The following is a 275,379-nucleotide window of genomic DNA, read 5'->3' as shown; positions in this document are numbered from 1 at the left end:
CAAAAGGTGTATATATTACCGTTCACTCTTGAAAATTATTTTCTTTCCGGTAATTACAGGAAAATAAAAATACATTGGAATTTATGAAAACTATACATAAAGACTGACAAGTAACCAATGCACAAAAGAAGACAATTAGTGCACATTTAAAAATTAAATAAATACTACTGAGATGAGGAGGGGAAAAAAGGATCAACTATTATTGAATGGTGGAACAGACTCGATTGGCCAAATGGCCTATTTCTGCTTCTATGTCTTGTGGTCTCTGGTCTTAACATGAGTTGTAGAGTCCTTGTGAACCTGCAAAGTGTGGAATCAGCTCAGACGTGTAGTGAGTTAAGTTATCCACACCTGTTGACTTAGACAAATTAGTTAGGAGAATGGAGAATAGTTAGGAGAACTCTCTTCCGGCTGTATTCCTGGATACATTTATAATTGGAGCATTGTATCATTGTAACAATATATAGTTTCAAACTCCTGCCACTGCCACTGGAACCTCTCATGGTCCCAGACACATCCAGGAAAGCTGTCCGAGTCCACTACTTTCTGAGGAGGCTGAAGAGAGCTGGAACTTGCACATCTATACTCTATGTCATGCTCATGCCACTGCCCATGAGGAGTTTGTACATCCTCCCCGTGACCATACATGTGGGTTAATTGGTCATTGTCAATTGTCCCGCAGTTAGGCTGCGGTTAAATCGGAGGCTTGCTGGGCAGTGCAGTTCAAAAGGCTGAAAGGCCCTTTTCCACTCTGCATATCGATAAATATATAAATAGAGGTGTGCAGCAGAGAGCATCACTGCTCGGTATGAAAACTGCACTTAGGCGGAGCACAGGAAGGCTCTGCCACCCAGCACATCACCGGCACCAGCCTACCCACACAAAAAGGTGCTGGAAAAGGGCCAGGAACATCATGGAGACCTCACCCACCCTGCTCATGGACTGTTTGTCCCACTCCCATCAGGGAGGAGGCTACATAGCATCCACACCAGAACCACCACACTCAAAAACAGTTACTTTCCCCAAACAGTAAGTCTGATCAACATCTCCACCCACTAACTCCACCATTACTTTATAACTTACTGTCAGTCACCTTATGTACAGCCTAGTGTCACTTTATGGACATACAATCAATCTATGTATAAAAACTATCTTACGCATTTATATTTATTGTGTATGTTTGAGTAATATTATTATGTTCTTTATCTTTTCTGGGTATTTTGTTCTCCTTTACACTTATGTACTGGAAATAATCTGGAATCTTGAATCTTGCAAAAGTGTAACAGTTACCTCTATAAACAGCAACTTGGTTAAGTTTCCGCAATTTTGACGGTAATCCTCTAACTAGCCTGCAAAGGCAAAATCTCTCATGTGACTATAACGTAGTCACCTCCACCTTTATCATATTTTATCTACATGCCCACTTGCAGTTTGTATTTACTTTCGAGGTGATGCAAACAGTGACTGTGGTAACAGCGACAAGTGCATTACACACAATGATTTAGGAATTGCCTCGAACATAGAGTCATAGAAAACTACAGCACAGAAACAGACCCTTTGGCCCAACCAGTCCATGCTAAACCATTTAAACTATCGACCTGCACCTGGGCCATAGCCCTCCATATCTCTCCATATCCCTGTACCTATCCAAATTTCTCTCAAATGTTGAGATCAAGCTTTCATACACCATTTGTAGTTTGTAGCTCATTCCACACTGTCACCACTCTCTATCACCCTTAACCCATGACCTCTGTTGTAGTCCCACCCAAACTCAGTGGAAAAAAAGTTCTCATTTACCCTATCTATACCTCTCATAATTTTGTATACCTCTATCAAATATCTCAATCTTCTACACTCCAAAGAATCAGGTCCTAACCTATTCAATCTTTCCTGATAACTCAGATCCTTTAGTCCCAGCAACATCCTTTTAAATTTTCTCTGTTCTCTTTCAACCTTGTTTACATCTTTCCTGTAGGTAGTTGACCAAAACTGCACACAATACTCCAAATTAGGCCTCACCAACATCTTATACAACTTCAATATAGAACAGTACAACACAGGGACAGGCCCTTCAGCCCACAATGTTCTGCTGTACCAATTAAATGGCCAACTAAACTAAACTCTTGCACATGGACATTTCTCTCATTCATGTGCCTAGCTAAACATCTAAGCTTCTTCCCTCTGCCATCAGATTTCTGAACAATCCAAGAATCCATGAATACTATCTCATTATTCCTCTTTTGACCTGGAACATTTACTTGTTTTTGCAACTTTTCATAATTTTATATCTTGGGCTGTACTGCTGCAGGAAAACAACAAATTTCAGGACATCTGTCACTGATAATAAACCTGAGTAACATACACAAACTGCTGGAAGAACTCAGCAGGTCAGGCAGCGCCTCTGGAGAGGAATAAACAGTCGACATCATCAGGGCTAGAAAGGAAAGGGGCAGAAGTCTGTTAAGAATACGAGGGGGGGAGGACAAGCTGACATGTGATAGGTGAGACTAAATGAGGGGGGAGGTAGGTAGGTGGGTGGGGGAGGGGGATTAAATGAGAAGCTGGGAGGGGATAGGTGGAAAAGGTAAAGGGCTGAAGAATAAGGAATCTGATTGGAGAGGAGAGTGGACCATGGGAAAAAGGGAAGGAGGAGGGGGCACTAGAGGGAGGTGACGGCCAGGTGAGGTGAAGAGAAGGGGTAAGTCGGGAGCCAGAATACAAATTGATGGGGAGGGGGCAGATATTGCCAGAATTCTGATAAATTAAATTACCAGACTACCAAAGTTTATCTTTAAATACTATTAATATTACCTTTAATCTGTCCTGATTGAAGAGTCTTGGCCCAAAATATCAACTGTTTATTCTTCTCCATAGATTCTGCCTGGCCTGCTGAGTTCCTTCGGCATTTTGTGTGTGTTGCTCAGAATTTCCAGCATCTGCAGAATCTCTCGTGTTAAGAATAAACCTGATTCTGGTTCTGACTGTGGTGACTGCCCCAACAGCGGTGACCTTCACCACTAAGAGGACTAAGAGTGGCAGGAGCAGGGAGCACCACCACCTGCAGGTTCCCCTGTAATCACACACCCTCCTCATGTCAAAGGTTCAAAGGTTAATTTTATTGTCGAAGTATCCATTACAATATAACTCTGATATTTATCTTCTCCAGATAGCCATGAAATACACACAAAAAGAAAAAGAACCGAAACTCACGGACCCCAGAATCCCCCACCACCTCCCCACAGAAAAAAACAACAACAATACAAATCCCGACCCCCTAACTCGAAGAAAAATAAAAACATCAACGATATTGGAAATATATTGCTGGTCCTATCTCAGCACTGTGCCTAAATCCCCGGGGCCCCCTCCACAACAAAGTTTCTCAGGGAAAGTAAATGTGAGATGCTGCACTTTGGAAGAGCAAATGTGACGGAAAAATTCTCAGCTAATGGCAGAACTTATAACTGCGTTAAGAGTCTATAGTGTCAGTGCTCCCGATGTGGCCTGCTCTACATTGCTGAGACCCATTGCAAATTGGGGGACCGCTTCATCTACCAAAGATAGAACTTCCCAGTGGCCAAACATTTTAATTCTGATTGCCATTCCCATCCCGACATATCTGTCCATGACTTGCACTTGTGCCAAGATGAGGCCAACCTCTGGGTGGAGGGGCAATGCCTTATAATTGCCTCAGTAGCCTCCATCTTGATGGCATAAATGTTGATTTCTCCTTCCAGTAGAATAATTCCCTTCTTCTTTTATTGCCGCTGTAGCCTCTTGCCTCTTCTTGCTTGCCTATCACCTTACCCCTGGGTCACCTGTTCCTTCCCTTTCTCCCATGGTCCACTCTCCTCTCCTATCAGATTCCTTCCTCTGCATCTTTCCTACCCATCTGGCCTCATCTTTCACCTTCAGCTCCTTCACCTCCTTCCCCTCCCTCCATCTTTTTATTCTGGCATCTTCACCCTACCATTCAGCCCTGAAGAAGGGTCTCGGCCCAAAACGTCAACTGTTTATTCATTTTCATGGATTCTGCCTGACCTGCTGAGTTCCTCCAGCGTTTTGTGTGTGTTGCTTTGGATTTCCAGCATCTGCAGATTTTCTCATGTTGATATACCAAGTGACAAAGTCCACAGCTCGCTGAACGTGGAACAGGGCGGTGAAGAAAGCACATGGCATGCTTGCAATTATTAGCCGGGTCTCCTGAACCAGCGTGGATAACTCACCTCAACACTGAACTGATTCCACAAACTACAGACTCATTTTCAAGGACTCGACTACTCATGTTCTCAGTATTATTTATTATTTTTTCTATTTGCACAATTTGTCTTCGCTTGTTTGTCAGTTCAAGCTTAGAAAGTTAAGGAATGAACGTTTTCCAAATGGGAGAAGCTGGACGTACAGCGTGTAGAACCCACGGAGCCAATCAGCATTCTTACACACAGATAATAAAACCTGGTGCAAAAAGATTCAAAGATTTAAAGTACATGTATTATCAACGTGTGTTTGCAGTGTGCAATCATAAGATTTGTATTCTGCACAGACAATCACAAAACAAAGAAATCCATGGAAGCAACCCGTTCAAAAAAAAAATCACCCCCCCCATCCCCACAACCCTGCACAAAAGAAAAACAAATCACACAAACGGCAAAGAAAATGAGCAAAAAACACAGATTATAAAACGCAGCACAGGCATATTCAGCTCAGCTCATTTCTGTTTAATCTAGTGCTGTGTCAGTTGTTATCTGCAGGCTGCCCCAATCAAAATCACATAAAATAGCAACAAATGGAGTGACCGGAAATCAGAAACACATCATTACGTGAACTAGAGAGTCCAACCCACAAACCGTATTGATCAAACCCAGGGCTTCGGGACCATCCTCTGACACTACCGAGGGAGAGAGAGACCATTCAGACACGGACCCGCGAGGTGCAGTGAGCGAGTGGGAGAGGCTGTCACACGCAGACACTTCACTCCAGCGGCAGCGAGCAAGAGGCTGGTAGACAGCACTGAACACCCACTCGTCTTGATGATTTCAATCTTATTATAGAATATAAAGATTATTAAATAATCAAAATTGCATTTGATATGGTGGCCTTCAGATCTAGCAGAGTTAATAATGGGTCCTAGTCCTGATGGAGGGTCTCAGTTTGAAATGTCAACTCCATAGGTTCCTCTCCATAGATGCTGCTAACCTGCTGAGTTTCTCCAGCATTTTGTGCGTTGCTTTGGATAATGCACTGTATTGCTGCTGCAAAACAAATATCATGACATCTATGCTCTGTCCGCCAGAACAAGCGGGATCTCCCAGCAGCCACCCATTATAATTCCACTTCCCATTCCAATATGTCCATCCATGGCTTCCTCCACTGTCGTGATCAGGCCACACTGAGGTTAGCAGAACAACACCTTATTCCGTTTGAGTAGTGTGGTGAACTACATATACCTGTCTGGACACGCCCCCCCCCCCCCCCCACTGCTCCTGTGGCTCCTCCCACTGACCCCGGTATAAAGGCGATTGGAGGCACTGCTCCTCCCTCAGTCTCCAGGATGTTGTGTGATGGTCTCTTGCTGCTGACTGCTCTCTTCCAGCTAATAAAAGCCTATATCTCGCCTCACGTCTCCGAGAGTTATTGATGGTGCATCAGGTAGCCTCCAACCTGATGGCATGAACATCGATTTCTCAAACTTCCAGTAATGTCTCCCCCCACCCTTCACCATTTCCCATCCCCTTGTCCCTCCCTCATGTTATGTCCTTGCTGCCCATCGCCTCCCTCTGGTGCTCCTCCACCGATCCCCCCCCCCCCGCCTTTTTTCTTTCTTCCATGGTCTTCTGGCTCTTTCACCAATCAACCTCCCAGCTCTTTGCTTCATCCTCCCCCCTCCGAGTTTCACCTATCGCCTAGCATTTCTCTCTCCCCTCCCCCCACCTTTCAAATCTACTCCTCAGCTTTTTTTCTCCAGTCCTGCCAAAGGGTTTCGGCCCGAAATGTCAACTGTGCTTTTTTCCACGGATGCTGTCTGGCCTGCTGAGATCCTCCAGCATTTTGTGTGTGTTCTCGGATTTCCAGCATCTGCAGATTTTCTCATGTTGATATACTAAGTGACATTGGATCCAAAGTCCACAGCTCACTGAACGTGGCCGCTCAGGTTAACATGTTCACGACACATATTTGCGATAATAAACCTGATTCTGATTCATCATATGTAAATGAGTTACAGTTTTGCATATCATAGAATTTTGTACATCTCTTTCTGATCTATTATCAATATCCCCTGCAAGGAGGACAATGCAGGTCTCCTTTGTCTTAAGTTTCTGCTGAAATTTGTACAGAACATGAAAATCTTAAACACAAAAGATTCTGCAGATGCTGGAAATCCACTCAACAACTCAGGAACAGCTTCCTCCTGTCTGCCATCCGATTTCTGAATGGACATTGAACCCATGAACAGACAGACAGACAGATAGACATACTTTATTGATCCCGAGGGAAATTGGGTTTCGTTACAGCCGCGCCAACCAAGAATAGTGTAGAAATATAGCAATGTAAAACCATAAATAATTAAATAATGATAAGTTAATCATGCCAAGTGGAAATAAGTCCAGGACCAGCCTATTGGCTCAGGGTGTCTGACACTCTGAGGGAGGAGTTGTAAAGTTTGATGGCCACAGGCAGGAATGACTTCCTATGACGCTCAGTGTTACATCTCGGTGGAATGAGTCTCTGGCTGAATGTACTCCTGTGCCTAACCAGTACATTATGGAGTGGTTGGGAGTCATTGTCCAAGATGGCATGTAACTTGGACAGCATCCTCTTTTCAGACACCACAGTCAGAGAGTCCAGTTCCACCCCCACAACATCACTGGCCTTACGAATGAGTTTGTTGATTCTGTTGGTGTCTGCTACCCTCAGCCTGCTGCCCCAGCACACAACAGCAAACATGATAGCACTGGCCACCATAGACTCGTAGAACATCCTCAGCATCGTCTGGCAGATGTTAAAGGACCTCAGTCTCCTCAGGAAGTAGAGATGGCTCTGACCCTTCTTGTAGACAGCCTCAGTGTTCTTTGACCAGTCCAGTTTATTGTCAATTCATATCCCCAGGTATTTGTAATCCTCCACCATGTCCACACTGACCCCTTGGATGGAAACAGGGATCACCGGTGCCTTAGCCCTCCTCAGGTCCTCCACCAGCTCCTTAGTCTTTTTACATTAAGCTGCAGATGATTCTGCTCGCACCATGTGACAAAGTCTCCCACCGTAGCCCTGTACTCAGCCTCATCTCCCTTGCTGATGCATCCAACTATGGCAGAGTCATCAGAAAACTTCAGAAGATGGCAAGACTCTGTGCAGTAGTTGAAGTCCGAGGTGTGCCTCACTACTTCTTTTATATCCTATTTTTGCACTTTCTTTTTTAATTTAACTATTTAATATATACTGTTATTGCAAGTGATTTTAACTAATTGAACCTAAGGACAATCCTGCCTAAACTCCACTAGTTGTTTTTTGCTAGTAGAGGTGAAAATACACGATAGCTGGTTAACACTAACATACCAGGTGACTATAAAGCAGTCCCTTGACCCCACATTGGACTGTCTGATCACTTATCTGAAATATTACTCCCAGCATGCAAACCAGTGTTCAAATGGGTCAAACCAGTTCTAAAGGTGATGAAAACCTGGCCCAAGGGTGCAACCTTCGCACTGCAGGACTGCTTTGATCATACGAACTGGAGAATGTTCAGGGAGGCTGCTAGCTATGGAAACCATGTTAACGTCGAGGAATATGTGGATTCTGTGACCAGCTACAGAGAGAAGTGTACTGAAGAATGTTACTATCACGAAGCTCATCCTGGTGAGGGAAATCAGAAGCCCTGGCTCACTGCAGAGGTCCGTGCATGGCCGACTAATCGTGATGCAGCTTTTAGATCGGAGGATGCAACAGGGAAGTAGGAATTCTGCTTTCCCACTCCATCAGGAAGGTGAAATGGGAGCATTCTCAGAGAATTTACAGTCACTTCTGTGACACCAGACACACGAGGCACATGTGGCAGGAAATTCAGAAGATTTTGCAGTCTACAAGTCTACCCTGCGTGTCAGTGACCAGGATGCTTCACTCCCCAACAGGCTGAATGTCTTCTACACCCGGTTTGATGCACAGAGCAAAGTGCTGGTGAGGAAGGCCCCCCTCCCCCAGGGGAGCAGACACTCCGTCTGGCTGAAGCTGAGGTCAGGAAGACCCTGGTCAGAGTCAACCCATGTAAAACTGCGGGGCCCGATAACATACCAGGTCTGGTTGTGAAAGACTGCGCAGCCCAGCTGACGGAAGTGATGATGCATGTATTTATCATCTTTCTGGAACAATCCATTTTCCCCTTGATTTTCAAGGTAGCAACATCATTCTGGTGCCATAGAAGATGACAGTAACCTGCCTAAGTGACTATCGTCCAGTGGCATTAACATCAACCATTATAAAATGCTTTGAGTGACTGGTCATGGAGCACATTAAAGCCTTTCTCCCAGCCACACTGGACCCTTTCCAGTTCACTTATCATTCAAATTGATACTTGCCTTCTGTAATAGCATCTGCCCTGCACTCTGTCCTGTCTCACCTGGAAAATGGGGTCTCATATGCCAGACTGTTGTTTATAGACTTCAGTTCGGTATTCAACACCATCATACCCCAGAAACTAGTGGGGAAACTGTCCACATAGGGTCTCAGTACCTCCCTCGGCAGTTGGATACTGGACTTGTTAACAGCAAGGCCACAGTCAGTCCGTGTGGGTAGCAACGTCTCCGGCCCCATTACACTGAGCACTGGCGCTCCCCAGGGCTCAGCCCGCTGCTGTTCACACTGCTGATAAACGACTGTACCGCAGGATCCCGCTCAAACCAGGTCATCAAGCTGTGGGTGACACGACAGTGGTTGGCCTTATCAAGAACGATGACGAGATGGAGTATCGAGAGGAAGTGGAGTGGCTGGTGGATTGGTATGAGAAAACAACCTAAGCCTGAACGTGGAGGAGACAGAGGAAATCACTGTGGACTCAGGAAGGTGCAGACAAACCACCCCCTCTGTGAATACATCGCTCCTCCAGAGAGAGCCAAGTGCACCAAGTTCCTGGGAGTTCACATCACAGGTGACCCTCCATTGTTTTCTTAATATCACCTCCCTGAACTAGAAAGCTCAGCAATGCCTCCACTTCCTAAGAAGATTGAGGCAAGTAAGGCTCCATCCTCCCATCTTAAATGCACTTACAGTAGCACCATTGAGAGGGTCCTGACAAGTTGTATCTCCATCTGGTATGGGACCAGTCGAGCACCAGACCAGAAGTCCCTACAAAGGACAGTGAGAACTGATGAGAGGATCATGGGAGGCTCCCCAACATCCATCAGGGACATTTATCAGGAGCGCTGCGTACGCAGGACCCTTAGTATTATTACGGATCCCACCCATCCATCCAGTGTCCTCTTTGACTTTCTACCATCAGGCAGGGGACTACAATGCATAAAACAAGAACGGTCAGGAGGGAAACAGTTTCTTCCTCAGGCCGTTAGGCTTCTGAACGCCCTGCCACATCGTGTTCGAAGTGTTACTGGTTAATATGTTCTGTACCTTACAATATTCAATATTAATGCACTTGAGTTTGTTATTTATGTAGATTTTATCCTTACCTTCATAAGTTATCATGTGTTGTGTGTGCTACCACACCTTACACCCTGTATGGACTTAATGTAATTCACAATTTTCTTTTTTTCTCTATTATCATGTACTGCTGCCACAAAGTTAACAGATTTCACGACATTTGCCATTGATTTTAAACCTGATTCTGATTCCAGAGCAACCCACACACAAAATGCCAGAGGAACTCAGTGTCTATGGACATGAATAAACAGTCGCAGTTTTCCGCTGAGAGCCTTTATCAAGACAGGAAAGGAAGGGGGAAGAACCCGGAATAAGAAGGTGGGGGAGGAGAAGGGGTACAAGCGAGATACACGACTGTGGTAGCGACTCTGGCTGACCCCATGGTCGGAGAGTCAGAGGGCAGCAGCGGTGAGAGAGGGTTTCGTTGAATTCCCGTCAAAGAGAAGATTTAAATTTCTTCTGGGTAGATATCCCTCAAAGAGACTTCGCAATGGAACAGCAAATCATAAACACAAGAGATTCTGCAGATGCAGGAAATCCAGAGTAACACATAGACAATCATTCCTGCAGCTTCTCTACATCTTCATCATACCACCACAGCTTAGTGGTGTCAGTGTTACTGAGACAAGTTTAAATGTAATGAATTTAAATGGTGAAACAGACAATGCCACGGGATCTTCCACAGGACCAGGGACATCAGATGATTTTAAGTTCCTCTAATGCTGAGGACTGGACCAAAATATAAGGCAATGACCCATGACTCAGACACACGAGCACTTACCACTAAACCATGTGTGTTGCTACAATTTAACTCAGGAAAGATTGTGGGAACTTCCCGACAACCAGCGTAACCCATTACAACAGGATGATGCACAAAACTGAATGGTAGTTCAGCGAGTAACATTCTTTACAATTTGTGTCAGCTTTATGTCTCTCAGCTAGTGTCAAACAGGACAGAGAGAGGGAAAGACAGAGAGAGAGAGAGAGAGAGAGAGAGAGAGAGTGAGAGTGAGAGAGAGAGAGAGAGAGAGAGAGAGAGAGAGAGAGAGAGAGAGAGAGAGAGAGAGAGAGAGAGAGAAGAGAGCCTTTGGCCTTCGAACACTGTAACAACATTCAAACATCTATTTCTACCATTCTACACTGTGGTGAACTACATATACCTGTCTGGACACACACCCCCTGCTGACTGCTCCTGTGGCTCTTCCCACGGACCCCGATATAAAGGCGATTGGGGACTCCGCCCCGGCCTCAGTCTCCAGGATGCAGTGTGGTGGTCAATTACTGATTGTTCTTTCTTCCAGCCAATAAAAGCCTATATAACATATAACAATCACAGCACGGAAACAGGCCATTCCGGCCCTCCTAGTCCGTGCCGAACTCTTAATCTCACCTAGTCCCACCTACCCGCACTCAGCCCATAACCCTCCACTCCTTTCCTATCCATATACCTATCCAATTTTACCTTAAATGACACAACTGAACTGGCCTCTACTACTTCTACAGGAAGCTCATTCCACACAGCTATCACTCTCTGAGTAAAGAAATACCCCCTCGTGTTTCCCTTAAACTTTTGCCCCCTAACTCTCAAATCATGTCCTCTCGTTTGAATCTCCCCTACTCTCAATGGAAACAGCCTATTCACGTCAACTCTATCTATCCCTCTCAACATTTTAAATACCTCGATCAAATCCCCCCTCAACCTTCTACGCTCCAATGAATAGAGACCTAACTTGTTCAACCTTTCTCTGTAACTTAAGTGCTGAAACCCAGGTAACATCCTAGTAAATCGTCTCTGCACTCTCTCTAATTTATTGATATCTTTCCTATAATTCGGTGACCAGAACTGTACACAATATTCCAAATTTGGCCTTACCAATGCCTTGTACAATTTTAACATTACATCCCAACTTCTGTACTCAATGCTCTGATTTATAAAGGCCAGCGTTCCAAAAGCCTTCTTCACCACCCTATCTACATGAGACTCCACCTTCAGGGAACTATGCACTGTTATTCCTAGATCTCTCTGTTCCACTGCATTCCTCAATGCCCTACCATTTACCCTGTATGTTCTATTTGGATTATTCCTGCCAAAATGTAGAACCTCACACTTCTCAGCATTAAATTCCATCTGCCAACGTTCAGCCCATTCTTCTAACTGGCATAAATCTCCCTGCAAGCTTTGAAAACCCACCTCATTATCCACAACACCTCCTACCTTAGTATCATCAGCATACTTACTAATCCAATTTACCACCCCATCATCCAGATCATTTATGTATATTACAAACAACATTGGGCCCAAAACAGATCCCTGAGGCACCCCGCTAGTCACCGGCCTCCATCCCGATAAACAATTATCCACCACTACTCTCTGGCATCTCCCATCTAGCCACTGTTGAATCCATTTTATTACTCCAGCATTAATACCTAACGACTGAACCTTCTTAACTAACCTTCCATGTGGAACTTTGTCAAAGGCCTTGCTGAAGTCCATATAGACTACATCCACTGCCTTACCCTCGTCAACATTCCTCGTAACTACTTCAAAAAATTCAATAAGGTTTGTCAAACATGACCTTCCACGCACAAATCCATGCTGGCTACTCCTAATCAGATCCTGTCTATCCAGATAATTATAAATACTATCTCTAAGAATACTTTCCATTAATTTACCCACCACTGATGTCAAACTGACAGGTCTATAATTGCCAGGCTTACTTCTAGAACCCTTTTTAAACAATGGAACCACATGAGCAATACGCCAATCCTCCGGCACAATCCCTGTTTCTAATGACATCTGAAAGATCTCCGTCAGAGCTCCTGCTATCTCTACACAAACTTCCCTCAAGGTCCTGGGGAATATCCGGTCAGGACCCGGAGATTTATCCACTTTTAAATTTCTTAAAAGCGCCTCACCTCACGTCTCCAAGAGTTATTGATGGTGCATCAATTTTATTGGCTGTAAGAGTGCCGAATTTCAGAGCCTTGAAGGGTACGAGAAAAGAATGCTACTGGCCTGCCTGCCTGAATAGCAGCCAGCACGAAATCGGAGGTGTCACTCTCTACTTGGAAGGGAATGGTCTCGTCCACCGCATGCATCATTGCTTTGGCAATGTTCCCTTTAATGCAGCTGAGGGCCACGCGGGCCTCGGCAGAGAGGGGAAATGTGGTAGACTTGACCAGGGGGCGGGCCTTGTCTGCGTAATGTGGGACCCATTGGGCGTAATAGGAAAAGAAGCCCAGGCACCGTCTGAGGGTTCTGAGGGTGGTGGGAAGAGGGAGTTCTAACAGGGGGCGCATACGGTCGGGATCAGGGCCAATGACCCCGTTCTCCACGACATACCCAAGGATAGCGAGTCGGGTGGTTCCGAACACACACGTCCCTGTTATAAGTAAGGTTCAGGGCTTTGGCCACTTGGAAAAATCGTTGGAGGTTGGCGTTGTGATCCGACCAGTCGTGACCACAGATGGTGATATTATCCAGATAGGGAAATGTGGCCTTCATTTGGCACTGGTCCACCATCCGGTCCATTTCCCTCTGGAAGACCGAGACACCATTTGTGACACCGAAGGGGAAGCACAGGAAGTGATAGAGCCTGCCACCCGCCTCGAAGGCGGTGTAGGGGCGGTCCTCTGGGCGGATGGGGAGCTGGTGATAAGCGGATTTCAGATCTATTGTTGAGTACACCTTGTACTGAGCTATCTGATTGACCATATCCGTGATGCGGGGTAGGGGGTACACGTCAAGCTGCGTGAACCTATTGATGGTCTGGCTATCGTCTACGACCATCCTATTTTTCTGCCCGGTCCGAACAACGACCACCTGGGCCCTCCAAGAACTTATGCTTGGCTCAATGATCCCCTCCCCGAGCAGCCGCTGCACCTCTGACTGAATGAAGGCCCTGTCCCCCGCGCTGTACCTCCTGCTTTTAGTTGCCACAGGTTTACAGTCGGGGGTCAGGTTGGTGAACAGCGGTGGGGGAGGGATCTTGAGGGTGGAGAGGCTGCAAGTGGTGTCAGTAGTGCAGCTGTCGGCATGGTGCTGGGTGGGATGTGTGGGTTGGTGTGTGTGCGTGGTCAGTAGCGGGGTATGTGACGAAGTCCCACCAAACTGAGGATTCCTGACAGTGAGTGGTGGGAGGGGCCCGTCATATGCCATAGTCACACTTTCGAGGTGGCTCTGGAAGTCCAGCCCCAATAGCACAGGCGCGCACAGTTGAGGCATGACCAGTAGCGCAAATTTCCGATATTCTGTGCCCTGCACCACCAATGTCGCTACACAACTCACCCGGATGTTTGTGGAATACGACCCAGAAGCCATGGTGACCCTCTGGCTTACCGGCCGTGTCACGAGTCCGCAGCGTTGCACCGTGTCTGGGTCAATAAAACTCTCAGTGCTGCCCGTGTCAAACAGGCAGCTAGTCCTGTGCCCCTCCACCAGGATGTCCATCATTGACCTTGCAAGCTGGAGTGGGGTGCTTTAGTCGAGGGTTACGGTGGCCAGAGTTGAACTGCCGTCATGGTGCCCGGTAAGCACCGGTGGGTCGGGGGCGGGGCGAGGTGGCGCCGACAAAGATGGCCGCCCACATCCGGGCAGGCAAGATGGCGGCCCCCATGCCTCGCACGAGGCAGGCAGGCAAGATGGCGGCCCCCATGCCTCACACGCAGCGCTGCCCGACCCCGCTCGTGGTTTAGACTTACAGACCTTGGCGAAATGGCCCTTCTTCCCGCAGTTGGAGCAGGTCGCTTCTCGGGCCGGGCAGCGTTTTCGGGGGTGCTTTTCGAGTCCACAGAAGTAACACTGCACGGAGTTGCGACTGGCAGCAGCTGTGGTCGGTTTCGGGGAGTTCGTGGACTTGCGACTGGCAGCGGCGGCGGTGAATTCGCTCGCAGGTGGCAGGGTCTGCAGTGTCCACGGAACCGGCGAGGGATCGCGCGGCTGGACAGCATCAGCGTTGTGCAGAGCAGCCTCCAGCGTGTCGGCCGTCTCGATCGCCGAGCGTAAGGTAAGATCGGCATTTTCCAGCAGTCTCGTACCAGGAGCTCCGCATGCTGTTCCGCTGTCAGTCCCTTGCAGTCGCAGGCCCGTACGAGTGTCTGTAGGGCCCGGACAAACTCAGCGCTCGACTCGTCGGGTCACTGCCACCGCGTCGCTAAGCGATGTCTTGCATAGACGGTGTTCACCGGCCACAGGTACTGTCTTTTGAGGGCGTCCAGTGCCCCTTGGTAGGTCGGCAGGTCTCTGATAAGGGAATATACTTTCGGACTTACTCTTGATAGTAGGATTTTGTACATTGTGGCAGGCTCAGTCACTGGAATCTGTTCCAAGTATGATTGGAAGCATGCAAGCCAGAGTTCAAAGGCAAGAGCTGCTTCTGGAGTTTGGGGGTCCAAGTCTAATTTTTCTGGACGTAAAGTCAGAATCCTCCTTTTGAGGGTCAGCCCCAAAGTTTACTCACTGTCAGGAATCCTCAGTTTTGTGGGACTTCGTCATATACCCCGCTACTGACCACACACACACACCGACCCACACATCCCACCCAGCACCATGCCGACAGCTGCGCTACTGACACCACTTGCAGCCTCTCCACCCTCAAGATCCCTCCCCCACCGCTGTTCGCCAACCTAACCCCCGACTGTAAACCTGTGGCAACTAAAAGCAGGAGGTACAGCGCAGGGGACAGGGCCTTCATTCAGTCGGAGGTGCAGCGGCTGCTCAGGGAGGGGATCATTGAGCTAAGCACAAGTTCTTGGAGGGCCCAGGTGGTTGTTGTTCGGACCGGGCAGAAAAATAGGTTGGTCGTGGACTATAGCCAGACCATCAATAGGTTCACGCAGCTTGACGCGTACCCCCTACCCCGCATCGCGGATATGGTCAACCAGATAGCTCAGTACAAGGTGTACTCGACAATAGATCTGAAATCCACTGATCACCAGCTCCCCATCCACCCAGAGGACCGCCCCTACACCGCCTTTGAGGCGGGCGGCAGGCTCTATCACTTCCTGTGCGTCCCCTTCGGTGTCACAAATGGTGTCTCTGTCTTCCAGAGGGAAATGGACCGGATGGTGGACCAGTGCCAACTGAAGGCCACATTTCCCTATCTGGATAACATCACCATCTGTGGTCACGACTGGCCGGATCACAACGCCAACCTCCAACGATTTTTCCAAGTGGCCAAAGCCCTGAACCTTACTTATAACAGGGACAAGTGTGTGTTTGGAACCACCCGACTCGCTATCCTTGGGTATGTCGTGGAGAACGGGGACATTGGCCCTGATCCCGACCATATGTGCCCCCTGTTAGAACTCCCTCTTCCCACCACCCTCAAAGCCCTCAGACGGTGCCTGGGCTTCTTTTCCTATTACGCCCAATGGGTCCCCCATTACGCAGACAAGGCCCGCCCCCTGGTCAAGTCTACCACATTTCCCCTCTCTGCCAAGGCCCGCGCGGCCTTCAGCTGCATTAAAGGGAACATTGCCAAAGCAACGATGCATGCGGTGGACGAGACCATTCCCTTCCAAGTAGAGAGTGACACCTCCGATTTCGTGCTGGCTGCTATTCAGGCAGGCAGGCCAGTAGCATTCTTTTCTCGTACCCTTCAAGGCTCTGAAATTCGGCACTCTGCGTTGGAGAAAGAAGCCCAGGCCATAGTGGAAGCTATTAGGCACTGGAGGCACTATCTCGCCGGCAAAAGGTTCACCTTGCTGACCGACCAGCGCTCAGTTGCGTTCATGTTCAGCAACCAACAGCGGGGCAAAATCAAAAATGATAAAATTTTGCGGTGGAGAATAGAACTCTCCACCTACAACTATGATATCCTGCATCGGCCTGGAAGGCTCAATGAGCCCCCTGATGCCCTATCCCGGGGAACGTGTGCACAGCTCGACCGGCTATACGCCCTCCATGCACATCTTTGCCACCCGGGGGTCACCCGATTTTACCATTTCATGAAAGCCCAGAACCTGCCGTACTCCCTTGAGGACATCAGGACGATGACCAGGGACTGCCAAGTCTGCGCTGAGTGCAAACCGCACTTCTACCGTCCTGAAAAGGTGCAACTTATCAAAGCCACCCGCCCCTTTGAGCGACTGAGTGTTGACTTTAAGGGCCCCCTTCCCTCCACCGACTGCAATGTCTACTTTCTCAACATAATTGACGAGTACTCGCGGTTCCCCTTTGCCATCCCCTGCCCCGACACCACTGCCACGTCCGTCATAAAAGCCCTGCGCCAGCTCTTCACTCTGTTTGGATATCCCTGCTATATCCACAGTGATAGAGGGTCCTCCTTTATGAGTGACGAGCTGCGCCAGTACCTGCTGGCTAGGGGCATTGCTACTAGATAGATAGATAGATAGATAGATAGATAGATAGATAGATAGATAGATACTTTACTCATCCCCATGGGGAAATTCAACTTTTTTTCCAATGTCCCATACACTTGTTGTAGCAAAACTAATTACATACAATACTTAACTCAGTAAAAAATATGATATGCATCTAAATCACTATCTCAAAAAGCATTAATAATAGCTTTTAAAAAGTTCTTAAGTCATAGAGCTTTACAGACCTCCAGGACATCTAGTCCATGCTGAACTATTATTCTACATTGTCCCATCTACTTGCAGCTGAACAATAGTCCCCCATAACCTTCCTGCACAAGGCATCTGTGTTGGCAGTCCAGTCTAGCTTCTCATCTAACTGTACTCCCAGATACTTGTAGGTCTTAACCTGCTCCACACATTCTCCATTAATGATCACTGGCTCCATATGAGGCCTAGATCTCCTAAAGTCCACCACCATCTCCTTGGTCTTGGTGATATTGAGATGCAGGTAGTTTGAGTTGCACCATATCACAAAGTCCTGTATCAGTTTCCTATACTCCTCCTCCTGTCCATTCCTGACACACCCCACTATGGCCGTGTCATCAGCGAACTTCTGCACATGGCAGGACTCCGAGTTATATTGGAAGTCCGATGTGTACAGGGTGAACAGGACCGGAGAGAGTACGGTCCCCTGCGGCGCTCCTGTGCTGCTGACCACCGTGTCAGACCTACAGTCTCCCAACCGCACATACTGAGGTCTATCTGTCAAGTAGTCCACTATCCAATCCACCACTAGTCGGACCACAAGCTATAATCCCCGGGGAAATGGACAGGCGGAGAGGGAGAATGCCACAGTGTGGAAGGCCACACTTTTAGCCCTTAAGTCAAAAGGGCTGTTGGTCTCTCAATGGCAGGAGGTCCTCCCCGAGACACTCCACTCTATCCGCTCCCTGTTATGTACGTCCACCAATGCCACCCCTCACGAGCGCCTATTCTCTTTTCCCAGGAAGTCTGCCACTGGGACCACCCTACCGGCTTGGCTGACATCCCCAGGGCCAGTGCTGCTCCGGAAACATGTGAGGAGCAATAAATACTCCCCGCTGGTCGAGAGGGTTCACCTTCTACATGCGAACCCCCAGTATGCCTACGTGGTCTTACCTGATGGGCGGGAGGACATGATCTCCGTCCGCGACCTGGCGCCCGCAGGAGCAGCAGATCACTACCCCGAACACTCCACGATAACTATGAACCCTGTACCCGAGGTGACACCGCGCACACCGAGCCCTACACAGACTCCTCACAACACTCCTATACCGGGCGTCTCGCACGCGCATATACCAGGCGCCTTGCACACTCATGAGGGATCACTGATGCCTAGTGAGCTGACACCTCCAGTTAGGCTGGAACCAGCACAACCACCGTCTCCGGTGCAATCACCACCGGCATCTGTGCAATCACAGCCGGTGCTATGTAGATCGCAGCGACAGATTCGACCACCTGATAGACTTAATCTGTAAATATACTTGTAAGAAACTTCGCCCCATGGGGACTCTCTTTTAAAACAAAGGGGGGGTAAATGTGGTGAACTACATATACCTGTCTGGACACACCCCCCCCCCCCCCCCCCGCTGACTGCTCCTGTGGCTCCTCCCACTGACCTTGGCTCCTCCCACGGATCCCGGTATAAAGGCGATTGGGGACTCCGCCCCGGCCTTAGTCTCCAGGATGTAGTATGGTGGTCAATTGCTGCTTGTTCTTTCTTCCAGCCAATAAAAGCCTATATCTCGCCTCACATCTCCAAGAGTTATTGATGGTGCATCATACACAAAGTCATAGAATCATATAGAGTTCAGCACAGAAACAGGTCCTTCAGCCCATCTAGCCCATGCTAAAACTAGTTAAGCTGCCTACTCCCATCATCTTGCACCATGTTGCCCTTAAACTTTTCACCTTTCACCCAGCCTCAGTGGAAAAAGCCTGCTGATATTAACGCTATCTATACCTCTTGTTAATTTGTATAACGCTATCAAATGTCCTCTCAATCTTCTACGTTCTAAAGAATACAGTCCTAACCTGTTCAATCTTTCCTTATAACTGAAGACCTTCAGACCAGGCAACTTTCAAGCTTGTTTACATCTTTCTTGTAGGTAGGTGATCAAAATTGCACACAATACTCCAAATTAGGCCTCACCAATGTCATATGTAACTTCAACATAACATCCCATCTCCTGTGCTCAATATGAAGGCCAATGATGCCACTTTCAATGAATTATGGACCTATCTTCTCAAATCCTTCTGTTCTACCACACTCCTCAGTGCCCTAGTGTTCACCGTGTAAGACTTACCTTGGTTGGCCCTACCGATGTCCAAAACCTCATACTTGTCTGCATTAAATTCCATCTGCCATTTTTCAGCTGAGGCAGATCTCTCTGCAAGCCACGATTGACTTTATCACTGTCCACTAAACCCCCAATGTTGGTGTCATCTGCAAACTTGCTGATCCAATTAACCACATTATCAAAAAGGTCACTGATATAGATGCCAAACAAATGACTCAGCACTGATTCTTGTGGCACACCACTATTCACCACATTAACCTTGTTTCATTCTCCCCACATCCATCAACTCTTGCCCCCACCCCAGGTTTTACCACTTGGTTGAGTTGATTTGACACTATATTCAGCACAGACGTTGTGGGCCAAAATAGGAACAGGAGCCTCAGGACTAACACCACCAGGTTTAGGAACAGTTATTACCCCTCATCCATCAGGCTGCTGAAACAGTGGGGATAACTTCACTTGCTCCATCACTGAACTGTTTCCACCACCTATGGACTCACTTTCAAGGAGTCTTCATTTCTTGTTCTTGATATTTATTGCTTATTTATTATTATTTATTTTTGTAGACGCACATTGGGTGCTGTCATGTACAGTTCTTCATTAATTCTATTGTATTTCTTGTATTTACTATATATGCCCACAAGAAAATGAATCTCAGAGTTGTATTTGGTGACATATATGTATTTTGATAATAAATTTACGTTAATCTTTGAACTTTTGTTTCTGTTGGAAAAAAGGAAAAAATAAAGAGCTCTACATGTGCAACGAGTCACAGTGGCCGGTTAATCCACCAACGCACACGCATTGGGATGTGGGAACACACATGGTCACAGAGGGAGAGTGTAAACTCCGCACAGAGAGTGCCAAAGCCACGATCAAACCTGGAGTTCAGAAGCTGCGCCTCTGTCTCCAACACAGCCAGGTCTCAGCCCTCGAACCTGTGGTCTGGTAACAGAAAGGCAAACTTTCTGATGCGAAATCTCCCCTCGTCATCTGCGCACTGATAAACCTCTTCATTCCCCAAGCCTTCCATTTTTATTTATTTATCTAACTAATTACAGTATATTTATCCACAGTATGTATTTAATCCTCAAGTATTATCAGCACAGTTCTAGTTAAAAATTGTGAATCTAAGATTCATTTATCTGTAGTAATGTCATGAAGGACCCCACCCACCTTGTCAATGCCAAACAAGAGAAAATCAGCAGATGCTGGAAATCCGAGCAACACACACAAAATGCTGGAGGAACTCAGCAGGCCAGGCAGCATCTGTGGAGAAAAGCACAGTCGGTGTTTTGGGCCAAAACCCTTCGGCGGGACTGGCAAAGGGTTTCGGCCCGAAACGTTGACTGTACTCTTTTCTTAGATGCTGCCTGGCCTGCTGAGTTCCTCCGGTGTTTTGTGTGTGTTGCTCGGATTTATGTACTGACACTCCTGTGCCTAGTGTCACTTTATGGACAAACAATCAATCTATGAATATAAGCTATCTTATGTATTTATTTATTGAGCTTTTTTAATTATTGTGTTCTTTATCTTGTGTTTTTTTTCTGGGCTGCATCGGATCTAGAGTAACAATTACTTCATTCTCCTTTACACTTGCATACTAGAAATGACATTAAACAATTTGAATTTTGACATCTATCTTTCTATCTATCTACCTATTTAGAGATGCAATTGAATTGACTTTATTTCTTATATCCTTCACATACATGAGTAAAAATCTTTACGTTATGTCTCCATCTAAATGTACAATGTGCAATCATAGTAATTTATAATAAATAGAACAGTCAATGTAATATAGAAATACACTCAAATCAACGTGAGTTCATCAGTCTGATGGTCTGGTAGAAACAGCTGTCCTGGAGCCTATTGGTCCTGGCTTTTATGCTGTGGTACCACTTTCCAGATGGTAACAGCTTCCTGGATAGTAGATTGTGGTTGGGATGGCTTGGGTCCCGAATGATCCTACGGGCCCTTTCTACACACCTGTCCTTGTAAATGTCCTGAATCATTGAAAGTTCACAACTACAGATGTACTGGACTGTCTGCACCACTCTCTGCAGAGTCCTGTGATTGAGGGAAGTACAGTTCCCATACCAGGCAGTGATGCAGCCAGTCAGGATGCTCTCAATTGTGCCCCTGTAGAAAGTTCTTAGGACTTGGGGGCTCATACCAAACTTCCTCAACCGTCTGAGGTGAAAGAGGCGCTGTTGTGCCTTTTTCACCGCACAGCTGGTGTGTACAGACTACGTAAGGACCTCGGTGATGTGTATGCTGAGGACCTTGAAGCTGTTCACCCTCTCAACCCCAGAGCCATTGATGTCAATAGGGTTTAGCCATTCCTCCTGTAATCCACAGCCAGTTCCTTTGATTTTGCAATATTGAAGTTGTTTTCTTGACACCACTGTGTCAGAGAGATGACTTCTTCCCTGTAGGCCACCTCGTTATTGTTTGAGATAAGGCCAATCAGTGTAGTGTCGTCGGCAAATTTAATTAGCAGATTGGAGCTGTGGGTGGCGACGCAGTCATGGGTATACTGGGAGTAAAGGAGGGGACGGTACAGTACAGTGACAGACCATGTGACCCATCAACCTGTATGTCTTTGGAATGTGGGAGGAAACCGGAGCATCCGGAGGATGTATGGGGAGAACGTACAAACTCCTGCAGAAGGTAGTGGAATTGATCCTGGTCGCTGGTGCTGTAATGGCACTAAGATCCAGTGCCACTCTCTGTCTGCTTGTCCCTGTAACCCCACTGTAATCAGAGGTTGCCTCTTTGGGACTTGCTCTCACACAATGCCAGTGAAACTAAGGATCTGATTGTTGAGGACCATGGACCAGTCTGCTCTGGGGGACAGGGTCAGCAGCTTTATGTTCTTTGGTGTTAACTTATCTGATGACCCGTCCTGGATGGATTACCCCTAACTCGAGAGGGACCAATATCCTGGCAGGCAGGTTTGCTAGAGCTGTTGAGGAGGGTTTAAACTAATTTGGCAGAGGGATGGGACAGGAGTGATAGAGCTGACCACGGGGAAGTTGGTGTACAAGTAGATGCAGTGTGTAGTGAGAGTGTGAGGAGGAATAGGCAGATGACAGGGCAAATGTGCAGTCAATGGGATTGGTCTTTAAACAGAACAGCTGGTTCAACAGTTCAAGTTTGGAAGAGTGAGGGTAAGGTAAAAGGGAAGGAGAGTGCAGGAGATGTTATGAAAGTCGCCAGAATAAATAAAAAGACAGTAAGTTTAGAAAGAGAAAAGAATTTAACATCCAGTAACATGGAGGCAAAATTGCAAAGGGTGATGAATACAGGACTGAAAGTGTTATATGTGAATGCACACTATATACGGAATAGGGTAGATGTTGCACGTTTAGAAGTTGGCAGGTATGGTATTGTGGGCATCACTGAGTTGTGGCTGAAAGGAGACCAAAGTTCGGTTTTTTAACATCCAAGGATATACATTGTATCAGAATGTGTCCTGTTCCTGTACTAATTCTGATGCATGCTGCTTCTTACAATTGCTTCTATTCCATCTGACCCAGCCAGTCAGATAAATAAAAGAGAAAGACCATGCTTCCATTTTGCTACTATGCACACATTACCTGCGGTCCCATCCTATTGGTTCACATAACACTGTGGGCCGAATGGTCTTTTCCTGTGCTGTACGGATCTACGTTCTGTTCTCTCAGAGAGTGCTGAACCTCGAGAGTTGCCTGAGCCAGTATTTGTTTTAGAGAAACAGCTGACCCTTCCAGCCCAACAAGTCCATGCTGCCCAATTACACCCATATTCCTACAGATGAACAGTGGAGACCATTTTGACTGGTTGCGTCACCATCTGGTATGGAGGGGCCACCGCACAGTACAGCTAGAGGCTACAGAGTGTTGTACACTCAACAGGATCCATCACGGGCAAAACCCTCCTTGCCTTCAATGACACCTTCTATTCCAAGATGGCGGCGCGACGCAGCTTGCAGCGCCCACTCCGGCGCTGATTATCTGTTACTTGTGAAGTGGGGTGCCGTGCTCAATCATAATTGATTGAAAACGGACATGGGAGCATGGAGGAACATCGGGAAATCTCCAGGAAGACCTTCTTCGTTGCCGCTGCTGCTGTGAGGTCCGGGACTCTGCTGGGAAGAACAGGCCCCCAGTCCTCGGGATTACGTTGCCGATGGCCGTTGGTGGGGCCGTCTTAATACGCTCGGCAGAGGATGGTGCTTGGAGAAGCTGTGCCGGAGGGGAGGATCGTCGGCTCGGAGGTTCGACGGACTCGGAGTCCTTTGCGGTCAGGTCGCTTTCGGTGTGTGCTGCGTCTGCGAGGCTGAGTCGGGCGGCGCCGTGGAAGTCCATAGCGGGGGTATTCCCTTCTGCCGCTGACGTCGGATGATGAGTCTGTCGGGACCCTGGGAACTTGTGGAAACTGTGTGGTGATTTCTTTTGAACTTATAGTCCTTTAACATCTTTGGACTATTTTTACTGTACCCATAGTCTGTTTTTTATCAATTATGCTATTGTTTGCACTGTTGTAACTATATGTTGTAACTATGTGGTTTTGTGCAGGTCTCGTAGCTTTAGTTTTTGGTCTTGTTTTGTCTGGTGGCTTCGGAGCTCCTTTCCGGGGAACGTGCTAAGATGGTAGCGCGATATTAATACGCAGCAGCCTCTCTGGACTCTGGATTGGGGATTGCCAAACGTTATGTGGATTTTCTGGTGTAGTCTGTTTTGTCATGTGCTTTTGTGATATCATTCTGGAGGAACATTGTCTCATTTTTTAACTGCATTGCATTTGTGGTTTGTAAATGACAATAAACTGAATCTGAATCTGAATCTTCAAAAGGTGATGTTTCAAGAGGCATTAAGGACCCTCACTATCCAAGATATGTATTCTTCTCATTTTCGCATTGGAGAAATGATACAAAAGCCTGAAGACCCTCACTCAATGAGTCAGGAACAGCTTCTTCTCCTCAAACTTCATATATCTGAATGGTCCACAAACCCCTCTTATGCACTATCTGTTGTAACTTAAATGTACTGTGCTGTACTACTGTCACAAAACAACAAATTTCACGTCATATAAATCAGTGATAGTTAATCTGACTCTGATTATAAATATCCTGGATTATCAGGTTACCAGATAAACTAGCACCAACAATACCTGCACAGCCCCCATTCTTTAGAACAGAGTTCCATAAGGGTGCCCTGGTAGCATCACAGTTAATGCAACACTATTAAAGCTTGGACATCAGAGTTCAACAGTCTTCTGTAAGTTAGTTTGTACGTTCTTTCCCACGTGTGCATGGGTTTCCTCCCACAGCCTAGAGATGTACTGGTTAGTAGGTTGACTAACCATCGTAGATCGGGCTCAGGTTAAATTTGCTGGGTTGTTGGGCGGTGCAGCTCATTGGGCCGGAAGGGCCTATTCAGCACTGTATCTCTAAATAAAAACACATAAAACAAAAAAATGAGAAAACATGGGACATAAGCTTGTTTGTATTACCTTGGGACTCAGTTTTTCCACAAAGGCCATACCTCAGTCATGAATTAGGTGTTCTGCTCAATCATTAACAAATATTGTTCCATAATTAGAGGACTTATTGAAGTTCAAGGTTAATAGATTACCAATTATAACCGAAAATTTGGAAGTGCATTGTCAACAGCTGTTCTTATTACTAGATCAGGAATTTATTCTGCTCAGGTGAGCAGAGATCAAAGTTTTTCCAAAATTAACCATGTATTTTGAGAAACACAAGGTTCCACAGATGGTGGAAGTCCAGAGCAATATACACAAAATGCTGGAGGAACTCAGAAGGTCAGGCAGCATCTATGAGAATAAATGAGCAGTGGAGGCTTCAGGCCGAGACCCTTCACTAGGATTGGAAAATGGGCAAGATGCCAGAATAAAAAGGTGGGGGGAGGGGATGGAGGACAGCTAGAATGTGATAGGTGAAGCCAGGAGGGTGGGAAAGATAAAGTGCTGGAGAAGAAGGAACCTGGTAGGAGAGAAGAGTGGACTATAGGAGAAAGGGACCCGGGGTAGGTGATAGGTAGTTGAGAAGAGTTAAGAGGCCAGACTGGGGAATAGAAGAGTGAAGGAAAAGGGGGGAAAAAAGGAAAAAAAAATTATCGGAAGGTGAAATCAATGTTCATGCCATCAGGTAGGAGACTACCTAGATGGAATATGGGGTGTCACATGTCCTCCATTTCCCAGACATTTGCCATTACCGCATATTCCCACTTCCTTAACAGGGATAGAGTGCCTCTTGTCCTCACCCATAGCACCATGAGTCTCTGCACAACTTCCGCCATCTTTAACACACATCTTGCCCTCCTCCCCTGTTGGAACCCACGGGCAGAGGAACTATAAACTCTGATGTATAAACTCTGACAAGAGTTTATTCATAAGAATTCCAACAGAACATCGAGTGCTCGGCCGAGTGACACCATGAGATGTAAGATTCTCAAAATGAAGACCCACAATTAATGGGGCATCTGCTTAAATAACACAAATAACACAGAATCCCCATATCTATCAAAATAAACAAGTTTAAACTGAAGGCACCAGGAGACCACATTACAAAGAGAGGGTCACTTGAGAAAATCACAAAGAACTCTAAATGATTAATGTTGTTAAACAACAATTAACCTATTCAGGTGCTCCAGAAACCTTGGAGCTCAACACCACCTGGCCCCTCACAAGCCCGAAGAGCTTTTTGGGTGACCTTATTGAAACCTATCGAATAGTGAAAGGCCTTCATAGAGTGAATGTGCAGAGGTTGTTTCCTATGGTGGGAGAGTCTAAGACCAGAGGACTCAGCTTCAGAATAGAGAGGTGTCCTTTCAGAACGGAGATGAGGAGGAATTTCTTTAGTCAGAGAGTGGTGAATCAGTGGAATTCTTTGCCACAGGCAGCTGTGGAGGCCAAGTCTTTATGTATATTTAAGTCAGAGGTTGATTGATTCTTGATCAGTCGGGGCATGAAGGGATACAGGGAGAAAGCAGGAGACTGGGGGGCTGAGAGGAAAATTGGATCAGCCGTGAGGAAATGGCAGAACAGATTCGATGGGCCAAATGGCCTAATTCTGCTCCTATATCTTATGGTCATGATATTATTACACTCCCCACTCTCCACTTCCTGCAGGGATTGCTCCCTCTGTGATTTCCTTGTCCATTAATCCCTCCCCACTATTCTCCCTCCTGGCACATATCCCTGCAAACACCAGAAATGTTACCCCTGCATTCACTTCCTCCCTCAGCTCCATTCAGGGCCTTCATCTATGTATCAGTTGGGGTTGAATATTGTGTCCTCTAATCCAGATGCCAGTCATAAACTGGGAAACAGCTTTATCAAGCAATTCCACTCCTTCCACCAAAAGCAGAATTTCCATTTAAAAACCTACCCCCATTCGTATTCCAAGATGTCGGTCCATAACCCCTCTTTTGCCATGATGAGGCCGCTCTTAGGATGGAGGAGCAGCTCCTCATACAGCCTCCAACCCGAGGGCACGAACATCGATTTCTTCTTATGGTCATTTCCCCCACTCCTTCCCTCTTCACCCATTTCTCGCTCTGGCTTCTTACTTCTTCTCCTCACCTGCTTATCACTCCCCCCTCGCCCCATGGTGCCCCTTCTTATTCCATTTTTCCTATGGTCCACTCTCCTCTCCTATCAGATTCCTTCTTCTCCAGCCCGTGACCTTCACCTATCATCTTCGAGCTCTCCTCCTTCCCCTCCCCCCACCTTTTCACTTTGGCAACCTCCCCCTTCCTTTCCAGTCCTGATGAATGGTCTCGGTCTGAAACGCCGACTGCATTTCCCGTCCTTGTTTTTTGAGATCTGGGATCACAGATGAATCATTCATTGAAAGCGGTGTCACAGGTCGATAGGGCCACAAAATAATAACATTTATTTTGAACTTTTAAAAAGAGCTTTTGGTTCATTGTTTTTCAGAAATCAGAGTATTTAATACAGGATTTGGATGTTATGTTGGAATTGCATAAGACATTGTTGAGGCCTAATTTGGAGTATTATCTGCAGTTCTGGCCATCTACCTATAGGAATGAAATTAATAAGATTGAAAGAATGCACAGAAAATTTACAGGGATGTTGCCAGGACTTGAGTTATGGGGAAAGGCTGAAGAGGTTAGAACTTTAGTCCTTGGAGTGAAGAAGGCTGAGGGAAGATTTGATGGAGGTATACAAAATTATAAAGGGGTATAGACAGGGTAAATGCAAGCAAGATTTTCCACTAAAGCTGGGTGTGGCTAGAACCAGAGGTCATGGGTTAAGGGTGAAAGAGGAGGGGGAACATGAGGGGGATCTTTGTCACTCAGAGGGTGGTGAGAGTGTGGACCGAGTTGCCAGAACAACTGAAGGTTGCAGGTTCAATTGCAACAACTAGGAGAAGTTTACAAATGTGCTTGGATGGGAGGGGTTTGGAGGACTATGGTCCACATCTGTTTCTGTGTTGTAGCTTTCATGAACTCTATGTAAGACATGCTTTCAATAGAAGGGAACTTGCTCATGAAAGTTGTTGTGCATTTAATATTTCAGTAATATTTGAGTAATCTTGTGTGTGTATGTATATATATATAGATAAAGCTTTCTTATTTGCTTACATAATTCATTACAGGTTATAAGTATAAATACATAAATTGTATGCGTCATCATGTTACTATGTGATATGTGCACACCTCACTTGAAGTGAACATGAAGTTAGACACGCATTTTGGACTCCCATGACTTCCTTTGAATTAGTTTAATGTTTTGACATTACAAAGTGTTATAGAGGTAGACTTGAGCTCATTACAGACTTTGAGGAGTTGACCAAAAGACATACATAAGCAAAAACTAAAGTTCATAGCTTCCTGTAAGTGGCTACACTGTTGATAAGGTGGTTAAGAAGGCAAACAGCTTGCTTGCCTTTATTTGTTGAGCTATTGAGTTCAAGAGTCAGGAAGTTATGCTGCAGCTTTATAAAACTCTGGTTAAGCTGCATTTGGAGTAAAGCACACAGTTCTGGTTGCCCCATTATAAGGACGATGAGGCATTGAAGAGGGTGCAGAAGAGATTTACCAGGATGTTGCCTGTTTAGAGGGCATGTGCTATCACGAGAGGACAGACAAATCTGAGTTGTTATCTCCGGTGAGGCCGAGGCTGAGGGGTGATCTGATTGTGGTTTATAAGATCATGAGAGGCATAGATAGAGTAGACAGACAATAGCTTTTTAAAATGTCTTCTAACAGATACTTAAGATAAGAGAAGTTAATTTGAAAAGAGGTGTGGGGGACAAGTTTTTTACACAGAGTGGTGGATGTCTGGAATTCATTGCCTGGGCTGATTTTAAGAGACGTTTAGATAGGCTTATAAATGTGAGGAAATTGAAGGATGTGAAGATTGTGTGGGCAGAGAGTAATAGTATAGTTGGCTATTTGACTCCTAATTTAATTATTTTGGCACATCATTGTAGGCTGAAGGGCCTGTTTCTGTGTGTCCTATTTGATGTTCTATTACAACCCAAAAATGGTTTTCAAAAAAACTTCTGCAAGGAGGGAGAAGCTTGGGAAACAAAAACTGGTGAGTGGGATTAAGAAGAGAAATTTAGCATTTAATGACTTGTGAAACCTCAGGACCACCCGAAGCTGATGATATACTTTCAAAGTGAAGTCACCAGGGAAGAATTATGGCAGCCAATAAGCACAAAGGAAGCTTGGACAAATACCCAATAAGATACTTGAGTTAAATTCAATTTATTTTTATTGTCTGAGGCATCTACACCCAAGGCAAAATGCCAGGAAAATTAGCATTCTACAGCAGCACAACAGTCTATTGTAAGTATAACACAGTCAACAGAAACATAAGTAAACATAACAAACATGAGAAATTCTGCCAATGCTGGAGTTCCAGAGCCACAGACGCAAAAAGCCGGAGGAGCTCAGCAGGTTCTGCAGCATCTATGGAAACAAATAAACAGTCGACGTTTCAGGCTGAGACCCTGCATCAGGGCTGGAGAAAATAATGAGAAGCCAGAGTAAGAAGGTGGAGGGAGAAGAGGAAGAAGCACAAGGTGGCGGGTGAAGGGGGAAACCGGGAGAGGGAGCGGGTGAAGTAACAAGCTGGGAAGTCGATTGGTGAAAGAGGTAAAGGGCTGGCGGAGGGGAAATCTGATAGGAGAGAATAGAAGAGTACGGAAGAAAGGGAAGGGGGAGGAGGACCAGTGATGGGCAGGTAAGGTGATGAGGAGAGAGAGGGAAACAGGAATGGGGAATGGTGAAGGGAGAAATAATCAAAAGTTGAGAAATTGATGTTCATCCCATCAGATTGGAGGCTACCCAGACAGAATATGAGGTGTTGCTCCTCCAACCTGAGTGTGGGTTCACCGTGATAGTAGAGGAGGACACGAACTGACATGTCAGAACAGGAATGGGAAGTAGAATTGAAATGGGTGGCCACCAGGAGATTAACATAATTTATGGACACAAGATGTCACAGGGCCGCAGTGTGCATTGAACTCGTGGCTCAGATTTATTTGATTTTTTAGTTGATAGGTGTTGGATTTGGGGATAGAGAGGTGAGTTAGGGCAGGTTGGGGATGTTGAGCAGTTGGACGTCAGACCTCAGCTCTGTGCCCCGTCTTCGAAAGCCAGCAGCATGAACAAGTGATGAAGGCCATCTGTGAATGTTGCCCGACCCAGGACGATGCATCCCAGATCGCATCAGGGAGACTGACGGACTGGTCAGATGGTGCGCATGGAGCTCAAGCCCGGCATTCAGGGTCACATTATCGGCTGGGCCGGGGTCAATACCGAAGGTCAATCAGAGTCTGGCAGTCAAGTCCCAGTGGCCTTAGTCTGCAGACTGGAGACCAGAGACCTCCCCTTGGGTTGCAGGATTGTCCATGTCTATGGGTGGGAAGGAGGGTGTCGGGGGGGGGGGGGGAACTGAGAAAGGAGCTTGTTTTGTTGTTGTTTCTTTGTTGCTCGTTGTGTTGTGTGTTGTGCTGAACATTGTGGACATGCCATATTGGTGTCGGAATGTGTGGGCTGCCCCCGGCACATCTTTAGTTGTGTTGGTTGTTGACACAAATGTTGCATTTCACTCTGTGTGTCAATACACTGGTGGTAAATAAATGTGAATTTGAATCTGACAGGTCTGGACTTCCGATCTTCGATATTGTGCATGAATTAAAAACTGACAAAATACACGTAGCAAAATTTCTTGAATTTCTGGTAATGGCCGACCCCTCACCATTTCCCATCCCCTTTTCCCTCTCGTACCTTATCTCCTTGCCCACCCATTGCCTCCCTCTGGTGCTCCTCCCCCCTTTCTTTCTTCCATGGCCTTTTGTCCTCTCCAATCAGACTCCCCTTTCTCCAGCCCTGTATCAGTTTCACCAAACAACTTCCAAGCTCTGTGCTTCATCCCTCCCCCTCCCGGTTTCACCTATCACCTTGTGTTTCTCTCTCCTCTCCCACCACCTTTTAAATATACTCCTCATCTTTTTTCTCCGGACCTACAGAAGGGTCTCCGCCTGAAATGTCGACTGTACTCTCTTCCATAGATGCTGCCTGGCCTGCTGAGCTCCTCCAGTATTTTGTGTTTTGCTAAGAAGGTTGATGCCACGACTGTCCCAAGCTGTACACCATGAACCATTGCCCAATTGAGACAAGTGGTGTCAGCATCTGTGCCTCTGGTTGGAGAGCTCATTGGCTCAAGAAAGAGCCATGCTGCTCAGAGGGATTCTGAAAATGATGATAACAGTGGTCTGACTACAACAGTCTTTGTCAGCAACGTTTCTGAGAAAGTTTCTGATAGGTGAATGAGGCAATTGCAAAATGTGATTTGGTTTTGTTCAAGGGGCTTCAGGAAAGTTGCAAGCATTTGTTTTTTGTGAGTATAAAGAACCAGAATCTACCCTGTGTGCATTCAGGTTACTGCATGAACTGCAAGTGGGAGACAAAATGCTGCTTGTAAAAGTCAATGCCGAAACCAAAGCCCAGCTGGATGAATGCAAGGCCAAAAATAAAGGAATCAATGGAGATACGGAAACAGATGATGTTGTGGATGCGGAAACGAAGAGGAGAGATCATATCGTAAAGAGAGCAATGGAAGGATTAATAAGAGAAAACTCCAGTGAACTAAATGCACCTTCCCAAGATCAAATTGCACAAAATAGGTCAGAACCACTTCCTGCAGTCTCAGAGTCAACTGCTACAACCACCATAGAGAAGGCCTCAGAACCTGAGGTCGTTTCACAGCCACACCTGTCAAGCAGAGTGATCCCCCTTGTCCGGAAAGACGTTATCCCACAAGAGCAGTGATTAAATGCTTAGACCTGAATGGAACAATTTAGAAATGACTATGCTGTGTATGTCTGTATATGGTAGTTGTATTATACAGTGTATATAGTTGAGATGCATTGTGTATTGAGTTGGAGTGTACAGCTAAACAGTGTTGCGTACTTAAGTAGATTTTGCATCAGAGAATTCTACGTTCCAATTCTTGTGTAAAGTAAATTTTTCAAATTCCTTTTAACCCAGGGTTGTGTCATATTTTCTTGGCAGAGACCTTGAATCAATCTGCCTGTTTAGTAAGCCTGATGCTTGAAAAATGAATCTTGAGCCGACACGTAGAGTCACGTGAAGCCATCGTGACTCACTCTGAGCGAGGGGCACTCCCTCCATCCTGGGATGGTTTTAATTTATTTTTTTATTCAGAATCAGAATGAGGTTTAATATCACTGGCATATGCTGTGAAATTTGTTGTTTTGTGGCAGGAATTCAAGTATTTTTAAAAATAACCATAATGAAATATGTAAACAAACAATGCTTAATGTTGAAAGAGTACGGAAAAAATTTACAAGGACGTTGCTGGGTCTGGAGGACCTGAGATATAAGGAAAGATTGAATAGGTTAGGACTTTATTCCTTAGAATGTAGAAGATTGAGGGGAGATTTGATGAAGCTATACAAAATTATAAAGGGGTATAGATAGGGTAAATGTAAACTGACCTTTTCCACTGAGGTTAGGTGGGACTACAACCAGAGGTCATAGGTTAAGGGTGAAAGGTGCATATGATCTCGATTTCAATGTTTAAGGGAAGTTTGTGTAGATACATGGATGTTAGGGTTATGGAGGGCTATGGTCCCAGTACAGGTTGATGGGAGAAGAAAATTTAAATGTTTTCAGCATGGACTAGATGGGCCAAAGGGCCTGTTTCTGTGATGTACTCTCTATGACTCAATGACTTCAAGTTGTAGTGGACTCTGCTGCCCTTTCTTCAGCTAGTAAAGGTCAGCTTCACACTGTAAAGTTCTGGCGACACATGGAAACTGAACTCCTTTCGGACTCAGGCTGAACTACAGAGGACAGGGTAGAGGTCTGGCCCCTGCACACATAGCCCCTAGGCCCAATGATGTGTGCTCAGGCCCTGGTGCTCATCAACCAGATCCCTCGCTCTGGGTAAATAGCCCCACTGACTTGTGGGCAGCCTTGGGACAGACAAAGGCTACGGGAGTAAACCCAGATAATAAATCTGGAGTGGAGCCCCTAAGATGGCTGGGCATCACTGAACATCCTTCCAGCAGCTCCTGCAGCCAAGCTGGTGCCAAACATATCGCTTCATAAATTTTCCTTTGGTGAGGCCGAGAGGGAGATCTTGAGAACTGGGGATCTCAGGATGTCCATACCTTCCGCTCAGGCTTGTGATGATGAAAACAATCATCCGTTGTGCTTCGAGACCGTAAGATGCCAAACAAAGGTCAACTGAATTCTTTGTTGTTGTCACAGTCCAGAGGAGGTAGCCAAGAATGAAAGGGTTAACATTTGAGGACGGTTTAAAGGCTCTAGGCTTGTACTCATTGCAATTTAGAAGAATGAGATAGATCTCATTGAAACCTATGGGATACTGAAAGGCATAGATAGAGGATGTGTCCTATAATGGGAGAGTCTTGGACCAGAGGGCACAGCCTCAGAATACAAAGATGCCCATTTGGGACAGACAGGAGCAGGAATTTCTGTAGCCAAAGGGTGATGAATCTGTGGAATTCATTACCACAGATGGCCTTGGAGGCTATATGATTGGGTATGGCGTTAGGCACTCTTTCCCTCCGCTAGTCTGCAGGCCACCTTTGGGCAAGGTGCATCATCCGCCTAGCCCCCCGATCAGGGCAATCCATTTCCGTAGAAAAATTTGCCAATAACCGACATGGTCATGAGACTGTGATCACCTACGTTATATGACACAGCACATAATGATGATATGTTAAGGTATATTCAGATCCTCAGTATGACACACTTGCTTTATTATTCCAGTCTCTTGAAATGAATGCTAACATTGCATTTGCCACCCACGTTCAGGGGAAGTGAACATCGCCCCTCCGTCCCTCCTTACCTGCTGTGTGACCCAGTGAGTTCCTCCAGCTCTATTCTGTGATACCTAACATTCAAGCTACGTAGGTTACAGCTGCAGCAGCAGCATTGTTTGTTACACCGTTGGCACTGGGGGCAGCAAGCAATGCCCTCCATCTCTGCTCTCCATCACAGCTTCCTTCATCCTGTCAGTAGCTTCCTCTCGGTTTTCACCACTGTCAGTCATGCAAGCCCCAGCTGGAGACTCAGGAATACTGTCACACTCAGATGTAGAAGGATTCCATAACAATTTTGTTTTACCAGTCAGGGTTGTTAGCCCTGAGCTGAGCCCCTGACCCTGGAGGACCAGAGGACCACTCTTAGTCTGACCTCTACCCTTTGACCTGTTTGGCAAGGGTGACCTTATCAGGAGTCAAAGCATAAAGCCCTGACTCCAGACAACACAGCTCTCCGGGTCACTGAGGCACACAAACCTCCAAACCACGACAAGGTTGTGGTCCTCTTAGAGGTCAAGCTAAGTTGAGTCCTGTTAATTCATCTCACTTCATTTAATAACTGCAGTGTGTCCTGTTACTGATTGTTGTGGGGTGATGAAATTATGGAGAGCATAATAATGGGTGAACTAAAATGAGAACTGGTTCTTAGGAAATGAAACTTGTTCACAATGTAATGGGACATTCTGATTCAGTCCCACTGAAAAACAATGGGGAAACAACAGATGAATGTTCCTGCTGGTAGCCCATTGTCTCTTCCGACCAATTAATGCACAGTTCAGGGCAGATCTGTTTATCATTTAACCTTCATTAAATTCTATCTGCCATTTTTCCAGCTGGTACACATCCCGCTATAAGCTTTGATAGACTCGTTTGCTGTCCACTACACCCACAACCTTAGGGACGTACAACCACAATAGATTTTTTTGTGTTGTTTTTCTTTATCTAATTGTATTTTTTGTGCTGCATTGGATCTGGAGTAACAATTATTCATTAATTCCATTTAATATTAGAGAATGTATACAATATACAACCTGAAATTCAAAGTCAAACTAATATTTATTATCAGAGTACATACATGTCACCACATATAACCCTGAGATTCTTTTTCTGTGGGCGTACTTAGCAAATGTATAGAACAGTAACTGTAGACAGGATCAATGAATACCAAACTGTGCAAATGTAAATATAAATAAATAGCAATAAACAACAAAAGCATGAAATAACAATTTAAAGAGTTATTAAAGTAAGACCATCTGCTGTGGGATCATCAGAAATAGAATGAGTAGAGTTATCCCATTTTGTTCAAGAGTCTGATAGCTGAGGGGTAGTAACTGTTCTTGAACCTGATGGAGTGAGTCCTGAGGCTCTTGCACCTTCTACCTGATGGCAGCAGTGAGAAAAGAACATGGCCTGGGTGGTGAGGAGCTTTGATGACCAACGCTGCTTTTATACCTTGTCATTTCACGTAGATGTCCTCAACAGATGGGAGGGCTTTACCTGTGATGTACTGGGCCGTATTCACTACCTTGTGTATGATTTTCCACTCATAGGCATTGGTGTTCCCATCCTTCAACACTGTTACAAAAGGGATTTGTTGGGATGTGCCACGTATGTAAACATGTAATTCTGTACATTTACCTGACTAGATTCCAAAAGTTAATGTTAAGTAGATGTTTATAGCCATTGAAACTGTATTCATTACAACAAAGACAATCTGCAGATGCTGGAAATCCAGAGCAACCCACACAAAATGCTGGAGGAACTCAGCAGGCCACGCTCACAGAATCCCAATGAACGGTCTGGGCATGAAATATCGACTGTTTACTTTTTTCTGTTGATGCTGCTTGGTCTGCTGAGTTCCTCCAGCATTTTGTGTGTGTTGCCTAATCATTTATTATTATCTTTGTGTTGGAGATATATAAAACATCCATAAGATCAGAATTAGTCTCTTTGGTCCATCGAGTCTGCTCTGCCATTTCCTTCTCGGCCCCAATCTCCTGCCTTCTCCCAGCATCACTTCATGCTATGATCAATCAAGAACCTATCAACCTCTGCTTTAAATGTACCCAAAGACTTGGCCTCCACAGACGCCTGTGGCAATGAATTCCACAGATTCACCACCCTCTGGCTAAATAAATTCCTCTCCATCTCCGTAAATCTGTCGGAAGAGTGAGGTTCTCGAGCATTCTCCTGCATTCTCTCTTTCCTGGAGGTTCGCTGTGTGAATATCATCTTATGATGACAGGTTGAGCAAGCTAGGGCTTTTCTCTTTGGAGCAAAGGAGGATGAGAGGTGACTTGATAGAGGTGTACAAGATAATAAGAGGCATTGGTAGAGTGGAAAGACAGAATCTTTTTCCCAGGGAAGAAATGGCTAATACCAAGAGGCATCAACGAACCAAGAAGTTCGCTGATGTTACGGCCATAGTGGGGTGTGTCAGGAATGGACAGGAGGAGGAGTATAGGAAACTGATACAGGACTTTGTGATATGGTGCAACTCAAACTACCTGCGTCTCAATATCACCAAGACCAAGGAGATGGTGGTGGACTTTAGGAGATCTAGGCCTCATATGGAGCCAGTGATCATTAATGGAGAATGTGTGGAGCAGGTTAAGACCTACAAGTATCTGGGAGTACAGTTAGACGAGAAGCTAGACTGGACTGCCAACACAGATGCCTTGTGCAGGAAGGCACAGAGTCAACTGTACTTCCTAAGAAGGTTGGCGTCATTCAATGTCTGTAGTGAGATGCTGAAGATGTTCTATAGGTCAGTTGTGGAGAGCGCCCTCTTCTTTGTGGTGGCGTGTTGGGGAGGAAGCATTAAGAAGAGGGACGCCTCACGTCTTAATAAGCTGGTAAGGAAGGCGGGCTCTGTCGTGGGCAAAGTACTGGAGAGTTTAACATCGGTAGCTGAGCGAAGGGCGCTGAGTAGGCTACGGTCAATTATGGAAAACTCTGAACATCCTCTACATAGCACCATCCAGAGACAGAGAAGCAGTTTCAGCGACAGGTTACTATCGATGCAATGCTCCTCAGACAGGATAAAGAGGTCAATACTCCCCAATGCCATTAGGCTTTACAATTCTACCGCCAGGACTTAAGAACTTTTTAAAAGCTATTATTAATGCTTTTTGAGATAGTGATTTAGATGCATATCATTTTTTTTTTACTGAGTTAAGTATTGTATGTAATTAGTTTTGCTACAACAAGTGTATGGGACATTGGAAAAAAGTTGAATTTCCCCATGGGGATGAATAAAGTATCTATCTATCTATCTATCTATCTATCTATCTATCTATCTATCACTTTAAGGAGATTGGAAAAAGTATAGGGGGGAGATGTCAGAAGGAAGTTTTTTTTTACATACTGAGTGGTGGGTGCATGGAACACTCTGCTGGGGTGGTTTTAGAGGCAGATACTTTAGGTGTATTTAAAAGACTCTCAGATAGGCTCATTACCAATCTCTAGCAAACCTTCAATAGCCGGTGCTCGACACCTCCTTGACCTGGTGAGCATGCTCCCGCGCTGCGATCGGAGTTCTGGAATTAGACCAAATGATAATCAAGGAATTGTGGTCAGTTTCCAAGCGTGGATATTTCCAAGAGGGAATGGCATGTAATGGAAAGGAATCTGCAGATTTTGGTGCTCCTTCCATTGACCTGGCCAGTGGAATCAGAACCAGGTTTATTATCACTGACATATGACATGAAACTTGCTGTCTTGTGCCAGCAGGACAGTGCAATATATAAGTTACAATATGCTATATTGACTGTCCTGTTGTACATACTATTTATTATAAATTACTGTAAATTGCACATTGCACGTTTAGACAGAGACGTAATGTAAAGAATTTTACTCCTCATTATGTGAAGGATGTAAGAAATAAAGTCAATTCAGTTCAATTCAATATAAAAAGTAAATAAGAAGTGCAAAAATGGTGAGGTAGTGTTCACAGGTTCAAGGACTGTTTGGGAATCTGACAGCAGAGGGGAAGAGGCTGTTCCTAAAACACTGAGTGTGTGTCTTCAGGCTCCTGTACCTCCTCCCTCATATTAGCAATGAGAAGAGGGCATGTCCTGGGACATTTTATATATTGGTGAGACCCGACGCAGACTGAGAGACCGTTTCGCTGAACACCTATGCTCTGTCCGCCAGAGAAAGCAGGATCTCCCAGTGGCCACACATTTTAATTCCACGTCCCGTTCCCATTCTGATATGTCCATCCATGGCCGCCTCTACTGTCAAGATGAAGCCACACTCAGGTTGGAGGAACAACACCTTATATACCGGCTGGGTAGCCTCCAACCTGATGGCATGAACATTGACTTCTCAAACTTCCATTAATGCCCCTCCTCCCCTTCTTACCCCATCCCTGATTTATTAATTTTTCCCTCCTTTTTTTTCTCTCTCTCTCTGCCCATCACTCTTTGCCTGTTCTCCATCTCCCTCGGGTGCTCCCCTCCCCTCTTTCTTTCTCCCTAGGCCTCCCGTCCCATGATCCTTTCCCTTCTCCAGATCTGTATCCCTTTTGCTAATCACCTTTCCAGCTCTCAGCTTCACCCCCACCCCTCCGGTCTTCTCCTATCATTTCACATTTCCCCCTCCCACTCCTACTTTCAAATCTCTTACTATCTTTTCTTTCAGTTAGTCCTGACAAAGGGTCTCGGCCCGAAACGTCGACAGTACTTCTTCCTATCGATGCTGCCTGGCCTGCTGTGTTCCACCAGCATTTTGTGTGTGTTGCTTGAATTTCCAGCATCTGCAGATTTCCTCGTGTTTGAATGTCCCGGGGGATGGGGTTCCTTAATGATGGATGGTGCCTTCTTGAGCATCACCTTTTGATGATGTCCTGGATGTTGGGGAGACTAGTGCCCATAACGGAGTTGGCCGAGCTTACAGTCCTGACTAGATGAATCACCATCTGTTATGGCAGTTGCAAGTTCAAAGAAAATTTATTATCAAAGTTCTATTGCAGGGGTGTCAAACTCATTTTAGGTCACGGGCCGGATTGAGCAAAATGCAGCTTCATGCGGGCCGGATCAGTCGGACGCGTGCGAACGCAGCTTTCTTTGCCTCCGTTTTTTCAGCCTGCTCTCATGTGTCTCAGTCTCTGCTATAACTACAAAGTGTTTCACTTTACAAATTCCGTTTCTTATGAAGAAGACTGCTGAGCAAGACTGCCGAATAAACACTAAAAACCCTGAAAACCTGGTACCTGAATAAACTCAGCATTAGCCATATCATATGCCATAGGTGCTTCGATTACTGGGGCCAGCTTTAATAGTAATTAGATATTATCTCGCGGGCCAAAGATAATTCCACCGCGGGTCGGATTTGGCCCGCGGGCCTTGAGTTTGACATATATGTTCTATTGTGTCTTGCACTGTTCTGCTGCCTGCAAAGCAATGCCAAAGTTTGGTTTATTATCACATGCACAACTATGACCATCTAGCAGCTGGATTGCAAACTTTTCTTTCAATCAATAGCCAAGTTCTCTGATATCTGACTTAAGATCCATCAGAACATCTGGTCAAGTTTGTGAATACTTTCGATTCTGAAATACAGCTAACTTGAGATTGGTTTAGTTCCTTTTAAGAAATGAACTGAAGTTTCAGGTTGAATAGGTCATCATTACGAAACAACTTGTGACTTCTATGTGCAAGATCATCGAAGATCAGCAGTGATGTGCCAAACTGGGATTTTGTATTTGAGCAAATGCACATTTCACCAATTTCAGTGATTCTTCCAGCATCTGCAGAATCTTTCATGTTTATGTTTTGCTACTCCACTGAGGTCTCCTTGAGGGATGTCTACCCTGAAAAAGTTTAAATCTTCTCTTCAACAGAGGTTCAATAAGTCCCTCTCTCAGTACTCCCCCTCTGTGATCTTTGCTACCCTCCCAGTCTTTGATCATGTGCTCACCTAGACTCAATACCACAGCCACGTTTCACTCCTGGGAATATCTCCACCACCATTTTGTTCCACATGGGTTCCAGCTCCATTTCTCTATCTTCCAATAATTTCTCACCCCCCCACTTCTCTCTTTTTCCATTCCCCATTCTGATTTCCATCCCACCCTTTCTCTTCCCCTTGCCTGCCCATCATGTCCCTCTGATACCCCTCCTCTTTCCCTTTCTTCCACAGTCCAATGTCCTCTCTCTATCAGATTCTTTTTTCTTAAGCCCGTTACCTCTCCCACCTATCTCCTCTCAGCTTCTTTCTACGTCCACCCATCCTCCCCCTTACCTGGTTTCACTCATTACCTACCAGCCTGTGTTCCTTCCTGTCTCCCCACCTTCTCATTCTGGCTTCTTCCTACTTCCTTTCCAGTCCTGATGAAGGGTCTTGGCCTGAAACGTTAACTGTTTATTCCCCTCCATAGATTCTGCTTGCCCTGCCGAGTTATTCCAGCATTTTGTGTGTGTTGCTTTGGATTTCAAGCACCTGCAGAATCTCATGTTTCTGATTGGTCTGTTCAAGTAGATCAGTGATCATGTGATTAACTTGTTACCTCCACCCAGGATGTTGCACCAGAGGCCAGCTGATACTTCATAGGCCATAAAGCAGAATTGGTCCGTCGTGTCACGTATCCCTCTCAATCCCATTCTCCTGTCTTCTCCCCAAGACCTCACACCCTAACTAATCAAAATCCGATCAACCTCCATGTTAAATATATCCAATGATTTGGCCTCCACAGCCATCTGTAGCAATGAATTCCACAGATTCACCACCCTATGGTTAAATAAATTCCTCCTTATTTCTGCTCTAAAGGGACGTCCCTCTATTCTGAGCATATGTCCTCTGGTTCTAGATTCCCCCACTATAGAAAACATCCACTCTATCTAGGCCTTGCAATATTTGATAGGTTACAATGAAATTCCCCCCCCCCCCCCACTCCCTTCTATAGTCTTTGAAACTCTAGTTATTTCAGGCAAACACAACTCAAATGTTAACCCTTTCATTTCCAGGATAATTCTTGTGAAACCTCCTCTGGACCCTCTCTAGTGCCAGAACATACTTCCTTACATATAGCTATGCTTTTTCAGCATACAAGAGGGAGATTGAAAATGTAACTGAGTGGTGTCATAATAACAACTTTAGCAAATGTCAGCAAGACCAAGGAACAGACTGTAGACTTCAGGAGAGGGAAATCAGTGGTCCATGAGCCAGTCCTCATTGAAGAAAAGGGTCAGCAACTTTAAATTCCTGAGTGTTACCATCTCAGAGGACCTGTCCTGGACCCAACACATAACTGCAATTGCGAAGAAAGCCCAGCAGCTCCTCTACTTCCTTAGAAGTCTGTGGAAATTTGGCATGACATCAAAAACCTTGACAAACTTCTATAGATGGGTAGTGGAAAGTGCACTATGGGCTAGTAATGGAACACCAATGACTTTGAATGGAGAATCCTATAAAAGGTAATGGATTCAGTCCAGTATATCATAGCTAGAGCCCTCCTAACCAATGAGCACATCTACATGGAACGCTGTTGTAGGAAAGCAGCATCCATCATCAGAAATCCTCAGCTCCCGGGCCATCGGTCGAAGGTACAAGAGCCTCAGGACTTGCAGCACCATCAGTTACTATCCCTCAACCATCAGGATCTTGAACAAAAGTGGATGACTACACTCACTTCCCATCCACTGAGATGTTCCCATAATCAATGATCTCACTTTAAGGACTCTCTTTATCTTGTTATTTCATGCTCTCATTATTTATTGCTGTTTATTTATATTTGCAATTGCACAGTTTGTTTGTCTTCTGCACTCTGGTTGATCTTTCATGGATCCTGTTATGGTTACTATTCTATAGATTTGCTGAGTCTGCCCGCAGGTAAAAGGATCTCAGGTTTGTATGTGGTGACATACTGTATATGTACCCTGACAATACAATTTACTTTGAACTTTGAACGTAGAAGGCCCAAATAAATAGTCCAAGTGCAGACTGACCAATGCCTTTTAAGGCCTCAGCTTTCTTACTGGTGTCAAGAGCTTTGCTGTGTATCATCTGTGTCATACAAGCTGCAGAAATGTTGATGAGGCAGGGTCACCAATCCACCGCCCAACGCAGATATCAGACATGCTGGATCACTCAAAAACCATCTAAAAATACCAAGCACCTACGCTCTGTCCACCAGAGGAAGCAGGATCTCACAGTGGCCATCCATTTTAATTCCACTTCCCATTCCCATTCCATTATGTCCACTCTACCGTTGCAATGAGGTCACATTCATGTTGGAAAACAACACCTTGTATTCCGTCTGGGTAGCCTACAACCTGATGGCATGAACATTGATTTCTTGAACTTCTGGGTAAAGCCCTCCCCACTCTCTTTCTGTACTTAGCACAGAAGTGTAGCACTATTTTCTAAATGAGGAGTAATTTCAGAAATCAGACTTGCAAAATGACCTGGGAGCCCTCGTGCAGGATTTCCTGAATGTTAACTGGCAGATCGAGACAGTAGTAAGGAATATTGAAAGGCTTAGAGTGTGAATGTGCCAAGAATGTTTCTAATAATGGGGGAATCTAAAACCAGAGGGCATGGGCTCGGAATAGAAGGACATTCCTTTTGACAGAGGTGAGGAAGAATTTCTTTAGACAGAGGGTGGTGAATCTGTGGAATTCATTGTCACAGACAACTGTAGAATTCAAGTCATTGGGTATATTTAAGACGGAGGTCGAGAGGTTCTTGATTAGTCAGGGCACCAAAGGTTATAGTGAGAAGGCAGAGAATGAGGTTGTGAGGGAAAATAAACGGGCCATGATAAAATGGTGGAGAAAGTTCAATGACCCAAATGGCTTAATTCTACTTCTACTGTATGTCTCATAGTCTTATTTTCTTTATTATCAACACTGGGATTGTTATACACCAAACCAGCTCTGGAGTTTTCTTTGATCTTAAGAAAGAAGATGTACAATTTCTAGTATTTGTAATGTAATACTTACACACAGACGTCACAAATTTATCAGCGGCCCACTCTTCGTTGCATCTCTGGTCTCTCTCTGCAGGGATTGCGTCTAACTGCCTGATGGGTGGGATTTGGCTTTCTGTAACCAGACAGCTATTTCCCCCATTCTCTGCTCTGATTTATGATTTTGTCCTTCCGTCGTGTTGAGATCAGTTCTCCCACAGTTAAACCACAATCCAACCTCTCTACTCTTGCCAGCCTGGCCTTGCCCTTCCTGATCTAAGGATAGACTGAGTGAGTGACAGGGAGCGAGCCTAGACTTGATGCGACTGGTAGCCTCCTTCTATGTCATCAGAAATGATGGATTTTTCATTTCATTAGCTGTGGAGGCCAAATCTTTATGTATATTTAAGGCAGAGATTGAAAGATTCTCAGTTGGTCAGGACATGAAGGGATACGGGGAGAAGGTAGGAGTTTGGGCCTGGGAGGAAACTCAGATCAGCCATGAGCAGACTCAATGGGTCAAATTGCCTAATTCTGCAGAAGCCAGGTTAGGAAGGTGGGGCAAGGGGAGGTGTCCAAACTGGCAGGTGATAGGTGCAGTCAGGTGAGGGGGAAGGGTAATGAAGTAAGTAGCTGGGAGGTGATAGGTGGAAGAGCTAAAGGGCTGAAGAAGGAGGATTTTGATTGGAAAGGAGAAGGCAAGTCAAAAGCAGATGCCATTTCATTGGCTCTTCACTCAGCACTGGAACATCTGGACGGTGAAGATGAATACAGCTGGGTACTCAGCTCAGTATTCAACACAATCAGTAAATCAAAACTAATCATTAAACTCCTAGACCTGTTCCACTTGCTGCACTTTTCTGCTTCACTAACTCAGTGCAATGAAATGATCTGTATGGAAGAGAAGCTTTTCACTGTACCTCGGTCTCTAAGGCCCACTGTTGGTTGGGGTCCACCATGGACTTTGGGTCCTAGCTATGATGTGCAAGCCAGGGCAGTACGATTTGGAGAGCAAGCTGTTGTCCACGCAGCTTTGGGACTCAAGCTCCCGGTTTTCCCTCAGGCTTTACGCCTGCAGCCTGCCCCATGAGTGGGTCTAGCCACATGGCAGTGGAACTTTGAGATCAGAGTTTTCCTTCTCCTAGGTAGCTGCCAACCACGGCTGATGAGCCTCATCTGCCTGAAATAACTGGTTGTAAGGCACCAGTAACCCGCCTTCGCCCCTTCCCGTCAGCAGGAACAGTTCTGCTGGGCTTAGTAGCTAAGCCCTACATGAAGGCCAAGAGTCGGACTTGGCTGTCAGAGGCTACTTGATATGCATGGCATTCATTCATTCATTATATGCCATGTCATATGATGTGGGTGACCATGATCGGGGGGTGGGGGGGGGAGCCTAAGCAGGTGCTACACCTTGTCCAAGGGTGACCTGCAGGCTAGCGGAGGGAAGGAGTGCCTTACACCTCCTTTGGTAGAGACGTATCTCCACCCTGGCACCCATTGGGAGCATTTAATAGGTAGTGTGAATTTATTTGCATTACATTCCCACCCCATCTCCCCCCAGAATGACAGCTTGGTGCTTGTGACAATAATGAATTAATTTTCCAATTTAATTAGGGAGTGGGAAACAAGAACTGCAAATGCTACGATCGTGAAGAAAAGATGGAAACCACGCAGTAGGGTGGGTGGTGACTGTGGAGAGAGAAACTAAGGAGCTGACCCTTCATGGGGACTACGTTGAAGTAGTCAGCTCTGTCTCCTATAGATACTGCAAGTTTCTGCAGGATTTGTTGTGGTTTCAGCTTTTCCGTCAGCTGCAGCAATTTGCCTGAATGCATGAAGTTTGCACTTTCTCCCCAGAACTACACGAGTTATCTCAACCTCTGCCCCAACTTCCCCAGTGCTTCATTTCCTCCCGCAGTCCCATCGATGTGTGCTGGTCAGTGCCTGAATTAACCGGCACTCTGTTCAGGGGAGTGAGTGAGTGAGTGAGTGAGTGAGTGAGTGAGTGAGTGAGTGAGTGAGTGAGTGAGTGAGTGAGTGAGTGAGTGTGTGTGTGTGTGTGTGTGTGTGTGTGTGTGTGTGTGTGTGTGTGTGTGTGTGTGTGTGTGTGTGTGTGTGTGAGAGAGTGTGTGTGTGTGTGTGTGTGTGAGAGAGAGTGTGTGTGTGTGTGTGTACACAATATGGAGGACTATGGGGAGAGTTAAGGGGGGATCAATGTAGACAAACATAGAAACATAGAAAACCTACAGCACAATACAGGCCCTTCAGCCCACGATGTCCCAATTCTGCCCCCTGTACTTGATGGTTTCTCCAGAATCCCTTGTACAGATGAGGCTCTGGGGGGGGGGGGGGGGGTGTATGGGGAAAGTTAACGTCACTCAGTAGTACAAGCTGTCACCCCGTCATTATGTATATTTAAATTTGCTTATTCCAATACAGTACCCAACGGGCTGAGTAGCGTAATTCGGCCCTATGTCTCATAGGAAGAGGCCACTTGGCCCACTGGTCTATGCTAGGCCCCAGACCAGGACCCATTTCAGCCTCTGTATTTCTCTCCAATTCTCCAATATTTTCTCACGTGAAAATCAACGTAAATGTATTATCAAAGTAGGTATATGTCACCATATACAACTCTGAGATTTGTTTTCTTGCAGGGAAATAAAGAAATACAATAGAATTTATGAAAATGAATTACAAAGACTGTCAAAAGAAGACCAGTTGTGCAAAAAAATAATGAGAACATGAGTTGTAGAGTTTTGTTCTGTTTATCACTCTATGGATTTATTGAGTATAAGGAAGTGAATGAATATGGTGATATACATGTGATATACATGTGATATACATGTCTCTCTCTCTCTCTGGCTATCCATCCCATGGGATGATGATGGTTGCTTTCAGTCAGTTAGTGGGGTTTGATATGTGCGTCCCCTGGAGTTGCTGTACAGGCCGATCCCTGTCAGGCATTGCTTGCCACATACTTGGCAGGTGAGGCCTGGAGGGGCAGCAGGGGCAGAAGCTCTGTTGTGGCTCTTCCTGTACCTTTCCTCTGTTGCCTCTTTGAGCTTGTTCTCACAGCGTCCACACCTTTTCTGATGGCATCCCTCCACTGTGAGCGACCTTGAGCCAGATCCTCCCATGTTGATGGGGCAATGTCAGCTTTCTTGAGGCTCCTGTACAGAACATCCTTGTACCGTAGTCGCTGGCCTCCTCGTTTTCGGGTACCACTGGACAGTTGGCCGTACAAAATGTCCTTGGGCAGTCTTCCATCAGGCATTCTGACAACGTGTCCTGCCCAGCGCAGTTGGGCTGACATCACCAAGGTTGAAACTGCTGGCACTCTGGCTCGAGAGAGGACCTTGGTTTGGAGACCTTGTCTCACCAGGTGATCTTCATCAGAGAATGTAGGTGACGCTGCTGCAGTTGGTCAAGCTGGCGTAAGTGACTCTGATATGGGCACCACATCTCACATCCGTATAGCAAGGCTGATATGACAACAGCCCTGTATACTTTGCAACTGGTGGCCAACCTGATGTTCTGTGACCAAACTCGATCTTTCAGCTGACCAAAGGCAACACGGTTCAGGGGCCTGATGGGTGAACCTGGTGGTGTGGGAACCTCCCTCCCCAGTGGTAGTACTGAGAAGAGAGCATGGCCTGGGTGGTGGGGTCCCTGCTTTCTAGGGGGAGCACTCCTGGTAGATGCTCATTTGCCTCTAGCTACCTCTTTCTGTAGGGTTTCCATTCCTGGACGTTGGTGTTTCCCCAGGCTCCCGCTGACAGTGATGGGAAAAGGGCGTGTCCTGAATGACAAGGCTCCTTAATTCATTACACGGTGCATTGAGATACTATACTGAAATCGATCCACCCTTTTAACGGTAATCCATAAAACACACGAGCAGAATTAGGCCGATCGGCTCATCGAGTCTGCTCTGTTGTTTCAGATTTATTGTCCCTCTCCTCCCCACTGCCCTGTCAGTTCTGAAGATCTAAAGCTTTGCAAAGACCGCAGGGCTGCCCGGAACACTGGGAGTTCTTTACCGCTACAATTAAATCACGCGAGAGCCAGCAGGAAGTTGCTAAATATCTAAGCTCCCTCTCTCTCTTTCTCTCGAATCTGAAGCTGTCTTGTGGCGAGCTGACCCGTTTAAAGTTTTGCTCCATGTGAAGACGGTACCAGACCCGAAAGAAGAGGCAAGGAAGGAGAGCGGCTGCCAGCGAACACCGCCCCGGGGCAAACACAGGCAGAGCAGAGGAGATGTGTCGCTTCCAGTGTGATATATCTTACCTACCGAGCGCACTGGTCATCTGGTCATCCACAGCCTTCATTATATCATTCATCATCGCTGTGAGCGACGGGCACGTTTTCCCGCTCGTACCATTCATTAGGTAAGTGTCTCACCCTTCGGGAGAGAGGGAACCACTAACACCCCTGGCCTCACTCACGGGGTAGAATGGGGTTATCCTACCGGGAGGGGGGTAAAGACAGCACTTGAGTTCTGAGACGAGGCGACCAGTCCCGGGGCCCCAGTGACAACCCCCTCGCTTTTCCTCCGTGGACCACTTGCTGAATCTGACGAAACGGGAGTCCGGAGTTAACTCTGCCAACAACGATGATCCTTCCCGGAAATCGCCCTGATCAGATTCCGCTGTAAAGCACTAATTAGACGGGGCCCCGTTCCAGCCCAGAGTGCGGGGGTGGACCAGGGACAGAAATTGGCTCCCGTTAGCTGAATCCCATCCAACATTCCTTTGTTTATGAAGGTGTCAGGAAGTGTCTCAACTTACACTTCGCAAAAGGGCAGCATCAGTGAATGCTGGGCCCATTAATTATCCGGGAGACGCCCCCGGGAGGGCAGGAAATTCCCTCTCCCCACTCTCAACTTTTTGTCAACTTTCCAGTGTCAGCACTCGGGGAAACAGAAGCAGAACCGATTCCTTTAACTCTGCCCTTCCGAGCTTGTGACAGTTGGCGTTCGTGTCGCCTGTTACCAACCGGTAACAGCTTGCATTTGTGTACCAATTCCATTCCGCCTCGTGTCAGTTTATATTCATGCAGTGCCTGTAACCTATTGTCTGACATGCTGCATTTATGTAGCACCTTGAACCCAAGGCTGTTGGAAATCAGGAATAAACTGAGCAGGTCGAGCAGAATCTGCGGGAAGAGGAATGGTTAATGTTTCTGGATTGTGCCCCTTTGTCAGTGATGGGACAGAGAGGAGGAACACACACAAAATGCTGGAGGAACTCAGCAGGTCAGGCAGCATCTATGGAAATGAATAAACAGTCGACATCTTGGACCAAGATGTCCGGGATTGGAAAGTAAGGGAGGGGGACAAGCTGACAGGTGATAGGCGAGATCAGGGGAGGAGGAAGGTGGATGGGTGGGGGAGAAGGTTTAAATTTCTTCAGGGAAGGCATGCATTGAAGAGACAAATCATAGACACGAGAGATCCTGCAGACGCTGGAAATCCGGAGCAACACACACAAAATGTTGGAGGAGCTCAGCAGGTCAGGCAGCATCTGTGGAGAGGAATAAACTGTCAACGTTTCGACTCTTTATTCATCTCCATAGATGCTGCCTGACCTGCTGAGTTCCTCCAGCATTTTGTATGTGTTGCTGTGGATTTCCATCACCTGCTGGATCTCTTTTGTTTTTACACTAACCCCTTGTCCCTTCTCACGATATATATCTCTCCGTTCCCTGTATGTTCATGGGTTTTACAGCCTCTAAAATGCCAATATCATATCTGCTTCCACTACCACCTTGGGCAGCGTGTTCCAGGCAACCACCACTCTTCTGCGTTTAAAAGTAAAACCTACTGTGAAAACCTCCTTTAAACTTTTCCCCTTCCCCCTTCTCTAGGTGTCCAGTGTCGGGAAAACACTTTGACAGTTACTCTTTCTATCCCTTTCAGAATTGGAATCAGGTTTATTATCACTGACAATGAGAATATATATAAAAAATAAATGTGTGCAAAAAGAGAGCAAAGATAGTGATGTTGTGTTCATGGACCATTCAGAAATCTGATGGCGGAGGGAAAGAATCTGTTTCGAAAGCATTGCATGTTCGTTTTCAGGCTCCTGTATCTCCTCCCTGACTGTAGCCATGAGATGAGGGTACGCCCCGGGTGAGGGACGCCACCTTTTTGAGGCATCACCTTTTGAAGATGTCCTCAGTGGTGGGGAGGCTAGTGGCCACGGTGGAGCTGGCTGAGTTTACAACCCTCTGCAGCTTTTTCCGATAAGTTTTATAAATTTCTATCAGGTCTCCCCTCTTCCTTCAACACCCCGGGGAAAACAATCCCAGCTTGCCCTGCTTCTCCTTATAACCGATGCTCTCTAATCTGGGCAACATCCTGGTGAACCTCTTCTGCAGCCTCTCCCAAGTACCCACATCGTTCCTATAATGCAGTGAGTAGCACAACACACAATACTCCAAGTACAGCCTGACCATAGTTTTATACAATGGTGAATTGTTGAATTTCCCCATGGGGATGAATAAAGTATCTATCTATCTATCTATTGTCTTGGCATCGTTTATACCAACATCCTCACCAAAAAGCATGTTAGCCATACACCTTTAAAACCTTATCTAAATTCAGGGGGCACTAGACTTGTATCAGGAATGGCTCTGTCAGCCTATACACAAAGGGTCCTGCCATTTACTGTACACTTCCTCTTACACTAGACCTCCCAAGAACAGCACCTGACATTGTGTGGATGAAACTCCATCTGCCATTCCTCCATCCAGATTTCTAACTGGTCTCTATCCTGCTGTATCCAACAACAACCCTCCAACTATTCACAACACCACCAATCTTTGAGTTGTCTGCAAGACTCAAGGTTGCTTAATGTCATTTCCTCTACTCAGGTGTGAAGGAGAACGAAATAATTGTTACTCTGGATCCGACGCTGCACAAAAAAAAATAATAAGATAAAGTGCACAATATATATGAATACACAAGATAGCTTATATACAGGCACAGGAGTGTCTGTACATAAGGTGATGAACAGGAAATGATGAAGTAGTGGTGGTTGGGGATGTGGAGGGTGGGTTAGTGGTTGATCACGTATTGAGCAATCTTGCTGCTTGGGGAAAGTCACTGTCTGGTGAAAGCTACATAGCTTCCTCCCTGACAGTGCATAGCATCTACTCCAGAGTCATTGGACTCAAAAACGGTTATGAATCCACAATTAACCATGTATATATAACAACAGGAGCCCCAGTACTGACCCCTGTGGAACACCACTGATCACAGGCCCCTGGTCAGAATAGCACCATTCCAACATCACACTCTGACTTCTATGTCCAAGCCAATTTTGAATCCAATCTACCAACTCCCCATTGATCCCATGCATCTTAATTGTCTGGACCAGCCTACCATGAGGGACTTTGTCAAAGCCTTTGCTAAAGTCCAGCCACTGCCTTACCCTCATCCACTTTGACACCTCCTCAATAAACTCAGTTAAATTTTTAAGATATGACCTCCCCTGCATAAAACAATACTGGCTATCCGTAATAAATTCACGCTCTTCCAGACGTGAATATCCTATTCCTAAGAACTTTCCCCCCATAATTAATCTCCCATCATTTTAATGCTCACTGCCCTATTATTTCTTGATTGCTCCCATTTTAAGACTCACTGGCCTATTATAGACCATAAGACCATGAGATATAGGAGCAGAATTAGGCCATTTGGTCCATCGAGTCTGCTTTGCCATTCAATCATGGCTGATCATTTTTTCTCCTCCTAAGCCCTACACCCCAGCCTTCTCCCTGTAACCTTTGATGCCGTGACCAATGAAGAACCTATCAAGCTCTGCCTTAAATACACCCAATGATCTGACCTCCACAACTGCTTGTGGTAACAGATTCCACAATTCATCACCCTCTGGCTAAAGAAATTTCTCCATGCCTCTGTTTTAAATGGACGCCCTCTATCCTCTTGTCCTAAACTCCCCCACCATGGGAGTTTCTACATCCTTTCCACATCTACTCTGTCTAGGCCTTTCAACATTCGAAAGGTTTCAATGAGATCCCACCTCATCCTTCTAAATTCTAGCGAGTACAGACCCAAAGCCATCAAAAGTTCCTCGTATGATAACCCTTTCATTCCTGGAAACATCCTTGTGAACGTCCTCTGGACCCTCTCCAGTGCCAGCACACCTTTTCTTAGATGAGGGGCCCAAAACTGTTAACGATACTCAAGGTGAGGCCTCACCAGGGCCTTATAAAGCCTCAGCATCACATCCCTGCTCTTGTATTCTAGACCTCTTGAAATGAATGTTAGCATGGCATTTGCCTTCCTCACCACTGACTCTATCTTCAAGTTAACCTTTAGTGTGTATTGCACAAGGACTCTCAAGTCCCTTTGCATCTCAGATTTTTGGATTTTCTCCCCATTTAGAAAATAGTCTGCACATTTATTTCTACTACCAAAGTGCATGGCCATGTATTTTCCAACATTGTATTTCATTTACCACATTTTTGCCCATTCTCCTAACCTCTTTAAGTCCTTCTGCAGCCTATCTTTTTCCTCAACACTATTCGTCCCCCACACCAATCTTTGTATCCTGCAAACTTGGCATCCATTCCATCACCTAAATCATTGATATACAGCATAAAAGAAGCAGTCGTTCTTGAAGCAGCATCTTTTGAAGGTGCCTTTGATGCTGGGGATGCTAGTACTGATGTAAAAGCTGGTCAAGTTTACAATCCTCTGCAGCTTTTTCTGATCCTCAACATCGGAGCTCCCATACCAGATGGTGATGCAACCAGTCAGATTGCTCTCCACGGTACATCTGAAGAAATCAGCGGGTCAAACAGCATCATTTGTTATGGGTGAGGATAGGGAGAGAGTGAGAGAGAAGGAGTTTTTTTTTGTTTTTCACACCATCCTCTGTAAACTCTAGAGACCGTTGTGTGTGAAAATTGCAGGAGATTAGCATATTCTGAGATACTCAAACCTCCCCATCTGGCACCAGCTATCATTCCATGATCAAAGTCACTTTTTCCCCACTCTGATGATTGGTCTGAACATCAACTGAACCTCTTGACCATGTCTGCATGTTTTTATGCATTGAGTGCTGCCACATGATTGGCCAATTAGATATTTGCATTAATGAGCAGGTGTACAGGTGTACCTGATAAAGTGGCCACTGAGTAGATTTTTTTTTCAAAGTTCAAAAATACAAAGTTGATTTAGTATCGAAGTACATATTTGTCACCATGTACAACACTGAGGTTTGTTTTCCTGTCAGCATTCACAGTAAATACAAAGAAACACAATAGAATCAATGAAAAACTACACATAACGAAGACGGACAAATAGCCCGTATTGAAAAGCAATAAATTGTGGAACTACAAAAGAAAGAAAAATTAATACTGAGAACATAAGTTGGCAAGTCATTGAAAGTGAGTTTGTAGGTTGTGGAATCAGTTCTGTGTTGGGATGAGTGAAGTCATTCACACTGGTTCAAGAACCTGGTGGTTGAGGGGTAATAACTGTTCTTGAACCTGGTGGTGTAGGACCAAAGGCTCCTGTACCTCTTTTCTGATGGCAGCAGCGAGAAGAGAACATGGTCTGGATGGTGAGGGTCCTTGAGGGTAGGTGCTGCTTTGCTGCACTAGCACTCCTGGCAGATGCGCTAAGAAGTAGGGAGGGCTTTATCCGCGATGGAAGATTCAATCTGACCAAGCTTTTATTCTGAGTAAGTTTCAATCTTACAATTTGGTGATATCCTACCCTTCGTTACCAGATGCTTAAATGAGATACTGTTTTGGGAAGTGGAATAAAGTCATAACAAGTTTGAGTCATGACCTGTATCAGTAGGGATGGGTCAGAGGAAATTACGAACTGCTGGGTTAGGAGGAGGAGGAGGATATCTACCCTCTCAGATCTCATCCTCTGCAGCTGATCTGACTTTAATCCCAACACCCACTACTGCCTCGCCATTATAGGTCAGTTGTGGAGAGCGCCCTCTTCTTTGTGGTGGCGTGTTGGGGAGGAAGCATTAAGAAGAGGGACGCCTCACGTCTTAATAAGCTGGTAAGGAAGGCGGGCTCTGTCGTGGGCAAAGTACTGGAGAGTTTAACATCGGTAGCTGAGCGAAGGGCGCTGAGTAGGCTACGGTCAATTATGGATAACTCTGAACATCCTCTACATAGCACCATCCAGAGACAGAGAAGCAGTTTCAGCGACAGGTTACTATCGATGCAATGCTCCTCAGACAGGATGAAGAGGTCAATACTCCCCAATGCCATTAGGCTCTACAATTCTACCGCCAGGACTTAAGAACTTTTTAAAAGCTATTATTAATGCTTTTTGAGATAGTGATTTAGATGCATATCATATTTTTTACTGAGTTAAGTATTGTATGTAATTAGTTTTGCTACAACAAGTGTATGGGACATTGGAAAAAAAAGTTGAATTTCCCCATGGGGATGAATAAAGTATCTATCTATCTATCTATCTATTAGTACATCTTAAAGATGTTTAGAGCATTATGCCACACCCAAGACAAGTATGCTTGGCACATTGAATGTGGCTGAATTTGGCTGGAAGGCCTCTTACTGTACTGTAAGACCCTATGACTCATTCAGAATCTGGCAACCTCTAGAATAATGTTACTACAAAAAGTATCTTTTTTCATGGTCTCAGAGGGCATATTTCTTTGAGGAAATACCTGTAACAGACAGGATAGACAAAGGAGAGTCAGTAGATGTTGTTTACTTGGATTTTCAGAAGACCTTCGACAAGATGCCACACATGAGTCCATGGGATTACAGGGACGATACCAGCATGGATAGAGGATTGGCTGCCTGGCAGGGAACTGGCGGGGTGGCGGGGGGGAAGAGTAAGAATAAAGGGAGCCTTTTTGCTGGTCAGTGTTGGGACCGTTTCTTTCCACATTACATGTGAATGATCTGGATGAAAGGAATTAATGGCTTTGTGGCCAAGTCAATAGATGATACGAAGATAGGTGAAGGGGCAGGTAGTACTTAAGGAGCAGGGGGTCTGTAGAAGGACTTAGATAGATTGAGAGAGTGGGCAGAGAAGAGACAGATGGAATATAGTGTAGGGAACTGTATGGTCGTGCACTTCGGGAGAAGGATTAAAGGTGTAGACTGTTTTCTAAATGGGACTTGGAAGTCCTTGTGTAGGATTCCCTAAAGATTAACTTGCAGGCTGAGTCAGGGGTAAGGAAGACGTGTGCAATATTAGCATTCATTTTGAGAAAAATAGAATATAAAATCAAGGATGTAAATCTGAGGCTTTAGGTGGTGTTGATCTGACAGCATTTGGAGTATTGTGAGCAGTTTTGGGCCTCTAAGAAAAGATGTGCTGGCATTGGAGAGGGTCCACAGTAGGTTTACGAGAATGATTCTTGGAATGAAAGGGTTAACTTATAGAAAACATTGATGGTTCTGAGTGTAATCGCCAGAGTTTAGAAGAATGGGAGGGAATCTCATTGAAACTTATAGAATATTGAAAGCCATAGATAGAGTGGTTATATAACCATAGAGCATTACAGCCAGAAACAGGCTTTTTGGCCCTTTTTGGCTGTGCCGAACCATTTTTCTGCCTGGTCCCACTGACCTGTACCTGGGCCATATCCCTCCAAACCCCTCTCATCCATATACCTGTCCAAGTTTTTCTTAAATGTTAAAAGTGAGCCCGCATTTACAACTTCATCTGGCAGCTCATTCCACACTCCCACCACTCTCCGTGTGAAGAAGCCCCCCCCTAATGTTTCCTTTAAACTTTTCTCTCTTCACCCTTAACCCATGTCCTCTGGTTTTTTCTCCCCTGAAGGGGATGTTTCCTAAAGTGGGTGAGTCTTGAACCAGGGGGCACAGCCTTAGAATAGAGGGGCATCCATTTAGAATGGAGATAAGGAGGAATTTCTTTAGCCATAGGAATTTGTGGAATTCATTGCCACAGATGGCTGTGGAGGCCAAGTCATTGGGTATATTTGAAGCGGAGGTTGTTAGGTTTTTGATTAGTCAGGGCATCAAAGGCTACAGGAAGAAGGCAAGGGAATGGGGTTGAGAGGGGTAATAAGTCAGACGTGATGGAGAAGACTTGATGGGCTGAATGGCCTAATTCTGCTCCTATATCTCATGGTACAAGATGATAAGAGTCTTAGACTAAGTGGACAGTCAGAGACTTTTCCCCAGCAATATGAAAGGCCATAATTTTAAGATGATTAGAGGAAAGTACGGGGGGAATTCAAAGTTAAGTTTTTTACACAGAGAGTGGTGGGTGCGTGGAATGTCCTTCCAGGGGTGGTGGTAGAGGCAGATACATTAAGGATATTAAAGGAACTCTTAATTAGGCACATGGATGATACAAAAATGGAGAGCTATGTGGGAGGGAAGGGTTAGATTGATCTTGGAGTAGGTTAAAATATTGGCACTAAATTTTGGGCTGAAGGGCCTGTTCTATGCTGTACTCTTGTTCTACATAAATATTCAGAAACACATTGTCCTGTGGGGAAGGAAAGTTCCAAAGCATCACAATCCTTGGAGAAAAATTTAATTTGATTAGATTCAGATTTATTTGTCACAGGTACATCAGAATTTACAGTGAAACATATCATTTGCATTAACAACCAACAACCAAGGATCTGCCGGGGGAAGCTTGGCAGTGTCGCATTCTGGTGCCAACAGAGCGGGGCCACAATATTCAGCTGAACACCATGTAGCCAACATAACAATGAGCAAAAATAACAAAGCAAAATATCAGGAGCAAAACAAGTCCCTTTCCCTCATTCCCACCCGCACACACAGTCACAGCTCCACGCTTCTGACCTTCAGTCATTGGCTCTCTGCATTATAAATGACATACAACACAAGATCTATGTCTTATGGATTCAGCCTATTGAGACTGCTTCACCATTCCATCATGGCTAATTATCATTCCTCTCAACCCCCTTCTCCTACCTTCTCCCCATAACCTCTGACACTCTGGCTAATTAGAACCTATCTATCTCCGCCTTAAACTTACCTGGCAGGGGATCATCAGTGGTCAGGTGGGCTGAGGTTCTAGGGTGAGAGCATCCCATTGTACCTTGGCTGCCATATCCCCTGATGCAGGATACTCCGCCGTGTAATTTGTGATAGTGTTGCACTGTGTTCTCGCTCTCTGGGATGCCACGGTGGCTATTACAGCTCGGGGTGTCAGAGTTCAGAGGCTACTTCCAGCATCCTCTGTAAGAACGTTTGTACATTCTCCCTGTCAATCGCCTGGGTTTCCTCCGGGTGCTCTGGTCTCCTTTCACTGTCCAAAGACATATTGGTTAGTGGGTTAATTGGTCATTGTAAATTGTCCTGCAATTAGGCTAGGGTTAAATCAGTAGGTTGCTGGGCAGTATGGATCCACATGGCACCTCTAAATAAATAAACAAACAAACGAATAAATAAATAAATCAGAGAATTGAGTTCAGGAGTTGGGATGTAATGTTAAAATTGTACAAGGCATTGATGAGGCCAAATTTGGAGTATTGTGTACAGTTCTGGTCACCGAATTATAGGAAAGATGTCAACAAAATAGAGAGAGTACAGAGAAGATTTACTAGAACGTTACGTGGGTTTCAGCACCTAAGTTACAGAGAAAGGTTGAATGTTAGGTCTTTATTCCTTGGAGCGTAGAAGGTTGAGGGGGGACTTGATAGAGGTATTTAAAATTATGAGGGGGATAGACAGAGTTCACATGGATCGGCTTTTTCCATTGAGAGTAGGGGAGATTCAAACAAGAGCATATGAGTTAAGAGTTTGGGGGCAAAAGTTTAGGGGTAACACGAGGGAGAACGTCTTTACTCAGAGAGTGGTAGCTGTGTGGAACGAGCTTCCGGTAGAAGTGGTAGAGGCAGGTTCGATATTGTCATTTAAAAAAAAAATTGGATAGGTATATGGACAGGAAAGGAATGGAGGGTTATGGGCTGAGTGCAGGTAGGTGAGACTAGGTGAGAGTAAGCGTTTGGCACGGACTAGAAGGGCCGAGATGGCCTGTTTCCGTGCTGTAATTGTTATATGGTTATAACCCAATGACTTGTCCTCTACAACCGTCTGTGGCAATGAATTCCACAATATATTGTATCTGCATCTTCCAGTTCTAGGTTCTTTCCCAAAGGTTGAAAGATCTAATACCAGAGGTCATGCATTTAAGATAAGGGTTGGGGAAATTTGTGATAGGTGTCTGGAATACCAGGAGTGGTGGTGGAGGCAGATACGAGAGAGGCATTTCAGAAGCACATAAATGTGCAGGGAAAGGAGGAATACGACCATGTCCAGGCAGAAGGGATTGATAGGTGTTGTCAGCTTAAATAGTTCAGCATTAGCTTGTGGGCTGTAAGGCCTGTTCCCATGCTGTACTGTCCTAGTTCTAAGAGAAAACCACATCTCCTTATCCAGTTTAAGATAAGGTTATGATGGTACTGGTGAACCTCAGTGATTTCAAGCTGGTGGCTATCAAAACAAGGAAAGCAACTAAATACTTGGTGAACTGTACTTTTTCTGGCAAACTATCATCGCAAACAGTAGTGTGTAACTTCCCTTTGGACTTGGAAGCAATTTGATGTGGTGGAAGGGAGGCGAGGCGAGACGACCTGTTGCTGAGAGCAAGGAAGACCCAAGGTTTGATAGATCTAAGCACCGGGCCGAATTGGAAAGGTTGGGTACAGGCAGAATCGAGGGAGTGGGGTCCAGGCCCCAGAGCGTGTTGGAGTGAGTGAACCTGATGTGTGGACGATGATTTAAGCACCGGGCCGAATTGGAAAGGTTGGGTACAGGCAGAATCGAGGGAGTGGGGTCCAGGCCCCGGAGCGTGTTGGAGCGACTGAACCTGATGTGTGGACGATGATTTAAGCACCGGGCCGAATTGGAAAGGTTGGGTACAGGCAGAATCGAGGGAGTGGGGTCCAGGCCCCGGAGCGTGTTGGAGTGAGTGAACCTGATGTGTGGACGATGATTTAAGCACCGGGCCGAATTGGAAAGGTTGAGTACAGGCAGAATCGAGGGAGTGGGGTCCAGGCCCCGGAGCGTGTTGGAGCGACTGAACCTGATGTGTGGACGATGATTTGAGCAACGGGCCGAATTGGAAAGGTCAGGGTGTCGGGGCACGAAGTGAGGGACAAGTCAGTACAGCTCACGGCTCAGCTCTGTGCTAGGGGACGGTCTCTCTGTGGACTTCAGCTCAGAATGCTGTTTGCTTCGGCTTGTTTATTCTTTCTCAGCACATTGGGTGGTTGATGATCATCAGTTTCTTGGCTTTTTGTGTTTCTTTGTTTCATGGCTGCCTGTCGGGAGATGAATCACAAGGTTGTGCAGTGTTTACATATTTGATAATAAATGCACTTTGAAATTTGCTGTAACTGCGAGAATGAGGGGAGATTAGATAGAGGTATACAACATTATGAGGGGTATAGAATGGGGAAATGCAAGCAGGCTTTTTGCACTCGGTTTGGGTGAGATGAGAACTGGAGCTCATGGGTTAAGGGTGAAGGGTGAAAAGTTTAAGGGGAACATGATGGGGAAATTCTTGACTCAGAGGATGGTGTGAGTGTGTAACGAGCTGCCAGTGGAAGTGGTGAATGTGAGTTTGATTGTAATATATAAGAGAAGGTTGGGTAAGTGTGTGGATGCGAGGGCTATGGTCCAGGTGCGGGTCGATTGGACTAGGCAGAATATCAGCTGTAGATGGGCTGAAGGGCCTCTTTCTGCGCTGTAGTCCTCTTTACTTCAACACTTGGGATTTTACAAACTTTGGGGAAATCCCCTCTTACTTTTCTGAACTCCGGTGGATACAAGCCTAGCCTGTGGCAGCCTGCAAGTGCTGCCACACATTCCAGTGCCAACATAGTATTTAATAAAATACAACTTAATTGTATAAAATTAAACATTGCTGGAAATACAGTGGATTCTGGTTAACTGGGCCATTGATTAATCAGGGTAGCCACTTCTTTCAAACAACTCTTAAAGATAGAAAGTATTCGAGAAGAAAGCCAGGATTCCTTTCATTTATTTAAGACACTATGCAGTTTAATTGGGACAGGAGACTCTTGCCATACAGTTTCTAACTAGTGTCAGATACATGCATTTGTGTGGCTGTTAGATAGTACACCATGCCTAGAGCAAGCAGTTTTTAAATGCTGTCAGTCTTAATTATTTGTGTTCAGAAACCAATGATTTTTGCTGCTGATAGTTGGTGAGAAATAAGCAGTAAGACAATTCAGAACTGTTTTGCTTACTGCGGTTTCAAATGACTAGGCTTGGAGATGCCAGAAATGGCCAGAGGTAAAAATGAGATGATTTCACTACTTCAACAATTTAGGAATTACGGCAACATTTGAAGGTTTTGACGATCATCTTCAATGTTACAATGTAAATGAAGATTTGGAAGATGCAGTCATCAAAAGCATTGTGTGAAGGCAGCCCATTATCTGCACCAGGGATCTGCACTGATTTTGTTCATTTACAGTCAATCAAAAGAACATGGTTTCGTACACTGGATGAACTCTTCTGGCAATAACTATTAGGAAGGAATACACAGTTTTATAGTACTGTAATAGGATTTATAGAGTTCTAATTTGTTCTGCATTTCACCTAAATACATATTTTGTTTCTCAGTTAACTGGTAGCTTGTATTTTTAAACATTGTTAACTATTCCAATGAAACTTAAGCTAAAAGCTGCTTCATTTGGCCAAAATGTACTGGTTCCAATGTATCCCAATTAACCAGAACCTACTATACTCATTAGGATGAACAGCAGCTATAGAGAGAGTTAATACTTCAGGTTGATGATCTTTTATCAGAATATAGGCCTCCGCTTCACGTTCAATGATCAGCGATGCTGATGGGTGACAAAGGATATCTATGGATATCTATGGCTGTCCCATGTCAGTGGGTCTCGGGAAGTACAAGGGCCAATGAGTCAGCATTCCTGAAGTTTGAGCCTGGATTTCAGGGTCTTTTCGTCAGATGGTCCGGGGGTCGATATCCAAGACTGAAGCCTGAAGGTCGATCGGAAGAATGAAAGTTGAAGTCCAAATGGCCGAAGCCTGGAAACGGGAGGCCTGGAGGCCTGAAGGTCTGTCCTGGAGTCAGAGGCTGGATGCCGGTCCTGAGTTCGAGGATGGAGGCCTGTACTGGAGTTAAGACCATAAGATACAGGAGTAGAATTAGGCCATTTGGGCCATCACATCTGCTCTGCCGTTTAATCATGGCTGATCCAATTTACCTCTCAGCCCCAATCTCCTGCCTTCAGCCCGTATCCCTTCATGTCCTGACCAAAAAAGAAACTAAATGTACATGAAGTCCTGGCTTCCATAGTGTCTGTGGCAAAGAATTCACCACATTCTGGCTAAAGAAATTCTTCCTCATTTCCATTCTAAAAGGACGCCCCTCTAATCAGAGGCTCTTTCCTCTGGTCTTAGACTCTCCAACCATGTCCTTGTTACTATTGGGTGGTCTATAAAAATACCCAGTAGAGCTTTTGACCCCTTCCTGTTCCTAACTTCCACCCACAGAGACTCCATAGACAATCCCGCCATGACTTCCACCTTTTCTGTAGCCGTGACACTGTCTCTGATCAATAGTGCCATGTCCCCACCTCTTTTGCCTCCCTCTCTGTCCTTTCTGAAACATCTAAAGCCTGGCACTCAAAGTAACCATTCCTGCCCCTGAGCCATCCAAGTCTTTGTAATGGCCACCACATCATATCTCCAAGTACTGATCCACGCTCTAAGCTCATCCGCCTTGTTCACAATACTTGTTGCATTAAAATAGACACATCTCAAACCATCAGTGTGAATGTGTCCCTTCTCGATCACCTGCCTGTCCTCCCTCTCACACTGTCTCCAAGTTTTCTCTATTTGTGACCCAATGCTTTCCCTATTTGTGAGATTTGTCAGGGAAAATTTTCCCTTGAGGAAACCATGCTGACTATGGCCTATTTTATCATGTGCCTCCAAGTACCCTGAGACCTCATCCTTAACAATCGACTCCAACACCTTCCCAACCACTGAGTCAGACTAACTGGCCTATTGTTTGCTTCTGCCTTTCTCCCTTCTTGAAGAGTGGAGTGATATTTGCAATCTTCCGGTGTTCCAGCACCGTTCCAGAATCTAGTGATCCTTGACAGATCATTACTAATGCCTCCACAATCCCTTCAACCCCCTCTTTCAGGACCCTGAGGTGTACACTATCTGGTCCGGGTGACCTATCTACCTTCAGATCTTTTGGTTTCCCAAGAACTTTCCATCTAGTAATGGTAACTTCACCCAGTTCATGACCCCTGACACCTGGAACTCCCACTGCACTGCTAGGGTCTTCCACAGTGTTTCTCCATTCACTACCTTTCCAGCATCATTTTCCAGTGGTCCGATATTCATACTTGCCTCTATTTTACACTTTCTGTATCTGAAAAAGTTTTTGGTGTCCTCTTTAATATTATTGGCTCAGTTACTTTCATATTCCATCTTTACCTTCTTAGTTGCTTCCTGCTGTTTTTTAAAAAGTTTCGCAATCCACTGACTTCCCATTAATTTTTGCTCTATTATATGCTTTCTGTTTGGCTTTGACTTCCCTTGTTAGCCACAGTTGTGTCATCTTTCCTTTACGATACTTCTTCTTCTTTGAGATGTATATATGCTGAGCTTTCCAAATTGCTTCCAGAAATCCCAGCCATTGCTGCTCTGCCATCATCCCTGCCAGTGTTCTTTTCCAATCATTTCTGACTAACTCCTCTCTGTAATCCCCTTTACTCCTCTGTAATATTGATACATCTGACTTCAGCTTCTCCTTCTCAGATTTCAGGGTGAATTTAATCATATTATGATCACTTTCCCCTCAGGGTTTTTTTTACCTTGAGCTCTCTAATCAATTCTGGTTTATTGCTCAACTGTCAATCCAGAATAGCTGATCCTCTAGTAGGCTCGACCATGATCTGCTCTAAAAAACCCAGCTTGTAGGCGCACTAGAAATTCCCCATCTGGAATCCAGCACCAACCTGATTTTCCCAATCTGCCTGCATATTGAAATCCCCCATGGCTATTGTAGCATTGGTATGCATTTTCTGTTTCCCGTTGTAATTTGTAAACCACATCCTTACTACTGTTTGGGTGTCTCTATAGGACTTCATTAGTGTCTTTTTACCCTTGCAGTTCCTTGGCTCTAACCACAATGATTCAACACCTTCAGACCCCATGTCACTTCTTTCTAAAGATTTGATTTCATTTTTTACCAAGAGCAATGCCACCCCCTCTGCCTTCTTGCCTATCCTTTCAATACAATGTGTCTCCTTGGGCATTAAGCTCCCAGCTACAATTTTACAGCCATGGTTCAGTGTTGCCTACAACATCATACCTGCCAATCTGCAACTGTGCTGCAAGTTCATCTACCTTATTCTGTATACTGCGCACAGTCAGAAACAACACCTTCAGTTCGGAATTCCTCCTTTTTCGATTTTGTCGCACCATGCTCAACCTTTTGATTCTTAACTTTGTCTGAGGTCTCACCAACATCTGCCTCCACAACCTCTCCACTAACTGTCCCGGCACTCTGGTTTCCATCCGCCTGCAGCTCTAGTTTAAACCTCAACGTGCAGCATTAAAAAATCTTCCCGCTGACATTATTCCCCCTCTAGTTCAGGTGCAAACCTTCCCTTCTGTACAGGTCCCATCTTACCTGGAAGAGAGCCCAATGATCCAAAAATCTTATGCCTTCCCACCTACACCAACTCCTTAGCCACGTATTAAATTGTGTAATCTTCCTCATTCTGTCTTCACTAGCACATGGCACAGGAAGCAATTCTGAGATCACAACCCTGGGGGTCCCGCCCTTTAACTCAGCACCCAACTCCCTGAACTCCCGATGCAGAACCTCTTCACTGGTCATATCCATGTCATAGGTACCGACATAGACCACAACTACTGGCTGTTCACCCTCTTACTTAGGAATGCTGAGGACTCGATCCAAAATATCCCAGACCTTGGCACCCGGGAGGCAACGTACCATCCGGGTATTTCATTCACTCCTACAGAACCTCCTGTCTGTTCCCTACCTAATGAATCCCTTATCACCATACCATGCCTCTTCTTCTCCTTCCCTTCTGAGTCATAGAGGCAGACAGTGCCACAGACCTGTGACTTTCCTCTGTTAGGTCAACCCTCCCCCCCCCCACCGACTGTCCAAAGTGATGCACCTATTGTTGAGAGGGATGGCCACAAAGGCATTCTGCACTGGCTACTTAACCCCTTTCCCCTTCCTGACTATAACCCAGTCTCCTGTGTCCTGCACCTTGTATAACTGCTGTATGTCCTATCTATCACCCCTTCAGCTTCCCGAATGATCCAGAGTTCATCCAGTTCCAGCTCCAAATCCTTAACGTAGATTGTTAGAAGCTGCAGCTGGATGCACTTCTTGTAGTTGTAGTCATCAGCATCACTGGAGATCTCCCTGCCTTCCCAAACCCCGCAAGAGAAGAGAAGAACCCAAATGCAAGAGAAGCATTGCACTATCCTGCCTGTCATCTCTACTGTCCCAGCTGAGCAAATATAAAGAAGAGAAGGAAAAAACGGGCCTTTTTTTCCTTTGCTGGGTGAAGCCTCGAGAAGCTAGAGCCTTAAGACCATTCACTCTGACGATGGCTGCTGCTTTCCTTTAATTTTCTCTTATTAATCAATCCCAAACACCGATTGGACGCTGATCAAAGCACTTATTATGTTGCCACAAACTGCTCCTGCCCTTTATCCTCGGGCAATGGACCTGTTTGAAGTCCCCTCCTCTCCAACTTCTGATGTCTGATTGGCCATTGGTCAAAGCGCTGGAGGCCGGGGGTCCTGCCCCGGAGTTGGAGGCCGGGGGCCCTGCCCCGGAGTTGGAGGCCGGGGGCCCTGCCCCGGAGTTGGAGGCCGGGGGCCTGCCCCGGAGTTGGAGGACTGTATGTGCGTGTGGGTGGGTGGGAGGGAAGAAAGGGGCTTTATTTATTTTATTTTGAGGTTCTGCTCGGAACAGGCCCTTCCAGCCCAATGAGCCATATGGTCCTATAACTCACTGATTTAACACTAGCCTAACCACAGGAAAATTTACAACGACCAATTAACCTGCTAACTGCTATGTCTTTGGACTGTGAGAAAAACTGGAACATCCAGAGGAAATCCACACAGTCACAGGATGAACATAAAACTCCTTAATTAAATTCCAACCTCTGACACTCTGATCTGTAAAAGCATCGCACTAACCACCCCACTACCTTGTTTTGTTGCTTGTTGTGTTCAGTGTTGTTCTGCTGAGCATCGTTGGTGCCAGAATGCGTAGTGACACTTACAGTCTGTCCCCAGTACATCCTCAGACTTTGTTGGTCATTAACGCAAATGGCGCATTTCACTGTATGTTTTGATGCACAAGTGGTAATCTGAATCTAGGATAAACAGCATGGTCTCACTGCGATTTACATCCAAGGTTTTGGCCACAATGGAATGAGCATTTGCATACTTTTGGGTGAATTCTGGTGGGAAGGGTCAATGTCGAGATCATAATCAGATCATGTCCAGGATGAGGAGGAATTTATTTAGCTACTGTGATGTCCTTTCCATGTTTTTCATCTTTTTTTCTCACTGTATTTCTTTGTAGTGATACCGGGGCAAACCCTCCAGAGAGTTGTGTGTTCGGATTAATGGTAAATATCTCCGCCTTTCTAGGTAAGCACAGAAACCTCTCATTCTTTTACAGAAGATGTGGGATGGATTGGAAATTTTCTGCAGGTTCTCCTTCATCTTGGCTGTCCTCTTTATGGCTTCCTTCTGGATTCTTCCTTCCTTGCAGTTTCTGCTCGCGCCACGCTGCTTTGGGTAGGCGGGAAGTCTGTGAAGGATGTCTGCTACCCTGGCCGCTCCCTTCTCTCTCTTTTATGTTCAGTCAGAAGATGGAGGAGTTTGAAAGCTCGTACAACTAGATTCAGGAGCAGCTTCTTCCCCACTGCTGACTTCTGAACCAATCTCCTCTTTCACATCCCCTTTCCAGTGGTTCGACAATGTTCTTGAACTCTTAATTCTAACTCGGCACTGTCCTGCTGCTGCAAAGCAACAAACTTCAGGTAGCCTCCAGCAAGATGGCGTGAACATCGACATCTCCCTCCAGTAATTTTCCCCTCCCCCTTCCTTCTTCTATTCCTCACTCTTCTCCTCACCTGTCTATCACCTCCTCCTGGTGTCCCTCCTCCTTCCCTTTCTCCCATGATCCACACTCCTCTCCTATCAGATTCCTTCTTCTCCAGTCACCTTTTCCACCCACCTGGCTTCACCTATCACCTTTGAGCTATCCTCCTTCCCTTCCCCCCCTCAACATTCTAATTCTGGCATCTTCTGCTTTATAATAGTTTTTCCAATCCTGGGGAAGTTGTCTTGGCTGGAAACCTCGACTGTTTATTCATTTCCATAGATGCTGCCTGACCTGCCGAGTTCCTCCAGCATTTTGCTTGGGTTACTCTGGATTTCCAGCATCTGCAGAATCCCTCGTGTTTAACAAATTCCACAAGATATATTGGTGACAATAAACCTGATTCTGTTTTGTAATTGTCACTATAGTATTTCTTTCTGCACTGCTGCACCTTACACCATTCCATGTTCCTCGTGCTCGATGTTGTGTTTCTCATTGCACTGTTACACTGTCAGCTTTATGTCAGCAGGGAATTTCACTGGTTCACAGACAGCTTCTACACTGCTGTTATTTATTCACTGAGATACAGTGTGGAATAGGCGCTTCCTGTCCTTCGAGCCACACCACCCAGTGACCCCGGAATTAATCTTAGCCTGATCACGGGACGATAGACACTGACCCATTAACCTACCAACCCATATATCTTTGAAACGTGGGAGGAAAGCAGAGCGCCCGGAGGAAACCCACACGGTCAGGGGGAGAACGTATGGACAGTGGTGGGGATTGAACTTCACTGTGAAGTATTGTGCTGAACACCACGCTGTTGTGCCCCACAATCAAACGTATCCCTATTGTAAGATGGACTCTTGACCTCACAACCTACTCGTTATGATCTTGCATCTTGCTGTCTAGTTGTGCTGCACTTTCTCTGAAGCTGATACACCTTACTCTACATTCTGTTGTTGTTTCACCTTGCTCGGCCTCAGTGCACTGTGTAGTGATCTGATCTGTATGGACAGTTTGCAAGAGCAGCTTTTCACTCTACCTCAGTATGTATTATCAATTCTAGTTCCATGGAGGGTCTGGGCTGGATATGGGTTGAATGCAGGAAACTGGGACAATGTAATTGACATGGACTGGTTGGGCTGGACAGCCTCCATCTGTGCTGTATTGCTCCAAGATTCTATAAAGCCCAGGTGATATTCCTCACTATCTCACGTTTAAGGTCCCATGTACTCCATAGAAACACAATGTTGTCCAGATTAGGGTCCAGTCTCTCAAGGACTGCCCACCTTCATCCATGACGACCCTATGGCCCAGCCCAGGGAGGGGTGATGCGGCTCTGGGGCAGCAGGACCACAGATATCTCCATGGTAACCCAGCAGCCCCCTCAACCGCCGCCATGGGTCGATGTCTGCCGACCCACCAGAGCGGAGAGGGCTGACGCCCAGCGGCGCAGGGGGTTGTTCGTGTAGGCATGGGCAACAGCCATGCGACATCACACACAAGCCCCTCCCCTGCCTCGTGTAGGTCACTACCGGGGTAGTGGGTGTGACTCTGGAACCGTGGGCGGGGGGGGTGTCTTGAAGCTGCATGTGCGTGGAACTTGACAGAGCTTTGGTTTGTCCCATTGAAACAAAGTTCAAAAGTACATTTATTATCAGCCTTGAGGTTCGTCTCCTTACAGGCAGTCACAAAACAAAGAAACATTAAAAATAATCACAAACACGAGAAAACCTGCAGATGCTGGAAATCCAGAGCAACACACACAAAATGCTGGAGGAACTCAGCAGGCCAGGCAGCATCTCTGGAACGGAGAACATTTCGGGCCGAGACCCTTCATCAGGACTGGAAATGTGTCCCATAGGTGCTGCCTGACCTGCTGAGTTCCTCCAGCATTTTGTGTGTGCTGCCATAAAAAAGAATGCTGCAGACAATTGCAGACAGCGTTCTGAACTGGTTCACGAAGAGAAGAGGTGTTCTGCTTTACTGTCGCTGCAGATGCACCTGTGCTGCTCACATGAGGTAATGGACCCAAGTTTCAAATGGCTGCAGACTACAGAACTTCGGATGAGAAGAGAAAGTGGTATTTTGCTAAAGATGTGGATAGTTTAAGGCAAAAGGAACCGGGAGTCCTGGTTATATCTGAATTAGCAATCTCAGGTTACAAAGATTATAGATGCTGTGTTAAAGGTGAGCTCAATTGTGCCAAATGCAGGGAAAAGCGTTAGAATACAAGGCCATGTTGGTCAGCATGGACGAGTTGGGCCGAAGGGCCTGGTGTCCATGCTGTGTTCCTTTATGACCCTATATTGTAGAATTACAGAATTTTATGTCCAAAGAGAGAGAGAGGTGGGACAAGGGAGAAAGGAAAAAAAGTGGGGGAGAGAGAGAGAGAGAAAAAAACAAACGAACATATCATGGCTGCAGGCTGAATTCTCCAGTTAGACCCCACATAATCCCAAACTTGTCTTTGTTATTTTTTAATATTCTAATGAAATGAGACACCATTGCTATTCCAGTGGGTAACTTCCTGCATGAAGAAACATTTCGCCATTGCGAAACGTACAGGAGTGTGTTCAGCTAATTATCAGAGTCTTGACCAAAATCCCAGAGGAAATGGTTTCTACTTGATAATTCTTTCCAACCCAGGGTAATTTTTAACGACCTGTAAGATACCCCTTACCTTTCTCGGCAGAGTATGGATTTTCAGCAGATTTAGCCTAGTTGGGCAGACACATTGTCGGCTAAAGAGATGGTTACTATGCTCGCCTCATTCTCTCCCATTACAACACGCGACAGGTTCCTGTCTGTACGTATTGATCACATGTACGTGACAGCAGAGAGTGAAATCTGTCTTTGTATTAACAACCCCCACAGTCTGAGAATGTGCTGGGGGTGGGCCGCGTGCCGCACTCATTCCAGCACCAACATAACATGTCCACGATGTTCGGTGGAACAACAGAAACTGCAGCAAAACCAGACCCTGACCCCTCCCACCACCCACTCAACCTCTGCAACGTGGGAAGAGTACGGAGGAGAATCCCACTGTCACAGGGAGACGGTACAGACACCACCCCGTCACGGGGAGACGGTACACACACCACCCCGTCACGGGGAGAGGGAACACACACCACCCCGTCACGGGGAGAGGGTACACACACCACCCCGTCACGGGGAGACGGTACACACACCACCCCGTCACGGGGAGAGGGTACACACACCACCCCGTCACGGGGAGAGGGTACACACACCACCCCGTCACGGGGAGATGGTACACACACCACCCCGTCACGGGGAGAGGGTACACACACCACCCCGTCACGGGGAGAGGGTACACACACCACCCCTTCACGGGGAGAAGGTACACACACCACCCCTTCACGGGGAGAGGGTACACACCCACCCCGTCACGGGGAGAGGGTACACACACCACCCCGTCAGAGGGAGAGGTTACACACACCACCCCCGTCAGAGGGAGAGGTTACACACACCACCCCGTCAGAGGGAGAGGGTACACACACCACCCCGTCACGGGGAGAGGTTACACACACCACCCCCGTCAGAGGGAGAGGTTACACACACCACCCCGTCAGAGGGAGAGGGTACACACACCACCCCGTCACGGGGAGAGGGTACACACACCACCCTTTCACGGGGAGAAGGTACACACACCACCCCGTCAGGGGGAGAGGGTACACACACCACCCCTTCACGGGGAGAGGGTACACACACCACCCCGTCAGGGGGAGAGGGTACACACACCACCCCGTCACGGGGAGAGGGTACACACACCACCCCGTCACGGGGAGAGGGTACACACACCACCCCCGTCAGAGGGAGAGGTTACACACACCACCCCGTCAGGGGGAGAGGGTACACACACCACCCCTTCACGGGGAGAGGGTACACACACCACCCCGTCAGGGGGAGAGGGAACACACACCACCCCGTCACGGGGAGAGGGTACACACACCACCCCTTCACGGGGAGAGGTTACACACACCACCCCGTCAGAGGGAGAGGGTACACACACCACCCCGTCACGGGGAGAGGTTACACACACCACCCCATCAGAGGGAGAGGGTACACTCACCACCCCGTCAGAGGGAGAGGGTACAGACACCACCCCGTCAGAGGGAGAGGGTACACACACCACCCCGTCACGGGGAGAGGGTACACACACCACCCCCGTCACGGGGAGAGGTTACACACACCACCCCGTCAGAGGGAGAGGGTACACACACCACCCCGTCACGGGGAGAGGGAACACACACCACCCCGTCACGGGGAGAGGTTACACACACCACCCCGTCACGGGGAGAGGTTACACACACCACCCCGTCAGAGGGAGAGGGAACACACACCACCCCGTCACGGGGAGAGGGTACACACACCACCCTTTCACGGGGAGAAGGTACACACACCACCCCTTCACGGGGAGAGGGTACACACCCACCCCGTCACGGGGAGAGGGTACACACACCACCCCGTCACGGCGAGAGGGTACACTCACCACCCCGTCAGGGGGAGACGGTACACACACCACCCCGTCAGAGGGAGAGGGTACACACACCACCCCGTCAGAGTGAGAGGGTACACACACCACCCCGTCACGGGGAGAGGGTACACACACCACCCCGTCACGGGGAGAGGGAACACACACCACCCCGTCACGGGGAGAGGTTACACACACCACCCCGTCACGGGGAGAGGTTACACACACCACCCCGTCAGAGGGAGAGGGTACACACACCACCCCATCAGAGGGAGAGGGTACACTCACCACCCCGTCAGGGGGAGAGGGTACACACACCACCCCGTCAGGGGGAGACGGTACAGACACCACCCCGTCAGAGGGAGAGGGTACACACACCACCCCATCAGAGGGAGAGGGTACACTCACCACCCCGTCAGGGGGAGAGGGTACACACACCACCCCGTCACGGGGAGAGGGTACACTCACCACCCCGTCAGAGGGAGAGGGTACACACACCACCCCGTCACGGGGAGAGGGAACACACACCACCCCGTCAGGGGGAGAGGGTACACACACCACCCCGTCAGGGGGAGAGGGTACACTCACCACCCCGTCAGGGGGAGAGGGTACACACACCACCCCTTCACGGGGAGAGGGTACACACACCACCCCGTCACGGGGAGAGGGTACACACACCACCCCGTCAGAGGGAGACGGTACACACACCACCCCATCACGGGGAGAGGGTACACACACCACCCCATCAGAGGGAGATGGTACAGACAGTCAGGATGGAACCCGGTCCCTGTACCAGATGTTCCTCTGCGCTGTTCACATTCATATTTTCCCCCTCCCTCTCTCCCTCTACTCATCTCACCTCTCTCTCTCCCTTTCTCTCCCTCCCCTTCCCCTCTCTGTCTCTCTCTCTCTCTTCCCACCTCTCTCTCCCTTTTTCTTTTTCCCTTGTCCCACCTCTCTCTCTGTCACCTCTCTTCCCACAACCCCTCTCTTCCTACTACCCCCTCTCTTCCCACAACCCCTCTTACACCTTCTCTTCCCCCCTCTTCACTCCACTTTCACACCCCTACTCTCTTCCACCCCTCTCTTCAACCCCTCCTCTCTCTTTCCTCCTCTCTCCCCTCCTCTCTTTCCCCCTCTCTTCCCCCTCCCTCCTCTCTTCCCCCTCCCTCCTCTCTTCCCCCCCTCCCTCCTCTCTTCCCCCCTCCCTCCTCTCTTCCCCCCTCCCTCCTCTCTTCCCCCCTCCCTCCTCTCTTCCCTCCTCCCTCCTCTCTGATCTCTCTCTTGTCCCACTCGCTCTCTCTCACTCTGATTCTCACCACCTGGCTTCCATTGTTCCTGCCCAACACTTTTAATGGTCTAAATAACCATTTGAAAAGCAGAGTTCTGGTGTTTTTATATAACTTTTTATATAACTTTCTCCCATCTGCATAGAGAACTCAAAGATCACAGTTGTTACTGAAAAAGTTTTTTTATGTCCACAGATCCCTGAAAGTTGCCTCACAGTAGTTAAGTAGTTTAGGGTAGTTAAGAAAGCTTATGGGGTGTTAGTTTTCATAAGTCGAGGAATAGAGTTTAAGAGACACGATGTAATGATGCAGCTTTATAAAACTCTAGTTAGGCCACACTTGGAGTACTGTGTCCAGTTCTGGTCGCCTCTCTGTAGGAAGGATGTGGAAGCATTGGAAAGGGTACAGAGGAGATTTACCAGGATGCTGCCTGGTTTAGAGAGTATGGATTATGATCAGAGATTAAGGGAGCTCGGGCTTTACTCTTTGGAGAGAAGAAGGATGAGAGGAGACATGATAGAGGTGTACAAGATATTAAGAGGAATAGATAGAGTGGACAGCCAGCGCCTCTTCCCCAGGGCACCACTGCTCAGTACAAGAGGACATGGCTTTAAGGTAAGGCGTAGGAAGCTCAAGGGGGATATTAAAGAAAGGTTTTTTACTCAGAGAGTGGTTGGTGCGTGGAATGCACTGCCTGAGTCAGTGGTGGAGGCAGACACACTAGTGAAGTTTAAGAGACTACTCGACAGGTATATGGAGGAATTTAAGGGGGGGGATTTGTGGGAGGCAGGGTTTGAGGGTCAGCACAATATTGTGGGCTGAAAGGCCTGTAATGTGCTGTACTATTCTACGTTCTATGTTCTATGTTCTTTTGGAATAAGCCATTCCACAGAAATTTTTTTAACTTGTCAGATGAAGCCACTGTTTGACATCCTATGTATTCTGTTACAGGTGCATTCACCATGTATGTTCAATACAAGATGCTGCAAACACTGAATGAGGAAAATCCCATCATTTCGCCCTGCTGGAATCATGCTGCACTTGTACTTGGTTTGCTGGGTAGTCTTGGGATGTGCATCGTGGCAAATTTCCAGGTTAGTCCTGACCCAGTGCATTAGAGTCAAACTGTACAAGTCTGTGTGTGTGTACGGGTGCTGTAAAACAATACATCACAGGCACAGGGCTTCAGATAAACAGCGTCATGGACACAGAGCGTCAGGTAGACGGCGTCACAGGCACAGAGCGTCAGTTAGACGGCATCACAGGCACAGGGCGTCAGGTAGACGGCGTCACGGACACGGCGTCAGGTAGACGGCATCACGGACACAGAGCGTCAGGTAGACGGCATCACGGACACAGAGCGTCAGGTAGACGGCGTCACGGACACGGCGTCAGGTAGACGGCATCACGGACACAGAGCGTCAGGTAGACGGCGTCACAGGCACAGGGCGTCAGGTAGACGGCGTCACAGACACGGCGTCAGGTAGACGGCATCATGGACACAGAGCGTCAGGTAGACGGCGTCACAGGGACAGAACGTCAGGTAGACGGCGTCACAGGGACAGAGCGTTAGGTAGACGGCGTCACAGGGACAGAACGTCAGGTAGACGGCGTCACAGGGACAGAACGTCAGGTAGACGGCGTCACAGGGACAGAGCGTTAGGTAGACGGCGTCACAGGCACAGAATGTCAGGTAGAAGGCGTCACAGGCACAGAGTGTCAGGTGGATGATGTCACGGACGGGGCGTCAGGTAACAGCATCACAAGCAAACATAGTAATAGCATACTAAGGAAACTAAATAAATAGCTGGGAATGACGCTATCTGGTGTAGGTCGAAGGAACATAAAAGCCAAAAAGCCAAGGTGGCACCTCTGAAATATCCCTTACTTATATAGATACGATAAAGAAAATTCCTTAGGTCGAAATGAGGTAGTTAATAGGCTACATAATTAAAACAATTACATCACATGGGTACTGTGCTAATCATTAGCCAGTGAATAATGAGAAAGGTGGTATACCGTTAGTTTAGCTGCTATACCACTTTCTGCAATTTCCAACATACCAAAATGATGCTATTACCTCTTACGAAGTGAAATCAAGCAACATGGGTAACAAGAGGGCTTTGCTTTCAAATGAGCTCAATGCCTCTGCTCTTTTTGACCGTCAAAACATGAACCTTCACAAACTTCCCTTGCACCTGCTGACCCTGTGATTTCAGTCTCTGATGCTGACGTGAGAGCACCCTTCAGGAGGGATGGAGTATCTGGCTGAAGACTGAAGACCTGTGCTGATCAACTGACTGAAGTTTTCACCACCATCCTTCACCCCTCGCTTTGGCAGTTTGACGCTTCAATTATACCGGTGCCTACAAACGTGGTAATTTGCTCAATGGCTATCATCCAGTGGCATTTACATCCACTGTGATGAAGTACTTTGAGAGGTTGGTGATGAAATATAGTAGCTCCTGCCTGAGAAGTGACTTCGATCTGATCTAATTTGTCTTTTGGCACAGCAGGTCCACAGCAGATGCCATTTCAATGGCTCTTTGCTCAACCCTCTCAACAGCTGCACAGCATGTATCGGGCTGTTATTTACCAACAAGCTTGGCATTCAGTACTATCATTTCCTCAAAACTAATCAATGAGCTTCAAGATCTAGTTCTCAACACATCCTCATGCAAATGGATCCTCGATTTCCTTATTTTTAGGTCCCAGTCAGTTTGGATTGGCAACATCTCCTCCACAATCTCCATCAGCACAGGTACACCACAAGACTGTGTGTTTCGCCCCCTGCTCTCCTCACTTTATACTTATGACTGTGAGGCTAAACACAGCTCCAACACCATGTTTAAGTTTGCTGCTGACGCCATTCTCATTGGCCAAAGCAAAGGTGGTGACGAATCAGCAAATAGGAGGGAGATTGAAAATCTGGCTGAGTGGAGCCACAACAACAACCTCTCACTCAGTGTCAGCAAGACCAAGGAGCCAGTTGTTGACTTCAGGAAGAGGAACCAGAGGCACATGAGCCAGTCCTCAGCGAAGGATCAGAGGTGGAGAGGGTCAGTAAGTTTAAATTCCTTGGTGTTATTATTTCAGAGGACCTGTCCTGGGCCACCACGTAAGTGTTCTTACAAAGAAAGCACAGCAGCACCTCTACTTCCTTGGAGGACGTTGTTTTGTGACAGCAAAAAAGAACAAGACATACCCAGAGAACTGAACAATATCAGAGTTGTATACTTTGATAATAAAATAAACCTTTGAACCTTTGAAATAAAAGAAGTTACAACAAGAAATATTTTAAAAATAAGTAGTGCAAAAAGAGATTAAAATAGTGAGATGGTGTTGATGGACCATTCAGAAATCTGATGGTGGGGGTGAAGAAGCTGATCCAGAAGGCTGAGCAGGGGTTAATTCTAGCCATGACCAACCAGTCAAAGCACTTTATCACAGTAGATGTGAGTCCTACTGGGCTACAGTTGTTGAGACAGCACACCCTGCTCTTCTTGGGCACTGCTATGATTGATGCCCTTTTCAAACAGGTGATTCCTGACTGCAGCAGTGGAAGATTGAAGATCTCTTACAAGGCTATTGTCATGGCTACCAACGTCTCCAAAACATATGACCTCAGTTCAGCGTCACAGCACTGGAAAAAATTCAAGTTTATTGTCAGTCATCAGGGACCCCACCATCCAGGCCATGCTCCCTCCTCACTGCTGGCATCAGGAAGGAGATACAGCAGCCTCGGGACTCACACCACCAGATTCAGGAACAGTTATTACCCCTCAGCCGTCAGGCTGTCGAACCAGGGGGGATAACTTCACTCAACTACACCCACCCCATCACCGATCAGTTCCCACAACCTATGGATTCACTTTCAAGGGCTCTTCATCTCACATTCTTGATATTTATTACTTGTTTATTTTTTTCTTTATTAATTGCGCAGCTTGTTGTCTTTTGCACGTTGGTTGTCTGTCCTGTTGTGTGTCATCTTTCATTGGTTTTGTTCTGTTTCCTGCATTTACTGAGTATGACAACAAGAAATCAAATCTCAGGACTGTATATGGTGCTATATATGTACTTTGATAATGAATTACTTTGAACATTGAAGTGGTCAAAGGGTTGATTGTCATGAAAGGAATCTCAGGTCTCAGGGTTGTATGTGGTCTGATAATAAGTTTTACTTTGAACTCTGAATTTTAAACTGTAGAGGTTATGGTCATACTGGTTGGTTCAAGAACCAAACAGTTCAAAGGAAGTAGCTGTTCTTAAAGCAGCTGGTGTGGGACTTCAGTCTTGGGTACCTCCTGCTTGATAGTAACTTCCAGAGGTGACATGGCCGGGTGGTTGGGGTGCCGCTTTATTGAGGAGCACCTCCTGTAGATATTACCGATGGTGGGGATGGTTCTGCCTGTGACATACTGGACAGAGTTCACTACTCTCTGCAGCTTCTTATGTTCCTACACACTCAAATTGCCGGACTAAAACGCCACACAACTCGTCAGCATACTTTCAACAGTACATCTGTAGATGTTTGTTCGAGTGTTCGGTGACATGCCAACCTCAAGTTCAAGTTCAAGTTTAATTGTCATTCAGTCTTACAAAACAATACAGCCAAATGGAACAGTGTTACTCCAGGGTATGGTACAAAACGCAGAACCAACAAGTCACACACAGCACAAGGCACAGGTAGTTATGATAGCAGTAAAATATACAGTTACAAAAAAATAATAAAACCCCTGAGTGTCATGGCCGGTAGATTGATGGTGCATGGGATGTTGTCCTGGAGCCATGTTTCTGTAAGGACAAGCTCGCAGCAGTTGCTCATCTCGCTCAGTGCAGCTGCAGATGAACACAATCCAGCTTGCCTTCCAGTGCTTGCGAACACTGGAGAGCAGCACCGATGGGACAGGCCAGCACCCAACCGACCATCCTTCTAAGAAAATAAAGGCACCGACACAGCAGATCATAAGCACAAGAGACTATGCAAGTGCTGGGAATTTTGAGCAACTTAAATAAAATGCTAGCGGAAATTTGAAGCAAATTCAAAGCAATTTTATTATCATGGTACATATATTGGAAGAATATCTTTTGGAAGAAGACAGCGAGGCTTTGAGAGGAAGTGCGGTGGCGGCCATTTTCAAATTGCTTCTCAGATCGGAGTTCTGAGAGGCGGGACTGCGCAGGCGCATGAAGGAGGCCTGGGAAGGAGGGAAGATATAAAAAGGAGAGAAAGAGTGAGGTAGTTCTCTTTTGGAAGAAGACAGCGAGGCTTTGAGAGGAAGTGCGGCGGCGGCCATTTTCAAATTGCTTCTCAGATCGGAGTTCTGAGAGGCGGGACTGCGCAGGCGCGTGAAGGAGGCCTGGGAAGGAGGGAAGATATAAAAAGAACGCAGCCTTAAGCAGCGGGCAGCTTCGTTTGCGGGCAGCGGAGTGAGCCGGGAGCAGAGTGTAGGGCTTGGGCTCAGAGGGCTTAAGCGGAATAGGGCACAGTAGGCTTATCTTTTAGTACTCCTTGTTATATTCAGTTATTCGGGAAGTATGAGTGTGAGGGCAGCTTGTTGTTCTCGATGTCGGATGTGGGAGATCCTGGAGTCTCCGAGCCTCCCGGACGTCCACATCTGCGCCAGGTGCGCCGAACTGCAGCTCCTGAGGGACCGAGTTAGGGAACTGGAGCTGCAGCTCGATGACCTTCGCTTGGTCAGGGAGAGTGAGGAGATGATAGAGAGGAGTTACAGGCAGGTGGTCACTCCGGGGCCACGGGAGGCAGATAGGTGGGTCACGGTCAGGAAGGGGAAGAGGCAGGTACTAGAGAGTACCCCAGTGGCTGTACCCCTTGACAATAAGTACTCATGTTTGAGTACTGTTGGGGGGGACAGCCTACCTGGAGGAAGTGACAGTGGCCGGGCCTCCGGCACAGAGGACGGCCCTGTAGCTCAGAAGGGTAGGGATAGAAGAAAGAGGACCATAGTAATAGGGGACTCGATAATCAGGGGTTCAGACAGGTGGTTCTGTGGAGGTGATCGGGAGTCCCGGATGGTAGTTTGCCTCCCTGGTGCCAGAGTTCGGGACGTTTCTGATCGCGTCCAAGATATCCTGAAGTGGGAGGATGAGGAGCCAGAGGTCGTGGTACATGTAGGTACCAATGACATAGGTAGGAAAGGGGAAGAGGTCCTGAAACGAGAGTATAGGGAGTTAGGAAGGCAGTTAAGAAGAAGGACCGCAAAGGTAGTAATCTCGGGATTACTGCCTGTGCCACGCGACAGTGAGAGTAGGAATGGAATTAGGTGGAGGATGAATGCGTGGCTGAGGGATTGGAGCAGGGGGCAGGGATTCAAGTTTCTGGATCATTGGGACCTCTTCTGGGGCAGGCGTGACCTGTTCAAGAAGGACGGGTTACACTTGAATCCTGGGGGGACCAATATCCTAGAAGGGAGGATTGCTAGGGCTACAGGGCAGACTTTAAACTAGTAAGATGGGGGGGGGGGCGGGAATCAATTTGAGGAAACTATGGGAGAGGAGGTTAGTTCACCAGTAGAGCAAGTAAGTAGACAGTGTGTGAGGGAGGAAAGGCAGGTGATGGAGAAGGGATGCGCTCAGCCCGAAGATGTAGGGGAGAAGAAAGAAAAGGATAATAAATTTGAATGTATTGTTAGGGATGAAAAGAGAGGAGGAGGTGGAGAGTATCTTAAATGTATCTATTTTAATGCTAGGAGCATTGTAAGAAAGGTGGATGAGCTTAAAGCGTGGATTGATACCTGGAATTATGATGTTGTAGCTATTAGTGAAACATGGTTGCAGGAAGGGTGTGATTGGCAACTAAATATTCCTGGATTTAGTTGCTTCAGGTGTGATAGAGTAGGAGGGGCCAGAGGAGGAGGTGTTGCATTGCTTGTCCGAGAAAATCTTATGGCGGTGCTTTGGAAGGATAGATTAGAGAGCTCCTCTAGGGAGGCTATTTGGGTGGAATTGAGGAATGGGAAAGGTGTAGTAACACTGACAGGAGTGTATTATAGGCCACCTAATGGGGAGCGTGAGTTGGAAGAGCAAATGTGTAAGGAGATAGCAGATATTTGTAGTAAACACAAGGTGGTGATTGTGGGAGATTTTAATTTACCACACATAGATTGGGAAGCTCATTCTGTAAAAGGGCTGGATGGTTTAGAGTTTGTGAAATGTGTGCAGGATAGTTTTTTGCAACAATACATAGAAGTACCAACTAGAGATGGGGCAGTGTTGGATCTCCTGTTAGGGAATGCGATAGGTCAGCTGACAGATGTATGTGTTGGGGAGCACTTCGGGTCCAGTGATCACAATAGCATTAGTTTCAATATAATTATGGAGAAGGACAGGACTGGACCTAGAGTTGAGATTTTCGATTGGAGAAAGGCTAACTTTGAGGAGATGCGAAGGGATTTAGAGAGAGTGGATTGGGTCAAGTTGTTTTATGGGGAGGATGTAATAGAGAAATGGAAGTCATTTAAGGGTGAAATTATGAGGGTACAGAATCTTTATGTTCCTGTTAGGTTGAAAGGAAAGGTTAAAGGTTTGAAAGCGCCATGGTTTTCAAGGGATATTAGAAACTTGGTTCGGAAAAAGAGGGATGTCTACAATAGATATAGGCAGCATGGAGTAAAGGAATTGCTCGAGGAATATAAAGAATGTAAAAGGAATCTTAAGAAAGAGATTAGAAAAGCTAAAAGAAGATACGAGTTTGGTTTGGCAAATAAGGTGGAAGTAAATCTGAAAGGTTTCTACAGTTATATTAAAAGCAAGAGGATAGTGAGGGATAAAATTGGTCCCTTAGAGAATCAGGGTGGTCAGCTGTTTGTGGAGCCGAGGGAGATGGGAGAGATTTTGAACGATTTCTTCTCTTCGGTATTCACTAAGGAGAAGGATATTGATTTGTGTAAGGTGTGGGAAACAAGTAAGGAAGTTATGGAACCTATGACAATTAAAGAGGTGGAAGTACTGGCGCTTTTAAGAAATTTAAAAGTGAATAAATCTCCGGGTCCTGACAGGATATTCCCCAGGACCTTGAGGGAAGTTTGTGTAGAGATAGCAGGAGCTCTGACGGAGATCTTTCAGATGTCATTAGAAACAGGGATTGTGCCGGAGGATTGGCGTATTGCTCATGTGGTTCCATTGTTTAAAAAGGGTTCTAGAAGTAAGCCTAGCAATTATGGACCTGTCAGTTTGACATCAGTGGTGGGTAAATTAATGGAAAGTATTCTTAGAGATAGTATTTATAATTATCTGAATAGACAGGATCTGATTAGGAGTAGCCAGCATGGATTTGTGCGTGGAAGGTCATGTTTGACAAACCTTATTGAATTTTTTGAAGAAGTTACGAGGAATGTTGACGAGGGTAAGGCAGTGGATGTAGTCTATATGAACTTCAGCAAGGCCTTTGACAAAGTTCCACATGGAAGGTTAGTTAAGAAGGTTCAGTCATTAGGTATTAATGCTGGAGTAATAAAATGGATTCAACAGTGGCTAGATGGGAGATGCCAGAGAGTAGTGGTGGATAATTGTTTATCGGGATGGAGGCCGGTGACTAGCGGGGTGCCTCAGGGATCTGTTTTGGGCCCAATGTTGTTTGTAATATACATAAATGATCTGGATGATGGGGTGGTAAATTGGATTAGTAAGTATGCTGATGATACTAAGGTAGGAGGTGTTGTGGATAATGAGGTGGGTTTTCAAAGCTTGCAGGGAGATTTATGCCGGTTAGAAGAATGGGCTGAACGTTGGCAGATGGAGTTTAATGCTGAGAAGTGTGAGGTTCTACATTTTGGCAGGAATAATCCAAATAGAACATACAGGGTAAATGGTAGGGCATTGAGGAATGCAGTGGAACAGAGTGATCTAGGAATAACAGTGCATAGTTCCCTGAAGGTGGAGTCTCATGTAGATAGGGTGGTGAAGAAGGCTTTTGGAACGCTGGCCTTTATAAATCAGAGCATTGAGTACAGAAGTTGGGATGTAATGTTAAAATTGTACAAGGCATTGGTAAGGCCAAATTTGGAATATTGTGTACAGTTCTGGTCACCGAATTATAGGAAAGATATCAATAAATTAGAGAGAGTGCAGAGAAGATTTACTAGGATGTTACCTGGGTTTCAGCACTTAAGTTACAGAGAAAGGTTGAACAAGTTAGGTCTCTATTCATTGGAGCGTAGAAGGTTGAGGGGGGATTTGATCGAGGTATTTAAAATTTTGAGAGGGATAGATAGAGTTGACGTGAGTAGGCTGTTTCCATTGAGAGTAGGGGAGATTCAAACGAGAGGACATGATTTGAGAGTTAGGGGGCAAAAGTTTAAGGGAAACATGAGGGGGTATTTCTTTACTCAGAGAGTGATAGCTGTGTGGAATGAGCTTCCTGTAGAAGTAGTAGAGGCCAGTTCAGTTGTGTCATTTAAGGTAAAATTGGATAGGTATATGGACAGGAAAGGAGTGGAGGGTTATGGGCTGAGTGCGGGTAGGTGAGATTAAGAGTTCGGCACGGACTAGGAGGGCCGAGATGGCCTGTTTCCGTGCTGTGATTGTTATATATGATTATATATATGTTACTATTTAATACTCAGCAATGTAGTGATGACATCAGAGGCACTATTCAGAGGATAAACGTTGGCCCATGTTTATTCTTCACCTTATTTTCCAGTATTCTTTTCTAACATCTGCGAGTGGGTCTGAGTTTGCTGAAAGTGACCATACAGTGTTGTGTTGGTAATAAACAACACACAAAATGCCAGAGGAACTCAGCAGGTCAGGCAGCATCTACACAGGAAAATAAACTGTTGATATTTTGGACCAAGTCTCTTCATCAGGACTGGAAAGAAAGAGGGCAGAAGCCAGCATAAAAGGGTGGAGGCAGGGGGAGGAGCACAAGCTGCCGCTGATAGGTGAGTCCAGGAGGTTGGAAATGGGAATGATGTCAGAAGCTGGGAGGGGATTGGTGGAAGAGGGAAGGACTGACAAAGAAGGACAATGATGGGAGAGGACAGTGGACCGTGAGAGAAAGGGAAGGAGGATGGGAACCAGAAGGAGGAAGGTTATAGACAGGTCATGGGCAGAGGAGGAGAAAGGGTTAATGGGGCTACAGAGAGAAAGGAAAACAAAGAGAGAGAGGGAGTGACAAGAGGGAAGTGATTAGCAGTAATTAGAGACAGTGGTGTTGATGCCATCAGGTTGGAGAATACTAAGATGGAATATGAGGTGGTGCTCCACTAGTCTGTTCCTGGCCTCAACATGGCAGTAGAGGAGGCTGTGAACATACGTGTCAGTATGGGAAAGGGAAGTAGAATTAAAATGGCTGCCACCAGGGGATCTTGGCTGGTATGGAAGATACTTTTGTGTCTCTACTATAAATATTGCTCTTCTGTATGTTGGTTGAATGCATTCATTTTTATTGACAATGGGGACTTCTCATTTCCAATAATTTTACACTTTCTATTTTCCGTCTTGTGTTTAGGAGACCGCTGTGAGAGTAGTCCACGACATCGGTGCTTTGCTTACGTTTGGCATGGGAACTCTCTATCTCTTTTCTCAGACCTATATTTCCTTCAAAATGCAGCATCTGTGTAACAATCGCTCAGCGTTTCTCGCTAGGACAGGACTGACGGCAGTGTCAGTGGTGGCCTTCATCATTAGTATCCTTTCCATTGAGCAGTCTGGTCGACCACCCACATAACGACACAACACAGGTGAGAGGTGATAGGTCACTGCCGATAATGTATTGGGATCAATCTCCCACATAACGACACAACACAGGTGAGAGGTAATAGGTCACTGCTGATAATGTACTGGGATCGATCTCCCACATAACGTCACAACACAGGTGAGAGGTGATAGGTCACTGCTGATAATGTACTGGGATCGATCTCGCACATAACGACACAACACAGGTGAGAGGTGATAGGTCACTGCTGATAATGTACTGGGATCGATCTCCCACATAACGACACAACACAGGTGAGAGGTGATAGGTCACTGCTGATAATGTACTGGGATCGATCTCCCACATAACGACACAACACAGATGAGAGGTGATAGGTCACTGCTGATAATGTACTGGGATCGATCTCCCACATAACGACACAACACAGATGAGAGGTGATAGGTCACTGCTGATAATGTACTGGGATCGATCTCCCACATAACGACACAACACAGGTGAGAGGTGATAGGTCACTGCTGATAATGTACTGGGATCGATCTCCCACATAACGACACAACACAGATGAGAGGTGATAGGTCACTGCTGACAATGTATGAGACCGATTTCCCACATAACGACACAACACAGGTAAGAGGTGATAGGTCACTGCTGATAATGTATGAGACCGATTTCCCACATAACGTCACAACACAGGTGAGAGGTGATAGGTCACTGCTGATAATGTACTGGGATCGATCTCGCACATAACGACACAACACAGGTGAGAGGTGATAGGTCACTGCTGATAATGTACTGGGATCGATCTCGCACATAACGACACAACACAGGTGAGAGGTGATAGGTCACTGCTGATAATGTACTGGGATCGATCTCCCACATAACGACACAACACAGGTGAGAGGTGATAGGTCACTGCTGATAATGTACTGGGATCGATCTCCCACATAACGACACAACACAGGTGAGAGGTGATAGGTCACTGCTGATAATGTACTGGGATTAATCTCCCACATAACGACACAACACAGGTGAGAGGTGATAGGTCACTGCTGATAATGTACTGGGATTAATCTCCCACATAACGACACAACACAGGTGAGAGGTGATAGGTCACTGCTGACAATGTACTGGGATCGATCTCCCACATAACGACACAACACAGGTGAGAGGTGATAGGTCACTGCTGACAATGTACTGGGATCGATCTCCCACATAACGACACAACACAGGTGAGAGGTGATAGGTCACTGCTGATAATGTACTGGGATCGATCTCCCACATAACGACACAACACAGGTGAGAGGTGATAGGTCACTGCTGATAATGTACTGGGATCGATCTCCCACATAACGACACAACACAGGTGAGAGGTGATAGGTCACTGCTGATAATGTACTGGGATCGATCTCCCACATAACGACACAACACAGGTGAGAGGTGATAGGTCACTGCTGATAATGTACTGGGATTAATCTCCCACATAACGACACAACACAGGTGAGAGGTGATAGGTCACTGCTGATAATGTACTGGGATTAATCTCCCACATAACGACACAACACAGGTGAGAGGTGATAGGTCACTGCTGACAATGTACTGGGATCGATCTCCCACATAACGACAACACAGGTGAGAGGTGATAGGTCACTGCTGATAATGTACTGGGATCGATCTCCCACATAACGACACAACACAGGTGAGAGGTGATAGGTCACTGCTGATAATGTACTGGGATCGATCTCCCACATAACGACACAACACAGATGAGAGGTGATAGGTCACTGCTAATAATGTACTGGGATCAATCTCCCACATAACGACACAACACAGGGGAGAGGTGATAGGTCACTGCTGATAATGTATGAGACCGATTTCCCACATAACGACACAACACAGGTGAGAGGTGATAGGTCACTGCTGATAATGTATGAGACCGATTTCCCACATAACGACACAACACAGATGAGAGGTGATAGGTCACTGCTGATAATGTACTGGGATCAATCTCCCACATAACGACACAACACAGGTGAGAGGTGATAGGTCACTGCTGATAATGTACTGGGATCGATCTCCCACATAACGACACAACACAGATGAGAGGTGATAGGTCACTGCTGATAATGTACTGGGATCGATCTCCCACATAACGACACAACACAGGTGAGAGGTGATAGGTCACTGCTGATAATGTACTGGGATCGATCTCCCACATAACGACACAACACAGGTGAGAGGTGATAGGTCACTGCTGATAATGTACTGGGATCGATCTCCCACATAACGACACAACACAGGTGAGAGGTGATAGGTCACTGCTGATAATGTACTGGGATCGATCTCCCACATAACGACACAACACAGATGAGAGGTGATAGGTCACTGCTGATAATGTACTGGGATCAATCTCCCACATAACGACACAACACAGGTGAGAGGTGATAGGTCACTGCTGATAATGTACTGGGATCGATCTCCCACATAACGACACAACACAGGTGAGAGGTGATAGGTCACTGCTGATAATGTACTGGGATCAATCTCCCACATAACGACACAACACAGGTGAGAGGTGATAGGTCACTGCTGATAATGTACTGGGATCGATCTCCCACATAACGACACAACACAGGTGAGAGGTGATAGGTCACTGCTGATAATGTACTGGGATCAATCTCCCACATAACGACAGAACACAGGTGAGAGGTGATAGGTCACTGCTGATAATGTATGAGACCGATTTCCCACATAACGACACAACACAGGTGAGAGGTGATAGGTCACTGCTGATAATGTATGAGACCGATTTCCCACATAACGACACAACACAGATGAGAGGTGATAGGTCACTGCTGATAATGTATGAGACCGATTTCCCACATAACGACACAACACAGATGAGAGGTGATAGGTCACTGCTGATAATGTACTGGGATCAATCTCCCACATAACGACACAACACAGGTGAGAGGTGATAGGTCACTGCTGATAATGTACTGGGATCAATCTCCCACATAACGACACAACACAGGTGAGAGGTGAGAGGTCACTGCTGATAATGTACTGGGATCAATCTCCCACATAACGACACAACACAGGTGAGAGGTGATAGGTCACTGCTGATAATGTATGAGACCGATTTCCCACATAACGACACAACACAGGTGAGAGGTGATAGGTCACTGCTGATAATGTACTGGGATCAATCTCCCACATAACGACACAACACAGGTGAGAGGTGATAGGTCACTGCTGATAATGTACTGGGATCAATCTCCCACATAACGACACAACACAGGTGAGAGGTGATAGGTCACTGCTGATTCTGAACAGCTGTGGAACGCCACAAAAGGCTAAGGCTAGAAGGGTGAAAGGTGAATTGATAGAGCTGTACAAGGTGATAAGAGTCATTGATGACAGGATGACTGGCCTATCATTTCAGTTCCAGCTGCTCTGCATTGGTTTTCTGTATCATTTAGAATTGATTTTAAAGTTTCTTGTTGTTAAAGCATTTAATGGTCTGGGACCAGAGTATATCATAGAATTGTTTTCATTTTATAATCCTGCTCGAGCTTTCAGGTCTTCCACCAGTGTTTCAAATTTAAACAATCTTCCTCAAAACTGGCAGGCCAGCTTTTCTGAACTACAGTCCTAAACTGTGGAACTCAATCCCTAAAACTATAAGGGATGAAGACTTAGTTGGCACTATTAAACACCAGCTCAAAACCTATTTATTTAACCTCGCCATTAACCAACATCTTTTTGTCTTTTATGCTTATGTTTATTTTTTATTTTATTCTAATGTTTGCAATTTATCCCACTGTAAAACTCTTTAAACTATATTGTTTGCATGAAAAGTACTCTATAAATATTTATTTATTTGTCCGTCTGTCTGTCTGTCTATCTATCTAATCATGGGACAATTTACAATGACCAGTTAATCTACCAACCAGTACATCTTTGGACAGTGGGTGGAACTGGAGCACGCAGGGGAAAGCCACGCAGTGCCGGGGGAACATACAAACTCCTTACAGACAGCAGTGGGAATTGAACATGGGTCACCTTTACTGTAAGGTGTGTGCTAACCACTATGCTACCATGCCACGGTAATAATAATTATTATTATTATCATTACCGATAGCGCCTTTCTTCAGTCTATAGAAAGTGGTGGATACGGCCCAGTCCATCACAGACAAAGCCCTCCCCACCGTTGAACACATCTGCAAGGATTGCTGCCACAAGAAAACAGCATCCATCACTCATGAGCCCCACCATCCAGGCCAGGTTCCCTTCTTTAAGTACAGGAGCCTTAGCTCCCACACCACCAGATTTAGGAACAGTTATTACCCTATAACCATCAGGCTCCTGAACCGGCGTGGATAACTTCACTCACCTCAACAGTGAACTGATTCCACAAACTACAGGCTCACTTTCAAGGACTCTGTAACTCATGTTCTCAGTATTATTTATATTCTTTTAGCTTGGCTTCTTTTGCACATTAGTTATTTTTCTGTCTTGACGTATAACTTTACATAAATTCTATCGTATTTCTTTATTTTCCTGTAAAGGTCTGCAAGGAAATGAATCTCAGGGTTGTATACGGTAGCATACGTGTACGTGGGTAATAAATTTAGTTTGACTATTTGAAGATGATTAGTGTAGGGGGCAGCGGTGTGTCAGAGGAGGTTGTTTTACAGAGAGAGTGATGATTGCGTGGTGTATGCTGCCAAGTGGTGGTACAGGCAAATTCATTTGGGACATTTAAGAGACTCACAGATGGCACAGGGATGGTAGAAAAATGGAGGGTACTTTGAGGAAAGGTTAGATGACCTTGAAGAAGGTTGGAAGTTTAGAAGGGCCTTTACTGTGCTTTAATGTTCTAGGTTCTAAAGCTACACCTAAGGCAGTTGTGTAAGTGAGACTGTTCACTTCAGAGTCATTTAGAGGAAGATAGGAATAGACCCTTGAACCCACTCTCAATCCTACACTGATCCCATTTTCATCTCGAGTCCATTATTACATTTCCCAATTCCCATCAATTTGCCCCAGATCCCACCCTTCACCCACACAATGGCCAATTGACCTACCAGAGCATGTGTCTGTGGGATATTGGAGGAAATGCAAGGATGTAATGCTGAGGCTTTCTAAGTCATAGGTCAGACCACACTTGGGAGTATTGAGAGCAGGTTTGGGCCTCTTATCAAGAAAAGGTGTGCTGGCATTGGAGAGGGTCCAGAGGAGGTTCGTGAGAATGATCCTGGGAATGAAAGGGTTAATGTATGAGGAGCGTTTGATGGCTCTGGGACTGTACTCACGGAAGTTTAGAAGAACGAAGTGGATATCTCATTGAAACCTAACGAATATTGAAAGGCCCTGATAGAATGGATGTGGAGAGGATGTTTCCTGTAGTGGGGGAGTCCAGGACCAGAGGGCACAGTCTCAAAATAGAAGGATGTTCCTTTAGAACAGAGATGAGGAGGAATCTGTAGCCAGATGGTGGTGAATCTGTGAAATTCATTACGACAGACAGCTGTGGAAGCCAAATAATTGGGTATATTTAAAGCAGAGGTAGATAGGTTCTTGATTGGTCAGGGCGTGAAAGGCTATGGGGAGAAGGCAGGAGAATGGAGTTGAGATGATTAAAAAGATGGAGCAGACTCAGTGGTGCGACTGAATCTCACGGAAACCGGAGCAGCTGGGGAAAGATATTGAAGACAGTCAGTTCAGTTGTGATTTTATCCACGGGAGGAGAAGGCTGAAGCCAGATGCTCCTCTGATTTTGATTTCTTTCTCATCAGTACAGAACGGAAGAGGTTCCCATCACTGGAATTGGAAGTTAGTTTATTACTGTCTCATGTACTGAGATGCAGTGGAAAGCTTGTCTTGTGTACTCTTCATACAGATCAGATCATTACACAGTGATGTAGAACAAGGTAAAACAATAACAGAATGCAGAATGAAGAGTAACAGCTGTTAAAGCATTGCAGTGCAGGTAAACATTAAAGTGCAAGATCATAATGAGGTAGATTGTGAAACAAAAAGTATATCTTATCGTACAAGTTGTCTGTTCAGGAATCTGATACAAGCTGTTCTTGAGTCTGGTGGTATGTGCTTTGGACTTCTGTGAGGGAGGAGAAGAGAGAACGTCCGGGGTGGGTGGGCTCTTTGATTCTGCTCGATACTTTGCTGAAGCTGTGAGAAGTGTAGACCGAACCCATGGAGGGAGGCTGGCTCCTGTGACGTGTCCGTGCAGCTTCTCGTGGTCTCAGGCAGAGCGGCTGCCGTACTGAGTCACAATACGTTCAGATACCTTTGCTCTGCTTTGTGCCAGGGTGGCTGGGCTCTTCGATTGTGCTGGCTGCCTCACTGACACAGTGATAGCCACAGTAGAGAAGATGTTCCCTGTGATGTCCTGCACCTGCCAATCTCTTCCCTGAGGTCCCCTCCTCCTTCCCTTTCTCCTATGGTCCACTCTCCTATCAGGTCCTTTCTTCTCCAGCCCATGACCTTTCCCTCCTACCTGGCTTCACCTATCACCTTCCAGCTTCCCCTCCCCCCCCATGTATTAATTCAGCCATCTGACCTGCTGAGTTCCTCCAGCGTTTTGTGTGTTTTGCATCTGAGAGGCTCTTAGTTAAACACATACCTGTGCAGGGAATGGAGGGATAGGGACACTATGTGGGCAGTAGGGATCAGTTTAGTTGGGCATTTAACTACTCGCTTAATTAGTTCAGCATATCATCAAAGAGGCAGAGCCTGCTCCTGTGTGGACAGTTATCCGTTCAATGTCTGTGAAATCCAGATGGCAGTGTTGCTGTTTGGTGATCACTTACAAAGTGTATATGTGGTCAGGATTCTGGGAACTGGTTAACTATCCTTTAGAATCTCCGACAGGAAGGAATTGGAATTGCTTTGTTATTGTCACTTGTACCAAGATAAAGTGAAAAGCTCGACATGGTACTGTTCCATTTGCTGGGCAAAGGGCAGAGAAACACCCAGAAAATAGTGGAGGAACTCGGCAGGTCAGGCAGCATCTGTGGAGGGGAATAAACAGTCGACATTTCAAGCCGAGACAGCTTATCAGGACTGGAAAGGAAGGGGGAAAATAAGAAGGTGGGAAGAGGAGGGGGAGGACAAGCTGACAGATGATAGGTGAGGGAAATGGTGGGTGGATGGGAGAGGGGATGATGTGAGAAGCTGGGAGGTAATAGACGGAAGAGGGCTGAAGGAATCTAATAGGAGAGGAGTGTGGGCCACGGGAGAAAGGGAAGGAGGAGGGGCAAAATAGAGGGGAAAAAGGTGAGAAAAACAGATTAGCTTTATTTGTCATGTGTGCATCAAACAATAGCAATAAATGCATCATCTGTGTCATCGACCAACACAATCCGAGTATGTGCTGGGTGAGCCTGCTACTGTCACCGTGTTTACGGCAGCACATTAGTGTTGGTCACTGATACAAACGACACACTTCACTGTATGCTTTGATGTTGCAATGCACGTGTGACAAATACAGATTATCTTCTTTAATCATTTCTCATTATTGAGGCAAAACATTAACAAAACAGAAAATGAAGTGTAACAGCTACAGTGAAAGTGCAGTGCAGGTGGACAGTGAGGTGCAAAGTCGTAACGAGGATTGTGAGGCTGAGAGTCCAGTTTATCGTATTAGGGAAACATTGAATAGTCATATAATAGAGGAGTAGAAACTTCCCTTGAGCGTGTGGTACGTACTTTCAGGCTTTTGTATCCTTCGTGTGATGGGAGAGGGGAGGAAAGAAAACGCCTGGCGTGAGTGGGGTCTTTGATTACGCTGGCTGCTTTACTGAGGCAGTGATTGACTAGGTTAGGACTTTATTCCTTGGAACATAGAAGATTGAGAGGAGATCTGATAAAGGTACACAAAATTATGAGGGGTATAGATAGGATAGGACATGGGTTAAGGGTAAAAGGTGAAAAGTTTAAGGGGAACATGAGGGGAAACTTCTTCACTCTGTGGGTTGTGAGAGTGTGGAACGAGCTCCCAGTGCAAATGGTACATCCAAGCTCAATAGCAAGGTTTAAGAAAACTTTGGATAGGTACATGGATAGCAGGGGTATGGAGGGTGATGGTCCCAGTGCAGGCCGATGGGAATAGGAAGTTGAAATGGTTTGGCATGGACTAGATGGGCCAAAGGGCCTGTTTCTGTGCTGTACTTTTCTATGACATTCAAGTTGTAGAGTCCATGGTGGGAGTCTGTTTCCTGCAATGTGCTGATGTCTTGGCGGATGCAGAGGATGCTGGGAGGATTACCCATCCAACGAACACATTTGGGAGGAAATTAAAGCCCACAAAAATAGATGGATAGAATCCGGGCTAAACAACTCTGTCCAGGAGAGAAGTGGGTTTATAGCTTTGCAGCACCTTTTATGATCTGAAAGTGACCCCAGACTACACTACCAGCAGCCCATGCACAGCAAGATCCCACGGTCCACAATAAAACAATGTTCAGATAGCTAACATGACAAATATTGTCTGGGATAGAGAGGAGACCACCCCACCTTTCCTTCTACTCCAGACACACCCCATAACAGCAGTTCCAGACAAGATCCTCCTTCAAACATTTCAAAGTACACTCAGTGGCCACTTAACTAGGTACAGCTGTACATCTTGTTAATGCAAATATCTAAACAGCCAATCATGTGGCAGCAACTCAGTGCATAAAAGCATTCATAGTCAAGAGGCTCAGTTGTTGTTCAGTCTAAACATCAGAATGGGGAAGGAATGTAATCTAAGTGACTTTGACCATGGGATGACTGTTGGTGCCAGACGGGGTGGTTTGAGTATCTCAGAAACTGCTGATCTCCTGAGATTTTCACACACAACAGTCTCTAGAGTTTACAGAGAATGGTGCAAGAAACCAAAAAAAATCCAGTGAGCAGCAGTTCTGTGGGCGAAAACCCCTTGTTGTTGAGTGAAGTCAGACTGGTTCAAGCTGACAGTAACTCAAATAACCACATGTTATAATAGTGATGTGCAGAAGAGCATCTCTGAGTGTGTAACCTGTCGAACCTGGAAGTGAATGGGCCGTGGACCACATGGGGTTCCACTGCCGTACCTAATGAAGTGGTTACTGAGTCTAATAGAAGTTGATCTGCTCAGTGAAGCCTTTGCTTCAGAATCAGGATCAGGTTCATTGTCACTAACAGATGCTGTGAGATTTATACATTGCAAGGCATAAAACTTACCATAAATTGCAGAATTAAATAAATAGTCTTCGATGCTGGGGGGCCTTGTGCCTATGATGGAGCTGGCTCAGCCTACAACCCTCTACTTTTCCCGATCCTGTGCAGTGACTCCTCTATAGCAGATGGTGATGCAACCACTTAAAACGTTGTCCATGGTACATCAGACTGTACACCGCAGGTATGACATGCGCCTGTTTAGATTCTAATCCTCGATGAAGTCACTTTAATTTCTTACAGACATGTCGTTGACCTTCCTTGACCTTTGCCTATTCCAGTGCTCATCTGTTACTTCTTAAGTGGAACGTCAAGGTTCAATTGGAAACCAGCGGACAAGGTAAGGATTGTCATCAGTGAGAGTTTGGAGGGAGGGGGCACGGGCTCTTGGTTGCTTCTCAGCAGTGGTCTGGTGGAAGGGGCCATCCACTTGAACAAACTTCCCCCAGTGCTCTCAAGAAACAAAGAATCTTGTAACCAAAGGGAATGGATAATGTTGCTCCCTGGGGTGGGGCGGTTTGGGGTTTGAGTCCTGCCACTATCTGCAAAGAGTCTGTACATTCTCCCCATGACCATGTGGGGCTCCTCCGGTTGCTGTGCTTTCCTCTTACATCTCAAAGATGCTTGGGTTAGAGTTAGTAAATTCTGGGCATGGTAATACTTGCTGCCTCCACATATCCACAGACTTGGTTAGTTATTGACACAAATGGCATATTTCAATGTACTGTACATAGAGTCATTGAGTTGTGGAAAAGTACCGCACAGGCGCATCTCGTCTGTGCTGAACCATTGAAACTGCCTACTCCCATCGACCTGCACTGGGACCATGGCTCTCCCTACCCCTACCATCCACATACCTATCCAAGCTCACACGCACCACTTGTGCTGGCAGCTCATTCCACACTCTCACAACCCTGTGAGTGAAGACGTTTCCCCTCATGTTCCCCTTAAATTTTTCACCATTCACCCTTAACCCTTGACCTCTAGTTGGACTCTCACCCAACCTCAGTGGAAAAAGCCTGCTTGCGTTTTTCCTATCTATATGCCTCATGATTTTGTATATCTCTATCAAATCTCCTCTCAATCTTTTACGTTCCAAGGAATAAAGTCCTAACCTATTCAGCCTTTCTCTATAACTCAGGTCCTCTGGACCCGGCAACATCCTTTAAATTTTCTCTGTACTCTTTCAACCTTCCCTGTAGATAGGTGACCAAAACTCCACACACTACTCCAAATTAGGTCTCACCAACGTATTATACAACTTCAACATAACATCCCATGTCCTGTACTCAATACTTTGATTTATGAAGGGCACTGTGCCAATAGTTCTCTTTTTGACATGTGACAAATAAATCTAATCTTAAAATAATCTAAATCTCAACCCTGTCCTGATGAATGATCTCACCCTAAACATTACTGTTTATTCCTTTCCATAGATGCTGCCTGACCGGCGGAGTTCCAATAGCATTTGTGTGTGTGTGTTGCTCTGGATCTGCAGAATCTCTTGTGTTTGAATCTTAGATAGATAGATAGATAGATAGATAGATACTTTATTCATCCCCATGGGGAAATTCAACATTTTTTCCAATGTCCCATACACTTGTTGTAGCAAAAACTCCTTACATACAATACTTAACTCAGTAATAATATGATATGCATCTAAATCACTAACTCAAAAAGCATTAATAATAGCTTTAAAAAAAAAAAAAAAGTTCTTAAGTCCTGGCAGTTGAATTGTAAAGCCTAATGGCATTGGGGAGTATTGACCTCTTCATCCTGTCTGAGGAGCATTGCATCGACAGTAACCTGTCGCTGAAACTGCTTCTCTGTCTCTGGATGGTGCTATGTAGAGGATGTTCAGGGTTTTCCATAATTGACCGTAGCCTACTCAGCGCCCTTCGCTCAGCTACCGATGTTAAACTCTCCAGTACTTTGCCCACGACAGAGCCCGCCTTCCTTACCAGCTTATTAAGACGTGAGGCGTCCCTCTTCTTAATGCTTCCTCCCCAACACGCCACCACAAAGAAGAGGGCGCTCTCCACAACTGACCTATAGAACATCTTCAGCATCTCACTGCAGACATTGAATGACGCCAACCTTCTAAGGAAGTACAGTCGACTCTGTGCCTTCCTGCACAAGACATCTGTGTTGGCAGTCCAGTCTAGCTTCTCGTCCAACTGTACTCCCAGATACTTTGTCCCATTACTAACCTCCCCCCCCGCCCCCCCCCCATGCTGCAGTCTCTCCTACCTCCTACTATCACAGGCTTTTTTATTGCCCACCTCCTACGCAAATCAAGTTACATTTTTATCTCTGACTTGGGGACACCCGAACTATTCTGTTGGCCTTGGTCTGCGAGCTTTAAAAACCCCATTCCCCACTGCACTTGCCGCACAAGCCATCCCATATGGAACAACTTTCTTTGCAATCTCTCGTGTCTGTGGAGGGCTGAGACCGCGGAGGAGATATTAGGAAGTAGATTAAGGGGGTTACATAGTAGTGACATAGGAAACCTACAGCACAATACAGGCCCTTCAGCCCACAAAGTTATGCCGAACATCTCCCTACCTTAGAAATTACTAGGCTTACCTATAGCCCTCTATTTTACTAAGCTCCATGTACCTATCTAAAAGCCTCTTAAAAGACCCTATCGTATCCGCCTCCACCACCATTGCCGGTAGCCCATTCCATGCACTCACCGCTCTCTGAGTAAAAAACTTACCCCTGACATCTCCTCTGTACCTACTCCCCAGCATCTTAAACCTGTGTCCTCTTGTGGCAACTATTTCAGCCCTGGGAAAAAGCCTCTGACTATCCACATGATCAATATCTCTCATCATCTTATACACCTCTATTAGGTCACCTCTCATCCTCCATCACTGCAAGGAGAAAAGGCCGAGTTCACTCAACCTATTCTCATAAGGCATGCTCCCCAATCCAGGCAACATCCTTGTAAATCTCCTCTGCACCCTTTCTATGGCTTCCACAACCTTCCTGTAGTGAGGTGACCAGAACTGAGCACAGTACTCCAAGTGGGGTCTGACCAGGGTCCTATATAGCTGCAACATTACCTCTCGGCTCCTAAATTCAATTCCACAATTGTTGAAGGCCAATTCACCGTACGCCTTCTTAACCACTGAGTCAACCTGCGTAGCTGCTTTGAGTGTCGGACTTGGACCCCAAGATCCCTCTGATCCTCTACACTGCCAAGAGTTTTACCATTAATACTATATTCTGCCATCATATTTGACCTACCAAAATGAACCACCTCACACTTATCTGTGTTGAATTCCATTTGCCACTTCTCAGCCCAGTTCTGTATCCTATCGATGTCCCACTGTAACCTCTGACAGCCCTCCACACTATCCACAACACCCCAACCTTTGTGTCATCAGCAAACTTACTGCCCCATCCTGATGTGGGGACACCCAAGGTTGGGGAAGGACAAGTGGGTGGACTGCTGCAACACACACAAAATGCTGGAGGAATTCAGCACCTAAGGGGTGGAATAAACAGTCGATGTTTCAGGTTGAGACCCTTCTTCTGGACTGGGAAGGAAGTGGGAAGAAGCCAGAATAAGAAGATGGGGGAAGGGGAAGGAGGACAAGCTGGCAGGTGATAGGTGAGACCAGGTGAGGAAGAAGGTGAGTGGGTGGGGGAGGAGGGTGAAGTAAGAAGCTGGGAGGTGATAGGTAGAAGCGATAAAGTCTGATAGGAAAGGACTGTGGACCGTGGAAGAAAAGGAAGGGGGAGGGGAACCAGAAAAAGGGAATGGAAAAAGAGTTAAGGGGAGGGAGGAGAAATTATTGGAAATTGATGAAATCGAAGTTTATGCCATCAGGTTGGAGGCCATTAAATGAAAAATGAGGCATTGCTCCTCCAACCTGAGAGTGACCTCATTGTGACCGTGGACCAGCATGTCAGAGTGGGAATAGGAAGTTGAGTTGAAATGGGTGATCAGCAGGTCCTGTCAGTGTGTTATCTAGCAGCATCTCAAAGCCATGCCGGGAGGTGAGATACTGTAAATTTACCCCTCATAAGGCTGGCAGATGAACCAGGGCAGGGGGATGGGGTTTGACACGCATGTGAGAGAGAATAAGTTGCTAGCCTCTATGTGAGGGATTGACCTGTTGTTCCAGATTCCAGTTGCTTGTGTCTCTGGGGAACATGCTATCATTCATTAAAGTGTTTGGTTAAAGTGAAGAAGGAAGTTTAAAAACCACCGCTCTAATGTAAATAGTAACGGAGCAAAGCAAAATACTCCAGAAGCTGAAAACCTGAAAAAAAAAACAGAAAACATCGGGTAAAGTCAGGTCAGGTGGTGTCTATGAAATGTCATTGTTTCAGATTGAAAACATTTGATCAGAAACTGAGAAAGTTAGAGGAGACTGCCTGGACTTAGAGATTCTTGCCTGTGACAAGTTACACCCTGCATGGAAGTTCACAAAAACAGCATGGAAGCAGGCCTTTTGGCCCTCCCCATCTGTGCTAACCATCATTCACATCCTGTATTCTCCTTTCTCCTGATATTTTCATCACCCCCTCCCAGACTTTTCCCATCACCCACACACACAGAGCCAGGGAACAGGATTGAACTTCAGGCCTGCGAGGCAGTGGCTCTAACAGTTCCATCAAGAACCCACCAACCTCCACTTTATTCAATGACTTGGCCTCCACAGCTGTCTATAGCAATGAGTTCCACAGATTCACCACTTTTCTGGCTATAGAAAATCCTCCTCATCTCTGTTCTGAGGCTGTACCCTCTGGTCCTGCACTCCCCCACTATAGGAAACATCCTCTCTGGGCCTTTCAATGTTTGGTTGTTGACACATTTCACTGTATGCTGCCATGTAGATGTGATATATAAACAACTCTAGACTGCAGCCTATACAACCACACCATGACTTCCCAACTTATACACGCTGTGTCTGACAGTGGCTAGAAATGCCACTAGTTTGTGCTATCAACCCAGTGCCGACATTTTGGATACACCTGTACACCTCATTAAAGCAAATATCCAATCAGCCAATCATGATGCAGCAACTCAGTGCATAAAAGCATGCAGACATGGTCAAGGGGTTCAGTTGTTGTTCAGACCAGACATCAGAATGAGGCAGAAATGTGATCTAAGTGACTTTGACCGTGGAATAATTGTTGGTGACAGACAGGGTGGTCTGAGTATCTCAGATGGGGCTGAGATTTTCATACACAACGATCTACTGAGTTTACAGAAAATGATGCGAATAACAAAAAAAATCCAGTGAGGGGCAGTCCTGTGGGCAAAAATGCCTTGCTATTAAGAGAGGTAAGAGGAGAATGGCCAGACTGCTTCAAACTGACAGGAAAGTGACAGTAACTCAAATAACCACACATTACAACAGTGGTGTGCAGAAGAGCATCTCTGAACACACAATATGTCGAACCTTGAAGTGGATGGGCTCCAGCAGCAGAAGGCCACGAGCATACACTCAGTGGAAGGTACAGGATGTAGCTGATAAAGTGGTCACTAAGTAGTGTTAGGCTAACGGAATGTGAGTTTAAGTCTTTTTCTCGCGTCCTTCTCCCCAGGGTTATGGCTGCCATGTAGCCAGTGCAGTTTGTGAGTGGATCGTCGGCTTCTGCTTTAACTTCTTCTTCATGACCTTTATCAAAGACTTTCAGGTATGGATTGTGTCAACCACCCCTGCCGGTTCACCCCTCCCTACTTCTAACACCCCCCCCCCCATTTCATTCTCAGCTTCACACCCACAGCTGATGAACTCCGTACCCTCGTACACGTGTTTGCAACTCGAGGGAACACAACCTGCCTCTCCTGCTCTGCCCCACAGTGGGAAATATTCAAGGATTCCTGACGAAGGGTCTCGGGCCGAATCGTTCACTGTTTACTCCCCTCCATAGATGCTGCCTGACTTGCAGACTTCCCCAGAACACAGAACATTACAGCACAGTACAGGCCATTTGGCGCACAATGTTTGCACTTCCTTTCTGTGACAGGATGAGTTTCCCACATCCCACCAAGTTTGGAATTGGTTTATTATTGTCACATATTGTCATATGGTCAGGGCATGAAGGGATGTGGGGATGAAAATTGGATCAGCCATGATGAAATGGCTGAGCAGACTTGATGGGCCAAATGGCCTATTTCTGCTCCTATATTTTATACTCTTCTCTTATGAACTAAGGTAAGTTAAAAAAAAACTTGCCTTTCATACTGTTCATGTCGATAAATGCGTTACAATAGTGCATTGATGTAGTACAAGGGAAAACAGAATGCAGTGTTACAGTTATGGAGAAAGTGCAATGCAGGTGATCAAAAAGACGGAGCCTTGACTCTCACAATCTACCTCATTATGGAACGTAGAGCATGACAGCACAGTACAGGCCATTCAGCCCACAATGTTGTGCTGACCTTTTAACCTACTCCAAGATCAATCTAACCCTTCCCTCTTACATAGCCCTCCAGTTTTCTATCACCCATGTGCCTATCTAAGAGTTCCTTAAATGCCCGTAATGTATCTGTCTCTACCACCACCCCCTGACTGCATGTTCCATTCACTCACCACTCTCTGTGTAAAGAACTTACTTCTGACATCCCCTTATATTTTCCTCCAAACACTTAAAATGATGCCCCCTCAAATTTGCCATTTCTGCTCTGGCTATCCACTCGACCTATGCCTCTTACCTGTACACTTCTGTCGAGTCAGAAGATAGGTGGGAGAGGTAAAGGTGGAATTTGATAGGGAAGGACAATTAACTGTGGATAAAGGGAAGGGGGAGGAGAACCAGAGGGCTGGAGGCGAAGGTCATGGACAAGTCCTGAGGCTATTTGCACTCTGGAAAAAAGACTACTCACTCAGTCATCACGTACAAACAAGCTGGAGGAACTCAGCAGGTCGGGCAGCATCCATGGAAATGAGCAGTCAACGTTTCAGGCCGAGACCCTTCGTCAGGACTGAAGGAGGGGGCAGGGGCCCTATAAAGAAGGTGGGGGGAGGGTGGGAAGGAGAAGGCTGGTAGGTGCCGGGTGAAAAACCAATCAGAGGAAAGATCAAGGGGTGGGGGAGGGGAAGCAGGGAGGGGATAGGCAGGAAAGGTGAAGAAGGAATGTAAGGGGAAAGCACTGTGTAGTAGAAGGCAGAATCATGAGAGTGGTGACAGGCAGCTGGAAGAGGAGACAGAGTGAAAGTTCCCACTTTCAGTGGAAGGGAGAGGGAGGGAATTACTGGAAGTTGGAGAATTCGATGTTCATACCAAGGGGCTGGAGACTACTCCGAAGGTATATGAGGTGTTGCTCCTCCAACCAGAGTTTGGCCTCATCATGGCAGTAGAGGAGGCCATGTATGGACATATCCAAATGGGAATGTGAAGCAGAGTTGAAGTGGGTGGCAACGGGAGATCCTGTCTGTTGTGGCGGACGGAGCGTAGGTGCTCGATGAAGCTGTCCCCCAATCTGCGTCGGGTCTTGCTGATGTAGAGGAGGCCGCACCGGGAGCACCGGATGCAATAAATTACCCCAACAGACTCACAAATGAAGTGTTGCCTCACCTGGAAGGACTGTTTGGGGCCCTGAATGGTGGTAAGAGAGGAGGTGTAGGGACAGGAGTAGCACTTACACTTGCAGGGGTAAGTACCAGGTGGGAGATCTGTGGGGAGGGACATGCGGACCAGGCAGTCGCGGAGGGAATGATCCCTGCGAAAAGCAGAGAGGGGTAGGGAGGGAAAGATGTCCTTAGTGGTGGGGTCCTGTTGAAGGTGGCAGAAGTTGCAGAGGATAATATGCTGGATCCGGAGGCTGGTGGGGTGATAGGTGAGGACAAGGGGGACACGTTCCCTGTTGTGGTGACGGGAGGATGGAGTGAGAGCTGAAGTGCGGGAAATGGAGGAGATGCGGGTGAAGGCATCATTGATGACGGCAGAAGGGAAACCATGATTCTTAAAGAAAGAGGACTTTTGAGATGTCCTGGAACGGAAAGCCTCATCCTGGGAGCAGATACGGCAGAGACGGAGGAACTGGGAATAGGGAATAGCATTTTTACATTTGGCAGGGTGGGAAGAGGTATAGTCGAGGTAGTTATGAGAGTCAGTGGGTTTATAGAAGATGTCAGTGGACAGTCTATCTCCAGAGATGGAGACCGAGAGATTGAGAAAGGGGAGAGAAGTGTCCGAAAAGGACCAAGTGAATTTGAGGGCAGGGTGAAAGTTAGAGGTAAAGTTGATGAAATTGACGAGCTCAGCATGGGTGCAGGAAGCAGCACCAATGCAGTCGTCAACGTAGCGAAGGAGAAGTTGAGGAACAATACCAGTATAGATTTGGAGCATAGACTGTTCCACATAACCCACGAGGAGGCAGGCATAGCTGGGGCCCATGCGAGTGCCCATAGCTACACCCTTGGTCTGAAGAAAGTGGGAAGAGCCGAAAGAGAAGTTATTAAGTGTGAGTACCAGTTCCGCCAACCTGAGGAGTGTGGTGGTGTTGGGAACTGGTGAGGATGTGTGGGTTAGGGTCAGTGAGTTGAGGGCATGCTATGTTGGCGCTGGAAGTGTGGTGACACTTGTGGGCTGCCCCCAGAACAATCCTCACTGATTTAATTTGATGCAAATGATGCATTTCATTGTACGTTTCAATGTACATGTGACAAATAAAGCTAATCTTGTCTTAAACAGTTGATGTTTCAGGCCAAGACCCTTCATCAAGACCATTGCCTGTAGCCACACTGCTAACTTTGGTCTAATTAGGTAAAAAAATGTTTTCTAAATCAATGTTTCTTTCACTCCAACAGAAATTTTCTCTACATATTAAAACGGAGATGATTGATTCTGATGATGAGTTAAGAAGGCCTATTATCCACAGCCTCCAACATCAGTGACTTCTCTGAGACGGTACGTGTCACCACCTTGGGCCGTCAGTACAGTATTCTGAGAGCTCTGAGTTTTTTGTACTCTTTGCATTTTATTTATTATAATTATCCCTATTGCTGCGCTTCGGACTTTTTATGGGTTATTGTTGGGTTTTCTCTAGTTTTCATTTAAGTTGCAATTGCCCTTGATCACTTCCAATTAATTCTCTGAGACTTTGCAAGTGTCCAATTAAGTAACCTTGGACTTTTGTCTCTTATTAGAATAGTTACTTGTAAGCTTGTAATTAGTCTGGGGTTTTATCAGCTGGGCACAGATTCTTTCGTACCCTGGAGCGTATTTAAAGGGGCAATGCTAATCCTGTACTGGCTCTGTTGTCCTGATCCTTGCCCGGTGAAGTTCTGGCTGAGTTAGCAAAGACCTTGTAAGTTCTAGTGTTTAGCTTTGTCTCTTTTGTTAATAAAATTCCTAGTTTTGTTTAACCCTTCTGAATCTCTGTGTGATCCTGTGCTTAGGTCTGAAGATGTGGCGTGACAGAGAGGAATTGGCATAGCTATCAACGGTATCCTTCTCGTATTTTAAGATGTTTTGCACTTCTAATACAATGTACTTCCAGACATTCCACATGGGCAATATTAGACTCTGGATATAGACAGACTATTCTGGATAAACATGACCAGCCAGCTCCAGGAGGACACAGAAACAATTTAAGGACCTTCTGTAAGTATCATCAAAAATAAACTAACATCCACACCAGCTGGTGGGAGTTACTGGTCCATGGCCACTGACATCATCATAGAAGCAAATAGGGAGGATCTGAGATCCAAGACTTTCTTCAACAGAAGCACCAGAAGCCTTACCTAACAGGAGATGGAGCCTCTAGCAATCCAAACAAAAGATTAACTTCATTTGTCACATGTACATCAAAACATAGAGTGAAATGTGTTGTGTCAATGAGCAATTCAGTTTGAGGATGTAGCCCGTAAGTGTTGCCAACATAGCATGTCCACAACTCACTAACCCAGACATCCCACCTCTCCCAGAAGTTCCGGGAGTCTCCCGCATATTGACAGTGGCTCCCTGACGCCTGCAAATTATATACAATATCCCGGAAATTGATTTTTTTTTTGAGAGCGAGCGAGTTTGAGCAAGAGAGAGAGAGTGCGCCATGGCAGAACGTTCCCAAAAAAAGAAAATATAAAACGTGCCTCACCCCAGACTACACTAAAGTGTACCCCTGCCTAATAGGGGTCAAAAATAATGACAGTGTTGCTCACTGCACTGTTTGCAACAGTGACTTTTCTATTGCCCATGGTGGGTTAAATCACTGTTGGGGTGAGTTTAACAGGTGTCATTCGTTCATCAGCATAGCTAACACTATTTAAACCTGCTGGCTAACTAAGGAGGTAATCTATTGTAGACCTCCCACCTCTCCCGGAAGTTCTGGGAGTCTCCTGCAAATTGACGGTGCTACCTCCCTGAAATGAGTTTTTGCAGGGTGGGATGTCTGCTAACCCTAACCCATACACCTTTGGACTGTGGGTGGAAACTGGACCACCTGAAGGAAACCAACGTAGTCATGGGGAGAACATACAAACTCCTTACAGATAGAAGCAGGAATGAATCCAGGTCACAGGCACTGTTGTAGTGTTACGCTAACCTCAATACTAAAACTGTAAACCCATCTGGCTTAGCTGTGGTCTAGTCTACGGATCCCAGCACAGGTTGGAGAAAGAGATGCAGATTGTCCCACAACAGACTGGATTGCTCAGGAAGAAATAATCCCAAAACTATATAGCACATTTAAAGTTGTAAAAGAACCTAGAAAATTCACAAGAAAAACACTTTTCACAAGTTATTTATATGTGACTATCAGTTTGGAGAAAATGTTAAGTATTAACGAGTGAGGAAGAGGCAGAAAGTCAGGATAGTAAACTCCCAAACGTTTCTCAGAGAGGCAGCACAGGAACATTTACCTCATAGCTTCCAGGGTATGGCACTGCCTGGACGGGGTCTGCATGATCCCCCTGTGATAACATACATTTCTGATCTGGCCATTGGTAACGATTGCACTTACTAAAAAAAAGGCTTGGAACATGGACTGTTTGACATAGCCAACGAAACGCATGAAGGGCTAGGAAGTATTACCAGGGATGGCTTGGAAAATGGACTGTTCTAAATAGCCAATGAAACACAAGAGGAGTTGGGGAGCATTATCAGGGAAAGCTTGGAACATGGACTGTAACATTTTGTGTGTGTTACTCCAGCAGAAGTGGTAGAGGCAGGTTCGGTATTGTTACTTAAAGCAAAATTGGATAGGTATACGGACAGGAAAGGAATGGAGGGTTATGGGCTGAGTGCGGGTCAATGGGATTAGGTGAGAGTAAGCGTTCGGCACGGACTAGAAGGGCCGAAATGGCCTGTTTCTGTGCTGTAATTGTTATATGGTTATACTCCCCACCCCTGTCCCACATAACTATTGAGTAATGCTTGCAAAACCAAATCATTACAAATGCTCCCATGCAAAAAAGTACAAATTGTTGAACACTTAAGTGTTTAAATATCTTTAATTACAATGCAGCAGTAGCATAGCAGATACACACAGAGACTTTTTTGTCAGTTCCTCCTAAGACTGCAAACTCTACCTTCCAGTGTGAGAAGGGCACCAAGCAAATGGAAATTGCACCACTTGCAAGTTCTTGCTGAAACTGCACACTTTCTGACTGCAAAACAGCACTCAGTCTGGATCTGAATCCAATAACACTCCAGTAATATTAAATATGAAAGATTAGCATAATTTGTCAAACTTATATTGAAACATACAGTGAAATGTGTCATTTGCATCAACAACCAACACAGTCCAAAGATGTGCTGGGGGCAACTGATAAGTGTTGCTATGCATCCATTGCCAACATAGCATGCCAACTTACTAACCCTAACATGTATGTCTTTGGACTGTGGGAGGAAACCAGAGCACCTGGAGGAAACCCATATGGTCATGGAGAGAATGTACACCTTAGAGGCAGTGATGGATATTAAATCCCTAATCACTGGTACTACAAAGTGTTACACTATGCTACTCTGCTGCAAAGCATAGTTATCAAAGCTCTTTCTAAACTCCTGTGATCTCCTCCAGCCCTACATCTCTGTGCTCCTCCAATTCTGGCTTCTTGTTCATTCTGAATGTAATGACTCTCCATCGGCACTGTGTCTTCAGCTGCCTAGGAGCCTATCTCCAGGAACTCTTCCCTAAACCTCTCCACCATCCCTTTAACCAAGCCTTTCATCAACTCCCTTACACCTCCGATAGAATTCTGTCATATTTTGCCTTCTAGTGCTCCTGCAGCACATACGAAGATTTTAGACCATATGATATAGGAGCAGAAATAGGCCATCCATCCCATTGAGTCAGTGCTGCCATGCCATCAGTACTGATTTGTTAACCCTCTCAATCCCATTCTCTTGCCTTCTCTCTGTAACCTTTGATGCCCTGACTGATCAAGAACCTATCAAACTCAGCTTTAAATATATTCAATGACTTGGTCTCCACTGCCGTCTGCAATGATAAATGTACCGTATATAAATATTGCTGTATCTGTTCAAATCAGATTTTCTCACAGAAACCTCAGATTTGGTTAATCCCAATGCTGGTTTTTTAAGACACAACAATACCAACAGAAATCTGAGTTTTGTTCAATAGGAATGCAAATCTAACAAAGAAGATTAATGAAATATTTTATGATTTGATTTATAAACCAGTTGATGAAAATTTGATAGAACTTTATTTGAAATGGTCATAAGAATTTATACATGTCTATTTTACTGTACTGAAGTTTCATTACTGTTTGTTAGATTTTTATTAATAAACAATATTTTATCAAATTGTGTTTGTGATTTTATGTTCACACGTCCCCACTCCTGTCTTCTTTCCATGAGTCCCTGATCTCAGTCATTCTCCTGAATCTGAAACAATGGCAGATTATTCAGCTTGAGGTCCGTCACTTCTCAACCAGTCTGCAGGTTGTGGAAGTTCAGCCCAAGCCCATACTGACCACATGGTTAGTCCCGATTTCCTGTGTTCCGCCCTATCCCTCCACGTCCAGCCCAAGTGTTTCTGGATATGACACACCACAGTGCATTACAGGCCATTCAGCCACCATGTTTGCCAACCTTTTAACCTACTCTGACCTCGAACCCTCCCTCCTACGTAGCCCTCCCTTTTTCTAACATCCATATGGCTATCTAAGAGTTCCTTAAAGCACAGACGAACACGAGAAGATTTGCAGATGCTGGAAATCCAAAGCAACACACACAATATGCTGGAGGAACTTGGATGTTAGTGGTGAGCACGTGGAACACACTGCCGGGGGAGGTGGTAGGGACAGATAGTTTATGGACATTCAAGAGACTCGCACAACATGCTAGAGGAACTCAGCAGGTCAGGCAGATCCATGGAAAAGAATAAATAGTCGACATTTTGGGCTGAGACCCTTCTTCAGGACTGAGAAGGAAGAGGGGAGATGCCTGAATTAAAAGGTGGATCCACTCTCCTCTCCTATCAGATTCTTTCTTCTCCAACTTTTGACCTTTCTTACCCACCTGGCTTCACCTGTCACCTTCCAGCTAGCCTCTTTCCCCTCCCTCGCCTTTTAATTCAGAACTCTCCCCATTTCCCTCTCAGTCCTGAAGAAGGATTTCAGCCAAAAATTTTGACTGTTCGTTCTTTTCCATAGACGTTGCCTGATCTGCTGAGTTCCTCCAGCATCTTGTGTGGGTGTCTTGAATGTCCTTAATGTACCTGCCTCTATCACCACCCTGGCCACGTGTTCCACACACTCACCACTCTGAAAAAAACTTACCACTGACATCCCCCCTATACTTCCCTCCAATCACCTCAAAAATATATCCCCTTGGCATTAGATATTCCTGCCCTGGGTAAAAGTCTCTGGCTGTTCGCTCTGTGGCTCTTGTCTTCTGGAACACCTCTCACGTCATCTGCCATTCTCGTTTGCTCCAAAGAGAAAAGTCCTGGATTGCTCAACTGTTCAATTAATGATCCTATTGTACCTGCCTCAGCCACTTCTTCTGGCAGATTGTTCCAAAAGAAATGATTACTCCCTGCTCTGTGTAGTGCCTGGTCTCACAGGCAACTCAGCCCGTGGGTTGTGGGCACAACGCCAGCACCCATCTCACTTGGTGGCATGGGAATGTTGGTAAAGGAGAACAGGGAAAACACTGCAAGTATAGCAAGCTGGGTACAGGGTGAGGATGAAGGCCATGGAAGAAAGAAGAGGGAGGAGCACCAGAGGGAGGTGCTGGGCAGGCAAGGAGATAAGGTGAGAGTGGGAAAAGTGGGTGGGGAATGGTGAAGGGGAAGGGTACCATTACTGGAAGTACAAGAAATCAATGTTCATGCCATCAGGTTGGAGGCTACCCAGATGGACTATAAGGTCTTCCTCCTTCACCATTCCCCATCCCCTTTTCCCTCTCTCACCTTATCTCCTTGCCTGCACATCACCTCCTGCTGGTGCTCCTCCTCCTTTTTCTTTCTTCCATAACTTGCTGTCCTCTCCCATTAGATTCCCCCTTCTCCAGCCCTGTATCTCTTTCACCAATCAACTTGCCAGTTCTTTACTTCACCCCTCCTCTCCTGGTTTCACCTATCACCTTGTGTTTCTCCCTCCCGTCTCCCCAACTTTTAACTCTACTCCTCATCTTTTTCTCTCCAGTCCCGCTGAAGGATCTCGGCCCAAAATGCTGCCCGGCCTGCTGAGTTCCTCCAGCACTTTGTGTGTGTAGCTCTGATTCCCAGCATCTGCAAATTTTCTCTTGTTTCTGCTCATGGGCTGCTTGTCCCAATCCCATCAGGGAGGAGGCTACGTAGGATCCACGCCAGGGCCATCAGACTCAAAAACAGTTACTTTTCCCAAGCAGTATGGCTGATCAACACCTCCACCCACTAACCCACCCCTCTACACCCCCAACCACCACTACTTTATCATTACCTTCAGTCACCTTATGTGCAGACACTCCTGTGTCCAGCGTCACTTTATGAACATACAATCAATCTATGTATATAGGCTATCTTATGTATTTATACTTATTGTGCTTTTTGCCAGCTTCGGATCAGGAGTAATAATTACTTTTGTTCTCATTTATTAATGACATTAATTAATCTTCAATCCTATAGCAATTTTTATGCCTTTGCACTGTACTTCTGCTGAACGCAGCAAGTTTCATGGCATATATTGAATTGAATTGATTTTATTACTGGAGGTTACTACCATAATGGGATTTCTGAAAGGGTGTAATAAAATATCTTATGAAGTTTTTCCATCCAAACTCCCTCCATTTCTGTGAATTGGTACACTTCCATTGATATCTCCATATTGTTGTCCATTCTTCCTCAGATATAATTATCCCTCCTTCCTTCTCCCATTTTGTTTTAATGTATGAAGTCGAATGTGTTTTAAGATTTGACAAACCCTTATACATGCTTGAAATGATTCTACTACCATTATCTGAATTATATGCTTTTCTAAAGAGCTCTATCAAACATGTATTTGCCTTGGTTACATTTTTAAGCGACTTATTAACATATTGTTGCATCTGTAAATACCGATAAAAATCTTGTTTTTCTAATAAGTGTTTCTCTTTAAGCATTTCAAAACTGAACAATGTCCCTTCTTTCATTATGTTGCAAAGAACTGTTATTCCTTTAGCTGTCCAGTCCTTAAATCTAGCATCCAATTTATTTGGTGTAAAATCAGAGTCATATGCACACCATTAAAGAATTGCAATATCTCCCTCTAGATTATATTCTTTTATAGTGGTTTTCCATATTTTAAGAGTCAATTTCACCCATGGGTTATCAATAGTATTTATGTACTTTTGCAGGTTGTTATCAGCCAAAATTGCTTGTATGGGGATGGGAAGTACCCACTCCTCAATGTTTTTCCATTGAGTGTCATATGATGGGTTGCACCAACATATCACAGCTCTCAACGGTGCTGCAAAATAATAATCTCTAAGAGAAGGCAAGCCCCATCCCCCCCCCTTTTCCTTTGCTAATTGCAAAGTTTAAAGACGAATTCTAGGTCTTTTACCCTGCCAAATATACCTTGATAGCATCTTGTTCCATACATTGAATTGATTTTGATTAATCTCTATTGGTAGGGTTTGAAAGAGATATAACAGTCTGGGCAGTATATTCATTTTAATAGACTCAATCCTTGAACTGAGACTGAGAAAAGGAATCAGGCTCCATCTTGCCACATCTTCCTTAATTTTTTATATAAAGGCTGATAATAACATTCTGATAATTCTTACTAGGAAATGGTTATCACAGGAGAGCCCAACTTTAAATACATGGATGGAAATTACAATGGACATTTACAAAATGGAGAAGATAACAGCATCTGTTAATCATAAGCTGGAACAATTTGATTCATACTGGGAAAAATGGTTTAACTACATAATGCCTCATAGGCCTGATTTTATTCTCACAAATCAATGAATCTGTTGTAAAAAAAAGATCACTCCCTACTTGTACATAGTTCTTTCCTTTTGCTTGTTTTTTCTTTCCACTCTTTTCTATAAGTGTATACCTCAGATAAATACTTTGTGGAGATTTGTGATATATATATGATTATATGATGTATATGTACAATGTCTGAAATACATCTTATGGAAATGTTTGTTTGATGAACTTCAATAAAAAAATAAATTACAAAAAAATCCTTCAAATACATGAGTAAAAATCTTTACATCTCTGTCTAAATGTGCCATGTGCAATTTATAGTAATTTATAATAAATATTATGTACAACAGGACAGTCAATATAACATAGAAATACAGTTGTGTCAGCCTGAATTAAGCAGTTTGATGGCCTGGTGGAAGAAGCTGTCGTGGAGTCTGTTGGTCCTGGCTTTTATGCTGTGGTACCGTTTCCCAGATGGTAGCAGTTGGGGTGACTTGGTTCCCCAGTGATCCGTCAGGCCCTTTTTACACACCCATCTTTGTAAATGTCCTGAATAGCAGGAAGATAACATCAATAGAAGCACTGAGATGTCCACGCCATTCTCTTCAGAGTCCTGCGATTAAGGGAGGTACAGTTCCCAAACCAGGCAGTGATGCAGCTGGTCAGGATGCTCTCAATTATGCCCCTATAGAAGATTCTTGGAATCTGGGGGCCCACACCAAACTTCCCCAACCGTCTGAGGTGAAAGGTGCTGTTTTGCCTTTTCCACCACACAGCCGGTATGTACAGATGACATGAGAACCTCGGTGATGTTTACGCTGAGGAACTTAAAGCTGTTCACCCTCTCAACCCCAGATCCATTGATGTCAGTAGGGGTTAGCCCATCTCCATTCCACCTGTAATCCACAAATGGCTCCTTTGTTTGATGGTGATATTAAATCTGACACTGTCCCACAGCCTTATTACGTGTGCCTTCACCTGTCATGTCACCATCATCCACGGACTTAAACAGCCCTCCTCGGTTAGACAGTAGTTCATTTGGACCTTGTCCAACTTGTCTGTTTCACTCAGTGCTCCTCATGTGATCTTCTCTACACTGGTGAAACCATGTTGCAGATCACCTGAACTCTCCCTGAGCAGCCATCTGGAGCTTCTGGGCAAAAGTTATTTTAAGTCTCCTTCTCACGCATTGACCTATCTACTCTTGGCCATTTCCATGGAGAGTCCAAACACCTTGTATTCACTTGGGTTCTTACAACCCAATGGAATGAACATTAAATATTTTAATGTCAGATGTCCTTCTCCAACGTGTCCATCTGGGCATATCCCCTTTTTGAACACCTTTCTTAGCCAGCTCCATCATGGGCTTCCCAAGATCAAGAACATCTTCAAGAGATGGTGTGTCAAGAAGGAGGCATCCATCTTAACTTTGTGATTCACTGATGCAGTGAAAATCTACCCAAACAGCAACACTTAACAGATGGTTTGAATACAAAACAAAGACACTTTTCTGTTCCTCTTACCAAAGTGAGTAACCTTACTGTTTCTCCCCAGGTTAGGAATGCCTGACGTGGACAGCCCAAACACACCAATGAGCATTTGGGAGACCAGTGGATGGATTTTCTGACTACTGCAGGGCTGCAGATATCCCCTACCTGAGGGGAACTGCCAGGTGTATCTGCCTTGTATTAGGCTGGTCTTGCAACTAACCAAGATGTGCTTGAGGGATGCCGGAACTGGACACAGAGGACAGGCTGAATCCTCTCCCAGCCAAAGATTTAGGTTTGTAGGAGAGGGCAGGACATCATATGTTGCTCTGATGATGAAGTTCAATCTGTTTGACTCCATGCTCCACAGCTCACTCCATGTGATTTTCCTGCTCTCAACACCCTCCCACCTCATCTAGCAGCCTTGCTTGGCTTGGGATATTGCTTTGGCACATCTGGCTGCTTCGTGCTGGCGCACCTCCTCCACCACCAGGTGCTGGCGTTCTGTTGTAGTAGCCTTTTGCCAGGTAGGTTTCATCACTCCAAGGCCAAAGCCTCCTCTGCCCTGTTGGACACAGCCTACTATGTCCTGGTGTGGGAGGGCGGCTTCTGCGTCCAGTACTGCTGCGGCTGGGGTCCATTTCTTCCCTGCTGCTAGAGCAGGAGCAACGCCTCTTACGATTGGGTCCCGAGATTTTTTGAGTGTCATTTCCAGCCTTGCTTTGGCACATTTGTATTCCTCCACCAGGCTAGAAATTGGCAGAGAAAGGGCTCCATTCCTGTAAAGTCCTATGCTGCTGTAGCCCAAGCCACTTCCTCACATGTGAGTTCATCAGCCTCTCCAGCTGACTTGCATGAGACATCGTGACCTCATTGATGGTAACTGGCCACATAGGTCGGGACAACAGTCCAAACTGAAAGCACCAAAGCAGCAACCTCCCTGGGAGAGCCGTGTTGTTGATTAGCTTGAGGCCACTGATTGTATTCTGCCTTAGTTGTTCCACCTGCTTGGTGTCTCTGAGATCTGCATTGTACCAACGTCCAAGGCTTTTGATGGGCTTCTCCAGGACAGCTGGTATTGGCTCAGCATTGATACAGAACCTTACTCATTTTAATATCTTTTTATTAATTATTATTGAAGATTGACAAAAAAAGATATATTAAGTCAATATGTCATTACGTGCAATAAGGAATTAAATGAGCAAATAACTGATTAACAAAGCTAAGCAATATATCAATAATAATAAAAAAGTAAAGTGTTAAGAATATTTTTTTGAAAGAAAAAGAAGGAAAAAAAAAGGAACCCCTACTAACTTAAAAAAAGCAAAAAAACCCATTGGGAACACAACCCCGGAGCTATACATTATACAAGCTTCCATAAAAAAAAACATCATTCCGCCAACTCAAATCCACTTAAAGAAAAATCGGAAGGAAACCATATTAATTATCTCAAATCAGATGATAGTAGCGGGCGAATGAACCCCACCTTTCTCAAAATCGAATCGAGGATCAAAAGTTCGACTTCTGATTTTCTCCAAACTAAGACATAACATCACTTGGGAAAACCATTGTATCAAAGTAGGAGCAGAAGCATCTTTCCATTTCAACAAAATAGCTCTTCTGGCCAATAATGTAACAAATGCAATTACATGTTGGTCTGATGGAGAAATACCATGAATATATTGAGGGATTATACCAAATAAAACTGTCAATTTATTAGGTTGTAAATTAATTTTTAAAGCTTTAGAAATTGTAGAGAAAATAGGCTTCCAAAAATGTTTCAGTACAGAACACGACCAAAACATATGTGTCAATGTGGCTGTCTCGGTTTTACATCTGTCACACTGACTATCAACATTAGGAAACATTTTAGACAGTCTCTCCTTTGTCAGATAGTAACGATGTACAATTCTAAATTGAATTAAAGAGTGATTGGCACAAATCGAAGAAGAATTGACCAACTTCAAAATCCGCAACCAATCTTCTGCTTGTGTTAAGCTCTCTCTCCCAATCTTGCTTAATCTTAAGTGAAGGGTAATTGTGTTGCTGTAACAATAAATTATAAATTTTCCTAATAAAACCCTTCACTAAAGGATTCATTTAAAAAATAATATCTAACAGGTCAGAATCTTGTACAAACCCCATTTCCAGAAAAGTTGGGATATTTTCCAAAATGCAATAAAAACAAAAATCTGTGATATGTTAATTCACGTGAACCTTTATTTAACTGACAAAAGTACAAAGAAATGCTTTTCAATAGTTTTACTGATCAACTTAATTGTATTTTGTAAATATACACAAATTTAGAATTTGATGGCTGCAACACATTCAACAAAAGTTGGGACAGAGTTAAAATAAGATTGAAAAGTGCACAAAATATTCAAATAACACTGGTTTGAAAGACTCCACATTAAGCAGGCTAATTGGTAGCAGGTGAGGTATCATGACTGGGTATAAAAGTAGCGTCCATCAAAGGCTCAGTCTTTGCAAGCAAAGATGGGTCATGGCTCACCCCTTTGTGCCAAAATTCGTGAGAGAATTGTTAGTCAGTTCAAAAGGAACATTTCCCAATGCAAGATTGCAGAGAATTTAGGTCTTTCAACATCTACAGTACATAATATTGTGAAAAGATTCAGAGAATTCAAAGACATCTCAGTGCGTAAAGGGTAAGGTCGGAAACCACTGTTGAATGCGCGTGATCTTTGAGCCCTCAGGCGGCACTGCCTAAGAAACTGTCATGCTACTGTGACAATTATAGCCACCTGGGCTCAGGAGTACTTCAGAAAACCATTGTCACTTAACACAGTCTGTCGCTGCATCCAGAAATGCAACTTGAAACTGTATTACGCAAGGAGGAAGCCATACATCATCTCTATGCAGAAACGCCGGTGAGTTCTCTGGGCCCGAGCTCATCTCAGATGGACCGAAAGACTGTGGAACCGTGTGCTGTGGTCAGATGAGTCCACATTTCAGCTAGTTTTTGGAAAAAACGGGCGTTGAGTTCTCCGTGCCAAAGATAAAAACTACCATCCTGATTGTTATCAGCGAAAGGTGCAAAAGCCAGCATCTGTGATGGTATGGGGGTGCATCAGTGCCCACGGCATGGCTGAGTTGCATGTATGTGAAGGTACCATTGACTCTGAGGCATATATTAGGATTTTAGAGAGACGTATGTTGCCATCAAGGCAACGTCTCTTCCCGAGACGTCCATGCTTATTTCAGCAGGACAATGCCAGACCACATTCTGCACGGGCTACAACAGCATGGCTTTGTAGACACAGTGTGCGTGTGCTTGAATGGCCTGCTGCCAGTCCAGCTCTATCTCCTATTGAAAATGTATGGCGCATCATGAAGAGGAGAATCAGACAATGGAGACCACGGACTGTTGAGCAGCTGAAGTCTTATATCAAGCAAATATGGACAAAATTTCCAATTGCAAATCTACTACAATTAGTATCCTCAGTTCCAAAACGGTTAAAAAGTATTATTAAAAGGAAAGGTGATGTAACATAATGGTAAACATGCCTCTGTCCCAACTTTTGTTGAGTGTGTTGCAGCCATCAAATTCTAAATTTGTGTATATTTACAAAATACAATTAAGTTGGTCAGTAAAACTATTGAAAATCTTTTCTTTGTACTTTTGTCAGTTAAATAAAGGTTCACGTGAATTAACATATCACAGATTTTTGTTTTTATTGCATTTTGGAAAATATCCCAACTTTTCTGGAAATGGGGTTTGTATGTGTGGAAAATTACTTAAGGATTTTTATAAGAAGTGTCTGACCTGAAGATATTGCAGGAAATGTGAATATGAGAGAGAGTATTTAGTTACTAACTTCTCAAAAGACATGTTGGCCATCTTGGAACAAATCTGTGAAGGAATAAACCCCTTTATTCCTCCAAAGAAGAAAGTAGGATCACTTAATGAAGGTTTAAATAAATAATTTCGATAAATTAAATAAAAAGTTTAAATTTTTTAAGATTAAAAAAATTACGAAACTGGAACCAAATTTGTAATGACTGCTTAATCACAGGATATAAATTTAAATTAGTAATTTTGGCCAGTGGTACAGACAGAGAAGCTCCTAATAATGAGGTTAAATGAAACTGTTTCACAGCATTCAATTTCAAATCAGCCCAAGGTGGTTGTTCATCTCTATCAGCCAATATAGACAAAAACACATATAACGTATATTAACAGCCCAACAATACATTCTTAAATTAGGCAAAGCAAGAACTCCATCTTTTTTTAAACTTTTGTAAATGTTATTTAGTAATTCTTGGTCTTTTATTATTCCAAACAAAAGATGAAATAAGTTAGGCACATTTTACAATGGCTGTATCCTTGCCAGTGCAACTTCATCTACACCCCTCGCTATCTCGGTGAAGCGCCGGCATAAAGATCCTGGTCATCCCGGATATTCCTCCTACTCCTGTCAGGCAGAAGATACAAAGCCTGAAAGCATGTATGTTACAATACATGGGGTTTGACTGCAAAAGAAAGATGCCTGGAGTTGCTTAGCACTTTAGTGCAAGGGTGTCTATTAGGTGCATCAAAAATCGAACTTACAAAAATCAGTGAAATTAGCGAAAACTGTCAATATTTATAAAAAGCTATCTACCAGAAAGCACAACAATAGCTTCATACTACTTTCTCCGGTGTGAACTACTGGCAGCTGTGTCTCTAAGAGCGATCTGCCCTGTTTTTTAGGCACCAGGACATACCATCCTTAATGACCCACAAAGTTAACATAAGACAACACATAAATCAGAATATGATGCACCCCACAACGTAGTTAGAATTATTTTACAAAATAAACAGAAATATCTATCTTAAACAGAGTTTACAGACAACATGTACACATCCCCATTGCTAAAGAAATGGAATATTCCAAAGTGTATGGCGGGGAAGGCTCCATAAAGCCAAACCCATTATAAGAATATACTGGGGGGAGACATTGAAGTGTGCACATTCAGCGCAAGGACAGCAGCAGGGTGACAAGGCAATGTTTGTGTGTGTACATGTGCATGTGCACAGAGTGTGTTTACCAAGAGCTCAGTAAACACACAATGTACCACCAGGCTCAAGGACCACATCTAAAAGTTGGTGTGAGATGACCCTAAGGCATACTTGTTACAAAATTATTAAATTAATAGCGGCCCTTTACAAAACCTGTTTGATCTTGAGAAATAATTTCACCTAAAATATTCTCCAGCTGATTAGCTATTATTTTTGAGAGAATTTTAGCATCCACATTTAATAAAGAAATAGGTCTATATGAAGCAGTCAGCAGAATCTTTATCTTTCTTAAGAATTAAAGAAATAGAAGCTTCATAAAATGTGGGAAGTAGCTCGCCTATCAAAAAAGAATCTTTAAGCGTTTCCAACATATATGAAGAGAGCAATTTTTCAAATTTTTTTTAGAATCCTACAGAATAACCATCCAGTCCAGGAGCTTTAGAAGATTGCATTGAAAAAATAGCTTTCTGAAAGTAAATTTCTTTCAAAAGGATGAGTTAATAATACATTATATTGTGATTGGAGTTCAACTCTTTGTTTAAATAAATCAATGTTAGGATAGAATGCATAAATATTATCCAAGTTTTTAATTTGTTTGGAAATTTTATCTAACTTAGTTTTTGTCTGTTTCTTAAGCTTAGCTGAATAGGAAATTATCTGACCACGCAAATACGCTTTAAATATATCCCATATAATCAATTTTGATACATCTCCTGTATTGTTAAAAAGAAAAAAATCTTTGATCTGAGTCTCAATAAATTTGACAAAGTCCGGACTTTGTAATAAATTTTCTCAAAATTGCCACCACAAATTTGCAATAGCAACATCATTCAATTCTAAAACTTAACTTTAAGGCGCATGATCTGAAAGAACTATAGCATCATATTCACATTTCTGGACTTTGGACAAAAATCGTGGATCAACTATAAAGTAATTGATTCTCGAATATTTTTTGTGAATGTGTGAAAAAAAAAGAATAATCTCTATCATTAGGCTGTAAATGTCTTCAATTTTCAACCAGGCCAAAATCAATTAGAAAAGAGTTAATAAGTGATGCAGAACAACTCAGAAGCCACTTTATTTGCTTTATTGCCGGACTTAAATGAATACATGTTGTTAATGGGTGGTGATTTTAACTGATGTTTAAACCCTTTGATTGACAAGAGTTCAACTAATCAGCGGATACAAAACCTTATGTTGGTGAGCCGACCTTTGACAACTGAGATACTGCAAGACTTATTGGGTTTGATCTCCATTCGTGCCCATTTGATGTTTCCCTGGAGTTTATCCAGCAGGTGTTTGGTGCATGCTTCTGTTGTTGTTATTGTAGTCATGTCATCAACGTACGCCCTGATTGGAGGAAGACGCAGCTCATTCTTCAAGTGTTTCCCACCGACCACCCATTGTGATGCTCGGATAATGAGCTCCATTGCCATGATAAATGCCAGAGGAGAGATGGTACAGCCTGCCATTATGCCTATCTCAAGGTGCTGCCATGTGGTGGTGCTATCTTGTGTTGTGACACAGAACTGCAGATCCTGGAAGTACTCTTTGACCAGCTTTGTGATGCCCTGTGGAACCTGGAAAAAGTTGAAAGCTGCCCACAGAGTCTTGTGAGGCACCGACCCAAAGGCATTGGCAAGATCTAGGAAGACCACATGCAGGTCTTTCTTTTCTTTCTTGGCAGTTTGTGCCTGGTGCCAGATGACATTTGCCTGTTCCAGACATCATGGGAAACCATGTGTTCCTGCTTTCTGCACTGATGTGTCGACGAAATGGTTGCTCTGCAAAAAGGCTGAGAGTCTTTGAGCCACAACACCAAAGAAGATCTTTCCTTCCACATTCAGGAGACTGATCTGGCGGAACTGACTGATTGTTGAGGAATTCTTCTCTTTGGGAATTAGTATCCCTCCTGCCCTTCCCCATGCCTTAGGTATAATTCCTTTCCCCCATACCATCTTCATTAGATTCCAGAGGTATTTCAGGATGCCGGGGGTGTTCTTATAGAGCCTGTATGGCAGGGGTGTCAAACTCATTTTAGGTCACGGGCCGGATTGAGCAAAATGCAGCTTCATGTGGGCCGGATCAGTCGGACGCGTGCGAACGCAGCTTTCGTTGCCTCTGTTTTTTCAACCTGCTCTCATGTGTCTCAGTCTCTGCTATAACTACAAAGTGTTTCACTTTACAAATTCCGTTTCTTATGAAGAAGACTGCCGAGCAAGGCTGCCGAATAAACACTAAAAACCCTGAAAACCTGGTACCTGAATAAACTCAGCATTAGCCATATCATACGCCATAGGCACTTCGATTACTGAGGCCAGCTTTAATAGTAATTAGATATTATCTCGCGGGCCAAAGATAATTCCACCGCGGGCCGGATTTGGCCCGCGGGCCTTGAGTTTGACATATATGCTGTATGGGATGCCATTGGGCCCTGGAGCTGATGCTGATCTTGCTCGTTTAACTTTACTTTCCACCTTCCTCCATGTAGGGGGCCTTACCTCCATCTGGTGCTCAGGTGGGTGGATTGATGGCATGTGATTCAGAATGGTGACTGGCTCATGCCTCTGGCTGTCAGAGTGGGTCCTCCAGTTCCCTCACAGGTACTCTAAGGACCCCACTCTTCTCCTTGCCAAAGAGGCTTTTGACGAACTTGTAAGAATCTCTTTAAAAGCTTGCCCTTGCCCGTTCTTTCCTCTTATGTTGTTGTCTCAAGCATTCTGCTGTTTGCTGCTTTGTCAAGTGCTGCTTTATTTCTGCTTGTAATACCTCGAGTTCTTTCCTTTCCCCTTCTGTGGACTTCCTCCACCATTTCCTCAGCTGTCTCCTTTCTTTCACCAGTCTTTCGATTTCCTGCTGTCTCCTAGACTTGGGCTGGACTGGAGGTTCCCTCTGTGTCCTCTGTTTTTTCACACCAAATCTCCCTACCCCATAGCTGTATCTGGTGTCTCCCCACTTCTCCAGTTTTCTTTCCACACTTCCCTTCAGTCCTTCTAGAAGATGGACTAGGTCTGTGTTGATGATCTCCCACTCATTCTTCTGGCAGGATTTGGCCACAAGATTTGGGGCTTCCATCCTTCCATCTTCCTTTCTGCTGCTGGCCGTGGCTGGTTGGGCTCTGGACTCCTGTCCGTTGGTGGATCTGTGCTTGGCTGAGCTTCGCCTGGGGTGCTGATACCCTGTGGACTGTGATGTTTGTCCTGTCACTTGGCTTCACTTGACTGATTTAATCTACCTCTTAGAAGGTAATGGTCAATGCGAGGCCCCTCGCCGAGCTCCCTCAGGCACTTTTTCCTGCCCTGGTGGATCTTAAGCCCCTTCTCTGATGTTATCTTTGTCCAGCCACAGATGCAGCATTGTAGTTTGTGTCCTATCAGTGCTGCTGCTCTGTCAAATGCCGTGCTAGTTGTCTATTTCGTCGTCGTTTCCATTCCTAGGTCTGTTACTGTGTAGTCTGTCAGTGAGTCATCTTGCACCCCGCTCTCGCAGACTCAAGGGGTATTCTTCATCTTGAAGTTTTCGTGGCAATAAATGGGTGGATCTAATACACTATCTAGCGATGGATCCTGCCAGCCCAATGTCAGCTGCCCTTTCACAACGGTCACTGGTTTATTCCAGATATTCAGTTTGATTAATAGGACTGGATGTTACAATCCCTAAAGTTTCTGCACTGCACTTGACTTGAGTCAAAGTAGTTCTTAACGATGACCACTAGATGATGTTACTACCATTATGATTCATCTATGAACCTATGAACTCCTTACTATTTCCTCTTTTGCACTTTTTATTGTAAGTTATAGTAATTTTACAGCCTCCAAGCCAAAGTGAAGCTGTACCAGAGCTGTGATCTGTCCATTCTCTTCTATGGGTCAGAATGCTGGCGCATGGCAGAGAGCGACCTTCCCAAGCTGTCATCATTCCACACCACAAATCTCCAGAAGATCCTTCATATTTTCTGGTCAGGAAAGATCTCCAGCTATGCCCTACTCCTTCAGTGTCATTTAAAGGAAATGGCCGCAATAATCATGAGGACACGTTGGAGATGGATTGGGCACGTGTTGTGAAGAGAGGTGAACTCCACCATTAGGACAGCACTTCATTGGGCCCCTGAAGGGCAGAGGAAACATGAAAGACCAAATACAACTTGGGACTGTACATAGAAAACCTACAGCTCAATACAGGCCCTTTGGCCCACAAAGTTGTGCCCAACATGTCCCTACCTTAGAAATTACTAGGCTTACCTATAGCCCTCTATTTTACTAAGCTCCATGTACCCATCCAAAAGCCTCTTAAAAGACCCTATCATATCCACCACCGTTGTCAGTAGCCCATTCCACGCACTCACCACTCGTTGCGTAAAAAACTTACCCGACATCTCCTCTGCACCTTAAACCCATGTCCTCTTGTGGCAACCATTTCAGCCCTGGGAAAAAGCCTCTGCCTATCCACACAATCAATGCCTCTCACCATTTTATACACCTCTATCAGGTCACCTCTCATCCCCCTTCGCTCCAAGGAGAAAAGGCCGAGTTCACTCAACCTATTCTCATAAGGCATGCTCCCCAATCCAGGCAACATCCTTGTAAATCTCCTCTGCACCCTTTCTATGGCTTCCACATCCTTCCTGCAATGAGGCGACCAGAACTGAGCACAGTACTCCAAGTGGGGTCTGACCAGGGTCCTATATAGCTGCAACATTACCTCTCGGCTCCTAATACCCACAGAGTCAGAAATGAGGACCCTGAACCATACTTTGGGCACAATAGAGAAGATGGTCATGGACGGACAAAGATGGAGAACCTTCATTGCTGCCCTAAATGTCAGTGATGTAACGAGCAGTAACTATAGTGATTTTAATTTTGCACTGTACTGCTGCCACAAAACAACACGAGTGATAATAAACCTGATTCTGATTCATCCCCACCTGACTCCATCTACCAACATCTCTCTCCTTGGTTCGACCTATCAGTCACCGGACTCTGTCCCACCCATTCCTCACACTCCTGGACAATCTATTCCCCCTCAGTCCTGATGCAGGGTCTCGACCTGACACACCAACATACACCTTCTGCCTCCACAGATGCTGCTCAACTTGCTGAGTTCTTCCAGTGTTCTGTTTTTTTGAGGAATAGAACATTCAACACCTCATATTCTGTCTGGATAGTATTGGAGTATAAAAGTATAAATTTTGCTGTGTAACCAAAACTATGAAGTCAGTTTTGAAACTTGCTATTTGATATGCATGTACTCAATTTAGTAGAATGAAATCTTAAGAATGTAGAAGACAATGGTGTGTTAATGAGAGGTAGCTAAGAGATGTAGATTAGAACATGATTAAGTCACGAAATCTTAAGAATGTAGAAGACAATGGTGTGTTAATGAGAGGTAGCTAAGAGATGTATATTACAACATTGGTCAGTTCTGAGTTTACTATTTGCTATGCATGTACCCAATTTAGTAGGAGAATGAAATCCTAAAAATGTAGAAGACAATGGTATGTTAATGAGAGGTAGCTAAGAGATGTAGATTAGAACATGATTAAGTCAACTGGTAAAAACAATAGGGGCAAGATGTACTTGTGGTACGTGTGATACGCAACTATAGATCGATTACATATGCTAATACAACTGGACCAAGAGATTGCTATAAAAAACGCTGGGTCCGAGGATTGGTGGGCAATCAGCGACTAGCTCAATGACTGTCTCAGCTTTGATTTGCAAATTAAAGTTTAACCCTTCTTGAATAATCTTCTGCGTCTCTTGGTCATTTGTGGGGCAAGAGAAACCACGACAAAATCCTCCAACCTGATGGCATGAACATCATTCTCTCCAACGTGAGGCAATTTTCGCCCTCCCCCTTCAGTTCCCCTCTCTGGCCCCTTTCTGTGCTGTAGTGTTCTATGTCTCTATGACTCTTAAAATATTTGGAAGAGGGGAAAAGCAGGTTTTCGTGACCATATAAATTGCCCAACAAGTAACAAATTGCATGACACATAATGGTAATATTAAATCTGATTCAACAAATCACATTAAAATCTGAGAGCTGTTGGGATGTGTAAGAGAGCCATATCAGCATTGTTAAAATTAAACCTATTCAGCCCAAAGCTTCCTGGCATTTAACTTCATCTCTGGGCACCTCGTGTTCCCTGTATAACGAGATACTGAAAACAAAGATTTTATTTTCAGTAACATACTAAATCAGAATCAGAATCAGGTTTATTATCACTGGTATGTGACGTGAAATTTGTTAACTTAGCAGCAGCAGTTCAGTGTAATACGTAACATAGAAGAGGAAAATAATAATAAATAAGTTAACTCATCAGGGGTGATTGATAAGTTCGTGGCCTACAGGAGATGAGTTATTAACTTCAAACTTTCTGCATAATCAAAGAGTTGTCCTGCATGTGCATGTAACGAGAGCTGTATAACTCATTTCCTTCTACCATAGGCCACAAACTTATCAATCACCCATCTGTGGACACTTTCTGGAGGTCCAAGATCCGTACGCTCCACGGCCGCTGGACTAAGTGTGTATATGTAGGAGGGGACTATGTTGAAAAATAAATCTGCTGGGTTTTCTAAAATTGACTCCTACCTTTAACTGTGTAAATATGTGAGGGGACTATGTTGTAAAATAAATGTGCTAGGTTTTCTAAAATTGACTCCTACCTTAGGCCGCGAACTTATCACTCACCCCTCGTAATAACAAAAGGAGAATAAACATCCTTAAATAGGACCAAGATGCTGGTAAATTTGATTAAAAATTGGGAAATGCTTTCTATGTTCGAATTTTATCTGGAAAAAGTTTCAATTTGTCAGCTTCTAATGAAGTTGACATTTTATTTGACAAGAAACTGATTCCAAGAAGTTGGTAGTAGTTTAGAAAAGGTGGTAAATCTCCCCCTTAGTAACATGGAACATTGCCAGAAAGTGATGGTTATAATGTTGTAATTCAAGTACCATTTTAGAACTAACTTGGGTGTGTAAAGGAGATCCTCCAGAAAAAAAAGTTAATTTAAAATAATTGAAATTCTATACTATAAAGATGATAAAGCTTTAGTTAGACAGTTAATAGGAAGCCCAGTAGAGGGGGCTGTCCCAATGGATTAGAGAAACATAGAAAACATACAGCACAATACATGCCCTTCAACCCACAAAACTGTGCCGAACATGTCCCTACCTTAGAACTACCTAGGCTTTACCCATAGCCCTCTATTTTCCTAAGCTCCATGTAGCCACCCAGGAGTTTCTTAAAAGATCCTATCGTTTCCACCTCCACCACTGCCACCGGCAGCCCATTCCACGCACTCACCACTCTCTGCATAAAAAACTTACCCCTGATATCCTCTCTGTATCTACTTCCAAGTACCTTAAAACTATGCCCTCTCTAGCCAATTCAGCCCTGGGGAAAAAAGATTTTATTAAATCTCTGTCCTGAAAAAGGGTCTTGGCCCAAAGCAATGAATGATTGACCTGCTGAATTCCTCCAGTGTTTTATGTATGCTATATCTCCTTTAGCTGCTTTTATTAATGAACTTGATAGCAATAAGTTTAGCCTCAGTCTTTCTCAGGATAAAGATTTTTAATAAAAATGTTAATACAGCACAGTAGTGAAGCCTAATACTTTACTGCACCAGTGATCAGGGTTCAATTCCCACCATTGTCTGTAAGGAGAATGTACATTTTCCCTGTGCTCTGCTTTCCTCTTGCATTCCAAAGACGTACCAGTTAGGGTTACTAAGTTGTGGACACGCTATGTTGGTGCCAGAAGCATGGTGACACTTGTGGGCTGCCCCCAGCACATCCTCAAACTGTGTTGGTTGTTGATGAACCGCCGCATTTCACTGGACGTTTCAATGCACATGTGTTAAACAAAGGTACACTTATTACAAGCAAAGTTTCCCACATTTACTCACGAGCAAGTACAATGACAGGGAAAAGAGAAACAACATGGCTCCAGGCCCTGAACTGTGCAGAGGAGCAGGCCAAAAGAGTTTCAGAATTACAGGAAAAAGTGATGGTAACATAATATACACATGAGAATGAAATAACAGACTGTGTCTTGATTTACACTGGCTGTGAGTGTTACAGCTAGACAGCCCTATGCCAGTGACACAGCTGTAATTAATAAGAGCATGTTAAGTTTTCAATATAGGAAAGGAAGTGGCACAAATACAAGCACAATCCTTTCCAACTACTCTTCATCAAATTCAGCGTCCACACACACTCCACCTTCAGTCACTGAATGATGACTCGCTGCCAGAACTGTCTCCTTCATCCTCCTTAACTCCATCTGGGACCAAGGCATTTGGGGTCCTGTAGAAAAGGCGAGACGTATAGAGAACAATTAGAGGGCTCAAACCTCATGCATCATAAGTAGCACTAACCTGAGACATAAGATGTTAATGTTTGAAGGATATTTCATTTAAATAGAAATTTGGTTTACAGCAACAAGGGAATCTGCAGATGCTGAAAATGCAGAGTAACACACACAAAATGCTGGAGGAACTCGGCAGGTCAGACAGTGTCTATAGTCAGAGTAACACACACAGAATGCTGGAGGAACTCGGCAGGTCAGACAGTGTCTATGGACAGAGCAACACACACAAAATGCTGGAGGAACTCGGCAGGTCAGACAGTGTCTATGGTCAGAGTAACACACAAAATGCTGGAGGAACTCGGCAGGTCAGACAGTGTCTGTGGTCAGAGTAACACACACAAAATGCTGGAGGAACTCGGCAGGTCAGACAGTGTCTATGGTCAGAGTAACACACACAGAATGCTGGAGGAACTCGGCAGGTCAGACAGTGTCTATGGACAGAGCAACACACACAAAATGCTGGAGGAACTCGGCAGGTCAGACAGTGTCTATGGTCAGAGCAACACACACAGAATGCTGGAGGAACTCGGCAGGTCAGACAGTGTCTATGGTCAGAGCAACACACACAAAATGCTGGAGGAACTCGGCAGGTCAGACAGTGTCTATGGTCAGAGCAACACACACAAAATGCTGGAGGAACTCGGCAGGTCAGACAGTGTCTATGGTCAGAGTAACACACACAGAATGCTGGAGGAACTCGGCAGGTCAGACAGTGTCTATGGACAGAGCAACACACACAAAATGCTGGAGGAACTCGGCAGGTCAGACAGTGTCTATGGTCAGAGCAACACACACAGAATGCTGGAGGAACTCGGCAGGTCAGACAGTGTCTATGGTCAGAGCAACACACACAAAATGCTGGAGGAACTCGGCAGGTCAGACAGTGTCTATGGTCAGAGCAACACACACAAAATGCTGGAGGAACTCGGCAGGTCAGACAGTGTCTATGGTCAGAGCAACACACACAAAATGCTGGAGGAACTCGGCAGGTCAGACAGTGTCTATGGTCAGAGCAACACACACAAAATGCTGAATAGGTCAGGGTGAATCTATGGAGAGGAATAAACTGGACTTCATGAGTCCTGATGAAATGTCTCAACCCAAAATGTTGATTATCTACTCCCCTCTGTAGATGCTGCTTGAGCTGCTGAGTTCCTCCAGTATTTTGTGTGGGCGTTACTCAGTATTTCCAGCATCTTTGATCGTAACAGTTTGTGGACTGGATTCATTTTTAGAGGACTCTGCAGTTCACTTTATGTGTGTTCCTGGTTACACCTTTTTTATTGCCATGCGCGGTTTTGATCGGGGCACTTCGGCAGGTACTGGTGCTGCAGCCTGTGGTCAACGAACGACATAGCTCTAAATTGAACTGTAACTAAACTACACTGAACATTCCTAGACTGTTTCAAGGACTCTGAGGTTTGATATTTAATATCAAACTGTGCGTTCTGGTGCCAGACTCCCCCACTTTTGGAAACCCCTCCACGATATGGTCTCACCGAGTACCTCCAATAATTTAGTTTCTATATTTGAGCATCAGTGTTTCAGTGACTGGGTGAGAATTTTTAATGAATCATTGAGAAAAGCACTTTGCAACTGAAGAGAAAGCTGGCAAAAGAAGAAAATGTCAGTTGAGACAGGAGAGAATTCAGCTCCACCCCATCCACATAAAGCACAATTTCCCGGTGGCCAACCATGTTAATTCCTATCTCCACTCTCATTCTGACATGTTGGTCCATGGCCTCCTTCCTCTTGTGCCACAATGAGGCCATTTGCAATACCTCATATTTTGTGTAAGTAGTCTCCAACGAATGGCATGAACATCGATTTCTCCTCCCAGTAATCTTTTCCCCTTTCCCCTTCTTCCAGTTCCCACTCGGACCTTTTACCTCTTATCCTCACCTGCCTATCATCTCCCCAGTGACCCTCCTCCTTCCCTTTCTCCCATGGTCCACTCTCTTCTCCTACCAGATTCCATCTTCTCCGGTCCTTTACCTTGCCTCACTTATCACCCATTATTTCTTCCCCCTGCCCTCCACCTTTTTACTCTGGCATCTTCCTTTCCAGTCTTGATGAAGGGTCTCAGCCTGAAACATCAACTTGTTTATTAATTTCCATAAATGCTGCCTGACTTGCCGAGTTCCTCCAGCATTTTGTGTGTGTTGCTTTAGAGTTCCAGCATCTGCAGAATTTCGTGTTAGAGATTGCAGATGCTGGAATCTGGAGCAACGCATAATGGAAGAACTCAATGGGTTGAGTAGTGTTGGTGGGAGGAAAGAAACTACCAAGGTTTCGGAACTTGTCAAGAACTCAGAACAGAATCCACAAGAGTCCACTAGGGGGAGCCATTTGTCCAATCACCACACACAGGAAACTAGAATGGTGCAGCACACACAAACCAAAGCCGCCAGCTCCAGTTCCTCTGCATACCAGTTAGTCTGTACTTTGCCCAGTCTTCTAACTATTTCCTTTGCTTTTATCTAAATTAGCTCTGAATGTTTTTAAATTGATTTGTTCTTGAGGGAAGTGATACAGGGACTCCACAACCTATGGACTCACTTTTAAGGAGTCTACAACTTGTGCTCTCGACATTTATTGCTTAATTATTTATTATTATTTTCCTTTCTTCTTCTATTTGCAGTTTGTCTTTTACACATTCATTGTTTGTCTGCCTCTGTAAAATTCAAGTAAATATATTATCAAAGTAAATTACGTCACCATATACAATCCTGAGACTCATTTTCTCGTGGGCACACTCAAATCCATAATAGAATAATAACCATAAAAGAATCAATGAAAGACTACACCAACTTGGATGTTCAACTAGAGTGCAGAAGACAACAAATAGCAAGCACAAAAAGAAATAATAATAATCATAAATAAGCACTAAATATGGAGAACATGTGATGACGAATCCCTGAAAGAGAGTCCATTGGATGTAGGAACATTTCATTGATGGGGCAAGTGAAGTTGAGTGATGTTACCCTGTTTAGTTCACAAGCCTGATGGTTGAGGGTAATAACTGTTCCCGAACCTGGTAGTGTGGATCCTGAGGGTCCTGTACCTTCTTCCCGATGGCAGCAATGAGGAGACAGCACGTCCGAGATGGTGGGGGTCATTGTTTCCTGTGACAGCATTTCATGTAGATGTGCTCCATTGGTGGAACGGCTTTACCCATGATGGATTAGGTTATATCCACTACTTTTTGTAAGATTTTCTATTCAAGGGCATTGCTGTTTCCATACCAGTCTGTGATGCAGCCAGTCAATATGCTCTTCACCACACATCCACAGAAGTTTGTCAAAGTATTTGATGCCATGCTAAATCTCTGCAAAATCACAAGGAAGTAGAGGGTCTGCCGTGCTTTCTTTGTAATTGCACTTATGTGCTAGGCCCAGAACAGATCTTCCGAAATAATAACACTGATATATAGTGACATATATGTACTTCAATAATAAATTCCCTTTGAACTTTTAGCAAACTCCTACAGACGTCACACACACAAAATGCTGGAGAAACTCAGCATCTATGGAAATGAATGAACAGTCAACATTTCAGGCCAAGACGCTCCTTGTAACCGGCTGCACGGTGGTGTGCAGTACCACAATTCTAATACACAGTAATGTAAGAATATGTCTGTGAGAATTGGTGGATGGGTGGGAGGCTGGGAAAGTAGCTTGTTTTGATGTTGTTGTTCTCCTGAACATTGTGAGAATGCTATGTTGGTACTGAATGCTATGTATGGCCACACTTGCAGGCTGCCTTCAGCATATCCTTAGGTTAGAACACACTGGATTCTAAGATGGGTTGAGGGCTGCCCGCCAATATTCACTTGTGGGAAGATGACCTGGATTGTGTTCATCTGTGACTGCACCAGTGTGTGATGAGAAACTGTTGCAGGCTTGTCCTTGCAGAAATATAGCTCCAGGATAACATCCAATTGACAGGCCATGACACTCAGGGGCTTGGGCTAGAATATTTTTGTAACTATGTTTTTCTATCATAATTAGATGTGCTATATGTGTCTTGTGCTGTGTGCAACTGTTGGTTCTGTGTTTTGCACCCTGGCCCTGGAGGAACGCTGTTTTGCTTGGCTGTATTCATGGGTATGGTTCACTGACAATTAAACAAGTGAGAGGGTGTGTTGGTTGTTAGTGCCAATGCCACATTTCACCGCATGCTTTCATGAATGTGACTGTGAAACAGTAGGCCAGGAATCAAATACAGCAGCAGACCCAACTCTACAACGCAACAGAAACTTGAACACAACAGAAGACAAAATACTGTACGAGTACCACACTGTGTGCACTGGAAATTGGCAACACCTCTTTCCATCATTTTGTACCCTGATCTAAGAAAGACTACCAAAGCACAAATGCTCAGAATCAGGTTTACCATCACTGACATACGTTGTGAAATTTGTTATTTTGCAGCAGCAGGACAGAGTAATAGGGCTTTAAACTAAATAGTAGGGGGGTGGGTTTAACAGATTGGAGAAGTAAAAGATTGGATAAGTAAAAGAGAAAAGTGTGGATAAAGATAAAGAAAAAGCAAAAGATGAAAAGTAAGAGTGGAGTAAAGTCAAGAGCAAATGAGGAAAAGATTACAAGATTTTAAAAGCACAATGAGTGTAAGGGCACTTTATCTGAATGTCCGTAGTTTTTAAAATAAGGTCAGTGAACTTGTGGCACAAATTAGTACAAAGGGGTATGATTTAGTGGCCTTACAGAAATGTGGTTGCAGTGTGAAGAGGATTGGGAATTAAATATCCAAGGATATCAAGTAATATGGAAGGATAGGTACGCAGGTAAGAAAGGTGGGGTAGTGCTCTTAATTAAAGATGAGATCAGGACGACAGTGAGAGACAATACAAGATCTAAGGAGCAGAATGTTGAATCCACCTGGGTAGAGATTAGGAATAGTAAAGGGAAAAAAAGAAACCACTGGTGGGAGTTGTCTATCAACCACTAATTAATAACATTACAGTGGCACAGGCAATAAACAGAAATATCTGAGGCATGGAAGAATGGAACAGCAGTTATCGTGGGGGACTAACTTGCACATAGATTGGGTGAATCAAGTTGGTCAAGGCAGTCTTGAGGAGGACTTCATAGAATGCATCAGTGATGGCTTTTTTGAACAGCATGTTACTGAACCTACAAGGAAATGTGCCATCTTAGATCTGGTCCTGTGCAATGAGACAGGTAAAATTAGTGATCTTGTAGTCAGGGATCCTCTAAGAGTGATCACAGTATGATTGACTTTCTCATACAAATGGAGGGTGCAATAGTTCGATGTAAAGCCAGTGTATTACATCTAAACAATGGAGATACAATGGGATGAGGGAGGATTTGGCCAGTGTAGACTGGGAACAGGCTACATGGTGGGACGGTTGAGGAACAGTGGAAGATTTTCAAAGAGATTTTTCACGGTGCTCAACAAAAGTATATTCTAGTTAAAAACAAGGACAGTAAGGGTGGGGAGAGTCAGCCTTGGATAACTAAGGAAATAAAAGAAGGCATCAAACTAAAAGCTCATGCATACAAAGTCACCAAGACTAGTGCGAAACTGGAAAATTGGGAAAACTTTAAAAAGCAACAAAGAACCACTAAGCAAGCAATAAAGAAAGGAGATAGGATGTGAAAATAAACCAGCGCAAATATAAAAACAGATAATAAAAGTTTTTATAATTACATTAAGTGGAAAAGGGTGGCTAAAGTGAATGTAGGTCCCTTGGAGGATGAGAAGGGGCAATGGGGAAATAACAGAGGCTTTGAAAGACTATTTTGTATCTGTCTTCACGATGGAGACATCTAACATGCCAAAGAGAGATGTTATGGATGCGATGGGAGTTGAGGACCTCAATACAATAGTTATCACTAAAGAGGTAGTATTGAACAAGCTTGTGGGCCTGAAGATAGGCAAGTCCCTGGTCCTGACGGAATGCATTCCAGGATAATGAAAGAAATGGCAGAGGTTATAGTAGCGGCTTTGGTGATAATTTATCAAAACTGGACCCTGTGAAGGTCCTGGTGGATTGGAAGACGGTGAATGTCACGCCATTGTTCAAAAAAGGATGTAGGCAAAAGGCAGGTAACTATAGGCTTGTTAGTTTAACATCTGTAGTTGGCAAAATGCTTGAAGCTATCATTAAAGAAGAAATAGTGAGGCATCTGGAAAGAAATGGATCCATCAGGCAGACGCAGCATGGATTCAGCAAAGGCAGGTCCTGTTTGACAAACTTGTGTTCTTAGGTTCTTACATAATACATTAAAAAAAAGTATACATTACAACAAGTAGCATCTCAAGCTCAATGACCCTAAATTTAAACTAAGCTACACGAAAGAGGCAGCATAGCAATTAGCATGACATTATTACAGTTTGGGGCGCAGGAGTTCAATTCTGACATCATCGGTAAGGAGTCTGTACATCCTCCCCATGGAACGTGTTGGTTTCCTTTGGGAGCTCCGGTTTCCTCGCAGTTGAAAGACGTACAGTTTAGTAGGATAACTGGTCATTGTAAATTGTCCTGTGACTAAGTCAGGGTTAAATCGGGGATTTCTGGGCAGCGAGGCTCAAAGGACCATAGGATTTATTCCATGCTGTACCTCTAAATAAAACTTGTTGTTCTGTGGCAGCAGGAGAGTTCAAGACATTAAAATTATTACAACTTACAATAAAAATAAATAGCACCCCAAACTGGAGGACCCCAAACTTAAACTAACCCATAAGGATGAGACAGCTGAGACCCACAAACTACTTGTAGCCACAAAAAACTAAGAAAAATATCTAGCAGTAGTTAATAAAAACTCACTCCAATAGATCAGGGTTGAGTCCTTCAGAAATCATCTTGTTCCTTATCGCCATTACAGGAACACCCTGAAAAAGAGAATATGAAGTTCTCAGTTACCGTAAGACATAAGAGCAGAAGTCGGCCATTTGGTCCATTGAGTCTGCTCTGGCATTCCATCAAGGTTGATCTATTAACTCTCTTCACCCCCATTCTCCTGCCTTCTCCCTATAACCTTTGACACCCTTACTAATCAAGAACCTATCAGCCTACACTCAATGACTTTGCTTCCACAGCTGTCTATAGCAATGAATTACCACCCTCTGGCTGAAAAAAATCTTCATCGTGCTGAATTTCTTAGAGGCTGGAGATGAATATCAACAGGAAATTTAAAATTCTAACTGTCAAGAATGCAAATCCTCAGATTTTGAAATTAACTCTCTCTCCTGCTAATCTATAGTGGGTGGGGATTAAAAAAAACACACACATCAGTTCTTCACTTATATTATTTCTGTTTTGTATTATTTTGAATCTATTTAATATACATATATACTTACTGTAATTGATTTACTATTCATTCTATATTATCATGTATTGCATTGTACTACAGTTGGTAAGTCAACAAATTTCACGACACACACCGGTGATAATAAATCTGATGCTGATTCAACAAGGCTTTTTGTTGCACTTTACAAGCCTCAAATCTCTACCACCACAAGGGCAGGTGTGGAAACTTCCGTCCGTAGGTAACCCTCAATGTCCCACATCACACATAATTGGAAGTATGGGATTGTCCCTTGATGCCCAGCGCTTTTTTATTTTTAAATAAACACAGGGTGGTGTGGTCTGGAACTCGTTGCCAGGGGCAATCGAGGAAGCAGACACAAAAGTGTTTAAAAGGCATTTCTACAGGTATGTGTACAGGCATGGATAAGAGCGATCAAACATAAAACAGCACAGCCCCTTTGGCCCCCAAAGTTGTGCCGACCCTTTAAATCATTCCAAGATGAATTTAACCCTTCCCTCCCACATAGCACTTCATTTTTTTCTTTCATCCATGTGCCACTGTAAGAGTCTCTTAAATGCCCCTGATGTATGTGCCTCAACCACCAACGACCACATGTAGGTAAATGGTCAGCACAGACATGAATGGCCGAGGGCTCCTTCCATTATTGCTGGATGTAAATTACCTGCACTCCTCCCGAACACTTCACCACACTATACATCAATGGTTCACCAAGCAGCACAATTTTCAAGTTTTGGGTAGTAAATGCATTAAAATATTTTTAAAAGCCATAATGTAACCTTGTGTCAATTACAGTAAAAAAGTGATACATACTAGGGATGTAGGGACAAAGGCAAGCAGAAGGTACAAAGACGGACCAATTCTTCAAACACCTCCGCCACTGCCACCATGAGGCCACGCTCATATTGGAGGTGCAACACTCATATTCTGTCTGAGCAGCCTTCAACCTGATGGCAAGAGCATCGATTTCTCCATCTTCTGGTAATTTCTCCTCCCTCCACCCTCTCTCTTTTTCAATCCCCATTCTGGTTCCCTCTCACCCCTTCTCCACATCTGTCTATCACTTCCCTCTCGTTCCTCTCCTTCCCTTTCTACCATGTTCCACTGCCCTGTTCTATCATTTTCCTCTCCCTTTAGCTTTTTACTGCTTTCAATCACCTCCCACCCACCCCCCTCAATACCATCTACCTTCCCCCGTCACTTGGTCTCACCGATCACCTGCCAGCTTGTACTCCTTCCTTTTCCCATACTTTTCATTACTGGCTTCTCCCCCCTTCCTGATTAAGAGTCTCGACTTGAAATGTCATCTGTTTATTCCCCTCCACAGATGCTGCCTGATTTGCTGAGTTCCTCCAGCATTTTGTGCAAGGTACAAAAGGGGCTGCGGTTTAGGGATGGGGGTTTGAGATAATCAAGAGTCAATGAGAAAAGACATAGTGGAGCTGAACAAGTAGACATTTTTGGAGGGGCGGAGGGTATGGGGCCAGCTGGGTTTTAAAAGGCAGAGGGCAAATTAGTGGGTTGTTAATACAGGGGTAAAAGGAACTTGTCACACTGGGGTGAGAGAGGCAGAGGGCATGGGAGGGAAGGTGTTTGAGTAGTAAATATAGAGAAGGCAGGTTAAAAGCAGAGGCCATGGATTGGGTTGAGGCTACAGTCACAGCAACTGTCTGTGGCAATTTAAACAAGAAATTGTATGCCTTTGAAAACTTTTACAATCTCGATATACCCATGCACTTTACAAGCTCCCAGCATAGTAGTATAAGCATCATAACCTGGGCACTTCAAGCTCTGTCAATGGACAACAGGATAGGATGGCAATCAAAGTTTCCTTATTATCTTGAAGATTTTTAAAAATCAGCTTAATGTGTCACAGGTACATTGACACTGTGAAATGTGCCTGTGGTGTCAACAACCAACACAGTCTGAGGATATCCTACTAGCAGCACACCACGTAATATACCCACAACTCACTAACCCTAGCTGCAACTTCTTTGGAATATGGGAGGGAAGCCACGCAGTCACAGGGAGAACATACAAACTCTTTATAGACAGTGTCAGAAATTAAATCCTGAATTTATAGCTATTGTGATGTTGGGCAAGGGATAAAGGCTGCTTAGCGCATAGGCAGAACTTTGTCCTTCAAACAATGCATAGAATGTTTCACAATCATCTCAGGGCTGACGGGAGCTCTAATCAATCTCTCATCTGACAAAAGGTCAGTGCTCCCTTTGTGCTACACGTATAGGATTGAGAAGTCAGACAGCATCCACGGAGGGGAATAAATGGTCAACATTTTGAACCAAAACCCCTCATCAGGGTATGTAATGACTGGGCCACAGCTGACATCCTAAGACAGATTCATGACAGAGAAACAAACATTCACACACCACTTGCACCATCTTCAGGTATCGTGCGTATCGAGGGTCTTTCGCTACAGTAATAGCATTTTCTGTTGGTGAATCTGCTTTAACTTGAGCTGAAGATTCCACATTTTTTTGGACCTGAAAGATAAATACAACTGCAATTAAAGATGTAACAAGAGCATTAAATTCTTAAACATTTGATGCTCAGGTTCAAATCTATTAGGATTCCAATGCAAAACAGAGTTAATAATTAATAATGAGTCAAATCATCTCATAATAAGAAATCCCACATCCAAGGGGGAAATTATACCAGGGAGGATCTAATAATTTTGTAACAAGTATGCCTTAGGGTCATCTCACACCAACTTTTAGATGTGGTCCTTGAGCCTGGTGGTACATTGTGTGTTTACTGAGCTCTTGGTAAACACACTCTGTGCACATGCACATGTACACACACAAACATTGCCTTGTCACCCTGCTGCTGTCCTTGCGCTGAATGTGCACACTTCAATGTCTCCCCCCAGTATATTCTTATAATGGGTTTGGCTTTATGGAGCCTTCCCCGCCATACACTTTGGAATATTCCATTTCTTTAGCAATGGGGATGTGTACATGTTGTCTGTAAACTCTGTTTAAGATAGATATTTCTGTTTATTTTGTAAAATGATTCTAACTACGTTGTGGGGTGCATCATATTCTGATTTATGTGTTGTCTTATGTTAACTTTGTGGGTCATTAAGGATGGTATGTCCTGGTGCCTAAAAAAACAGGGCAGATCGCTCTTAAAGACACAGCTGCCAGTAGTTCACACCGAAGAAAGTAGTATGAAGCTATTGTTGTGCTTTCTGGTAGATAGCTTTTTGTAAATATTGACAGTTTTCGCTAATTTCACTGATTTTTATAAGTTCGATTTTTGATGCACCTAATAGACACCCTTGCAATAAAGTGCTAAGCAACTCCAAGCATCTTTCTTTTGCAGTCAAACCCCATGTATTGTAACATACATGCTTTCAGGCTTTGTATCTTCTGCCTGACAGGAGTAGGAGGAATATCCGGGATGGCCAGGATCTTTATGCCGGCGCTTCACCGAGATAGCGAGGGGTGTAGATGAAGTTGCACTGGCAAGGATACAGCCACTGTAAAATGTGCCTAACTTATTTCATTTAACCCCCCTCTCTCTCCAGCCAAAGGAAATATTCCTTTGTAAGAATTTTCTGGAATTCCCTTCCAAGATTTTCTTTTGCATCTTCTTCCACCCCTCTTTCAGATTAAGATAGTCCAAATCAGAATTGGATGTCAAGTCCAAGATATCATTCGTCATGAGGTGTCGAGGATTAGGGGTAATAGGCTGGAAAGTGGAGTCAAGGTCAGAATAATCAGAATCAGGTTCAACATCACTGGAGAATGTTACGAAATTCATTGTTCTTTGTCCAATCAGCCAGGAGTTAGTTCAAGTCAAGTCAAGTCAAGTCAAGTCACTTTTTATTGCCATTTCCACCATAACTGCTGGTACAGTACACAGTAAAAATGAGACAACGTTTTTTCAGGACCATGGTGTTACATGACACAGTACAAAAACAAGACTGAACTACGTAAAAAAAACACAGAAAAAAACTACACTAGACTACAGACCTACCCAGGACTGCATAAAGCACACAAAACAGTGCAGGCATTACACTAAATAATAAAAAGGCAATAGGGCAGTAAGGTGTCAGTCCAGGCTCTGGGCATTGAGGAGACTGATAGCTTGGAGGAAAAAACTGTTACACAGTCTGGTCGTGAGAGCCCGAATGCTTCGGTGCCTTTTCCCAGACGGCAGGAGGGAGAAGAGTTTGTATGAGGAGTGTGTGGGGTCCTTCATAGTGCTGTTTGCTTTGCAGATGCAGCGTGTAGTGTAAATGTCCGTGATGACGGGAAGAGAGACCCCAATGATCTTCTCAGCTGACCTCACTATCCGCTACAGAGTCTTGCGATCTGAGATGGTGCAATTTCCGAACCAGGCAGTGATGCAGCTGCTCAGGATGCTCTCAATACAACCTGTTATTTAAATACCTAAGAGTTTCAGCATGAAATAAGTCCTTCTAGATCTTTGAGTCATGCCACCAGCCCCAGCCTAATCACAGGACAATTTACAATGACCAATTAATCTTCTAACCATATGTCTTTGGACTCTGGGAGGAAACCGGAGCACCTGAAGGGAAGGCACACATTCCATGGGAACAACATACAAACTTCTTACAGAGGATGCTGGAATTGAACTCCAACACTCCAAGCTGTATTAGCATTGCACTAACCGCTACATTACGGAGGCACACACAAATCTGAATGGTATGTACTTCCTCTGACCTTTTGCTCCTTCATTTTATCCAAAGCGCTACTGAAATCCACCATGGATGATCCTGGACCCAGCTGCAAAAGGAGGGTCGGACATGGGGTTAGCAACCCCATTCCATAAAAAAACAGTGCTACAGAAGCTCCAAAGACCTCATCCCTAAGAGAGGAAGGATCTTCAAAAATGGGCTACACTGGGGCCAACTTGAAAGACTGGCCCAGGACAGAGGACCCTGGTGAGCTGCTGTTGGTGGCCTATGCTCCAGTAAGGGTCATGAGTTTTAGTAAGTAAGTTACCTCCACTGGGGATGGCTGCTGTTGGTCAGAAGGTGGGCCATTTGAAATATGCTGACTCTGGCTCGTCGCCTCTACTGTGACATCCTCCAGGCCAGGTATTGACGAAAGCTGCGGTACGTAAACACACAAGTTAGAGCAAAACTCCTACTACCCTCACCAGCACCAAAGACACCTTCAAAAGGCGACATCCATCATTAAGAACCCTCATCACCCAGGACATGTCCTCTTCCCATTGCTACCATCAGGGAGTTAGTACAGGAGCCTGAAGAGACACACTCAACATTTCAGGAACAGCTTCTTCCTCTCCGCCATCAGAATTCTGAATGGACAATGAACCCATGAACACTATCTCACTATTTTTTTCTGTTCTGTTTTTGCACTATTTAATTGTTTTTATACATATTTCTTATTGTAAGTTATAGAATTTTTATGTATTGCAATGTACGCTGCTACAAAACAAATTTCACAACGTGCTAGTGATATTAAACCTGATTCAGATGGCAAATAGCCTTGCCCTGTAAAGTTTAATATCATAAAGCATTTCTCATTTTTTACACCCATTAAACAGGATGAGGTGGGGTTGGGACAACCAGCCTCCCCGCTACTGAGGACATCTTCATAATCAAAGACCCTTGGCAGCCGGGCATGCCCTTTTCTCACTATCATCACTGAAGTACAGGGGTCTGAGGACACACACACATTTTAGAACAGCTTCTTCCCATCCACCATCAGATTTCTGAACGGTCCACGAGCCCATGCACACTACCTCATTATTTTGCTTTTTTTTTTGCATTTAATTTTTTTTTTTTACATATTTCTTATTCTGACTTGCATAATTCTGAGGTATTGCACTGTAATGCTGCCACAAAACAACAATTTTCACAAAACAGAGTCAGAGAAAAGTACAGCACAGAAACAGGCCATTCCCCCTATCTAGTCCACATTGAAGTATTAATCTGCTTCATCCCATCAACCTGCACTGAGACTATAGCCCTCTGTATCCCTCCCATCCATGTACTTATCCAACTTCGCTTGAATGTTGAAATTGAACCCACATCCACCACTTCCAATGGCAATCCGTTCCACACTCTCACCACCCTCTGAGTGAAGAAGTTTCCCCTCAAACATTTCACCTTTCACCCTTAAACCATGATCTCTAGTTCTAGTCTCACCCAATCTCAGTTGAAAAAGCCTGCTTGCATTTACCCTATCTATACCCCTCATAATTTTGTATGCCTCTATAAAATCTCCCCTCATTCTCCTACGCTCTGGGTAATAAAGTCTAACCTATTCAACCTTTCCCTATAACTCAGGTCCTCAAATTCCAGCAACATCCTTGTGAATTTTCTCTGCACTCTTTCAATCTTATTGATATATTTCCTCTAGTTAGGTGACCAGAACTGTACACAATTCTCCAAATTAGGTCTCATCGTCTCATACAACTTCAAAATAACATCCCAACTTCTGTACTCAGTACTTTGATTTATGAAGGCCAATGTACCAAAAGCTCTCTTTACGACCCTATTTACCTGTGATGCCACTTTCATGGAATTTTCAAACCAATGATGAGAAACAACGGACCCAGTATCAATCCCTGTAATACGCCCCTAGTCACAGGCCTCAGTCAGAGAGGCAACCATCTACAACCACTCTATGATTTCTTCCACAAAGTCAATGTTTTATCCAATTTACTACCTCCTCCTTGATGCCAAGTGATTGAACCTTCTTAACCAACCTCCCATGTGGGACCTTGTCAAAGCCTATGTGGACATTACCCACTGCCTTGCTTTCATCAACTTTCCTGGTAGATATACGAAATAAGCCATCAGTGAAAGCAGTTGAGGAAAGTACATTAGATAAACATGCTCAAAATTCTGAAGGAACTCAGTAGGTCAAGCATCTATGGAAATGAATAAACAGTCAACGTTTTGGACTAAGACCCTTCAATGGGCCAAGAAAGGGGGAGAACTCAGAATAAGGTGGTGGGGAGAGGTACAAGCTGACTGGTGATAGGTGAGAGAAGGTGAATGGGTAGAGGAGAGGGAAAATGAAGTTAAAAAGCTGGGAGGTGATAGGTAGAAGCAGTAAAGGGCTGGAGAAGAAGCAATCTGATGAGAGAGGAGTATGGACTATGGAAGAAAGGGAAGGAGGAGGAGGGAGACCAGGGAGAGGTGATGGGCAGATGAGAGGAGGTAAAGAGGGGAGACAGAATGGGGAATGGAAAGAGAGAGAAGAGGGAAGAGAAAAAAAATTACCGAAAGTTAGAGAAATCGATGTTCATGTCATCAAGTTGTAAGCTACGTTTATAGTATTGACAGCATGTCAGAGAACCCAGATCCACCCCCCATACCAGCACCTTATGCTTGCACTGCACATCTCATACCTACAGTCATACACTGTGTTTTCATCTGCCTTGCCACTACTGAGAAGAGTTCCTCTTGCCAAGAGTCACTTTGTCACTTTATCATTTCCTGTCAGAGTCCTCTTATGTTCAGATACCCCTAAACCTAGTGCCACTTATATACAAAGAACATAGAAATCTACAGCACATTACAGGCCTTTTGTTCCACAATGTTGTGTCAACTCCAGAAACTGCCTAGAATTTCCCTACCGCATAGCTCACTATTTTCTAAGCTCCACGTACCTATCTAAGAGGCTCTTAAAAGACCCTATTGTATCCGCCTCCACCACCGTTGTTGGCAGTGCATTCCATGCACCCACCACTCTGTTTGAAAAACTTACCCCTGACATCCCCCTTGTACCTACTTCCAAGCACGTTAAAACTATGCTCCCTTGTGTTAGCCATTTCAACCCTGGGGAAAAGCCTCTAGCTATCCACATGATCAATGCCTCTCATCATCTTATACACCTCTTATCAGATCACCTCTCATCCTCCGTCACTCCAAGAACTCAACCTATTCTCATAAGGCATGCTCCCCAATCCAGGCAACATCCTTGTAAATCTCCTCTGCACCCTTTCTATTGCTTTCACATCCTTCCTGTAGTGAGACGACCAGAACTGAACACAGTACTCCTAGTGGGGTCTGACCAAGGTCTTATATAGCTGTAACATTACCTTGCGGCTCTTAAACTCAATCCCATGGTTGATGAATGCCAACACACCATACACCTCCTTAACAACACTGTCAACCTGCATAGCAGCTTTGAGTGTCCTATGGACACAGACCCCAAGATCTCTCTGATCTTCCACACTGTCAAGAGTCTTATCCTTAATACTATATTATGTCTTCAAATTTGATCTACCAAAATGAACCATTTCACACTTATCTGGGTTGAACTCCATCTGCCATTTCTCAGCACAGTTCTGCATCCTATTGATTTCCAGCTGTAACCTCTGACAACCCTCTAAATTATCCACAAAACTCCCAACCCTTGTGACATCAGCAAACTTACTAACTCACCTTTCTACTTCTTCATCCAGGTCATTTAAGAAAATTACAAAGAGGAGGGGTCCCAGGACAGATCCTTGCGGAACACCACTGGTCACCATGCAGAATATGAACCATCTACAACCGCCCTTTGCCTTCTGTGGGCGAGCCAATTCTGGATCCACAAAGCAATGTCTCCTTGGACCCCATGCCTCCTTACTTTCTGACTGAGCTTCGCATGAGGAGCCTGATCAGATGCCTTAGTGAATATACACATATACAGTCTACGTGCATACGCTAATTTTATGTATATACAACCATTCAGCAGTTACTTGTACATTGTGTTTTATAAGATTGCTTTTATATTTATATTTACTGTGATCTGTAAGCTGCATCGGATCTGGAGTAACAATCATTTGCACTCCTTTACACTCATACTGCAAATGACAATAAAAATCTTGAATCTTGAAATGATTTACGATTACCTATGCTTCTACCGAGATTCACCCCGGCCACAGTCAGCCTGAACTCACCTTTGCCTCCAAAATATTAAGTGTAGTTTCAATCTGCTGGATCCGAAGGGAAAGTGTAGCCAGTTTCTGAAACGGAGAGGAAAGAAATTTGTGTATCAAGAAACTGGGATACATTCACAGGATATAGGTGGTTTCCTTTACATGTTCAAAGACAGACTAGTATTGATTAACAGCTCGTTAAATGCAGGAATAATAACGATCTCCTAAATCAGAGGGAGTAATGAAGTCAGGTGAAGGGTCTCAGCTCGAAACATCAACTGTTTATTCCCGTCCATCAATACTACCTGACCTGCTGAGTTCCTCCAGCACTCTGAGTGCCACTTACCACCTCTGTCAAATTAGGAACTTCATAAAGAAACAGAACAGAACTGAATCACAACTCGTACCAATTTTTATCGATGCATCACAGAAGGCATTCTATCCAAATGCACCAAGGTTCGGTATGGTAACTGCTCTGCACATTACCTCAAGAAACTGCAGAGTTGTGGACCCAGCTCAGACCACAGGAACCCCGTCCCCTCCAAGAAGTCTGTCTACATTTCTCTCAGCCACAGTGAAGCAGCCAGTATAATCAAATATCCCACCCACTCCAGACATTCAAAGTACATTAACATCACCATATACTACCCCGAGATTCATTTTCTTGCAGGCATTAACAGTAAATAGAAAGATACAAAAGCCTGAAAGCATGTACCACCAGGCTGAAAGACAGCTTCTGTCCCACTGTGATCAATTCTGAAATGGACTCCATCTGCCATTTGTTGTACGATAAAATGGACCCACAATCAACCTTGTTATGATCTTCCACTTATTTACCTGCACTTCGCTTTCTTTTGGTAGCCATTACATTTTATTCAGCATTCTGCTAACATTTTACCTTTGTCAAGCTCTATGCACTGTGTAATGATCTGATCTGTATAAACGGGTCACAGTCAGGAGAGGGAAGGGGAAGGGTCAGGTACTAGAGAGTACCCCTGTGGCTGTACCCTTTAACAATAAGTACTCCTGTTTGAGTACTATTGGGGGGGGGGGGGGGGGGGGAACAGTCTACCTGGGGGAAGCGACAGTGGCCGTGCCTCTGGCACAGAGTCTGGCCCTGTGGCTCAGAAGGGTAGGGAAAAGAAGAGGAAGGCAGTAGTGATAGGGGACTCTATAGTCAGGGGGTCAGACAGACAATTCTGTGGACGCAGGAAAGAAACTCGGATGGTAGTTTGTCTCCCAGTTGCCAGGGTCCGGGATGTTTCTGATCGCGTCCACGATATCCTGTGGTGGGAGGGGTCATGGTACATATTGGTACCAATGACATAGGTAGGAAAAGGGAAGAGGTCCTGAAAAAAGACCACAGGGAGTTAGGAAGGAAGTTGAAAAACAGGACCTCAAAGGTAGAAATCTCAGGATTACTGCCTGTGCCATGCAACAGTGAGAATAGGAATAGAACGAGGTGAAGGATAAATGCGTGGCTGAGGGATTGGAGCAGGGGGCAGGGATTCAGATTTCTGGATCATTGGGACCTCTCTTGGGGCAGGTGTGATCTGTACAAAAAGGACTGGTTGCATTTGAATCCAGGGGGACCAATATCCTGGCGGGCAGGTTTGATAGAGTTGTTGGGGAGGGTTTAAACTAGTTTGGCAGGGGGGTGGGAATCAGAATGTGAGTGCAGGGATTAAGGGAGAAGGACAAGGGCATGATGCTAAGAGTTCTGAGTTGATGAGGAAGGACAGGCAGGGGATGAAACATAATCATAGCCAGTTAAAGGGGTTGAAATGCTAGGAGTATTAGGAACAAAGAGGATGAACTTAGAGCATGGATTAGTACGTGGAACTACGATGTTGTGGTCGTTACTGAAACTTGGCTGGAGGAAGGGCAGGATTGGATGATGCAGGTCCCAGGGTTCAGGTGTTTTAAAAGGAATAGGATGGGGAGTAGAAAAGGGCATTGCTGGTCAGGGATAGTATCACGGCTATAGAAAGGGAGGACGCTGCAGAAGGGGTGTCCACTGAGTCGGTCTGGGTGGAAGTCAGAAGTAGGAAGGCATCAATCACTGTGCTGGGAGTAGTCTATAGACCTCCAATTAGCCCTTGGGACACTGAGGAGCAGATAAACAGGCAGATTTTAGAATGGAGCAGGAAATACAGGGTAGTAGTTATGGGTGATTTCAACTTCCCTCATATTGACTAGCACCTCCTGAGTGCAAGGGGGATAGATGGGGTTGAATTTGTCAGGTGTGTTCAAGAAGGATTCCTGACACAGTATGTGGACCGCCAGACGAGAGGAGAGGCTATACTGGATCTAGTTCTGGGTAATGAACCTGATCAGGTGACAGCCTCTTGGTGGGGGAGCATTTTGGTGAGAGTGACCACAACTCCCTTAGCTTCAGAATAGCTATGGAAAGGGATAAAATCAGACGAAATGGTAAAGTGCTTAACTGTGGAGGGCTAACTTTGAAGGGATGAGGCAGGAACTAGCAAGAGTAAATTGGAAACAAATGTTCAAAGGGAAAAGCACAGAAGTAATGTGGAAGTTTAGGGACCACTTGAGCTGGGTTCAGGATAGGTTTGTCCCACTGAGGCAAGGAAAAAATGGTAGGAAAAGGGAACCTTGGCTGACGAAATATGTGAGGTAACTCGTCAAGAGGAAAAAGGAAGCATATGTTAGATATAAGAAGCAGGAAGTAGGAGGGGCTCATGAGAAATATAGGGTAGCCAGGAAGGAGCTAAAGAAAGGACTTAGGAGAGCTCGAAGGGGGCATGAGAAGGCCTTGGCATGTAGGATTAAGGAGAACCCCAAAGCGTTCTATGCATATGTGAAGAACAAGAGGATGACGAGAACAAGGTGGGACTGCTAAAGGATAAAGAGGGCAACATGTGCCTGGAAGTGGAGGAGGTTGAGGAGGTCCTAAATGAATACTTTGCTTTAGTATTCACAAGTGAAAAGGATCTTGATCAGGGTGAGGTCGAAATAGAGCGGGCCTGTGTGCTGGACAATGTGGAGATTATGGAAGAAGTAGTGCTGGATCTTCTTAAAAACATCAAGATTGATAAATCCCCAGGGCTGGATATGATACACCCCAGGTTGTTGTGGAAATTGAGAGGAGATATTGCTGGAGCATTAGCTATGATTTTTGAATCCTCTTTGACTACAGGGGAAGTGCCAGAGGACTGGAGAATGGCAAATGTAGTTCCCTTGTTTAAAAAAGGTAATAGGGTGAAACCTAGGAACTATAGACCAGTGAGTCTTACATCGGTGGTCTGCAAACTACTGGAAAGGATTCTTAAGGATAGGATCTACGAGCATTTGGAGAAGAACAGTCTACTCATGGATAGTCAACATGGCTTTGTGAAGGGAAGATCGTGCCTCATGAGCCTGATTGAGTTTTTTGAAAAGGTAACAAAAGAAATTGATGAGGGTAGGGCAGTGGATGTGGTCTGCATGGACTTTAGCAAGGCATTTGACAAGGTCCCTCACGAGAGACTCATCCAGAAAGTCATGAGGCATGGGATAAGTGGAACCTTGGCTGTTTGGATAAAAAATTGGCTTAAAGGAAGAAAGCAGAGGGTAATTGTGGAAGGAAAGTATTCTGCCTGGAGGTCGGTGACTAGTGGAGTGCCGCAGGGGTCTGTCCTGGGACCCCTGCTATTTGTGATTTTTATAAATGACCTGGATGTAGAGGCGGAAGGATGGGTGAGTAAGTTTGCGGATGACATGAATATTGGAGGAGTTGTGGATGGAGCTGCAGGTTGTCGAAGGTTACAAGAGGATATAGACAGGCTGCAGAGTTGGGCAGTAAAATGGCAGATGGAGTTCAATCAGGACAAGTGTGAGGTGATGCATTTTGGAAGGACAAACCAGAAAACTAAGTACAGGATTAATGGTCAGTTACTTAAGAGTGTGGATGAGCAAAAGGACCTTGGGGTTCAAATCCATACAGCCTTTAAGGTCGCTGCGCAGGTTGATAGGGTAGTTAAGAAGGCCTATGGGATGCTAGGCTTCATTAACAGGGGAATTGAGTTCAAGAGTAGAGAGGTCATGTTGCAACTCTACAAATCTCTGATGAGACTGCACTTAAGAGTATTGTGTTCAATTCTGGTCACCTCATTATAGGAGAGATGTGGAAGCTATGGAGAGGGTGCAGAGGAGATTTACCAGATGTTGCCTGGTTTGGAGGACAAGTCATATGAAGCAAGATTAGCTGAACTGGGACTTTTCTCTTTGGAGTGTAGAAGAATGAGAGGGGACTTGATAGAGGTCTACAAGATTATGAGAAGCATAGATAGGGTGGATAGTCAGTACCTGTTTCCCAGGGCACCAATAGCAAACACCAGAGGACATATGTACAAAATTAAGGGAGGGAAGTTTAGGGGAGACATCAGGGGTAAGTTTTTTTTTTTTTTTTTTTACACAGAAGGTTGTGAGTGCCTGGAATGACTTGCCAGGGATGGTGGTGGAGGCTAAAACATTAGGGGTATTTAAGAGCCTCTTGGACAGGCACATGGATGAAAGAAAAATAGAGGGTTATGGGGTAGTGTGGGTTTAGTACTTTTTTTAAAGAATTATATGGGTTGGCACAACATGGAGGGCTGAAGGGCCTGTACTGTGCTGTAGTGTTCTATGGTTCTAACTGTATGCAAGAAAAGCTTTTCACTGTATCTCAGTACATGTGACATTAATAAACCAATATCAAAAAAACCCAATACTAATATGTTGTGCTGAACTAATTAAACTGGTATCTTTGCCCAGAAAGTATGCATTCTCTGCGTCTATAAGGATCTTTTAAAAGTCTCCATTGTATTTGGCTCCAGCACCAATGTGACAGCACATTCTAGGTACCTAATACTCTGTATGTAAAAATCTGCCCCACACATCGCCTTTGAACTCAACTTCAATACATGGCCTCTGGTATTAGATATTTCAACTGCGGGGAAAAATACGGGGTATCTACTCTTACCTATGCCTCTCATAATCTTATAAACCTCCATCAGATCTCTCAACCTCTGCTGCTCCAAAGAAAACAACCCAAGTCTGTCTAACCTCTTGTTATAGCACATACCCTCTAATCCAGGTGGTAAATGTCATCTGCACCCTTTCCAAAGCCTCAACATCCTTCTTGTAATGAGGCAGACAAAACTGAATGCAATACTCCAGATGTGGTCCATCTAAGAGTTTTATAAGAAGAAACATAACTTCCTGAGTCTTGAAATCGGTGCCTCAACAATAAAGTTTAACACATCATATGCCTTCTTGACCACCCTATCAACCTGAATACCATTGTCAGGGAGCTATTGTCTTGGACACTAAGATCCCTCTTTTCATCAATACTGTTCACTATTAAGAGTCTTGCTCTTAACAGTGTATTGCCTCCTTGCATTTGACCAACCAAGGTGCAATAGTTCACATTTATCCAGGTTAAACTGCATACGCCATTTCTCTGTCCATATCTGCAACTGACCTATATCCCGTTGGTAGACTTCTACGCTATCCACAACACTACCAATCTTTAATCTTTGTATTGTATGGAAACTTACTCACCCATCCATCTACATTTTCATCCAGGTCATTTAAATACATCATAAACAGAAGTCCTTTAAAAAGTCTCTGTAAAATACCACTAATGACAGACTTCCAGCTAGAATAAGCCCATCAGGCACAACCCTCTCCCCCATGGGCAAGCCAATTCTGAATCCAAATGGCCAATTCACCAAGGATCCCATGGATTTGAATTTTCTGGATGAGCCTCCCATAAGAGACTTTGTTAAACACCTTACTATAATCCATGTGGACAACATCCACAGCTCTACTCTCATCAATCACCCTTATCACCTCATCAAAAAACTCCATCAAGTTAGTAAGACACAACTTGCCATACAAAGCCACACAGTCTCTGCCTAATTAGAACATGGTTTTCGAAATGCTCATAAGAATCCTCTTCGGTGACTTCCCTACCACTCACATGAGACTCACTGATCTAAGGTTTCCAGAATTATCCCTATTTCCTTCTCGAACAACATTAGCGCAGCAGTAGCAACTGAAAGAATAAAGTATTACATGAATAAACTCTGTAGTGCAGACTATGTAAATTATAAACAAGGTCAGAAAAACTGGAAGTTATCCGTAACGAGACAATCTCTCTGAAGCAAAGGAGGAAGAGCTTATTACCTCTTCGCAAACTGTTGAGAAACGATTCAGAAACTGAACAGTGTGGGCAATGAATTGGTTCAGATATGCCACAGTTCTCTTCTGCTGAATAGCTGGGACCTGCAATGAAGGATCCATCGGTTTAATCAAACATAATATCGACCAGAGGAAATCACAGCACTCTTGCATTTAATTCACAAGGAATGTCGAGTGAGGCACGGAGGGACCGGGGGTAAGGACGGTGACGGCTCGGTGATGTCCCCAGCCCCACCACCCCACTCGACAACGCTCCCTCACCCGGGTCAGGTCGATCCCGGAGCCGACCAGCGGCAGCCCGTCCTCGTCCATTCTCCCCACCGGAAGCGGCGCCGCGCGTGATGGCAACGGCCGCTTGGTAACCCGGAAGTGACCTCGGCCCGGTCACCCCTCCCCTCGCTTGACACCGCCCCATATCGATGACAGTCCGCGATAGTGACAAACGTGTGAGGGTGAACAATGATAGTGACAAATCTGTGAGGGTGAACAATGATAGTGACAAATCTGTGAGGGTGAGTTTCACATCCGTGAGAGAGAGAATCGTTAGAGTTTCATTAACGGTAAAGGTGTTTGGAATGATGTGATGCTCCTGGTCCAGCCGTTTACTATCGATGTGCACTAAATGACAATAACAATAAATAAATAGTGATGGCGGAGAATGGTTGTGAGCTGTAATTGTGGTAGTGAGCAATGTATACAGTTATCAGTGATGTACGACCTGTGATGGCGTACACTAGCAGTAAACAAGTTTTAGTGAGCCATCATAGATCTTAGAGATCTACAGCGGAGTACAGGCCCTTCGGCCCATAATGATATGCCAACCCTTCTCCCCCACATCCATGTGCTTATCTAAAAGTCTCTTAAATATCCCTAATGTATCTGCCTCTACCACCATCCCCGGAAGCACATTCCATACACCTACACTCTGTGCAAAATAAACTATCACTGGCATCCCCTCTATACTTTTCCCCAACATATTAAAGTTATACTGCCTTTTATTATTCATTTCCACTCTCTCTAAAGCTTCCACATCCTTCCTATGATGAGGTGACCAGAACTGGACAGAATATTCCAAGTGTGGTCTAACCAGAGTTTTATAGAGGTGCAGCATTACTTCACAGATCTTGAACTTAGTCCCCCAGCTAATGAAGGCCAACACACCATACGGCTTCTTAACCGTATGGTGTGTCAACCTGCACTACAACTATGAGGGATCCTCAAGGGAAAATCTTGCCTGACAAATCTTTTGGAATTCTTTGAAGAAATAACAAGCAGGACAGACAAAGGAGAATTGGTGATGTTGTGTACTTGGATCTTCAAAAGGCCTTTGACAAGCTGCCACACATGAGGTGGCTTAACAAGATAAGAGCCCATGGTATTATAGGAAGGATACTAACATGGATAAAGTAGTGGCTGATTGGCTGGCGGCAAAAAAGTGAGAATAACAGGAGCCCTTTTGGATTGGCTGCCAGTGACGAGTGGTGTTCCACCGGGTTCTGTGTTGGGGCTGATTCTTTTTACGTTATATGTCAGTAACTTGGGTGATGGAATCAATGGCTTTGTGGCCAAGTTTGCGGATGATACAAAGATAGATAGAGGGGCAGGTAGTGCTGAAGAAGTAGAGAGGCTGCTAAAGGACGTAGATTAGGGGAATTGGCAAAGTGTTGGGATAGACTATTTTCTAAACAGGGAGAAAATTCAAAAACCAGAGGTGCAAAGGGACTTTGGTGCCCTCTTGCAGGATTTGCTAAAGGTTAATTTGGAGGCTGAGTCAGTGGTGAGGAAAGCAAATGTGATGTCAGCATTCATTTCAAGAGGACTAGAATATAAAAGCAAGGATGTAATGTTGAGGCTGTATAGGCACTGTTAGGGCTTTACTTGGAGTAAAGCTGTGAGCAGTTTTGGGTCTCTTATTTAGGAACAGATGTGCTGACATTGGAGAGGATTCGGAGGAGGTTCACACGAATAATTCCAGGAATGAACGTGTTATCATTTGAACAGAGATTGAAGGCTCTCTGTGCCTGTATCGCTGGAATTTAGAAGAATGAGAGGGGAATTTCATTGAAACCCATTGAACGTTAAAAGGCTAAGATAGAGTGGATGTGAAGAGGATGTTTCCTATAGTGGGGGAATCTAGGACTAAAGGGCACAGCCTCAAAATAGGGGGATGTCCATTTACAACAGATCTGAGGAGTAAATAAGATGGCACCAAATGGCTGCCTCATCGAGCTCATCTGCAGAAGCAGCTGTAATTCCTCTCTTTAATGTCTCTTTTTCACTTTTTAAGGCAGTTTGGGTTCTATTGAGATCCTGATCTGAAAGTGGCACTTTAATTGTGTTTTTTTTAATGGTGGATGGGTTCCCATTCCTGGAGCTCATCAGTCGACCATTTTCCGGCATTCTCCGAGGCACGGCTTGGAAGGTGGCAGCTCTGGACAGCCGATTCCAGGTCGGTGTTGCCAGCTGCGGTGTTGCAGAAGATGGAACATCAGTATTTTACCGTGGTAGGCGTGTGGACAGAGGTCTCTGCAGACGAGCGGTCGCACTCTCTCTCTTTCTTTTGATGGTGGGGAGAATTTGCTGCCGATTCTCGAGTGGGAGAATCTGAGAATACGAAGCAACGTGGCAGACTGTAATATCATAACAGCAACTGTCAGTCTTCCCTTTCGCTGTGTCCCTTGTTAGTGAGAGAGAGCTTGTAGTATGCTGAACTGTCGGGTAAACAATGGTTTTTGCTGACTGCAGATTATGGTCTCTCTTTGGGTGCTCTGCTGTTGCTTTGTGGTGGTGGGCGCTGACACTTTTTGCTGAAGTGGGTGGGGGAGGGGGGAGGGGGGAGGTTGTTTCATTAATGCTTGCTGCTGCTTGTGCAGGGGAGGGGAGAGGGGGTCTTCGGGATTCTAACGTTCTTCTGTCATTCATTCTTTCAGGGTTCTTCTGTTTTTCCTGGATGTCTGTGAAGACAAGTGTTTCAGGTCATGTACTGTATGCATTCTCTGGTAATAAACGTTTTGAATTTCTTTAGCCAGTAGATAGTGAATCTGTGGAATTCATTGCCACGTTGGCTGTGGAGGCCGGGTCAATGGGTGCGTTTAAGGCGGAGGTTGATAGGTTTTTGATTCGTCAGGGCATGAAAGGTTATGGGGAGAAGATAGGAGAATGGGGTTGAGAGTGATAATAAATCAGCCATGATGGAATGGTGGAGTGGATTCAATGGGGTGAATGGCCTTATTCTGATCTTAGGTCTTATGGACTTGGACCCCAGCAACCCTCTGTTCCACCACACTGCTAACAATCCTGCCATTAACCCTGTATTCTGCCTTCATGGTCAACTTTGCAAAGCAAATCACTGCACTTTTCTGGATTGAAATGATTACAACAAACAATAATTGAAAAAGGAGAATCAGTAGTAGTGAGCAATTGATATTAATAATGTAATGATAAATAATTAGTGTTGGTGAACAATCAGTGATTCCTGTGGCAGTGAATGTGTGATCAGAATCCGAATCGACTTTAATATCACTGGCATTTTCAACTCTCTGGCCCTGACTGCCTCATTTTTACTATGGATGTCCGGTCCCTATACACTTCATCAAGAAGGTGTTATGAGACACTGACTTCCTCCCCTATTTCATGTACCTCTCCCTTGTCACCTTTCAGCCCTATTTATTCTGGGAAAAACAGATTCAGCCTATCCAGTCTCTCCTGCTAATTCACACTCTTCACTCAATGTAGCCTCCCTTTGAATCATTTCTGTAGCCTCTCCAGGGGTGGCACGGCAGCAAAGAGGTTAGCAAAACTGTTTACAGTGCCTGCGATGGGAGTTCAATTCCTGGCGTTGTCTGTACGTTCTCCCCGTGACTGGGTGGGTCTCCTCCAGGTGTTCCAGTTTCCTCCCACAGTCTGAAGGTGTACTGGTTAGGGTTAGTAAGTTGTGGGCATGCTATGTTGGTGCCAGATGTATGGTGACACTTTTGGCTGCCCCCAGCACATCCTTGGACTGTGTTGGCAAAGATACAAAACAACAAATTTCAATGTTTCTACTACAAATAAAGCTAATGTTTAATCATTAATCACATTATTCCAAAAGTGTGATGCCCAGAAGATGCACTCAATACTCTAAATGTATATTCAAAGTTCAAAGGAAACTTATTATCAGTGTAAGTATGTGTCACCTTTACTACCTTGAGATTCATTTTCATGCAAGTACTCACAGTAGAATAACGAAATACAACAGAATCAAAGAAAAGTTATGCACAAAGACTGACAAGCAACCAATGTGGAAAAGAAGGCCAACTATGCAAATACAAAAACACACACAAATAATAAATAAACAAATAAGACTGACAACATGATTATTTTTTGTACAACTGTAACATAATGTCCCAATGATTGTACTCAGTGCCTGGACTGATGCAGGCAAGCATACCACACCCTGGACACCTGTGTTCCCATTGTCAGGGAACTGTGTATTTGTTCACCTAGGTCTCCCTGTTCAACAACACTCCCCAGGGCCCTGCCATTCACTCAATCCTGTGGGGACGTGTCTTATTCTGATTGTTGGAAGTTGTTTCCATTGTGATTGCAACTCACACAAAATGCTGGTGGAACGCAGCAGGCTAGGCAGCATCTACAGGGAGAAGTACTGTCGACATTTCGGGCCGAGACCCTTCGTCAGGACTAACTGAAAGAAGAGATAGTAAGAGATTTGAAAGTGGGAGGGGGAGGGGGAGATCCAAAATGATAGGAGAAAACAGGAGGGATGAAGCTAAGAGCTGGAAAGTTGATTGGCAAAAGGGATAGAGAGCTGGAGAAGGGGGAGGATCATGGGACGGGAGGCATAGGGAGAAAGAAAGGGGGAGGGGAACACTAGAGGGAGATGGAGAACAGGCAAGGAGTGATTGTGAGAGGGACAGAGAGAGAAAAAGAAAGGGGGGGAAATAAATAGATAGATAGATAGATAAAGAAAGAAAGAGAGAAAGGAAAGAAGGAAGGATGGGGTAAAAGGGGAGGAAGGGCATTAACTGAAGTCCGAGAAATCAATGTTCATGCCATCAGGTTGGAGGCTACCCAGATGGGTAGCCACCATGTTTCCATTGTGATTGGTTAGTTTAGAAGCTGCAGCTGCTTTTCCCATTGGATAGATGCCTGGTGTCTGGTTTCAAATATCCTGGGTAGATAAACTAGCACATGGAAGGGGTTTGCTCTCTTCTTTGTTTAAGGCAGTAATGCACATGATGATTGAGAAGGTGTGCCCTACTGCACTTACAACTAAATATGTTTGTCAAGTATTCAGCTTTGTAGTGTCTGTAAGTTGGGGATGTGAATGTTTGGTCGAATTTTACTGTTTGTAAATGATTAATATACCTATTCGAAATCAGTGCATTTCCTGTCTCCCTTGCCTGACCTGTGAACCTGATTTAACATTACAACTCTTTATGTCCTGCTCTGGTTTAGCATCTATCTGAGTTAAATTCCATCTCACTTAGCAGCACGATAGTGTAGCAGTTAGTACAATCACGTTACATTGCCAATGAACACCGATCATGGTTCAAAATACACTGATGCCTATACATACACTCTGTAACTGTTTGCTCCAAAGAAGTAAGATTCAGTGTTAGTAAACTGTGGGTGCGAAATGTTGCCGCCAACAGCAGAAAGACACTTACACGCTTCCATGAGCACATGATTGAACTGTGTTGATCGTTGAAGCAAATGATGCAACTTATTTGAGGCTTAGATGTATTCATGTAAAGTGAAAAATTGAGGGAGTGTCACGTTATCGGGGTGGAACAGACTAAGGGTGTGTCACACTGTCAGAGGGGAACACACTGAGGGAGTGTCACACTGTCACGGGAACACACTGAGGGAGTGTCACACTGTTAATGGGAACACACTGAGGGAGTGTCATACTGTCACGGGAACACACTGGGGGAGTTTCACACTGTCAGAGGGGAACACACTGAGGGAGTTTCACACTGTCAGAGGGGAACTCACTGAGGGAGTGTCACACTGTCACGGGAACACACTGGGGGAGTGTCACACTCTCAGAGGGGAACACACAGAGGGAGTGTCACACTGTCAGGGGAACACACTGAGGGAGTGTCACACTGTCGCGGGAACACACTGAGGGAGTGTCACATTGTCAATGGAGAACACACTGAGGGAGTGTCACACTGTCACAGGGGAACACACTGAGGGAATGTCACACTGTCGCGGGAACACACTGAGGGAGTGTCACATTGTCAATGGGAACACACTGAGGGAGTGTCACATTGTCAATGGGGAAGACACTGAGGCAGTGTCACACTGTCACGGGAACACACTGAGGAAGTGTCACATTGTCAATGGGAACACACTGAGGGAGTGTCACATTGTCAATGGGGAAGACACTGAGGGAGTGTCACACTGTCACGGGAACACACTGAGGGAGTGTCACATTGTCAATGGTGAACACACTGAGGGAGTGTCACACTGTCAGAGGGGAACACACTGAGGGAGTGTCACACTGTCACGGGGAACACAGTGAGTGTGACACTGTCAATGGTGAACACACTGAGGGAGTGTCACACTGTCACGGGGAACACACTGAGTGAGTGTCACACTGTCAATGGTGAACACACTGAGGGAGTGTCACACTGTCAGAGGGGAACACACTGAGGGAGTGTCACACTGTCACGGGAACACACTGAGGGAGTGTCACATTGTCAGAGGGAACACACTGAGGGAGTGTCACACTGTCACGGGAACACACTGAGGGAGTGTCACACTGTCAGAGGGAACACACTGAGGGAGTGTCACACTGTCACAGGGGAACACACTGAGGGAGTGTCACACTATCAGAGGGGAACACACTGAGGGAGTGTCACACTGTCACGGGAACACACTGAGTGAGTGTCACACTGTCAGAGGGAACACACTGAGGGAGTGTCACACTGTCAGAGGGAACACACTGAGTGAGTGTCACATTGTCAATGGAGAACACACTGAGGGAGTTTCACACTGTCAGGGGGGAACACACTGAGGGAGTGTCACACTGTCACGGGGAACACACTGAGTGAGTGTCACACTGTCAGAGGGGAACACACTGAGGGAGTGTCACACTGTCACGGGAACACACTGAGTGAGTGTCACACTGTCACGGGAACACACTGAGGGAGTTTCACACTGTCAGGGGGGAACACACTGAGGGAGTGTCACACTGTCATGGGGAACACACTGAGTGAGTGTCACACTGTCAATGGTGAACACACTGAGGGAGTGTCACACTCTCAGGGGGGAACACACTGAGGGAGTGTCACACTGTCAAGGGGAACACACTGAGTGAGTGTCACACTGTCAATGGTGAACACACTGAGGGAGTGTCACACTGTCACGGGAACACACTGAGTGAGTGTCACACTGTCAATGGTGAACACACTGAGTGAGTGTCACACTGTCACGGGAACACACTGAGGGAGTGTCACACTGTCAGAGGGAACACACTGAGGGAGTGTCACACTGTCACAGGGGAACACACTGAGGGAGTGTCACACTGTCAGAGGGGAACACACTGAAGGAGTGTCACACTGTCAGAGGGAACACACTGAGGGAGTGTCACACTGTCACAGGGAACACACTGAGGGAGTGTCACACTGTCACGGGAACACTGAGGGAGTGTCACACTGTCAGAGGGAACACACTGAGTGAGTGAAACACTGTCAATGGTGAACACACTGAGGGAGTGTCACACTGTCAATGGTGAACACACTGAGGGAGTGTCACACTGTCACGGGGAACACACTGAGTAAGTGTCACACTGTCAATGGTGAACACACTGAGGGAGTGTCACACTGTCAATGGTGAACACACTGAGGGAGTGTCACACTGTCAGAGGGGAACACATTGAGGGAGTGTCACACTGTCACGGGGAACACACAGAGGGAGTGTCACACTGTCAAAGGGAACACACTGAGGGAGTGTCACACTGTCAGAGGGAACACACTGAGGGAGTGTCACACTGTCAATGGTGAACACACTGAGGGAGTGTCACACTCTCAGAGGGGAACACACTGAGGTAGTGTCACATTGTCAATGGAGAACACACTGAGGGAGTGTCACACTGTCACGGGAACACACTGAGGGAGTGTCACATTGTCAATGGTGAACACACTGAGGGAGTGTCACATTGTCACGGGGAACACACTGAGTGAGTGTCACACTGTCAATGGTGAACACACTGAGGGAGTGTCACATTGTCAATGGTGAACACACTGAGGGAGTGTCACACTGTCACGGGGAACACACTGAGGGAGTGTCACACTGTCAGAGGGGAACACACTGAGGGAGTGTCACACTGTCACGGGGAACACACTGAGGGAGTGTCTCACTGTCACGGGGAACACTGAGTGAGTGTCATACTGTCAAAGGTGAACACACTGAGGGAGTGTCACATTGTCAATGGTGAACACACTGAGGGATTGTCACACTGTCAGTGGAGAACACACTGAGGGAGTGTCACACTGTCACGGGAACACACTGAGGGAGTGTCACACTGTCAGAGGGAACACACTGAGGGAGTGTCACATTGTCAATGGTGAATACACTGAGGGAGTGTCACTCTGTCACAGGGGAACACACTGAGGGAGTATCACACTGTCACGGGGAACACACTGAGGGAGTGTCACACTGTCAATGGTGAACACACTGAGGGAGTGTCACACTGTCACGGGGAACACACTGAGTGAGTGTCACACTGTCAATGGTGAACACACTGAGGGATTGTCACATTGTCAATGGTGAACACACTGAGGGAGTGTCACACTGTCACGGGGAACACACTGAGGGAGTGTCACATTGTCAATGGTGAACACACTGAGGGAGTGTCACATTGTCAATGGAGAACACACTGAGGGAGTGTCACAGTGTTGGAGATCCTGTAGCTTTAGACTACCAATTTCAGACTGGACATTTTTAACTTTTGAGAATCTCTCTGTCAGTCCAAGTACATTTTTCTATGTGACTTTCCCAGTCTGTTTGACCCCACATGTAATATAATCACTGTGACCCTGGGACAGTTTGTTGGAATTCATGTTTTTTGCTTAGCTGGCAATCCAGTTAGAAGTGCTGATGTTTTTCAGAGAAGTCCAACTCCCACTCACAGATAAAAGATATAAAATCTTCCAGATTCCACCAAACAGTCTTTGGAATATAATTGCTTTTTTATTTCTCCTTTTAAAAGAACAAAAATTTCTTGATGTTCTTGAGAGCATTTTTCATAGTGCAGCGGAAAATGACTTCATTTATAACAAAAATATGCACTCTTAGACTGTGTCCAAGGTCCACCCACAAACAGCTCGGTTTAAAATCTTCACTACTTAACTCATTGAATACTTCAGAAACTTTGTGCAGTGCCTCAGGGTCAAGTTTATTGTTATGACAGACATATGTAAACCATGTGTAAGAGCCAGAATATTCACTTTTACAACAGCAGCACTATATATTACAACATGAGGATAAACATAAATTAACATAAATTATACATAATGAATGTCTGCAACATAAACAACAAAAACATAATGTCCATTGTGTGACACTGAGACATAAGACATTGTGTGACACTGAGACTGTAAGACATAGTCTGAGGTAACGTTAATCTCAGAAAAGATGTGCTGGCATTGGAGAGGGTCCAGAGGAGGTTCACAAGGATGATTCCAGGGATTGAAGGGTTAACAGATGAGGAGCATTTGATGGCACTGGGAGTGTACTCACTGGAGTTTAGAAGAATGTGGGGGGGGGGGGGGGGAATCATGGAAGCCTATCAAAGATTGAACGACCTCGAGCGGATGTGGGGAGGATGTTCCCAAGAGTGGGTGAGTCCAGGACAAAGATACAGCCTCAGAATACAAGGGCATTCCTTCAGAACAGTGATGAGGATGAATTTCTGTAGCTAGAGGGTGGTGAATCTGTGAAATTCATTTTCACAGATGGTTGTGGAGGCTAAATCACTGGCTATGTTTAAAATGGAGGTTGATAGGTCCTTGTTTAGTAAGGGTGTTAAAAGTTATGGGGAGAAGGCAGGAGAATGGTGTTGAGAGAGATAATGATGGAATGGTAGAGCTGACTAATAACCTGATGCTACTCCTTTGTCTTATATCTTATGGTAATGTTAAAAATTTTCCGGTTGATTCAAGAACCTGATGGTAGTGGGGAAGAAGGTGCTAGGATATTGGACGTAGAAGATTACAGTACAGGCCCTTCATCCCATGGTACTGTGCCAAAAATCAAGGTAGCTGAAACTTGAGTTGTGGGTATTCTGGCTCCTGCGCATCCTGCCTCATGGCAACATTGAAAAGAGGGCATGATCCTTAATGATGGATGACATCTTCCTGAGGGATCCTGCCTTGTATATATCCTCAATGGTGAGGAGAGTGGCTTCCATGGTGGAACTGACTGAGTCCATCACTCTCTATAGCCTCTAGTACTCCTGAGCATTGGAGTCTCCATACCAGGCAATGATGCTACCAGTCAGGGTATCAAGGGATATGGGAAAAAAGCCGGAAATTGGAACTACACGGGAGAATGGTTTAGCTCATGGTGGAGTGGTGGAGCAGACTCGATGGGTCGAATGGCCTACTTCTGCTCCTTTGTCTTGTGATCTTGTGATCTCTATATCAGCTGAAGTTTGTCAGAGTCTTTGATGATATGTTGAATCTTTGTATGGTGCCTGTTTACTTGTGTGATTCAAATATCCAGATATTTTGCAGGGTATATTATGATAGTCATGGGGGATTTCAAAATGCAGTTAGATTGGGAAAATTAAGTTGGTGCTGGATCACAGGAGATGGAATTTGTAGAATACCCTTGAGTTAGCTTTTTAGAACAGATTGTGATTGAGTCCTCTAGAGAAATTGTAATTCTGGATTAGGTGTTGTGAAATGAACTGAATTTGATTAGGGAACTTAGGGTAAAGGAACCTTTAGGAGTGAGTGATCATACTATGCTGAAATTCACCCTGCAATTTGAGAGGGAGAAGATAAAGTCAGTTGTATTAGTATTACAGTGGAGTAATGGAAATTACAGAGGCATGAGAGAGGAGCTGGCCTAAGTTGTTTGGAATGGGACACTAGCAGCGATGATGGCAAAACAGCAATGGCTGGAGTTTCTGGGGGCAATTCAGAAGGTGCAGGATATATACATCTCTAAGATGAAGAAGTATTCTAAAGGGAGGATGAGGCAACCATGGGTGACAAGAGAAGCCAAAGACGGCATAAAAGCAAAAGAAAGTGCATATAATATAGCAGAGGAAATTTAGAGAATTTGGCTGGGCGTAACTAAAATACCATCTATAAATTTGCTGATGATACAATCATTGTTGGTAGAATCTCAGGTGGTGACGGGAGAGCGTACAGGAGTGAGATATGCGAACTAGTGGAGTGGTACCGCAGCAACAAACTGGCACTCAACGTCAGTAAGATGAAAGCTGATTGTGGACTTCAGGAAGGGTAAGACGAAGGAACACATATCAATTTTCATAGAGGGATCAGAAGTGGAGAAACTGTGCAGCTTTAAGTTCCTAGGTTTCAAAATCTCTGAGCATCTAACCTGGTCCCAACAAATCAATGTAGTTATAAAGAAGGCAAGACAGCAGCTATACTTTATTAGGATTTCGAAGAGATTTGGCATGTTAACAAAAACACTCAAAAACTTCTATAGTTGTACCATGGAGAGCATTCTGACAGGCTGCACCACTGTCTGGTATGGAGAGGCTACTGCACGGGACCAAAAGAAACTGCAGAAGGTTGTAAATCTAGTCAGCTCCATCTTGGGTACTAGCCTACAAAGTACCCCGGACACCTTCAGGGAGAGGTGTCTCAGAAAGGCAGCATCATTATTAAGAACCCCCAGCACCCAGGGCATGCCCTTTTCTCACTGTTACCATCAGGTAGAAGGTACAGAAGCCTGAAAGCACACTCTCAGCGATTCAGGAACAGCTTCTTCCCCTCTGCCATCTGATTCCTAAATGGACATTAAATCTTTGGACACTATCTCACTTTTTTTAATACACAGTATTTCTGTTTTTAAAAATTGATTCATTACACATAATTGATTTACTTGTTTATTTATTATTATGATTATTTTATTTATTATTATTATTTTCTCTTTGCTAGATTATGTATTGCATTGAACTGCTGCTGCTAAGTTAACAAATTTCACGTCACATGCTGGTGTTAATAAACCTGATTCTGATTGCGATTCTCTTAAAAGCCAACAGAAGGCAAATAAAAAAAAACACAAGGTGAGAAAAGATGAAGTGTAAAGGTAAGCTAGCCAAAAATATCAAAGAGAATACCAAAAGATTCTTTTCAGATATATAAAAAGTAAGAGAGGTGAGAGTGGATATCAGTCTGCTGGAAAATGACACTGCATAGGTAATAATAGGGGACAAATAAATGGTAGATGAACTCAAATCAGTATTTTGCATCAGTGGAAAATATGAGCTGTATACCAGAAATTCAAGAGTGTAAGGGGGCAGAAGTGAGTGCAGTTGCTATCACTAAGGAGAAGGTGCTTAGGGAGCTGAAAGGTCTGAAGGTAGATAAGTTACCTGGGCCAGCTGGACTATAACGGTGCTGAAAGAGTTTGCTGAAGAGTTTGTGGAGACACTAGTATGATCTTTCAAGAATCAGTAGATTCTGGAATGGTTCCGGAGGACTGGGAAAATGGAAATGTCACTCCAGTCTTTAAGAAAGAAAGAAGGCAGAAGAAAGGAAATTATAGGGCAGCTGACCTGACTTCAGTGGTTGGGAAGATGTTGGACTCCATCATTAAGCATGAGGTTTTGGGATACTTTCAGGCATATGATAAAGTTGGCCAAAGTGAGCATGGTTTCCTTAAGGGAAAATCTCACCTGATAAATCTGTTGGAAATAACCGGCACGATGGACAAAGAAAAGTCAGTGGATGTTGTTTATTTTAATTATCAGAAGGCCTTTGATAAGGTGCTGCACATGATGCTACTTAACAAGATAAAAGTAACGTAGGGAAAATGCTAGCATGGATAAAGATTGGCAGGAGGCAAAGAGTCAACTAAAAGGAGGCTTTTCTGAATGGCTGCCAGTGGCTAGTGATGTTCCCCAGGGGTCAATATTGAGACCTCTTTTTTCACATTATATGTCATTGATTTGGATGATGGAATTGATGGCTCTGTGGCCAAGATAGTAGATGATACAAAGAAAGGTAGAGGAGCAGGTAGTGTTAAGGAAGTAGGGAGTCTGCAGAATGATTTGGATGGATTGGGAGAATGGGCAAAGAAGTGGAATATCGTATAGAGAAGTGCCTGGTCATGCACTTTGGTAAAAGGAATAAAAACATAGACTATTTTCTAAACAGGGAAAAAATTCAAAAACCAGAGGTGCAAAGGGACTTGAGAGTCCTCATGCAGAAATCGCTGAAGGTTAACTTGCAGGTTGAGTCAGTGGTAAGGAAGGCAAACACAATGTTAGCATTTATTTCAGAGGTCTAGAATATAAGAGCAAGGATGTGATACTGAGCTTTATAAGGGAATAGTCAGACTGTATTTGGAGTATTATGAACAGTTTTGGTCTCCTTTATTAAGAAAAGATATGGTGACATTGGAGAGGGTTAAGAGGAAGTTCACAAGAATGATTCTGGGAATGAAAGGGTTAATGTTTGAGGCGCTTTTGATGACCCTAGGCCTGTAATTGCCTGAGTTTAGTAAAATGAGGGGGTATCTCATTGAAACCTATTGAATATTGAAAGGTCTAAAGTGGATGTGGAAGGAAATGTCCATTTAGAACAGAGATTAGAAAATATTTCTTTAGCCAGAAGGGATAATAAATCAGCCATGATGGAAAGGAAGAGCAGGCTCGATGGGACAAGTGGCATAATTATGCTTCTATTTCTTATGATCTTTTGGATATAGACAGGGTATATGCTAGCAGGCTTTTTCCATTGAGTTTGGTTGACAATAGAACTAAGAGGCCATGAGTTAGGGTGAAAGGTGAAATGTTTTGGATAATATGAAGGGCAACATCTTCACTGAGGTGATTGTGAGCGTGTGGAGTGGGCTGTGAGAGGAAGTAATGAATACTCGCTTGATTGCAACATTTGAGAGAAATTTGGTTAGTTACATGGATGGGGGGAATGGCCTATTTTGCGCTGTAACTCAATCAATAAATAAATAAATAAACAAACAAACAACTGATTCAGTGATCTAAATCTCAGTGACAAAGACCAATTAATTTACCAACCGGTACATCTTTAGACTGTGGGAGGAAACTCTAGCATCCCGAGAAAACCCACACGGTCACAGAGAGAACATTAAACTCTTTACAGACAGTGGTGGAAATTCTTTGCCTTTTCTCTTCTATTCCTTACCCAGCCGTATCTCCTCCCCCGCTTCCAGTCTGACCTCAAACTCACACCCCTGTCTAACCCTCACCTTTCTGAAATTATCTTACCCAAGAGACCCACCCCCTCTTCCCTCAATCTGATTCTTCCCCAGCCAAAAATTCCTTAGGAATCTGGAGGAAGATAAGTGGAAATTCCATTTGGATAGTCGTCTGGAATTGCCAGCATCACATCCTCTCTGATCTTCTATACAGCTGAGCAGTTACCAGGGCAGAAACTCACTCAGTATCTTTTTAATTCAACACATTAGAGAAGGAAAACACGAGATTCTGCAGGTGCAGGAAATGCAGAGCAGCACACACAAAATACTGAAGGAACTCAGCAACTCAGGCAGCATCTTTGCAGGGGAATAGACAGTTAATGTTCAGGCCAAGGAAAACTTTGGCACCAGATAACATTGCACTTAACTTGATGCCAGTATTGGAACATTACTAATTTAATTACAACCAAACTCTAATTTATACCCTGAACTTCATCTCTCTTCTCGCTGCTACCATTGGGTAGGAAGTACATTGGGTCCCCACTCCATGAGGTTCAGGAACAGTTATTACCCTACAACCATCAGGCTCCTGAATCAACATTAATATCTTCACTCACCCCAACTCTGAACTGATTCCACAAGCTATGGACTCATTTTTGAAGACTTTGCAACTCATGTTCTCAGTATTATTAATTTACTTGAGGCAGCACAGTTGTGTAGTGGCTAGCAACAATGCTATTATAGCACCAGTAACCTCGAGTTCAGTTCCTGCTGCTGTCTGTAAGGAGTTTGTACGTTCTCTGTGAGGGTTTCCTCTGGGTGCTGCAGTTTCAACCTACATTCCAAAGGTGTACTGGTTAGTACGTTAAATGGTCACATTGGTGTAATTGGGAGTGCTTGTTGGGCCAGAAGGGCTTGTCACTGTGCTGTATCTTTAAATTTAAAAAATATAATTTATTTATTATTCTTGTGTTATTATTTATTCTTGTATTTTGTAGACTGGTTGTTTATCAGTTGTTGTGTGCAGTTTTTCATTGATTCTATTGTTCTACTGTGAATGTGTGCAAGAAATGAATCTCAGGGTAGTGTCTAGTGCAATACTTTGATAATACATTTACTTTGAACTGTGTTTAACAGTTTAAAATGAATGGAAAAGTACGACGTCCAATATTCAGGAATGGACAATTACATAGTTTTGGCTGAGAGATGTTATGTTTGGATCACATTAGACTGCAGATGGAAAAATGAACACTATGACCTCAATATACTTCACAGTCATCCCACTTCATCTAAGTGCTCCCCAGGACTTTGCGAATCAAATCAGCCCCAAGGGTCCTCAGAACCAGAGAAGCTAATGGTTCGTGTAGGGCTGTAGTGATTCTTTAACCAGGTTTAGTAGCAGAACAGATTGTGCTTTGTGGAAGGTTTCATGCTCAAGTCAAACTTGATGCAACATATGCTTTGATTATTTTGTGTAACAGAAATAAAACTGCAATTACACTTTTCAGAGTTGCTCATTGGGAAATTCTTAATACTTGTTCACATCTGTCAGAATTAATTGTATTAAGTTTCAGTTCTGCACATTTTATAACTGACTGCATCACCTTCTGGTATGGAGGGGCCACTGCACAAGATAGAAAAAAGCTGCAGAGGGTTGCAAATTCAGCCTTTCATGGTCACAAGCCTCCTTTTCAGAAGGCGATACCTCAAAAAGGTGGCATCCATCATTAAGGACCCTCATCACCCAGGACATGCCTTGCTCTCATTGCCTCCATCAAGCAAGAGGCACAGGAACCTGAAGACACACACTCAATATTTCAGGTACAGCTTCTTCCCCTCCATCATCAGATTTCTAAATGGACAATTAACCCATGAACACTTACTCAGTATTTTATTTGCTCTCTTATTGCACTACTTATCTAATTTTTTATACATACATATTGTAATTTATAGATTTTTCATTATATACTATATATATTACATATAATTGTATAATATGTATAGTTTATTGTAACTTTTAGTTTTCTTCTACTATAATGTATCGCATTGTACTGCTGCCACATAAAAACAAATTTCACGACATAAGCTGGTGATATTAAACCTGATTCTGTATGAAATGTTTCATCCAGTCTGACAACTTGAGCAGATGCAAGCACATTTGTATTTACTCTACAATCCAAAATATGAAGTCAGCCCGATAAATGTAGAATTTCCCGACCAGCCCCTTTCCACTTTCGATCTGGTTGGACAATGATTAAAACATGACATGGCAAATTCAAATTGCAGTTTTGCTTATTAATGTGAACAATTGGGCAAACTTCAGCTCCCCAGTCTGTGTGGCTTCGTGGGCAGCGGTCATGGTGATAGACAATGCTGTGGGTACCAATCCCACAAGGGCTAAAATAAGGAGGCTGAAGACACACAATCAGTGATTCAGGAACAGCTTCTTCCCTTTCACTACCATGAACCTATGAACACTACCTCACTATTATGCTCTCTTTTTTTATATTCTTACTTAAATTTATAATTTTCATATACTGCTGTAACCCCGTGTGTGATGACACTTGGGAACTGCCCCCAGCAACCCTTGGGCATGTTGGTTGTGAGCACCAATGACACAATTCACTGTATGTTGTGACAGGTAAATGTTAATCTTATACAGTTGTCACAAAACAATAGATTTCACAACATATAATGAACATGATTCTGATTTTGCAATCTAAGCTGAGATTTGCAGCACTGCGCTCTTATTTATACAGTACTTCCTTTAGGATAGCAACAGTCCCAGGGTGGTTTGTTAAAGAACAAGCATCCTGAAAAATATTTACCACTCGATGAAAATGATGAAAATTTATTATGTGGCTCCCCATCATTGATGTGGGTGCTGTGGTAGCGTTGGGGTTAGCGTGATGTTGTTACAGCTTCAATTCCTGCACCATTTGTAAGGAGTTTGCACGTTCTGAAGATCTAATCTGGTCCCAACATATCACTGCAGTTATAAAGAAGGCACGACAGTGGCTGTATTTGATTAGGAGTTTTAAGAGATTTGGTTTGTCAACTAAAACACTTGAAACTTCTACAGATGTACTGTGGAGAGCATTCTGACAGGCTGCACCACTGTCTGGTATGGGCTAGGTGGCTACTGCATAGGACCAAAAGGAGTTACAGAAATTTATAAAATTAGTCAGCTCCATATTGGGTTCTAGCCTCCGTAGTATCTAAGACATCTTCAAGGAGTAGTGCATCAGAAAGGCGATATCCATTATTAAGGACCCCATCACCTAGGACATACACTCTTCTCATTGTTAACATCAGGAAGGTATAAAAGTCTGAAGGCACACACTCAGAGGTTCAGGAACAGCTTCTTTTCCTCTGCCATATAATTCCTAAATAGACATTGAACCCATGAACACTAACTCACTTTTTAAAATATATTTTATTTCTGATTTTGCACTATTTTTAATCTATTCAATCTACATATATATACTTATTGTAATTGAATGTTCTTTTCTGTATATTATCACTTATTGCATTGAACTGCTGCTGCTAAGTTAACAAATTTCACGACACGTGCTGATGATTATAAACCTGACTCTGATTCTGGTTCTCTCCGTGAACCATGTGGAATTCCTGCTGGTGCTTTGGTTTCTTCCCACAGACTGGTGGGAAGATGTACTGGTTAGTAGGTTAATTGATCATTGTAAGTTGTCCTCTGAACAGGCTAGTGTAAATACGTGGGTAGCTTGGCGGTGTGGTTCTCTAGGCTGGGAGAACCGATTCTGCCCTATATTTCTAAATTTAAAGAAGTGTCACGGTTTGCTATGTACATATCACCTTTTGTTTTTCCTACATCAGTAACTTACAGTAGCTTTTTTGTAAAACACCTTGACAATGTCAAGAGATTTGACCAATGTGAAGAAAGCTCCTCTGTTTTCTTAGAAGCCTGAGAAGTTCTGGCATGTCACCAAATACTCTGACAAACTTCTGCATACATACTGCTGAAAGTGCCCTGATGAAGGGTCTCAGCATGAAACATCGACTGTTTACACATTTCCATAGGTGCTGTCTGACCTGCTGAGTTCCAGCATTTTAGACCATAGGACAATAAGATATAGGAGCAGAATTAGGCCATTTGGCCTATCGTGTCTACTCCACCATTTCATCATGACTGATCCAATTTTCCTCTCACCCCCAATCTCTTGCCTTCTCCCGGTATCCCTTCATACTCTGTCCAATCAAGAATTGATCCACCTCTACCTTAAATATACATAAAGACTCAGCTTCCACAGCTACCTATGGAAAAGAATTCCACAGATTCACCACTCTCTGGCTAAAGAAATTCCTCCACATCTCTGTTCTAAAAGGATGCCTCTCTATTCTGAGGCTGTTGTCCTCTGGTCTTAGACATTCCCACCATAGGAAACATCCTCTCCACATCCACTCTATCAAGGACTTTCACCATTCAATTGGTTTCACTGAGATCACTCCTCATTCTTGTGAATTCTAGTGAACATGTCCCAGAGCCATCAAACCGTTTTCATATGACAAGCCATTCAATCCTGAAATCATTTTCGTGAACCTCCTTTGAACTGTCCAGTTTCAATGCAGTTTTTCTAAGATATGGGGCCCAAAACTGCTCACAATACTGTACTCCATGAGGCCCTACCAGTGCTTTATAAAGTCTCAACATTACATCCTTGCTTTTATATTCTAGTCCTCCTGAAACAAATGCTAACATTGCATTTGCCCTCCTCACCACAGACTCAACCTGCAAATTAATGTTCAGGGAATCCTGTACAGGGACTCCCAAGTCCCTTTGCACCTCAGATTTTTGTATTTTCTCTCCATTTAGAAAATAGTCAACCCTTTGATTTCTTCTGCCAAAGTGCGTGACCATATACTCCTGGCACTGTATTCCATCTGCCACTCCCTTGCCCATTCTCATAATCTGTCTAAATCCTTCTGTAGCCTATTTCCTCAAAACTACTTGCCCCTTCACTATCTTCATATTGTCTGCAAACTTTACAACAAAGCCATTGTAAAGAATCACTCCCAACACAAACCCCTGTGGAACACCACTAGTCACCAGCAGCCAGCCAGAAAAGGCTGCCTTTATTCCAACTCTTTGCCTCCTGCCAATCTGCCATTGCTTTATCCATGCTAGAGTCATTCCTGTAATACCATGGGCTCATAGTTTGTTAAGCAGCCTCACGTGTGGCACCTTGTCAAAGGCCTTCTGAAAATCCAAGAACACAACATCAACCAATTCTCATTTGTCTATACTGCTTGTTATTTCTTCAAAGAATTCCAACAGATTTGTCAGGCAAGATTTCCCTTGAAGAAATTATGCTGACTACGGCCTATTTTACCATGTATCACCCAATACTCTGAGACCTCATCCTTAGTAATCAACTCCAACATCTTCTCAACTACTGGGGTCAGACTAACTAGCCTATAGTTTCCTCTCTTCTGCCTCTCTCCTTTCTTGAAGCAGGGAGTGACATTTTGAATTTTTCAGTCTCCAGAACCATTTTAGAATCTAATGATTCTTGATCATTACTAAAGCCTCCACGATCTCTTCAGCCACCTCTTTCAGAACTCTGGGGTGTACACCATCTGGTCCAGGTGACTTCTCTACCTTCAGATCTTTCAGTTTCCCAAGAACCTTCTCTCTAGTAATGGCAACTTCACCACCACACTGCTAGTGTCTTCCACAGTGAAGACTGATGTAAAATACTTATTTAGTTCATCGGCCATTTTGTTGACCCCCATTACTACCCCTCCAGCATTGTTTTGTAGTGGTCCGATACCCATTCTCACCTCTCTTTTACACTGTATGTATCTGAAGAAACTTTTGGTATCTTCTTAAATATTATTGGTTAGCTTACTTCCATATTCCATCTTTACCTTAATGACTTTTTTAGTTGCCTTCTGTTAGTTTCTAAAAGCTTTCCAATCCTCTAACTTCCCACTAGTTTTTGCTCCATTATATGCCCTCTCTTTGGCTTTTACTTTGCTTGTTAGCTACGATGGTCATCTTTCCTTTAGAATACTTCTTCCTCTTTGGGATGTATATATCCTGTGCCTTCCGAATTGCTTCAAGATATTCCAGCCATTGCTGCTCTGCTGTCATCCCTGCCAGTGTTCTTTTCCAATCAGTTCTGGCCAACTTCTCTCCCATGTCTCTGTAATTCCCTTTACTCCACTGTAATACAGATACAGCTGACTTTAGCTTCTTCTCAAATTTCAGCATGAAATCGATCATATTATAATCATATATAACAATTACAGCACGGAAACAGGCATCTCGGCCCCTCTAGTCCGTGCCGAACGCTTACTCTCACTTGCCACTAAGAGTTTATTTTTTACCTTAAGCTCTCTAATCAATTCTGATTAATTGCACAACACCCAATTCAGAAATCTTGATCCTCTAGTGGGCTCAACCACGAGCTGCTCTAAAACACTATCTTGCAGACACTCTAGAAATCGCCCCCCCCCCCCCCACACCAGTATCCAGCACCAACCTGATTTTCCCAAACTACTGTACCTGCATATTGAAATGCCCCATGACAATTGTAGTATTGCCTTTTTGGCATGCTTTTTCTGTCTCCCATTGTAATTTGTAGGCCTCATCCTTAGGACACTAGTCATCGCCATGCTCAACCTTTTGATTCCTAACTTTATCTGAGGTCTTATTGACATCAGCCTCCACAACCTCTCCACTAACTGTTCTGGCACTCTGGTTCCCATCCACCTGCAACTCTAGTTTAAACCTCACTGTGCAGCATTAACAAACTTTCCCGCTAGGATATTAGTCCCCCTTCAGTTCAGGTGCAAACTATTCTTTCTGTACAGATCCCACCTTCCCTGAAAGAGAGCCCATTGTTCCAAAAATCTTATACCTTCCCTCCTACACCAACTCATTAGCCACATATTAAACTGTATAAACCTGATTCTGATATATTCTGTGTTGTCTGTACCAGTGAATCAAGTTTTTCACTGTACCTGCCCCTTACCTAACTTGTGCACATCTCAACAACTCTACTCGAAGGTAGAGTACAGGGTTAATGGTAATGTGGAGAACAAAGGGATCTTAGGGTCCATGTCCAAACATCCCTCAAAATTGCTGCACAACTTTATAGAAGGCACATAGTACGTTGGCCACCATTATTCAGATGATTGAGTTGAAGAATTGCTAAGTAATGTTGCAGATCTGTAAAATCCTGCTTAGACACACTTGGAGTATTGTGTTCAGTTCTGGCCACCTTATTATAAGTATGTGGAAACTTTAGAGAAGGTGCAGAGATTTACCTGGATGATGCTGCCTGAATTAGAGAGCATGTCCTATGAGGATAGGCTAAGTGAGCTAAGAATTTCCTCTTTGGAGTAAAAAGAGGATGAGGAGTGACTTGTTAAGATGTGCACTAGATGATAAAAGGCATAGATACAGTGGACAAGCAGAGACTTTTTCTGCAAGGAGAAAATGGCAAATACTAGGGACATAATTTAAGGTGATTGGAGGAAAGTATGGGGTGGGGGGAATGTTAGAGGTAGTTTTTTTGTCAGAGAGAGTGGTGCGTACGTGGAACTCACTGTTGGAGTGGTGTTAGAGGCAGATATATTAAGGACATTTAGGCACAAGGATGAAGAAAAATGAAGGGCCATTTGGGTGGGAAGGGTTAGATTGATCTTACAGTAGGTTAAAAGATCAGCACAATATCATGGGCCAAAGGGTCTGTACACACTATAATGATCTACATTCAACTCTAGTTCTTAAGTCATTCTTGGATTCACATTAACAATCTTTCTCTTGAAGCAACATAAAATGCTGGAGGAATTCAGCAGGCCAGGCAACATCTATGGAAAGGAATATAAAGTCAATGTTTTTGGTCGAGACCCTTCATTGGGACACATTTCATTTAAACACTGATTTGACTTGAGACAATGCCATTTAATGTGCTTTGACCTCAGTGACATTATAACACAGAGAAATGTTGAGATAGTTGAGACAAGTATGATGTTCTCCCAAAGGATTAATCGCTTAACAGAGATCCCCTGTGAGTGACTTTGTTTGATGTGGGCAGGCTCCACGAGGTCCTTGACAGGTTGGGGTCAGGGTCCAGTGGTATGGAGTGCAAAACTGGCCTTCACTGCCAGTGTGATGTTGCCAACTCCACCGATGCAGTCTTGGTCAGATCACTCTTTGTCTGATCTCGCAGCTATGACTGATCCTACCAGGAGAAACTCCAGACCTCGTGGTTCTCGTCACCTGAGGAGCTCTTAAGCCATTGCACAACAGGGCGATGCTCATTAGAGAAGTAGCATGGGTTTTATATGGGCTCCATACTGTCCAGGCTTTTGCTCACTGCCCCCATCACCATTTTCTCTGACAGTGTTCGTCAGCTTCCTCTGCACTGTGCATGGTAAACACACCCTGGGAGAGTATGTTCCACATTCTTGGCACACTCGAGATAAAGCTCCTCCTGAATTCGCTGTAGGGATCCCAGCAGGAATGGCAGACAACTCCCTATCCAGAACAACATGCAGAAAATGACTGAGATAGGGTAAATGCAAACAGGCTTTTTCCACTGAGGTTGGGTGAGACAAAAACTAGAGGTCATAGGTTAAGGGTGAAAGGTGAAATGTTTAAGGGGAACTTCTTCATTAAGGGGTTTAAGGGGTGGTGAGAGTGTGGAATGAGCTGCCATTGTCAGTGGTGGATGTGGGTTTGACTGCAACATATAAGGGAAATTTGGATAGGTACAAGGATGGGTTTAGAGGGCTGTGATCTAGATGTGGATCAATGGGATTAGGCAGAATTCACAGAATCAGGTTAGAAGTGAGGAGTCGGACCACAGTCATGGGCATTACCTGATGAAGAGTCTCATCCCGAAATAGCTACTGTTAATTCCCCTCCATTGATGCTGCTTGACCTGCTGAGTTCCTCCAGTATTTTGTGTGTGGATTTAGCTCTGGACTTCCAGCATCTGCACAATCTACACGAATACCCATGTCAGGATGCTGTTCAACTATAGCTCAGCATTTAATACCATCATTCCCACAATCCTAATTGAGAAGTTGCAGAACCTGGGCCTCTGTACCTCCCCCTGTAATTGGATCCTGGACTTCCTAACCAGAAGACCAGTCTGTGCAAATTGGTGATAACATATCCCCCTCACTGACAATCAACACTGACGCACCTCAGGGGTGTGTGCTTAGCCCCACTGCTCTACTCTCTCTATGCCCATGACTGTGTGGCTAGGCATAGCTCAAATACCATCTATAGATTTGCTGATGATACAACCATTGTTGGTAGAATCTCAGGTGGTGATGAGAGGGCGTACAGGAGTGAGATATGCCAACCAGTGGAATGGTGCCTCAGCAACAACCTGGATCCCTCTATGAGGATTGGAAGTGGAGAGAGTGAGCAGCTTCTAGTTCCTGGGTGTTAAAACCTCTAGGGATCTAATCTGGTCCCAACATATCGATGTAGTTATAAAGAAGACAAGACAATGGCTATACTTTATTAAGAGTTTGAAGAGATTTAGCATGTCAACAAATACACTCAAAAACTTCTATAGTTGTACTGTGGAGAGCATTCTGATAGGCTGCACCACTGTCTGGTATGGAGAGGCTACTGCACAGGACCAAAAGAAGCTGCAGAAAGTTGTAAATCCAGTCAGCTCCATCTTGGGCACTAGCCTACAAAGTACCCAGGACATCTTCAGGGAGCGGTGTCTCAGAAAGGCAGCATCTATTATTAAGGACCCCCAGCACCCAGGGCATGCCCTTTTCTCACTGTTACCATCAGGTAGGAGATACAGAAGCCTGAAGGCACATACTCAGTGATTCAGGAACAGCATCTTCCCCTCCACCATCCTAAATGGACATTAAATCTTTGGACACTACCTCACTTCTTTTCAACATACAGTACTTCTGTTTTTGCACTTTTTTTAAAACCTATTCAAATTATGTAATTGATTTACTTTTTATTTATTATTATTTTTCTCTCTGCTAGATTATGTATTGCATTGTGCTGCTGCTGCTAAGTTAAGAAATTTCACATCACATGCTGGTGATAATAAACCTGATTCTGAGCTCTTGTGTTTACATCATCTGCCTCTTTGTCTCATTGGTCTGCATGAACACCATGGGCTGCTTCATTAATGTTAAAGGTGTGGCATAAAGGTAAGTTGTGTGCCAATGTGAGATTCACAAAAAACAAGAACTTTAATGTTTCAAATTGAGGCCTTCTCGAATGGAGCAGATGAGGTGCTTTGGTACCGAGACTGTACCAGCTCCCTGCACAGCAACAAAGCTCACATTTAAAATGTTCCACAGTGTGAATGAACAGACAAAAAGGATCTTCTCTACATTTCCGTCATCCAAAATAAAACTTTCCGATCTCCGCCGATGGCACATAATGGGAGTGTCCGATGCCAGCTTATTCCTGAAGCAACAGGGGCAGAGCCGACTAGGATCGCCTGCCAAGAGGAGAGAGAGTTTGTTAACTGGATTGCTACGCTAATCCTGCTGATCTCCTACCCTAACGCAGGTTACAATATTACTTTTATCTCAGAGAGCTCCATCATGGCCACTAGCATCCCTAGTATCGAGGACACCTTTAAAAGGTGATGCCTCAAAAAGGCGACATCCTTCATTAAGGAGCCCAACACCCAGGCCATGCATGCCCTCTTCTCATTGCTACCATCGAGGAGGAGATACAGGAGCCTGGAAATACACACTCAATTTCAGGAACAGCTTCTTCCATTCCACCATCAGATTTCTGAATGGATAATGAACCCATGAACACTACCTCACTACTTATTTTTGCTTTCTCTTTGCACTGGGTGGCAGGTGTTATGAGTGATGAACAGACCTGATGGTCAATGGGGTGCAGAGTTAACCATTCCCAACCCCCCTCCTAAGAACTATGAACTATTGCTGTTGCTATGCTGCTCATGAGAGAGAGAGATGAAACACAGGCAAGAACATCTGCTACAGATAAGAGGGGGAGAGAGACTGTTGATTTACTGTATTTTGACTCTTCCTGGATTATTTACCTTCCACTACAAGGACTTTACTTTGCTCGTTAACATTCCTCAGGAGATAGCAGGAGTGGCCTGATTTGATGGACATGGTCATTCAGAGTTGATGAGACCCCATGAGTGGGGATAAAAGACAGGTCTGGAGAGACACCCTTTAGACACACCAGTGGACACTGACAGTGTTGGGAACCCACAGAAAGGTGGGGGCTTCAGAGACCGAACCAGGAGATCGGTCAGTAAAGCTCACAGTGTTACAGCAGGGCCGGTGGGGACTTGTGTGTGTGTCCACTCATGCCAGAGTGACAAGTCCACCACAGAAGATCGGTCTAGCTGAAGACCAGAGGGGTCATAACTGAATGGCCACAACGACACGACGGATGAAGAAAGCCACAAAAGGTTTGCCTGCTGCAGCTGTTGCTGTTATATCTCGCTCGCTCTCTCTCTCTCTCCAACGATTTCAATACAACAACCATAACTACTTCAGCATTTATGAACTGAACTCTATACTTTCCTATGACAATTCATTTACCCCTAGAGGTCAATAGGGCTTGTTTATTATTGATTATTATTATTCCTACACTTTTAGGTTTATTACTGCTAACTTGTTTTATATGTATATTTGCATTTTTGATATTGTATTGTGTAGTTTACTAATAAACACCTTTAGTTTGGTACCACCAGACTCCAATGGATTCTTCTTTCTCTGCTGGTCAGACACCCAGTTACGGGGTACATTACAAATTGGGGGCTCATCCGGGATTTGATTACCAAATTAGGGGGCCAGTGAATCGGGGTAAAAGTCCCTTATCTGATCTGGTTGTGTGGATAATCAGACAGGAAACCATCAGAGATGGAAATTGACAAATTTTTAAAAGACGCAACTTCGGGGGCATTAGAGGATGCCAGGAAGGCGGAATTGGTGAGCGTTGCAAAACGATTAAATCTCTCGGCGGTGAAATCGGCGATGAGCAAGTTGGATATACAGAGAGCAATAGCTGTGCATTACGTATCCGAGGGTGTGTTCACGTCGGATGTATTGGACCTGTTCCCTGAGAAAAAACCAATTGAGGGTGAGCTTCAGATACAGATAGAAAGATTAAGGTTGGCTGTGGAGAAGGAGGAAAGGGAGCATAAGCTCCAGATACTCCAGATAAAGGAGATAGAGGCTGCAAGGCAGAGGGAAGAAGCTGATAGGCAGAGGGAGGACAGAGAGAAAGAGAGGCAGTTTGCGCTGGAAATGGAGAGGTTGAAGGCATCGCAGGGAAGAGACCGGGCAGCAAACCCAAATGAGGGGTTCAAGATTGGTCAGGAGATCCAGTTAGTACCTCCATTCGAGGAGATGGATGTCGATAAGTTCTTCCTTCATTTTGAGAAAGTGGCTGTGAATCCGAACTGGCCCAAGGGGAAATGGGCTGTTCTGTTACAGAGCATACTTAGGGGGAAGGCTCAACAAGCGTATTCGGCATTGTCTATGGATGAGTCTAAGGATTACGAGGAAGTAAAAAAGGGCTGTATTGAGGAGTTACGAGTTGGTGCCAGAGGCATACTGGCAGAAGTTCCGGAACTTGAGAAAGCCGTGGAACCACACGTATGTAGAGTTTTCCCGTGAGATGCAAATGTGTTGTGAGCGTTGGTGCGCCTCAAAAGGGGTCGTTGGAGATTATGATAAACTATTACAGTTAATACTGATGGAGCAGTTCAAAGGTTGTATCCCTGAGAGTATGAAGATGTACTTGGATGAGAAGGAGACAGTGACTCTGTCTGTGACTGCCAAATTAGCAGACGAGTATGCCTTAACCCACAAAACAAAGTTTTCCCTAAATAAGAGCTACCAGAAAGGCAGTAGGGATGGCAGAGAAAGCCCACTGGCCAAGGCAGAGAATAAGCCGGGAGCTAGTGGAAAAGGTAAGGAGGAGGAAAAGCAGGCAGGCAGGAAGGTTCCCAACTTTATGTGTTATAATTGTGGGAAAGCTGGTCATATAGCATCTAAGTGCTTTGCTCCGAAGGAGACAGGAAAAGGGAAAACGGAAGTCCCGACTGGTTGCATTGAGTCGGTCAAAAGATCGATGAGGAAGGCAAAGGTAGATAGAGCACAAGAGGGGCGTGAGAAGTTTATCTCGGAAGGGACAGTGTCTGTGAAGGAAGGAGAAACCCCAGTTCCAGTGCGGATCTGGAGAGATACTGGGGCTGATCAGTCATTGATTCTAAGGAAGATGTTAGACCTCAGTCCTGAGACTGAGACTGGGGAGGTTGTGTTATGAGGTATCGGAAAAGGGACCGAGGCCGTACCTTTGCACAGGATGTTTCTGAAATGTGACCTGGTATCTGGACCAGTCGAAATAGGGGTGCGGTCGAAACTACCGTTGGACAGCGTGGATGTCCTACTTGGTAACGATCTGGCAGCTGGGATGTGTATTCAGCAGTGAAGTTGACAAGCAAGCCTGTGAGTGCTGAGGACCCGCCCATAGAGTCCAAGATTTATCCAGCATGTGCAGTAACTCGCAGCATGTCTCGAAAGGCGGCTGAGACAGGAGCCAGTTTAAATGAGTCCAGTGTTGATTTAGCAAAGACATTTTTACCAGCCCTGTACCAAGAGGGGTTAGAGGATGGTAAAACAGAGGATAGTGGAGCTAAGGAAAGTAAGGGAGACGAAGCAGATTTAGTGTTGTCAAGGAACAAAATTTTGAACCTGGTTCATAAGATACCCCTAGGTGGACACTTGGGAGTGAGGAAGGAGGTTATGGAGGCACAGAGTAAAGATGAGAAACAGATGGGGCAGTTAGAAGGTCCAGGGTTGGACACGGATGATCTGTCTGGCTTGACAGAGCTGTTTTCAGTTGAAGAAGTTAAGTGTGTTCCCGATGATGTAAGGGTAGTCCTAGATGAAAAGGATGCCGCTACCTTGAGGGAGTCTGCTGGGTTAGCAGACAAGGTTGTTTTAACCCGCAAGGTTGAGTTTACTCCAGATGGGAGTTGCCCAGAGAGTAACTGGGAGGATCAGGGGAACTTGGAATTTGAAAAGGGGACTGGTATTGAAAGCCTAGAAGAGGCAGATGTCCCGTTTGCTTGTGTTCAGGATGTGAAGGATGTGGAGTCACAGGATACTGAACCTTGTGTGGAAGCTCAGAAAAAGTCTGAGGTATCTGATTTAGTTGAAAAGGAATGTAGTCCTTTTGGGTCAGATAGACTTGGTTCAGTGGTTAACCTTTCAGGGTTAACCTTGGCACTGGGAGAAAGTGAGAATTCTCAGTCACTTGTGTTAAAAGTTAGTGAGGAGATGAAAGCTGGTGAGATGGATGTTATTGAAGATATTGAGGGGAAAAGTGTTACTAAACTTTTGAATAAAGTAAATTTAAAGTCTGGATTGATTTTAGAAGCCTTGACCATGCTGAAGGAACATGGCATGTTAACAAGGTGCCTGTGAGTCAATTACAGTTTGTTTTGGAATTTAAGGATAAACAACTTGTTGTTCAAGTATGTGAGTTGGAGAGGCAGAACTTAAAGTGTTGTTTTGACCAAGAGGGATCACCTGCCGATGTTAAACTGGAAACTAACAGAATTAAAGATCCTGAAGATAAAATTAATGACCTGCTTAAAATTAATGAGTGGTTTGGAAGTTCAGCAAATGGGCTTAGTTTGGAAAAAATTGGTGATAGGATAGCTCCTTTGAAAGGAGTATGTGAAGGCCTATTCCAAGCTGGTGAGCAAGCTAACCACGTGAGGGTTAAGCGGAAAAGATGCAAAGGTTGACCAAATGCCACTTTGAATAACAGGATCTGGTTTTGCGGGAATTTGATTTTTTTTGGACAAAGCTTGTGAAAGATAAAGACAACACCATGGAAGATGGACTGAATGTTAAGCTTAAAAGTAAAATAGAGATTAGTATTTGCACAAATTTCTGTAATGTACTACATTATGATCACACATGTATTGGTTCACACTTTGTAATATACACCTAAGCTAAGAACACAACCCATTGGTATTTTTGGCTAACATGAAAAATAAAAATAGGAGGTTATTAAGATGGAGTCTGTTGTTACAGGAATTCGATATTAAAATACAACATGTAAAGGGGAGTGACAATGTAATTGCTGATTGTTTATCTAGATGTTAATTTGAAAGTGTATCTGTATTATTCTTGTAGTTAAGACCACTTCTGTATTTTGTTAAACTCTGTAATTCAGTAATATGCTTTATTAGTTAATTTTCACTCTGGTGAAAATTCCCAGAAGGATGGGAGTGTTATGAGTGATGAACAGACCTGATGGTCAATGGGGTGCAGAGTTAACCATTCCCAACCCCCCTCCTGAGAACTACGAACTATTGCTGTTGCTATGCTGCTCATGAGAGAGAGAGATGAAACACAGGCAATAACATCTGCTACAGATAAGAGGGGGAGAGAGACTGTTGATTTACTGTATTTTGACTCTTCCTGGATGATTTACCTTCCACTACAAGGACTTTACTTTGCTCGTTAACTTGATGGACATGGTCATTCAGAGTTGATGGATAGCTGAGACCCCGTGAGTGGAGATAAAAGACAGGTCTGGAGAGACACCCTTCAGACACACTAGTGGACACTGACTGAGTGTTGGGAACCCACAGAAAGGTGGGGGCTTCAAAGACCGAACCAGGAGATCGGTCAGTAAAGCTCACAGTGTTACAGCAGGGCCGGTGGGGACGTGTGTGTGTGTGTGTGTGTGTGTGTGTGTGTGTGTGTGTGTGTGTGTGTGTGTGTGTGTGTGTGTGTGTGTGTGTGTGTGTGTGTGGTGTGTGGTGTGTGTGGTGTGTGTGGTGTGTGTGTGTGTGTGTGTGTGTGTGTGTGTGTGTGTGTGTGTGTGTGTGTGTGTGTGTGTGTGTGTGTCCACTCATGCCAGAGTGACGAGTCCACCACAGAAGAACGGACTAGCTGAAGACCAGAGGGGTCATAACTGAATGGCCACAACGACACGACAGATTAAGAAAGCCACAAAAGGTTTGCCTGCCGCAGCTGTTGCTGTTACATCTCGCTCGCTCTCTCTCTCTCCAACGATTTCAATACAACAACCATAACTACTTCAGCATTTATGAACTGAACTCTATACTTTCCTGTGACAATTCATTTGCCCCTAGACATCGATAGAGCTTGTTTATTATTGATTATTATTATTCCTATTCTTTTAGGTTTATTACTGCTAACTTGTTTTATATGTATATTTGCATTTTTGATATTGTACTGTGTAGTTTACTAATAAACACCTTTAGTTTGGTACCACCAGACTCCAACGGATTCTTCTTTCTCTGCTGGTCAGACACCCAGTTACGGGGTACGTAACAGGGTGGAAATACATCTCTACCAAAGGAGGTGAAAGGCACTCCTTCCCTCCTCTAGCCTGCAAGTTACTCTTGGGCAAGGTGCAGCACCTGCTTAGCCCCCCCAGTCAGGGACATGTGAAGCCACGGGAGCAGGTGGTGGATGGTTGTATGAACAGTTGGTGCAGATCACACAATCCTGGTATGTGACCACTGACGCCAGGCAGACAATCTCTGAAGAGCAATGATAATGGCTGGGGTGGCATATCTTGTAAAGGCACTGCCCAGAAGACAATGGCAAACCACTGCCATTCTGTAGAAGAATTTGCCAAGAACAATCATGGTCATGATCGCTGACGTCACACGACACGGCACATAATGATGACGATATATACCTTTACTGTAATTTACAGGTTTTATTATGTATTGCAATGTTCTGCTGCCACAAAACAACAAATTTCAAGACATCTACTAGTCATAAACCTGATTCAATTCTGGACTCTCTCACCCTCAACTTGCACTCATGTCTTCTGTTTAGTTTTGCTATAGGGTGGTGAATTTGTGAAAGCCATTGCCATGGATGGCTGTGGAGGCCAAGTCAATAGGTATATTTAAAACAGAGATTGATAGGTTCTTGATTAGTAAGATTGTTAAAGGTTAGGGGGAGAAGGAAAACAAATCAGCCATGATGGAATGGCAGAGCAGACTTGATGGGCTGAATGGCCTACATCTGCTCCATTTTCTAATGGTTTCAACCACCCTATTAGAACTTTAAGGGAACTATGGACTTGGACACCAAGATCCCTTTCTTCATCCACACTGCTAAAATTTTTTCCTTCTTTGGTGTCTAGAACTGACAACAAGTTTTAACCTTGGAAATTCAAACCTACCTGTGGATGACCTAAATGGTGCACAAGGAGTTGACTGTCCATCTTGCCAGGGTAGCCAATTGTTGCAAAAAGATTTTCATTGGTTTTTGACCACCTGGGAAACCAGAACAGAACAAACACAATCAGATAAAAGAAGCATTCTGTAAACCAGTTTTTAATTTCTATTGCAACTAACGCCCAAGTCAAAACATGTAATTCAAATAGAAATTACCGATAGCCTGTCCTGATTCAGTCAGGTTGATGTCAGGGCCAATGCCTCTACTTCCTCAGGAAGCTAAATTACTAATTTAAATAATAATTTAAGCAATCAAATTATTAATTACTTTTCTATTTGTGGTAATATGTACTATGTTGTGCACTTAGTCTGGAGGAACATTGTTTTGTTTGGTGGTATACAGATATACAATTAAATGACAATAAAATTGAACTTGAAGAAATTTGGCATGTCCCCATCGACCCTTACCGATTTTTATTGATGCACCATAGACAGCATCCTATCCAGACGCATGACGACTTGGCACAGCAACTGCCCTGCCAGTGACCACAAGGCACTGCATAGAGTTGTCGACAAAGCTCAGCACATTTCGGGAACCAGCCTCTCTCCATGGCCTCTGTCTATACTTCTCTCTGCCTTGGTAAAGCAGCCAGTATAATCAAAGACTTCACCCACCCATCAGGCAGAAGATACCAAAGCCTGAAAGCACATTCCACCAGGCTCAAGAACAGTTTCTACCCCACTTATCAGACTCTTGAACAACCTCTTGTATGAAAAGGTAGACTCTTGGCTCACAATCTATCTTCTTATAACTTTGAATTTTATCATTTACCTGCTCTGCACTTTCTCTGTAGCTATTACACTTTATTCTGCATTCTGTTACTGTTTTACCTCAATGCACTGTGTATTGACCTGCTCGGTATAAACAGTGTGCAAATACGCTACAGTAGTGTAGCGAATACAGCTTGCAGCATTCCAGAGATTGGAGTTCAATTCTGGCGCCATCTGTAAGGAGTTTACTTTGGTTGCTCTGGTTTCCTCCCACAGTCCAAAGACATACAGCTTAGTAGGTTAAATAGTCATAGTAAATTGCCCTATATTAGGTTAGTGTTTAATAAGTGGGTTGCTGGGCGGCGAGGCTTGTGGCTCGGAAGGGTCTAAATAAATAAATAAGCTCTTCACTATAACTTGGTACATTTGACAAAAGTAAAGGGAACCAGATAGTCTTCAGTGATAGTCCTGTTGTTTTACAATACAAACGCCAATACTAACACTTCATTGCAATGTTATTCAATTAATTGAATTTAATTCCATAGTTTGCATGAGGAGATAAAAACATATTCTTCACATGAACATTGACTTCTCTAACTTCCGTTAATGCCCCTCCTTCCCTTCTTACCCCATCCCTGACATATTTAGTTGTTTGTTTTTTTCTCTCTCTCTGCCTGTTCTCCATCTCCCTCTGGTGCTCCCTCCTCCCCCCTTCTTTCTCCCGAGGCCTCCCGTCCTGTGATCCTTTCCCTTCTCCAGCTCTTTCGCCAATCACATTTCCAGCTCTTAGCTTCATCCCACCCCCTCCGGTCTTCTCCTATCATTTCGCATTTCCCCCTCCCCCCACTACTTTCAAATCTCTTAGTATCTTCAGTTAGTCCTCACGAAGGGTCTCGACCCGAAACCTCGACAGTGCTTCTCCTTATAGATGCTGCCTGGCCTGCTGTGTTCCACCAGCATTTTGTGTGAGTTGTTTGAATTTCCAGCATCTGCAGATTTCCTCGTGTTTGTTCTTCACTGGCCCATGGGTTTGATCCCAATCCAACCACTTGGCAGCTGTGTCCCTCAAGGGAGTCTCCAAAAAGGAAATCGGTTAATTGCTCTAAGTGGGGGGGGGGGGGGGGTGGCTGAAATTGGGCCAGTGTTGGTTCCAATACTTTTCACATATCTGTCAATCAAGTTCAAGTTGCTTTTATTGTCATTTTGACCATAAACTGCTGGTACAGTACATAGTAAAAATGAAACAATGTTCCTCCAGGACCCTGGTGCTATATGAAACAACACAAAACTACACTAGACTATGTAAAACAACATAAAAACTGCACTAGACTACAGACCTGCACAGGGCTACATAAAGTGCACAAAACAGAGCAGGGCAGTACAATGATTAATAAACAAGACAATAGGCACAGTAGAGGACAAATTACAATATAATAATAAATGATGTAGATGTCAGTCTAGACTCTGGGTATTGAGGAGTCTGATGGCTTGGGGGAAGAAACTGTTGCACAGTCTGGTTGTGAGAGCCCGAATGCTTCGGTACCTTTTTCCAGATGGCAGGAGGGAGAAGAGTTTGTGTGAGGGGTGTGTGGGGTCCTTCACAATGCTGTTAGCTTTGCAGGTGCAGTGTGCGGTGTAAATGCCTGTAATAGCGGGAAGAGAGACCTGGATGATCTTCTCAGCTGACCTCACTATCTGCTGCAGAGTCTTGCGATCCGAGATGGTGCAATTTCCAAACCAGGTAGTGATGCAGCTGCTCAGGATGCTCTCGATACATCCTCTGTAGAATGGGGTGATGTTGGGGGATGGGAGATGGACTTTTCTCAGACTTCGCAGAAAATAGAGACCCTGCTGGGCTTTCTTGGCTATGGAGCTGGTGTTGAGGGACCAGGTGAGATTCTCCAAGTGAACACCAAGAAATTTGGTGCTCTTAACAATCTCAACGAAGGAACCGTCAATGTTCAGCAGAGTGGTGGCTCCGTACTCTCCTGAAGTCAACAACCATCTCTTGTTTTGTTCACATTAAGAGACAGGTTGTTGGTTCTGCACCAGTCTGTTAGCCGCTGCACCTCCTCTCTGTATGCTGACTCGTCGTTCTTGCTGATGATCTATATGATGGAACTGATGGCTTTGTGGCCAAGTTTAAAGATGATACAAAGATAGGCAGAGGGGCAGGTAGTGTTGAGAAAGCAGGGAGTCTGCAGAAAGACTTGGACAGATTAGGAGAATGGGCAAAGAAGTGGCAGATGGAATACAGTGTCACGGAGTGTATGGTCGTGCACTTTGGTTGAAGGAATAAAGGTATAGACTTTTTTCTAAACGGAGAAAATTCAAAAATTAGAGTACAAAGGGACTTGGAGTCCTTGTGCAGGATTCCCTCAAGGTTAACTTGCAGGTTGAGTCAGTGGTGAGGAAGGCAAATGCGATGTTAGCATTCATTTTGAGAAAACTAACATATAAAAGCGAGGATGTAATGTTTAAGCTCTAAATATTGGTCAGACCGCTTTTGGAGTAGTGAGCAGTTTTGGGCCTGTTATCTAAGAAAAGATGAGTTGTCAATGGAGAGGAGATCCACAGGAATGATCTCAGGAATGAAAGATGGTTTCAATGGTTCTTGGCTGTTCTTGGCTGTTTCAATGGTTCGAATACTTGCTGTATTTTAGAAGAATGGGGGGGGGGGGGGGGGATTTCATTGCAGCCTACTGAATATTGAAAACACCGAGATAGAGTGGCCATCATTTTAAAACAGAGATGAGAAGGAATTTCTCCGAATCTGAATCATGAAATACTTTGCGGTAGCACTACATTGCAATACATAAAAACTATAAACTACAGTAAGAAATAGATACCATCAAATTAAGTATGTAGTGCAAAAAGAGAGCAAAAAAAGGAAAAAGTAAAGAGGTGTACATGGGTTCACTGTCCATTCAGCAATCTGATGGCAGAGGGGAAGTAGGTGTTCCTGAAACTTTGAATGTGTGCCTTCAGAGTCCTGTACTTCCTCCTCCTCCTCAATAGTAGCAATGAAAAGAGGGCATATCCTGGGAGATAGGGATCCTTAATGATGGATGGCACCTTTCTGAGACATTGCCATTTGAAGATGATGCTGGGGGAGACTAGTGTCCATGATGGCGTTGGTTGAGTTTGCAACTTAACCCGATCCACTGCAGTGACCCCTCACCACCACCCCCCACCCCCCATACCAGACAGTGATGCAACCAGTTAGAATGCTCTCCATGGTACATCTGCAGAAATTTGCAAGAGTCTTTGGTGACATACCACATCTCCTCAAACTCCTAATAAAATATAGCTGCTGTTGTGCCTTCTTTGTAATTGCATCAATATGTTGGGCCCAGAATAAATCTTCAGAGTTTTTTTTAAAAACACCCAGGAACTTGAAACTGGTTACCCTTTTTCACTGCTGATCCCTTGATGAGGACTGGTGTGTACTCTCTTGATTTCGCCTGCCTGAAGTCCACAATCAATTCCCTGGTCTTACTGACATTAAGTGTAAGGTCGTTGTTTCAACACCACTCAACCAGCTGATCTATCTCACTCCTCATTACCCTCTGAATTTCAGCCAACAGTAATTGTGTCATTGGCAAATTTATAAATGGCGTTTGAGCTATAACCAGCCGCACAGTTGTGGGTGTAGAGAATAGAACAGTGAACTAAGTGCATCTTTGAGGTCTGCCACTGTTGATTCAGCGAAGAGGAGATTTTATTTCTAAACTGCACTGACTGGTCTCCTGGTGAGCAAGTCAAGGATCCAGTTGCAAGGGGAGGTAGAGGCCCAGATTTTGGAGCTTTTGATCAGAACTGAGGGTATGAAAGTGTTGAACTCTGAGCTGTAATCATTAGACAGCAACCTGACATAGGTGTTGCTACTGCCCTGGTCGTCTAAGGCTATGTGGAGAGCCAATCGATTACATCCACAGTAGGCCTATTACAAACGTATATAGTAGGCAAATTGCAGCAGGTCCAGTTCCTTGCTCAGGCAGGAGTTGATTCTTTAGCCAAAGGGTGGCGAATCTGGAATTCATTCCACAAACGGCTGTGGAGGCCAAGGCACTGGGTATACAGTCGGCCCTCCTTATCCGCGAGTTCCGCATACGCAAATTCAACCAACCGCAAATCAGGAAAACCTGGAAGTTCTCTCTCCAGCACTCGTTGTTTGAGCATGTACAGACTTTTTTCTTGTCATTACTCCCTAAAAAATGCAGTATAACAACTATTTACATAGTATTTACATTGTATTAGGCATTATAAATAATGTAGAGATGATTTAAAGTATACATGAGGATGTGCGTAGGTTATTGTGGATCAGGATTGGAAAAAATCAGAGGTTCTCTTACTAAGTAAGTCGGAACAGCTGCATCCAGTATTATTTAGTGTCAGTTAGTCAAACGTTTGTCTTAGTATATAGTATATATTTTATCTTTCTATGCATATAAAACACTTAAGAAACATATGTACTTCAATAATTAAACCACTGCGTTGCTTAGTAATAATTGTAGCTTTCATCAGGGCAGGGCCTTTCTCACTTTATCCTTTAAAATTGTTCCGATCGTTGACCGACTGTAGCCTAACACTTTTCCAATGACCGATGGCGTTTCACCTCTTTCCGACTGCTTTATTATTTCCACTTTATTTTCAATTGTGATTGTGATTATTTTCGAGAACAGAAACACTGCAGATTCAGAGCTCCACCGGGTCCTAAAGACCACCGCTCTGAGACAGGTTAAATAAGGTTTGAGGTTCTGCTGGGTCCTAAAGCCCACCTCACTAAAACAGGTTAAATAAGGGACTTGAGCATCCTGGTTTTTTGGTATCCTCGAGGGGTCTTGGAACCAATCCCTCGCGGATAGGGAGGGCCGACTGTATTTAAAGTGAAAGTTGATAAGTAAGGGCATCGTATGTTACTGTTCTCAGACAGACAGGGGTTAAGAGGGAAAATAAACCAGCCACAATGAAATGGTAGAGCAGGCTTGATGGGTCTAATTCTGCTCACGTGTCTTAATGTCTAACTGCAGAGATCTGGGGAAAGAGCTGGCCCATAAGACATAGAAGCATAAATTAGGCTATTTGGCCCATTGAGTTCTGCTCAGAACAGGAACTCCAGCCACTGATGTTCTGTCATCATCTCTGCTGGTGTCCCCTTCTAATCAACTTTGGCCAGCTCCCGATGATCCACAGATAAGAAACCCTGACCCCTGCACCAATTCTTCTGCCACACATTCATCTACCAAATTATCCTATTCTTACCCACACTGGTGTGTGGCACAGGGAGCAATTCAGAGATTATTACCCTGGAGGTCCAGCTTTTCAGCTTTATACTCAACTCCTATGTTCTCTCTTCATCCTTCTTGCTACCTATGTCATTAGTATTAATATGTACCCAGTGGGATTCCTTTGTGCTACATGAACGTTTCAGTGAGGTCACCTCCCCACCCTGCAGCATGGGAAGTGTCACAGCCTTGTGTTGTCCCAAAGAAGGCAATTTTAGTAAATAATCTCCGTCTTACCGAAATCTCTGAGCTCCATCTAAATGCGATGGTCGTTTCTCCTGGGGATAACTGTAGACAAGAGACAAAAATTAACATGACAATTAAACACATACAGATGCACACGTAGGTTTCAGGCTTAAAATGATGCTGTTGAGGACAGGCGACAGCTTTCTGGTGGTTCATAAAACAAGAAATACAACTAAATATTTTATTAATAACACTTTTCCTGTGGAAAATTGTGGTAAATGAAGAGGCAAGGTTGACTCAAGAGTCGAGGCCTGTGGTTGCGCTACAAAATCAGAGCGAGGTAGAGACATGCTTGAGGAGAAGTGGACGGAATGAGGTCGAGACATGGTCTGGACAGAATCGGGATGTGCAAAGCATTGGAAAGTCAGAGCTGAGGAATTTCAGAGCCCATCCACCTAAATCGAGAGCGACCTTAGATCAATCTAAGTGTCAGGCCGACTTGGGACGGTCGGGCGGGGTTCGAACTGTGGCGGCAGGGTCTAGGACCAGAGTGTATCAAAGTGACAGGGCCTGGGTCCTAGTGTGGAGAATGACACCATGTTTGGACAATTTAAATGCCAGGCTGGATGTGGGGATGGGAGACGAGGGCAGCCCCGCAAGGTTTACTCCACTCTCCGAGTATGCCAGCTCAGTTTTGCTCCGCTGTGTGAGGTTCTGAGACTGAGACTGAGGGGCTGCTCTGGGTGTCACGTCTAGAGACTCACTTTCTTTCTGAATGCTGTTGCTTGCTTTTAACGTTTGCACAATTTGTGTTTTTTCTGTTTAAATGAGTTATTTGGTGTTTCTTGTTTTGTGGCTGCCTGTGAGATGGATCTTTGAAAATAAATGCACTTTGAACCTTAATGTTTGTTCAGGTTATTTAGTATATCTATGAAGAGAGTAGAGAGTTTCTGGATGAGAAGTCTGAATGCAAAAGATTTCAGGAAGTGGCATGTCCAGGGAACCAGTCTGGTCAGCTGATCACCCAATTCCCACCTACCGGGAAGTGAGCAGTAACTCACCCCCTCACCTTGAGGGAGTTTTGATTGATTGCATCATGAAGGCTCCGATGCATAGGATTTCAAGAGGCTGCAGGGGGCAGTAGTACGTTGCAAGACAAAAATATTCTACAAGTCACAAAAATATATGCACAGTGTAAAAGATGAATAACAAATTCATGTTCATGGGTTCATTGTTCATTCAGGAACTTGATGGCAGAGGGGAAGAAGGTGTTTCTGAATCACTGAGTGTGTGCCTTCAGGCTTCTGCATCTCCTACCTGATGGTAGCAATGAGAAGAGGACTGCTCACAAATTTCTTCAGATGTACGATGGAGAGCATTCCAACTGGCTGCATTATTGTTTGGTGGGGGATGGGTGGACTACTGCACAGGATCAAAATAAGCCGCAGAAATTTGTGAAGTCAGTCAGCTCCATCATGGACACTAGCCACCCCAGCATCCAGGACATCTTCAAGGAGTGATGCTTCAAAAAGGCCATCATTAAGTACACCGATCACATGTCTTTTTCTCATTGTTACCATCAGGAAGGAGGTACAAGGACCTGAAGACACATGCTCAACAATTCAGGAACAGCTTCCTCCCCTCTGCCATCCAATCTCTGAATGGACATTGAATCCATGACCACCACCTGATGACTTTCCCTCTTTTGGCCATGCTTATTTAACAATTTAACATATACTTACTGTAATTTACAGGTTTTTATTATGTATGGCAATGCACAGCTGCTGCATAACAACAACATTTCACGAGATACAGAGGTGATAATAAATCTGATTCTGAAGAGGGACGTCCTGGGTGGAGAGGATCCTGGTAATGGATTCCTCTTAGTGAGGCATTGCATCCTGAAGACATCCTCGATGGTGAGGAGGGTTGAGCCCGTGATGGAGCTGGTTCAGTCTGCAATGCTCTGCAGCCTCTTCCCATCCTGTACATTGGAGCTATCATATCAAGCAGTCTCCACTGTCCAGCTATAGAAATGAGTCTCACACTCTACCTCGTTATGATCGCGCATATTATTGTTTACCTGCACTGCACCTTCTCTGTAACTGCATTGTTATTGCTTACCCTTGTAATACATCAATGCACTGTTGTAATGAATTAAATGGATATTATGTGAGAGAGGTTTTTCACTGTACATTGGAACACATGATGAAAATTAATCAATTAATTTCAGTTCAAAAGCCAAGGACAAATGGACAACTGGGCCAGCATGGACAAGTGGGCCGAAGGGGCCCTTCGTGTTGTGTTGGGAACTTCAGCGATGATATGACACAGACAGGTGGAAGATGGGTGATAACAAACTGAGCTGAACTGAAGATGCCTGGAATCTTTTGATTTTGTGTTCTATACTCTGTTTCTCAATCGTTTGCACAATTTGTATTTTTTTGTGTGTGGGGGGCTGGATTTGATGTCCTTTTTTTTGGGGTGTTTCTGACTGTCTGTGTGGAAGATGAATCTCAGAGTTATATATTGCAAATATACTTTGACAATAAAGGGTCTTTACACCAATACATAAATATACATACATCTACCCTTAAAACCATTCCAACCACAGCTATAAACACAAGAGATTCTGCAGATCAACAGAGTATACACAAAGTGCTGGCAGAACTCAGCAGGCCAGGCAGAAACTATGGAATGAATAAACAGTCGATGATCCGCTCCCCAAATCTCATTCTGACTCTGCCCCCTTCCATTCCAGTCCCAATAAAGTGTTTCGGCTTGAAACATCGACTGTTTATTCCATTGATGCTGCCTGATCTGCAGAGTTCCTCTAGCATTTTGTGTGCTATGTTCTGGATTTCCAGCATCTGTAGAATCTTGTGTTAAGGACTAAGTTGCATTTGTTGGGTAATAAAACAGCGAAATTCCTTGATACCCACATTTTAGGCAGCTTCACACACAATCATCCACAAATTGACACTAAATCTGTGTTCTGCAGGGAACAGAGAATGGTGCGGCCTTGGCCGACGGGTGTGGAACTCGCCTGTTCTCTGTGACCGCCTGGGTTTCCTCTGACATTGCTGAGACATTGGCAGATTAACTGTCTGCTGTAGTTTATTCCTAGTGGAAGAGATCAGTGCAGGATTGGAATGACAGATAGGTCAGGACGTAAATGGGGAAATGGGATAGTACTGAGCTGATGTAGACTTAATGGGCTGAATGGTCTCATTCTTGGTCATAAGAAATCTAAGATGAGAATCAGCTCTCCACCACTGAACACATCAACATGAAGAGCTGCCACAAGAAAGCAGTATCCATCATCGAGGACTCCAAGCATCCAGGCCTATTATTGCTGCTGCCCTCAGGGAGTTCATACAGAAGCCCTGGGTCCCACACCACCAGTTCTGGAACAGTTATTACCCCTCAAGCATAAGCCTCCTGAAACAGTGTGAATAACTTCAGTCACCTACTTTCACAACCTACAGACTCACTTTCAAAGACTCTACAGCCCATGTTCTCAGTGTTACTTATTTTTTCATTTGCACAATTTGTCTTCTGTTGCACATTGTAAACACAGGAAAGTCTGCTGACGCAGGGAATCTAGAGCAACAAACACAAAATGCTGGAGGAACACAGCTGGCCAGGCAGAGTCTTTAAAAAGAATAAACAGTTGACGTTTTGGGCTGAGACCCTTCTTCAGGTCCTATGTGTCTCTTGCTCTTTGGTTGTTTGTCAGTCTTAGTTTACATACAATTTTCATAAACTCTATTGTATTTCTTTATTTTCCTGTAAATGCCTGCAAGACAAATCTCAGGGTAGTATATGATGACATTTACATACGTTGATAATAAATTTACTTTATACTTCATGGACACTCCCTAAATGTCCCTCTTAAACTTGATGAGGTTGTTTTTAAGTTGGGATAAGTGCAGGTAACATTTACAGGATGTTAGAGTCATAGAGCACTACAGCACAGAATCAGGTCCTTCAGACCATCTAGTCCATGCAAAACTGTTATTCTGCCTGGACCCATTGACCCTTACTGGGACCATAGCCCTCTATACCCCTCCCATCCATGTACTTTTTTTTATATAAAGAGTGTTGAAATTGAACCTGTATTTACCACTTCCATTGGCAGTTCAATCCACACTTGCACCACTCTCTGAGTGAAGAAGTTCCCCCTCATGTTCCCCCTTCATCTTTTAACCTATGACCTCTGGTCTCACCCAAAATCAGTGGAAAAATTTTGCAGATGCTGGAAATCCAAGCGACACACACAAAATGCTGGAGAAACTCAGCAGACCAGGCAGCATATATGGAAAAGAGTAAACAGTCCACATTTCAGGTTGAGATCTGATGAAGGGTCTCGGTGTGAAACGTTGACCGTTCTCTTTTCCATTGATGCTGCCTGGCCTGCCGAGTTCCTCTGGCATTTTGTGTCTGATGCTCAGAGGAAGAAGGCTGCTTGCATTTACCCTATCTATACCCCTCATCCTTCTACCAGAACTCGAGGGACTGGGTTATAAGGAGTGAATAGACAGGCTGGAATTTTTGCCCTAGAGTGTCGGGGACTGTGAGGTGATCTGATAAGTTCATGAGGGGCAGAGATAGGGTCAGTGCACACAGACTTTTCCCAAGTGTGAGAAATCAAGAACTAGAGAGCACAGGTTTAAGGTGGTGGTTGGGGGGTGGGGGGGGGGGGGAGAGACTTGAGGGCTAATGTCTTCACACACAGGGTCAGTTTATGGAACAAGCTGCCACAGGAGGTGGTTGGGGCAGGTACAAAAACAACATTTAAAAGGTACTTTTGGACAGTAAGTTTGTTGCTGCCTGTAGTGAGTTCTCCATGTGACTACATGGGTTTCCTCCAGGTGCTCCAGTTTCTCCCACATTCCTAAGATGTACGTGTTAGAGTTGGTAAGTTGTGGGCAATGTATGCTGGTGCCGGAAGTGCGCCCTGGTGTGGTGGTAGAAGCAAATACATTGGAGGCTGTTAGGAGATGTTTGGACAAGCACGTGGATATGATAAAGGTGAAGGGATATGGACAGTGCGTAGGTAGGAGGGATTAGTTTTTAGGGGTATTGGTTTTTTAGCTGGTGCGGCACAATACTGTGGGCTGCAGGGCCTGTTCCTGTGTAGTACTGTTCTGTGTTCTACACGTTCAGTAAATCCTCAGACTGTGTCGACCACTGACACAAACAAAACGTTTCACTGTACGTTTCAATCAGAATCAGATTTATTATCACTGGCATGTGACAAAGCCAATTTTTCTTTAATCTCTACAAGGGTAAAGGTCAAATGGGACAGGTTTACATGGCCACTTGGTTGGGTCGAAGGACCTGTTTCTCTACTGTGTGACTCCATGGTTAACTTCAGCAGCTGCTTACCTGGAGCGGGTGATGTCCCAGATCAGCCAGTCATTCCCCGCTACTGCGCCAACTTTAATCGTGTTCCCTAGACACCAGTCAGCCGACATCAGCGGCATCTGCCCACAGTCCAGTGACAGAATGGCCTGCTGCGTTACCAGATCGTAAAAGCGGATGGTCCCATTCTTCTCTGCCACCATCAGCTGCGAAGACAGAGGGGAACAGTCAGTGTGGAAGAAACTTCTCAGAATTCTAAACACTGGTCTGCATGCCAGCAATCTCATCGGCTGGTAGACCGCCCCCTCTCTCTGCTTTGGTGAGTTGTGGACACAGCTTAGCATACATGCTCACCCCTTCCACTGCTGAACCAATGACGATCCTACTAACTCTCTCTCTCCCCACAGATGCCGCTTGGCCGCTGAGTGTTTCCAATTTACATGGGTGAGATTGGAAAGATTTGTCAAACTCTGGTACGTGTTCCTATGCCTATACAATGGTTGTTCCAATGTGATATGTGATGTACTGGAGTTTCAAAGAGTCATGGGGCGGCACAGTAGCATCGCGGTTAGTGTAACGCTTTACAGTGCCAACAATCTGGGTTCAATTCCTGCTGCTGTCTGTAAGGAGTTTATACGTTCTCCCCGTGACCGTGTGAGTTTCCTCCAGGTGCTCCGGTTCCCTCCCACAGTCCAAAGTTGTCCGGGTTAGTAGGTTAAATAGATGTAATTAGGCAGCTCTGGCTCGTTGGGCTGGAAAGGCCTTTTACCGTGCTGCATCTCTAAATAAAATAAAACCCATAAATGTGTAGAAATTCAATGTTTTGTTTCTTTTGTTCAATTCAGGATTTTTTCCCGTTATTATCATTGACTAAATTTATGCATTTTTCCAGTTATTCAAAACAAAAAAAGCATTAAGTAAATACATCGACCTGGCTCTTATAACTAATTGCATCCACGCTGACGAGGAAAAATTCCTTTAGAGGATGGTGAATCTGTAGAATTCATTGCTACAGATGGCTGAGGAGATAAGTCATTGGGTATATTCAAGGCAGAAGTTGAGAGGTTCTTGATTAGTCAGGGCATCAAAGGTTACAGGGAGAATGGGGTTGAGGGGGATAATAAATCAGTCACGATGGAATGGCAGAGCAGAATCAATGGACTGAATAGAACATAGGAGCCTTATTCTGATCCAATGCCTTATGGTCTTCTGGCCAATGCAAGGCTTTGCTGGTATAAAATATAAGAAAACAAATTATTTTTCTAGACCGCCAGGATTGCTTCTTCAAACCCTCCCCCACCAGTTATTATTGGCAGAAAATTAAGGAATTCCAAGCCCTAACTCTGCCCCCACTGCTCCCTTGCTCCCGACTTGTGGTTCAGGTTTCCCACAGACACAAACAACATGATTCAGAAATAAAAAATTACAAGTGAACCTTGAAGACTTCTTCAGGGTGCCAACACAAGCTCATTCCCGGAGAATGAAGCAGAAATGAAGTCTTTTGATTTCCATCGAGGTCCCAGATACTGTAATACATTTGAAAATTTAATCGAATTATATTCCCTTACCAACAACAGTTGCTCAGCCAACCTTACTTACCTTGTAGAAGAGACTGTCTTGTCAAGCATTTCATTCTTTCTGCCACAACAGGCAGGATTTCCCAGTGGTTAACAATTTCAATTTGGCTTCTCACATAACATGTCGGTCCATGACCTCCTCTAACATCACAATGGGGCCACACTTGACTACAAGACTATTGGGACGGTCTTCTGTATGCGGTGCTCCTGATGCAGCCTCCACTACATCAGTGAGACCCAACAAAGATTGAGGACCGCTTTGTCGAGCACCTTCACACCATCCACAAAAGACAGGATTTCCCAGAAACCAATTACCATTCCAATTCTGACATGGCCTCATCATGATCTAGGCCTCATATGGAGCCAGTGATCATTAATGGAGAATGTGTGGAGCAGGTTAAGACCTACAAGTATCTGGGAGTACAGTTAGACGAGAAGCTAGACTGGACTGCCAACACAGATGCCTTGTGCAGGAAGGCACAGAGTCGACTGTACTTCCTTAGAAGGTTGGCGTCATTCAATGTCTGTAGTGAGATGCTGAAGATGTTCTATAGGTCAGTTGTGGAGAGCGCCCTCTTCTTTGTGGTGGCGTGTTGGGAAGGAAGCATTAAGAAGAGGGACGCCTCACGTCTTAATAAGCTGGTAAGGAAGGCGGGCTCTGTCGTGGGCAAAGTACTGGAGAGTTTAACATCGGTAGCTGAGCGAAGGGCGCTGAGTAGGCTACGGTCAATTATGGAAAACTCTGAACATCCTCTACATAGCACCATCCAGAGACAGAGAAGCAGTTTCAGCGACAGGTTACTATCGATGCAATGCTCCTCAGACAGGATGAAGAGGTCAATACTCCCCAATGCCATTAGGCTTTACAATTCAACCGCCAGGACTTAAGAACTTTTTAAAAGCTATTATTAATGCTTTTTGAGATAGTGATTTAGATGCATATCATATTTTTTTTTTACTGAGTTAAGTATTGTATGTAATTAGTTTTGCTACAACAAGTGTATGGGACATTGGAAAAAAAGTTGAATTTCCCCATGGGCATGAATAAAGTATCTATCTATCTATCTATCTATCTATGTCAGTCCATGGTCATCTCTGCTGCCACACTGAGGTTGGAGGAGGAAGACCTCATTTTCCACCTGGGTAGCCCCCAACCTAATGGCCCCCCCACCATTGACGCAACTACACAAAGTGTTGTTGCAGAAAAGCAGCATCCATCATCCGAGATCCCACAAACCAGGTCATACTTGCTTCTCGCTGTTGCCATCTGGAAGGTGGTACTGGAGCCTCAGGACTCATACAACCAGGTTTGGGAACAGTTATTACCCCTCAACCATCAGACTCCTGAACCAAAGTAGGTAACTTCAATCACCCCAATATTGAAATGCTCCACAACCAATAGCCTAAATTTCAAGGACTCTTCATCTCATGTTCTCAATATTTATTACTTATTTTTTACTATTATTATTATTTCGTTTTTTCTTTCTTTATTTGCGCGGTTTGTTGTCTTGCACACTGGTTGAATGTCCAGGTTGGTGTGGTCTTTCATCAATTCTATTACGTTCATTGTTATATTATGGATTTTTTGAGTATGCCCACAAGAAAAATAATCTCACGGTTAGAACCATAGAGCATTACAGCACAGAAACAGGCCTTTTGGCCCTTCTTGTCTGTGCTGAACCATTTTTCTGCTTAGTCACACTGACCTGCACCTGGACCATATCCCTCCAAACCCCTCTCATCCATATACTTGTCCAAGTTTTTATTAAATGTCAAAAGTGAGCCCGCATTCACCACTTCATCTGGCAGCTCATTCCACACTCCCACCACTCTCTGCATGAAGAAGCCCCCCCAATGTTCCCTTTAAACTTTTCCCCCTTCACCCTTAACCCATGACCTCTGGTTTTTTTTCTCCCCTGGCCTCAATGGAAAAAGCCTGCTTGCATTCACTCTATCTATACCCATCATGATTTTATATACCTCTATCAAATCACCCTCAATCTCCTACACTCCAGGGAATAAAGTCCTAACCTATTTAACCTTTCTCTATAACTCAGTTTCTCAAGTCCCGGCAACATCCTTGTAAACCTTCTCTGCACTCTTTCAACCTTATTAATATCCTTCCTGTAATTAGGTGACCAAAACTGCACACAATACTCCAAATTCGGTCTCACCAATGTCTTATACAACCTCACCCTTACATCCCAACTCTTATACTCAATACTTTGATTTATAAAGGCCAATGTACCAAAAGCTTTCTTTACAACCCTATCTACTTGTGAAGCCACTTTTAGGGAATTATGTACCTGTACTCCCAGATCCCTCTGTTCTACTGCACTCCTCAGTGTCCTACCATTTACCTTGTATGTTCTACCTTGGTTTGATACTTCGGTTGTATTTAATGACATATGTACTTAGAAAATAAAAGAACTTTGAACTTTCAAACTTATGAAATTTTGGTATTGGTTTACAATGGTCATGTACTGAGGTACAGTATCATGTTCATATACAGATAAATCGTTACACAGTGCATTGAGGGAGAACAAGGTAAAACAATAACAGAATGCAGAATAAAAGTGCAGTGCAGGTAGACAAAGTGAAAGGTCATTAGGTAGACTATGAGGTCAAGAGTCCATCTTGTCATACGAGGGAATCATTTAATAGTCTTATTACAGTGTGGCAGAAGCTGTCCTTGAGCCTGTTGGTACTGGAAGATAAAGTTCTTCTTAGTATCACAAACATCAGTCTGTTTACTGAGCTCCTTCAGGTTCACAGGTTGGCTAGCTCCACCTGGCCTTTGGTGTATGTGACCTCAGGTCCACCTCTCTGGGTACCATATGTCTGCCCTCTGAAAAGACACAGCCAATCACAGAGAATGCAGAGAAGATTTACCAAGGTGCTGCCTGGATTAGAGAGCAGGTCTTATTGAGTGAGCTACGGCTTTTCTCTTTTGAAAGGCGACTTGATAGAGGTGTAGATGATGATAAGAGACATACATAGAGTAGATCGCTAGAGACATTTTTCCTGGATGGAAATGGCTAGTATGAGGAGGCATAATCTTAAAGTGATTGGAGGAAAGAATAGGGTAGATATTATGTTTTTTTACTACACACGGAGTGGTGGGTGAGTGGAACACCCTGCCAGGGGTGCAGGAGAGGCAGATACATTAGGGACATTTAAGAAACTCTTAGATAGGCACATGGATGATAGAAAAATGAATGGTTATGTGGAACGAAAGGGTTAGATTGATCTTAGTCTAGATTAGGTTGGCACAACGTCGTGGGTGAAAGGGCCTGTACTATGCTGTACTGTTCTGATCAGGGGTGGAGGGGGCAATGTGCAATAAATGCTGGCCTTAAAGTTCAAACCTTGCAAAACGATGGCTACACAGCTCAGATATTCCCAAACTGACTGACAAACAGTGATGTACTTTGGGAGTGCACTCACCACCGCAGTGGCAGAAATGCAGGTGCCACTGTGAACAGCAAGATGCCACAGTCAAAGAGATATGGTACTGAAACACATAACACACCTACGCACCAAATAGTGACCAATTAACCTACCAACCCACGCTCCGCTCCAGGGACACGCACAGAGAGACAACTCCCACCACTGTCTGTAAGAAGCTTGTACCCCATGACAGTGCTGGTTTCCCCCATGTGCTCTGGTTTCCTCCCACAGTCCAAAGACTTACTGGTTACTAGGCTAACTGGTCGTTGTAAAACTGTCCTGTGATAAGGCAAGCGTTAAATCGGGGGTGGAGGGGGTTGCTGGGTGACACAGCTCAAAGGGCTGGAAGGGCCTTTTCCACGTTTTTGAGGAATCTGTTCTCAATGAAATTAACAATAACTACATTGATTCTCCCAGTGTAGTACTCAGGGAGAACCACATTGCTATTTCATTTCCCCATTTCTTTACGACTTAGAATAAGGCCATTCAGTCCATCAACACTTCTGCTGGCTCAATCCCATTATCCTATTCCCCCACTAATTTCCCCTGTAACTCTTCTCCCCAGCACTCCCATCAGCTCCCCCAGATTCCACAAATAAAGGGGAATTTACAGAGGCCAATTAACCTACCAACCTGGACGTGGGAGGGTATCAGAATACCCAGGGTGAGCGTGCGAACCCCACACAGATGTGGATGTCGCTGCTTTGCACTGGAAGGACATCCGTGGACATTGGGCTGGCACCAGATACCTGTGCGAGCAGGAGGCAGGAGGGCTGGCCCAGAACGTGGGGTCCCATCATCGACTCGTCTCGGAGGGAGCGGGGTTGATTGCAAAGTCTGCAAGTCAAAGCCCGATGACCCAGAGGCATTTTCTGCAGTCGGAGGACTGTCTCTGTGTGTGGGCTGGGGGTGGGGGGAGGTGAAGAGAGAGACTTGCCTTGATGTTGTTGTTTTGTTGCTTGATGTGTTCTGTGTTGTTCGGCCAAGCATTGTGGGCACAGGAATGTGTAGGCACACTTGTAGGCTGCCCAGCACAACCTTAGGTGTGTTGGTTGTCAATGCAAACAACCCATTTCACTGCACAACCAGTGGCCACTCCGTTACGCACATCCCACTGAGTGCATGTTCTTGGCCTTCTGCTGCCACAGCCCATCCATCTCAAGGTTCGACACGTTGTACATTCACACCACAGTTGTAACATGTGATTATTTGAGTTACGGTCTCATTAACAAGGCATTTTCGTCCACAGAACTGCCACTCACTGTATGTTTTTGGATTTTTTGCATCATTCTCTGTGAACTCTAGAGACTGTTGTACGTGAGAATCCCAGGAAATCAGCTGTTTTTTGCGATACTCCAACCATCCCATCTGGCACCAACTATCATTCCACAGTCAAAGTCAGTTAGATCACATTTCTTCCCCATTCTGATGTCTGGTCTCAACAACAACTGAACCTCTTGACCGTGTCTGCATGCTTTCATGCATTGAGTTGCTGCCACATTGATTGGCTGATTAAATATTTGCATTAATGAGCAGGTTACTGAGTAAAGTGGCCACTGAGTGCATGTTTCCATATACATCCAATAAATATATCGGACTCTGAATCTGACAATGCTTGATGTCAGGATTGAACCTGTTTCTCCGGTTCTCCAAGGCAACAGCACTACTCAATGCACTGCTCTACTCCCCAACAGCTGTGTAATTAATATCCTGATGGTCCATTTTGGCATTTGAGGACACTCCATGCTCTCAGTAAATGCTGCGTGATCTGTGGCCGAGAGCAGATGGTTAATCGCCCTGGCCTGAAGACAGCACCTCCATGAGTTCAACAAGCGCTCCGTACTGTTCTGGCAACGGTCCCGGTTACGTGCTTCTAGCTCCTAGACAGGATGGGAGCAGCGACCCTCTGACCCAGAGGCGAGTGGGCCTCCCACTGAGCCAAAGTGGGTGTGCATGACAAACCCCAGGTAGATGAAAGAAATCTCGTGCAGTGGGATTGACTGAGACACAGCTGGGGGAATGGAACGAGCAGATGTGTCTCATTAAACCTTCTGCAAGGTTACACGGTCAGCTCAAGTCAGCTGGAGGGTGACGTAGCAAAATTCCACTCCACAAGACTTCATTTACATTTGAAGGATTACATTGCCTGTATTGCAAAGGATCGGAGGGTAGAGACAGGGTGCAGAAGGAAGTGGAGAGAATTCCGACTGGTTGCTTCAGTGTCTGGTATGGAGGAGCCAGTGCACAGGATGGGAAAAAGCTGCAGAGCATTGCCTTTCTGAACAAGCATAAATCCTGTCCCTCAGTGTCTTCTCCAACAGCATCCCTACCACTGATGTGAGGCTCACAGGCCTGGATTATCCCTACTTCCTTCCTCGAACAGTTACAACTGGTAGCATAGCAGCGGGTGTGACACTGTTACAGCATGGGGCATTGGAGTTCTGTGTACGTTCTTCCCGCATGCGCGTGGGTTTCCTCCGGTTGCTCCGGTTTCCTCCCACATTCCAAAGACATACTGGTTAGTAGGCTCTCTCTCTGGATTTTTGAGTCGGGGAACTCAAAATAAAAGGCGACACTGCAGACTGTGACTGTTTGTCTCCCCTCTCTCCGTGGAAGGAGCGATACCTGTTAGTGAGAGAGAGTGCGAGCCTGAGGGATGTTGAAATGTCGGAGTGAACTGTAGACCACGGTCTCTCTCTGGGGGCTTTGCTATTGCTTGCGTGGTGGGTGATGGAAACGCTGCTGTAAGTGGGGGGGGGGGGTAAGGGTAGATGCTGCTTGCATGTGGGGGGGGCAGGGGGCTTTGGGTTCTTACATTTTTTCTGTCATTCATTCTTTGGGGTTTTTCTTCTGTGCAGAGCACAAATTTCAGGTTGTGTATTGTCAACATTCTCTAATATTAAATGGAGATAATCAGCCATTGAATTAATCACTGTAAATTGTCCTGCCATTGGGCTAGGGTTAAATAGATGGTCTTGTTCTGCACTGTATCGCTAAATAAAATGAATAAAAATAAAAATTTGCTATTCGCCTGGAACCTCACCTGTTGCCAGTGAGGACACAAGGCCCTAACAACCTCCATATTAGTTCCTTTCAATAATCTGGGATCTACACGGTGGCCACTTTATTATGTACACCTGTATACCTGCTTATTAATGAAAAATATCTAATCAACCAATCATGTGGCAGCAACTCAATGCATAAAAACATTCAGGTTTTAGACCAAACATCAGAATGAGGAAGAAATGTGACTTAAATTTCTTTGACCGTGGAATGATTGTTGGTGCCAGACGGGGTGGTTTGAGTATCTCAGAAACTGCCAATCTTCTGGAATGTTTCACATACAACAGACTCTAGAGTTTACAGAGAATACTGTAAAAGCAAAAAAAAACATCCAGTGAGCAGCAGGTCTGTGGGCAAAGTCTGCATGATGAGAGAGGTCAGAGGAGAATGGTCTGACTGGTTCAAGCTGACAGGAAGGTGACAGTAACTCAAATAACCACGCATTATAACAGTGGTGTACAACACGTTGAATCTTGAAGTAGACGGGCTACAGCAAAAGACCACAAACACACACTCAGTGGCCACTTTATTAGGTATAGGAGGTACTTAAAAAATTGGCCACTGAATGTATGTCAGTAATAATAAAACTAATTCGTATTCTTCTGATTTAGGGCACATAAGGGGAAGGCTGGACTCTTTGGCGAGAATGGAAGTGGAGAATTATGTTACCTATCTGCGTGATACAGGCACGACCCACGACAAGCCTCGGGCTCTCCTCCAGCGCCCTAACTAAAAGACGGCCAACTTCCCCGCAAGTTCTCAGCCTGCCAAGCCCGCAAACAGACCAAGTTTGACTTGGCAGTTCTTTATTTAACCTGGCAAGGAGAGCCAACGATGAAAGACAGATAAATGGCCAAGGGCAGGATACATTTCAGATATAAAAACCAATACTTATTTCTAATTTCTCTCTGCCACCCCCTCCTTAATTAGGACCCAAACCCCAAAGTCTGACCTACCGGCATGTGTGGTCGTCACTCACGCTCGCTACCTGTTTACCATTGATGGGCTCGAAGACCAGGTCGTTGATGTAATCTGTGTGACCTTCAATGACCTACGTGGAACCACAAGTCAGATGCTTCAGTCAGAACAACTCAGAACTCATAAGTCCAAGGGACTGTGCAGAAGCTGGAAATCTTGAGCAACACACACAAACTTTGTTGAGCACCTTCGCTCTGTCCGCGGCCAATGTGCTGGCACAAACATCAATTTTTTCAATTTCCAGTAAGTTTTCCTCTCCTCGCTTTTTCCATTTTTCATCCCCTTCTAAAACCCTTCCCATATTTTCTTCCAAAAATTATGCACCCTCGTATTAGCCATTCCACCCTGAGAAAAAGTCTCTGGCTATCCACTCAGTCTACGCCTATCATCTTACACACCTCAATTACATCACCTTTCATCCATCTTCACTCCATTCTCCTCTCCTCACCTACCTATCACCTCCATCTGGTTCCCTTCTTCCTCCCCTTTCTCCCATTGTCCACTTTCCTCTCCTAACAGATTCCTTCATCTTCAGCCCTTTACCTCTTCATTTATCACCTCCCAGCTTCTTACTTCATCCCCCCTCCTCCTTGCCCACCCACCCACCTTCCCTCTCACCTGGTCTCACCTTTCACCTGCCAGCTTGTACTCTTCCTCCTTATTCTTATTCTTATTCTGCCTTCTTCCCACTTCCAGTTTGAACAACTGCATTCTACTCCCCCCCCCCCCCCCCCCCCACTCCCAAACTCAGCGAGCTTATTTCATGCATGTTTCATTGATGTTTCTGTGCCTGGAACTGATTGACACAGAAAGTTCACCCAAGTCCATGAGGCAAGCAGAGGGGAGGTTGCTGAGCGCCCCTTGGAACATCTTTCAGGGCAAAAAAGCAAAACATATTGAAACAACGCTGTTCAGGTAGCGGCAGCTGCCAGTGGGTGACGTCCAACAAACTTCAACTTTCCAACAAACAAGTTCCTTCATGGAGTAACAGCCAATCCTAAGGTTCCAGGAAACTTGTTGGAATAACACCAGGGAAGGCCTTCAGCCACACAGAAACTGGAGGAGCTGAAAATATTTGTCTTTGAGGAGATTTAATCGAGAGCTTCAAAATTATGAAGAAATAAGAAAGATTAGCTTTATTTGTCACAGGTACATGGAAACATACAGTAAAATGATTGTTTTGTGTCAATGACCAACACATCCCATGGATGTGCTGGGGGCAGCCGGTAAATGTCACCATGAATCCAGCACCAAAATAGCATGCCCAAAACTTATCAACACTAATCCTAACTCATACATCTTTGGACTTAAGGCTTAAGGTTTCATGACTTGCATCATCGGCTAGTCCGGGGCTCGATCTTGAAGATTGAGCCCTAAGCATTGTTTGGAAGTTGTAGCCCAATAGCCAAAGCCATCGGAGGCCTGGAGATGGAGGTCTGTCTGTGTCTGTGGGTTGAGGGAGTAAAGAAACTTGCTTTGTTTCTTCTTGCGTTCTACAGACAATTCATGAAACTACTTCTTCTGTCAAATATGATTCTACTACTAAGCTGTGTGTGATTGCAACCTTTGATTTACATTTTGATGGTACGTTTTTGGACCAAATGAGCAATCTGGCACTTTGCTGCTGTGAGCGAGGTCGGTGAGGTTTGGAGCGGCGTGTCTGGCCTGGAAGCCTAGAGACAGGGCACATGCCCATGATCGACTCCATTGCTTCTCTCCGAATGAGATGTCGAGCAAGACTGAAGTTGATGAAGATGAGCGTGGAGGACAGCAGGTGTTTGACACTATCTGTCTGTGTTTGACTGCTAGCTGCTGTTGGAGGAAAGTACAGTAACCTTGGGTTCTGTGCACAAGGATTAATCAGCAAGGCTGTGGACCTGTTTTGAAGGACTTTGGTGCATGTATTCTAGCTACTTTTTATTTGCTGTTTTTGAGCAGTTTGATTGGGGTGATCCTTATGGACTGGGGTGCTTCACCAAAAAATGGCTGTGTGCAGCCTGCAGTGGGCTGGCAGCATGATGCCGAACTGAACTAAACTGAATACTACTGGACTCCTGGCTTGATGTTTGATATTCTATGTGTTGTTCACTCACTTTTTGCCTCGAGCGATTTGCTCATGGGTGTTTGGATGTTCTCTTGAACGGGTTCCACATTGTTTTTGTTTCATGACTATCTGCGAGAGGACAGCGCTCAGAGATGTATAGAAAACTTGATAATAAATGTACTCTGCTTCTTGAATCTTAACTCTTGTTGTGTTCTGAGCATTATGTTGGCGACACTTGCAGGCTGCCCTCAGCATGTCCCTGGGTGTGTTGGTTGTTAACACAAACGACACATTTCTCTGTATGTTTTGATGTACATGTGATAAATAAATTTGAATGTGAACCTGTGGGATTGGCTAGGCTGAGCTTACTTCCCTGGAAACTACCCCTACTCTTTATAATTTTTATAAATGACTTAGACGACGAAGTGGAAGGCGAGTTAGTAAGTTTGCAGATCACACAAAGGTCGAAGGCACTATGAATAGTGTAGAAGGTTTACGTAGGCGAAAACAGGACATTGACAGAATGCAGAGCTTGGCTCGGATTGACTGATTCACTTATTGATCATGTGTACATCCAAGAGGACTACAGCCGTGTTGTAGGGTTTGGAGGCCTGGGTGCCTCAATGACCTGGAGAGCTATGTTTGCTGGAGTCATAGTTTTATGTTTTGGCTCTTGGTAGGGACGCTCTTGCCAAACAGGTCAAAGGGTACAGGCTAGACTAAGAGTGGTCCATCGGTCCTCCAGGTTCGGAGGTTCAGCTCAGGGCTAACAACCCTAACTGGTCAAAAAAAAGTCACAGAAACAGCAATGAAGCATCCTTCTGCATGAGTGTGACGGTATTCCTGAGTCTTCACCCAGGATTTGCATGGCTGACAGTAGTGAAAACTGAGAGGAAGCTCCTGACATGATGAAGAAAGCCCTTGACACCACCAGGGATGGAGGTCCCTCATTGCTGCTCTAAATGCCAGTGACGTAACAGGCAGTAAGATACGGAGAATTGAAATGCATCATTTGCATTAACAACCAACATACCAAGGATGTGCTGGAGGCAGCCCGCAAGTATCGCCATGTATTCCAATGCCAACATAGCATGCCCACATCCCAATTCATGCACCAATGACAGAAAAACAGCAAAGGACATAAAACAGGCCCCATTCCACCCACCCAGTCCTACAACACCTCACAAGCCCCATTCCTTTCCAGTCCTGATGAATGGTAAATATTAACATTATTTTAAGATTAGCTTTATTTGTTCACCAGAGGTTCTGGTAATTTCTACCCTTCCCTTCTTTTTTCATTCCCCTCTCATCTCTTCTCCTCACCTGCCAATCACCTCACCCAGGTGCCCCTCCTTCTCTCCCATGGTCCACTCTCTTCTCCTTTCAGATTCCCTCTTCTTCAGCCTTTTACCTCTTCCACCTATCCCCTCCCAACTTCTTACTAAACACCCCCTCCCTCACCTGGCATCACCCTATCACCTGCCAGCTTCCACTCTCCCCACCTTCTCATTCTGGCTTCTTCCCCCTTCCTTTCTGGTCCTGATAAATTTTATCAAGCTGAAACGCAGTCTGTTTATTCCCTTCCACAGACTGACCTACCGAGTTCCTCCAGCAATTTATACATGTTACGTCCCCCAACCCAAGGGCAGGCTGTGTCCAGGAGCTCACCTTCCACGTGCTGCCTTTCAGATCAGAAGTCAGTAGCCGTAGCTTCCTGTCGGCGTCCGCTGTGCATAACCTGTGAGGGTCGGAGGCAAAACTGTGTTAAAACTAAATGGAAAATATCACCCAGTTTATTTGTGAGTTGGGGGAGGGAGAGGGAAACAGGCTCCTCTGCCCATCAACAGTGGCCAGGTAATTCAATTACCCGGTGAATAATCCCTAGGCCTCGATTAACAATCCAGAGACTCGAGTTCAATCCCAACATGAAGGATTAAAATTCAGATTAATAAACTATTCAGTTCAAAGTCAGAGTCAATTTATTATCCAAATACATAGATGTCACCAGATATTATCTTGAAATTCATTTCCTTGCAGGCATTTACAAGAAAGAAACACAATAGAATTTATGAAAAACCATACACAAAGACTGACAAACAACCAATGCACAAAAGATGACATATGGGAAAAATACAGAGGATAAGAGTTGAAGAATGCTTGGAAGTGAATCTGTAGGTTGTGGAATCAGTTCAGTGTTGAGGTGAGTGAAAGTGAAGTTATCCACACTGGTTCAGTGACCTGATGGTTGTAGAATAATTGTTCCCAACCCTGCTGGTGTGGGTCCTTGATGATCAATGCTGCTTTCTGGTGGCAGCACTCAATTAAGGGAAGAGCTCTACCCATGATGGACTGGGCTGCGTTTGTATATTTTCCCATTCCTGGGCATTGGTGTTTCCATACTAGACCATGATGCAACCAGTTAGGATACTCTCCACTGTGCATCTATGAAGTTTGACCGAGTTTAGATATCATTCCAAATCTATACAAACGTCTGAGAAAGGGCCTTCTTCATAGTCGCCCTTAGGTGCTGGTCCCAGGACAGATTCTTTGATATGTTTACACCAAGAAATTTATAAAATCAGAGAAGAAATAAAAGAACAAAAGGAATTTGATTTAGTAAAGGTGATAGGGAGAAAGCCATTCAGCCCATGATACTGCTTCACCATTCTAGACCATTGCTCAGTTGACTGTAACCTCACATCTACCTTCTTAAATCTGTGAGTCTGTCTCCATCATCTCCTTGGGCAATGTGTTCTAGACTCCAAGTCCTTCTGGGTGAAAGCATTCTTCCTCAGCTCCACTAAACCTCTCCTCTCACCCCTTACACAGAACATTACAGCACAGTACAGGCCCTTCAGCCCACAATGCTGTGCTGACCCTTTAACACACACTAAGAAAAATCTAACACTCATCTCCCACATAGCCCTCCAGCTTTCTTTCATCCACATGACTATCCAACTGTCCCTAATGTATCTGCTTCTACCACCACCTTGGCAGCCCGTTCCACACACCCACCACTCTGTATAAAATCTTACCTCTGACACCACCCCCCCCATACTTTCCATCAGTCACATTAAAATTATATACAAAATGCTGGAGGAACTCAGCAGGGCTGGCAGCATCTATGGAAAGGAATAAACAGGCCAAGATCTTTCTTCAGGACTGAAGAAGGGTCTTGGCCTGAACCATCGACTCTCTCTATTCCTTTCCGTACATGCTGCCTGATCTGTTGAGTTCCTCCAGCATTTTGTGTTGTTTCAAAAGAAATATTGTTCATGTGAATCCAAAGATGAGATTTAAGAGCTATAGCTGAACAAAGAACATTACAACACAGTAGAACCATAGAACATTACAGCACAGAAACAGGCCCTCAGCCCTTCTTAGCTGTGCCCAACCATTTTTCTGCCTAGTCCCACTGACCTACACCTGGACCATATCCCTCCATACAGCTCTTGTCCATGTACCCGTCCAAGTTTTTCTTAAATGTTAAGAATGAGCCCACATTCACCACTTCATCTGGCAGCTCGAAAGAACAGTACAGCCCCTTTGACACATGATATTGTACTGTCCTTTTAACCTACACTCTAAGATCGATCTAACCCTTCCCTCCTACATAGACCACCATTTTTCTATCATCCATGTGCTTAAGAGTTTCTTAAATGTCTCTAATGTTTTTGTCCCTATCACCATCCCCAGCAGTGAGTTCCACACACTCACCACTCTGTGTAAAAAACGTACCTCTGACATCCCCCAACCACCTTTCCTCCAATCATTGTTATGCCCTCTTGTATTAGTCATTTCCACCCCTCTTATACTGGTCATTTCCAGCCTCGGAAAAGGTCTCCGGCTTTGTACTCTATATGTGCCTCTTATCATCTTGTACACCTCTATCAAGTTGCCGCTCATCCTCCTTCACTCCAAAGAGTGAAAGCCTTTGCTCACTCAACCTATCCTCATAAGACATGCTCTCTAATTCAGGCAGTATCCTGGTAAATCTCCTCAGCATCCTCTCCAAAGCTTCCACATCATTCCTATTCCAACTCAACCCAACCATTACTTAGATAATTCTTTTTGCTTGTTTAATTGAAGTATATTTCAGAAATTAAAAGGAAACCCTGCACTAAAAGGGTTAATGAATAACTAACAACCCCTCTTACTTTACCAGGGGCGCCAGTGTGTCAATCTTTGTCTCTGGGCTCCAGGCAATGGCACCCACACGTACTCCTCTGTAAAAGGTCTGCAGGGTCTTGTACTCCATACCTTTAACATCCGCATCTTCTTCCTAAAAGGTCAGGATGAAGAGGTTGTGATTTTCCCATGCCTTGAACAGACAGACAGTTAAAGGTTAGCTTTATTTGTCACACGCATATTGAAACGTAAAGGGAAATGAGTCGTTTGCATCAAATCAAATGAGCGAGTATTGTGCTGGGGGGAGCCAATAGGTGTTACCACATTTCAGGCACCAACATACAGTAGCACGCCCACAGCTCACTAATCCTAACCCGTCACGTAGGGGGCATGTGGAGCACCCACACCGTCACAGGGAGAACATTCAGATAGTGGAGAGAACTGAACCCCGACTGGTGATTACTGACACTGTAAAGCAATTGTGCTAACCGTTACGCTACTGTGCCAGTTGGCCTTCAAGGAATCAAAGTTTCTAGGGGACAGGCAGGAGAAGTGCAACCAAAGCAGGGATCTTACTGAGGGGAACGCATACGGGAGGATCCATATGACTGACTCTTATCAGATTCAATGTTAAGGTTTCAAATCCCAGAGCAGGCAGAAGAATCGCGAAGGCATAATGTTTTTAAATAATTAGGCAAGAATAATTTTAATTCCACTCCCCATTCTGACATGCCCCCTCTACCACCACAACGAGGGCACAACTCAGGTGGGAGGAACAACACCTCATTTAATTCCACCTGTGTAGCCTCCAACCTGATGGCACGAAGATTGATTTCTTCAACCTTTGGTAATTTCTCCCCCCCTCTCGGTTTCCATTCCCCATTCTGGTTCCCCTCTCACCACTTCTCTTCTCACCTGCCTATCACCTCCTTCTCATTTCTCTCCTCTTTCCCTTTCTCCCATGGTCCACTCTTATCTCCTATCAGATTCCTTCTTCTTCAGCCCTTTATCTCTTCCACCAATCACCTCCCAGCTTCTTACTTCAACACCCTACCCACCCACCATCCCCTCACCTGGTCTCACCCATCACCTTCCAGTTTGTACTCCTCCCCTTCCCCCACCTCCTTATCCTGGCTTCTGCCCTCTTCTGTTCCAGTCCTGATGAAGGATCTCAGCCCAAAACATCAACATAGATGCTGCCTGACTTGCTGAGTTCCTCCAGCATTTTGTGTGTGTTGCCCAAGATTTCCAGCGCCTGCAGAATCTCTCGTGTTAGACAAAAATAATAGCTATGCTGTGAGGGCCCAGGCGGCCATTTGGCCTATAAGTATCTACACCAGCTTTTATCAGAATATTCCCTGTAACCTGCAAACATTTCATCTCCAACTTCCTTTAGAAAATTCCAGCTCATTCCTCCTGCCCAAGATGAAGTGAGATCAGCCTACCAGCATTCCCTGTGCAAACAGGTATTTTCGAACTCAGAACGATACAGGTGCTTTGGCCCAACTGATCCTTGCCAAAGAAACTCCATCCAAACCAGGTGTACTTGCTAGTGCTTGACCCATGTCTGTTCACACAGCGGTGGAAATGAATGGTATTTCATGGGAACAGGAACATAAATCTATGAAATGCAGTCTCTCAATGAACCCTTTGCATAAGATCACAAGACACAGGAGCAGAATTAGGCCATTCAGCCCATCACATCTGCTCTGCCATTCCATCATGGCTGATTTATTGTTCCTCTCAATCCCATTCTCCTGCCTTCTTCCCGTAACCTTTGATGCCCTGACTAATCAAGGACCTATCAACCTCTGCTTTAAATATTCCCAATGGCTCCACAGTTGTCTGTGGCACTGAATTCCACAGATTCACCACCTCTGGCTAAAGAAATTCTTCCTAATCTCTGTTCTAAATGGACATCCTTCAATTTTGAGGCTGTGCCCTCTAGTCCTAAAGGAGACATGCTGTCCACATTCACTCTATCTAGGCCATTCGATATATCTCAATGAGATCCCCCTCACACCTTGCCCAAGACTGACCTGCAGGTGAGCAAATGGAAAAAACATCTTACACCTCCTTTGGTAGAGATGTATCTCCAACCTGTCACCCTACAAGTTACAATAAGAAATATAACAAAGTCACTTGTACAAAAAGAGAGCAAAAAAACCCACTAGTTTTTAGAATGCTTTGAAGAAGCAGCTACAAGTGCTTGAAGACCCACACTGGACATCAGTGATAATAAATCTGATTCACTTTCCAAAACAGATATTGGCTATCTATTCTATCTCTGCCTCTTGTAATTTCATTAACTTCTATCAGGTCCTCCCTCAATTTCCACTATGATAGAGAAATAGCCAGTTTGTCCAATCTTTCCTTATGGTATCTCAGATTCAGATTCAGATTCAGTTTATTGTCATTTAGAAACCACAAATGCAATGCAGTTAAAAAATGAGACAACATTCCTCCAGAATGATATCACAAAAGCATATGACAAAACAGATACACCAGAAAATCCACATAACGTTTGGCAATCCCCCATCCAGAGTCCGGAGAGGCTGCTGCATATTAATATCGCGCTACCGTCTTAGCGAATTCCCCGGAAAGGAGCTCCAATCCCAAATCTGCCCTCTAACCCAGGAGTCATCCTGATAAACCACCTCTGTACACTCTCCAAAGCCGCCACATCCTTCTTATAGTGAACTGATTATCAAAGTATCCATATGTCACCGTATGGAGATACATTTTCCTACAGGCATTTGTAGGAAAGTAAATAAATACAATCGAACTTATGAAAAACTATGCATAACAAAGACTGACAAACATCTAATATGCAAAGGAAGACAAATCAGTCAATAATACTTTTCTGTTCCTGGGCATTTAGGTGTTTTTATACCACTCTATGATGCCACTACTCAATAAACTCTCTACCATGCTTCAATGGGAGTTTTATCAAGGTTTTAGATGGCATGCCGAATCTGCGCAAATCTCTAAAAAAAAAGTAGAGATGATGCTGTTGTCCCTTTGAGGAACTGGTCCCAGAACAGGTCCTCTGATATAATAATGCTGAGGAATGTAAAGTTTCTAACCCCTCCACCTCCGATCCCCTGATGAGGACTGGCTCATGGACCTCCGGTTTCCTCAGTCAATAATCAGCTCTTTGATTTTGTTGATGTTAAGCGAGAGGTTGTTGTGGCACCATTCAACCAGATTTTCAATCTCCCTCCTATATGCTGATTTGTCACCACCTTTGATTTAACCTAGGACAGTGGCGTCGTCAACAAACTTAAATGTGGCATTGGAGCAAAGCTTAGCCACGCAGTCATAAGTATAAAGTGAGGAGAGCAGGGGGCGAAACACACAGTCTTGTGGTGTACCTGTGCTGATGGAGATTGTGGAGGAGATGCTGTTGCCAATCTGAACTGACTGGGGTCTTCAAGTGAGGAAATCAAAGATCTAGTTGTACAGGAAAGCTCAGGGAGCTATGAACTTGCATCTCAAGTTCTCTCTGTAAGAGGTTCTTGTCATATGATCTGCACATCCTCCCAGAATCTGCAGAGTTTATGACCTCACATTTGACTGGATTAAATTCCATCTACCACCTCCCAACCAACTTTCCAGCTGATCTATGTCCTTACACAACCTCCTCGCTCTCTATGACTCCATCAATTTCTTAAGATAAAACAACATCTGTGTAAATTTTCTCTGCACTCTTTCAATCTTATTGATGACCCTCCTGTAGGTAGGTGACTGGGACGGCACAGAACACTGCAAAATTTTGTCTCACCAATGTCTTATACAACTTAAACAACACATCCCAATATTTTGATATACAAAAGCCAATGTGCCAAAAGCTCTCTTTACAACTCTATCTACATATGACACTACTTTCAAGACTCAGCACCGATCCTTGTGGTACACCATTTGTGACAGAGTTCTAGTCTGAATTAACACTCGGCCACCACCTACCCCTACCTCCTATCATCCAGCCAAACTTGGATGCAGTTTGATAAAAATCCCTCTGGTCCCTTTGTGCCAGAACCTCATGGCCCAAAGAACAGGGTCCAGAGAACTGACAGACAACGTGCTGGAGAATTACTGGGATGCTGCTCAAGGCTTGAAGGACAAACTGACTAGGTGGAGTTGCCATCTAAAGTGCAGACTTGAGATAAGATGAGGTTTCTATGTTTAGAAAGTGCATAAACAGGTTGAGGAAAAAGAAAATAAAACTCCCTCAAGCACAAAACTGACTACAGCTATTGCCTGAAACCACTGGCCCTCTCCTCAGCACTGAACTGGCTTCGTGACCGTGGCCTGCAAACATCAGCACTCGCCCCAACGCTGAACTGGCCTGATGATCACCGGGCTCCAGGACCAGCTTCACTCACCTCAGCCCTGAACCGACTCTCCGTGGTTGTGCACTCACTTTCAGGTACTCAGTGGTTCATGTTGTGTGATATATGTTTACATAATTTGTTCTTTTTTTGTACATTGCTTGTTTGATAGTCTTTGTTGTACGAGGTTTTCCTGTGGATTCAATTGGGTTTCCTTGTTTTGTGGCTGTCTGTAAGGAGACGAATCTCAAGGTTGTATATGTAATATTTCAATCACAAGCAAGAGAAAATCTGCAAACGTTGGAAATCCAAACAACACACACAAAATGCTGGAGGATCTCAGCAGGCCAGGCAGTATCCATGGAAAAGACTATAGTCAACGTTTCAGGCCGAGACCCTTAATCAGGACTGGAGAAAAAAAGATGAGGAGTCAGTGTGGGAGGAGGGGAGGGGAGGAAGTAACACAAGGTGATAGGTGAAACTGGGGGGGGGGGGGAGAGGGAGTAAAGAGGGGCAAGTTGATTGGTGAGAGAGATACAGAGCTGGAGAAGGGGGAATCTAATAGGAGAGGACAGAAGGCCATGGAAGAAAGAAAAGGGCGAGGAGCACCAGAGGGAGGTGATGGGCAGGCAAGGAGACGAGGTGGGGAAATTACCGGAAGTTCGAGAAATCGATGTTTATGCCATCAGACTGGAGGCTACCCAGACAGAATACAAGGTTTGCTCCACCAACCTGAGTGTGGCCCCATCGTGACAGGGACTGACATGCTGGAATGGGAATGGGAAGAGGAATTAAAATGGGTTGCCACTGGGAGATCCTGTTTATTTTCTGGCTCAGCAAATCTACATCGGGTTTCACCGATACACAGGAGGCCACACAGGGAACACTGGATATATATAGTATATATACTTTGATAATAAATGTACTTTGAAATTTGAACTTTGAAGAAAAATCTAGAGGTCCTGATGAAGTGTCTTGGCCCAAAACATCGACTGTTTATTCCTTTCCATAGATGACTGATCCGCTGAGTTCCTCCAGCACTTTGTGTGTTGCTCTAAATCAGGGACTCCGAACCTGGGGTCTACAGACCCCTCAATTAATGGTAGGGGTCCATGGCATAAAATAGGCTGGGAATCCCTGTTAGAGTCTAACAGCTTGAGGGGTGAGCAACACCAGGGTTAGATGAATTACTCTGATTCATCACTACTTGTTCAAGCAGAATAAAGACTATTATAACACAGAATAAGGCGAGAAGTGCCTCACTAATCTGCCCTAACCTCAATCAACAAAAAGATTAAAAAGATTTGCTTTATTCGTCACAAGTACATCCAAACATAGTGAAATACATCATTTGCGTTAAAGACCAACTCAGTCTGATGATGTGCAGGGGGCAGCCCACAAGTGTCGCCATGCTTTGGGAGCTAACATAACAGGCCCACAACTTACCAATCCCAACCCATATGTCTTCGCAACGCAAGAGGAAACCAGAGCACCCGGAGGAAACTCACGGGGAAAACGTAGTAAATTCCTACAGGGAGAGGTGGGAATTCAGCCACAAGTGCAGGAAATGAGATCTGTTTATATGGTAATTTGGGCTAGTATAGGCATCCAGGGCCGAACAGCCTCCTTTGTGTGCACCTGTCCTGCACAGTGTATTGTGTATGGTACGTAGGGTGTATTGGCCTTCATCAATTGTGGAACTGAATTTAGGAGCCGAGAGGTAATGTTCCTGCTATTTAGGACCCTGGTCAGACCCCACTTGGAGTACTGTGCTCAGTTCTGGTCACCTCACTACAGGAAGGATGTGGAAACCATAGAAAAGGTGCAGTGGAGATTTACAAGGATGTTTCCTGGATTGGGGAGCATGCCTTATGAGAATAGGTTGAATGAACTCGGCCTTTTCTCCTTGGAGCGACTGAGGATGAGAGGTGACCTGATAGAGGTGTATAAGATGATGAGAGACATTGATCATGTGGATAGTCAGAGGCTTTTTCCCAGGGCTGAAATAGTTGCCACAAGAGGACACAGGTTTAAGATGCTGGGGAGTAGGTACAGAGGAGATGTCGGGGGTAAATTTTTTACTCAGAGAGCGGTGAGTGCATGAATGGGCTACAGGCAACGGTGGTGGAGGCGGATATGATAGGGTCTTTTAAGAGGCTTTTAGATAGGTACATGGAGCTTAGTAAAATAGAGGGCTATAGGTAAGCCTAGTAATTTCTAAGGTAGGGACATGTTCGGCACAACTTTGTGGGCCGAAGGGCCTGTATTGTGCTGTAGGTTTTCTATGTAGTTGCGACAAAAATCCTCCCCACCCACCCTCGCTCACCTGGAAGCGACAGCTGCCCACCACCACGTAGTTGTCCCCTCCGTAGGCGATGAGGGTGCCGGCGTCGCAGCTGTCGAAAGGGCTGAACTCCACGGCGATCACCGTCTCCTCGCTCAGCACCGAGTGCGTTGCTCTTCGGGCCCCCGCTTCCTTCTTCTTGTTCAGCAGCATGATCGGGAGAGCAGGCGGTGGCCGGGTCTGAGCTCCAAGGGTTCCCCACCAACACCACACGCTCAAAGCTTCCCCGCTTGGAACGTCCAGCCACCGCTGATTGGCTACGGCCACTTCGCTTCCGAGTGGAAAGTGCAACATTGCAGAGCGGCGACTCCCATTGGCTGTTGCAACACCGGCCCGGGACTTTTAAACCAGCCCAGAGCCAGCGCTCGACAGTTAAGGAGAGGTTGGATTGTATTGTTAGTGTGTCGGTTCTGTAGTCCCGGAGATAGGGCAGAGAGGATCACAGGCGACAGACCACCCAGTGGAGATCTTGATCTGTGTTCGGGATCACATCTGTATCAGAGCAAGAACGATGTCCTTTGATCATCTAAACTGCCAACCAAGCACAATCGAATTTCCCCCCAGGTAAACCGTAGCCTCGGGGAGAGGACTCTCCCAGGGCAGCTCGAGATGCAAAGTGACAAGCACCTGTAGTAGTTCTTTGGCAGGAGAGTTAGTTGGTGTTGTTCTAACTGACAGTTGCCAAATTTGAACCGCCCATCTGCCGTGTGATTGGTTTTCTGTTAACGCTTTTTGTAAAGCTGCATTTGTCCTTGTATAAGGAGGAACTCGCTCTACTGACAATTTTTCGAAGAAATTTGAACGTTATGTCAGATTGGGTTTAAAGGAAATATCCCTTGTAATGTATATTTCTAGCATTTTATATTGAGGAAACGCGGATGCGGTTTGAGTGACTGCCCTATAGTGACCTGAATTTCGTTTCCGTGAGAGGGTGGAGACACAGATTGTCTCGGTAACTCAAACTGCTGTTATCCCAATGAGCTTTAGCCATCCTCCTCTGCATGAGGGGGATATAAATAGAATCAATATTGATGGGGTGGCATCACGGGTTAGTGAGACGTAGAGAATATTAGACCATAAATATAAGTGCAGAGCTCCGCCATTGGGTCTGCTCTGACGTTCGATTGTAACCGATTTATTGTCTCTCAACCCCATTCTCCACTCCTCCCTGTTGTAACCTTCGATGCTCTGACTAATCGGGATCCTATTAATCTCTGCTTTAAAGATTCTAAAACTCCATAATCCCGGAAGTTAAACGGTTAACATATGAGGAGCATTTAATGGATATCGGCCTGAATTCGCTGCATTCTTGGAGAATGAGGGGGAATCTCAGTGAATATTGGAACTCCTGGATAGTGTGGATGTGGAGGGGATGTTTCCTATAGTGGGGAAGACTAGGACTGGAGGACACACGCTTAGAACAGAGGGAAGTCCCTTTAGAATGGAGATGAGGAATTCCTTTAGCCAGATGGTGGTGGGTCTGTGGAATTCATTGCACAGATGGCCGTGGAGGCAAAGTTATTGAGTATATTTAAACTGGAGGTTTAGGTCTTGCTTAGTAAGTGTTCCAAGGTTATGGGACAAAGGCAGGAGAGTGGGGTGAGAAGAAAAGTAAATTAGCCCCGAGGGTGTATTGGAGCAGACTCAATTAGACATGGTCTAATTCTGCTATTGTCTCTTGTGGTCTAAATGGAACTTCATTTTAGCAGTCCCAACATATGACTTTCACGAAGGGAGTGCACTTTGAGCCAAGAACGACCTGGCTACAGTGATAATTAAAATCTTTCATAGTCTTCAATACCTACAAATTTAAAGATTAATTCTCCGTGGACTCTTAGGGTCCTGAATTCCTGCCAGCAGAGAGTGTTACAGTTGGTAAGGAGATTTCGGGAGGAATGGTGCCTATTAAGAGAGCGTGAGAGGATGACGGTGTGCAGTGCGGACCACATGTTCCTGGTTCTACAGCTTGCCGTGGCTGAGGTGAACAAGGAGGTAACTCTTCTGTTTATCGCCGAGAAGCAAGTAGATCTCAATTTCTTCTTTTGTGCTAAAGGTGGCTTGCACCTATCAGAAAGAGGCATTACCACCACCTACTGTAATGGAGTATGACAGGAGCCACGATTGGGAGCAGATCCAGCCTCACAAACCTGTTTTAATTAAAAACTTCACCAGAGCCCTCACAGGGATTCACCATCCCTGCCTCAGGTGCCAGAATATCCTGCAAGCTAAGCACCCCTGATCGACCCAATAATTGCCCAAATAGCTTCCTACCTTCCAATGAATATCTATGACACCATGACCTCTTATTCCACTGTCTCAGGGACCTTACAATAATCACACCACCTGTTCCCATGCTTACCAACAAGTGCCAAAGTGGAGTCCAAACCTCAATCTTGCCACCACACATCTTCCCTCCTATCCCTTTTCAAAAGATACCTCCCCTGAACTCATGGAACCAACCTCCCCCTCCCACTCCTATCCCACAAGTTCTGCCTTTTTCTAATCCCAGCCAACCTAGTATAAGATCTGGCTTCATACTTTATCATATTAACTATAATATCTACCTCTACTTGGTAAGTGCCTGTTTTGCTGTAATGCCCTTTCGTTACCTGATACACCCACATGTGCAGGTAGCCAACAAAATTGTGCAACTATTCCCACACTCTCCAGAGCATGTAGATTATAATGCAATTCCATCAACAGATCAAGTCTCCTTGAATACTTCAGTTCCAAACTCTGCAGTGCTGAGGCAGAACCTGAGCAGTTCACATAGAACAGTACGGGCCCTTTGGCCCACAGTGTTGTGCCGACCCTTAAACCCTGCCTCCCATGTAACCCCTCACCTCAAATTCCTCCATATACCTGTCTAGTAGTCACAACTCTGTTTGCCTTAATTTGTTTGACCCATTGTATAATTTAAATTTCCATCCCCTCTCACTTTAACCTTTGGAAACCTCCTTTGTCAGTAATAATAATTAGTGTGAACGGATTACATGTTGTACAAATTGTTCCTTCTGGGTTTTAAACTTCCATCCCTTGTGTTCAAAATGTCTTCCTAAACCCTCATACTTTGGCTGTAGTTACAAGATTCAGGGTCATTTATTGATCACAGGCAGAGAAATGTGTCATTTGCATTCATCACCAACGCACCCAAGGATGTGCTGGCGGGAGCTCGCGAATGCAGAGCAACAATGAAACAAATCACAAACGAGAAAATCTACAGATGCTGGAAATCTGAGCAACACACACAAGGTGCTGGAGGAACTCAGCAGGCCAGGCAGCAACTATGGGCGTAAAAAAAGGTGCAGTCTGTAGCGGTGTGCTACACGCAGTGCTAAAATAACAACACGGAGTAGGTAAACTGCAGTCAAAGTTAATTTTATTCGAACTTCACAGCCTTGTTTTAAAGCCTCCCTCATCCCCCCCCGGGCGCGGATGCTCCAAGAGACACGTACTGATACCCCCCCCCAGGCTTTTCTCCCTTTGCTGCGGACCTGGCCTTTGTGCCTGCACGCTGGCTAATTGTGAGCCGGTTCGAGTGTGCTAGGAAGTGGGTCGCCACAAGTCAACATTTTGGGCTGAAACCCTTCGGCAGGACTGGAGGAAGTGCTGAGGAGTAGATTTAAAAGATGGGGGGGGGTGGAAAGAGAATCACAAGTTGATAAGTGAAATGGAGGGGGATGGTATGAAGTAAAGAGCTGGGAAGTTGATTGGAAGAAAGAAAAAGGTGGGGGGGGAGCATCAGAGGGAGGCAATGGGCGGGCAAGGAGGTGGGAAATGGTGAAGGGGGAGGTTATTATCAGAAGTTTGAGAAGTTGATGTTCATGCCATCAGGTTGGAGGCTGCCCAAACAGAACTTGTGCCATCAGGTTGTTAGGGCATCCATGGCCTCCTCCACTGTTGTAATGAGGACTTTGATCTTGGGGCCTCAAACTCCTGGCTCACACAGGCCTTTGATCCCCAAGACTTGCCAATCTTGAGAGTGGGGGGGGGGGGGGTGATCCAATTCCCGAACTCATAAATGTCGAGTTTCCAGACACTGCAACATGGGGGGAGTATACATATACTGTATCTGCATTAGACCATAAGGACACAGGAGCAGAAATGGGCCAATCAGCCCATTCCATCATGACTGACCTCCTATCCCTATCAACCCCATTTTCCTGCCTTCTCCCTGTAACCTTTGACTCCCTGACTAATCAAGAATCTATCAATCTCCACTTTAAATATACCCAGTGACTCTGCCTCCACAGCTGTCTATAACGATTGGTACCACGGTTAAGCTATTGATCCAAAGCTCTGGACGTTGATCCAGGGAATGAGTTCAAATCCCATCATGCTAACAGAGGAATTGAAATTTGATTCACATAGCATGGAAACAGGCTCCTCAGCCCCTTTTGTCTATGGGCACCATGTAGCAAAGTGGTAAGACTGATGTTATTACAGGTTGGGTGACAGAGTTCAATTCTGGCATCATCTGTAATTTTTGGACTGGTTGAGGGGTGATCTGATAGAGGCTCACAGATAGTGGACAGAGTATCTGTTTCCCAGTGTGGAAATGTCTAATACCAGAGGGCATGAATTGAAGGTGAAGGTGGGGAGGGGGGGGGTGTTCAAAGGAGACATGAAAGGCAAGTTGTTTTTTTTAACTCGGAGAGTGGTGGATGCCTGGAATGCACTGCTTGGTATGGTGGTAGAGGCAAAAATATTAGAGGCTCTTAGATGTTTGGATAGGCACATAAGGTGTAAGGAAGGTGGGGGGATATAGACATGGTGTAGGTGCGAGGGATTAGTGTTTTGGGGCTTTTGATTTGCTTTTTAGCTGGTTCACCACAACATTGTGGGCTGAATTGCCTGTTCCTAAGCTGTACTGTTCTGTTATAAATAGGTGGTTGCTTAGCAATGTGGCTTGTTGCTGTTCTGTATCTCCATATAAATACTAGCCAACTTGCCTCATGCCAGTACTATTTGCTTCTGTTTGGCCCATGTCTTTCTAAACCTTTCCTATCATCTACCCATCCAAATGTTGGTGTACTTGTACCTGTAGCCCCCTGGTAAGCCTCAGGCTCGCTCAGCTCGCTTCCGTCTAGGGGGAGCAGCCTTCGGCCCCACCAAACTGGGTAATCAGTTTGTGTAGATGCTGTATGATGTCCCCACCACGCCAAATAACAGACAGTAAACCATATGCGATTAAATGATTACACTTTATAGATCTTACTGGAACTATAATTAATAGAGATACAATATAAAAGGAAAAGTAAAAGGCGCCAAATTTATCAAAGTCCAACCACTTCGTGCACAACCGTTGGAGCTCAGTTAATGAAGTCTTCTTGCCACCATTCGATCCCCTCCGACCTCCTCGACCCGCCGCCTGGGACCAACAACCAGGACCAGACGCTCCACATGAATCTGTCCTCATCTCCTCTCCTCGCCAAAGACCCTGGGCCTCAGACTCCCGCTCGGGGTCCATTCCGTCACCCACCTTACAGCATCACGTCTCCTCTTTAACCCCATCGCGCCGACTCCCTAAAGCCTGTGGAACAATAGCTTACAGACCCACAAAGAATAACATCTATCACAATTGGTTAACAAATGAATGCAATTCTTGTTATCAGTAATTATAACCCAAACAAGCTGCGAGAGAAAAGCACTTTCTCAGCAGCTAACATAACAAAGAAGCAGTTTTACTTTTAATATAACAAAGAAGCCATTTTATTAGCCTTAGCAGTAACGTAAAAGAAGAAACCCCTTACATACCTCTTGGTGAAAAATGGTTTAAAAAAAACACCCCCAATCTGCTGGAGGGACTCAGCAGGTTGGGTAGCATCTATGGAGAGGAATAAACAGTGGACATTTTGGTCTGAGACCCTTCATCAGGATTGGAAAGAAGGGAGGGAAGAAGTGAGAATGAGGAGAGGGAGGACTAGGTGAGGGGGAAGGTAGGTGGGTGGGAGAAGGTGTGAAGTGAGAAGCTGAGAGGTGATGGGTGGAAGAGGTAAAGGGAGAAAGGGGAGGAGAGGACCCAGGGGTGGTGATAGGCAGGTGGGGAGAAGAGAAGGGGTGAGATTAGCGCAAGAATGGGAATGGAAAAAGAGAAAGGACGGGGAGAAATTGATGTTCTTGTGTTATTTAATGAGTTCCTATTAAATACCTACTTCATCTAACCCTATGCCTTCTGTTTCTTGATTTTTTTCCCAACAATCAGGAGAGTGGGGGGGAGAGAGACTGAGTGCATTCACCCTATCTAACCGCTTGTGATTTTTTGTTATATACAGTTCTCAGATCACCCCTCATTCTCTTGTATTCCTAAGACTGTATGTCTTCGAGATGAGCTGATGAGCCCCATCTGCCAAAAGCAATTGGTTTTAAGGTGCCTTTGCCCCTTCTCCTGTCAATAGAAACTGTTCTCCCAGGCTCAGGAGCTAAGCCACACATGAAGCCCAGGAGCTGGTCTTGGTTGTCAGAGGCTATTTGAGACACATTTAATAGGTAGTGGGAGTTTATCCCTGCTATCTCCCCCAGCTACGACAACTTTAAGAACCTCCTTTATAGCAGGCTGACCAAAACTGAATGCAAGTTCCAAACACGGTCTCAATGTCTTGTACAACTGCAACATAACATCACAATATCTATATTGTGCCTGACTGCAGGTCAGTGTGACAAAGCCCTGACTAACTACAACACCATTTACAGAGCAATGTATTTGTACTGCCAGGTGCCTCTGTTCCACATTTCCAATGGTTGTATAAATGTGTGATTGGGGAAGAGAAAAAAAACTAATATTACTACTGGTGACTTCAGAAAAATCTGTTTAAAGATTCATCTGGTTTATTTTTTTTACCAAACCCTCAATAGTTTGGCTCTGATTCAGATTAATTTATCTGCCGCAGGTACATCAAAACATACAGACAAATGTATTGCTTGCATTATCAGCCAAGGATGTGCTGGGGCAGCCCACAAGTGTTGCCATGATTTCTGTAACATCAATGTAACATGCTCACCATTGTAGAAATATACAGGGAACAACGACACAACTCAACAGAACAGAACACAACAGCAACACCTTTTCTCCCACCCACTCAGTCTAACACAGACAGTACTTGGCCAAGACATGCAAATGTTCACAATATTCCACAGGAACTCAGCAGGCCAGGCAGCATCTATGGAAAAGGGTAAACAGTCGATGTTTTGGGCTTCTTCGGAACTGGTAAACATTGGGCTCTGACTTCTCGACACACCTGCCATTAAGCCTCGACTTGCAGAATCTCTGACTTTTGGTCTTTGACCTTCAGGTTCAAACTTCTTTATTAACCCTGGACTGTCTGATTGCAGGCCTTTGAATTCCAGGCTGGTATGTAAGCCTGTGACTCGCTGACCTGACTTGTCACCCTTTCCATGTCTGATTCCAGACTGGCAGTATTGAGCTAAGCTTTCGATTGCCCTCTGGCCCTCAAGACCCTCTCCAGGGAGAGGGGAGGGTGGGGTAAATGTATGGTTGTGGATAGAGAATTCCAGGCTCTGGTGAGACTTGAGAGCTGCCCCTAGCACAATCCTCATTGCCGTTGATATTGGTTGTTGAACGAAAATGATGCACTTCACTTTATGCTTTGTGAATGTGACTATTAAATTTTTCTCTTGTCTTGAATGTCCCTAATGTATTGGCCTCTACTCCTGTCCCAGGTAATGCTTTCCATGCACTCTCTCTGGATATTAAAAAAAAAAGTTTGACATCTGTCCCACCTCCCCACCCCTGTACTTTCTCCAGTCAATTTAACATTATGCTTCCTTTTGTTTCTTCACTGGGAGTAGGTCTCCGGCTGTCCAATCTTTTACAGAGTAAACCCATAATAAATGCAAATTACAGAAATCAACTTGCAAATCAAAGGTAGTATTGATGGCCGACGGGAAGTTGTTTCTGTATTGACTGACTTCAGGCTCCACCTACTCCTCCCAGATGGTAGTAGTGAGAGCAGGTGATGTCCCAGGTGATAAGGGTCCTAGGTGATGAATCTTGCCTTTTTGAAGCATTGCCTCTGAATGGTGAGGAATGTCACATCCGCGATGAAGCTGGACAAGTGAGTTCATAGTGAAGCACAAGTTTTCCAGCTGAATCTTGCCTTTTTGAAGCATTGCCTCTGAATGGTGAGGAATGTCACATCCGCGATGAAGCTGGACAAGTGAGTTCATAGTGAAGCACAAGTTTTCCAGCTGAATCTTGCCTTTTTATTTTTCTGTTTTCCTATGTAGTCCTGTGGTGAATTCACCGTAGTGTTGAGCGAGCTGATCCTGATGTGGAAGTATTTACTTCAGAAGAAACTGGAGTTGCTAAGTGATCCTGAAAAGGTCCCTGAAGGATTTGAAAGAGTGCATGAAAGGTATCATTCCTTCCTGAGCAGAGGTAATACAGTGGATCTGATTGATGTGTACAAGATCTGTGCTGACCTGGAAGCTGAAGAAGAGCCAGAGGAGATGCTCTCTAAGGTAAGGAGCACAATGTCAACAGTTCCTTCAGTACACCTGGTGTTTTTGTGACGTGGAGTTCAGAAGCTGAGAACAAGGCATAAACTTATTGTTTACAGACATATTATTAAGTGTTAAAAGAAAAAAGAACACGTAAATGGAGTGGACAGTCAGACTTTACCCCCAGAGTGGAAATGGCTAATATGAGAGGGCAGAATTTTAAGACTGGGTGAAAGCATGGGAGGGATGAAAGTGCCGGGGGGTGGGGGTGCTGCTGTACCATCACCTTGATGGTAAAAATGAGACCAGGGCATGTCCTAGGTAATGGGGTGAGTAATGAATCTGTAGTGAGGAAGGTAACATCCCATCCGGATGTCTCTTTCATACCAGCAGAACATCGTCTCTGTTCCTCTGACGAGGGAATCTCCTGTCAAGCCCTCTCTGCTCCTAAGCCACAGCACCAGACTCGGTGCCAGAGACCCAGCATTGTGGCTCTTCCCCCCCCCCCCCCCCCCCAAAGAGATTTGAAGTTGTATACTTGTTACTGAGGGGAATGGCCACAGGTATGCTCTGTACTGGCTGTGTTTGCCCTCCTTCTGACAGTCACCCAGTTACTTGTCTCCTGCAACCAGGGGTGACTACTTCCCTGAAGCTCCTGTCTGTCACCTCCTCATTCTCCCATATGCAGCTTCAGTTCTTTAATACATTCTCTCAGGAGCTGCAACCTGGTGAAGCTGGTGTAGATGTGTTCATCTGGGAAGCTGGAGGTCCCCCAGACTTCTCGCATCTTACACAGTAAGATGCCCCACACTGCCCCTGGAGCCATTCTCACTAAACTACCATGCCCTAACAGATGAGGAATTGACAAATAAGGATAGAAAGAGCAACTTGAAAGGCAGTTTACCTCACCCTAACCTGATCTTGCCTAAGCCTGATGAGCCAAGGTCACTAAATACTGGCACACTCCAAATGAATGGCCACTCCTTGCAGCAGCAGGAATGAAAATCTGATCTTGCAGCTGCAATAAAGCACTGTGCTAATGGCTACACTGGTGTACTGCTCCATACCAGTTTGTGTGATGGACTGGGCTGCATTCGTAATCCTTGCAATTACTTGTGGCCTTGGGCAGAGGCGTTGCTGTGTCAAGTTGTGATACATCTTCCTGTGGAGCACCTCTATAATAACTTTACTTCCGAAAGTACAAGTACAGGAGCCATAGTTGGACATTTATTAATGAGTATAACTGCTTTGATTTAAATGCCATTGGTACTCAGAGGGAATAGTTCAAATTGCATTTTATTATTGGAGTACGTGGGTCACCATATACAACCCGAAGATTCATTGTCTTGTGGGCATACTCAACAAATCTATAAAATAACTATAACAGAATCAGTTAAATACTGCCCAGCTAGGGCTTCCACCCAGCGTGCAAAAGACACCAATCTGTGTAAATGCAAAAAGAAGAAACAATTTTAAGTACAAAGGGCCAGAACTGTTTAGTAGGTAAATTGGTCACTGAACTGATCTGTGATTGGGCTTGTGTTAAATGGGTTGGTTTGCTGGGTGGTGTGGGCTCATTGGGCTCTAAGAGCTGGTGGCTGGTTCCACACTGTATCTCTAAGTAGGTGGTTAGACCCAATTAGATCATTTTATGCATGTGACAAAACCTGAATTGTTGCCAACTTGTGAGAACAACAAAACTAAATATCAAATAATTTAGGTGGAACTACTAGACTTCCTAATGGGATCTTCATCGGATGCAGCAACACAAGTACCCACTTCTCCACCCTGTGAGCAAAGTCAGTCCGCTTCTAAGGTGAGGCAAAGAGTCTTGAAGAAGTGTTGCATTTAATTAATGCCAATGGTTGTACTTAAACTGAGCTATCATGGGCATGATAGCAAAAGGAAAGACTTTGAAGATGAGGTCAGGACAATTTTTCTTTTTAGATTTGCAGGTATAGTACTGCAATCTACTCGTCCTACCACTCCATTTGCACTGTGCTATTGAAAGAGGTATAAATTGTACAAATGGCATGCCTTTGATCAGATATCAGTTGCACTGATGAAGGGTCTCCACTCAAAACATCAACTATTAATCCCTCTCCATAGATGGTGACTGACCCGCATTCCTCCAGCATTTTGCATTGCTCAAGGTTTCCAATATTTGCAGAAGCTCTTCTGATTAGGCTTTTGTATCTTCTCATGAAAATGTCAACACAAATGTCCTATATATGGGATTTTAAATTCATAACTCACTGGGCAACACTCGTATTCTGTCTGGGTAGCCTCCAACCTGATGGCATTGGCATTGACTTTTCTAATTTCTGGTAATTTCTTTCCCCCACCCCTTCTTTCTTTTCCATTTCCCATTCCGTGTCCCCTTTTCACCTGCCCATTGCCTTCCTATAGCACTCCCCCCTCTGTTCCTTTCTTCTATGATCCACTGTCCTCTCCTATCAAATTTCTCCTTCAGTCCTTTACCTCTTGCACATATCTCATCTCAGCTTCTATCTTTTTCCCCACCTATCCACCTGCCATCTTGTCTTCCTTCCTTCCCTTCCCCCACTCTTCTTATTCTGGCATCTTCCCCCTTCCTTTCCAGTCCTGATGAACGGTTTCCACCCGAAATGTTGACTGGCTTGCTAACTTCCCCTGAAACAGTCTTTTTTATGCCATGCTCTGCAGGTTTCGAGCCCCTGCACTAGAATTTTGTGCATTGCTCTGGATTTCCAGCATCTCCGTAACTAATTATTGTATTACATTAGTGTTTTTGGGTCCCGGCACATGATTGGGTGTTTCTCACACTTCACCGTTGTTCTGTTACAGCTGGTGCCTCTCTGGAGGAAGCTTCTCTGTGATTATTTGCACTTGTTGGTGAATTCCAGGAGTGACCTGGCATTGGCGTGTGTTTTCAATGTCCCTGAGCGGGCACTTGGTTGTGACGCTTTCACTCACCTCAAGCACACAGCATGCAGAAAGCAGATGTCCTTATACCAGGTAAGGCAGCTCTGAACTTGTCCATTCATTGCTCCCCAGTAAACTTCCTCCTGGCACGTATCCCTGTAAATAACAAATGCCCGCTCGCCATCTCCATTCAGGGGCTCAAACAGTCCTTCCAGATGAGGCAACACTTCACCTGTGAATCTGCAGGGGTTGTCTATTGTATCCAGTGCTCCCAATGCAGCCTCCACTACATTGAGACCCTGCATAAATTAGGAGACTGCTTTAAGCTCCGTTGCTGAAAGTGGAATTTCCTGGTGGCCAGCCATTTTAATTCCTATTCCAACTTGTCAGTCCATGGCCTCCTCTTCTGCCACAATAAGGCCACTCCCAGGGTGGAGGAGCAGCAGCTCATTTCATCAGGGTAGCCTCCAACCTGATTACATGAGCATCAATTTCTCCTTCTGGTAATCTTGTTCCTTCCCCCTCCCCTCTATTCCCCACTCTGACCTCTATCTCTCCTTATCCGCCTATCACCTTCCCCTGGTGCTCCACCACCTTCCCTTTCTCCCAGAGTCCACTCTCCTCTCCTATCAGATTCCTTTGTCTCCATCCCACCTGGCTTCAGCTAGTGTGTGTTTCCTTCGTCAGTCCAAAGTCTTGCTGGTCAGTAGGTTAATTGGTTATTGTAACTTGTCCTATAGTTGGGCCAGGGTTAAGTAGTGAGTTGCTGGGTGGTGTGGCTCATTGAGTCGGAAGGGCCTGTTCTGTGCAGTATCTTTTTTTAAATAAACTGAATTATTACCAGTGGACACAGCAGAGTGGGGCATCCTTTTAGAACAGAAGAATCTTTTTAGCCAAAGAGTGGTGAACCTCAGGAATTTTGCCAAGGGCAGCTGTGGAGGCCAAATCTTTATGTATATTTAAGCCAGAGGTTGATTGGTCAGGGCATGAAGGGATATGGGGAGAAGGCAGGAGATTGGGGCTGAGGAAGATTGGATCAGCCATGATGAAATGGCGGGTAGACTTGATGGGCCAAATGGCCAAATTCTATTCCTATTATTGGAGGTAATTACTGAGAAGATTTGCCAGGATGCTCTCTGGATTAGAGAACTTGTCTTGAGGATAGGTTGAGTGAGGGCTTTTCTCTTTGGAGTGAAGGAGGATGAGATGTTCCACACTCCCCACCCTCTGAGTGAAGGTGAGCCACCAGCAGAAATGGAGAATGTGGGTTCAATGGCAACATTTAAGAAGTCTGGCCCATCTAGTCTGTAGGAGGGGTATGTAGTGTTGTGATCCAGGTGCAGGTCAACGAAACTAGGCTGAGTAACAGCATGGACTAGATGGACCAAATGGCCTGTTTCTGTGCTGTAGCACTCTGTGATAGAGCTAGACTGGACAGCTAATGACTTTTCTTCCAGAGCAGAAGCGGGTAATACAGGAGGGTAAGTTTTAAGGTGACTGGAGGAAAGTATGGGGGAGGGGGTAGTTGTCAGATATACTTTTTTTATATATAGAGTGTTGTGTGAATGGAATATGCTGCTGGGATGGTGGTAGAGGCAGATACATCTGGGACACTTGGGCACCTGAATGAAGAATAAACAGGAGGCTATATAGGAAGGAAAGTTTTGGATTGATCTTGGAGTATGTTAAAAGGCCAGCACAACATTGTGGGCTGAATGGCATGTATAGTGCTATCCTAAGCTCTATTAAAGGCTGAGTTTTAACAGCAAGTGTCAGGTAGAGGAATTCTTGAGGGTTCCAAGAGGTCTGGGTGTGTGAATGGTAACAGTGTGTGTGTGTTGATGTTCCTTCACTCAGTCTCAGCCATCAAGATAGCAAATTGTAAGGCTGCTGTTCACCAACTAGATGGGCCAAACTTCTCTTAAATGTTGCCAGCGAGCCCACTCAATGTTCAACAATATCCCCTCAACTCATCTCCTGGCTCTCTGTTCCTCTGCAAATAGAGAACTGCCTTCCTCTTCGGCTGATCTGTCAACACAGATCATATCAAGTTCAAATTTAATTGTTGTTCAACCATACATGTGTATACAGCCAAATGAAACACCGTTCCTCCGGGAGCAAGGTGCAAAACACAGTACAGGGAGCACCAACATAGTTATGATAGTACAAGCTAGTGTCACATTTCTTCTCCCATTCTCAGACAGCAGCATCCTTTATTAGAAGCCTGGAGCTTGGAGGGAAGAGCTACGCTCCTTCAGTAGATGATCCATTGATGCAGTACGTCAAGGGACTGATGGATTTGGTGCACTTCGTGGACAAGCTGCAAGAGATAATGGGAGAGACTTCTGACCCCAGGTACTGGCAATCTCTTGAGCTCATGAATAAAAACAGGTGGGAAGAATTTTTGCAATAAAGAACATAATTGGGTCGTTGTATTTGTATGTGAAAATCAAACTACTGATGTTGGAAATCTTGAGATTTAAAAAAAAAAACAACTAGAAACTCAGCAGATCAGGCAGGTAGGCTGAGGAAGGAGCACAGAGCTTCTGTAGAATCAGGTTTATTATTACTGACTGCCATGAAATTCATGGGGTGGTGGGGTCGAGATGAATCTCTACCAGAGGAGGTGTAAGGTGCTCCTTCCCTCCACTAACCTGCAGGTCACCTTTGGGCAAGGTGTAGCACCTGCTTAGACCCATGGGAGCTAGTGGCGGATGGTCGTATGAGCCGCTGGTGTAGATCACAAGTCCTGGTTATGCAACCACTGACACCAGGCAAACAATCTCTGAAGAGTATTGATAATGGCTGGGGCCACCCATCTTCTAAGGGCACTGCCCAGAAGAAGGCGATGGCAAACCCCTTCTGTAGGAAAAACTTGCCAAGAATCATGGTTAAGGACCATGATCGCCCATGTCATACAACACAGCACATAATGATAATGTCATCATGATTTGTTTTTTGTGGCAGTAGTACAGTGCAATACACAAGTTACAATAAGAAATCGTATTTTATATTGTCTTGTACTTATAAGTTAGAAGTACAGAAAAGTGTTCATGGGTTCATTGTCTGTTCAGAAATCTGATGGCAGAAGGGAAGATGCTGTTCCCAAAATGTTGAGTGTATGTTTTCAGGATCCTGTACCTCCTCCCTGCTAACATGAAGCTGAGGTTCTGAATAGTAAATTCAATGTTTCCACTCACCCCACCACTGACACACAGCAACAACATTGTGTAGTACCCACATGATGCATTACAGCATCTCACTGAGACTCCTCGAGCACCTTCCAAACCCACCACCCCCACCAGCTGGAAGAATGGGAGCAACAAAAGTACAGGGAATTCCTTCAACCCACAGTATTCCGACCTGGAAATGTATTGCTTGATTCAGAGTGTCTGGTTTGAACCACCTGGTCAACTTAACGTGGTAGCAGCATGTGGTGTAGCATTCAGTGTTGCACTATTACAGTGCCAAGCCTGCCTGTGGTGCGGTGGCATTTGTACCTGACCTTGGGACGAGTGGTCCCAGGTTCGAATCTGGCCAGCTTCTTGTACACGTTCCATCCATGATGGATTGAGTGTCAAGCTAACAACTCGGCCTCGTTTAGATTCTTTTTTTTAAAAAACAAAAATAAATACTAAAGAAACATTAAGGTTGCCTCCCGATGCCGCATGAGGTGTGGAAAGGAGCAAATTAAATGCCAGCTGCAAGTGCAGTGTTCAATCCCTGCTGCTGTCTGTGAGGAGTTTGCATGTCCTCCCTGTGACCACGTGGGTTTCCTCCGGGTTCTCGGGATTCTCCCCACGGCCCAGGGATGTGTGGGTTAGTGTCGGTGACACTTGCAGGCAGCCCCAGCACAAACATCACTGATTTGATGCAAATGACACGCTACTGTGGTTTGGCGTGCATGAGGCACTTCATTCATATTCAAAAAGAACTTGCTGTATGAATACAACATACAATCTGTTACAATTCAATTGTAATGAAGAATTAATTTTTTTCCCTGCTCTTGATGATTACTGCCCTCTGGGTAGGGGCTGCAGTTGAGTGCATTACACCAATTCATTCTGCATCTCAACTCCCCCACTCCACGCCAGGAGAAACTGACAATATCTTGCATAGAGAATCTGTACAAAAAAACCCTGTTTTCATACTAGCCGTCATTTACTAAGTGGCCATGCCAAGAGGCCTTGCCTGACGTATGAGGATGTCTGACCTGCTGTTCCTCTAGTGTGCATGTAACTTGTGCTTTTGTTGTCAGCCTTGCCCACTTAGCCCTGGTATTGGGCTGTGAGCATTTACTGAAATATTATTGAACTTTTTATCAAAAGCAGCATTTAAACACATCGTTATTTAATTCACCTTCCCTGATCATGCTGTGGGTGTAACCCATGCAGCCCGGACTGCAGTAGTTCATGAAGTTGTCTCACCAGCACAGTTATTTGGGGATCATTCAGCCAGCAAAGTCCACATGCACTGAATATATTAATACAAAAGGCTTTGCAGCTTGATTAAAAGCCAAGGAATCGTATACATTTTCTGGATGGCAGCAGTTCAAGAAGGCAGATTGCCATGTTTCAAGGAATGGGTCAGCCCAGGCACAAATTAAACTACAACAATTTGACACTTCATTCAGCACAATCTATTATTTAAACATGGATTATCAAACCGTACAGGAGCAGACCCTTCAGCTCACTGCTGTGCTGAACCAGCTAAAAGTAAATCAAGCCCCCCCAAAAAACAAATCCTTCCTCCCTAGACAATGTCCATATCCCTCCATCTTTCCTCATCCATGTGCCTATCTAAACATTTCTTAAAAGCCTGTAATATATTTGCTTCTACCATCAAACCAGGCAGCACATTCCAGGCATCCACCACTGAGCATCTTTTTTTTTAAAGAAAAAGCTTGCCCCTCACATCCCCTGTGAAACCACCCCCTCTTGCCTTCAATGTAAGCTCTCCAGCTTTAGACATTTCTACCCGCGGGAAAACGATACTGTCTGTCTACTCTATCAATGGCTCACCTAATCTTGTAAACCATTATCAGATCTCTCCCCGCCCCCCCAGCCTCTGCTACTCCAAAAAGAAACATTTATCCAACCTCTCAGAAGCACATGCCCTCTGAACCAGGAAGCACTCTGGTAAACATCTTGTCCAAAGCCTCAACGTCCTTCCTATAACGGGGTGACTAGAAATGTATGCAATACTCCAAATGTCGCCCAACTAAAGTTTTATAAAGTCGCAACTTCATAACTTTTGAACTCAAATCTACTTGCTTACCAATTGATAAGCAGCACTTTTCTCCTCACCAACGAACTATCTCTAACATTGTATAGATCGTTGGAAGACCATCTTTCAAAACTTCTGTTGGTTAATAGTAATGAGTTGCAATTGCGATGTTATTACAGCTCCAGGCATCAGAGTTCAATTCCGGCATCCTCTGGGAAGTTTGCACGTTCTTCCCTTGTGCGCGCGAGCTTGTTCTGGGTGCTCCCATTTCCTCCCACACTCCAAGGACTTGCTACTTAGTGGGTTAATTGGTCATTGTAAATTGTCTTGTAGTTAGACTGGAAGGACCCGTTGTGCTCTGTATCTCTAAATGAAATTGGGATTGATAAGTGTAAACAGACGAGATTCTGCCAATGGTGGAAATCTAGAGAAACACACACACAATGCTGGAGGTCAACAGGCCAGGCAGCATCTATGGAAATGAATAAACAGTTGACATTATGGGCCAGGATACAGGGTTAAAAGACATTGCTGTACTGTAAGCAGTTTCGGGCCCCTTATCTGGTAAAGGATGTGCTGGTATTGGAGAGAGTCCAGCAGAGTTTCACAAGAATGATCATGGGACTGAAAGGGTTAATGTGAGGAATGCTTTGTCCTGTACTTGCTGGAGTTTAGAAGACTGAGGGGGAAATCTCTGAAATATATTGAAAGGCCTAGGTAGAGTGGGCATGGAGAAGATGGTTCTGATAGTTGGGGAAGTCACAGGCCAAAAGAATGGGAGCAGAATTAGGCCAATGCCTTATGATGGGTTCTCATCATCTTTTTAATGCCATGGACCCCAGATTGGAAACCCCTGTCTAATCTTAAACCAGCTGTGATCAAATAGTGGAATAGATTTGATGGGCAGAGTGGCCTACTTGTATCTTGTGATTAAAGCCCACACCTCTTTGAAAACATTAAAAAAATGTATATGTAGCAAACTCTGATCTTTAATTGATAGCTAAGGGTTAGAACATACTTTCTGGGCTGAATTCCCCTCTCCCGTGCTGGGGTTTCTTGCACAATCCAGGGTCCTGTATTTCCAAACAGATGGTGGCTGGCTTTATTCCTGAGGCTGCAGTGCAGTCCTGAACTTTGTGTTGAGCAGAGAAGTAGGAGGGAGAGGGACAAAGAGATCTTGTTGGAATTGAGTATGCTGACAGCCAAAGAGAAAAGTGCTGAGCTTGCATGGACTGTATCGTCCATAGCTCCTGGAACGAGGGTCGAGCAGCTGTGGGTTTAACTCTGATCGCTTTCCATGTGTTTAATCACTTAACAGTGTCACGAAAAATACAGCCAACGTGGAAATAATTGGAAGGCATTAACTTGTGTCAGTGCTGTGAGGTGACTACATTAGGTGACTCTGCTTTGTTTTCTGTTCAAGATAAACTTGTGTGTTCATCTGAGGGATTGTTCTCAACAGTTTACAGTGTGAAACATCTGTATGAGGGGCTACACTGTTTGGAACTTGGTCACAGCTGTGCACACACCCTGGGCCCCCGCTTTCCTAGTGAGACTGACTGAGGTCAGAATGAATTAATTTAAAAGGCTGGAGCTGCCTGGATATTAAAAAAAAATATGTAATTTACAATAAAACTACAAAGACAATGAATACTTGAAACTTAATTGAAACCAGAAGCTGCTAGGAATTCTCAGGAGGTCAGGCAAAAGGACTTGATTCCCTGGAGCATAGGAGAAAGAGGGGGAGGTTTGATGGAGGTATTTACAAAACTGAGGGGTATAGATAGGGTAAATGCAAGCAGGCTTTTTCCACCGAGGTTGGGTGAGACTAGAACTTGAAGTCTTGAGTTCAGGTTGAAAGGTGAAAAGTTTAAGGGGAACCTAAAGGGGAACTTCTTCGCTCAGAGGGTGGTGAGCGTGTGGAACGAGCTGCCTGCAGAAGTGATGGATGTGGGTTCAATTTCAACATTTTAGAGAAATTTGGATAGGTACGTGGATGGGAGGGATATGGAAGGCTATGGTTCAGGGGCAGGTTGATAGGACTAGACAGATAAATAGTTTTGCATTGACTAGATGGGCCAAAGGGCCTGTTTTGTGCTGTAGTGCTCTGACTATCTCAGCAGAGAGAGAAATTGTTAGTATTCTGGGTTGATCTTTCAGCAGAGACATGTTACAGATATTACACAAGCGTAGATTGGGTGGGGGGAGATGAAGGAGAAGAGCTCAAAGAGGGTGTGCAACAAAATGGAAGTCTGGAGGGATTAAAGATGACAGTATTCGGGGTAGAAGGTGCAGATAAGGAACAGGCAAAGTCACAAATGGGTTGAGAGAATCTGCAGAATGGAATCATCTATTGCTCTTACTTTTCCCTTAAACAAAATTGCAAATTTAGACCAAAGGAGCAGAATTAGGACATTCAGCCCATCTAAATCTCACTTTCAGCTGTTATAGGGTCATACAAATGTTCAAAATAAATTTGTTATTAAAGCACATGTATGTCAGCATATACAGCCTTGAGGTTTGTCTCCTTGCAGGCAGCTATACGAGCAAAGAAACCCAAAAGAACCTATTTTAAAATAGACAGTCAAACACCCGCTGTACAGGGGGGAAAAGAATCACACTAAAAACACGAGTAAGTAAATAGCATTCAGAATTGTAGTATATGAAAGTGAGTCCAGCCACAGACACAAAATCAGACACCTCTGCAGTTGCTGCAGGAGCAGGCCACAGGCTCAGTTCAGCGCAGAGCCAAGTAAATTCTGTAGAGCAGCAAGCCGAGCCCGTACAGACACCCTGACTTTTTCAACCTAGCCTAGTGCTTAAATTGTCTAAACATTGGGTAGTTCCTCACTCACAATCCTGGGCCTTGCCACTTCAATATGCTCTTGGGCCTGGGCCACACTGCCTCGATTAGGCAAATCCCCACCTTTCCAATTCAGCCAATTCACAGAAGAACTAAGAAATATGATAGAATAAATTTAAAAAAAGCAACATGCAAACGGACCTTCAGCCCAGTTTGACCCTGCTGACCAAGATGCTGACCTAATCTCATCCTATTTTGCCCATATCTCTCTGAACCTTTCCTATCTGTGTACAAATATCTGAGCGTAGAAGAATGAGGGGAGATTTGATAGAGGTATGTAAAATTAAGATGGGTATAGATAGAGTGAATGCAAGCAGGCTTTTTCCACTGAGGCTAGGGGAGAAAAAAACCAGAGGACATGGGTTAAGGGTGAAGGGGGAAAAGTTTAAAGGGAATATTGGGGGGGCATCTTCACACAGAGAGTGGTGGGAGTGTGGAATGAGCTGCCAGATGAAGTTGTAAATGTGGGCTCACTTTTAACATTTAAGAAAAACTTGGACAGGTACATGGATGAGAGGTGTATGGAGGGATATGGTCCAGGTGCAGGTCAGTGGGACTAGGCAGAAAAATTGTTCTGTGCTGTAATGTTCTATGGTTGAGTGCTTGTTAAATGCAATTGTATCTGCCTCAACTACTTCTGCTGGCAGCTTGTTTGATAAACTGATCACCCTCTGATAAAAGTACCCTTCAGGTCTTTCCTAAATCTTTCCCCTCTCACTTTAAGCCTGTAGCCTGTGCCCTCTAGTTTTTGGTTCCTTTTCCCAGGGGGTGGGGGAGAAGGTCAGTCTGGATTCACACTTCAGAGGGGGTGACGAATCAGCACAGAGGAGGGAGATTGAAAATGCGGCTGAGTGGTGCCACAACAAAATGCCTCACTTAATGTCAACAAGATGAAGGAGCTGATTATTGACTTCAGGAGGTCCATGAGCCAGTCCTCATCAGGGGACCTGAGGTGGAGAGATGAGCAACTTTAAAGTCCTCATGGTCCCCATTTCAGCAGGTCTATCCTGGGTACAGCACTTAAGTACAATTACAAAGAAAGCCCAGCAGTGTCTCTACTTCCTTAGGAGTTGCAAAGATTCAGCATGACATCTAAAACTTTGACAAACTTCCAGATGTGTGGAGAGTATATTGATTGGCTGCATCATAGCCAGGTATGGAAAGGCCAATACCCTTAAATGGAAAATCCTATAAAAAGTAATGGATTTGGCCCTGTCCATCACAGGTAAAGCCCTCCCTGCCATTGAGCATGTCTACATGAAACCCTGTTGCAGGAAAACAGCATCCATCATCAGGAACCCCCACCACACAGGCCATGCTCTCTTCTCACTGCTGCCATCAGGAAGGAGGTACAGGAGCCTCAGGACCCACACCATCAGGTTCAGTAACAACCATCAGGTTCTTGAACCAGTGAGGATAGCTTTACTTCACTCCACTGAACTATTCCCACAACCTATGGACTCACTTTCAAGGACAATTCATCTCATCTTCTCAATATTTATTGCTTATTTATTTTTTTCCCTTTTGTGTTTGCAGTTTGTTGTCTCTTGCACACTGGTTGTCTGCCCTGTTGACTGTGGGTGGGTCTTTCATTAATTCCATTGTGTTTCTTTGATTTGTTGAGTATGCCACAAGAAAACGTATCTCAGGCTTGTATATGGTACTTCGGTAATAAATTTACTTTGGACTTTGAAACTTTGATTTTATATGTCTTTAAAGATCAGCTTTCTCTGTCACATATGCATTCAAACATGCAGGGAAACGTATAGTTAGTCTCAAAGCAAATCAGCGAGGAACATGCTGGGGGAACCTGCAACGTCACCACACTTCTACCAACATAGCATTCCCACAATTCACTAACCATAACCCCAAATGTACATCTTTGGACCGTGGGAGGAAACCCACATAGTCATGGAGAGAACTTATAAACTCCTTACAGACAGCGATAGAAATAGAACTCTGGTCGGTGATCACTGGCACTGGGAAGTTATTGTGCTGACTACTACACCAGTGTCACCCAAGTCATTTCTCTCTCCTACGTTCCCAGGAATAAGTCCTGTCAGGCCCAACCTGTTCCTGTAACTCAGCCTGGAGACCTGGCAATATTCTCATAAATATTCCCTGCATTCTTACCAGCTCAAATGATCTTGCCCCTAGCAGGGTGAACCAAGCAATACCCAGTACTCCAGGTGTGGTCTCACCAGTCTTGTTGATTGGTTTTCTGTCCTTTCCCACAATATCAGACAGATGTGAGCTGCCTGAGGAAGCCTGTGCCAGAAAGTTTTTAAAGTGGAAAGCCATTGCACTCTCTCGTCCTCAGAAATCCTGGTCCGGGGTACAAGTTGTTGTCACAACTGAGATCATGAGTCGCAGTGGATGACCATGACTTCTTCTGTGCCTTGTCTTGCCCTTTGGTCTCTGTGGAACATTGCACCTTCCTGCCCATTGGATCTCTATGCTGATCTCATCCGCCCAGTCCACAAGAGCAGGCTGGGTCAGGCGTGTCCCAATCTCACCTGGTATGAGTCAGGTGACAGCCACTAGGAGTCACCAGTGAGATTGCCCGAAATGACAAGCCCCTTCACAAGGGGTGCTACTCCTCCCTGGACAGCCCTCATGTGCAATGTCCCAAGTCTTGTCCCCAGTACCCTGAATGAAGAAGGCCAGTGTATTAAGAGTGAGGCCTTTTGGCCCATCAGGTCTCCACCATTTTTTCATGGCTGATTTATTATCCCAAAACCTTTGACATTCCTACCAATCAAGAGCCTATCAACTTCTGCATTAAATATACCCAATGACTTGACCTCCACAGCCGTTTGTGGCAATAAATTCACCACAGATTCACCACCTCCTGGCTAAAGAAATTTCTGCTCATCTCTGTTCTAAAGGGACCACCTTCTACTCAGTGTCCCCCTCTAGTCCTAGACTTCCCACTATAGGAAACCTCCTCTCCCCATCCACTGTATCTGTGTCCTCTGGTCCTAGACTCCCCCACTATAGGAAACCTCCTCTCCCCATCCACTGTATCTGTGTCCTCTGGTCCTAGACTCCCCCTATAGGAAACCTCCTCTCCACATCCACTGTATCTGTGTCCTCTGGTCCTAGACTCCCCCTATAGGAAACCTCCTCTCCACATCCACTGTATCTGTGTCCTCTGGTCATGACTCCCACTGTAGGAAACCTCCTTTCCACATCCACTGTATCTGTGTCCTCTGGTCATGACTCCCACTGTAGGAAACATCCTTTCCACATTCACTGTATCTGTGTCCTCTGGTCATGACTCCCACTGTAGGAAACATCCTTTCCACATTCACTGCATCTAGGCCTTTCAATATTCTGTGTGTTTCAATCAGATCATCCCCCCCATTCTTCTAAACGCCAGCGAATACAGGCCCAGAGCCATGATGAAAGGTGTTGGCCATTAATGCTGGTTTGGCAGGCTGTCTATTTTGCTATGAAAGTTTACTCTGTCAACTGGCAAGAACAGTTTATCCGTCAATGTTCCGACTAATTCCCAGTAAAGCTGATGGATTTCCACAGAAGTTATCAAAGGGCCTTCATTCGGTTTAGATTTTATAATCTGTCAATTATTCACAATTTTAAATTGTCCAAAATCATTCCCTTTTATCAGGTCAGTGTCCAGCTATATCAACTTTATTAAATATCCTTTCCAAACCCATACTCCAGAACACTACAGCACAGTGCAGGTTCTTCGGCCCATGATGTTGTGACAACCTTTTAACCTACTCTAGAATCAAGCTAACCTTTCCCTCCCACATAGTCCTCCATCTATCATCCATGTGCCAATCTGAGAATCTCTGAAATGTCCATAATGTATCTGCCTGTACCAACACCTCTGGCAGCATTTTTCACACACCTACCACTTTCTATCTATATATTCAATAAAAAAGCCTACTCCTATACTCTCAAAATGCCTTAAAGTTGTGTTGTATTAGTCATTTCCAACTGGGGGAAAAGTTCTGGCTGACCTTATCTTGTACATCTCTATCAAGTCCCCTCTCGTCGTCTTTCACTCCAAAGAGAAAAGCTATAGCTCACTTGACTTATTATTTTTTGCCAACAAGAAAATTAATCTCCAAGTTGTATAAGGTGGGATTTATGTACTTTGAACTATCCTTATAAATCATGCTGTCTAATCCAGGCAGTATCCTGGTATATCTCCTCTGTACCTTATCTAAAGTTTCCATGTCCTCCTTATAATGAGGTGACCAGAACTGAACACAATATTCCAAGTGTGGTCAAACCAGGGTTTTGTAGAGCAGCACCATAACCCCACGCTCTTGAACTCAATCCCCTGATTACTGTAGACCAACTTAACCAACCTTCTTAACCAACCTGTGTGGACCCCTAGAACCTTCTGTTTCTCCTTGACATTTTTGGGCTTCCCCTTTGTAAAACTGCTCTGCTTTAATGAAGCTCAAAGTTACTTTCTTTATTGAGTGTTAAATAGTAATCGTGCGTAGAGGAGTACCGCACAGGAAAGGGCCCTTCGGCCCACAATGTCTGTACTGGATATGATGCCAAATTAAACTGCGTGTGATCCATACCCTTTCATCCACTGCATATTCATGTGTTTGTCTAAAAGTCTCAAATGTCACTATTGTACCTGTTTCCATTGCTGCCCTCAAGTAGCCTGTCCACCAGTCTGAATGTAATTTTTAAAAAAACTTGCCTCACACGTCACCTTTTAAACTTTCTCCCCTCACCTTAATTGCATGACATTTGTACCCTGGGGGTAAAGATTCTATCCATCTCCTTATCTCTGCCTCTCATAAATTTACAAACTCCCCTTGGCCTTGCTGGATCTGGTGATTTTCATCCAGAGGTTCTTCAGGAATCAGACATGAAACCTGGTCGTAGTCTTATTTATTTATTTATTTATTTATTTATTGAGTTACAAAGCAGAATAGGCCCTTTGCGGCAATCCAACTGGTATATAGTTGGATTATGGGAGAAAACTGGAGTACCCATTGTCATGGGGAGAACGTACAAACTCCTTACAGGCAGAATTGAACCTGGGTCTCCTGTACTGTAAATCGTTGTGCCAACCACTACACTACCGTGCGATGGGAATTGAACCCGGGTCACTGGTACTGTAAAGTGTTGTCCTAAACACTACATCACCGTGCGATGGGAATTGAACCTGGGTCACTGGTACTGTAAAGTGTTGTGCTAACCACTACACTACTGTGAGATGGGAATTGAACCTGGGTCTCCTGTACTGTAAATCGTTGTGCCAACCACTACACTACCGTGCGATGGGAATTGAACCCGGGTCACTGGTACTGTAAAGTGTTGTCCTAAACACTACATCACCGTGCGATGGGAATTGAACCTGGGTCACTGGTACTGTAAAGTGTTGTGCTAACCACTACACTACTGTGAGATGGGAATTGAACCTGGGTCTCCTGTACTGTAAATCGTTGTGCCAACCTCTTCATTATCGTGCGATGGGAATTGAACCCGGGTCGCCTGTACTATAAATCGTTGTGCCAACCTCTTCATTATCGTGCGATGGGAATTGAACCCGGGTCGCCTGTACTATAAAGTGTTGTGCTAAACACTACATCACCGTGCCACCCCATTTACTGAGTGTTCCATGAAGAAAGAATGAATGTAAAAAAGGAAAAAGAAGTTGTGGTCACCTCATACTCTGAGTGGAGATAAAACATGTTCCATTGGTGAGATGGAATGATGGTGGAAATCAAGGTGGAATATTTAAGGGGAACCCGATGGGATGTTCTTCACTCAAGATAGATAGATAGATAGATAGATACTTTATTCATCCCCATGGGGAAATTCAACTTTTTTCCAATGTCCCATACACTTGTTGTAGCAAAACTAATTACATACAATACTTAACTCAGTAAAAAAAAATGTGATATGCATCTAAATCACTATCTCAAAAAGCATTAATAATAGCTTTAAAAAGTTCTTAAGTCCTGGCGGTAGAATTGTAAAGCCTAATGGCATTGGGGAGTATTGACCTCTTCATCCTGTCTGAGGAGCATTGCATCGATAGTAACCTGTCGCTGAAACTGCTTCTCTGTCTCAGGATGGTGCTATGTAGAGGATGTTCAGAGTTATCCATAATTGACCGTAGCCTACTCAGCGCCCTTCGCTCAGCTACCGATGTTAAACTCTCCAGTACTTTGCCCACGACAGAGCCCGCCTTCCTTACCAGCTTATTAAGACGTGAGGCGTCCCTCTTCTTAATGCTTCCTCCCCAACACACCACCACAAAGAAGAGGGCGCTCTCCACAACTGACCTATAGAACATCTTCAGCATCTCACTACAGACATTGAATGACGCCAACCTTCTTAGGAAGTACATTCGACTCTGTGCCTTCCTGCACAAGGGATTCCCAGCCTGTGGGCCACAGACCCTTTGGTTAATGGTAAGGGTCCATGCATTTAAAAAAAGATTGGGAACCACTGACTTGGAGGGTGGTGAGTGTGTGGAATGAATTTCCTCCACAAGTAGTGGATGTGGGTTTGATTTCAACATTGAAGAGGAACTTGAATCGGTATATGGATGGGAGGGGAATGGAGGGCTGTGGTCCCTGTGCAGGTTAATGGGACTAGTCAGAATAATAGTTTGGCAATGACTCAATGGGCCAAATGGCCTGTTTCTGTGCTGTAGATCTGGGGTTCCCAACCTACAGTCCATGGAGCCTTCAAGTAATGGTAAGGCTCCATGGCATAAAATGGTTGGGAATCCCTGATCTGAGATGTCACCAAGTGGTGAGGCACCTGCCGCAGGAAACCTGAGAAGTTTCTGAAAAAAATAGATTCAGCTGTACTACAATTACTGGAAAATTTAGTAAGCAGGTACACAAATATAGGTGATTACATAAAAATTATCACTAAGCATAGGAAAGTTAGGCTACAAGAACAATAGTAATTTTATATCCTAATCCAACTGCCTATAATGTTCCAGAGAAAATAATCCAAGTTTGTCTAGCCTCTTGTTATAGCTCATATTCTCAAATCCAGGCAACATCCTGGTAAACCTCTTCCACCCCACTCCAACAGCACTACATCCTTCCTGTAATGAGGGGAACAGAATTATGTACGATGTAACCTGTAACCTGACTCTTGTGCTCATTGCTCCAACCTACAAATGCAAACATGGCATGCACCTTCTTAACTACACTATCAAATGGTCCAATTTAATATCAGAAAATGTATACGGTATACAACCTGAAATTCTTACTCTTCACAGACATCCACAAAACAGGAAAAAACTCCAAAGAGTGAATGACAGAAACGTCAAAGCCCCTCCTCCTCCCCCACACAAGCAGCAACAAAAGCATCAACCCTCCCCCCACTTGCTCCTGCAAAAACACTGACTCCACCCCACCCCCACCAACCACGCAATGGCAGAGCCCCCAAAGAGACCATGATCTACGGTCAATCAAAAAACTATTGTCCATCCTAGCACTTAGACATCTCACAGGTTCTCTCTCACTGGTGTTGGAGAGACAGTATCACTCTTGAAACAAACAAGAGCAAGAGACCATTAGATGTTTGAACCCTCGGTGACATTGGTGAGGAATTGGGTTGTCCATGGGGCTGCACCCCGAAGGCACACATCTTCCAAGCCACCCCTAGAGATATCAAAATGCCAGGCTGCACGGTGAGTCCGAGAGCAAATGCTTGTGGAGAACCGTAGTTTGAGCTGTAGCTGTAGATCACGGACACCAACAGGGCCCCCGCCACCTTGAAAAGAAGAGACAGACATGAGAGAAGAGGAAGCTGTTTCACAGACGAACTGAAAGAAGTCACCTGGATCTGCAAAGACCTCTGGTGCCATTTCTTCTAACTCCTATTCAGTGAGCTATGGATTTAAGCTGAACTTTCCTCAATATCAGTATCTAGGGTCCTTATTAACTCGATACTCTCCCTTTAAACTGAACCTCCCAAAGTGCAACACCTCACACTTGCTTGGCTTAAACTCCACCTGCCATTTCACTACCTGATCGATATCCAGCTACATCCTTCGGTAGCCATCTACTCTGTACACAACTCCAGTAATCTGTGTGTCATCTACAAACTTACCAGCCCACCCATCTACACTTCCATCCAAATGATTGTTGTATATCACAAACAACAGAGATCTCAGCATTGATCCCTGTTGAACACCACTAGTCATGGACCTCTCGTCGGAATAACACCTTCCCACCACTACCGTTGAATTCTATCAATTCTATGGAGAAGCCATTTGGAAAGCCAAGTTACCAAGTCTCCATGGACCCCATGCATCTTAACCTTCCAAATCCCCATTGAATATATTTACATGGAGTGCTGTCACAATGAAACCGCATCCATCATCAAAGACCTCACCCAAATGGTTCGGGTGGCACAGAGTGTATTGGTGGGATAACACTTGACAGTCCCAGTGACAGTGATTGGCGTTCAATTCCCGCTACTGTCAGAGAGTAGCTTGTATGTTCTCTCTATAACCGCCTGGGTTTCCTCCCGGTCCTCAGGTCCCCTCCCACGTTCCAGAGACGTACAGGTTAGCGTAAGTGAATTGTGGGCACGCTATGTTGGTACTGGAAGTATGGTGACACTTGTATCTGCCCCCACACCCCCACCCCCCCCAGCCAATCCTCTAACGTATTTCACTGTATGTTTTGATCTACATGTGACAAAAAAAGCTAATCTTTTTTTCAGCTAACAATTCAGGGTATTCTCTCTTCCCATTACTTCCATCGGGCAGGGGTATAGGAGCCTTAGATTTCACACCACCAGGTTCTGGAACAGTTATTACTCTACAGGTGCATGAACAAATCTGGATTCATCTACACACCACTACTCTATAGACTCAATACCAGAGACTGACACTACGACCTACAGACGCTATCAGAGAATGATGCTACGACCTACAGTCTCACTGTCAGAGAATGATGCTATGATCTACAGTCTCACTATCAGAGACTGATGCTACGACCTACAGTCTCACTATCAGAGAATGATGCTATGATCTACAGTCTCACTATCAGAGACTGATGTTACGATCTACAGTCTCACTATCAGAGAATAATGCTACGATCTACAGTCTCACTATCAGAGAATGATGCTACGACCTACAGTCTCACTTTCAGAGACTGATGCTACGATCTACAGTCTCACTATCAGAGAATGATGCTATGATCTACAGTCTCACTATCAGAGACTGATGTTACGACCTACAGTCTCACTATCAGAGACTGATGTTATGATCTACAGTCTCACTATCAGAGAATGATGCTATGATCTACAGTCTCACTATCAGAGAATGATGCTACGACCTACAGTCTCACTTTCAGAGACTGATGTTACGACCTACAGTCTCACCATCAGAGACTGATGTTATGACCTACAGTCTCACTATCAGAGAATGATGCTATGATCTACAGTCTCACTATCAGAGACTGATGTTACGATCTACAGTCTCACTATCAGAGAATGATGCTATGATCTACAGTCTCACTATCAGAGACTGATGTTACGATCTACAGTCTCACTATCAGAGAATGATGCTACGACCTACAGTCTCACTATCAGAGACTGATGTTACGATCTACAGTCTCACTATCAGAGAACGATGTTACGATCTACAGTCTCACTATCAGAGAACGATGTTACGATCTACAGTCTTACTATCAGAGACTTATGCTACGATCTACAGTCTCACTATCAGAGAATGATGCTATGATCTACAGTCTCACTATCAGAGAGTGATGCTATGATCTACAGTCTCACTATCAGAGACTGATGTTACGATCTACAGTCTCACTATCAGAGAATGATGCTATGACCTACAGTCTCACTATCAGAGACTGATGTTACGATCTACAGTCTCACTATCAGAGAATAATGCTACGATCTACAGTCTCACTATCAGAGAATGATGCTACGACCTACAGTCTCACTTTCAGAGACTGATGCTACGATCTACAGTCTCACTATCAGAGAATGATGCTATGATCTACAGTCTCACTATCAGAGACTGATGTTACGACCTACAGTCTCACTATCAGAGACTGATGTTATGATCTACAGTCTCACTATCAGAGAATGATGCTATGATCTACAGTCTCACTATCAGAGAATGATGCTACGACCTACAGTCTCACTTTCAGAGACTGATGTTACGACCTACAGTCTCACCATCAGAGACTGATGTTATGACCTACAGTCTCACTATCAGAGAATGATGCTATGATCTACAGTCTCACTATCAGAGACTGATGTTACGATCTACAGTCTCACTATCAGAGAATGATGCTATGATCTACAGTCTCACTATCAGAGACTGATGTTACGATCTACAGTCTCACTATCAGAGAATGATGCTACGACCTACAGTCTCACTATCAGAGACTGATGTTACGATCTACAGTCTCACTATCAGAGAACGATGTTACGATCTACAGTCTTACTATCAGAGACTTATGCTACGATCTACAGTCTCACTATCAGAGAATGATGCTATGATCTACAGTCTCACTATCAGAGAGTGATGCTATGATCTACAGTCTCACTATCAGAGACTGATGTTACGATCTACAGTCTCACTATCAGAGAATGATGCTATGACCTACAGTCTCACTATCAGAGACTGATGTTACGATATACAGACTCTAACAGAGACCAATGCTGCGATCCACATAAACTATCGGAGACTGATACCATGACCAACAGACACTATCAGAGACTGATGTTACAACCTTTAGACACCATCAGAAACTCCTTAGACCTCATGACTTCAGGGTTATTTTTAGCCATTTTGTCCTTGTTTGCACATTGGTTGTTTGTCTTTGTCTGTTTATGTAGATTTCCTAAATTCTATTGTATTTAAATTTTTCCCCTGTAAGTGCCTGCAAGAAAATGAATTTTAGTGTAATATATTTGGTGAATTTGTGGAATTTGTTACCACAGGCAGCTGTGGAGGCCAGATCATTGAGTGTATTTGAGGCAGAGCTTGATAGGCTCTTGATTGGACACGGCATTGAAGGTTATGAAGAGAAGGCTGGGGAGTGGGCTTTAGGAGGGGAAAAAGGGATCAGCCATGATGGAATGATGGAGCAGACTCGATGGGCCAGATGGCCTAATTCTGCTCCTATGTCTTATGGTAACATATACACACAGTACTTTGATCGTAAATTTTCTTTGCACTTTGAATTCACCTACAGTGAGGGGCCTAGTCAAATGTCAATTCTGACTCAACAAAATTTTGGCCATTTACCTTGTAATAGGTTCTGATTTTTATTAACGCCCCAAATGTTTCAAAGACATTTTCCAGGCTACTGTTGTAATAGCAACAGCTATTACGGTAAGTTCACCGGATATGCAATCAGAGTTTTGGATCTTTGATGCAGGAACTGGTTCAAATCCCAATATGGTGACTGGAAAATATAAATTTAAGAGATTAAATGTATCTGGATTTTTTTGGCATAATGTTTTTACAATCTAGCAACCCAGGTTCAATTCCTGCTGCTGTCTGTAAGGAGCTTGCACGTTCTTCCTGTGAACATGTGGGTTTCCTCCAGGTGCTCCGGTTTCCTCCCATAGTCTAACGATGTTTGGGTTAGTGGATCAATTGGTTACTCTGGTGTTATTGGATGGTGTGGGCTCGTTGGACTGAACAGCCTGTTACCGGGTGGTTATCTCCAAATAAATAAAAATATCTCACAAATAACATTATTGGCAGCATCATCTCTCTTTATTCATTGTTGGACTATAGATGCAGCTTTAAATGCCAAGGTTTAGTGTCCATCCCTAACGATCAGAGTCCGGATAAGTTTTGGCCAATTTGTTCATTCAGATTTGTCCACCTGCATGACACTTTCTCTGAATCTGTAACAGTATGTTCTGCATTCCATTTTTCACCTCGAAGTACTTGTGCTTGGAGTGATCTGCCTGGACGGTATGCAGACAAAGCTTCTTCTTGTATTCTGAAACCTGCGACAATAATAATTCCGGTGACAATTCCCGGTCTACCCAATACCAACCACGTCAATGAAAAGGGTATTCAAGTTCGACTGCGGGTACAATACCGAGGGGTGCAATTGGAATCGGCTTATTGTTCTCAGATGAACAAATGAAAATTTTGTTCTGGATATTGTCCATACAGATCAATTCATCAAGGTGAACCAATAACAGAATGCAGAATAAAGTGTTACAGCTACAGAGAAAGTGTAGTGCACGTAAAAAGGTGCAAGGTCATCACAAGACCCTCCAAGCGGACCACAACCTTGTCATTAGATTTGGAAGCTTGTGTGCCTCAATGACCCAGAGAGCTATGTTGGCTGGAGTTGGGGCCTTGTGTTTTGACTCTTGGTAGCGTCACCCATGCCAAACAGATCAATGAGTAGTGGCCAGACTAAGAATGGTCCTCTCAGGGCTAATAACCCCAACTGGTAAAGCAAAATTGTTACAGAAACAGCAATGAAGAATCCTTCTATATCAGAGTACAGCAGTGTTCCTGAGACTCTACCTGGGACTTGCATGACTGACAGAAGTGAAAACTGAGATGAAGCTGCTGACATAATGAAGGAAGCCCTGAACACTGGCAAAACAAAGGCCAAAACTGGTTTATGGAATGTACAAAATGAGGACCCTGAACCACACCTGGGGTACAATAGAGAAGATGGCCAAGGACAGACAGAGATGGAGAACCTTCATCGCTACCCTAAATGCCAGTGGTGTAACGGGCAATACATAAGTCATAACAGGGTAGATTCTGAGGTCAAGAATCTGTCTTATTGTACTAGAGAACTATTCATCGGTCTTATAACAGTCCTTGAGCCTGATGCTTTCAGGCTTTTGTATCTTCTGCCCAATGGATTAGGATAAAAGAGAGAATGTCCAGGGTGGGTGGAGTCTTTGATTAAGCTGGTTACTTAACCAAGGCAGTGAGAACTGTAGACAGAGTCCATGGAGGGGAGGCTGCTTTCCGTGATGTTCTGAGCTGTGTCCATGACTCTCTGCAGTTTCTTGTAGTTACGTGCAGGGTATTTCCCATATTGAGCTGTGAAGCAACTAGGTAGGATGCTTTCAAAGTTCAACGTTAATTTATTATCACCGTGTGTGTGCATTGTGTCTATATATACAGGTTTATTGAGTATGCCCTCAAGGAAATGAGATTCATAGGTCAATAGGTTGTGGGAACATTTCACTGATGGGGCAAGTGAAGTTATCCCTTTTGGTTCATGAGCATGATGGCTGAGGGGTAATAACTGTTTCTGAACCTGTTGATGTGGGTCCTAAGGCTCCTGTACCACCTTCCTGATGACAGCAGAGAGAAGAGAGCATGGCCTGGGTGGTGCGGGTCCCCGATGATGGATGCTGCTTTCCTGCCACAACACTCCATGTAGATGTGCACAATGGTGGAGAGAGCTTTACCTGTGATGGACTGGGACATATCCACTACTTTTTTCAAGGGCATTGGTGTTTCCATACTTGGCTGTGATGCAGCCAGTTTATATACAATATACCATTAATATATGTTCTTTGGCACATTAAGTAAATTTTGGTGAGGGTCCACAGTGACATACCAAATTTCTCTACCCTCCTGATGTGTGACTATCTGTTTTCAGCTTTGCAGGGGGTCAGATACTATCCACAATCACAAGACGCCTGTTGAGGGGACAAAGCAGTGAGAGTTCACTCTATCTTGCCGGTGAGGAGGTGCGACAGGAACTAACAATGAGGATTACCAACGCCGTCAACAGACTGGACGACACTGCAGGGGGAAGAACGACAAACATCAGCCCTGCACAAGTGAGTGCCTTTCAGTTCTAATCTCTTACTGCTTGGGTTTAAATTACATTTCCTTCTTTTCTTTAACCCTCACTGGAAATGAGTTAATCCCCAGGTTATACCTAAATATCTTGCTGTGTTCTTGATGGATTTGCATAAATCAACTCCTACAGAGTTGGTGAGATTCTGAGTCATTTAGAAGAAGTGCTTATTCTATATTGGTATAACTCGCATTTCCAACTTTTTGCTCCACAGGAAGCCTTCCTGAGTGTGTGTAGCAAGTTTAAATTAGTTTTGTAACTCATTTTAATTCTGTGCTTTATTTTGTTAAGTAGACTCTGTTTTGTTTTTGATGCACCATCAATAACTCTCGGAGACGTGAGTTAAGGTAGGCTTTTATTGGCTGGAAGAAAGCACCATCAGCAGCAAGCGACCACCACACAACATCCTGGAGACTGAGGGAGGAGCAGTGCCTCCAATCGCCTTTATACCGGGGTCAGTGGGAGGAGCCACAGGAGCAGTGGGGGGGGGGGGGGGGCGTGTCCAGACAGGTATATGTAGTTCACCACAGTTTTCTTAATTCTGGGAAGTAATAATAAAAAAAGGCAGATAAAATGAGTTCAGTCAGATTAATTTTAATAATAAAGACTCTTCCTCCCTATTCCCCTGCTACTTCTCTTTCTCCCATGGTCCATTCTCCTCTCCTATTGGATACCTCCTTCTCCTGTTGCTTACCTCTTCCATCTGTCACCCACCCCCCCCCACCACCTTTGCCCTCGACTGATCTTGCCTGTCACCTGTCAGCGTGTACTCCTTCCCCTCCCCTCACCTTCTTATTCTGCCTTCTGTCCCTTTTCTTTCCAGTCCTGAATGAAGAGCCTCAGCCTGAAATGTCGACTGTTTATTCATTTCCATCAGTGCCGCCTGGCCTGCTGAGTTTCTCCAGCATTCTCTGCACAGTTCTCTACAGTGTTTAAAATATCGGTGGTATTATTGTTGTAAGCAGCAGTAAATGGAGAGTTAACAGTGAATGGGTTGTGGAGTCACAGCATCTGTGTTGGTGGAGTTGTGGATAGTGAAGAAGGTTTAGATCAGCTGCAGATATGCACAGAGAAAAGACAGATGGAATTTTCACTGGGCAATTGACAGGTGTTGCATCTTGGGAAGACCAGTGTAAGGTGAAAGTTAATGGCAGGACCATCAAGAGCCTTGATGTATAGAGGCATCTAGGGGTCCAAGTTCAGAGCCACACAAGTGGAGAAGGCAGCTTGCCGTCAGTCAGGGCATTAAACACGAACATGCCCTTTGGCCCACAATACCTTGCTGACCTAACAAAATCAGTAACCAAGTGCTCAACCAACCTAATCGTTCCTGTCTACACAATGTCTATATCCTTGCATTTTCCTCACATGTCCAACTCTTAACCACATCTATCCTCCCTGCCTGTGAATTCCAGGCATTAGCACTTTAAAAAAATCTCAAACATTGCCTCACCCACGTCCTTTGAAATTACCCTTCTCACCTGAATGCACATCCTCTGGTATTAGCCATTTTAACCCTGCGAAAAGATACTGCCTGCCCACTCTGTCTATGCCTCTGTCTTTCAGATCTGCTCTCAGCTTGTCCAATCTCTCATTGTAGCTCATACCCTTCAGCATGAGAGTGAGGAAGTTATGTTGCGGTTGTATAAAACCGTGGTGAGGCCCGAGAAAGTATTGAAGTGGCAGGGCCCAGATCCGAGAGTGAGGAAAGACCCGAGGTTTGATCGATTTAAGCTCTGGGCCGAATCGCAAAGGTTGGGTGTGGGCTGAACTGAGGCAGCGGAACCCGGGCCAAGAGCGTATCGAAGCTGCAAGGCCCGGGTCCCGGAGTGAGGAACGACCTGAGGTTTGACTGATATAAGTGCTGGGCCAGGCAGATTGCAGGTCAGGGTTGCAGGGCTGGAGGTGAGGGAAGGGATGGTGTTCAGCTCTCTGCTCCATGGGGCCTGTAACTAACAGGCTCGTGGCCCAGCCGCAGTGCTGACTGGCTTCATGGCTGCAGACTCACTTCAGTCACTTGCTTTTGTTGTTCGCACAATTTGCAATTTTTTCTGCAGAGTTTTGATAATGGCTGGGGTCACCTGTCTTGTAAAGACACTGTCCAGAAGGCAATGGCACACCAAACGTCAAGAACAATCGTGGTCATGGAAATACCACGACCTCTCACATCCTACAACATGGCACATGACGAACAAGCAGGCAGAAGGATTTATTTAATTTGGTTGTGTTTGGCACAGACATGGTGGGCCGGAGAGCCCATTCCTCTCCTGAGTTCGATGATAATCGTCGAGGAGGTGTATAATGCAGAAGGTTGTGTGGTAATGGTTACCATTTCCTACACTGGGTTAGTTTAACCCTGTAAAAGATAGGATGTAGTTCCAGGCAGTGTGCTCCAGGGGTTCCCAGCCTGTACTTCATGGGCCCCTGGGTTAATGTTATAAAAGAGTTGGGAACCCCCGGTCGTTGTGTTTCCTGATCATAACTGATGTTTTATTTGGATGTTGTTCTCTGGCTAATAGAAATGAATTAATGTACAACATTTCTAGTTTTCAAAGGTTTCGAGGGTACATTTAATGTCAGAGAAATGAATACAATATACCTTCTGAAATTCTTTTTCTTGGTAACCATCCACGAAAACAGAGAAGTGCCCCAAAGAATGAACAACAGTTAAATGTTAGAAGTCCAAACCACCCCAGCTCCCCCCTCCCACACATAAGCAGCAGCAAAGCAACGAGCCCCCCTCCCTCAGCAGCAAAAAAGAAGCATTGCCCCCCCCCCCCACCGAGCACTCAAGCATGCAGAAAGTATCAATGAAGTCACAGACCTGCAGTACCCCAGAGACTACTCCTTCACCCGGCAATTTGACATTCCACAGGCTCTCTCCCTAATAAGGGAAAAAGTGGTGTCCCTGTTTCACAGTGAGAGGGGAGACGTAACAAACAACTCGCTGATTTATGATGTTAAAAGTCTGTTGCGTCGCTTTTGCCGAGCTCTGTGCCCAAAGAACTCGGGTCTCCAGGCACACAGCCAGCAGACAGCTCGCTGCTTTCGATCTTCTGTCTCCCACGACGCACCGATTTCCTGCAGAGGCACCGACCTCGAGTCCACCCGCCTCCAGATCCATGAGATCCCAAAACTCCAAAGGCGAGCTAATCTCCTAGGCCGGGTCCTTGGCATATCGAATAACGGTCAGTAGTGAGAGCGTGTCCCATTCTCGCAAAGAACCAAAGTCAATGTGTAACTCCAAATCAGGGTCTTCTAAAGAACCCTGAAAGGGGAACATAGAGATATTAAAGGTAGAAATAGAGCTGTTTCCGAAGATGCAAACAAAGGAGTTGCCCTTCGGCGTCATTGTCTCCTACGCTCCTTTTTGTTGATAAAGACTCTCTTTATTTGTCACATGTACTTTGAAACATCGGTACATTAGGTGAAATGTGTCATTTGCATCACCAACCACCACAGTCTGAGGATGTGCTGGGGCAGCCCGCAAGTGTCGTTGTGCTTCTGGCACCAACGTAGCATGTCCACACTCAGTAACGTGTCCTACCTGTACGTCTGTAATGTGGCAGGAAACCCCTGCTGTCACAGGGAGGGTGTACAAACTGGTGGGACTTGAACCCGGTCGCTGATTATTGTCTCTGTTATAACGTTAATGTTATCACGCCACCCCATACATCCATGCTGAGGCAATCAATACAGAGTGAAGGGGAGGGTCCATTGGAAAGCTCGTTCAAAACCCACGAGGCACGATGGGCTGAATGCATCCTCTGCTATCTCATTGTTGGGTACTTTTCCTCTGCATAACGAGCCATGTTGCTTTTTGTTGTCAGCCCAAGGTTTATGCCATCAACCATGCCACGGCGTACGGTGGGAGAAGGACTGTCAAGGCCTTCCTTGCCGTGTTGGATGAAGAAGCAGCCAAACCTCCGAGCGGAGGCAAGGCAGAGCTGCTCGGTGGTTCCGAGGAGACCATTAACCCTCTCGGCATACCGTGTCTGCTGTCACTCTTCAGGTATGTGGGATCCAGCTGCTTTGGCATTCAGAAGTTCTTCGGAAGTCAAGTATAACGCTTTATTAAGTGTTACCAAAACAGATAATGAACAACAAGAGTGCTAGGAAGTCATGGAGTTACAGAACACTGCAGCACAGAAACAGGCCCTTCAGTCCATCTAGTCCACGCTAAACTGTTGTGCTTACTCCCATTGACCTGCACTGTACCACAGCCATCCATTCCCCTCCATCTATGTATTTACCCGAACTTCTTGTAACCTTGATATTAAACCCGTATCCACTGGCAGCTCAGTCTACACTATCACTACCTTCTGAGTTTAAGTTCCAGTTTACGAGACAACTTACAACGACCCAATAACCAATATACCTTTATACTGTGAGAGGAAACCGGAGCACCCGGCGGAAATCCGTGCGTTCCATGGAGAGGACTTGCACGTTCCTTACTTATGGTGTCAGAAATGAAGTCCTAACTCCAACTCCCTGAGCTGTAGGGGCATTGCGCTAGCCACTGCAATACCGTGGCGCTCTGGCAACCTCAGTCTGGCCCCCTCTACATTGGCGAGATCCCTTTGTTAAGCACCTTCACACTGGATCTCCCGGTGACCATCCACTTCCATTAGTCTTCCTATTCCCATTCCTCCATGGCCTGCTTTTCAGCCAAACTCTGTTGGAAGGGCAGCACCTCATTCTGTCTGGGTGATCTCTAACCTGATGGCATGAACAACGCTTTCTCTAATTTCTCCTCTTCTTCCTTCTTTCATTTTCCATTCCCCATTCTGGTTACCCTTCCATCCTTCTCTTTCTCCCATCTGCCCATCACCGTCTCTGGTGCCCCTGCTCGTCCCCTTTCTTCCACTGCCCTCTCTTACTCGATTCCTCCTCCTTCAGCCCTTTACCATAAGACTGAGGAGCAGAATTAGGCCATTTGGCCCATCTAATCTGCTCCTCCATTCCATCATGGCTGATGTATTATCCCTCTCAACACTATTCCCCTGCCTTCTTCCTGTAACCTTTGACACCCTGACTCACCAAGAACCTATCAAACTCTGCCTTAAATATGCCCAATGACTTGGCCTCCACAACCATCCGTGGCAATGAATTCCACAGATTTGCCACCCTCTGGCTAAAGAAATTCCTCCTCATCTCTGTTCTGAAGAAACATCTTTGTATTCTAAGGCTGTATCCTCTGATTCTGGACTCCCACACAACTGGAAACCACTTCCACTTATCACCTCCCAGCTTCATATTTCACCCACCCACCTTCCCCCTCACCTGGTCTCACCTCTCACCTGTCAGCTTGTACTCCCTTCCCCTCCACACTCACTCACTCACCTTCCCTCTCTCCTGGTCTCATCTCTCACCTGCAGGCTTGTACTCTTCCCCTCCCCACTCACCCACCCACCTTCCCCCTCACCTGGTCTCACCTCCCACGTGCAGGCTTGTACTCTCCTCCCCACTCACCCACCCCTTTTATTCTGGATTCTTCCATCTTCCTTTCCAATCGAGATGAAGGGTCTTAGCCTGAACGGCAACAGTTTATTCCCCCTAGAGATGCTGTCTGGCTTCCTGAGTTGCCCAAAACTGAATTGTAGAGCTTCGGTTGTCAGGTGGGACAAAATGGCAGAGCAAGATCCCAAAGGCAGGAGCCTGAGTATTCTCTGAGCTCTGCCAAGGGCCAAAGGATAAGTGTTCCATTTGTATTGGAAGATTTTACTTATTTTATTTTATTTAGAGATACAGCTCAGAACAGGCCTATCCAGCCCTCTGAGCTACACCTCACAGTACTGAATGGGCCGTCTGGCCCTCTGAACTGCACCCCACAGCGACCACTGACTTGACCCTGGCCTAATCACAGGACAATTCCCAATGACCAGTTGACCTGCTGACTGGTACCGTGGGAGGAAGCCCACGTGCACAAAGGAAGCAATGTGCAAAGTGTCATACAGAGGACGCCAGAACTGAACTCTGAACTCGGATGCCCCAAAATGCAATAACTAACTGCTATGTTACCGTGGCACCACAATAAACCTTCCATCTGCATTTTGGAGATGTTACTCTCTTCAGGCAGGACCTTCATAGTGGGTGAGTCTGCCTCTGGCCAGGGAGTGGCCAGGTGAGAGTGCCCCTCCATCTCTCCCCCTGCCCCATTGATCCTCAAGACAAGGAGAGCTTGGACATGCATGTGGTCACCAGGAACTGCTCGCTAACTGGACCAAGCCTCTTTAAATTGTTCGTCACCTCTCCCAACGTCTCATGTTGATAGGGTGGTTTAGAAGGTTTATGGTGTGTTGGCATTTATTAGTCAGAGGATTGAGTTCAAGAGCACGAGGTAATCTTTTAGGTCTACAAAACCCTGGTTAGACCACAGTTGGAATATTGTGTTCAGTTCTGGACGCCTCATTACAGGAAGGATGTGGAAGCATTAGAGAGGGTGCAGAGGAGATTTGCTGGGATGCTGTCTGGGTTAGGGAGGGTGCAGAGAGGATTTAGCAGGATGCTGCCTGGATTAGGGAGGGTGCAGAGGAGATTCACCAGGATGCTGCCTGGATTAGGGAGGGTGCAGAGGAGATTCACCAGGATGCTGCCTGGATTAGGGAGGGTGCAGAGGAGATTCACCAGGATGCTGCCTGGATTAGGGAGGGTGCAGAGGAGATTCACCAGGATGCTGCCTGGATTAGGGAGGGTGCAGAGGAGATTCACCAGGATGCTGCCTGGATTAGGGAGGGTGCAGAGGAGATTCACCAGGATGCTGCCTGGATTAGGGAGGGTGCAGAGGAGATTCACCAGGATGCTGCCTGGATTAGAGTGGGTGCAGAGGAGATTTACCAGGATGCTGCCTGGATTAGGGAGTGTGCAGAGGAGATTCACCAGGATGCTGCCTGGATTAGGGAGCGTGCAGAGGAGATTCACCAGGATGCTGCCTGGATTAGGGAGGGTGCAGAGGAGATTCACCAGGATGCTGCCTGGATTAGGGAGGGTGCAGAGGAGATTCACCAGGATGCTGCCTGGATTAGGGAGGGTGCAGAGGAGATTCACCAGGATGCTGCCTGGATTAGGGAGGGTGCAGAGGAGATTCACCAGGATGCTGCCTGGATTAGGGAGGGTGCAGAGGAGATTCACCAGGATGCTGCCTGGATTAGAGTGGGTGCAGAGGAGATTTACCAGGATGCTGCCTGGATTAGGGAGGGTGCAGAGGAGATTCACCAGGATGCTGCCTGGATTAGGGAGGGTGCAGAGGAGATTCACCAGGATGCTGCCTGGATTAGGGAGGGTGCAGAGGAGATTCACCAGGATGCTGCCTGGATTAGGGAGGGTGCAGAGGAGATTCACCAGGATGCTGCCTGGATTAGGGAAGGTGCAGAGGAGATTCATAGGATGCTGCCTGGATTAGGGAGGGTGCAGAGGAGATTCACCAGGATGCTGCCTGGATTAGGGAGGGTGCAGAGGAGATTCACCAGGATGCTGCCTGGATTAGGGAGGGTGCAGTGGAGATTGACCAGGATGCTGCCTGGATTAGGGAGGGTGCAGAGGAGATTCACCAGGATGCTGCCTGGATTAGGGAGGGTGCAGATGAGATTTACCAGGATGCTGCCTGGATTAGGGAGCACTCCTTATGAGGATAGGATGATGACCTAGGGCTTTCCTCTTTGAACAAAGGATGGTAAGAGGTAACTTGATAGAGGTATACAAGATGATAAGAGACATAGATAGAGTGGATCGCCAGAGACATTTTTAGGGAGCAAATGGCCAATACGAGGGGACATGATTTTAAGGTGGTTGGTGAAAAGTATAGGAGGTAAGTCAGAGGTTAGTTTGTTACACAGAATAGTGGGCATGTGGAATGCCCTGCCAGGGGTGGTGGCAGAGGCAGAGACATTTAAGAGACTCTTAGGCACATTGATGAAGAAAAAATGGAGAGCTATGTGGGAGGGAGGGGTTAGATTGATATTAGACTAGGTTAAAAGGTCAGCACAATGGGCTGAATGGCCTATACTGTTCTGTAATGCTCTATGTTCTCTGCGTCTACAATAAATTGTGCTTAAGCTATCAGGGACACCAGCAGGAATAGAACACTGAAACCAATTCCACCACTCAGCCTCTCTTGTTATTTGTCCACCTTCTTACCCAGTCCCTACCCTGTTCTGATTTCCTCTGCATCCAACGACTTATCCATCTCATGTTGAAGTACACTCTGTGGCTACACATTCACAGACCCATCAGAAAGCGAAATGCAGGCACTCTCAACCCTCTGAGTGAAGGAACCCCTTCATCTCAGCCCTTATTGGGCTGGGTGAGAGGGATGTGGGCCAAATGGGATGCCTAGCTTAGATGGCTATCTTAGCTGGCATGGGCCAGTTGGGTCAAGGAGTCTCTTTCCATGCCATATGGCACAAACGACTTTTAACTTGGAAACTGCGGTGCCTCTTTCCAGATTCACCAGCCAGGGAGCAACTACCTTTCATCCTGGCAATCTTGAAAATTTAAAGATTTAAAAAAATTAGCTTTACTTGTCACATGTGCATCAAAACATTGAACCATGTAGTTAAATGTGTCATTTGCGTCAATGATCAATGTGGTCCAAATATGTGCTGGGGCAGCCCACAAGTATCGCCATGCCTCCAATGCCAACGTAGCATGTCCGCATCTTGCTCACCCTAGTCCGCATGCCTTTGAACTGTGGGAGGAAATCAGCTCCCAGAGGAAGCCCATGTGGTGGTGGGGAAAATGTACAAACTCATTACAGACAGCAAAAGGAATGAATTTCATCCCTTTTCTGAGGAAATGCCCCTTTTAGTGGAGCAGGGAGTCAGTGCCTGTTCTGGGCCAGACCATCAATGCGCTGTCCGCTACCCTCGTTGTGTCCCACTGCGTGGCAAGAGGTCCTTTTTGCCCAAGGAATCCATGACAATCATCACCCATTAATGCACATGTGACAGGTAAAGCAAATTTTTAAAATCTTTATGAATGTCAGGATGAAAGGTAGCTGTTCCCTGACTGGTGAATCTGGGAAGAGGCAGATTTCATCAACCCTTTTCATTAACCCTAGAATACTTACCAGCATCCAGAACATCTTCAAGGAGCAATGCCTCAAAAAGGTGGCATCCATCATTAAGGATCCCAGTCACCTAGGGTATGCCCCCTTCTCATTGCTACCATCAGGAAGCAGGTACAGAAGCCTGAAGGCACACACTCAATGATTCTGGAACAGCTTCTTCCTCTCTGCCATCCAATTTCTCAATGGACATTGAACCCATGAACAATATCTCACAACATTTCTTTCTCATTTTGCACTACTTAATATAACTTTATATGGATATTTACTGTATTTTGTATAATAATGTATTGGAATGTACTGCTGCCGCATAACACCAAGTTTCACGACATAGATAGATAGATAGATAGATAGATAGATACTTTATTCATCCCCATGGGGAAATTCAACTTTTTTTCCAATGTCCCATACACTTGTTGTAGCAAAACTAATAACATACAATACTTAACTCAGTAAAAAATAAGATATGCATCTAAATCACTATCTCAAAAAGCATTAATAATAGCTTTTAAAAAGTTCTTAAGTCCTGGCGGTTGAATTGTAAAGCCTAATGGCATTGGGGAGTATTGACCTCTTCATCCTGTCTGAGGAGCATTGCATCGATAGTAACCTGTCGCTGAAACTGCTTCTCTGTCTCTGGATGGTGCTATGTAGAGGATGTTCAAAGTTTTCCATAATTGACCGTAGCCTACTCAGCGCCCTTCGCTCAGCTACCGATGTTAAACTCTCCAGTACTTTGCCCACGACAGAGCCCGCCTTCCTTACCAGCTTATTAAGACGTGAGGCCAGTGATATTAAACCTGATTCTTATTGTTTTTTGGAAAAAAAATTCTCACTGTATTTTCTTTCTAGATCCCCAAAACAATCGAGTGGCTCATCTCCTAAGGCCTTGCGTCACCGCATTCAGAGGCGGCACCAGGAAAGAAATCCCGCTAAGGTAATTCTTCGAGCTGTTTGGGGGTAAGAGACTACAGATGCGGAAAAATGGAGCAATATAGGCACTGGAGGAACTTGGTCAGGCAGCATCTTGGAGGGAAATGGATAGTCAATGTTTTGGGTCGAGACCCTTCATCTGGACTGGATGCTGGAATCTGGAACAACATACAAAGTGATGGAGGAACTCAATGTGTCAGGCAGCGTCTGTGGAGGGAAATGGGCAGACAATGTTGTTGGGCATCCCTTCACTGGGAACGGATGGGAATCAACACAGATTGCCGGTGGAACTCGGATCCATCCAGATGAAGGACCTTGACCTGAAACGTTGACTGTCCATTTCCCTCCATAGGTACTGCCTGACCTGCTGAGTTCCTCCAGCATGTTGTGTTGCAAGGGAAATTTGTTATTTTTTGCAGTATAGTGACTGAATCAATAGAATACTAGTTCAACACTTCACCACTTTCCAGCTTTCTTGAAAGATGGGTTTCTCTATTGTTAAACCTTTATATAGAGCGAATGAAGCATCTCCACTTCCTGAGAAGATTGAGACGAGTGAGGCTCCTTCCAACTCCCCCCCCCCCCCCCCCATTCTAACATGCAAACCAATTTTCACAGAATTTCATGAAATGTACTCTGTTTTGTATTCAGGGATGCTCTTCTGCACATCACTGTTGTAATGGTTATTTGGGTTACAGTCACCTTCCTGGCCGTTTTGAACCAGCCTGGCCATTCTCCTCTGGCCTCTCTCATTAACAAGGTGCTTATGCCCACGGAACTGCCACTCACTGGATGTTTTTTTGTTCTTTCACCATTTTCTGTAAACTCTGGAGACTGTTGTGTGTGAAAATCCCAGGAGACCAACAGTTTCTGAGGTACCACCCTGTCCGGCACCAACAATCTTCCTTTGGTCAAAGTCACTTAGTCATGACAATGTAATTTCTTCCCCATTCTGATGATTGGTCTGAACAACCTCTTGAGCAGGTCTGCATACTTTTATACTGTACATTTAGTTGCTTCCATGTGATTGGCTGATTATATATTTGCATTAGTGAGCTAGTATACAGTGGCAACTAATAAAGTGTCCACTAAATGTATATTTCTTATTGTAAATAGCATATTTTATGTATTGTGCTGTACTGCTGCCACAAAACAACAAATTTCATGACGTATGTCAGTGATAATAAACCTGACTCTGATCGTCAGGCTTACGTGTAGAGGTGATGGTCGCTGATGCTCTTCTCTCACTGTTTGCCTAGGTGAAGCTCACAGTGAGCAAATCTCAGTTTTCTTGTACCTACAAGGATGAGGTCGCAGTACTGCATCAGCAGAGTCTGAGCCAGGCTCCGACCTGTGTCCATCCAGCTCCAAGGCCCCTCCCAAGCATCTCGTGTGGCAACACACTACCTGACGGTAAGGAGACATGTTGTCTGCACAACTTATATTTGTACTCCTTTCTACGGGCAAACACCTCCTATCCACCAACACAGCTTTTTCCTATTTTCTGAAAAGCCTAGGTAGAGTGCGTGTGGAGATGATGTTTCCAGTAGTGGGAGAGTCTTGGGCCAGAGGGCTCAGCCTCAGAACTGAGGGACTTCCCTTTAGAACTGAGGGACTTCCCTTTAGAACTGAGAGGAGGAGGAATTTCTTTATCCAGACGGTGATGAATCTGTGGAGTTCATTGCCACAGACGGCTGTGGAGGCCAAGTCATTGGGTGTATTTAAAGTGGAGTTTGATAGGTTCTTGATTAGTCATGGTGTCAATGATTACAGGGAAATGCAGTTGAGAAGGATAATAAGATCGGCCATGATGAAATGGTGGGACAGACCCAATGGGCTGAATGGCCTAATTCTGCTCCTATGTCTTATGGACTTATGAAGAATTGTGGACAGCCTGTGCCTTTTCCCCAAGGCAGCAATGGCCAATACCAATAGATAGATGTTTAGGATTTAAACCAGGGTTTATACATATATATCCTCTGGTATTGGCCATTGAGGAAAAGTTTAGGGGTGATATCACAGGTAAGGTTATTTTTTACATATAATCTTATACGCTTCAATTAAGTAGTTTCCCATTCTCCATCCTGCCACAATGGAAAGCTCTAGATCTCTCAACCTCCCTCCCAAGATATGTTCTTTAATCCTGGTAAATTTCTTCTATACCTTCCCTAAAGCTTCCTCATCCTTCCTATAACGAGGCAACCGGAACTCTACACAATACTCCAAATGTGATCTAACGAGAGGTGTAGAGTGCTGCAATGTTACCTCGTGGCATTGGTCCCTGCCCTGTTCAAGAGCTGAAACGGCTGTGGATAGGTTTCTGGATGTCAGAGGAATGGGGGATGTGGGGATAACGCAGGGAGATGGTGACCGGGCTTGAGTGACTGACGGCCAACTCCTGCTTCTGTTTCTCATGTTCTTTGGTCACAGGGAAGCCAAAACCCACCACAAAAAAGCCAGCAGACAGAGCAAATCTTGGGAAAGCTGGGACGGAGAAGGCCGGGAATCAGGAAGGCAGCCGGAAAGAGATGAAGCGGAAACGGCTGGAGCTGGACTCTGGTGATGAGAATAAGCCACCAGGTTGTACGGATGTGAAATCAGTCAGACTGGAGGGGCAACGGTTCAAGCAACCACAAAGAGGTTTGAAGGACAACAAAACTAAAAACAAGTTAATCCCTGGACAATTGAAGCTCACCAGCTTCTTCAGAGTTTAATGTGTTTTTTCTTCTATTATATTTTAAAGGTTGAATCCATTAATGCTACTCCATCAGTTTGTTTGACTTTATTTTCAATGTGCTCTGAGTGTAATGTTACAACTATCAATGCAGAGTATTTAATGGTTACTATAAGTACACTGGCTGTCACACACAATTTCACATTAGAACTTTAACTGTTTAAGTCAAGGAGCACAGATGAATGACGATGGCCACTCGGAGCGAAGCAAGAATGAAAGCTGTGTTGAGTTTCCCTGCGTGCCATTAACGGGGTGGTCAGTTTTGCCAGCAAGGTCGGTACACACGTCCCAGCATACAGCGGAGAACTGAAAGACACAAGAAATATAATATTGATTACTGCGTACAAAATGCTGGCGGGACCCTGCAGGCTGGGCAGCATCCTGGGTTTCCAGCATCTGCAGAATCTCTTATGTTTTTAATGTTATTGAGTTCCTGCATAACTTTGAATTATAGCTTCGTCTCTCTTATTTATGATTATGCAACTTAGAAACAGGATTGGAGAGTCAAAGTCTTATTAAATTTAATATCAAAGTAGGTATAAGAAACCATATAATACCTTCAGATTCATTTTCTTGTGGGCTTTCACAGGAAAATCAACCTTCAGGCTCCTGAACCGGCATGGATAACTAAAGTCACCTCCACACCGAACTGATTCCACAACTCTCAGACTCACTTTCAAGAACTGTTTACAATTCATGCTTCAATGTTATTTGTTTTTCTTTTGTGTTTGCACATTTTGTAGTCTTTTGCACATTGGTTGTTTGCCAGTCTGTGTGTAGTTTTCCATTGGTTCTTCTGTATTTCTTTGTTCTACTGTGAATGTTAGCAAGAAAATAAATCTCAGGGTAGTGTGTGGTAACATATACAATACATAATTCAAAGTTAATTATTAGTTAATTGAAAGTAAGAAATGCAATAGAATTTATGGAAATAGGCCATTCTGGCCAGAATGCATACTGGCCAGAAGCTCATCCATGAAATAGTACTGCACAGGAACAGGCCATTTGGACCACAATGTTGTTCTGATTTAATTAGTATTCAAATTGCCAACTAAACTAATCCATTCTGTCTACACAATGCCCATCTCCTTCTGTTTCCAGTTATTCAGGATTGTTTAATGTCATTTCCCATTCACAATTGTAAAAGAGAACAAAATATTTTTTACTCGGGATCCAATGCAGCACTAAAAGAAACTACAAAAGATGAACAATAATAATAAACAATAAAAATAAATAGCTTCTACACAAAGAGACTGATTGCATGTTCATTAAAGTGATACCAAGCTGTACGTAAGCAGACTAACAGGAAATTGTAAAGTAGTGGTGGAGTTAGTGGGTGCAGGTATTGATCAGTCTTGCTGCTTGGGGAAAGTAACTGCGTTTGAGTCTGGTGGTCCTGGTGTGGATGATGTGTAAACTCCTCCTTGATGTGAGTGGGACAAACATTCCATGACCAGAGTGGGTGACACTGTTCATGATGTTACTGGAATTCCCTCACATTTATGTGTCTAAATATCTCTTAAAAGTCCAAAAAGATATAGATACAAATAAAGCCATCTTAAACACCATCATGCCTGCCTTCACCACCACTCAACACGATCCTCACTGGTTTGAATTGATGCAGACACGTTTCACTGTATGTTTCAATGTACATCTGACAAATACTAAAGCTAATTTCATTTTAAAATTTCAATTCCACCCCCAGCAACACATTCCAGGAACCTACTACTGTCTGTGTTTAATTAAAAGCAAACTTACCCTGCACATCGCCTTTGAACTTGCCGCCTTTCACTTTAAATTCATGCCATATATTTCAAATATCAGAGAACGTATACAACCTGAAATTCATGCTCTTCACAGACGTCAGCAAAACAAGAAACCCCATCAAACGAATGATAGGAACATCGAAGCCGAGTACCTCCCTTCCTGCCTCCTTTGCTCAAGCATCAACCTATATCCTTCTAAACTTTACCTATCCAACTGCTTTCAAAAGTTGCTACTCTACCTGCCTAGACCACTTCCTCTGGTAGCTTGTTCTCTGTAGGTGGCACCCTCAGTTTAAAAAAAAAATGATACCCATCAAGTTCCTATTACATCCCTCCCCTCTCACCTTAAACGTGCCCCGTAGTTCATGACTCTCCAACTCAGGAAAAAGTGTGTGCACTCACCACATTAATACCCCTCTCTTGATCTTCTACACATATAAAGTCACCAATCAGTCTTCTATGCTCCAAGGATAAATGTTCTAGCCTTGAACCTCCCTCTCTATAACTCAGGCCCTCAAGTCCTGCTAAATTTTTATGAACTCTTTCCTGTTTAACAACATTTTCCCTATAGCAGGAGACCAAAACTGAACACAATACTCTAAGTGTGCCTTCACAATATCTAGGATTGCAACATAACCTCACAAGCTCTATACTCAGTTTCCTGACTGACGAAGGCCTGCAGCCAAAAGACTTCTTCACCACCCTGTCTACCAGTGACTCCATTTTCAGGGAGGCATGTATCTAAACACAAAGGTCCTTCTGTCCTACAACACTCACCAGGGTCCTACAGTTCACTGTGAAAGTCTTACCTGGATTTGACTTTCCGAAATGCAATACCTCTCACTCATATAAATTAAACTCCTTTTGCCATTCCTTGGCCCACTTCCCAGCTGATCACCATCCCATTTTATAATAATAACAAGATTATTATTACAATTCTTAAAAACCATGTTCACTGTCTAATGTAGGATCAGAGGGCATTCTAAATATGTTCACCATTTATTACAATCAGAGCTGATCTGGTATGAACCACAGCTCAGCCTTTCTGAATCCCTGAGCAACCTTTCACCTCCTTGCATCACAAGAAACTATCTCATTATGTCTTAAGAATATTCAGCTGATTTGTTTTTATTTAGAGATACAGTACGGCAATTCCAGCCCAACGAGACAATTACACCCATGTGACCAATTAATCTACTAATCTGTACGTTTTTGGAATGTGGGAGGAAACCAAAGCACCCAGGAAACCAAGTAGTCACAGAGGGACGTACAATCTCCGTACAGACAGCAGTGGGAATTAAACTTGGGTTGCTGGTGCCGTAATAGTGTTATGTAGTGGTTATGTTAACCACTACATTACCATACCAGTAGAAACTGCCTTCTCTTAAAGGGCATCAAAGTTATGGGAAGATAACAGTAGACAGGGGTTGAAAGGGAAAATAAATCAGCTATGGTCAATGGCAGAGCAGTCTTGATGGGCTGAATGGATTATTTCAGTTCCTATATTTAAATCCATGATTTGCGAATTCTCCCCTGCTCCTCTCATAGATCGTGAACCTTTCCTCAACAGCCCTGCCCAGAGACCAACAACCTACCATCAAAATTTCTCCTCCCCATGGGAAACACAACCCCATTTTCTTCATCTCCATGTTCTCTGTGCACCTCTGGCAGATCAGACAGTTCTGCTTGGTTAGACAGATGTGAGCTTTCTGTTCTCTTGGCCAAGAAATCAGGTGGCCCCTTCATCAATCTCAAGACCAGAGGTGGTTTCAGGAATTTCTGGAATTCGAAAGGTTGCTCAAAGGTTTCAGGATACATCTTGAAACTCAGATCCTAAATGGAAAACAAAAATGGATTTCAGTTACAATTTGCAATTATGCAGAACCTTAAAATATATAGATTAGATTAGTTTTGTTTGTCATATGTGCAGCAAGATATACAGTGAAATGTGTTGTTTGCATCAAGTCAAATCAGTGAGGACTGTGTTGGGCATGGTGATTTGGCACCAACATAACACACCCATAGCTCACTAACCCCAACCTTAAATGCATGTCTTAGAATATTGTGTTCAGTTTTGGTCACCTTATTATAGGAAGGATGTAGAAGCTTTAGAGAGGGTGCAGAGGAGATTTACCAGGATCCTGTCCCGATTAGAGGGCACGTCTTATGAGGATAAGTTGAGTATGCTAGGGATTTTCTCCCTGGAGTGAAGGAGGATGAGAGGTGATTTGATAGAAATGTACAAGATCATAAGAGGCACGGTTAGAGTGGCCATGACTTTAGAACAGAGATGTGGAGGAGTTTCTTTAGTCAGAGTGTGGTGAACCTCCAGTCTGTAGTCACTGGAATTTAGAAGAATGAAGGGGGAATCTCGTTGAAACCCATCAAATACTGAAAGGCCTAGAAAGAGTGCATGGTTTCTATAGTGGTGGAGTCCAGGGCCAGAAGGCACAACCTCAGAATACAAGATGTCCCTGTAGAACAGAGATGAGGAGGAATTTCATTAGCCAGAGGGTGGTGAGTCTGTAGAATTCATTGCCACAGATAGCTGTGGAAACTAAGTAATTGGGTATATTTAAAGCGGAAGATTCAGGGTGTCTAAGGGTATGGGGAAAAGGCAGGACAATGGGGTTGAGAGGGATAATAAATCAGCCTCTATGGAATGGAAGAGCAGACTCAATGGGCCAATCAGCCAAGTTCTTTTCCTATCTCATGGTCTCTACCCCATCACTTGGCCTCGACCAGCAGAAGATCTACAAGATTAAGAGTGAATTTAACAGGGGAGCTGGTATGGTGGGTCTGTTAGTGATCAGGATTGAAGAGGATCGGTCTGCAACACTGGTTGTTCGTTAACCAGAAGCTGCAAGGAGTCAGGAGAAGGAAACAGAGACAAAAAGAACATGTTTGTTTATTGGACTGAATTATTATGTAGTGTGATACACTCCTTGAAAGAATAAAGAAGCAGTTTCATTACAAACCATCCTCTGGTTTCAAACAAACTGCTGTGTGTTGGGAACTAGAACATGGTTTTTAATGAAACTTCTTCATTGAAGTTCAGCATACAAAGGAGCTTCAATAAAATTATTAAATTCAAAAGTCTGACACGTACAAACGTTTGTTCTACAATGGCAGAAAGTTTCCTTTCTCTCTCTACTTTTAGTCATTGTTCTCTGATGCCATTCTTTGCAAACCTGTGGAGAAATTGTTGTGATTGAGTGATTTTTGTGCATTTTTCAGCTGATGGGCAACATCGTTTTAGGGATATCAAAAAAAACCAGAATCATTTCATTCCCCAGGAATGGTGCATAGTGACTTCCAAATGGAAATTGGATAAGTACAGTACTCGAAGTGTGAACCAGTTGTCCATGTGTATCATAGAGAGCATTCTAACTGGCTGCATCACTGTCCGGTATGGGGGGGGGGGGGGGCGGGGGGAGGCTACTGCACAGGACCCATAAAAACTGCAGAGAGTCCTGAACTCAGTCAGTCCATCATGGGCACCAGCCTCCCCGGTATCAAGGACATCTCCAATGAGTGATGACTCAAAAAGGCCACATCCATCATTACGAACCCCCATCACCCAGGACATGCCTTGTTCTCATTGCTACCATCAGGAAGGAGGTACGAGAGCCTGAAGACACACACTCAACAATTCAAGAACAGCTTCTTCCTCCCTTCCATCAGATTTCTGAAAGGACATTGGACCCATGAACACTACCTCACTACTTTTTTTTTGCACTACTTATTAAATTTAACTATTATATATATTGTAATTCATATTTTTTCTATTATGTATTGTACTGTACTGCTGCTAAAAAGACAACAAATTTCATGACATGCTAATGATATTAAATCCAACTCTGACTGTTAAAGTGGTAACAGAGTGCGGAACAATGCAGCACAATGGCAGAGCCTTCAGCCCACAATGTAGTGCTGAACTCAGTCAATTGGTAATCAAATGGACAAGTAAATTATTACCCTCTACCTACCCAATGTCCGTATCCCTCCATTCCCCGTGCCCATCTAAAAGTCTCTTGAATGCCTCAATCATACATACCTACCTCCGCCACCATCCCTGGCAGTGCATTTCAGACAGCCACCGGTCTTTATGTACAAAAACGCCCCTTTCATCTGAAATGAGTGCCCTCTGGTATTAGACAGATCAACCCATGGCTTTCTGCTCTCCCTGTGTCTCTCATAATCTTGTAAAGCTCTGTTGGTCTCTCTTTAGCCTCCACTGCTCCAGAGAAAACAACCCACGTTTGCCCAACATCTCCTTGTAGCACATGTCCTTTAATCTCTTCTGCACCTTCTCCAAAGTCTCCACACCCTTCCTGTAATGGGGAGGCAGAACAGTATGCAGTACTCCAGATGTAGCCTCGAGTTAGTTTAGGCTAGAGTTTTATAAATCTGCAACATAGCTTCACAACTTTTGAACTCAGTTCCTCAACAAATGAAGACGAGCATGCTGTACACCTTCTTTACCACCTGTCCGCCTGTGTAGCCAGGATGAGAGACTATTTCTGCAGTGAAAGCCCCCTTGGTATTTTATAAAGAAGGGAGGTGATTTACATTCTATCCCCTAGAACATGGGGAGTCCAGGGAAACCTTATCTGCCAACAAGGTATGTTACATTTATCAAACTGAATCAAAACAGAAAGAGCAGATTTGATTTAGATTTACACTCAGTGGCCACTTTATTAGGTACACCTGTACATCAGCTTGTTAGTGCAAATATCTAATCAGCCAATCATGTGGCAGCAACTCAATGCATAAAAGCATGCATTCATGGTTAAAAGATTCAGTTGTAGATCAGACTAAACATCCGAATGGGGAAGAAATGTGATCTAAGTGACTTTAACTGTGGAATGATTATTGGTGCCAGACGGGGTGGTTTGAGTATCTCAGAAACTGCTGATCTCCTGGGATTTTCATGCACAACGGTTCCTAGAGTTTACTGAGAAAGATGCAATAAACAAAAAAAAAGCATCTAGCGAGCGACCGTTCTGAGGGTGAAAATGCTTTTTTAATGAGAGAGGTCGGAGGAGAATGGCCAGACTGGTTCAGAATCAAGTTTAATGTCACCAGCATATGTAGTGGAATTTGTTAAGTCTGCTGCAGCAGTCCAATGCAATACCTGATATAGAAAACTGGAATTACATTAAGTATATATGTTAAATAGTTAAATTAAATAAGTAGTGCAAAAACAAATGAAAAGTAGTGTTCATGGGTTCAAAGTCCATTCAGAAATCGGATGGCAGAGGGGAAGAAGCTATTTCTGAATTCAGTGGGTGTGCCTCAATTTGACAGGAATGCAACATCAACTGAAATAACCACGTGTTACAACAGTGGTATGCAAAGAGCATCTCTGAACACACAAAACGTTGAATCTTGAAGTGGATGGGTTACAGCAGCAGAAGACCATGAACATGCACTCAGTGGCCTCTTCATTTGATACAAGAGTGTGTTACATAAAGTGTATTTATCACATGTACATCACGATATACAGTGAAATGCGTCATATGCATTAACAGCCAACACACAGCCTGCAAGTATTGCCACATATTCCGGTGCCAACGTGGCATGCCCACAATGTTCAACAGACCAACAGACCATAACAAAGCAACAACAGTGAAACAAACACACACTCACACACTCACTCACACACACACACACACACACACACACTCACACACTCACACACTCACACACTCACACACTCACACACTCACACACTCACACACACACCCCCCCCCCCCCCCCCCCCCCATAACAGGCCATCTTCTTCAGCCTCCAGCAGACTCTTTATCCAGAGCAACACACACAAAATGCTGGAGGAACTCAGGAGGTCAGGCAACATCTATGGAAATGAACAAAGATTCGACATTTTGAACTGAGGCCCTTCACCAGGACTGGAAAGCAAGGGGGAAGATGCCAGAGTAAGAAGGTGGATGTGGGGAAGGAAGAGAAGCCGGCAGGTGATAGTTGAAGCCAGGTGAATGGGGGAGGTGGGGTGAAGTAAGAAGCTGGGAGGTGATAGGTGGAAAAGATAAAGGGCTGTAGATGAAGGAATCTGATAGGAGTGGAGAGTGGACCATGAATGAAGGAGGATAGATACCAGGGGGAGATGAATGGCAGGTGAGGAGAAGAGTTAAGAGGCCAGGGTGGGTAATAGAAGAAAAGGAAAGGGGAAGAGGAAAAATTATCAGAAGGATAAATTGATGTTGAAACTATCAGCTGTGGACTTGTTATCCACATTAAGACCACTTACGGGAATGGTGACGTGGTTTGGGTCGACCTGGCCTGGCTGAAGACGCTGGTCAGTATTGAATGAGTCTGAAGACCTTCCATTCTTCAGAAGATTCCCAACAGGCACTACCATCTCCCGGCCAAAGCCTCTCTGGGGTACACTGCTTTCTTCTGGCTGTTCCATGGTTCGGACAGAGGAAGCAGAGCAGTCTAGGGAGAAGAGCACAGAGATGATAAGAGCACTGTAAACCGAGCCAAACATTCCTGAAATCTTGCTGTAATTCTCTTCAAGAGATAGAGCAGGACTGCATCTAAACTCAGAGTGACCAAGAAAGAAGTCAGCCTGAGACTGGAGCGAAACAATTACACCTATTTTTATATCCTTAAGCATCACTTATCGACCTTACACTGAGCCCATCTCATGTCTTAGAGCCATCATTTGCTGATGGTAAGATCTCTGCTTCATCACCACAGGAGCTGACTGGATCATTTCTTTAATGCAACCTGCTAATGTCAAAAACAGCAGCAGTCTTCGTAAATTATTTCCTCTAAGTGAAAACAAAACAGGATGACACATTGTCCTGAAGATTTAATTTAAGAGACCAAGCTCTAAACAATCTTTGAAGAACCCGTTCTCCTCTCTTAGTCTTCGCTCTCGTCCCAGGATAATATTTTCATGCAAATATCAGCAAATTGAATTTCTTAATCAAATATTTCTAATCCCAGAAAGATTAATTTTGAGTGGATAAAATTTCTATTTGAGAATAATTTCCTATCTATGACAAAACTAATTTAAAACTCAAGAGCGTAGCAAATCCTCAGCAGTTCTAAACTTTGATTAAAAACCATTGCGTCTTTTATTTCAATGACATTCTTCACACATTGGAATTATTCATTGATTTTAACAGTTTATATCTCCAGCTGCTTTCTGTAGATGTACTGTGGAGAGCATTCTAACTGGTTACATCACCGTCTGATATGGAGGGGCCACTGCACAGGATCGGAAAAAGCTTCAGGAGATTGCAAACTCCATCATGGGAGCTAGCCTTCCCAACATCGAGGACACCTTCAAAAGACGATGCCTGAAAAAGGCAGCGTCCACCATTAAGGACCCCCATCACCAGGACGTGCCCTCTTCTTATTGCTACCATCAGGGAGGAGGCACAGGAGCCTGAAGACACATACTCAATGTTTCAGGAACAGCTTCTCCCCCTTTGCCATCAGATTTCTGAACAGACAATGAACCCATGAACACTAGCTCATTAATTTTTGCTCTTCTTGCACTAATTATTTAATTATGATGATGAGGATGGCATCTGTCAATGACAATGGGTGTTTTGGCACTGGAGCGACTTCTCCAGGGCACAAGCTGGGGCGGAAGGTACAGAGATCCTGGTATGTCCAGTCGTCAAGATCCCCCTCTCAGCCTCACTGCTGTAGTCCAAAGGAAAGCTTATGAATCAATACATTTGGCACCATATTTGGCTGCAGGAGCTGCCAGAAGGACTTTCAATGACATTCAGCCACCTTAGGGGCTCCACTCCAGATTTGCTATCTGGGTTTACTCCCGTGGCTATTGTCTCTCCCGAGGCTGCCCACAAGGCAGTCGGGCTATTTACCCATAACTGGGGATCTGGTTAACAAATCACACGCCAGTGGGCCTGCGTGCTACGTGTGCAGGGGCCAGACCTTCTCCCCGTCCTCTGCAAATCAGCCTGTCTGAAAGGAGTTCAGTTTCTGTGTGTCGCCAGTGAGGCATTACGTGAGGCTTGCTGTTGGAGAGGCAATGTACTGGCAAAGAGAGACTTTCTTTCACAAGACTGCTAGCCAGCAGTGGAAGCTGAAAGTAAGGGTGACAAGCACTGCCCACTACACTACCACACTAGACACGTCACATCAACACACTTAATTATATTTGACCATTGATCATTTGGGGCCGCCGCTTATTTGGTGACAACTCTTTAAAAAGAAAACCAAATCAGCGCCAGTGACCCAGGTTCAATTCTGGCGCTGTCTGGATGGAGTTTATACGTTCTCCTGTTCTCCCTGTGGTTGTGTGGATTACCTCCGGGTGCTTCAGTTCCCTCTTGAAATGAATGCCAACATTGCATTTGCCTTCCTACCACAGACCCAACCTGCAAGTTAACCTTTACATCTTTGCTAATGTCCAACACCCAGAACTGGACACCATTCCCCAGCCGTGGCCGAAATGGTGTCCTAGGAAAGTTGACCCACGCTCTTTGCTCGTGTACAGGATCCAAGGCGTGAGGACTGATGAAGACCCAAAACGTTGGTAGTTTATTCCTCTCTGTAGATGGTGCCTGAGCTGCTGAGCTCGTCCAGCATTTTGTGGAATTGTGTGTGTGTGTGTGTGTGTGTGTGTGTGTGTGTGTGTGTGTGTGTGTGTGTGTGTGTGTGTGTGTGTGTGTGTGTGTGTGTGTGTGTGTGTGTGTGTGTGTGTGTGTGTGTGTGTGTGTGTGTAGACACATGTTCTTTTCACAACTCACAACTATTTATCTTTATACTTTTCAGCAGAGTGAGCTACGCTCTTCTCAATGCGTAGTGTACATCTCTCATCTATATAAATAGTGAAAAGAAGAGGCCCCAGCAGCAATCCCTGTAGAACACTGCTTCCACTTTCCGAATCAAAAACAGTCCCATTTGTGCCGACTCGGTTTCTTGTTTGGCCTGCCTCCCTTTGATTCATGCCAATACATTACCTCATGCAATGGGGGCCTTTGCATTGGTGTAAAGTGGAAGGCTGCAGTATAAAGGGGTTATTTGATGTCATACAATCGTACAACACAGAAACAGGCTGTTTAGACCATAAGGCACAGGAGCAAATTAAGGCTATTTGGCCCACTGAGTCTGCTCCACAACTTGTCCATGTCCAGTGAGCTAGTCCCATCTGCCCGCGTTTGGTCTATAGCCCTCTTAACCTCTCTTGTCCATGTACTTATTTAAATGAACTTTAAAAGTTGCTAACATGCCCATCTCAACCACTATTTCTGGCAGTTCATTCCCAAATACACACTGCCCTCTGAGTGAAGAAGCTGTCCCTGATGGCCTTTTTAAATCTCTCGCCTCTGACCTTAAACCTGTGCCCTCTTGTTTTTAGCATCTTCTCCCTGGCAAAAAGACTTTGCTTTCTCCCAGTCAATCCCTCTCATGATTGTGTACGCCTCTATCAGGTCACTCCTCAATTTCCTCTCTTCCATAGAATAAAGTCTTAGACTCCACAACCTCTCATATCTCAGGTCCCCAAGTCCGGGCAAAGTCTTAGTAAATCTTTCTTGCACTCTCTTTAGTTTACTAACATCTTTCCTGTAACAGGGTGATCAAAATATACCTAATACTTTAATTGTGACCTCACCATCTTACATAACTTTCCAGCTTCTTCTTCACTGCCCGCTCTCTCTACCTGAGACACTGCTCTCAGCGAACCACGGACTTCTACTCTGAGGCCCCTCTGTTCCATAACATTCCCCAGGGCCCTTCCAGTCAACGTATTCGTGCACTCTGGTTTGATCTCCCAAATTACAATATGTCAGCATTCTCTGGGTTGAAAGCCATTTGCCTATCCTTGGCCCACATACAAAGTATTCACTCCCTTGAAAGTTTCCATGTTTTATTATTTTACAACATTGAATCACAGTGGATTTAATTTGGCTTTTTTTGACACCAATCAACAGAAAAGACTCTTTCATTTCAAAGTGAAAACAATTTTCTACAAATTGATCTAAATTTATTACAATTATTAAACAAAAAAATAATCGATTGAATAATTACTCACCCCCTTCAAGTCAGTATTCAGTAAATGCATCTTTGGCAGCATTTACAGCCTTGAGTCTGCGTGGATAGGTCTACATCAGCTTTGCATGTCAGGACACTGCAATTTTTCCCCATTCTTCTTTACAAAACTCTCAAGCTCTGTCAGATTGCATGGGGATTGTGAGTGAACAGCCCTTTTCAAGTCCAGCCACAAATTCTCAATTGGATTGAGGTCTGGTCTCTGACTTGGCCACTCCAGGACATTAACTTTGTTGTTTTTAAAACATTCCTGTGTAGCTTTGGCTTTATGCTTGGGGTCATTGTCTTGTTGGAAAACAAATCTTCTCCCAAGTCGCAGTTCTCTTGCAGACTGCATCAGGTTTTCCACCAGGATTTCCCTGTATTTTTGCTGCATTCATTTTACCCTCTCCCTTCACAAGCCTTCCAGGGCCTGCTGCAGTGAAGCATCCCCACAGCATGATGCAGCCAGCACCATGCTTCACGGTAGGGATGGTGTGTTTTTGATGATGTCCACTGTTCGGCTTATACCAAACATAGCTTTTAGTCTGATGGCCAAAAAGCTCAACTTTGGTTTCATCAGACCATAGAAACTTCTTCCACCTGACTTCGGCATCTCCCACATGCCTCTGGCAAACTCTAGCTGAGATTTCATGTGAGTTTTTTTCAACAGTGACTTTCTCTTTGCCACTCTCCCATAAAGCTGTGACTGGTGAAGCACCCGGGCAACAGCTGTTGTATCCGCAGTCTTGCCCATCTCAGCCACTGAAGTTTGTAACCTCCAGAGTTGTTATCGGTCTCTTGGTGACCTCCATCACTCGTCCCCTTCTTGCACAGTCACTCAGTTTTTGAGGAAGGCCTGCTCTAGGCAGATTTACAGCTGTGCCATATTCTTTCCATTTCTTGATGATTGACTTAACTGTACTCCAAGGAATATTCAGTGACTTGGAAATTTTCTTGTATCCATCTCCTGACTTGTGCTTTTCAATAAACTTTTCATGGAGTTGCTTGGAGTGTTCTTTTGTCTTCATGGTGTAGTTTTTGCCAGGATACTGACTCACCAGTGGTTGGACCTTCCTGATACAAGTATAACTTTACTGCAATGAAGTGATTGAACCACCTTGACTGCACACAGGTGATCTCCATTTAACTAATTATGTGGCTTCTATTTGGTATGTCATTAAAAGGGGTGAATATTAATGCAACCAATTATTTTGTGTTTTATATTTGTAATTAATTTAGATCACATTGTAGAGATCTATTTTCACTTTGACACGAAAGAGTCGTCTTCTGTTGATCAGTGTCAAAAAAAGCCAAATTAAATCTATTGTGATTCAACATTGTAAAACAATGAAACATGAAAACTTCTGGGGGGTGTGATGAATACTTTTTATAGGCACCATATCTAGTTAGAACATAGAATGTAGATCTGTACAGGCCTTTTAACCCACGATGTTGTGCCAACCATTTAACCTACTCCAAGATCAGTCCAACACTTCCCTCCCCCTCCACATAACCTTCCATTGTTCTATCATCCATGTTCCTATCTAAGTCTCTTATATCTCACTAATCTATCTACCTCTACCATTACCCCTGACAGGGCGAACCACACTCTCTGTGTAAAAACTCTCCTCTGACATCCCCCTAAACTTTTTCCCAATCACATTAAAATGATAGCGTGCAAACTCCTTTCAGACAGCAGCAGGAATTGAACCCTGGTCACTGGCACTGGATTAGCACTGTGCTAACCACTATGCTATCGTTCCGCCCATGTACATAGCTTGCTCAAGATGGCATGGCAGATTGAGAAAGCAGTTTAAAAAAAACATATAATCTGTGGCCAGGGTTACACACACAAAATGCTGGATGAACTGAGCAATCCAGGCACCATCTACAGAGAGGAACAAACCGCTGAGACCCTTTATCATGACTAGCATCCTGTACTAGAGCAAAGAAATCATAGTGAACTTTCTAAAATACTGTTTCAGGCACAGTTGGAGAATGGTGTCCATTTCTGAGCCCTGACATTTGCAGAGACATGAAGGTTAACTGCAGGTTGAGTCATGGGAAGGTAGGCAAACGCAATGTTAGCATTCATTTCAAGAGGACTAGAATATTTACTATATTTAGAGATATGGCACGGTAACAGACCCCACTGTCCCAGCGAGCCTGCACTGTCTAATTACACCCACGTAACCAATTAGTCTTCTAATCCGGGATGTGAGAAGAAACTGAAGCACCCTGAGGAAATCCACACGACAACAGGGAGAACATACAGACAGTGGCAGGAACTGAACCCAAGTCACTGGTGCTGTAGTAGTGTTACGATAACCACTACACTATCCCAAAAAAGATACGAGCAAGGATGCAATGCTGAGGCTTTATAAGGCCACACTTGCAGTATTGTGAGCAGTTTTGGGCCCCTTCTCTAAGAAAGGATGCACTGATGTTGGAGAGAGTCCAGAGGAGGTTCATGAGAATGATCCCGGGACTGAAAAGATGAACATTGTTTTGTACTCACTGCAGTTTAAAAGAATGGGGGGTATCTCAACGAGGCCTATCAAATACTGAAAAGCCTAGACAAAGTGTATGTGGAGAAGATGTTTCCCACAGTGGAGGAGTCTAGGATCAGAGGGTATAGACTCAGAATAGAAGGGTGACCATTTGGAACAGAGGTGGGGTGGAATGTATTTATCTTGAGAGTGTGAGTCTGTGGAATTCATTGCTATAAATGGCTGTGGAGGCCAAGTCATTGAGTATATTTAAAGTGAAGTTCGATAGATTCTTGGTTTGTAAGGGTTACGAGGAGAAAGCAGGAGAAAGCTGTTGAGAGGGGTAAGTCAGCCATGATAGAATGTCTCAATGGGCCAAATGGCCTTTTCTGCTCCTGTGCCTCATGGCCTTATGGCTTTGTAGAGGGGGTAAAAAGACTTACACAACCGATTCCAGGAATAATGGGCTGCAGTAGGACAGACAGACTGGTTGTTCTTAAAATAAAGGAGATTGCAAGGGATAGATCTGATAGAAATATTTAAAATATTGTTGAGGGTGGGGGGAGTGAAGAGAAAAAACTGTTCCCATTGATGGAGAGATCAAGTACATGGAATGAACATGTTTGGCAAAAGCCCAATGGTTTTGTTTAATATATCTGATGTGACGTGAACAGATCAGAGGGATGACAGGTTGTCTATAGAACATAAAATCATAAAAGTACTCCGGTACAGAAACGACCCAACTGGTTTGTGTCAGACTGTGATTCTGCCTAACCCTATCCACCTGCGCATGAACGATAGCGCTCCACAACTCTCCCATCTATGCTCCTATCCAAACTTCTCTTACATTGACTTGATAGAGGTGGGCAAGATGATAAGAAGCATTGATCAAGTGGATAAACATACCTTTGCCTAGGGTAGAAATGGGTAACACCAGGGGACATAACTTTAAGGTGATTAGTATAGAGGGGATATCAGAGCTAAGTAGGTTTTTATACAGAGAGTGGTGGGTGTGTGGAATACACTGCTAGGGGTGGTGGTAGATACATTAGGGTTATTTAAGGAACCTTTAGATAGGGACATGGATGAAGAAAAATGGAAGGATATGTAGCAGAGAAGAGCTAGATTGATTTTAGAGTTGGTTAAAATGTTGGCACAACACTGTGGGCCAAAGAGCCTGTTTTGTGCTGTAGTGTTCTACACTCAGTGGCCCCTCTATTAGGTACACCTGTACACACACTCATCAATGCAAACATCTAATCAGCCAATCAAGTGGCAGCATCGCAATACACAAAAGCATGCAAACATGGTCAAGAGGTTCAAGATGTTCAGAATGGGGAAAAATATAACCTAAGTGGCTTTGACCATTGGTGCCAAATGGATGGTTTGAGTATCTGAGAAACTACTGATCTGTTGAGATTTTCATGCACATCAGTCTCTAGAGTTTATAAAGAATGGTGCAAAAAAAGAAAATATCCAGTGAGCAGCAGTCCTGTGGGTGAAAACACCTCATTAATGAGGGTGATCAGAGGAGAACGGCCAGACTGGTTCAAGCTGACAGGAAAATGACAGTAACTCAAATAACCACGTGTTACAACGATAGAGAACAGAAGAGCATCTCTGAATGCACAACCCGTCACACCTTGAAATGAATGGGCTACAGCTACAGAAAAAAAATATATATGATGTGGCTACTGAGAGTAAATTTATCCCACAGGCCACTGTGCACAAGAGCCAGCTGGGATGGCATGGTAGTGTACTGGTTAGCACAACACTTTCCGATATAGGTGACCTCGGTTCAATTCCTGCCGCTGCCTGTAAGGAGTTTATACGTTCTCCCCGTGACTGTGTGGGCTTTCTCGAGGTGCTCTAGTTTCCTCCCACAATCCAAAAATATACCAGTTGGTAGGTTAATTGGTCTTTGTAAATTTTCCTGTGATTAGGCTAGATTTTTCATTTATTCTGACTAATCTAGGATCAGGTAATGGGGGAGACAGTTAGAGCAGTGGTGTGCTCCGTATGCAGTATGTGGGAGGTCAGGGTCAACACAGTTGTCCCTGATGACCACACCTGCAATAGGTGCATCCAGCTGCAGCTCCTATCAGACCGAGTTAGGGAATTGGAGCAGGAGCTGGATGAACTACGGATCATTCGGGAGGCAGAGGCAGAGATAGATAAGAGTTATCGGGAGGTAGTCACACCGAAAAGACAGGAGGTAGGCAAATGGGTGACAGTCAAGAGAGGCAGGGGGAGCAGACAGAGAGAGAAGAGCACCCTTGTGGCCATTCCCATCAACAATAAGTATACCGTTTTGGATACTGTTGGTGGGGATGACCTACCAGGAACAAGCTGCAGTGGTCCTGTCTCTGGCACTGAGGTTGGACCCTCGACTAGGAAGGGGAGGAGGGAAGAGAAGAGAGCGGTATTGATAGGGGATTCTATAGTCGGAGGGGCGGATAGGAGATTTTGTGGGAAAGATCGGGAGTCTCGGATGGTATGTTGCTTCCCTGGTGCCGGGGTCCGAGACATCTCAGATTGGATGCAGGTTATTCTCGAAAGGGAGGGCAAGAATCCAGATGTTGTGGTCCATGTAGGGACCAATGACATGGGTAGGATGAGTGAGAGGGTCCTGCGTAGGGAGTTCAGGGAGTTAGGTGCGAAGCTGAAGGGCAGGACCTCCAGAGTAACAATCTCAGGATTGCTACCTGTGCCACGTGCGAGTGAGGCAAGGAACAGAAAGATTATAAAGATTAATACGTGGTTGAGAGGATGGTGCAGGAGGGAGGGCTTCAGGTTTGTAGATAATTGGACCTTGTTCCAGGGAAGGTGGGATCTGTTCCGAAGGGACGGTTTACACCTGAACTGGAGCGGTACTAACATTCTTGCAGGGAAGTTTGCTAGTGCTTCTTGGGGGGGTTTAAACTAAATTTGCAGGGGGCCGGGATCCAGAATGTGCGAGAGGATAGCGAGAGGAAGAATAAAGGACAGGTGGGGACTACACGGTTCCGGAATATTAAGTGTGTAGTAGAGGAAGGTGGGGCGGAACAAGTGATAAGGAGGATTCATGTACAGGGGGATGGTCTGATGGAAAATTGAGTTAAATGTGTTGAAAGAATAAGTAAATTTAGGAAGGACAGCAAAATTCTAGGGGTGTATAGCCCGATGGGAGTTTGGGGAGCTGGGTTAAGCACAATAGGCAGCGATTCAAACAGAGAGAGGAGAAATGGGTTAAAAATTCTATATCTGAATGCACGAAGTGTCAGGAATAAGGTGGATGAGCTTGAAGCCCAGGTGCGAATGGGTAACTATGATGTTGTTGGGATAACGGAGACATGGCTGCAGGGAGATCAGACCTGGGAAATGAATGTACAAGGGTATACGTGCTATCGTAGGGACAGAAATGTGGGCAAAGGGGGTGGGGTGGCCCTGTTGATGAGGAATGAGATTCAGTCCTTTGCAAGGGGGGACATAGGGTCAGGAGAAGTAGAGTCTGTGTGGATAGAACTGAGGAACAGTAAGGGCAAAAGGACCCAAATGGGTGTTGTCTACAGGCCACCAAACAGTGGCATGGATATTGCGTGCAAGTTGAATAGGGAGTTAACATTGGCATGTGGCAAAGGTAATGTCGCAGTAGTTTTGGGGGATTTCAACATGCAGGTGAACTGGGAGAATCAGGTTGATGCTGGACCACAGGATAGGGAGTTTGTAGAGAGCCTACGGGATGCATTCTTGGAACAGCTTGTACGAGAGCCGACCAGGGACAAGACTATTCTGGATCTAGTGTTATGTAATGAACAGGATTTGATAAGCGATCTTGCAGTAAAGGAGCCATTAGGAGGTAGTGATCATAATATGATAAGCTTTTATCTGCAATTTGAGAAGGATAAGGGCAGATCGGAGGTGTCAGTGTTGCAGATGAACAGGGGAAACTATGGAGCCATGAGGGAGGAGCTGGCCAAAGTTGACTGGACGGATAGCCTAGCAGAAAAGACTGTGGAACAGCAATGGCAGGTATTCTTGGGAATAATGCACAAGGTGCAAAATCAGTTCATCCCCCAGAGAAGGAAGGATTCAAAGGGGGGAAAGGGGCCACAGTGGTTGACAAAGGAAGTCAGAGATTGCATAGCATTAAAAAAAAGGAAATATGACAGAGCTAAGGTGAGTGGGAGGACAGATGATTGGGAAGTTTTTAAGGAACAACAGAACTTAACTAAAAAGACAATACGGGGAGAAAAAATGAGGTACGAATGCAAGCTAGCCAGGAATATAAAGGAAGATAGCAAAAGCTTTTTTAGGTATGTGAAGAGAAAAAAGATAGTTAAGAACAATGTTGGGCCCTTGAAGAATGAATTGGGTGAAATTGTTATGGGAAACAGAGAAATGGCAGAAGAATTTAATGAGTACTTTAGATCTGTTTTCACTAAGGAAGACACAAGCAATGTCCCAGATGTATGGATGGGCCAAGGACATAGGGTAGCAGAGGAAATGAAACAGATTGACATTCGGAAGGAAACGGTGATGAGAAGACTGATGGGACTGAAGGCTGACAAATCCCCAGGTCCAGATGGTCTGCACCCTAGGGTACTAAAGGAGGTGGCCCTGGAAATTGTGGATGCATTGGTAATCATTTTCCAATGTTCCTTAGATTCAGGATCAGTTCCTGAGGATTGGAGAATGGCTAATGTTATACCACTTTTTAAGAAAGGAGGGAGGGAGAAAACAGAGAACTATCGACCTGTCAGCCTGACATCGGTGGTGGGGAAGATGCTAGAGTCCATTATTAAGGATGAAATAGTGGCATATCTAGATAGCAGTGATAGGATTGGGCTGAGCCAGCATGGATTTACCAAGGGTAAATCATGCTTGACTAAACTGTTGGAGTTTTTCGAGGATGTAACCAGGAAGTTAGACGGGGGAGATCCAGTGGATGTAATGTACCTCGATTTTCAGAAGGCATTTGATAAGGTCCCACATAGAAGATTGGTGGGTAAAATCAAAGCTCAGGGCATCGGGAGGAAGGTATTGACATGGATAGAAAACTGGTTGGCAGATAGAAAGCAAAGGGTAGCGGTGAATGGGTGTTTCTCGGAATGGCAGGTGGTGGCTAGTGGGGTGCCACAGGGCTCGGTATTGGGACCACAGCTGTTTACCATTTACGTTAACGATTTGGATGAAGGCATAGAAAATAACATCAGCAAATTTGCTGATGATACTAAGCTGGGTGGCAGTGTGACGTGATGAGGATGTTAGGAGAATTCAGGGTGACTTGGATAGGCTGGGTGAGTGGGCAGATACTTGGCAGATGGTGTTTAATGTGAATAAGTGTGAGGTTATCCACTTTGGGAGTAAGAACAGGAAGGCAGATTATTATCTGAACGGTGTAGAGTTGGGTAAGGGAGAAATACAAAGAGATCTCGGAGTCCTTGTTCATCAGTCACTGAAGGTGAATGAGCAAGTGCAGCAGGCAGTGAAGAAGGCTAATGGAATGTTGGCCTTTATTACAAAGGGAATTGAGTACAAGAGCAAGGAAATCCTCTTGCATTTGTACAGAGCCCTGGTGAGACCACACCTGGAGTATTGTGTACAGTTTTGGTCTCCAGGGTTAAGGAAGGACATCCTGGCTGTAGAGGAAGTGCAGCGTAGATTCACGAGGTTAATTCCTGGGATGTCTGGACTGTCTTACGCAGAGAGGTTAGAGAGACTGGGCTTGTACACGCTGGAATTAAGGAGATTGAGAGGGGATCTGATTGAAACATATAAGATTATTAAGGGATTGGACAAGATAGAGGCAGGAAATATGTTCCAGATGCTGGGAGAGTCCAGTACCAGAGGGCATGGTTTGAGAATAAGGGGTAGGTCATTTAGGACAGAGTTAAGGAAAAACTTCTTCTCCCAGA

The 275,379-nt window shown here is 44.7% G+C and overlaps 5 protein-coding genes, 1 long non-coding RNA gene and 1 pseudogene across 13 annotated transcripts; 4 read left to right on the top strand and 3 right to left on the bottom strand.

Annotated features, from left to right (window-relative positions):
• The first annotated feature begins 23,028 nt into the window (after positions 1-23,028).
• LOC140734979 (uncharacterized) lies at positions 23,029-24,133 on the top strand. Its single transcript, XR_012100651.1, has 2 exons — positions 23,029-23,606; positions 23,867-24,133. It is a non-coding gene; the product is annotated as an uncharacterized lncRNA (long non-coding RNA).
• A 22,432-nt stretch (positions 24,134-46,565) lies between these two features.
• On the top strand, positions 46,566-103,161 carry dram1 (DNA-damage regulated autophagy modulator 1). 3 transcript variants are annotated; one of them, XM_073059752.1, is made up of 8 exons: positions 46,566-46,965; positions 64,215-64,282; positions 71,478-71,620; positions 80,998-81,175; positions 90,705-90,763; positions 95,992-96,084; positions 99,204-99,303; positions 99,795-103,161. In XM_073059752.1, exons 1-7 carry the CDS (start codon positions 46,835-46,837, stop codon positions 99,288-99,290), a joined length of 759 nt encoding a protein of 252 aa, XP_072915853.1. In that variant the 5' UTR covers positions 46,566-46,834; the 3' UTR covers positions 99,291-99,303; positions 99,795-103,161. The 3 variants fall into 3 exon arrangements, with proteins under 3 accessions (XP_072915853.1, XP_072915854.1, XP_072915855.1); XM_073059753.1 differs by lacking the exon at positions 95,992-96,084; XM_073059754.1 differs by lacking the exons at positions 95,992-96,084; positions 99,204-99,303; positions 99,795-103,161 and adding an exon at positions 91,860-92,291.
• Positions 55,582-55,733, top strand: LOC140735056 (U1 spliceosomal RNA; annotated as a pseudogene).
• Positions 103,162-120,828: 17,667 nt separating the features above from the next.
• washc3 (WASH complex subunit 3) lies at positions 120,829-144,398 on the bottom strand. The gene is made up of 7 exons (XM_073059751.1): positions 144,307-144,398; positions 144,031-144,129; positions 137,878-137,943; positions 133,956-134,063; positions 131,352-131,465; positions 128,460-128,524; positions 120,829-121,581 (listed from the first exon to the last, which is right to left on the bottom strand). The coding sequence occupies exons 1-7, from the start codon at positions 144,355-144,357 to the stop codon at positions 121,500-121,502; spliced, it is 585 nt and encodes a 194-aa protein (XP_072915852.1). The 5' UTR covers positions 144,358-144,398; the 3' UTR covers positions 120,829-121,499.
• A 23,541-nt stretch (positions 144,399-167,939) lies between these two features.
• Positions 167,940-209,477, bottom strand: nup37 (nucleoporin 37). Its single transcript, XM_073059749.1, has 9 exons — positions 209,171-209,477; positions 202,543-202,667; positions 200,054-200,123; positions 196,320-196,414; positions 188,709-188,799; positions 187,298-187,479; positions 181,958-182,008; positions 175,667-175,760; positions 167,940-168,920 (listed from the first exon to the last, which is right to left on the bottom strand). Exons 1-9 carry the CDS (start codon positions 209,339-209,341, stop codon positions 168,807-168,809), a joined length of 993 nt encoding a protein of 330 aa, XP_072915850.1. The 5' UTR covers positions 209,342-209,477; the 3' UTR covers positions 167,940-168,806.
• On the top strand, positions 187,441-256,435 carry parpbp (PARP1 binding protein). 6 transcript variants are annotated; one of them, XM_073059744.1, is made up of 12 exons: positions 187,441-187,592; positions 187,681-187,746; positions 211,027-211,180; positions 217,436-217,669; positions 219,369-219,464; positions 220,475-220,645; positions 222,753-222,907; positions 242,252-242,435; positions 246,286-246,467; positions 252,372-252,456; positions 253,712-253,865; positions 254,883-256,435. In XM_073059744.1, the coding sequence occupies exons 3-12, from the start codon at positions 211,112-211,114 to the stop codon at positions 255,164-255,166; spliced, it is 1,614 nt and encodes a 537-aa protein (XP_072915845.1). In that variant the 5' UTR covers positions 187,441-187,592; positions 187,681-187,746; positions 211,027-211,111; the 3' UTR covers positions 255,167-256,435. The 6 variants fall into 6 exon arrangements, with proteins under 6 accessions (XP_072915845.1, XP_072915844.1, XP_072915847.1 ...); XM_073059746.1 differs by lacking the exons at positions 187,441-187,592; positions 187,681-187,746 and adding exons at positions 198,826-200,585; positions 206,799-206,942; XM_073059743.1 differs by lacking the exons at positions 187,441-187,592; positions 187,681-187,746 and adding an exon at positions 198,824-200,585.
• Positions 255,220-265,554, bottom strand: pmch (pro-melanin-concentrating hormone). Its single transcript, XM_073059750.1, has 4 exons — positions 265,437-265,554; positions 263,224-263,411; positions 258,548-258,785; positions 255,220-255,492 (listed from the first exon to the last, which is right to left on the bottom strand). Exons 2-4 carry the CDS (start codon positions 263,383-263,385, stop codon positions 255,443-255,445), a joined length of 450 nt encoding a protein of 149 aa, XP_072915851.1. The 5' UTR covers positions 263,386-263,411; positions 265,437-265,554; the 3' UTR covers positions 255,220-255,442.
• Positions 265,555-275,379: the final 9,825 nt, after the last annotated feature.

This window comes from Hemitrygon akajei, chromosome 10 (genome assembly GCF_048418815.1).
Source record: "Hemitrygon akajei chromosome 10, sHemAka1.3, whole genome shotgun sequence".
NCBI lineage: Eukaryota > Metazoa > Chordata > Chondrichthyes > Myliobatiformes > Dasyatidae > Hemitrygon > Hemitrygon akajei.
Note: the sequence above shows the minus strand (reverse complement) of the source record. Positions and strands in the feature narration are given on the sequence as shown.

Excerpts from the sequence above, each read along its gene's own strand:
- dram1 (XM_073059752.1), top strand. The coding sequence starts at position 46,835 with ATGTGTCGCTTCCAGTGTGATATATCTTACCTACCGAGCGCACTGGTC. Across the intron at positions 71,621-80,997 it reads GCATCGTGGCAAATTTCCAG|GAGACCGCTGTGAGAGTAGT; the intron begins GTTAGTCCTGAC and ends TCTTGTGTTTAG. Across the intron at positions 81,176-90,704 it reads AGTGGTGGCCTTCATCATTA|TGCTCATCTGTTACTTCTTA; the intron begins GTATCCTTTCCA and ends TGCCTATTCCAG.
- washc3 (XM_073059751.1), bottom strand. The coding sequence starts at position 144,357 with ATGGACGAGGACGGGCTGCCGCTGGTCGGCTCCGGGATCGACCTGACC. Across the intron at positions 137,944-144,030 it reads TCTCAACAGTTTGCGAAGAG|AAACTGGCTACACTTTCCCT; the intron begins GTAATAAGCTCT and ends TCTCCGTTTCAG. Across the intron at positions 128,525-131,351 it reads ACCTGAAGATGGTGCAAGTG|GGTGTTCCTGTAATGGCGAT; the intron begins GTGTGTGAATGT and ends TCTCTTTTTCAG.
- nup37 (XM_073059749.1), bottom strand. The coding sequence starts at position 209,341 with ATGCTGCTGAACAAGAAGAAGGAAGCGGGGGCCCGAAGAGCAACGCAC. Across the intron at positions 196,415-200,053 it reads TGAAAGGCAGCACGTGGAAG|GTCATTGAAGGTCACACAGA; the intron begins GTGAGCTCCTGG and ends GGTTCCACGTAG. Across the intron at positions 168,921-175,666 it reads ACCATTTAGGTCATCCACAG|GCGATCCTAGTCGGCTCTGC; the intron begins GTAGGTTTGAAT and ends TCCTCTTGGCAG.
- parpbp (XM_073059742.1), top strand. The coding sequence starts at position 209,700 with ATGTCCTTTGATCATCTAAACTGCCAACCAAGCACAATCGAATTTCCC. Across the intron at positions 209,753-211,026 it reads ACAATCGAATTTCCCCCCAG|GGTCCTGAATTCCTGCCAGC; the intron begins GTAAACCGTAGC and ends GTGGACTCTTAG. Across the intron at positions 242,436-246,285 it reads CAAACATCAGCCCTGCACAA|CCCAAGGTTTATGCCATCAA; the intron begins GTGAGTGCCTTT and ends TTTTGTTGTCAG.
- pmch (XM_073059750.1), bottom strand. The coding sequence starts at position 263,385 with ATGGAACAGCCAGAAGAAAGCAGTGTACCCCAGAGAGGCTTTGGCCGG. Across the intron at positions 258,786-263,223 it reads CAAACCACGTCACCATTCCC|GATCTGAGTTTCAAGATGTA; the intron begins GTAAGTGGTCTT and ends TTTTCCATTTAG. Across the intron at positions 255,493-258,547 it reads GGGGAGGAGAAATTTTGATG|TTCTCCGCTGTATGCTGGGA; the intron begins GTAGGTTGTTGG and ends TGTGTCTTTCAG.